This window comes from Cyrtonyx montezumae, unplaced genomic scaffold (genome assembly GCF_038088225.1).
Source record: "Cyrtonyx montezumae isolate F1298 unplaced genomic scaffold, pur_monq_1.0 scaffold_1, whole genome shotgun sequence".
Lineage (NCBI taxonomy): Eukaryota > Metazoa > Chordata > Aves > Galliformes > Odontophoridae > Cyrtonyx > Cyrtonyx montezumae.
Genome location: NW_027071825.1, coordinates 25,272,612 through 25,512,680, shown reverse-complemented (window position 1 = coordinate 25,512,680; position 240,069 = coordinate 25,272,612). Strand labels below are relative to the sequence as shown.

Sequence of the window (240,069 nt, the reverse complement as noted above, 5' to 3'; positions counted from 1 at the left end):
CCTACACCAGGTATTGATCTCACGAGATAGCTAGTTTATTTTTAATGTCCACTTTCTCCAGTTATCCAACATTACTTCCTGTATGACATTCTGCTTCAACATACAAAACACAAAACAATTTTCTTTTAGGATTCCTGTTTTTGTATCTCTTTTCAGCTTTTTAATTCTGCTGTCATTTATCTCCACTTACTCACATTGTTCTTTCTTTTTTGTTATCTTTAAGAAACAACATAGATTAGTTTAGATTCTACAATACCATGTGTCAGTTTTCCATTACATCTGTATTATTTCTGTTCCTCTCACCAAGGAGATGTTAACGTGGGTGCAGTTCTAGGATATAACATTTGTGGCCAAGCTAGTAGCCTTCAGATTCATTAGAAATGAGTCCCTATTCTAGCCTAGATGACTGAGGGAAATAGATAAAATATCAGTGCAACTCTGAAGTAGTTCTGATTATTCAGTTTATATTATTTTCCATATAAAACTTCAGTGCAGTAACACAGTAGCCATCTTCATATGAAGGAAAGATTTTTAGTGTGTCGGCTGTGTTTCAGTTTGCATGACCTGTAAGGCTGATAATAATGGAAATTTTCTCATTTTGAAACCTGTGATATCAGAGTGAAAGGCAAGAAATAAATCTTTTTCCAACTGGTTTCAAGCATTAAAAACCGTTTCTGTTATCTTATGTAGCCAAGACTCTTCATACATATCATATAAATAACAGATAACACAAAAGGAAATCTTCAGCAGATTCGTGTGCTTGACCATATTCATTAACAAAACCCCGAATTTGTGCTGTCTTATAAAATTCCACTGACAGAAGCACGTCCTTCCAGTGTTACAATTGCAAAAGTAAACAGTATTCATGAAAGAATAGGTTGAATATCATCCAAACGAAAGTTCAGATGCAAATTTCAGAACTAGTTATATACGCCAGTGGTAAAATAATAAGAGGATGGAAACAAAGCAAAGTCTTCCACTGTGGAAGGGTATGTTCAGTATCCTCACCATAATATAGAAAGTTTAGATTTCATTTACATTCATTATGTGCCTTGGTGATGTAATGGAACGTGAAAGGCATAAAGTGTGAGATTAATATTAACTCCATGAACTCTCTACCATTCAATTTACACAAGCAAGATAATCCTGTGTAACTCTCCAAATGTTATCAAATTTGTTTAAAAATCTTTCAAACTTTCTACAGTGCTTTGATGCTATGTGCAACAGATTTGCAGAATATCATCAGTACAGTTAACATTTGTGCTTTCTGGTTGCTAGAAAAATCCACATGAATATACACTGTGGCCTCAGTTGCTGTTAAAAAATAAACATCTCAAATAAGAAGGAAGAGCAAGGAAGGTAAGAAACTTCCCTCTGATGATTTCTCAAGACAGGTTTCACTTCACTGCAGCATCTCATTAGCCTCCCTGTGCCACTGGCATTGAGGGATCTTACAGACTGACTTAGTAGATCATCGCAGATTCTCGTGGTACTCCTTAGTGCTTTTCTGCTCACTTGTCTTTGCCTTGTTTGGTTTAATCTTCCAGTGTCATTCAGCTCCATCTCATTCTAGGCAGGAGGGAAAACAAACAAACAAAACGCAGTGCCTGGAAGCAATATAAATGAAGTCAAAGCACAACGAGCACACAAACCCATTGAGGCTGTGGGGATATCAGAGATTTAATGCTCAGAGGGCAGAGCAACTCAAAGGCTCTACACCGTACTTGTCGTTCTGGTGCCCTCTGCTGAAATAACCATCTCTTTGGCTTCTGAATCCTCTGTGGGGAGGACCACGAGCCGACATCAAGTGCCATATACTGTTACCTCCTCATCTTGCAGCTTCGGTTCCTTTTTATTTCCTTTTCTATCTCAACAAAGCACAGAAGCACAAGTTTCTCCTTAGCTTCCTTTGGTGGTGCTTTTATTGAAATCTGTTCTCTTCCTTATTAACATCATAGCACAGCAGTTTGCAACAGCCTTTCACTGAGAGTGCTGATGATGAGAATTCAGAAAATGACATTTTACAAGAACACTAGGCTGCATGCCTGTAAAACCAAGAGCCACTTAAAGTGGCCACATAATTTTTGTTCCTTTCTGTCAGATTCCTCATGTTCTGTAAAAGCAGAGGAAAAAAGACAAGCGTGGTACAGTCAGCATGGGTTTTCTGCTGCAGTTCAGTATCTTTGCTGAGCTGCGTGTAAAACCACAACCTTACTCTCACTTTGAAAGGGAAGCTGAAGTGTAGTAGAAATAAAGCAACTGTTCAGGTTCACATAGCAAGCAGTGGCAATATAAGGAATAAAACCCTGACACATGGTCTGGTCTCCTAACCACTTAGCATCACTGCATCCTCCACACTTTCGCAAGTTACAGTAATTGCATTATGAATAAACTATTATCTGAGTAATTTTTCCAATCAATTTTCCAAGTTAGTGCACAAGTAAAAAGTGGGACTCTCTCACCTTCTCATGGTCGCACAACGGTTCAGTAGAAAAAGAAAACATACTGTTTCCAAGAGTTACTTTGCTTTGCATCACCAGTAAAGACTGAAGTACTGCACTGGTTTGGTTTGAGAACATCCAATATACATCTTCCCCAGTGCATCTTCCAGCAAACATAATTGTCAGTTCTTGTAGGAAAATGAAAGCAAAGGACTAAACAAGCTTTAATACATCAATGAATGCATGCATGGAGTAAGTTTGGCTGGTATTTTTTGTTGTTTTTTGCTTTTTAAGTCATTACTATTATTAGTGGGGCTATCTAGTAGCTTCTGCTTTTTCAGATATCACAGGTCTCAATTGTGGCAGTTTTTTTTTAAGGGGCCTATATAAGGTAGCATCTCAATGTTTTTTGAGAAGATGCTTATCAATTGAGTAACATGTAGGTGCAGTATACACTTGATAAGCATTTTACAGAAACAGTATTTTCAGTGGGAACGTGTCAAATTTGTTTAGGCAGGCTGAGATTATTTTTAATGAGTTCGTAGCTCTAAGGTTACTTGTTTAATTCTTTTACTGTGTTTTGCATATCACAGCTACTTCCACAAGCAGTCCTAGTTTAAAATTTATTTTCAAGGCAATATTTAGCATTTTTGTCTTCTTCTGTCTTATTCCTGTAGCAGTAAAAAGCTGTTACACAACGCTCCAACAGTTCAATCTCAGCAAGAAACACAGAGATTTCTGAACCCTAAGTGAATAGTATCATTTGGTTTTGTTGCTTCTGCCTACCTGCTCTTGGTAAATCATTATCAAGAATTACATCATTAATCCTAATCTTGAATTGATTCTGACTATGGACATTTAAGTTGCTAAGCTGCTGTCTTTTACTGCTAATAAAATAAAAGAATTTTTCATACTTTTCTTTTTAATTTTTTTTTTGTCTTGTTGAAGGCAGTAGTAATCTGTTGTGTCACATGGTGCTGTCTACTCTTTTTTGATTCCTACAGAGGAAGGAGGAGGCCTTCACAACAGCAAAAAAGAAATTCAGGGAGGGAAACTGTAAGCTGAGTAAAAAATAATAAGTAAATAGTGGAATTAGCTCTCCTTACCAGACAGAAGGAATTGTATTTGTGGTTTGGCTAGTTAAGTTCTTCTGATGTTATTTCTCTATATAAACTACTGATATAATTGCTAAAAGAAACAAACAACAAAACAGCCAAAAAACCACAACCGTGGAAGGATCAGAATATACTCCGTGAACACGATCACAGATGTGGTTTGTGTCTAAATTTATAAGATGTTAAATTAATTTCATTTTAGAATGAGTGACATCAGTTTCTTGGACATTAGTGGCAACTAGTTTTGTGCTCAGAAGGCTACAGCATGAGCAGAAGTTTTTGCCTGTTAACAAAGCCAACATACTTTTAGAGCACTCTTTCTGTTCTGCTGGGGAAGATTCTCATTCCTGTGTGTAAAGTCACAGTGTCCCCAGTGTATTTGTCTCCAGTGCTTCTGGTTTTTCTAACAGCTCTGCCTGACAGACACGTGAAAACAGAGTCAGAAAGGAAGAAATATCCATCTTGCTGTCTTCAGTGTTAAGACTGCAGCTGAACTTCTCTTCAGCAGTTAGATTTGGTTTGTTTGTGCTGCAGTTTATTGCTGTTTCCAGCAGCTTTTCTTACCAGTATTTCTATTAACACATAGTGCCCTGCAAAAAAAAGTGACTGTCCTCTATTTAGTATGAGTCAAGCACTAAATAACAGTGGATATGTGAGTCAAGCACTGAAGAGCAGATAAGAGTGGACATGTGCAGTAATTTCTGAGGTCCAACAACCACAACACACAAGAGTCAGAAGGCAAAGACTGAAACAAACTTCTCAAGCTCACAGATTGAAAGAAAAATCGTTGGAATATAAAAATTCTAAAAATCTGATCCTCAATCTGTCTTTTATTTGTAGCTGCTAAAAACAAAGGAAAAAAAAACACCACAAAACCACCACCACGAACCCAAGAAAAACACAGAGAAGCTATGTGATAATTAAATACTGAGCTGCAGCCTAGCAGAGTAAATTATTGCTGCTTAAGTTTTTGAGTTTTTAAGTTCTCAGCCACAGGTTCTGCTACTTTATGAGATTATAACTGCTAAGGTACTTTACATATTTCAGGTTTTCTGTGTATCTTGAAGGAGATTTATTAAGCAATTGAGTCCTATAGCCATTGCTGCTCAGTTTAGTTATCAGATCTTACAAAGAGCCAACTGATAGATACCTTCCTCATAAAACTGTTTGGCATAAAACCTCTAACTTGCTTATCCTTCAGAACTTTTCAGATGAAGGATTAGTTTGAAGGTCAGGAATTCTCATGATATTAAACACACACACCACTGAGCAGAAATATCTTGGTGATACGGGAGCCTTTCCCCCCCTCTCTTTGTATTTTGCTCCACATTAAAACTGACTTTTTGTCTTAGTCCTCACGTCTTTTTAGGGCACCACTAATGGAGCCTACCAATTGCAGTTTACCACAGACAGGCCTGAAGATCTATCAGCTTTTCTGATGTTAAGATGCAGAAGCAATTTTTTCCATCAGCTTTTGGGGATGTCTCACATTTTTGAAGGAATTTATGGAAATTTAAAGCCCTTGGCTTTAAAGGCAGAAGAGAATAGATTTGGCAACAGAGCAATTTTAGATATCAGAGAATGGGTACAACACACAGTGTTTGTGTGGGTGTATGTTTATATAAAATGAATACTCCTGAATATACGCAGTATATATGTATATATATAAACACAGAAGCCCTTTGTGATCTCATGGCAGCATTTCCTAGCACTCACTTTTTCACTTATCTGATTTTGTTTCTTAAATAAGATAGAGATCTTCTAACACAGCAGCATGAAATGTAAGCAGTAGAACTCTGAGCATCGGGAAATAAATTGATGTCGACTCTTTATCTTCTTGATAACGAGCTGTCCTCAGCTGAGCAACTCAAGCTCTGCTCAGGCATAGTCTACATTAATTGCTACATAACAACTAGCCATGAAATGGTCACAGCATGTGAGTGGTCACTTCTGATGTGATGTGGGGTACGGTGTATAATGCATACAAGTTATGCAAGGTACCTAAGGGAAAATTAATTCAGCTTCCACGTGCTCTATTAATGGTTTGGTGATTTTGATGCAGATTCAATATCAATTGATTCTCATAATGCCATATACAAATAGACAGAGAGATTAGGCCATGATGATAAGACCTGTGTAAAGCTTATTTTGTCAAGTGGATTTATACTGTATACACAGTGAAGGGAACGCTTACGTGACACAGCATGTCTCTGCCAGTCTGTAGAAGATTGGTATAATCCTTCTCAGCTTTTTCAGGAAAGTGATCTATTTTTTCAAGCTTCGTTTCATATAAAAATTTTACTCTGACGTACTCAAAGTCAAAGCCTTTTCTAAAATTTCATTTCCAAACTCTTCCACCAAATCTGAGCCTAATGCTGATTAACTTATCAAAGCTATGTTTCTCAGAAGGAAGCAGCTTCCTTGTTATGTATTATTTTACATCCCCAACCCAAGAAACGAGGAAGGCTTCTCCCTTCATTCTGCTGGCCTGTTACTGAGCTGCACCCCCGAGCTGAGCGGTGCCATTGAATCCACTGCTGGATTCATATTGATTTGTTCTGTCAGAAATAACTTGTGAACTCATTTCTGTGCTACTGAACCACCAAATATGTGAAACCAACAACCACATTATAAAATGGATTATCTATATTCCATTCTTGATTATGTGTACAGAATTCAACAGTGTATTTATTTAAGGCTGTGTCAATATTTAGTCACAATCTGACAGTGTGCTGGGCATCTTTAACACGTTGAACTTAACCTCCATATCTAGTAACTAGAAAGCCTCAATAGGCATTTAAACTGTGAAATATTTCCCCAAAAGAGCAAGTATTAATTAATTACTCACTGAAGAGAATTTGACTTGATTTTACCTCAGGCACATGGTGTTTGGCACCAGCCTTATGATTTTAAGGACATGAAACCTCCCTAGATAAAGTCACTGCATAATCCATTCTGAAGTATTTCCAATGCTATTAGTTCTAAACATGTAAGAAATCACTCACTTTTCTGGATTTTAAACCTTACTCCAGCAATAAGATCAATATAGAAATGTATCAGTCCAGTGTGCTCATATGTACTGTGAAGACCTGAGGCAAGGTCCTTGTAATGATGGTACTGCTTGAGCTGTAGGGGGAGAGCATGGCAGGATCAATTATAAATACTCTCTGCAGTTTAATTTTCTATTTTGGGAATTGAAAAGACATAAAAAACACATAGAATGATAGACAAAAACTTTCTAGGACCTTTCAGTCCATACTAGTTGCATTTCCTGGTATATCTTAGATTTGAACATATTTTCCTGGCATTCCTTCCCCAAGATTTGATTGTTTTGTTCTAAACTATGCAGTTTTCTCCTATAATTTATGGAGATATGATTAATTACCTTCTAAATAGGAATCCTCCCTCAAGCCTGTTTTCTCAAGCAGAGCCCACAGTTCCTTGGTCCCCGATGCAGTGGCAGAAGGACTGGATGCAGAAGGTGCCCATTCTGGGCAGATGCTGGATGGCCTCATCATCCTTCAGAGAAGGTGAAATTGTATTCCCTCTATCAAGACAAACATTTATATTGAGCTCTGCAGAGATCAGGTTGTGGAAAACAGTACACATGGACTTTATAGCTCCAATTAAGAGCACAACTGTATGCCTTTATCATCATCTATCCAGCAAGATTACCCTTCACCTCCCCACAGTGGATAACGCAGGAGAGGCCTGGCACTGATTCTGATTTTTTTTTACCTTGGTGGGTTTTTATCTGCCAAGGTAAAAATCCACACATTTTTCCTGAGCAGATGGATGCTCTGTGTCTTCAGGACTTATACAAAATATTGCAAGTTTGAGGATTTGGGTATACTAAAAAAGAAAGGTTTATTATGACATTCAGTGCCTTTGCCTGAGAGTTGATTATGCAGCAAAAAAGTATTTCCTTTGCCAAACACATGGGCTGGTGTGTGTATTCACTTTTCTCATACACAGACTTCTTTCTTTCTGTCAAGTTCTTGTGTTGCTTAGGCTGCACATTCACATGTCCTTGCAGACTTTCCAGGTGTCCAACTGAACTTCGATAAGTCACACTCAGTAGGTGAAGGTCTCCGTGCTTCTGGTAGCTCTTTGTGTTCCCACACAACTCTCTGCAATTGAAAGGAGGTGCCCAAAAATAAGTTTTCTTCAACAGAAGCCTTTTTGAACTCAGTGGGATAGAAACATTTTCCATTTTCTTTTTGTGACTATCTTTTTCAATATTTCAGTAATCACATTACACCAAATCTCTATTGACTCATTTCGTTCTGTGAGCTGGTATGAACAAAGTCTTCTTTTTATAACATAACTGCTTAAACAGTTTGTCTCCAGCTTACATTTCTGCAGTCAGCTGCTCCCAGCGCTGTTTCTCACCTCACAGAATTACATTCTATGCACTTCAGCACTCTGTTTCAACTTGTCACACTTTGTTCAATTCTGTCTTCTGAAATGCTTGCAACTCTCACCTGAATGGGATATCCTCCACAGACACAATGAAAGCATTCTCTATCACATTGCGTCACCTAAAATCGGTCAGTTTGGGATTCAGGACAAAAACTTCAGGAGATCTCACTTGAGAGAAGCTTCTCGTTTGTGTGTGAATCAGGCACTACTCCTGAGTGCCATTTTCTAACCATTTGATGTGAATTTCACATGGCCCATCCTCCTCTCGCCTTCTTATGAGAATAGTAGGTGGCTCAGCACCAGAAACCTTACTGGAGACAAAAATCTCACCATCTGTTTTTGATATGTCATTGTTTAATTAATTAACAATAATTACTGTGACCAGACCAGGCAGAGCCAGGATCTAGCTCTTCCCAGACCTCATTTGAGGTGATGGAGGTGGTGATGGGGGCAAGGGGATCTTGCTAGAGATCCCTGTATGCTCCTTTCCTTTGTTTCTGTGCTTGTGGCTGTTGTATTTGGTCAGATCCTCACTTGCTGCAGCCTGGCCCCTTGCTGCTCTGCTGTCATTGCTGTGCTCTGCATTGTGTTACAAGTTCCTATGATTTTATTCAAACCGAAGCACCATGCACTTGATATTCTTGGTTCGTGGGTGACCAACAGGTCCCTGCTTTTCCTTTCTGATCTTCTCTGTTTCTTCTTTTTGTCATTATCCAAATACATAACGCACCCCAGAATTAATGCCTCCTATTTATTTCTCTGGAAACTGCAACACGTACAAAAAGCGCAGGAACACTACTCGATGGAGCAAACACTCAGCAGTGTCAGTGAGCGCGTCTGCCCCGTGTGCACTCACTGCCACGTCAAGTGCCGCTCTGTCAGACTGCCCCTGCCGACCGCCATCCACCTCCAACGGACCAACGCGTTGGGATCGAGGGCCGGGCCTCGCTCCCCGCCTCAGGCGCTCCGAGGCGGGGACGGCCGCGCCGCCGCCCCGGGAGCGGGAGGGGGCGGGGGAAGGGAGCGGAGCGGCACTGCGCTGCGCCGCGCTCCGCCGTCCTCCCCTCCCCTGCCCTCCTCTCCCCGCCCGCCGCCGGAATGTGGCCGCTCTCCCGGCCCTGAGGCGGCTGCGCGGCCGCCGCGCTCTCCTCGCTCGGCCTCCTCCCTGCGTCCGGAGGCGGGCCGGGCCGGAGACGCCCCGGAGGACGGCCGGGCCGGCAGCGGTAAGAGGGGCGATGCCGCCGCGGGGCTCCCGGGCTGAGGGGAGGGGAGCGAGGAGGGGAGCGGGCCCCGGAGCCGCTTCGTGTCCCGCGTGAGGGCGGCGGCTGCGGGGCGTCCGCGGCGGAAAGTTGCGCGCGGGAGGGGCTGCGGAGTCCCTTCCCGAAGCCCGAGCTGGCGGAGTCCCCGTGCGCTTGGCACGGCTCAGACTTTCTCCGCCTGTTTCCGAGTGCTTTGGGGTTTGTTTTGTGTTTTTTTTTTCTCCCCGCTAGGCCCTCCCCGGCTGAGGCTCGGCGCAAACATCCGCGTCCTCCGGCGGAGCGCTGCCCGCAGCTGCGGCAATCGGCTCCCGACCGCCTCGGCTGTGCCCTCGGAGCCCTCGGGGCCGGGCTGCGGCCGAACCGCGTGGGAGCACCCCTGCCACGTCTTGTGAATGCGTGCAGGGGGAGAAGGTCGCTTGTGCGTGTTAGCCTGTGCCTAGCTAGCGCTGTCGGCAGCGTTGTTCATTTATACGGCTCATAATGGTACTGATGAAGAGGTCAGTTCGCAGTTTAAACTTGAAGAGACCACTGATGCAGTTCACGCGTAGGCTCAGCTAACTGAAGCTAATTCAGAGCAGGGTTCAAAGCACTCTGCACTGCTCCCTTTAAGATAGTGACAGTGAAATGCAGGATTGCTCGGGTAAAAATAGAATGCAGGCCTTTGAAAAGTGATTCACAGATTAAAATTTGGTGATGTCAGTAAGAGGACTGCAAAAACATCCGTGCTATAGCGTGTACTGAAGAGCGACTGAGGATGGCCTGACTTGGGGCTGCTTCTTCCCTTGTGTCACCGATGGGATTTGTCCAGCGAGGAAGTGAGTCCAGAGAACTGGTCAAAAAGCAGTACTTGTTATTTAATTTTTCCCCTCCAGGTTACTTTATGGTTAGAACAACTTCCTGAACTAGTTTGCTTGCCTGGTCGTATGGATGCTGACTCCAGCCAAAGGAAGAAGCGTGTGTTGGTACGTGTGTGTGGCTGTAGCTGTGGCTCTGGTCCACGAGCTGCAGTGGATGATGTGCTTATCTGGGTCATGCTCTCGGGGATTAAGTTCCTGTAAAGCAACACTGCTGCCAGGAGAAGCTTCTGTGTGTGTGTGGCTGGTGCCACTTGTGCTGTAGGTAGCAAATGATAGTAAAGGTGATAGGAGCTCCTGGGCACCGGCATGCACTGGTTGGGAAGCCATGGGGTGTCATTTGTGGTGGTGCTTTTTGATGTTGTTTTTTTCTCTCTAAGCACTAAGCAGCAGAGCCACCTCTGTTTCTGCATTTTAATTCTGCTTGCCCACTATAGTAGCTGGGTCTTTGCTCTCTCCTAGGTTGTCCTTTCTTCTCTAAACGTGCTGTTGATTCATTAATCGCAGAGAATGATGCGGGCATTATTAGCTAGAGACATTTGTAAATTTATTCAGCTCTTATTTAAAAACAATCAGTCATGTTTTTATTATTTCTGTTATAGCTGAAAGGCTATTTCAGACTTGACCTACCTTAGTAATTACAGACCTTCTGATTTCCAGTTCAGACTAATTTGTCATTAGGTGTAGCTGTTCTCTGTGCCCAGTGGGCTGATATGCCATATCAGTGCTCTTAATCTTGGTATTGCAGCACAGGGGGTGTGCAAACGTGTCAGATTGCAGCACTGAACCTTTTAAATCTATTGGCCACTAGCTGTACTCATCTTTACTGAGTGCTCTTTCACCCCATGAATTTTAATCCTGACCTTCTGAGTGAAAATTAAAATGTACATTTCATATATTAATGTTAAGCCTCATAGAATCACCCTCTTAAAGGAGACTAAGGTGTTTTTAAGTGCATTTTGTAAGATGCTTTTTGTTTTGAAGTTTATATTTTTGATAGTTTATTCCAGCCTCGATCTGACTTTGTTACGCCAGCACAGGTATTAAAGGAGCCACTGCTGTGACCTGGATTGCTCTTTCCTTTGAGTCCTGGTTCATAAGAAAAGCCTGAAGTATTTGACAAGAGTTTGAAACTGATGTATTTCATCTTTTTTTTCTCTATTCTTAACTTGAAAAATTTCTGTAGAAGGGTATTAGAAAACGCCTCTATGCTCCTGCATAAACCCATTCTTCCCTTCCCAAAGCTTCTGTATGGCAGATCTGGTAGTCACAAGAAATCCTGAAGTTGTGCTTCTTGCTGATGCTAAGCAGTTCGTAAAGCTCTGTCCTCCCGGGATGCTGTACAGATAAGCAGCTGTGCTTTTAAATTCTAGTATAGTTGATGTTTCACTTTATGTTGTGTAGTTGTTAAGGCACACAACCGGGCTTTTCTTGACAGCAGGCATGTTCCAGGCAGCGATCTTGCATTTCATAAGCTAATGTTCTTATTTGCATCTGGAAAGGACAGATTGAGAGTTAAGGCCACTTACTCTGAGGACAGACATTAGCTAAACAATTAGATCACACTAATTTTAATTACTTTCAGGGCTATTTACAGAGATGCCACCTTTTCGTTTAACTTGCTTTCTATCTTAGCAGGAAATTGTAGTAATTTAAAAGAAATCCACCAAAAAAAAACAATGCACAGCAGCGATTTGTTTCCAAGTAGTTATGCTGAGATCTGCAGTTTCTCCTCTGTACAATCATTCCTTTGGTGTTGGTGGGTTCATAGGAGCGTGTCTCTATATCATTTTGATTATAACTTCTACAGCAGTCTGCACTTTCTTTGGAGGAAAACAATTTAAAGCAATTAAAATCAGCTATTTTTAATTGTTCACGCTTACAGGGATCTAGACTCCTGTTGACTATTCCAGCACAGTGATTAAGATAGACAAGAAAAGTACAAGTTAGAGGTATGTAAAATCCTGTATCTTTACTGAAATAATTAGTAAAGAAGTGATGGCAGATTAGTTCATCAGTGTATTGTGTATATGCTGAGCATGCACATTTGTATTTCCAGCAAGCATTTGGCAGTTACAGCTCTAAGGAGTGCCCCAGCTGATGTGCTGCCTTTGTGTGGTTGTTTTTGTACACAGCACTATAAATCCAGCACTTCAATTTAGAAATGGGTGCAAGGATTAAACAACAGGTAAAATTGTTAAAATAAGCTAAATATGCAAAAGTAATTTGGAGTTTTTTCTTCAATAACATCCAGGTGTCTTTAACTTCAGAGTGTGAGTGCTGTGCACTGACGTGCGTGGTGCAGAAGCGTGCTTCTTGAGGAGCATTTTGGACCTTGGGCTGAACCATCTGGAGTGCCTGTGGCAGAGAGAAGTGCTGGCTGGTTTTGTTTCTTTCCTTTCTGTGAAGCCTTTGCTTTATCTTCTTCCTCTGGCGTATACTTTCATTATTTCCTGTTATGCTGAGCTCAGGTCTCGCAAGTAAATTCTTGGTGGCAGTGTAGCTTAAGTAATAGTTGTCCCTAGTCTGAGCTGCCAGTTTTTGTCTGTGCTCTGTGCTGTGATGGTGCTAACACAGGTGCTTGCCTAGTCAAGCGTTGAGCTGGGAGGAAATGCTCTAATCCTCTTCTCCTTTGGGGTTATTTGTCAGTCAGGCGCAGGAGGCATCCAGTCTCCTTCAGCGTGCTGCTGCCTGGATGCTCGTGCAGCCAGCACAGAAGCTGGGTAAGGTCTCCACTTTTTTAGGCAATTCTTCACATCCCGTATCTTTGAGATATTACCGGGCTATCTGTAGCTTGTGTCAACGTTTTCAGCATGAAATCAGCGTGTGTGTGAGCATCTGAATGCAAAAGCAGCAGTGCAGTTGGAGGAGAGCCCTTTGCACGTGGCTGTGATTGCTCTGGGAGTAAAACTTGAACTGGAATGCAGATCAGGCAGTGCGAGGAGGGCAGGCCTGTGGCAGTATCAGACCTTTCAGTTTCTGCAGGCTGTTCGTGTTCGCTCGTAGACATCTCTACCATAAAAAAATTCTATTCCTGTTGTATTTGATCCTATTTGTTAATACTTTAATGAGAATAATTTGAATACAAGTTACTGACTGTTTAAAATTCCAAGAAACAAGTGTTAGCTAGATCTGTGCATTTTTTTGGCAATAACTGCTCAGTGATTTTGAGACTGGAATGGAAGTGACTGCAGTCACGGTTGAAAACTCAGTACCTGATACAGTGCACTCTTTTACAAATATTATTTATCAACTGTTTATTGTGCTGCATACGAATAAAACTGTGAAAGAGAGGGGTGGGGAAAGGGATTGACCAAAATGTTTATTAAAATACACTGCCAAACCCCAAAAGTCTCATGTGAAGTTGGAAGTTCCTCGTAGTTGATGAGACTTCTGTTTTTGCCTTTGACTCCTACAGCTTCCCTTTCCTCTCTCTTTTTATCTGACAGAAGCTGACACTGACTATGGGGGTCAGAGAGCAGATTAGTATCTAGCTTTTGATAGTAGCCAGAGGATAGTGTGACCGAGGCAGTGTATAATAAAACAAGCTCAGGTCATCCTTCCAGCACACCTCCTGCTTTCTGTCATCTGGCCTCTGTTGTTTCTGGTTCTTTCTGCAGTCGTGCTGTGGAGTATGAAACAAGTACTTGCATTATTCTGTGTATTCCCTTCAAAATATACAGGTGGCAAAATGTCTGTTCTAAACTCTAGATGTACAGCTAAGCCATCTGCTTTGCTGGGTCTTCAGAACGCCTGGTGGTTGTTTTTTTTCCCTGCCCTTAGTGCTTGGATGGTTGGTTGGGCTTGTTGAAGACTCAGCTTTGACTTCCATGTGTGGCAGGATGCTGAAGCTCCCCTGGCTGCACTTTGTATTTTGGATTATGAATCCCTTGTATTGTGAACTGTTGGTGTGTCCCGTGGCTTTTGTGAGCGTGGAAAGAGCAGAGCCGTCTGTATGAATGTATCCTACTGCACATCCTGCTAAGCAGGTTTGTGGGTGTCAGAATCATTACTGTCCTTTCATTGTGTAGCTGAATAAAAATGTAAGGGTTGGTTATGTTGAAATTTCAAAAGATTGTATTGCTGTGATGTTGCTGAGAAGTTTGTAGCACCTTTGTAATCTTGACCTTCCTGCTTTACTTCCAAGAGTAACACTTTATATCCAACTTAATTTCCAAGTTTCAGCATCAAAACGATGAGGCGTGGTGTGCTCTTCCTAGGTGATGTCAACTTTCCCTGCTCTGACACTGGCTTTGAGGTTATGTCCCCACCTCTCTTAGGTGCTGCACGCTTACTTGTCTCTCAGCAGAATGCTTCTTGTTGTGCCAGCACTTAGCACTTGGAGAGATGGCTCTGTGGCTCCTTAGGATTTGTTTTATTTTATCCAAGCTGGTGAATTTCTCAAATTAGAAATATAACACATAATTTTCCAGCTATTTGGATAGCCTGCCTGAACAGGCAGCTGCCATTCTCGTTTTAGCTGTTGGGTAATATTAAACAAGGTGATTGTATCAAGAAAATGAAGGAGGATGCTGCTTTTTATAACCTTTTCCCAGTGAGCCCTTGCTCTGAGATGTTATCGACTGGTCTAGATTAGCCTGAACCTTCCACCCAGAGTCCTTAATGAGTCATTCCTTTCAATAAGCAAGGTGTGTAAGAGCTTGGTTATGAATGGTGGTAGCGTTTTTCCATAGAATTTAGCAAGCAATTCTGCTTACATATTTGATTACTAGAAGTCTCCAAAAAAAAACCTTTCTGGAGGAACTGGACGGGGAGCATCCTGGCTGGCCCACGTGGAGACAGTTGATGCTGGAGATATCCCTGAACAAAGGAGGGACAAAATTGTATTGATCCTTCTGACTTAAAACAAGAAAAGCAGAAAGGGAAGAAAAGCCTTATTTTCTTTCCCTAAGACCTTTCCCTGTGTATGGTCAACAGAGTGGATAATGACAAACAGTACTGTAGCTGAGATATTTTACAGATGGTATAGTTAGGGAGATTATTGTGATGGAAAGAGACAATCAAAATAAAGGGAAACACTCACCCACGTCCTAGGCTTGGGGTCTGGGAGAGGTGCAGCCAGACTGCACCCCTTCTGCTCACACAGTGCATCGCCTTCACCTGTGCTCCTGCAGCTGACTCAGTGCTCACCTCAGGTGCTTCATCAGTGGTTCAGGTCATGATCCAACAGCTCCCATACACCCTGGGAACATGGGCTGTCGGGATGTTACTTCCAGCATGCAGATGAATTCACAATGTACTGATTAAATGCTACTTTTATTTTGATTTTATAGAATGGTAGAATGGTTTGTGTGGGGAGAGAGCTTAGTGATCATCTTGTTCCAGCTGCTATGGGCGAGGATGCCTCCCCCCACATTCAGTGTTGTTTTGGTATTGGGTCATCTTGCAGTTAACATAATAGCCATGGAGGTTTTCTTTGGATCAGTCACTCATTAATTCAAGTAACTATTTTCTGTTCAAATGATTCTTCTGCGTCATCTTAGCTGCAGAAACAGCACAGCTGTAGTATAATGTCAAGTTCAAGATATGCTTTTAGTAAACAGGAACGTGTACAAAATGAACAGAGGGTTGAACATGTGCATTGTGACTGGGAGAATATGAAACTGATCACATGTTGAAGTTAGTGTTTCTGTGTTTCATTGCAGTTCAGCGTGCTTAGGATTAAGGCAGACAGTGGTTAGGTTTCATTTCCAGTTCACCATGGCCTTCAAAATAACTGTTCTCTCCACATCTGTTTGAGTTCAGGTGGATGCCTGACCAGTCATTCTGGAAAATCTGTAAGTGCATAATGTAAGGAAACGTGGAGTGGCTACTCATTTGCAGCTCAGGACTGCCTGTGGCAGGCAGTAAAAATGGCAATAAAAATTTCTGGGATTAAGGACAGAGTGCTGGAAATTCAAGTTAAATCTGTGCAATTTACTGTTCACAAAATTGCATTTTGCAGATTTAAGATGGGAATTGTAATCTATGGCAATGTTTTCGTTGAGGAAGAGGGATGTCAGTGGCAGGCAAGAAGTTGCCATTTCTTCCTCTTGTGTTTCAGTGGTGCTTTTTGGGAGTGATGCTCCATGAGCATGTGTTTGGCAGGGAGAAAGGTTGGCACCCAGAATCTCTGCTGCCTATACCACGCTGCTCTGCCATATGGTCTCTTCTGCATTACTTCGTGCATTTTTGTTGGAAAATAATAGCTTGTGGAGAAAATACATGCTTGAAACTTTCAGTATGTTTAGTGGAGAGTGGTTGTCCCCGTAGGCTCTGTTAGGCCAACGCTGTTATTTTTACTATTAAGGAGTAACAGATTAAATCAATTTAAAGCAGTGATTGCCCCATGCTACTGCAGCTGAGGATAATCGGGTACTCTTTGAAGAGAACTCTTTACTGGTGCCTTTTATTTTCCAAATGCAAAAAAGATTTACTGGCTCAAGAAGATAAGTGTTTGGTTGGTGGCAGCAAATGGTGTGGGTTGTGGTGTTTGCTTTACCCTGGAGGCAGAAATTGGAGCTGCTGTGCTTAAGGGAGCTGTTAGAAATTACCAGAACTTGATGTATCAATGTGCTGTGCTTTTTGTTGGTGGGGGTTTGTTTGCTTTTCCTTCTGTAAAATACCCATAAGGACTGATAGGATATCCCTCTTTAGGATAGTGGGAGCTGCCTTGTTTATACTTACTTCTGAGGTGTATGTTTTCAAAGGAGATTGTTAGGGGAAAAGACTTAAAATTGGCAGCAAATCAAACATAGCTCCTTCAAATTACACATACAAATTGGATTAGCTAGCATTGCTTGCACTTGCAGTCAGTGTCAGTGAGAAGCATGTGTGCTAGCATTACCTGCCTGTTGCACGACAGCTTGTGCCACTGTTTGTGGACAGATCTTAGGCCTGAGGAGTATTTGCTTCTTTTTAAAAACACACTCCTAAGTCCAGGACTTATTTTGTAAGCTGTGGATGCAGAACGCTTTTGAAGCAGAATAGACATTTTCTTGTTTATATGGTTTTCTTTTGAATCTGTTTTCCTTTTACCAGTTATTCCTCAGCTGTAAGGTTGACGTAAAACCTGTCTGTGTCGAGGCCTCCTGTATCTAGGCACCCAGTGCAGGAATTAAAAACAGTCTGTGCTCTGTGAACAGACTAATTATTTGCTGCCGAGTATTAAGTAGAAATTCACTTTCACAGGGGAGGCAAAGTTGCCAAAATAAGCTGCGTGGGTTCTTTTCAGTTATGTGGTCATTCCTTGTTTCTTTCTTTTCTTTGAGTCCTTACCATTGCTTTCATAAAACTAGCATTTTTTATATGTATACAGCTGTGTTCTCTTCAGATTAGGTTGATTTTAATCTTGGGAAACAGGCAAGTAAATGCTAGTTTTTGTTCTTCCCTGATGTGCGTTGCATCCTTTCACAGCCAGAGATAGGACGTGGGGAAGCAGTTTCTGGACAGTTAAACAGCAGTTAGTATGAACAGAGAGGTTCAGCTTCTTATATGAAGGTGACTCCTAGAGAAATAGAGATTAAGGGTAGATTAGAGTGCTGGAGATAATGCTGAAAGTTAAACAAAGCATGTGAAGTGGGGTTTTTAACACAGTTCTGCTGTGTTTCAGCATAGGAAGCAGCGATAAGGATTCAGTCACTGGTGTGTGTGCCCTGATTCCAGTGCCCGCAGCAGGAAATGAGAATGAAGTGCACGCTACCTCTGTGTAAACCAGAAATGCGAGTCACGTAGCACTTGTGCTTCCAAGCTGAGTTAGCTTAATGCTCTTAAGTATTGAGTGGCTCAAAAAAAGGGTACAAACTGCTTTTCAGTGTACATCTGTGCTTTAAACATCAGTTAGCTGAGGAGAAATCACTGCATAGCTGAGTGGGACCTTCCTCACAGGAGAGAGTCCCGTGAAAAATCTGTGTGAAAATAAGCAGAGTTTGTTCACCAGTGTTGTGGCTGGGTGTGAGATGTTCGGTGTTGCTTAGTGAAAATTGGTGCATTAACATTAATCATGCTTTTGTGTTGCTTTCTCTTTCTTTTTCATAGATGCTATCAAGTTTTATCTGTTTTATTGTTGAATATAATACTGAAATGCTTACTGTTCCTTGGAGTTGTATCCCTTTTGTCCAGCAGTTGGCTTTGATCAGCAGAATTCCTCTCGTGTAAATGCTGCAGGGTTCTCGTATTGTTTTCTGAGTGGTATTGCTCATCTGTGTGGAGGAGGAATCATCCTCTGTACGGGGAAGAACGTGACTGCTCAGGACTCGTCTTGCAGAAGTCGTTTCCTTGTGGTGGTGGTGTGTACTTCCAGCATTGCTTATTGTGAAGAGAACTTGGAAAACACGGTTTGTCTGTTCTTCTGAAGACGTGGTTGGAAGGCCCCTTCTCGTTCTGGGCTCTGATGGCTTGGGAAGTTACCATCTGCTCTGTGGTTTTTATGTTCGGAGCGGTGTTGGTTGGACAGAAGGTTTGACATGTTAATTCATTGGAAATGCAGCTGCTCTAGCAGCTGAGCAAAGCCTCCAGGCTTCGTGGGGAAGTAGCTGAGGTGTGTTACTGCTGCTGGCTTCCTGTCCCTGACCGTCACATGCAGCTCAAGCAGTAACCAAATGCAGGCACTGAACCTCCTTCGGGAGTGTTCTGGGTCTGCTGCTCGTTCCAGGGAATAACCTCAGTGTGGCTGTCGGCCGCGTAGCTGCGTGTGTTCTGAGTAAAGCGATCAAGAGTGAATTCTGATTCGCTGCCGACACGCTGCTCGTTGTTGGCAGACACTTGTTCTGGACCCTCTGTGAGAGACAGGGGAGTTGGGTTTATCTCTCTGTGAGCACTCGGTGTGGGGTAATGCAGATGGTGAGAGGGAAATAACGTAACCATCTGCTGTCCGGAGGTGACTGGAAAGTCCAGAGTGCATTTCTCTCTTTTCTTAGCAATAACGAATTAAAAAATAAAGGTCTATTTCTTCCCCTCCCCAAAATACATGATTCATTCGAGAGAGCTTTTTTATTCTTCTTACTGCTTTTCTTCAGGAGTGCTCAGCTGAAGTAACAGAACATATTTTTTTCCCTCTAAGTAGCTTACATCGTAGGGCAGTAAAGCCTCAGTAATCTGCTCGAGACCTGCAGTCACGTCATTAAATTCTCATATCAACTTTACTCTAGTTGTTTAATTTGAAACGTGACTCAGTTATCCTTTAGAGGTGGTCTTGGCAAATGACCCAAGGGGTTTGTAGACTTGGCACTGAGGTGAGTGAGGAGATGTGGGCTCCCAGAGCTCGCTGCATGGCCTGCTCGTGTCTGACCACCAAGCAGGAACTGGGCTGGTTCTGTTCTGACTAAAATGGCACGGAGAGCATCCAAGTGAGTAATGCAGGCTGGAGTTAGCTATAATGAAAGGCACAAATGAAGGGGTTTAGGGTGGTGGTTTGCTTAGCCAGTGTGGTGGAGGTGTGTCTGCACCCTGAGCGACGTTAAATAACTTGCAGACCAGATGCAATTGCAGTGACGTGCATGGTATGCTTTTAGGAATTCTGAACTGAGTTAGAAATTCCCTGCAGTCATCTAGTGTTAGGTATATTTCCTTCCTCTGTTTCGGAGGAGGAACTCTTCCCTAAAGCTGTCTTTACCCCCGTGGGGATGTTTTGTGCCTCATTGTGCTTTTCTAGTTGCATTATCGTCATTTTCTCTTTACAACCGTGTATTTACTGTGGCTTTCTTTTTATACGGCGCTACAGAAAGCTTTAAGTGGTTGACAGTGTGCCTGCCTGTCCTCTGTGGCCGCAGACAGAAGAGCTGGTGATGCAGCAGCTGGCATTTGTCTTGGCAGTTAATGCAGTAGAACCATTGTGGAGTGCATATCTGCACAGAGTTCGCTGATTGAAACTGGAGAGACTGAAATGCAAACAGAGGTCAAAACAGCTTATCTTTTGGTCTTCCTTTCTGCAGATGTGCTAAAAGTAGAGGCGATTTTTCTTGTTTGTAGCCTGCATTCAGCCCAGCGATGGCACGAGTGGGGGGAGGGGCTTCTGGGGGCTGCATCCTTTCTGCTGATGTGGCCACGAGGGCTGGCTGTTATCCTCTGCTGTTTGCTCCAGTGCTGGAGTACCTGGCAGACCTAGTGCTGATCCACTTTGTGCTGTACCTGGGGAGTGTATATTTATGCTGTGCCATCCTCTTTGAAGAAGCCTATCCACTATTGTACTGAAGAATTGCTAGGAAATTAGTATCCAGTTTGAGCTAGACTTGCTGTTTATTGCAAATAAGAACACTTTTACAGCCTGATACTTCTTAAACAGTTTGTTCATCTAAAACTATTTTCAGTCCCTTTTGCCATAAACACCTGTACAGTTAAGATGCCTTAAAACACTGAAATCAGGCTGACTTCAGTGGGGAACCCATGAGCTAGGTTTGGGTGGAGTTCACTTGATGTCATGTCTGCAAACTCCTGCTTTGAGACCATTGCTCTGCCACTGCAAACGGGTAGTCTCTGTGAGTATTACAGCTGTTTGGTGTTTTTTTTTCCTTATGCCACTCTCCTAACAAGTTCTCTGTGCTGTAATTCAAGTTAGTGACTTGAAGAAGTTGAGTTTTCCAGTTACTCTGGGATGTCTGTGTATAATGCTCTCCCTGGCTCGGCTGTGTTAGGGAGAGGGAAAATCTTTTTGAGGGTGTTGGGTGCAGATTGCAGGTGTTGAAGAGAGCAAAAGCATATTGGTTGTGGTTTCAAAAGTGACACAGAATGTTTCCTTATTGAACTCTGCGTGGTTCCCAAACTTGTTTTTTGGTACAAAGTTGCTGATCTGCCTGTTGTGGCTAGCAGGCTTAAATAGTGCTTGCTCAGAGTGGAGGACTTGCATGTCTGAAGTGCTGTTTGTGGTTCCCTGCCAGCTGACCTAAATTGCCATTCTGTTGATGGCATGTTTTGAACCCGAAGCTGAGAGGCCCCCGTGGCACGGTTCTGTGCCTTGGTACGGCTGCGAAGGCAGTGGGAAGTGAAACCTGCCCGTGTTCACAAGTCACAACTCAAGTCTGGCTGAACTCCCCTCTGTGAGATGTTTTGCAGCTGATTCTTCCACCAGGAAACTGGGTTTGTGGGCACTAAATAGCTGAGGACTGAGCAGAGCTTTAGGTCTCTGCCTTCAGGGTCAGCATTGTGTTGTACCTATGGCAGCAGCAGGAGGAGGTGCCCCCTCTGCTCTGGGCAATTCATAAGGACTTGGTTCCTGAAGGAAACCTGCAGCACTGAGCCCAGAACATGCTACTTATCAAGAGTATCTGAAACACCTTTTCTTCTTTTAACAGAGAAATTATAGAAGCATGGATATGAGTTAAAAACATCATTTTATCCCCTTGTTCCTGTAGGGTCCAGGGAAAACGTCCCACACTAATACAGGCGTTTCTCTCTTTGTGTTGGACACCTGCAGTTTTTCTCATTTAGAAGTGCTGGGAATGATTTCAGTTGTTTTTTGCTTTTATTGCTGTTCTTTGGGCTGAACTGTAGGTATACCAGTACTTTGCCCTTTTTTGGTTGTGCTAGGGCTTATTTCTGTGCAGAGAAGTGAAAACTGGTTCTTGGTTTCTGCAATATTTACAGTTAATTCTTTTTTTGTAAGCAACATGATTAACTTGTAGGCATTTCAGAGAAACTGCTGAGAAGAATGTGATTGTGGTTTTGTATATTCTTTGATGACTTCAGCACATAGATACCGGTGAGAAAACAGAACAGTGCTGAACTTGTTTCCATGCGTATGGCATATGCTTCTCGGAAAGCTAGTTGTCAGGTAGCTTGCATCTTCACATAATGTGAGTGACACTGTTGTTGAGAAATATATCTGTATGAGGGAGAAAGGAGGAAAAAGGGCAGGGATTAGGGAGGTGGAGGGAGCAGGCTCTGAAGGATTGGAAACAGTGTAAGTGGAAGCACCAAGGTGGACTTTGTTGGGGGTTATCTATACATGCAGATACTGCTGTTCAATCACAGCATTTTTAATAGATGCCCCAAAAAACACCTTGCTATTATTAAAGTTCTTAAATTAGAGAAATGTCACTCAATGCAGTATAATACATTCATAAGGCTTTAGGAATTGTGTTATCTGACAGGTGTAACAGGACGTTTCTATCAAGATATTATGAACAGATTAAAAACTCATTCTTCTAATATTTTTCCCTCCTGTAGGTCGTGACAGAAAGCTGCTGACCTGAGATGGAAGTCAACGCGTTGTTCAGCAAAGCCAGCAGAATTCCTGAAACTGTGCCCACGTTAATTAACGAAGAATTTGTCGTGGTTCATCAGCAAGCTGAGGACTCCTCTGGAAAAGATGCAAAACCTCAGCTAAAGGTTACTACTTTTTTATTTGAAATGCATAGTATGATTCATACTGAGCAAAACCCAGCCACTTCTTTTAAATATTTAATTAAATATGCTTGTGTGTGCTTGAAGAGGATCTTACTGTCCATTTTTGTCCGTGCTCATTGCCAATGGAATTGAGAGCTCAGATTAAGGAAATCTGTCCAAATATGGCAGTTCAATCTGTCTTGTAGTAACTTCTTCAGGGGCTAGCTTTGTTAGCATGCTGTGGGTTACACATTAAAGGAGGTAATAAAATGTTCTTTTCAAGGAATAAGCTTCAGATGAATGCTTAGAGGTACTCTGTGATTTAGGGATTTTTTTTTCATTAAAGAATGCAATTAGGCTGCATAGGAATAGGCCACAGTTTTTGTTTTCCTTCTCACAACTAAGACCTTTTCTGGAGTCTTTCTACAGCAGAATATCTGAGTGTTTTAATATTTAGGTAACAGCTGATTGGTTAATTGCATGTTTCCCCATTCAGTTGCAGTAGGTGATGTAGCAGATGTGATCCACTTGGAACGATAAGAATTTATTCCCCTTGAAATGACAACAGTGATTTTATCTTTTCTTAACTGCTGGTGGTTACTTACAGCTGAGGATTTCACCCTGAAATTAAATTATTAAACACTGACTGCTTCTTCAGTAGTTGTGTAGATTCAAACACGTGTGTTGTATCTGATAGGATTAAACAAACCGATCCCACATCATGGGATCAAGTTATGTTTGAATGAATTGTCTTCATTCCTAGATCCTTGGCTTCAGTGTGCTTTAGTACTAAGCCTTGAGTAGTGTCTGCTGTGACACAGGAAAATTGCTGTCAGCGTTGCCTGCTGGTTGGGAGGAGGGACAGTGACACATGAAACTAGAATGCAAATAGCTGACCCTGCTGCTGTCACGAGGTGTGACTGGTGGAAGAGCACAGCCACAGCCAGGTTACTTGTTCATCCTGTGTTCTTCCACCTAGAGAACTAAGATATTCCTATTGTGATTCTCCATCTGCAGGTGGAGAATGATATAAGAAATAGATATGACTTGATACAAATAATTCGTTTGTGTTTTGTCAGAAGAATGTCATTCTGCTGCTTGCTGTTCTCTGTAACACCATACAGCAGAACCTGAGGAGGTTAAAATGCAGGACTAGATGTGAAGGCACGATCAGCCAGTTAAAGTGAACTGAATTGTTTATTGCAGAGTGTGTTGACCTTGCAGAAGACAGATCTGTCACTTTTTGAAAAGAGAAATGTAGCTGTTTTTATTTTGGTAATTTAAACTACCCACACTGCTCAGCTTTTTAAATTTTGATACAGTTATTCAGCGTACCTTTAAAAAGAAAAATGTTGGCACCAAAGTAAATGTTAGGCTTTTTCTTTGTGCTTTTAAGTTGGAAAGTATTTAAATAATAATAATAAAAAGACAACATAAACCCGCAATTTACTTACTAATTATTGCTCATTAATTTGTAATGATTTTAGTATTCAGTATTAGGAAGGAAGAGATTCAGTGTCTACTGATCTCAGATTGCTTCACAGATTTTTGGTACCTTACCTGATCAGATCTTCTCCATAATGTATCTGTTATATTATGGTGCAGTCTTACAAGTACTTGGCTTGCTGTGTTTAGCAGTATTTCTTAACTCTTTCAGTAAGATTGTGTGTTTGAAAGCTAGTAGCCAAAATAAGCGTAAACATAGCTATATATTTCGGGGGAGAAAGGTAATCTCCTTCCACTTACAGGTGTTTTCAAATGGAGATGATCAGCTGGAGAAGGCAATGGAAGAGATACTGAGGGATTCTGAAAAAGACCAGAACAATTCTGCTGCTTTCCTTGAAAGTTCCAGTGAGGCATGCACCCCGGCATCTGGACTTGGCTCAGCAGGTCAAACAAATCAACCATCTTTGCAACTTGTTTTAGATCCTTCTACTACAGGTATTACTAAAGAGTTCCCCTGTCCTATGTCCCATCCCCCATACCTCTCCCATGGATGTTAGTTCTTTCCTCTAAAGTTAAAATAGATGTTATGCTTTCTGGCACTTAATTCTGTACCTATCCTGGAGAATATTGTGGAGTCTTTTCGAGTTTTCTCTTTAGGAGAAGCCTGTAAATGGGAATAGATTATCATCTGATCAGTTCCCCTTTGCTGCTTAGTTTTGATCAAGATAATTTTCATTTAGTATCCAGCTATAGTTTAATTAGGATTTGGTGTCAGGTAACTGCTGAATGTACTACAGGTGAGATAGTGGTGGAATCTGAGAAATTTCAAGACATTGTCCATCGACATCCGTTCAGTTCTGCAGCTTTTTTGACTTGAGTGTCTCAGAAATACTGCTTATAGTCAAATATGAAAGAGCATGGGGCAGATTTTAGGAGAGATTTGGAATTTCTGTTTTTGGAGCTAAGACTCAGCTGAACGGGGCCTTGAGCAAACTGATCCGACTAGCTCTAATTTAGCCTGCTCTGCTTTTGAATGAGTTCAAGATGGAAAGGACCTCCTGAGTTAATCCAACCTGGAATCATGCTTCTGTGTGGTTTTTTGTTTGTTTGTTTTTTAACGTCACCTCTCTTTTCTTAAATGTCAAAATGGCTTTAAAAAATACAAAAGGATAATCCAAAAAGAATGCTGCTTTCCTCTGTATGGAGGAGCAAGTGTATATATCCCTTTTTTCTCCAGCTCCCTGGTGGCTTCGTGCAGTAAGTGTAGCTATCTCAAGAATGTGAACCACATTTGAATTTAGTAACTGCATGCAAACTGCAAATTCATGGGAGAGAAGGGAATTAGAAGCATCTTATGCAAAAACAGTGAGTAGAAATTTGAGGTTGTAAACAAACTGAACAAGATAAGGAAGAATTTTATTTTAGCATAGCTAAAAAGAATTGAAAGGTAATTTGACCTGAAGCAATACTTGGAAACCTGTTAGAGTAGACATAATGTTAGTATTAAGGTGCTGAATGGGTTCCTCACTGTTTGACTTTGTTCCTCATGTCCTTTCTGACAAGCAGCAGGAGATTTTGCTGTGGAATTGGTTCAGTAAACCACATGAGAAAATAAGAACAAATAGTTATATACATGGTTTCTTTGTTTTCAGAAGTGTCTGCACGAAGATCCTCTTCTCCCAGTGAACCCTTGGAAGAAGACAGTGTGTTGTTTAACAAACTGTCTTACCTGGGTTGCATGAAGGTGTCTGCCCCTCGGAATGAGCCAGAAGCTCTGCGTGCCATGGCAAGCATGAAATCCTCAAGTCAGGCCCCTCTGTCTGTAACACTTTATGTTCCGAATGTTCCAGAAGGCTCTGTAAGGTAAGGTACTCAGGTTTCATTTGTTACTCGCACCGCATGTGAAAGGCAGATCTGAAGTTCATTACTCTCACAGGAAGGCAGAATTGTCAGGTTTCTGGCTCACGTTCTTGTACAGTATATTGAGGAGATACCCTTTAAAAGGAAACAGTCCGTGGAGGTGTTGTATTGATGATCATGTTCACTTCTTTGTGGGCATCTTCTTGGAGCACTTAAAATGTGGAGGATGATTTGAGCCTTTTCAAACCAATGGAGTGTGTCAGGCTGAAAGTCATCGCTTGGCTGTAGGATTGCTCAGTTTCTCTGTTCTGGTTATCAGCCAACCCCTGTTAAGCTTTAGGGCCGAATATTCCCAAGCATCTTGTTCATTGATCATTGATTTCTGCTGTTTTGGTGAGAGGTACATTAAAAAAAAAAAGGCCAGTATTGCAACCAAAAATTTGTATATCATACAGCCAGAAAGCCTGACTTTTCTGCTCCTACTCTCTGTCTTGTATATTTAGTTATAAGTTCAAGTTAGGTATTTATCTAACTGCAGAAAGCTATTTATGGTATGTTTATTTGTTGTATTTAATTTTATTTATTCTTCACTGTTCCTTTCCTTGACAGAATAATAGATCAGTCAAGCAATGTGGAAATAGCCTCTTTTCCAATCTACAAGGTGTTGTTTTGTGTGCGTGGGCAGAATGGGACTTCAGAGAGCGACTGTTTTGCGTTTACTGAGAGCAGCTGTGGAACAGAGGAATTCCAGATTCATGTTTTCTCCTGTGAAATTAAAGAGGCAGTAAGTATTAAATATTGTATGACAGCTCGTATAAAGGATGCAGGGCCTGTCTGGGAAAGTTACCCCAGGTAATGGGGATGGTATATATTTGAATAATATTAACACATGTATAATGGATTTTATGTATTAACTTACTGAGGGAACGTTGTTGACTAGTTATGAGACACGTGAGCTAAAAGCTTTGTGTTTTAAATAAAAAAAAATAGGACAAAAAAGAGCAAATCTGAGTGCTGTCTTTTCACTTGTTGATTTTTATAACACCACAAGTTGTTCTGCTTTTCTGCAGGTCAGCCGAATTCTGTATAGTTTCTCCACAGCGTTCAAACGTTCTTCCAAACAAGCTTCTGACCACGTGAAGGACTTCGTTCTTCCTACTCCAGATAGTGACGTGTACACTTTCAGTGTTTCCTTAGAAGTCAAAGAAGATGATGGAAAAGGGAATTTCAGGTAATGTGAATGGAATGGGAAGGTTAAAAATCATTTTGAATCAAGTACGCTTGTAGAATGCACAGTGGGTTGTGTTGTGGTTGAGTTGTTGTAGCTTCATGAGTAGTCCTGCTATAATGAGGAAGCTTTTGCTTTGTTTCTACAGTTTTCTCCTCTGTATTTTATCTGTTTAAGGGTTAAGAAATCAGCACTGTTTTGAAATTAGCTTCTTTTAAAGATAAATTATTTGAAAGAGATGCTCAAGATAGGTCTGTGCAATTTGAAGACATGGTTGGATGTCTGTAAGCAGCTTCTGTCAAACCTGTTTTACTGAATAAATCCAGTGTAGTGCTCTTTTAAGTGGGTTTTTGTAAGCGAATGAATTCTGGATGCACTGGAAGTTTAGAATGCTGTTAAATTCTCTGTGTGTTACAGGGAAGCAAAGTATTTTTTACCTGTTAATTATACATGACTTCTAGAATGGAGTGACTTGGTGATAAAAGTTGATTCTGTGAAAATGCCCTACTGATTTTTTTGGTTCGTATGGCACAAGTGCATTCTTTATTATTTCAGAAACCAAAATACCCTGTGTGTTTTTGGCAGTGTGATCCTGATCATTTCTCTGGATAGTTAAGATAGTGAGTGTGAGCCATAGCTTTTTCTGGTCAGTGTTTGTTTATTAACTTGAGTTTAAATGGCGAGATCTCTCAACAAGTTCAAATCACTTTCAGTAGGTTACTATTCTCTGCTGTATTTAACAGTTAATATCCTCTTTTTGTACTAAAACAACTTGTTTTTTAAATTTCTTTTAGTCCTGTGCCAAAGGATAGAGACAAATTATATTTCAAACTTAAACAGGGAATTGAGAAGAAAGTGGTGATTACAGTTCAGCAGCTCTCGAACAAAGAACTGGCCATTGAAAGGTAGGAGTCAGGTAAAAGTAATGCAGATTATGCTTTTCTGAGAACAGTAGATAACATTCTCTTCTCTGGCTTTGCAGGTTATGTAACTGCAAGCAGCAAAACAGTCTCACAGTATTCTGAATAATAAAATCCACTACAGGAGCGTGGTTCAGTTTTAACTGTCTTTTTGCGTAATGCGTGTGATTTTAAGGTGGCAGCATGTAATAGGCAAACTTTTCATTCTGTTGCATTTTTTGAATGTGTTACTAGGATTCTTACAGCATTCATGTTTTTCATTTTGTGTTTTCTTGTTCTTAAGTAGCACAGAAACACACGTTTATCACAACCCTTCATTATCACCATTTGCTGTGTTGTGAAAGTAACCACGTTGGGGTGTCTGAACTGTGTTAAACTTAGATCTGTTTATTGGAGTAGTACATATTTGGACTCAGTCTGATGGTTAGAAGAAGCAGCTTTTTGTTGGAGTCTTCAAGACCAGGATTTCATTGTAGCTTTTGTTACAGTATGGTTCTAATGTTGATCTTGAAATAATAATGAAGATCTCTGGTATGGTTCGTGTCCAAAGATGTGATTAATGGAAACTAAACGAGGGGGGAATTCTTTCAGGCAGAATAACTTGATCTTTTGTGCTAGACAGTGGCAAGAAAAGCAGGCCACGCTCGGGAAAAGTGGTGGTTTGTTGATGAGTTCAATTACAGGAGACTTTTGCTACACCAGGAGTAGGTACTGCATTAGCTTAATTTGGAACATTCTTTCTCAGTATCTTGTGTTTTAAAAAGAGCAAATGCCACCAGATGGCAATCTTACCAAAAAAGTAGCAATAGGAGAATTCAGTCCTATCCAGGAGAATTTGAGATAATGGGAGAGTCTAAGAAACTCATATAGCCTAAGATCAAGCTCTGTTTGCTTTCAAGCTATTTTTTTCAAAAATGAAATGAATTTTAGACAAGATAGGTACAGCAGAATATTTTATCAGCAGTGTAAAACTGTTCCTTTGCTACGCATTGGATTAAAATTGTAATTGAAATAAAGTTACTTGAAAATTCAGTTCATGAATGATGAACTCTTTTAATCTCAGCATCACAGAACTGTAGGGGTTGGAAGGGACCTCCTGAGGTCACAGAGTCCAACCCACTGCCAAAGCAGCTCCCCAGCCCAGGTTACACTGGTAGTTGTTCAGGAGGGTCTTGAACGTCTCCAGAGAAGGAGACTCCACCACCTCTCTGTGCAGCCTGTGCCAGTGCTAATATTTTCTGAATAATAATAAATCTCTGTTCAGTATTTTCCTTGTGAGGGATCTTAAGGAGTCTGGTTTAGTGTTTTTTTTTTATTTTCCTCCTCCTAAAACTGCCTTCATTAGAAAAGAGCTTTAACTTAGATGGTATTTAGGATGATTCAGCGTGGATGTTATTTTTATCACCACAAGCTTTGCTGGTAAGTTATTTAATTGCTGTGACATGCACAACCTTGCAAGTCATTTTATATACTTACAGAATATAATAATATTGGAATTAAAAAAAGGCACGGTAGATAAATGATGTCACAGAAGAACTTCTTAGCTATTTAGTATGTTTTTGAAAGTATTTCTAAGTGAAACTGTAATGCAGAAATGAGATTGTTACTGAAGAGGAGTAGTCGAAGTGTTCCAGAATCTGTGTTGATGGTCTCAGAAGAAAACACTGGAGAAACCTCTGCTGATGCCAGCAGGTGGTGGTTTCCTACAGGTGTTGCAGGAGATGGCACTGCGTGGTTTCAAGGCTGCTGTGTGGGATACCACAACTCTGTTACACATTCAAGAAGAAAATTCTGGTTAATCATTGAGGGATTTCAGAAAGTTGTTCTGGAAGGTGAAGAAACAGCCTTTTGTTCTGAGAGGCAGTTGGGTTGCCTCTGTAGATTAGAGGTGTTTAAACGTAGTATTCTACCATCATAGGCTCAGCTCGTATCAAGTAAAGTTCCCTTAGTGTAGATCCTGTACATGGTGTCCATAGGATCGGTGTGCAGAATACTGGCTGTTTGCTCACTAGTACTTGAACTCATTCAAAGTCGTTTTACTCTTTTAACTTAAAGAAGCCTTGACTCTTCCAGCAGCAGGACACAACCAGTCTTCCTAAATGTCTACTCCTGAGTGGCAGAGGTTACTCTTTCATGACTCCCTTTCTTTTGGAAGCATATTTCTCTGGCCTGTGCAGTGGGGACTGGGATCTAGTGAGCTGATGTCTTGGAAAAGCACAGATTTTTTGCTTTCTTCTGAATCTTAGGCCTGCAGTTTTGTTTAACAGACTTATCAGAAGCTAGTGACCACTGTGCTGTTATAAACTATAGCTCGTTCTGAGCTATTTCTACCTCGGGAACAAAAAGTGGTACAGTTGGTGCCTTCAGATGCCAGGGGGAAGGGGAGGGAGGAGATGGAGCCTGGCTTTCCCTGCAGGTCCAGAGTGGAAGAGTCAGTGGACACAAGTTACTTCCCTGGAAATTTATTTGTTGAGTTATGCCAGTTGGTGTCAATACAAAGGGAGCTGAATACTGGAACAGATTGCCCAGAGATGTTATTTAATCTTTCTTCTTTGAGGTGCTTAGAACTTGACCAGAATGAAAGAAAAATTCTCAAAGCAAACCCCTCTGAGCTGCAATCCCTGCTTTTCATAACATTTCATGATGCAGTTGCTTTAATGTTCTTTCCCCCTCATTTGAGATCTAACATTTGAGACAGTTTGCACCATGTGTTAGAAATACATGATTTGGTTCAGTGTTTCTCATTCATAGTATGCTTAAAGGAGAGATGTAGAGGTGATTTGCAGGAAGTTCAGAAGTCTGAATGATCATTAGGAAAGTTTCAGGCTGTAACCATTTTTTGCTTTTGAAAATATCAAGGAAGATTTCTAGTTAAATGACTGGATTGGTATTCAAGGGCCTGGCTTATTTATGATCTCTGTGGCAGAGTACTCCCACAGTGGTGTTATTGGACAGAAAACTTTCTTTGTCCCTTCTGTTTAGATTGCAAACTCTAAGGCAGAAGCTGCTTCCTACTCTTATATGTGCACTTTTTAGATGGTGGGCAATTGCAAGGATTCCTGTAAATCTTAGTATCTTGCATTCCTTAGTAAAATGACAATAATAAAGCATCCCATGATTTGATCAGCAAGTGTAAATAAGATACATTTTGAGATCGCTACCAGTAAAAATTGTATTAAAGCCTAAGAAAAAAACAACCTGTGCCTAAAGTAGAGAGCAGAGAACAGGCGTACATACAGAAGGGGTTAGCAGGACATGAAAGCATCCCTGAAACCCAAGGAGGTGGTTGTGGTAAGAAGGGTGTGAGCCTGCTTGCTTGGGCTTGTCAGATCACTTTTGGAGTACAGTGAGTACAATGAAATGAAGGTAATGAGGCTGCTACAGAATCTCTTGGGCAAAACTGAAGCTGGTTTATACTGGATTAGTACTCCTCACCAAGAGGTGTGGGGGACAGCGTGGTGGTTTTTTTGTTTTTTGTCAAATCTCATTCTGGTCACAGGTTGTCACAGAGATTCATGATGTAACATTTGAGGGCCCGAAGTTGTGGCTGCAAGGAGTCCTTGCATCTGTAGAGTACAGAAGATGAGATTTACAAAACAGAGAGAAGTGTAAGACCTGAGCAGGTGTTTCTGAGGGTCTGTTAAGCCAGGTGATGGTGATTTACACCATTGAAGTTCTGAGTGGTAAAATATGTCAGTTGTTACTTTAGTTGTATGAAAGCAATTTTTCGTGTTGCCAATCTGTCTCATTTATGTAGGGGAACTTTTTGTCTTTTAAACTCAGTGTTTTAAATTGCCTTTAAGAATAATTAATTGTTCATAGGTTAGACACTAATTTCTGTTGTCTTCATTCTGGAAAATAATTTTACTGTCACTTCTGTAATATATATTGTGATGTTTGCTGTGTGTTGCCATAACACTAGCAGAAAATTACTAAGGTTTTCTCTAAATTAGAAGCAGTGGGTGTTGTGCCAGTATGTTCAACAAAATGTTTTTATCTTTGAAATGCTAATATATATGTGTATATATTTTTTTTTAATAAAACTTAACAGATGCTTTGGGATGCTGCTAAGTCCTGGGAGAAATGTGAAGAACAGTGACATGCATTTACTAGACATGGTAATATATATTTTTAGTAATCCTTTAATTAAGATAGGTAATTTAAAAAGCAAACAAAAAGCTCCAACCATATTAAATCACCCCTCAAAAATAAAACTTCCACTGTTTCTTTTCATTTACTTCTGCTTCTTAAATCCTGGGTTTTATACTTTAAAACTAGAAATAAATGTTACGTGCAGTGGACAAAACATTTCAATTAATGTCAAAATCTGTGGCATCTGCTTCTTGTTAAATTGATTGGTTACGTCAGCTGAAAGCTGGCTGCAACAAATGACCAAGCTTTCTGGATTTGTTAAAGCGTGTTACCTATAAATTTAGAACCAATAATTGTTTTTTATATTTGGACCCCAGGGAAATAGTGTTGGTTTTTTCCATGCTTCTGAAAGTGCTGCCATTAACTGCTTAACCTGAATTTAATTTTACTTGAAATTAGCTTGAAAGAGTTGCTTATCTTTAAGAACCTTCTTTCTTATAATGAGTTGCATCTAAGAGAGCTGCAGGTTAATGGGATACTTAGTGATAGGATCAATTCAGTGTTATGCAGTGGACAAGAATACAGCTGTTTTCAAGGCAAAAAGTACTCAAATAAGTCGGGCATTTTGTAACTGCAGTTTTGCCTTGTCCACTTCTTGATCTGTGTTGATGATCCTAGCTATTGGTGTTCAGTTCTCGTGTCAGATGTAAGATACATGCATACTGTTATGTTTATGTATCTTTTAGCACCTTTTTCATTTGTTGATACTAGTCCTGATGCTACATTTTCATTTTTGATTAGCAGAAAACAGAAGAAATTATGAGTTACAGAGCATAATGAATTGACCTCTGTTAATCTGTGTAACTTTTTACTGTACAGGCTGCTTATTTGAATCCCTATCTTTACCCCGGCCATGCTTTCGTACATGTAACTGCAGGATGTGATAGCTTCTTAGATCACCTCCTGTGTGTACACAGGAACTTGTGTTTTTCTTACAACTGCACTTTGTGGGTTAGGGATGTCAGCCCCATTTGCCTAAGAAGGGGCTGCCATGCAGGCCTGTTGGATCCACAGGAACTGCCCAAGGAAATGGCAGGAAATACGAGCTACTGCAAGTGTGGGACAAGTACCCATGTGGAGATGGTGCACTCTGACTGTTCCTAGCAGGACTACAAAAAATATTTCTAGAAGTAACTGATGCAGGGTATATGATTATCCTAAAGCAAATATAGAGACTTTGCTGTTGTTGTTAACTTTAACGTAGGTGGCTCTTCTGACTTTATTTTCATATTGTCCTGAAACTTGTCTCTTTAAATGTCAAGTTTTTATGAACTGGAATTGCAAACTGTTGTCATACTTAGAGAAGGCCCATGCCTGAGCAGCTCAGAGCGATGATTTTGGAGTGCAAAACACTAACATGATCTTTTAGTTGATGTAATTAGGGTCCTACTAGTTAAGATTATATTCTGGGCCATTTCTGTGTATACTGTGATGCTACTTCAATTTTTTGAAGTCTCTTATCTTCCATCACCCCATGATGTCTCTGCTTAGACAGTAGTGGCAGGTAGCCCACCAAAAGCCTCCATTTTATTAAGCATTAAAAAAGTGTCTTAAGCTATTTTTGCCTTTAGTTCTTTGCATATAGTATTTCCTCTTTCTTTGTCATTTCCCTGTACCATTTTCCAGTCCATTGTACCATGTTTTCTCTTTGGGTTGTGTTCTCTAATGTGAACATAATAATCTTAAATTCCTAGAACTGTTTTACCTCCCCACCTTCAATCCCTTTGATCTCTAATAAAGGCCTTTATTTCTAGGAATCCATGGGAAAGAGCTCTGATGGGAAGGCTTATGTAATTACTGGAATATGGAATCCTAATGCACCGATGTTTCTAGTACTTAATGAGGAAACACCTAAAGGTAATTTAATCTAACTTAGGATTTTTTTATATGACCTGAGTTTGATGTGTATATTTTTTTTTCTGGGATGTATATGTCTGAGTACATACACCATCACGTTCCAAGCACCTGTGACTCAAAGTGCAACTTCTCCATACGTACACATGCAACGTAGAAATGTGGAAAATTGTATGTGGAACTATGTTTTGCACCTTCAGAGACACTAAGCAAGTGTTCGGGCTTGCATTCCTACTCCCTGATGATCAGGATTTTTGGTCCCTAAGCATGCAGAAGTTTTCCCCATTCTGTAGCCAGCAGAGCAGCATGAAACTTGGACATTGCTGTTGTTTTTAACTTGGAGGTGAGCTGACTGCAAGTAGTGCTGGATGTCCTTCGTCTCTGAGGAAGTGATGCACAGAAGCACTTATAGCATACTTCCTTGGTGCTGAAACTTATGTTCCCTGGTGTGATATGAAGTTTCAGTGCAAATCTGGTGGCTGTGTCCTGTTCCAAGGCTGAGCTCCAGTTGGTTGCATAAAAGCATATCCAAGGATCTGCAGTCAGTGTCGCTGTTTTGCTGCTGGTTTTTCAAATCATGTTATTTCTAGTATGTGTAGATTATTGTGTGAAATTACTTGCTGTGAAGCTTGACACAGTTTCCATTTTAGGATATGGCTTTGTGTGTTGTATTTGGTTTTTAAGTGTGTATTTAGTTTTTAGATGCCTGCTTGCCTCTTTGGTCTGAGAAGATAAGAGCCTAGGAATTGAAATGTCTGATTTTCAGTGTTTGTTTCAAAAAGCTGTGTGTCCTGGCTGAAGGACATCAGTTGGTTCAAAATGATGGTTGCTACTCTTGTTAAATGTTTTCAGAAGCACCGTCCTTTTATTGCATTGTAAATCTGCAAGATACATTTTGAACTATTTCTGCTTCTCCTTCTGGTGGGTTATATGTTTTGCTCTACTTAAAGTTTGAATTATGCTTAAGGATGAAGAGAGAAAAAAAATAGCATTGCACGCTGCTGCTATGGATCATCTGACCCAGAGATTGGGAAAGGGGCAGGTCAGACATCTTAGTCGCAGGATGATAGAATGGTTTATGTCGGAAGGAACCTTTAAGATCATGTAGTTCACCTCCAACCAGCCCGGGTTGCTCACAGCCCCATCCAGCCAGGCCTTGAGTGCTTCCAGGGAAAGGGCGCAGACAACCTCAGCCTGCAGGAAGTAATTGAATAGGAGAGGTTTTCAGTTTGAACAGCAGCTTTCTTGTGGACTGTTCTAAGCAGCCTGTCCTTTGAGAGCTTCTCTGTGTGCTGTGTTTCAGATAAGCGCGTGTACATGACGGTGGCGGTGGATATGGTCGTCACTGAAGTCGTGGAACCAGTGCGGTTTTTGCTGGAGGCGGTCGTGCGCGTGTACCCTGCGAACGAACGCTTCTGGTACTTCAGCAGGAAAGCCTTCACCGAAACCTTCCACATGAAGCTGAAACAGGTACCGTGTGCTCGGTTTTGAAAGAGAAGTTGATGCTGGGAATATCGCTTTTGTCTGATTGAATTTGGCCTTTGTAACACTGCCACCTTTATCCCGGCAGATTTTTTTTAAGCTACTTATGGCTGGAAGGATTAAATACATAATTAAGTAGCATACATCATTCTAAAGTGCTCTTTGTAAACTGAGTTATCTACATTGGAAGGTATTGGCTTTGTGGGCTTAAGCAGTTTTAGACATATCTGCTGAATTCTTTGTAATTTCATACGATCTGACCATGTGCAAACAGCTAAAGCAAGTCTGTTTGGCTGGTATAACCAGCAAATAACTTCAGTTAACTTCACAATGAGTAATCAAAAGGGAAATCCCGTATACTAAGATTCAAAATATGTGTCTGTAAGTGAGTAATCATTTAAAGGCAGTGGTTTAAAAGTTAGCCAGTTGCCAACAGTTTTTTGCAAGGTGTCTGGGAAGGTGAACTTCCCTGTGTTTTCCAAAAGATAAATGAAAGAGGATTGGGAAAAGCAAGTTCACATGCATGGAGAAGTTCTGCTTTCATTCCCGTGGTTGCCAGTGAATATACAAAATGCACCAAGTCCATCTCCTTTGCTGCCCTGGGGTTTTGTGAAGGGCTGGGGCATTATTGTTGCAATGATTAAGGCAATGTTGACAATATTAGTGTTGGTAACTTTGAGTGTTGAAAGAAGAGTAAATGAATGTGTTCTGTGTACTGTTTTGTCTGAAATATTTTAGTCTGTCTGTCCCTTAGAGTTCAGTTTTGAAGGTGTACAAAAAATGCCCCGTTCTACAGAGGGGAGAAGTGGCCATGATGAAGCTTAATGCACAGCTGTGTATTCCCTCTGTTAGCTTTCCCAGTCCCGTGCTCGTGTGATTAATGTGCATTTATTTCTTCCTCAAGCACTGGGAGATGCTATGTCCAATTCAACTGGTGATGTCTGTAGGATAGCTCTCTACTGAACAGAATGCTGAAGACCCAGTGCTGTGAACAGAGCAGGATTGAAATGCACTAAGTATCAGTGTAGGGTGGTGTACAACTGCATCCTTGTGCAGCACGCGTTGACCTGCCTTGTTAATGAACAGCAGAGGATAACGGGATTGTTTGCGTTGGAATAATGATCCATCAACTTTCCCTAATGAAATCAAAGGGGAGTGATTTAATTCTACTGAGCCCAGTGTGAACACTGCAGTTGTCATCTTTCTATGGGGTACAGTAATGGGTCTGGAAAAACAGGCTGTGTTCATGTTGTACAGCAGGATTGCAGCTGTGTTTAACATTTAGTAAGTCAATCTCAAGAATGCTGTTTGTGTAGTTCTGGAGATAGCACGGTGACTTGGTGTTCTCACATTTTCTTAAGTTCCCTGTTATATGCAAATGTAGAGAGTATCTGCATTTTAAATGTAAGGAAAAAGCATTTGAATGTACTGCTTTCTCAACTGTTTGATACTCATCTTTAATCGGAGAAGATTTCCAGTAAGTCAGTTAACAGCTAGATAGGCTTTGAGTGATATGGTTGGCGTTCTTTTTCCTTTCTCACCCCTTATGATGTGACAAAACACACATGCCTTCCCTCCCTAAAAACCACAAGCTTTTCTTACACCTGTAGAATCTTGAGAAGCTGTTTTGTGGACTTTGAGAAGAGGAACATATTTATTCTTGTTAAACTTCCTACGAGATGGGGCTCTGATCATGGATGACAGGATCTCTGTGGTTGAGCTGTAGCAGCTGTTTGTTCAGCCAGGTACTGGCTGGGCAGCTTGTGTTGCAGTAGCTGTTCCTGCACGTGGCTCTAAGAGTCCATAGCTCAGGGCACTTGCTTCTTTGCAAACAGCTCTGCAGATGCCATTGGAAAAGCAGTTGAATTTAAGTGGATTCAAGCAAACCTGAAAGTTGGCATCAGTAACGTCAGCTCTAAAGATAGATGCTTCTCTGTGCAGGACAACACGTCCTGTGGTGTAGTCTGTCTAATGATGTAAAATCATGGCAGTAATGCTATCACTGTGCAGAGTTATCAGCCAGTCAACCCTACTAAAATAAAAGCTGCAGATAATGATGGTGAATAACACTGGGAGGTATCAGTTTAGTCAAGTACTTTGTCAATTGCATGATAAAAGTGTTCTGTGAAGGTAAAAGAGGGATAATGGCTGTAATGTCCTGCTGAATGTTTAAAAAAAAAAAAGAAAGTGGACGTTTCTGCCTTCATCCCAAAGTTCATTAAGCACTTTGAGTGGTTCAGTCAGCAGAACTGGCTGTTAATTGGAGCCCCATGACTGTCTGCTTCAGGGAGTATCGGCTTTAAAGGATGCAGATCTGAATGATAACGTCTTTTGAGATGCAGTCGGATTTCTCAGTGTGAAATTGCTGCGGTAGTGCCGGCCGGCCCTGCTGAAGCTACCTGCCTTGGCAATGGCAGCAGCTTGTTGGAAACGCCGTTTCTGTTCAGCAGTTGATATTTGTCTCCAGCAAAAGGTGTCATGAATCAAACTGAATATACTCCGAGACTGTATTCCTTTTCTTTTTTCATGGATAATTTGATGTTCTTAATATCCTCAGAAAATTACCTTATTTGAACTGATTAGATAAGAGCACAAACAACAAAACAGAGCAAATTTTGGTTCTACTTCATTTACTATAACCATTAGTTTTCAATTTGATGTAATTCTCTGTAAGTATATTAATCACTGCGTGTCACTGAGTAACAGTTGTTTTCAGAGCTGTAACTCAGAGGAAAAGCTAGTGTAGGTTTTGCTTTGAAAACTTGCAGTGCTGCATCCAGTGGGATATGGGTAACTTCTTTTCACGTGCATGTCTGCTGAGCTCAAAAGATGTAAATTAAACTCTGAATTTTTCCAGCTTGAAGTGAAACTTAAACCATTTTTCCCTGCTCCTAAACTTTGGCCTGAGAGCTACAGAGCTCCCAAAGAGGCAGATTTAGAAAGTAGAAGCTGCTGTTACAGAACAAAGTGCTTCCTAGGGAAAATGTGCCCTCAGTTCTGTGTGCACCTCTCTCAAATTTCCAAGGTAATTAATCTGTTAGATTAACATATGTATGCGGTTCCTACACACACCCACACTGACATGCAAGCATATCCATGTGTAGATGTAGTATACAAGTGGTATATATGTAGCAGTATATGTGTATACGTAATGTTTGTGTATATACTACAAATACATAAAACTCAGGCCACAAACACAAGTTTTGTAGCGAGGTACAGCTAATACATATCCCCACTGAAAGGAATGAGTTACAAATTCTGCTGTGAAATAAAGCTAAATTGTTTTGTTGTTTTTCTTTGAGTAAAATGGTAAGGAACTTTTCAATTTATGGCTTTCAAAAAGCGTGAGGTTTTGTTTCTTTAGTTTTCTCTTTACCTAGTAAAACCTTTAACATTTCTTTTTTCTCTAAGGCAGTTGATTCCTGTTTTTGTGTTGTCAGTTACCTAATTTATCCTGCTTGTTCTCTCCTTTTTTATTTTATACTGCAGTTTCTCCTTGCCCTCATCTCTATATTTGAATGTGAAAGCTTTTTTATCATAGTTTTTTTATCATATCATAAGGGACAGCATTGGAAATAATGCCGTTTTATTTGCATCTTTGGGCTATAAACCTTAAAAGAGAAATAGAGCTGTATATTACAGTCAGCCTACACGTGCCATTGCAAAGGAATCTGAGGGAACCTTGCCCAAACTGTTGTTTAACTGCTAGGGGAGGTTTGTGTGTGTTTCAGTTTGATTATTGCCATACCATCAGAGTTGCATTTGTCAGTACAGGGTCCTAATAAATGCACTTACTTTGTTTTAGTCTGAAGGAAAAAGCCACACCAGTGCTGGGGATCCCATTTATGAAGTTGCCAGTCTACAAAGAGAATCTGCAAGAGAGGAACAGCTGCTCAGCCCAGCAAGTGGAGGAGGGCCTGTATCATCCCAGGAAGATGAGGCAGAAGAAGGTAAGAATAAATAAGCACTTGTTTCTGTAGTTAGTACCGTTACATTTTTGCTGACTATTTACTCGTTTAATTCTTCCTATATGTGTCTAATAGAAATACAGCAGTCTGGGCATCACATTTACACATAACTTTCGTCTAGCAGCAATTTGAGCAATAGCATTTTTGCCAACCCTATTATTTGGAGTTGTTCTAATAGCAGCATCAGACTATACATTGCTGTTATCCTGTATGCTTCAAAATCTGTTGCTGCTACACTTGTGCTCTGCTAATACAGTAGAAAACCTTTTCTAGATTGTTTTTCATCTGATCAGAAGCCATTTGCCTTTGTGCTGCTAAAGAACAGCATTGAAATGGCTGGCTGTAAATGCCTGTGTACAGGAAAAGAATAAACCGTGTAACAGTGTCATAAAGGGAATTCTGCTGCCCCCGAGCTGTATGTCAAGCTTGTGATTATGACTTTCTTGCACTTACAAATTAAAACACCTGTAGGTTTAGTTGGTGAGTGCATTGTGGCTTGCTGCTGTCGATGGACACAGAGTATTCACCTTCCTCTTCCAAAGCTAATGTTCCTTAGAGTCTTTCTCTTGTTTTTGGAGGCCCTTGGCCTGCTGTAATCCCTTTGTACCTGAAGGTTGGCTCATAGCCTTCAGAACAGGCTCTCAACAGGCCTTTTTTCATGTGGATATCCAACCTTCCAGAACTTGACAGTTTTACCAAGTTACTCTTGAGATTTCTGGCACTGTTTTGTCAGTAGTGTAAAAAGTTGTGCTTATTGCAGTGGAAAAATTTCCTTCTTGATTTATATTTGTAAATAGTTGGATTATCAGTTCATTCAGTGGGAATCAGAACCCTGTGATTAACATAGGAGCAGGCAGACATGTTTACTCCCTTCTGTTTACAAACAAAAAAATCCAAATCCCAGGTGACACCATGCTTAAAAAACATAGCTAACTGATCTTAGCTGGATTGGGCAGGATGGGAGCAGGATGAGTGGTGGCTATCACTGTCATTCCACTGTCAATTGTAAAAAGTCAATTAACATTATCTCGAATTTAACTTCAGTATCAAATTGTTACTTGGGAATGCCTTACTGTTTATAGCAGGAATTATTTCAGGTTGACCTTCGGGTCTTGTGGTTCAGTGTAGCTTCAGCTCAACGTTCATGGGTATTCTCTTCCTTGCTGGATGTTTGTGCTGTGGTAGTCAGAATGTTTTCTGGAGCTTGTTTGATAGGACAGCTTTCAAAATTACTTGATTTTTTTTTTTCCCCTCCTTGTTACTTCTCAGAAAGAAAAGTGAAAGTGCTCTTGTAGAATTTGATGAATGTAGTTCAATTAGTAATAATGTGGCTACTGTCCTCTTGGTACTATTTAGAACAGCTATATTTTATTGTAGGGTGTGAGTTCATATGAGGCGTGAGCTGAAGTTTAACTTTGGTTTAGCTTCCTAATGCTAGTTTCCGTGTTATAAATGTGGATTACGTCCTAAGGGAAGACATTAAAAATACCATGATGTGGCTCTGTTCTCATGGAAACTGCATTTAGAGCTATCTGCTTAAAGTTATCTATCCTAGTGGATATGCAGGTTAAATGAGTCACTGCCAGTTGTTCTAAATAAATCTCTTCATTCTTTTTCTTTCTTTTTCTTTTCAGGGTACTAATTATGATGATGGAAAAAAACCTTGAGTTTACAGTGTCTTAGCCTTGGAAGAAAGCTTTTTCTTTTCTCTAATGTTAAGGCTCTCTGGCCATGTAGACTTTTTTTCTGCTTGCTCCTGTGGCAAGTGTGCATTATAAAGAATATTAGATAGACCAGAGGCTGGTGTACCCACTTACAGATACTGAACATTATCACTTTTTTATATAGATATTGAAAAGTATATACTGCATTCATACAGAACATGACTTAGTTTAGAAACACTACATGCAAGTTTCATTTGTATAACGCTGCAAGAATGCATGACCCATTTGTAACTTACCTGTTTCCTATGTACTCCATACACACAGTTGGTGAGATGTCTTATGTTGTGAGTATATGAATAAAGATGATCTTCATAAGAAGGCATTTCTTCTATATTCTTGTTCTTTTTATTTTAATGGAAGGCCACACATTTCCCATATATGTTATTCTTAGCTTTTATTTTTTATTTTTTAATATTCTTTCTTCATATAGCTTTTCACTTGAAAACTAATATATGCCAAGATTGTGAAATAGCTACTTAGAGATCTTTCAGGTCAACTTCTTTTTTTTTTTTTTAATTATTAATACTGTAATAGATATTTCTGGCGACCCTGTCATCTAAGGTTCACTGCTCTGGAGATAACGTTTTAAAAAAAATACTAATTAATATTAATGTTTCCTTGTCAAAATTTAGAACCTGAAGTATTCTCCTTGGTAAGAAATTTTCTTTAAATTCAGGTTTAAACTCAAAAGAATCAGATATATCATGAGAGTTCTTACTTTCCAGAAAAGTTTCAAATAAAATAGATTTAAGGATCAGTTTTCATCCTTAAGCAGAAAACTACATCGCTAACATGAACTTGGGAGTATGACCTGGTAGAATGTGCAGAGTGCTGCTGCTGGAAATGGTCTCCTCAGTTTTGTGTGAGCCTGAGCACTGGAGAAAACTTGTTTCTGGCAGGAGGATTTGCGAGGAGAACAAATGCAAGGGGAAGAATAAGTTGGCTTCTTTTAGCAGTAGTGCTTGCTTTAGATGATAGATGAAATCCTGTGACCGTTCTTTGACTCATAATTTTTTTCTTGTTAAAATAATCTTAACTTTGCAGGAGAACACGAGACAACTATTTGGGTTTTGTCTTAAATTAGAATGCTGTTAGAAGGTTAAGAACCATCATAAATAGTTGTGTTAAGTACCACAAAATGCTGTGTGTTTCCAGGGTCTTTAAACTGGCTGTAAGTAAGCTGAAGACTTTTTTGCTTAGGTTTTATGCGGTCTCAAGTGCCTGGTTACTAACTCTTCTCCCGAGCTATCCATAGATGCAGAGTAAACACAGGGTACTTAGCACACGTTCCAAAACAGGTAATTCATGTAAGGTAGAAGTTAACATGCCTACCAAGTCTCCGGAAAGAAGTCTGGGGATGAGATAGTAGAACAGTCTGAAAGGACTTCAGGAATGCAGTAATGTTTGTGGGTTTTATTTACTGCAACAGTAGATTTCTTGATGTTCAGAGATGCTTCTTTTCTGACAGCTGGGATCCAGTTGGCATCGCAATACCAGCAAGAATCCTAGTAAAATGTGTTTAGAGTTTAATAATTGGCTTTTAATAAGGAGAAATTATATGTAAATATCAAGCTGTAGGAGTAGGAAAGGGCAGCAGAAGAGAAGAAATAACAAACGTCATGGAGTAATGCTTTCTCTCTGCTCTCACTGCCTTATCTCAAAGTACAAAGAGAAATATTATACAATAGAGGAAATTAATGTATGAGATATGGAAATTGAGTGTGGAGATGGTGAAATTTGACAGTGAAGATGAAAGATGGAGGGCTCTGAAAGCTTCAAAGAAATCTGAGGTAGTAATGTTTTCTGGACAGCATGGCAAGACCGGATGGGTAGAGTGGTTGAGGAGTGGGCAGTGCTGAAGGATCAGAGATAATCATTGAGACTAAATTAAGACGTTGGGTCAAATGTTGTGAGTGGTTAGAGGATGTTCTCAGGAACTTGAAAAGCAGAAGAGTAGAGGAGGTGGTATTTTAGGAGTTAGTAGAGCTGGTGAGTATCTTGTGATAAAACAGGGGCTTATGATCAGGGAGAATGAGAACAAATGAGTGCGACTGAATGATGAATGACATTAGGACTGTGGAAATAATCAACTCTACATTTTTATCCATATTAAAAATAACTCTATAATTCATAGGAAATGTTACTTACATTAGCCCAGTGCAGGGTAATGATGCTGGGTCCTAAACAAAACACGTTAAATCTGTTTTTGGAGTATTTTTGTTGATGCCATACAAATGAAGTGGAATTTAACAAATCCTCCATTTATTGAGCACCTATTGACAGGTGCTAGGTAGCTTTGCTTGATGTTCCATCAGAGATTCTTAAAACACGAAGAAATGTGCATCTATAACTTCCAAATGAAAACAAACCAGTCTCAATGCCATTTTATGGACTGCCCTATCCACAGTCTTGGGTTGTTGTGTCTTACGAGTTAACTTATGTTGTTAAAGTCATTGTGCTAGATGGGACGTGATCGCTTTGTACACTGAATTGTGAGTTGCCTTGTCTTAGAACTGTGACAGCATCTCAAGCTTGACTTTTTTCTTGCATGTTCTCAAAGATGTCAGTTTTCAGACAGCACAGTACACGTGGAAGATGTTTATATTTACAAGAATACCTCCTCTGAGCAGCGCTGAGTTGGCTTTGTCATCTGTGTGGGAGCAAAACTACTGAACTGAAGCACTAATTTCCTCCACTCTTGTTCAGCTTTAGGCACTTTTACATCAAATATAGAGATGTCTATAGGACATCTGCTACAGGATGGTAAAATCTTCCCTTTGCACACTTCTACACTCAGGCCTGGGTGAAGAGTTGACATTTACTGTTGTGAATTTTTAATATATATATATATATATATATATATATATATGACTGGTCATTTCTCACTGCACCAATGGGGTTGTTCCAGAGTGGAGCTGTAGGTGCTGAGAGATACCTCACGTGGTGTGTTACATACTGCTGTTCTTGTAGGCAGTCTGAATGTGACTGGCAGTAAAAAAAACAAGCATGAATTCTTCCTCCTTCTTTCAGTGCTTATCAGATGTAGGCTTCAATTTTTGTTTTTGCTCTCTGTGTACTTCAGCAGCTGCAAAGTTAATCTTTAAGACTGTTAGGTTACTTAAATACTAACAGAACTCTGCTGTGAACAGAACTCAGTGCAGGTTTGCTTCATTTATGTTCTAATTCCTTCTTTTCTGGTGCTGATCAATGGTTTTCCCTGTAAGGAAATGTGCTGTATTTGCTTAATTTCCTGTAGCAAACTTTCTGAGGATCATCATTTCTTTAATACATCATTTAGGTGTTTTGTGGCTTTTTGCCTTCATCAGAATATTTTGTAGCACACTGATAAGTTGAGTCTTTCTGAAAATCTGCCTTACTTTAATACTAGAATCAATTCTGTGACTTAAACTTTGTTTCACTCTTATCTTTCCTGGCAAAACTATAGCTGGTGCTCCATATAATTCCTTTTACCTGATAAATGGAAACGTGCTTTTTTTGGTGGCCTTTCTTTCTCGTGATCTTCGTTCATTTCTCATGTACGCAATGATTCCATTAACGTCTCTTTCTGGTTGCCCTGATGCTATGCTGCCAGCCTCAGCTCCCCCTTCATTTCTGTTCTTCTCCTACGTAGTGATCAAACTTTTCATTCTTGAATTATTCCGACTCTATTCCCACCTATCCTCACAACCTAATTTCCTTCTCCTACAGGCTGCCCTGCTCAGGCTGCTCCAACCATATTATTTTCCACTTCCACCTACTCTTTATTTCACTTGTAACAGCTTCTCAATTAAAACTCATTAAAAATCCTCTTTTCTCCTTCACACCCCACCTGTTTGTTTTTTTTTTCTGTTGTATTCATGCATTTTCACTCACTTCACACTGTGCTTATTTGCTTGTATGCTGAACTCTTGCTATCAACACTGCAGTTTTCTAATTTATTTGCATTTCTTGTCAACATATTAGCCTGACTTCTAAGGCACTGCCGTATTTCAGGTAACCTAATAGGCTTCTTTCAGGGAGAACAGAGCTGCATCCTTAGAAGTTAGTTCTGTCTGTATCTATAATGTTTGTTTCAAACATGGATAAAAGCAGGCTGTTCACACTTAATCCACAGAAGCACCTCTGCTGTGTGGAAGGCAGGATGCATCAGGAAACATTTTCCAAAGTATTAGTTAGCAAGAATAAAGAGCCCAACTTTATTTTTCACAGAGTGGTAGAAGGTCTTTCCTATGAGCACTCCTACAGATGGAGTACGTTCTTAGAGAAAAAAATGGAGAAAAGTTATAGTTGGTCCAAGTAACCACGGGCTGACCAGTTTAGCCTCAGTCTGTGGGATGGCAGTGGAGGAAGTTCTCCCAAAAGTTTCTTGTAATGACACAGCAAGGTGATTAGGAGCAGCAAATTCGCATTGCCTGCATCAAGGTGACCAGCACTGAGGATGAGGGGTGGGCAGTGGGTGCTGCACACCTTGATTTCAGCAAGCACTCCACCACGGTGCTACTCAGTGTTCTTATCATTAAACTGATGAGACAGGAACTAGACAAGTGAAAAACAGATGTGGTTGAAAAAGTTGCCTGAAATACTGCTGGGTTTGAAAGAATTGATCAGTGGTGCAGAGTCCAGCTGGCAGCCAGCAAGTTGTGTATTTCTGGAATTGGTACTGGGATCAGTGCTCTTAAGTGTCATGACTTATGACCAGAACAACAGACCTGAGATCTGGTATCCAGAGGTCTCTTCCAGCCCAAGGTGCTCCCTGACTCTGTGCTGCAGCCATGCAGAGTGATGCTGGCAGTGCAAGTGCGATCCTTCAGGCTTGCAGTAAAGCAAAACTTGGAATTTTGGCAACTGTGTTGTGGGCTGTCCATCCACAAAGTAAGAATGCATAATGCATTAGAAAGAGAGACTTGTTATTATCTGTAAGTATCCTCTGGGCAATCTGTGTGTTACACACATTCACAACCCAGCCACTCAGATTTGCTTCCTTGCTGATTCTTGGACTCCTGTTCTAGTGAAACGTGCATTCAGTTTTGCAGCTGAGAGCTTTTGAGAGGTCAGGGCATCTAAATAAGAGAAAAATACATGGTATATCCAGAGGAAAGGTTCTGTTGTGTTCCCTGCAGAATCAGGCAGGATAAAGCTATGCTCTGGCTGATGCTGCTGGCTTGTAGGAAAAAGCACGCTTCAGGGAAGAATTTGTTCAGCTAAATATTCCTCCCAAGATCCATTTTCTTTTCTTTTTTCCTTAATTTATACCTAAGTGATGGCACAGATCAGAGTATGTGAAAAGTCTTCAGAATGGAAACAAAGCAGAGATTTTTAAAGCTGTTTATTCTTCACCCTTTGCCCTGTTCTATTTTGAAATTTGACGTTAGTGTCTTTTGAAAGGGAGCATATGGCATTTCTAATTAAGGCCTGTGATTTTCTGACATATAACTGAATAATACATTCCAACTACTGTGAAGCCTTCCAGATGAAAGAAATTTCAGGGCTGAAGCACTGTAGCTTTGTGATCCATCCTATTGGAATACTTAGCTAGGTAACACTGATCTCCGTAGGGACTCGAAGAATCTTACGTACCATGCTGGCCTGGTGAGGAAAGGAGGCTTTTGTTTCTGCATGGGCTGGTGTTAGTATTCCTTGGCAAGCTCGTGCTTGGATCATGTAACAGCCTGGAAGTATGAAGTGTACCTTTTTTAAAATGCTTTAATCTGGTTAGAGTTTGGTGATTTACTTAAAATGAGACTTCTGCTTATTTCTTCATTTTTAGATCCTCGTGTTCCCATCTCTAACTGTGGTGAATGTATGCAGAGGTCTGTGAATCCTTTGGACAGAAAGCTCCTAATCCTTTTATGGTGCTTGTTTTCCCTTCTTGTACCACAGAATCACAGAACTGTAGGTCTTGGAAGGGACCCCTAGAGATCATCTAGCCCAACCTCCCTGCCAAAGCAACTCCCTAGACCAGGTTGCATGTGAGGTGGGAAGCTACTAATCTTGGGCTAAATACAAAGTATGAAAAAGCAGTTTATGTGCTCCGTGAGATGTGCTCCTGTGCATGGAGAGCAGTCCTGCAGCACCAGGCCCATCATCGGATGTGAAATACAAGCAGCCCTACTGGTTCCAGAACATAAAACCAACCTATATTTAAAAACTTTGCCTTGGAATTCAAAAAGAAAGAGAACATTTGTCATACTTTCTTATTCTTTCAGCACAGTGGTTTTTTTGCTGCTATTGTCCTTGAAGTACACTGTTACCTTTTGTCCTCAGGTTTTGTTATCAAATTCAAAACCTGATGGTGTTTCCATTACTGACACGTGCAGTGCATTCCCAGCACTTGGCAATTGCTAGGAGTAAACAACAGAAATGTGTAAGAAAGGTGGCATTGCAAGGATGAAGGCACAGCTCCTTGAGATAGCCCAGGCACTGGCACACCCGAGCTGTCCGTAGTCTGAGGCCTCTGAGGGTACTGGGGCTGTTTCACTGCCTCTTTTCAGACTGTTATTAGCTGAGAACTGCAGACCTGTTAACACTTGGTGTTGTCAAAATCATGCTCGTGTAAGTGGTGTTTTCTGCAGGTAAAACAAAAGCCCAGAATAACTGCAAAGCCACAGTCACATCAGGAGCTGTTCTAAAAAGTTCCTGTTCCTCTTACACTGAACAGCTGCTTCCAAGGCACTGCAGAACGGGGTTGTTCCTGCCTGCTGGAGCCTGCTATCCAAAGCTCGTGCTGCCTCCTCTGTGTGTTAGTCATATATAATGACACACATTCCTCCACAAGTCATTTGTTCTGATGCATCGCTTTCCCATTGGAAGCATTCTGTTCTTTACCATGTGACCTTTAATGTCGCAGTGTCACCTTTACTGCACTTCCCTGAGCTCATTTCATCAAAAAAAAACCCTAATCCCATTGCTCCAAGTGGGTTTTTGGAGAGCACTGTGCCACATGAGAGCAGAATGCCACGTGAAGGATGGAGTGTCATGGAGTAGTGTTATCAGCTGCGTTTTGCAAGAGTCCTTTCTATCTCAAGTTTGGAGTGGATGTGATTTAGATAATTTTACGTTGTGAAGTGTCATTGAATGGAGAGTAGACCACCTTGAATCTTTCCTCGTGTAGTGCTCTTCTGCATCTCAGCCCTTTTTCTCATCACAGCTCTGTCGATTCCTCTGTAGCCTTTCCTTTTAAACTTTATGGTGACTTTACTAATACATTTACTTTGTCAAATCCACCAAGCATTCTTTACGGTTCCACTAATGCTATCTACGTCTCTTTTTTGTTTCAAAGCTGATAAGTGAGAAGAATTTGTCTTGACACGTTTGTGTATGCATCCTTAATGTCCATTCTTTTTTGGTAAATCTGTGCATGCTTTTGTTTTCTTGTTTGTGTCTTTGTTTTTATTTTGCAGAGAGTGATAATGAACTCTCCAGTGGCACTGGTGATGTGTCAAAGGATTGTCCTGAGAAGATTTTGTATTCCTGGGGAGAATTACTAGGGAGATGGTAATGCTTCTTTTATATATATATATATAAATTTAGACTTTAAGCATTATTTTTTCTTTGTTTTTGAGACTTGTATGTTCTTGTGCAGAAAGCTTGAAAATCTTTGTTTTACAGGAGAGCCAGCTGTGACTGATGTACATTTTATTGAATTGCTTAGAAAGGTTCTTCCTATTCTTCTTTCACTTGCTATGTGTTAGCACAAGAAATTCTGGGAAGACTGTGACCCTCATGATAAACTGTATCTGGTGAAGAGCAAGATGATTTGTAAGCCTAGAGCAGCATTATTTCTGTGGTTTAAGTGCTTCAGCACCAGTGTATGCTTTGCCAAGAGAGAAAAAGTTGGTACATTTGCTGTTTCTGCAAGACCTTATGCTGTTAGCACGTGTCAGAACTGCTTGCTTGGTTTTGTCTTTGTAGGTAATAGCTCATACCCTCTAGGTCAAATACAGTCAGAGGTTCCTAACCCAGAATTGACTCAGTTGGTTCTTCCCAACTCCATAAGGAGCCGAAAAAAGCTTTAAGGTTTTATTAAGACGCTTTCCCTCTTTACTTGACCACCTTGTTGTTCTGGAGAAGAATCAAGCCTTTCTTCCAGATCTTACCTGTAATGGACACCTTGTGGAAAGGTTACCTCGAATGAGACACCACAGGGTTCTCAGCAGGACCCCTCCTTCCTGCTTTGTTTTTAATTAATTCTCACCACATTTTGAGTGATGAAGAAAATGAAGAAACATGTGGAAGTTGTTTGATCCCTACGCACAAATGCATCTTCCTCCTCTGGGATGGCTGGGAGCAGGTCTGCTCTGGAGCTATTTAGGACAATCCAAGGCTTGTTCTAAAAGTCATCCAGAAGAAAGAATTCTGAAATGGTTTAAAATCTTACATCTGGCTCCATGAAACCAGTGAGCCACTCAACTCTGAGGATCATTTGGTAGTCAGACATCCCAGCTGAAGTGAGTTAAATATGGGATGGGAGTTGAGATGTCCCAGTCAGCCTGAGGCCTAGCAGCAGCAAGCATTTTCTATAGTGGTGTCTCATACAATGTTCCCTTTCGAGATGAATTTGAATACATAAAATATGTGGTTTCTTGAAATTACATTTGAAGAACAAAACCTGGAAAGAGTAACATGAAAAAAAGTTAACAATTTGAAAACATAGAATGGGTGAAAATAAAATCCACCCAGTGTTTTAATAGGCAGTGCTAAGGGAATATCTCTGTGCTTGTGGAAAGCATAAAGAAATAATTAACGTTTCCACTCAGAACTGGTCTGCCCATTTGCCTTTTAGATGAAAAACTCCTTGCATTTTAAATACTTCCTGTCACTTAATTGAAATGTCATTGTGGCCTCGTGCACTGACTCAGCAGAAACACTGCTCCAACTGTCTCCTTCAAAGGTACCACAGAGCAAGGAGCAAGAATAATTGCACAAGAGATGCAGGAAGCACTTGGAAGGTAGTGGACTGCTGCTGATTTATTTTGCAAAGTGTGTTCTTCACTCCATCCTCAGCTCAAACTGGGAGAGATATATATTTGAGGGGGTTATGGTCAGAAGTAGTCTTTAATCAGAAATACCTGTTTTTCTAACTTGGAACACGGCTTGTGGTTGCTGACATGTTTTCAAACAATACCTTTGAACTTTGCACAGGAGAATGAGGGCTGGAACACATTAAACATATCTGCAGCTATGAATGACCCACGTGTGAAATTTACACACCAAGGCTGGGGTAAGGCAGGCCTGTGTGCAGAGCTTTTTCTCACCAGCCAGGTGTCAGAGCACGTCTAGCAGTGTAACATCTCTGGCCCTTTGTGTTGGGGGGGAGAAAATGCAGTTTTGTTTACTGCAATTTTGTTTATCATGCAGATCTCAGAGAGGATTGCTGATCCTTTCCCAGGCTGATGCTCAGAGAGTGCTTATTCACGTTAGTCTGTACTGCATGCACTGTTGTTACTGAAGTGCTGCTGCAGCTGTAAAGCTATCTAAATGCACGTCAGCTGCAGTGAAATGAAGTACTGTGGCATGCTCAGTTCTTGATTGTATGATGAGAGTGAGGTATTGTGACATGGAAGGAGCACTTCCATTAGTGCTGCTGGAAGTTATTTGTAGTGTGACCGAGCACACCCCTGTAACGTTTACATGGGAATGTTCCTTTTTAGCTGTTGGTTTTATCTACTTGCTGACTCACTAGCAAAGGCTTTATGTTTCTTATATAATGCAAATCCACTTAGTAACCAAGTTCACCTGATATGAAGTGTGCAATGAGTGGTTTGTACTGTGGAACTTGCATTTCAAGTTTCTACTGTACTTATACCTGAACGTATGTTTCATCATTCTGTAGCTATTTAGAACGTGCAGTTCTTTCAGTAGATCTGTGAATATTGTCTTTGTTTTCAAGGTTCTTCTTATCATGGCATTACTGATGTGCCTTGCATCAAAATATACCCAAAATATACCCAAAAAGAGAGCAGGGCCTTCATTTTGGCTGACTGAATAATGAAGTTTGAAGTGACTTCCGTTGCCCTGCGTGCTTAAAATTAATCACTGTTTCTAAAATAATAAAGCATTTTGCATAATAAGTCATGCATGCCTCGCAGCCCCTCCCCAGTGTCACAGTGATTTGAGAACACGGGGGTATCATGGATCCCATCCTCTGAGTACAGGACAAAGAGCATTGTGTAGAGCAGCTGTTAAATGGAAACAGCAGCGGAAAAGTGTTCACATCTTAACGAGCTGCTTCGGAGAATGAATACTCCAAACATTTATATAAAATTGAGGGTCAGATTGTGGGTTATTTTATTTAATAGCAGTTGGCTAAACTGCCACTCTCGGCATTCTCCTGCCAGTAGAAAACATAACAACGCTCAAAGCAGTAACAAAGCAAATTCCTGCCAGCGCTCCGTGCCTTCGGAAGAATAGCTCGATTCACACAGCCCTCGTGCTGCATTGTTATGAAATTGTCATAATAAATCAAACGGAGGTTTAATCTGCAGCAGTAAACACCATTATCTCAGAAAGGACTTTGAAATGTCTGCGACGTGCCGGCTCGCTTGGCCCTGAAGGCACGGGCTTGGCTGGGAAAAATACCCCATCTCTGTGCTGTGCTGTGAAGAGCAGAACTGTAAATCTTTGCGTCAGTACTTCTGATAGTTTCCAAAGCGTCATTCCCTATGCAGGGAACTTATGCTCAACGTACACGCTGCACACACAGCGTGGTTGTTTCAGTTTCTTTCACGTTGACCAGTCTGCTTCAATTTCTGCAATTGCTCATTCCAGTTCTCATCATCATGTCTAATCCTCCCTGGAATAACTTTGGAAATCGCTGTGTTTTGCCATTCTTACTGTAAATCCTCACTTCCCATCTGATGAACACTAGCTTATATTCTTCCACGAGTCATATTGCTGATGAGTCTTAGTTCAGTATTGGAAAACTTCATCTCTTTCTGCCTTGCTTCCTCACTAACAGGTGAATGGTTGTCTGTTCCCTAGGCACAGTAACCTTGTGGTGAGACCCAACGGGCTGTCCACGCTGGTGAAAAGAGGAGTTCCCGAGGCGCTGAGGGCAGAGGTTTGGCAGCTGCTGGCAGGATGCCACGACAACGAGGCAATGCTGGATAGATACAGAATCCTCATCACAATGGTAAGGGATTTGTTTTCCTATTCTGGAGGAGTTAAAACGAATTTCACAGAACAGCAGTTCTGTTCAGCGGTGAAACAGCAGAAGAGTGGAGCGGTTTGGCTCGTTTGAAGCAACTGAAGTTGTGATGGTGACTTTACCTCCTGCTGTGGGTACCTGCTGAATGACATTAACAGTAGAAACTGCTGACCTATACCTATGGTAATACTTGACATTTAGTTTTCTGCTCACTTGCTGTGATGATAATAAGCACATCAGCTTCTTGTCTAGGTGTTTGCTTTTTAAATTCGTGGCTTTGTTCTTCAGCAGTTTCTGTTTATATCTTTATTTCCTGCTTTTTCATTAGAAATAGGGATTATTGCTTTGTCCTTTAAAGAAGAAATCTGGAAATATTTTCCCTGAGAGGAGGCCAGTCTCCTTGTGGTACAGATGGTTTGGGAGGAGGACTATGTCAGGAATCTCTTTCTGTTCTGCATGCTAATGATGCCAGTGCAGTTCATAAACGCTTGAAATTGTCTGTGGTGTGTCCCAGGCTGCTTGTAGCTGTAGTCTGAAGGTGGGTTATGCTGGCAAAAACTTTGTGCATGAGTACATTCACTTTTTGTGACTCTGCAATTCTCTGCGGGGTGCTCGTGCACTCTGAGGACAAAAAGTGGTATCAAAAATGGCCACAGTGGCACAAACAGGTGAACATACTTTTATATGTTGATCAGAGAAAATGTCTGGTTTATTATATAGGGAATGGATCATCTGTCCATACAGAAGTTCTGGGGTAGAGGTTGTTAGTGACTGCTTCCTCTCATGATGTTGTGACGTCTTTTTGATGCTTGTCCCGTTCGTCTGACCTGCCAGCTTTGTCATAAAGCTCAAGAACCACCCCCAGAGTGAGATCTGCCATTGACTTCTTTTTCCTTTACCAGTAAATGAAGTTTTGTTGGTGTAAATTCTTTATGAAGCAGTGGTTGGGTTGTGTTTTCCTTGGAAACCATTCGCAGGACATCTGTCAGCTGTATGTAGCATCAAAACCACCTCCGTTATTTTTCTGTTTGCTTTCCAAAAGTGGCAGAGATGTTTGTTTCACTGTGGGGGAGGGAGTGGAGAACTTCTAAAATACAAACCTGATCTTGAAGCTGCACTCTCATGCCTTAAAAATACCTTGCCACATTCGGCCTTTTCATGGTAAGAGTATTTTGGTGGTGTGTATTTTGGAAGATTAGACAGGTACTGTGTACACTGGTGTGGATTATAACATAATTTGCTGAAGCATTTGTGGAAATTCTGTTTGCTTCTGAAACAAATCTCTTCTAGTCTGAAATCATTAACTTCTGTAGTCCGTCAGCGTATAGCTACTGATGATAACATCATCCAGCATACCTTGGATGTAAGGGTTCATGGAAAGAAATGAATGGGAGGGCTACTGTGCCAAACCAAAGATAAGGTCCATCGTTAGTTGGATGCAACAGAAAAGCTTGTCAGACTTCTTTTTAGGAACTTTCTATAATATATCTGGAGAGAAACGGTTTCAGTTTTGTGTGCTTGTAAAGTGGGTTACCCACTGATGTGTTGGCATGTGTACGTTCTTCTCTGAATCCTGCTGAAAGCTTTCTGGTAGCAGTGTCTTATGTTATCAGATGTGTGTTAAACAGGTTTGTACTTTCAGTATTACTCACTGTTCACTTCTGTATGACAAAGCAGAACTGTTTTTATTTATCTACATTTTGCTTATTGCTGTCCCAATATATGAACATATATGTTACTTCTCCCATAATTAACTTCTCTTCCCATCAAATACATGGCCTGCACTTTGTTTCTTTCCACTTGTGCATATATCCGTACAGTTTCATTGTCTCCTCAACTACTTGAGTCTTTTCTGAAAGCACGTGCATCCCTGTGCATATTTCTAGGGAGAGTGAGAACACCTGGAAATCAAAGGAAAAATCTACTTGCATGGAGATTTGTAAGGAAGTAAGTCTGATTCGAGTTCAAGTCTACTTTTCTTTGCCTGGTGATTAAAATAACGTGGCTGAACGGTGTCACTGTGTAGGAGAACAGTATGGAGTGCTGTGGTCATCAATTTAGCATCAGCCATTACTTCCTGGTAATATAAGGAATGCTGGCCAGTTTTCTTCAATATATTTCTTGACTATAAAAGCACATTAGATATAGGAGATGTACAGAATTCTTTTCTGAAGCAAATTTTAAGAGGCCTAGGTAAAAGTCTTGAAGACTGTCATTTTGCTGTCATGGGTTCAATGTTGAACTGGTAGCTAAGAGTTACCAGTATTGTGCATCTGGTATGTATGATGTATGGCTGCATCTTCAGGGCATGAGAGAGAAATATCTTAAATGCTGGAGCTTTGAAACTATTGGGTAAGCCCTGGGAAGCTGCTTGCTGGGGAAGGAGAGTAGTTGGCAGGTTGAAAATGTGTCCCTAGTGAATGGTAGCACAATCTCAATATTAAAATGTACTAAAGAGATTGCGGTGCAGACATGCTCTTTCTGTTACCTGTGTTTTGTTTTTCTGTAGGAGGGTGAACAATTTGGGTTTTGTTTTAGCTTTTCAGTTCAGCACAGAAGGGAAAATGTCTGACCTAGTTAGAAAGATCAGTGCTGTCCTTACTGTCTCAAAAAGGCAAGTCCTGTCATCCTCTGTCCTGGAGCTCTGCAGGCTCTTGAGAACCATCTAGTGAACTGTATTTCTGATCCCAGAGCCTTCACGCGGTGACACACATCCCATCTCTGGCTGGGGCTGCAGCTCTGGGAGGGCAGGAGGGAGAAGCACTTCTGCTCTGAGCTTTACTTCCTTACTGACAAGCCACGCTTGCTCTGTCTTACATCTCCTGCTGAGTTCCAGCTTGGTGATTGCTGTGAGCCTCTCTGAGATCTTGACTGGAGCACAATAGCAGGACTTACATTCAATTTTAGAGAGTGGGAGTTGTGATTTGGCAGCTGTTTCATTTCTGACATATATGTAAATCTGTGCTGTATGACAGTAAAAAATCACTGCAGTTACTTCTATGACATATGAGCCACAGGTTTTTGACCCTGCTGCATATGGCACTGTACAGAAGGGGAAAGAAGACATACACTAGCAGAGAGAGATGTGCATTTCTCTCCGTACATTAAGGAAAAAACAAAGGCAGATAATTCAGAACACTCTGCTTATATGATGATGATGAAGGGATAATATTGGTACTTCCTGTAGAAGTGTTTCAGATCCATTTGTTCAGTGGAGATGAGTAGAACAAACACACGAGTGAAGGTTGCTTCGCTCACCGAGGTTTTCTCCTGCATATAGTAGTTCTTGTTCACCTTCCCATTCCCTCTGGAGATGTTCAGGTGGACTTTTTCCATGGTAAGATATATTTGGAATTTCTGTAAGTTAACCAGTGACAAAGCCTCAGTTCACCCCATTTGCAGCTGATGTGGCTGGTAGTGGTCCTCTGCAGACATGGTGCTTCATCGTGCCCCACTGTGTCCCTGTCAGAAGTGATGTGTAGGTTGTTAGCAATCTGCTGTCACTTGATGGCAGCAATAAGGCAACTTATTCTAGCACACTTGATGCATCTGAAATGGAACAGGTATTTTATCCTTGTTATTTACATTTTGCCTTTGTATTTTAGATGATTTCTTTTTTTTTTTTTTTTGCTTTGGGATTTGTAGGGAAAAACTTCTTTCAGTGCTGTGGATGGGGGTTCCTGTTCTGTAACCACCGTACTATGATCAGAGAAAATAGCCTGGTTTCAGGAGTACCTCTGAAATCTAGTTTCATGTTGCTCCACGGCAACGTGGTGATAGGTGGATGGTTGGACTGGATGATCTTAGAGGTCTTCTCCAGCCGTGGGGATTCTGTGACCCATCTGCTTAAGCACATGTGCTGAATTAACTGCAGTAAGCTCTTTGTCTTAGTTCCTGACTTCAAACTGACCTCAAAGGATCAAAGGAATGATCATCTTTCATGTAAACTTGATGCAGAAATCTGTTAATGCTTTGACATGGCTGAAGATGTTAAAACCAGAAAGGTACATGGTGCTTTGCTTTGTATGTAATGTTTGCTTGGCTTTTTTTTAATGCAAGTTTGTTAGCACAGGTAGAAAATGGGACTGGGAGGGAATGGGCCACGGTGTCTACTCTAATGGGGTGAAATGCAGTTGACTTTAAAACTGGTGCCTTGATGCCATTTCTGTGAAAGAGTTGCACTGAAATGGTTCAGTTGTGGATGGTGAGAATTCTGTAAGTAGAAAAATACTGTGTTAGTTTGAATAGGAAATAAACCAGCTTGTTATTTGCAGCTATAGCAAAGGATATGAAGCTAGCACGAGGAAGAGGAGCATCTTTTGTCTCAGCGGCACAGTGCAGGGTTCCACTGCTTGGTGCTCTAAGACTAATTAATCAATAAGGCAGGCTAATTAAAAAGATGACTGTTCACCAGCTGCCACAGCAGACTGGTTAATGGACTGAAACATTAGAGTATTTTCATGGCAAATATTTGTGTGCAGAGTTCTGCATCTGTTGGTCCTCAGTGGAAGTGGGAGAACTTGTTTATGCTTCTTTTTGGAGTGGAACAACTTGTGGGTTTTCTCTTTGGTTTGGTGGGGACTGTCCATGTCATCTGAGCTCTGCCTACCAAGCAGGCAGCTTACCAATACAGAGCATCCAGAATGCCATATAAAGCAGGTGGTTTTCTTTCTTTCTTTTTTTCCCAGCAGTTTGTTGAAACTATATCTGTATTGAAGCATTCTCATTTTTCTCACTTCTCTTTTAAAGAGATTGGATACTGAAAATGGTATATGCTTATTGATGATTAAAAAAAAAAGCTATTATGATAATCAGTTATTTAAAAAATAACTTCAGTTGGCTAAAAATGCATAATTCTTCACAGAAACACAGGATTGTGGGGGTTCAAAGGGTCTTTGGGGTATCATTGAGTCCGACCCTGCAGTGGGTGGCACAGAAAAGCATCCAGGGATGTTGAGAACATCTCCGGAGGAGACTTCAGCTCTCAGGGCTGTGTGCTGCAGTGCTCCATTGCCTCACAGTGAAGTTTTTCCTCGTGTTCAGCTCACCCTTGTGCTGTTGCGGAGCACGGCTGAAGGAGCCTGGTCCCATTCACTTGTTAAACGTAGGCTCTTCATTTTGTGTCAGGCAGATTTGTGGTGTTTTTATAGTTTAATGTGGTTTCTAAGGAAGGATCCGATCAAACACTGATTGATATCATCTTTGGTACTGGTCATTATTACTTCATTAGTGGTGTTCTGGTTACTGCTGGACTTGTTTGCTCAAACCCTTGTTTGAACTATTTTAGTGGCTCTCCATGTTGTGGAATAACAAATTATATACGCACTGAAAATTCTTTCCAGAAATTAATAGGAAAATATTGCCTCTGAAGAGCAGAAATTGACAGAAGTTTTAATTCTTTAAAGAGCTTTATTTAAATTCAGACTTCAGATAAAAGGTTTATTTGATTATGAATGTGCCAAGGTATCTAGTCACACAGTAAATGTTAATACTTCTGTTAGAAATTCAGGAGTAAAATGTCCCTGAGGTGAATTTAATTTGTCAAGTTTTGATTCATTTATTGCTCATCTGGAGAAAGTGTTTCAATTTGGTGTGCACAGAAGGGAAAACCCTGCACTCACTCTTTGTCTCTGAAGAAATTCATATGTTTAATGACAGCTCTTCTCAGAAAAAAAAAAAAGCATCCATTAGTAGTTCTTGTTTCCTGAATTGTAACCTTTATATATGATATTTGAGGTATCAAATAATTTCAGTATCGTTTTTCAGGGCCTGCATAAAAGCGTAAAACATTCTACCATGTGAAGAGTTTTCCTGCAGTTTCTCTTCTTGCTTAACCACTTAGGAGAGCACTGACACTCAGGATACGACCCTGACTCCTGGGGCACTGTAGGACATTCCAGCTCCAAAAATCACAGACATTCACACGTCTGTTCTGAAGGGTACAGTGCAAATGAGATTTGCATTTGTCCTCTTGGAGGCCGCGTTCTGTTGGGACCTGAGTGAATTTATAATCTGTTATCTGCAAAAGCAGGGGAATGTAGTTGCTTGTCACTTAAAATAGAGTGGTAATAGCAGTATCATGGCCTGAAGAGGCTTAACTGATGGTTACTGGAAGAAATGATACTTAAATTGATGCTCTAATAGTCTCTGCATGTGCAGTGGCATATATGATGATGCAGAGTGTTTTGTTAGGCAGGATGGAGCAGGGATATCTCAGCATCTCGCTGTGTCTTGAGCACACAGTAGGAGCTGTAGATCTGGTGAACGCTTCACACCTCTGAGTGAGTTCTAAAGCTCTGTGACATCCCTCCATAGGTAAAACATTGATAGCTATCCTAGTTTATCTTTTAACAAGCTGGTATTCACATTGATCCATTTTTGATCAGTTGTGTGTGCAGACAGTTGTGAGAATTATGGCATCATTTGAGTTGGAAGGGACTTGTAAAGGTCATCTAGTTTTACCCCCTGCACTGAACACAGCCATCTCCAGCTCTGTCAGTGTGCTCAGAGCCCAGGCCAGCCTCAGAGCTCTCCAGTTCCCAACAATGTTGATCTTCTCAGTGTTCTCATGGTGCTGTCTTTCGTCTGCAGTTCTCTGCATGCTGACTTCTTCCTAACCATTCCCTGCTCACCTGGAAAGGTCAGGTAACTGGTGTTCAGGAGGCCACGATACTCGAGGGCTGGAGCTGTCTGAAGGTGAGCAGAAGGGGCAGTGCTGTTTTGTGTACGTTGCTGTAATGGAGCAGCTAGTTTGAGCAGAGTTCAGTGATGTTATCCATTCAGCATCTGCAGTCTGGGAATGGGAAGGCTGCACTGAAAGAGCAATTGTATTTTAAATGCCTTGTTTATAAGGGTGACTAATTTCTGTTATTGCACATGTAAATTACTAGTGACATTAGTCTCCAGAAGCAAACAGGGACAGCCTCAGACTGACTTGGAAATAAGAAGGCCATTTGTGTGTCAGCTGGCTGCTGAACTGCCACTGCACCGTGCGAGAGGGGCTGGCGTGTCCAAATGCAGTGGCTCAATCCAAAAACGATTCTCTGTCTTGAAAATCTGAACTGCTAGCTGCAGTTGTGGCTTGGAATGGTCTTTGGCAAATTAAAGGTGAGAGGAACTTTCCTGTATCTCTATGGAGTGCTTCTGATAGCTTTGCAGGAGTCAGTTGTCAAAGCAGGCAGTATTTCCTGTGACTGACTGTTGAGAGCTGCTGTTCCAAAGTCTCAGTGAGCAAGCAGTAATAGTAAGTGATGAGCGCAGCGCTTAAATTCAAGCTAGCACCTGATACATGAGAGGATCCTGGTACCTTTTTCAACCTTAATTGATGTATGACTTCTTTAGATAGTCATTTGGGATTTGTAGTTACTCATTTGTGCTCTTATGGGATGTTCTAAGGAAATGAGCCGGTGTTAGATACGTTTCACAGCGATCATTTCGAAGATGAGAGACCTGTAGGTCTTATTTACTGCCCGTAGCCCATGAACATTTTCACTTTGAGTATTTTTGTACCAATTCAGAGTGATCTTTCACATGGGTTTCTGTGAACATGCCCAAATACTGTGGCAGCAAGAATTCCTTCTGGTTGTACACTGTCATTGGAAGTTCTTTGGATCTGACAACTGAATGTTAGTGATATTGGGCTGTGTTGGTTTTAGTAGGATACTATTTGATAAAGCAATCCTTGATAAAGCCTCACCCAGACTGTCAGCCTGCCAGAAGAGGTCAAGCGTTGGGTGGCAGAGAGCGTGATTCTGTGGGACTCCACGTGCAGCTCGGAGTGCTGCAAGGCTGATGGGCTGTCTGCCCTCAGAGAGAAGTCCCAGTGGCAAAACGTCTGTGCTTCTCGAGGTCCTAGCTTGTGCTGTGCAGAGCTCTCTGCAGCTTGTGCTCACTGTGAGCTCCAGAGCAGAGACAAAAAAAGGAAAGCTACTTGTCTCTGAAGCTCCTTCTGAAAATTGAGTCATAGACGTTACATTTTAAGCCAGCAGAATGTTTGGTTATTCTACTTTTGACTGCCTTTTAAAATGCTAGTTGCCATAACAACTTTATTTCTTTATTTTTAGCACGTCAGTTGCCATAACAATAAAATATAGCTTTTTGAATGTAACCATATTTTTTTAAGCTTTATTTTACAAAGAACCTTATGTGGGGGGGAGGAAACGTAGCAAAGCTCTTCCCCTGCGAGCACTTTGATTAGAACACGAGCTGATTTTTTTCCCCTTTTTTAATCTAGTTCTGTTCAATTTCTACTGAGTTTTTTGACTACGGAGCATTTTCATAACTTGGGCAGAAAAAAGTAACGCAGATCACTGTATAAAGCTTTTCCTTATGTAGAAAATTGCCACTGGGATTTCATTTTGTGCATTGGACGTGGTGTATTCAGGCACCATCACAGTCGGAGTCACTTCCAAATATCTTTATTTCATTTTATAGAATGGCTATAAATACAGTGTAGACAACTGCTGCTGATACAGTGATACAGGAAGCATTTTTCTCTATGCTGTTGAAAGCTGTCCTTCTTTCTGCTTGCTTGTTTCCTTTTCTTACTGTGAGATTGCTTTGAAGATTGTTCTGCAGCCAATAACTACATTTTTTTTTTGTCATGTCATTCTTTATCTTATTTTTCATTAAAAGTACGAGAACATATTATACTCAGCTTGCTCTTGATGCAAATGTGAGATGTGCTGGGAAGAAAAGCATGGAGGAAACGTACTCTCTGCCTTTCCACGTGAAGGAGCTGGCCACTAGCATCCAGTGCAGATGGGGGAGGCAGCACCCAGTGCTCCCACTCACTTTCATGAGGCTTTCCTGGGTGTCGTGCCAACCGGGCAGGGTCAGTGTGCTTATCTGCATATATGTGAGATCCTCAAAATACACAGAGAGTCTGGCATCTAGCTTCAAGGCTCAGCTTTGAGCAGAGGAGAGAGGTTTAATTGTGCATATCGTATTGGTGAAAAAAGTTGGCCTTGAACTTGATCTGTACGTTTGAACTCTCTGTTCCCTGGTAGCATCCTTTCCAAATGCATTTGTCAAATGCATTCATAGATTCTCTCAAAATGCTGCCTTTTGCCTGGGATTTAGCAATCCACAGCGTGGTTTGCCCAGTAAAGGAGTGTAATAGGATGTCTCAGTGCTAGTTACAAAGCTGATGCCTGGGCCTGCTTTGTAGACGTAATGTAGAATTAAAACCAAAGTGAATATGGAGTAGTCAGCATTTACTTAGAGAAATTGTACTGATTTTTTGGGTTTCATGGAAGCAGGACTAATGCAGATTTTGTTTGCTTGCTGTATAGATTTATCAGAACAACTTTGACCTGAAAGGGCTTGAAACGTTTCTGTAAGACCTAAAATCAAGTTGTAAAAAAGCAATTGCCTTTGATAAATATTCAGTGAGGCAGTGTGACGAAGTGTACTTGCAGAATCTTGAATCAGAGTGTATAAAATGGGAAACTCATTGGTTTGTCTCTACTTGGACATAATGAAAGTAATAAAACCATAGAGAGAGTGCAAAAGCTGGGAATTCAATTCTTGAATTTTCTGCTGTATTTACTGAGAAGATACTTCACCTATTATCAGTACTAAAAAGTATGTGTTTAATTCTGTTTTTCTCTTGGATGGCAAATAATGTCATTTTCTTTATTAAGGAAAGAAATATCAGAACTAATTTCTCAGCTCACTTAACATTTTACACGTGCCAATTTCTGTCTATAAATATAAATGTCCTCATGTAATCTAATTTAAGACAAAAATCAGTACTTATTTGAAGCTGAATGTGTTTAGATCTTACTGAGCTCAAAGCATAGTTACCAGCTATGAAATATCTTGAAATTTAGCTAACTTTTAACCCTGGGGAGAGAAAAGTCAGGAGTTCTGGCTTTGCTTTCAGTGGCATTTCCAACATTCTGTTATTGCTGTGTGCTGTGTCTGAGCCTCCCTCAGTTGCTGTTGTTTGCTGATGTTTCCCTGTAGACTCCTCTCAGTAAGGCACTGCTCCTGGACCTTTCTCATCTGTGATCATCGATGTCAGTGGGTGCTGATATGCTCTCTATGAGTGCTACCTCCAGCTGTTCCATCTGGGAGGGAAATTCAGCCTAAATTAAGCTGAGCTTAAAATCTACGTAAAGAAATTGTACTGTGTTTCAGTTTATAAGTAATTTTCATGCCATATCCTTTCCACGTTCCTCTCATCCATGTCTTACCCGCAGTGGTGCAATAGCAGTCACGTTGTTTAGAGGCAAGTCTTCTAAAGCTCCCAGGTTTGCTTGGATTGTTCTCACCTTTCTGCTCTCAGGAAGTGGTGGATTGAAGGGGGGAGTCTACACCTGGGATCAGAACCACGTCATCCTCAGCACATTTTGTACTAAGATAAATATTGAATCTTTAGCTCTCAGCTGCTTTTGCCAGCTCCAGCAGTTGGAGCTCTCGCTTCTCCTAATGGCCACTAAACATGTACTCAAGGAAGAGTTCAGGATGGAACGTGCCTGTTGTATAAGCAAAGCAGAGCTAACTTGTCCCCGAGATGGAGCTCACGTCTCCAGGCAGCCCATCTTATCAGCTGGTGCTCTGAACATGCTGCTGGTTAACGGAAGCTGCGTCCGAAAACAGGGGAATCAAATCTGTGAGTCTGTCACGTAGTGCTCGCTCCCAGTCTGCAGTGTTTTTAGAAAGGGGAGCTGGGGTGAAGTGGATAATCTGAAGGGTTTTAAACAGCTTTTGAGAAGAAGATAAACCACACGTGGAATGCTCTCTGTGTGCGCTGTATCTTTCAGCATGGTGCTTCAGTAGACAGCAGCAGCACGTTACTTGCAAGTATCTTCTACCACTCTTCTGCATGTGTGCCTTCCTCTAGAGAAAGTAAGCTGACACAGGCCCCAGGAGGGAGGCTTTGGCGTGTGAATTTGTCTGCGTGCAGGTTAAAGCTGCTGTGCTGAGGTGGGAAGGATGGTCATAGAGCAGTGGGTGGGTGCGTGGGCTTGGCATTGAGCTCTGTGCTGTTGGAGGGCAAAACAGAGGTGATGCTCTTGGGTGAACTGTAGTTAATATTGTGGACAGGTTGTTTTTGTTTGCTTTATCTTGTTGAAGACAACGAAGAATGGAAATTACATCTGCACGTGCTTCAGCTTTACTCGTTGTTGCACCCAAACTTGTGCTTCTGAAATCCTGGCAGGTGTGCATGGTGTGACCCTCAGGTTTGTATCTCAGGAGCTGCTGGTGGACAGGCCTCAGGACTTGGTTTCCTAACCAAGGCTGCAACAGATTGTTCACTGTATGAACTCATTAAGACAAAATTGTTTTTAGCAGGCCATGCTGTAGTTTAAGACAAGTATTCGGCTGTATTAGGTGAAAAGTGCAAGTAGGTGATGATAGTGTTGGGGTTTTTTTTTAGTAACATTAAAAGCTGTTACTCTAGGTATGCTGACATTGAATTGCTGCTGATGCTGACAGAGCTTATGCTTCTGCCAAGTCAGCAGGAGTGCCTTTGAGCATATCATCTCTCAGTGTCCAGTTGTTGATGTGCTTCTAGAATACCAAATTGGACGTATGTATAAGATTTAGTTCCTGGCTTGCTGCAGAAAAGGGTATTAGTAAAATCACAGCCATGTCAAGGTGTGCCTTTGAGAAGTGCATAGGAACAGGGTACCCAAATCAGTGAGGGGTTGAACTGGGTGGTCTTTGAGGTCCCTTCCATCCCTGTGATGTTTCTGCTGGTGTAAGGGCAAGTGGACTAGTTGTGGTTGCAGCTGCATGATCGTGTCTGAGGGTGCATCTCAGAGCTTTTTCGTACCACCCTAAGACTTTTTTGTTGCCGTTCTTCCATTTGTGTTCATATGGGGGCTTTTCTCATCCCTTGCAGCCAGTTAGTTGCAGTGTCCTTACACTGCTTTGATCTGAAGTGCTATTTCTTCAAAGCAGATGCTATGTTTAATTCCTAAGGGTTGCTAATATCACCATTCGTTACATTCGACAGCATTTCCCTGAGGAAAGTTCACTTCTTCATAGATGGTTTATTCCAGGGTGTTTCATTCTGATTGATTTGAGGCTCAGAAGTTTGGCAGTGCCTGTTGCCCTGAACTGAGCGTGTGAATTTATCATTGGAGCATCGGTATAATCTTGGGAACCCTCTTCCAAAGGAAAGCCTTACTGAATGTAGGACCCAGAAAAGTAACCATCTAATTCTTGACATCTCAGGTAGTTCTGTTTGAAAGGCAATGGCAGCAGTTTACTTGGCAAGTTTGCTTAATATTGAATGAATACAAGAATACTGTTGGTAGCCAATTGTAAGTTTTGTAGCTTCAGAAGTGCTGATGCTAATTGCTAAATAGGAGCATGAAAGGACTGCACAGGAAGCTTGCAAACATGAGTGCTAGGTTTCTGTACTGATCCATCACAACACAGAAATGATAGTTTTTTTGCCAATTTCTTGTTCTGCATGGCAGAATGGTAATTACCTAACGTTTGTATGACACTGGCTAATATTTGTCACATTAGAAGCAGCTCTGGAGGCGGAATGAGTGCAGCAGAGGAGCAGCAGGCAGCACCAGAGCTTGCTGGGACGTAGCAGCAGGAAAAAGGATCAGTAGTTCCTTCCTGCATCCTTCACTCCTTGACCTTTCAGGAAGCTGCTGTCTCCTTCCAGCCTGGTACCAAAAAACAGCATAGTGGAGCTCATCACTTTTTCTTTTTCTGCAGCCACTGGGGTATGTGGGCCACTGTGTTATAAAATGAAAATCCTCATTTCTTTTCCTCCTCTGCTGCTTTGAGTTGCATTGCAAGCTGCAGGCTTGTTAGAACAGCATTGTCCTGGAGGCACGAAAATCAAAACGCGTGCTCATATCATGTTGTGTACCCCTAAATGCCAGAGGTAGTAAAGGTAAAAATACAGCAGGCTGCAGAAACACCTTTGTTCTATAGGCTGAGAAAGGTGGGTAGAGGAAAACAATGGGAAGAGCTGAGCAGAAGAGATGACATCGAGTTGGTAGAGAGCTGTTAACCGACGCTGTCATTCAGGTCTGCATCTACATCACTGTTATGTTCCTCATCCTACACTCCCACCTGCATCTCCGTGCTCTAATCAATGGCTTGAAAACATTTATTATGAAATTAAACAACTGTAGTCACATAGACATGTAGCCCATGTCGTCAGCTGATCATACAGTTTGTTGGAAAACTGTCCTGGAAGACCTGAAACAGGAAATAGATTTACTTAGAGCTCCTAAGTCGAGCTGTGTGTGGACTTTCTCTGTCTGAGAAGCTTCATCACCTCCTCTTAGGGTCACACACGTCGTGCTGCTTTCACAGCCGTCTCTCTATGAGGCCCCATCCCCTCTGTTTGTTTTTAGCAGGGTTGGATGGTGTGAGCATCCTGTTCTGCCTGGCAGCTGCTGTTGTTTCATTCGTAAGCAAGGTGTGGAATTGCTGCTTCCCATTGCTAGGAGTGCTCTGCTCCTTCTCTGGACAGAACCAACTATAGGATTTATTCTGCTTGTAAAATACCCCCATGTGACAGCCACTGGCTTTGTCCAATCTAACTGTGCTTTCTCACTTCCTTTCCTTTAGATGCGAATATGAAAATCCTGAAGCACGCTTTATTTAGAGCTATGCCATAGTCTCTGATGTGTCCTTGATCTGCAGACAGAAAACTTCTCCCGTGCAGCTTTCTAACATTCCTCCTGCAATGAAACGCTGCAGCGTTGCCCCGTATTGTAAAGCACTGCCTGAGATTGCAGAGGTTTGTCAAAACAGCTGATTTCTGCTTTAATTAATTCTCATTTGCCTCCAAACTCGTGGGAACTGCTGCTCGAGTTGGAGCAGTCAGGCTGCTGCTGTTGGCAGTGCTGCCGGCAGCGAGGCAGGGAGCAGCACAGGGTAGGGCTGCAGGCAGCTTGCAGCAGGGTCCTTATTGCTGTCGTGGAGGTCTGCTCACAAATACGGTATGTCCGCTCCCTCACTTTGTCCCTTCACTGCAACTGAGGCAACTGAAGCATTGCACCTGCACTGAACACCAGCCAGCAGGGTTTGCTGTTGATTTTTGTTGCTCTTAGCTGCCAGGCAGTGCTCAAGCCTCCCCTTCAAGATGTGAAGCAGCCAGGTAGCAGCAGTGCCTGCTTGCTGGTCCATCAGGGCTGTGGTGTGGCAACCTCAGGAGCCACCAGTGTCCAAACCTGGATGGAGCACAGTGCTCTTCGTGCGCTCAGCTTGATTTTTACACCTCTGTGTTCCTCATCTGTGTGCCCTTGGGTCTCTGAGCCTTGCTGGTATTTGCCTGCAGATGCGCTAGAAGAGGATGAGCACAGCGTGCTCCCGTTTGCCACCTGCAGTGTGGGGACCTCCTGCACGCAGCCCAGCTCCAAGGATGCATTCTGCGTGGCAGCCACAAGCCGTGCTGAGGCCCTGAGGTGAATTCTCTATTTTATTCCATCCTTCAAACTTGCTGTCATCACACAGCCACACTTTGTGCTGCTTCAGAGCGCTGGAGCCATGCCACGCTGCCCGCTGCGTACCGCAGCCCTGCCTCTGCCTTGCTGTGGCACTGGAATCCCTTCGTCAGGCTCTCCCATGCCATTCTTCACACGTGTATTTTGCTGATCCATAGCCTAAAACACTGGATTGGTGTTTTCATATCTGTGTTGCTCTACCTTAAGGCCACCCCGTGTCCCTGCAGGCTGATGGGGGCTCCGTGTGGGTACTTCGCATGGGGAGCTGGATGCAGGGAGCAGAATGGGGGACCAGGGCTGTGCTGGGAAGTGGGGGGGCTGCCTTTGTGCTTGCAGGCCTCCTCGGGGTGCTGTCATGCCTGCAGACAGGTACGATACTGAGGGCAGTTGCAGATGTTTTTGAATGAGTCTGACCAGGTGTAAGTGGCAAAGTTAACAAAACGAGTAATACTAAATGGTATTGTTAGATATATTTTATAGATGGTGTAATTAGAAAGATTGGAAAGGATAGAAAGGATGGAAAAGAGACAGTTGATGTGAAGAGAAATGCTCATCTGTTTTTGAGGATTTGGGCTCACAGGGAAAAACTCCACATAGGAGGGACCTCCAACAAGAGAGCCTTCCCCAGTGGTGGTCAGCCCTTAATGGGGTCTGGGAGAGGTGCAGCCAGACTGCACCCCTTCTGCTCACACAGTGCATCGCCTTCACCTGTGCTCCTGCGGCTGCCTCAGTGCTCACCTCAGGTGCTCCATCAGTGGTTCAGGCCGCGATTCAACAGCTCCCATACACCAGGATTTAAACGATGGATGTTCACGTGAGTCTGATTTTTGTTTTAGTCTGTTTGACAAAATCACTGCCAAGCCGCGGCACGCCGTTAATCAAACGAACCGTTTCCAGACCTTCCTCCTTTCGCATCATCTTTCTCGTGGGTCTGTGCGGGCAGTTCCTCAGCCCACCGGGCCGCGTTCCCACGCGTGGCTTTTCACCCGCGGCCGCGACCGCGTTCCCGCGCTGGGCGCTGCCGGCCCCGCCGCCGTTCCCCCGCTGCGCTGCGGGGGGCGCCGCTGCCCCGAACCGCCCGAGCGCCGCAGCGCCGGCCCGGGAGGAGGGGGCGGGAGGGGCGGCTCAGGTGCGAGCGGCGCTGCCGGGGGAGCGGAGCGGAGCGGAGCGGCCGCAGCCGCAGCGCGGCCAGTAGGAGCCCGCGGGCGGCGGCTGGCGAGGATGCGCGGGGGGGACGCAGCCCTCCCCGCTGCCGTGACGGAGAAGAGGAGAAAGTAGCGGTTCTGTGCGCGCTCCGCAGACGGAGGGAATAAGCGGAGATATTCCGGGGCGTTGCAAAATGCGGAGGACTTTCTGCGCGGCGCGGGGATGGGCGGCAGGACATTAACGGCGGCGGGAGCGGTTTCTTTCCGAGCGATGCGACAGAATCGGAGAAAATGTTTCTTTGCTGGCAGCTGAAATCCCTTCTGCGGGCGCAGCGAGGGCTGCCGAACGCACCGGGGACTTTCGCAGAGACTTAAAGCAGATGCCAGCGTAATTCCGGAATGACCTTGGAGATCGCTGTGTGTGGATCCCTCGCTCCCCCCGCCGGGCTCGAGAACTCTCCGATGAAGGCGGTTCTGGCGTTTCTGGGGCCTTTCAGAAACCACGAGTGTGTGCAATTAATTACCCGCCTAACGATTCCGGGACTAATCGAGTATTTACTTAAAACTGAACCCAGAAGATGCTTTCTCCTAATGTTTGCTTTCTCCCCGTCTGCGAATGCATTGAGCAAGGTAACGTCCTGCAATTAGAAGAGCAGTTGCTTTAAGCAGTTCTTTATCATGCTGCTCACCTACAGATGTAGGAGCCCTAAAACCACGTAGAGGAAGCAAAACAACGGGATGATGGAGTAGTAAACAATGGCAGCTTTTCTGGACAGATCAGCATTTCGTTAGCATCGCGGCAGGATGCAGATGGAAGTTTCTGTCACCGTGGTGTGGGGGTTTGTGAAATGATTCAGGTGTTGCTACAGAGGTGAGCTTTGCCATGGCTGTACCCCTGAACTCCCGAGCGCTGAGCTGCTGTAGCCGCTACGGCAGAGCTTCCAAAGATGATGATTTTAAATTGCCGTTGCTGAAATAGAATTGAAGAGAGGATTTATTTTGTCTGTGGGGACCTTGAGGTATGCTCCTGGCATTGATAATCGTGACAGGCGCTGTTGGAAGGGATTGTGAATACTGACAGAAGTCTCCAAATTCTATCTTGAAAGCATTTTGATCTTTAAATGACTAGACACGATCTTCCTCGTTGTATGTGAGATGTATGCTTGCTTCCTGGGCAGTCAGAGGACGCACCTGCCTTGTCCCCCACCCACCTCCCTCCAAATAAAATTCATTATTCATACCCAAACAGTGGTGAGTCTGTTGGAATTAACCTTGACAAAAGTGTTTTCCTTACCTCCCTAACACATAGCGTGGATAAGACGGAGTGCCATCTCCGAGACGGAGCCAGAAAAGGCAGCGTTAGATGATGAACTTTTTCCTTGACTCTGAAGTTTTGCTCTGATTTAAACTGAGATGTTAAAAGATGACCTCTAGCACCTGCTGGTCCAGGAACCCCGAGCCGTGCTGAGGTTCCTTCCCTCCCTCCTCTCGCCCCACTGTGTTCCAAAGTCAGTGACTTTCTCAGGAAAATATAAGTCAGATTTTCCCCCCCCCCTCCCCCCGGCTCTTACCCTGGGGGATGGAAGTGTCTCTTGAGTTTTTAGTTCACTATTTCATGGTACCTGCTTGCTTTAGAAGTGCCTTGTGTTTGCTAAGGATTGTTCAAGAGCACTGGAGCAGCTGATCAGTGGCCTTTCTCTCTCTGGCTTTTTTTTTGTTGTTGTTTGTTTTTTCTTTTCCTTCTTTCTTTCTTTCTGTTTTTCTTTCTTCTTTTCCTTAAAGCTAAGGTGTGCCAGAGGTGATGCACTGATGCTGAGGAGCATCAACAGCTATGGGACTGTAGAACCCTCCCAAATGTAAGCACTGGCGGTGGCTGCGGGGGAGACCGTGGGACGCTGGAGCAGTCCGGCCGCTCGCTGCCTCCAGTCACAGCGGTCCCCACCTCAAAACATGAACCGGTCGCGATGGATTGAGTGGAGGACTCTGAATATGAGCGGCAGCGTGGTGAATGTGTCCGAGCACCTCTCCTGCCCTCTGGGATTTGGTCACTACAATGCAGTCGACGTCTGTATCCTTGAGACAGTCGTTATCGTCCTGCTCACCTTTTTGATCATCGCGGGTAACCTGACTGTTATCTTTGTTTTCCACTGCGCCCCGCTTCTGCACCATTACACCACCAGCTATTTCATTCAGACCATGGCCTACGCCGACCTTTTTGTTGGAGTGAGCTGCTTGGTCCCCACCCTGTCCCTGCTCCACTACTCAACAGGCGTCCACGAGTCCCTGACGTGCCAAGTGTTCGGATACATCATCTCTGTGCTGAAAAGCGTGTCCATGGCGTGCCTCGCTTGCATCAGCGTGGATCGCTATCTCGCTATAACAAAGCCTCTCTCCTATAATCAACTGGTCACACCTTGTCGCTTGAGAATATGCATAATTCTGATCTGGATATACTCTTGCCTGATCTTCTTGCCTTCCTTTTTCGGTTGGGGAAAACCTGGTTACCACGGAGATATTTTTGAGTGGTGTGCTACCTCCTGGCTAACTAACGCCTACTTCACTGGCTTTATCGTGTGCTTACTGTACGCTCCTGCTGCCTTTGTCATATGTTTCACGTATTTCCACATCTTCAAAATCTGCCGGCAGCACACCAAAGAGATAAACGATCGGAGGGCTCGGTTTCCCAGCCACGAAGTGGACGCTGCTGGGGAGACGGGGCACAGCCCCGACCGCCGCTATGCCATGGTGTTGTTTCGGATCACCAGTGTGTTCTACATGCTGTGGCTCCCCTATATCATATACTTCTTGCTGGAGAGCTCTAGGGTGTTGGAGAACCCTGCGCTTTCCTTCTTAACGACGTGGCTTGCTATAAGCAATAGTTTCTGCAACTGTGTGATCTATAGCCTCTCCAACAGTGTTTTCAGGCTGGGACTGCGGAGGCTGTCAGAGACCATGTGTTCATCTTGCACGCGTTTGAAGGACAGGGACGTACAGGACCCTAAGCCAAGGAAACGGGCTAATTCCTGCTCCATTTAGAGAGCTGGCACGTGCCATCCTATGTGGAGTTTCGATCGCATTTGCTATATCTGGGAACTTACCAGAGGAGAAATGTTTACTTGAATAGTTTGCTATACTGTTAAAGATGAGTTGAAAAGTGCTTTCGGGGAAAGGCTGCTGTAAGAGGGGTCGCTGGACTCTGTCTGTAGCTCTAGTGAAATTGTGAGCAGAGCCGTTCAGCAGAGACAGCAGAGAAAGTCAGAACTTCAATCTTCCAAAGGGCATGATACAGCTCCTGCGTGGCAGGGGGCTCCTCACAAAACACACCAGTTAGTTACTACCTTCTCTTTTCGCCCTCGTAGAAAAGTTGTCTTACTATCTTTGTGTCGGAGTATACTGTAGCCTTCTGAATTTAAATATATTAACGAGGAAACAATCAACTACACAGTAAGTGGCTATCCGTAAATTATATTCCTGAGGACTCGCAGTAGATGTTGCAGATCTGTAAGCAGCTCTGTCTCTGCTCACACCTCGTACCATTCTCAGTTACACAGGCAGCCCGCAGTGCACACAACCTGCACGGGGCGTGATGCTTTTGGATGAAACGGCACATTCTGCTGCAGCTGTCACCGGACCTCCCCCTCTCATTTCCTTTGATTTCCCCCCTCCGTACCGTGCATCTTTACATCCCTTCGTGTTGCAGGGCTTTAGTTTGAGGGCACCTACGAGTTAAGCTGAGTAACTGCAGCTGCCCGCACGTAAGGACTTCTTCGTCTTTCATTCTCTCGATCCTGTTAAATTAGCACACGGTATGGATGTAGTGTCCTTTAGGGTGTACTGAAGCTTCTCCTTTATTGTCTACACAGGTAATCCTAACGCAGATATGGTAATAGCACACAGCAGTGTGCATCACTGCTTAGAAAACTACAAATAAATACCAGAACCTTTTCTTTGGGAAGTCTAAGTAGCTTACTGTTGTAGCTGCCGATCCTTTGTGTGAACCTAGCTTGCACATACTGTATTCTTTTCAGATTTTTTTTTCCTTTTTTTAGAGGAAATGTAAACTGTGATCCGTGCCTAATGTTTTCCTAGCACATGGAATAGGTCAATGCTACAGGATTAAAACACTGTACTCGTTTTAAGAGAAATACTCCTGTGCAGTTGTTGAATAGACATTTGCTAGACAAGTGCTCTTGGAGAAGGTGAACGAGACGGTTCAGTATTAAATACAGGCAACGAGCTTCAGTGTTTCCTTTTGTAGTGAACTGACTTTCAGGTCCACCGATTAAATCTTTTTTTATTTTGCAGGGGCGCACATCGGGTTTGTGAAATAAATTGCCAGGGGTTCAGATGCATGCCAGTCGATAAAACACTGAAATTATTATTTTGAACCAAATGTAATTTTCTTAGATGGTTATTGGCTTTTAAAAAAAGGCCCAACTATTGATTATTGGTGCCTTTTAACACTGCACTATTATTCCTTCTTTCACCAAAACGCATATGTAAAATCGTGCCTATTACTTTTTGTAATGGAAGCTAACCACGTTCGCACACTTGTGGTTTGACTCTAGCTCTCCCTTACTGATGTACTCTCTGTTTTGTGGAGGTGGTTCTGAACCCCTGTACGTTTTTAAACCTGTAAGAAAGATGAAACAATGGAATAAAGTAGTATGATGTATATCAAACCCAGCCTGACTGTAGTTCCCTGATGTTGCGCTGTTCTGTGCGAGTTCCTCTGGGTTCCAGCGGCCTTCCGAAGGGCTTCGGCATTGCCTGTCTAAAATCCCCGACTGAGACTGCCTGCTTTCTCTCTTCAGAGTTTGTGTGCTGGTTTCTGTCATCACACAGCCTTTAAAGCAGATTGAAATATGACTTGAAACATTCCTCTAGCTAAGCTGAGCTGATGATTAGCCCTGACAGATACTATGGAGAAGCCTGTAGCGTTCTTTGCACGTATTGTCGTCTGTGGCGATGTGTCTGTTGCCTTCCTTAGAGAAGCTGCTGTTTATTTCAGAAGGCTCCTCTTGGCTGCTCCAGAAGGCTGTTCAACCCTGTGTCATCTCAAAAGCCAGACCTGTATTTGTGCTCTATGTGGTGATGTACTTAGTTTCCTGCCTACGTAGTTCTCGGTGCACGAGACTTGGCCAGCGAGCGGGGAAATGTCTCATTCCTCCCAGCTCACGTGGTTGGTTTCAACCCAATGAAGTAGTTCTGCATCTGTGCTCAGGGCTTTGTTGGCATTTCCAGTAAACAGGTTTTGGTGTGACCTCTGGAAATCCACTAAGTTCTAGGAAATCCTTGAAGCTGACCAAACCTTTCGCTAAAAAGAAGAAACCCCACTTGAAGGCATCAGGTGTTTATTTGTGTGGTGCTGTAGCTACAAGCACGTCAAGGTATACAAGCTTGCTCTTCTGAATAGTGCCTTAGCTGAACCCTGTATGTACAGCCCCATTGGATTGGTGTGGCGTCCTGTGGGGCAGGCAGCAATACCTCCCTCCCCGCGTCCCAAGCATGGCACTGATCATTTCCTTTGTCCTCAGGCTGGTTTTGAGGGGAGAGAATCTAGCAGAACTCCCCTACCCTGAACATGAATTGCAGGTACCCAGCCTCCTTGCTTTCTTTCTCTTTAACCATCGATCTGACTCGGTGCAGGAACGCTGACTTGCTTATCTGAAGCTGGAATTTTGCTCACTCTTAAGATTGCACTTCAACCTGTTCTGTGTAAACCTGGAGAATGTGGAATTAAACATCCCCAGCCAAGTTCAAGCCTGCGTTTCCTAGAGCTGTTCTCAAGACAGCAGTATTTGACATGGTGGTCAGTCACGTGAGTTCTTAAATTTAGTAAGCGCCTTTCAATCCTTTACAGTGCTTTTTAAACTCATGATTTCAAATGTTATTTAAGGGAGGTTTGTTGCTGTTTTACTAATGCTGCCTGAGGAGTCCAGCTGGTGCTGAATTCTGAGATTCTGTCTCTGAGGTGATAGTGCTGGACATTTTGGTGGGTTTAAAAAAATTCCAGTAGAAATTTCGCATCACTTTTGATTTTTCAGGCTGTCTTTGTATAAAAGTTTTGTGATCTTGTATTAAAATCTGATTAGGTACTGAGACTTTTAAAGCTGGCATCTCTGAGACAAAAATGGTTTAGGAAAATATATATCCCACTCCCATATGCCTGAAATGCACAGCAGTGAAATCACACAGCGGTAACCAAAGAAATAGATTTGAACAAATCTTTGCTGGTATTACAGGTAATAAGCGAGCTCATCCACTGATAGATACATCGAAGGGGTTGCTGAAACTTGACATTCCTTGAAAAAAGATTGCCTGGAGAAGAAAATGGTTACGTATGTGTAAGATATTAAATAAAGAGATTGAAGGGAGGAGAAGCAAACCAAATGTGTTCAGCTCCTTAGTGCAGCTAGAGTCCGTGGTGCCATTATGTTTCTCTGGATATCTGTGCTTTCAGCAGTGTGAAGGTCGGCTGTGTTCCTGTGTTTGGAGCCATGTGTGTTCAGCCTGAGGAAAGGCAAGAAAATCCCAGTCCTGTAACAGCAGCCTGAGTGCAGCCAGAAAAGTAACTTGCTCTTCACCACATACCATGTGCTTCTTTGTTTCCAGGAACAGCCAAGTGATTTCCTCCTAAAACATTCCTTACAGAGAAAGAAAACTGTGGTCACCAGAAGCACAAGGCTGTGTTTGACATCTTTTCTTACCGATTTTCTTACAGAAAGATTTTTTTTCCCACTTCTGCTTACAAACACATCTTGTGATTGTACTTGGTAAAGCACGAGGTGTCATGCTAGGTTTATTTTTGAGCAGAATCTCTGTGTGTCTTCTGCTGAACAGTTCACTGTTCTTTAATGAGCCACCTTTCATGGTACGGCTTATGAAGACCTTTTAAAAGTAGCATTTATTTGGTTTTCACAAATGTTTTTACTGTATTTATTTGCCAGCTGAGTGTCTGTAGCCATGCTTACCTTTCACCCTCAGCAAAGCTAATAAGAATGGCTCTTTTGGTCAAGTGATGTACTAAGAGATACTGGAAATAGGCTGTTGAGAGTAGTGGATCGACGTGATGATTTGCAGTTTCATTAGCTTATTATTCTGCATAAGACAAGTGGAGTTTCAGTACAAACAAAAGATAGTTGCTGCGACGGGATATCAAGTTGATGGGAAATGGATTTGTTTGTATACTCTCCCACAGCTGGTTCTCAACACGGCGCTCTTTCATCTTTCCTTATTACGTATTGATTCTTTGATTCTGTGATATGGTTGTAGCTGCTGAGGGCACTCTTCCTCAGCACAGCCTCAAGGAAGCATTACCAGCCACTAATCTCACCTTCACATCCGCAATTTCTCCGGGCTTTTCCTTTATCAAGGTACTGTGAAGGACAGGGTGAATACAGGGAAGCCCTCGTGCTTTCAGCTGTGCTGATGGGAGGCTGGGAAATGCCATTTGAGGCCATAAAATAGCCTGGGGATCTCTGGGATTTTATCACCGTGCCACCCTGCCTGCTGCCAGACGTAACCCTCTTGAGAAGGACGTGGCAGGATCGCTGCATGCTCCTCATGCTCATCACCCTGCAGCTCACTGTGAGCAAAGCAGAGCTGATTCTGACGGGGAACTTTGATACGTGCAGTGATTGAAAGAGGTTTTACCTTTTGCATGTGGCGTTCGCCCCTGCCTGTAATCTTACATTTTATGACCAGCAACGTTAGAAAAAGGGACAAAATAAAAGTTTTTGAGAAGAGGAGGATCAGAGATGTCAGCATTAATCGTGTGGGGGCATTTCTGCATCTTGACTATGCTGCTTTTCTTAGCATGGAATACATCTGCCCGTTGTTGTTTTTCTTATTCTGTAAATTATTTGAATAATCTCAAATGCTTCATGGATGGAATCCACGTAGTGAAAATTTACATGGAAAAAATGGATAATGACTTGGGAGAGTATGGAGAGCTCCCAGAGATAGGACAACGTGTGTCACCCACAGAGCACGCAGGTATTCACGTTTCCCATGCTTTAGGTAGGAATGTCTTTGAGTACCTGCATCCAGTGAAGGTTTCTGCCCTTGGATGGTTATTTATACTTGGGCATGTATTATTTAAAAGCTGTTCTTGTGTGACGTTTACATTTATAATTGTAAATGGACAGATGATGTTTCCAGCGCTCAGGCGGATCCGTTCTGACCTCTACAAGAGGTCTGCTGATGCCCCAGGCTCTGAACACTTATTAGCTGACAGCAGCACACAGGTTCTCGTTAGCAGCTTTGCTGGGGGAGGTGGGACTGGGACATGTGCAGTGGGGCAGGAGCTGCCGTGGTCCTGGGTAGGCCCTCCTGGTGCACTGCCTGGGGCTTTGGAGCCAGGTGCTGCTTAATGCCACTGTACTGGATGTCTGTGCTTAAATTACAAACATCAAATCCAAGACACTCGTGTCCTTTTGGAAGATATATTCCCCCCCATCTTTCCTACTGAGATCTCTGTAGATCCTTTTCAGCACAGCGTGCCATTTAAATCTCTGATTCATGCTCACTGACTAAACCTGGGGCGGTTTAAATTGTTCCAGCAACAGGATGAAGCAGGGCCCTGCCTCACCTCCTTTCCCTCGGCAGTTCTGGTCTCCTCTGTCACTCCCTGAGAGCCCTGCTGGCTCCTGTTGGACTGGGATGCATGAAGGTGATCTGCCCTAGAAGCAGTGGGACAAGCTGCTGGAGGCAGCGACGCTTCCCACGGCTTCAGCAAGGTTTTTGCAGGGGGCTGTGGATTAGGATCTTTAATGGCGAATAGTATGCTAAGAATAAATATTTCAGAGGGAAATCTGTGATGAGAGTAACCAGTTGTTGTTAGGTCAAGAACAAATTGCTCTCCTTTTAAACCTGTGCCCTCAGTAGGGGAATGGGAGCATAAAATAATCATGTTATAACCCAGTAGATTTTTGGCATTCCGGTTTCTTGAACGATTGCTCACGCAGCTTGTATGTATATACATTTGTATATACTTAAGAACTATAAACAGTCACATAACAGCAGGTTTCGGTGGCAGCTTTCTCTTCATTTCAAGGGCTTTGAGGACTGCTTTGTGGCTGGAGTCAGATAAGTACAGTCTGTGCTGAAACGACCAAAACCAAAGCAGCAAGCAGGCTGGCTGTGAAAGGCCTTCACCCCACGCTGCTGTCTCTGGAGTACTGGCTACTTCATGTTTTCCAGGCAGTAACTCGGAGTGGCTTATGAAGATGACATGAAACAGTAAAAAAATCTAATAACTACAAATGCAATTCTGTGCTATCATAACAAAATTATTTTTAAGATCTTCAGTCTTTCAACTCAGGACCTGAGGAGACCATACTTTGTGGTGTCTAGCATTTTGGGAACCAGTTAATTAGTTTCATCTGCTGACTCTGCTTTATTTCTGTGCTTGATGTCTGTTGTTTTTTTTTTTTTTCTTTTTCCATTTGAATATGAATTTTAAATTCAGTTTTGCTGTTACTTCACTTCTGTAAAAGCCTTTATGAGGATGTAAGAGGGATCGTGCCCTTCAAAGGAACGGTGTCTATTCCTAGCTCTGCTTAGGATGCATTCTGTTGTACCAAAACAAAGTACCTTTTTTTACTTAAATTTGGATGTTGTGGCAGCAAACAGGCAGAAATATGATGTGCCACTGCTTTTATCTGTAAATTTACAGATTGTTTTGGTGGTGAATTAACTTTTCAGATGGTGTTTATGGAGATACTTTGTATTTCCTTCAATCTTGATGAGAGTATATGAAGGTTATTGCTGAAGTCCAGGTGGAAGTGTTGCCTGTGTTTTCCTCGTGCATTTGCAGTTCCTGTCTTCTAAATGACCCTGGCCTGGGAAGTGCTTCTGGGGGAAAGGATGGTTGTGATGGTTGGGCACTGGTACAGTTGCGCTTGGTGGCCATCTCATTTCATGAATCTGCTGCATTGGTGATGCTTGTATTTTGAAAATAAAAACCACAACAAAGTGTTCATGTGATGCTGATTTTGTCTTTGTAAAAGGGATTTATAGCAAGCTGAAAATGTTCTACGTTGGTAAAAAAAAAAAAAAAAAAAAAAAAAGAGGTTTGGAATACAGTGTAGGTGAGGAATATCTGTTTATGAATTATTTGGGCTAAGATTTAAATTTGACAAGGCAGATGAGATTCAAGAGAGAAATGTAATTATTGATCCTGTAGAAAAGCAGCCCTGACTTTTCAGCTGGCAGCAAAACAAAGGATGTCTGTTTCATGTCAGGAAGAGGTTCTGGGTTACTGTAAGAAGTATTAGGGAAGTTTTAGTTTGATAAACAGCAGCTGATCCAAAGTTGTAGGTGTAAAAAAGGAAGGAAAACTGTTAGCATCAGTACCATCAGCATGAGGTTTCTGATACAAATGACGTAGTTACAGATCTGTTTGAACTACTGACCATTAGACTATGGGGTATTAGCTGAGTGCTTGTGCTCTCTGTCTTGCCTGCACCCTGCTCATGAGGTCAGCCAGGCAGGGTACCTGGAGCTGTCCTCTTCTGCCTGGTTCTTTGTTGGCTGTTTTGGAGCAGCCGAGCAGCATCACTGTTGGAGCTGGTGTTGTGTTGGAAGAGGAACTGAAAATCATGTGGAGGAGTAGAGTTAGTTGACAGCGTGCCAAGGCTGAAAATCAGAAGGATGAGAGGAATGCGGCTTTGAATTGCAGAAGAGAAATGTGTGTTTTAAGAGATCTGTTGTTCACTTTCAACTTCCAGCTTGGCTAAAGCATTCTGAAACCATGATAACCCTGCTGGTGTTTTCACCCGAGAAGTGCCTTGAGCAAGCAATGAGGACACAGAACCTCCATTGCCAAAGCTTGCTTCATATGTGCTCCCTCCCTCCTCATCTACAGGAGCTGGGCCCGGTGTTTTCCAGAGCCACACCACTGTGGACAGCTTCACCATTTTGCCCTAGTGGCTGGAATCTTCCCTGCTCCGTGCTTTATGAGCTCTCTTCATGAGGCTGTGGTTTGCAGCCCCTCTGTCTCATCAGTGACAGTGTAGGTGTTGGCAGCATCATTCCACCAAACAGACTTGTGGCATTTGATGGGCTCGCCGAGGGCTGGCGGTCATCGGCTGTGCTGTCACTCCTTGGCTGAAAGGTGGCATCCTCCTCAGGGGCCTCGGAGCTCAGCGCTGCCTAGGCCGTCCTGCTTCAGCACAGTCACCGGGGCAGCAGTCACTGCAGAGGAGGGTGCAGCAGCAGCCTCTGGGGCCTCGGGCAGCTGGTCTGGAGCACAGACCAATGATGTTTGCGCTGGAGATGGCTCCCTGTTGGTTTCCTCGTTCTGCATCTGGCTGAGGTAGGTGCCCATGTCGCACAGCAGCTGGCTGCATGTTGCCAGGTGCCAATGGTACACAGTGGTCATGGCCTGGGTTCCACTGGGTGATGTCCCAGCAGGCCTTGAGGCCCACGTGTCACTGCAGTGACATCTCTGAGCAATGGCCTGGATGCTACAGGCAGTCCACTGCAAAAAGGGTTTCTTAACCCAATATAAATAACTTCGTCAATGCAGAAATGACAAAATATAGCAGGGAAGCCAACAGCAGGATCCCTCAGTAAACAAGGCCTCGATGGGCCACTGTAAGGTTAAGCATGGCAGTGTTGTTCCACTTGTCATCAGCAGCATGTTTTCCTGGAATAACACATCATTCATTCAGAAATAAAATCCAACATTCAAACTAGTCTGCTGTGGAACCAGGGCTGATATATTGAACAGAGTTGGAAACAGCATCTAGTTTGCTCTGCCCATCAGCATATCTCCACAGCTGAGTATTAGCAACTTACAGAATTTACTGAACCTGTGGAACCCACTACAACTGTGGGCACTCTTATTTCTCTTCCATACAGTAAGTTATTATTTGAAAAACAGTGTGCTTGTATAGCTTGTGTCTTGAGATGTTGGGTAGATGTTTGGTTTATGCTACCAATTTTGTTATGGGAACATGGTTCCTGTTAACTGGCAACATGAAATGCTGAGAAATGAAGGTATAGGTACTAAGAGACGTTTCAGACATGCCTGCTAACACTGTTTGCATCCATACACAGAAAAATGTCAGTCTAGGAGCCAGCAGAACTTTGCAATATTTTCAGCAGGATCCCCTTCTGAAACTGGCAGCCTGTTACAATTATTAATTACAGATATTTTGGTCTAACTGTTCATTCCTTCTGCAAGCAGAGTTCCTATTGGAATCCTGGAATTAGTATGGCAATACTAAGGAGCTTTTGCTCAGTTCTCTGTATTCAGGGTCTGGTAATATGGTGAGCCCAAGACTTGTGATTTTTAGGCAGGTACATGACATGACTCATGTCTAGCTCCATTACAGTGCAGACAAATGCATCACCAGCATTACTAATGGGAAGACTTGCATAATAAAAGTGTGCATATGTGTGTGTGTGCTGAACTGAAAACGATATGTTAAAGCATGTTCAGAAGAGTCATGTTTCTCATCTCTGTGAAGTGAAATAGCTATAATGCATAGAAAGAAAAAAGGGAATGTTTTGGTCCAGGCTGCTGCGTGTCACTTCATGTCTTCAGTCCATTTCCACAATAAACAAATGGAGCAGCGTGATTTAAAAACAGCATTCGTTTTCCATAGATGTAAAAATGTTAAAGATATTTTAAATTATTTCATAAACTTCTCGAGAAACTTAAAATATAGGTTGTTACAGTAAAAACATGATATTATAACTCCAGAGTACTGTATTGGAACGTTTATTAGAATATCTGAATTTCTAAGGGACAGGCCACATTTTGTTATAGATCTGTCCGGCCCTTTTGCCCCAACCTGTTCTCCATCTATTGCTTTGCTCTTATTTTGTGATTTAACAGTGTTTCCTGTTTTTCCTTGGAGTGAAATAAGATGGTGTGAACATAAAAGGCGTTGTATAACAAATGAATTCATTTGAGATTATATCTTATTTTTCATTACTGCCATCTGATACTGCCTGTGTTGACTGACAGAATATTTGAACGTTCAAAAATAGAGTTGAAATCTGAAATCCTGTAGTAAATGCTCTCTTTTTTTAAATGGAAAAAATCATTTTGCTTCATATAGAAGACTGTGACCTTCTATATGTATTGCTTACTGTTGTGTAGATCCCTTGTTAGACATTTAACACGGTTCCTTGACTCCTGCTACCAGAAGCCCTCTTACAGCCTCTGAGAGCTTTCTGTGTAACAGAAGATTGGTGGTCACACTTCAGTTTATTATTTGTGCCTCCTTTGTTGTCTGCAAGAGCATAATCTCATGCGTATAAATCAGGTTCAGGTTATGGTTGTGATTTTGCTTTGTCAGTTCCTTCTGCCCCGTTGCAGCAGCATCTCTGGCTGTATTTGAGTTGACCTGCTTTGCTTTCTTATTAATCATTTCACTTCAGAATTAGGGCAGTATTAGCATACATTGCATTACTTTTGCATTTGATTGTTCTCGGAGTTCTGTGAATTCACAGTTAGATTTAGAGCCTGAATGTAATGTTTGGTGCCAGTGGATTTGTATCCTGTCTTACTAACCATTGCTTATAATACTGAAAATGGTTGTAATTTAGATAATGTTGCTTTACATTTAGACCTGGTTCTTTCCTTCTCCCAGTGTATTAGTGGTTTTGGTAACCAGCTTGATTCTAAATTTACTTTCAGCAGTGGTCAGAAGAGATTCTCTTGTCTTGTTTTTATTTTGACCTTGTTTTTGAAGACTCAGAGCCGGATCAGATATGTAGCTATGGGTTTTAAAATGGACCACCTTCAGTTCACACTTGTTTTGTTATTAGCAGTGAATTCATAAGAGGTAAAGAGCCATGTCGGGCTGCATGTGTGTCTGTGCTGAGCTCTTTCTGACTCTGCATTGTGGAGTTCTGCCTTTCAGGATTTGAAACCTGATGCTCATCTCAATCTCCAGCAACGAACACAGAAGGTGGGACCTTTTCAGACCACGTAGACCTGTGAGATAAATTCCTCTAAAGAATGCTCAGGGGTGTGAGCACTGAATGTCATACCAGCAAGTCAGAAGCAAATGTTTTTAATGCTTGAGACGTGGCCGTGGGGTTTCTGCTAGCCTTTAGGGTGCTTCCTGGATCACAGAACCAGCCTGAAGACACTGCGTTTCTACTTTATGTTGGAGTGAAGCCTTGTGCATAGGGCTGCTGTTTGGGCTTATGTAAAATGGGAGGCTGAGGAATTGTCCTTGTCCCGCTCTGCCGCACGCAGAGAGCCCATCTGGGCACGGGCTGGGCTCCAGGGAGGGCTTGGAGCAGGGCCAGGAGGTGCTGCAGAAACCTGGAAGCAAACACAGCAAACAGGACCGAGCGAAGCCGTGCAGCACCGGGGATGTGTTCGGTGGCTGGAGGATTTTTAATGCACGTGGTGCTGCAGAGCATTAATTCCCACCAGTCCGTGTGAGAAGCTTGGGAAAGGGGTCGATTTTAGGTGTTTGAAGAATGTTTTGGTTAAAACCTTATGCCTTATTCTGGAGAGTGTTTCTTCTTGCGTTACTGTCAGATATTATCTTCTGGAATAACGCTCTCCTTATGATTAGTTCATATATTTCTCCCCATAGGACTGAGCAAGAAAGAGGAGAGAAGCTTCCACAGCCATCCTTACTCATCTTAGTTCTGATCTTCTCAGACCTTAGGAGTGAGTGATTTAGGAAAACAAGAAGCATTTCTCTCATAACCGTTACTCAAATGGTTATCAGGTAGCACGTCCTGAGCTAAAAATCATATCACGTGGCTTGGAGGGCTTTGCATATCGTGATCTTGAAGATGTTACAGAAAGAGGTAAAAATGTACTTTGAAACCTGAGGCTTTAAAGTTAAGTTCCTATGTACTCCTTTGAGTTTACTAAGTAGACCTGGCCTGATTTTTCAGGGCTTCTCAGCAACCCAGGTGCTTTCCATCTTTTCCAGCAAATGGTGCTTCAAGAAGGATCTGCACTGTGTTGTTCTGAGAGTGTGGTGAATAGCAGCAGCGTGGCTGGAGATGAAGAGCTGGTGTAAGGGGTCTGAGTGTAACTGACAGACTGAATGCATCCTGGGGCTGTGCCTGGGTGCTCCCTGCTGGCTGCGAGGGCAGCAGAGCCCGGTGGAGTCATGGCATGCCAGCACTGTATCACTTGGGTGAGATCAGAAGGGAACAGAAAAGTTCAGTAGCCTTTCTGAGTGTGAATATTGATATCAAATATTTTTACGTTACTTCTTCCAGTTTACATTGGGAACTAGAAGTCTCTAGGGCACGAGCAATTAATACTTAATGAAGAGCAGTTGCAAAGCAAGTAAGTTTTTGTTGATCAAAACATTTCAAAGATTCACAGTTGTAATCCAAATGGGAGCATTTTCAACTGGGATGAAAGTGTGTGAAAACAGAAGTCAGATGAAACAAAGGCTTGTGGCAGGCTGTTGTACACTGCTTTCTTGATGCGTTGTACACGTTGCTCTTACTGGTCTTGCTGTGCTGTGTTGTATTGAAATGTATTTCTGGAGTGGGCTGCTCTTTCAGCAAACTCAAGAAGACAGTTATTACCTCTGGGAGTACATATCTCTGTGAGCAGCGTAGTGGTGTTCCTCAGCCTCTCTGTTTTGCAGGTGCTGTTGGTGATGGGTTTTTATCGTTTACCTCTTGCTCTGCCTGTGCAAAAGCCCTTCTGGCTCCCCACGGGAACAGCTACTGCTTGGTGCTAACAAGGAGATAGCAGGGTGAGCTTGTTGTAATGATGGTTAAAGCCCAGCTGACCCCCCAGAATAAAGATGACACATCTTTGAATGGAGGAGTAAGCTGTGGTGCCCTTTCTGGAAGAAACAGAAGGTAACTAATTTGAATGTTAGGAAACAACATAGTTTTCCTCAAAACAAACACCAGAGAGGGAATGGATGTGAGGACAGCTTGTTCAGAGTTAGCTGAACTTCAGACAAAGTCTGAGTCGTGAAGAAGAAAGTCTTACCCAAAATGTAAAACAAGTGAAGGTTGATCTTGTGAAGGACATTACCTTTCCCTACTCAGAGAAATCCATAAGTCATCGCTGTAGTGTTCTAGGCTCTAAGGAACACAAAGGTGTCATCCACGTGTTTGGAGGCAGCAAGCTATTCACAGGCACAAGAAATTAGCACCTTTACGAATCTGTGCTGCCCAGCAGTGATTGCAGAGGCAAGGAAGAATGTAATTTAGTGAAAATAACAGGTCTGAAGTCATTAATTTTCCATTTCTGTCATGACAGTCATAATCAGTTTGTCTCCCAGTAGGATGGGCAGCACGGAGCAGCTCTGTGTCAGGTGCCAGTCAGAGAGCATCCCCTCCTCCTGCCCCTTGAGTTCCTTAGGGAGGGAGGCAGGAGCCCCACATGGGCTGGGGAAGGTTCATTCCCATGAGAAACAAGATGAAAATCCGAGTGCATCACTGTTAGTGATGTATTGGTGAGAGCAAGTTTACTGAAAAGCTGTCTTATGCATCTACAGGGTAACGTTGTCCCTGTAATTGGGCACTGGAAGCAGGCCGTGTTAATTGTTGCAGTGAGTGCCACAGAAATGACAAGATAAAGAAGCTAGGTCATGGAGTGATGATGAAGCCTTTAAAATAGATCTAAAATAGAAACAATGCACATAAATGCCTGCAATTACAAGATGGTGCTTGAATGGTATCAGTGCTTACGTGCAGTCAGCAGAATGGAAGTTACTGTCACAGAACATGTGTTCAGCACATAGGCAGAGTTTAGAAGGGCCTCCTCACCTGATTCAACAAAACAGTACTTGGGCAAAGAAAGAGAGTGGATAATAGATGTCTGAAATGCAGTGCCCAGAAGACTGTTTTTTTGAAGCAGTGCTTGAGGATTTTCTTGCCATTTCAATGCTGAATAGTCCAATAGCCCTAATGCTGCCATCCCCTGCGTGGCTCTGCTAAGGAGACACAGAGGATGGGCTGAAGGGGATGGTGAGGTCGGTGGGGTGGCACTGGCACCTGCCTGCCTAGGAAAGGCTGTAGCACAAACGTGGCTATTCCAGACACACTGAATAATGTTCTGTGTGCTACATGTACCTGAAGTGTAAGCATTTATCTTAATTATAGTGGGTCGTATTCTTCTCAGAAGTGAAATACTAATGTAGTTTGTTTCTTAATTTACGCTTGACAGACTCCTTTAGCATCTAATGCATTATATATATACATACATAATTTAGTCTGTTGCAACTACTGAATGTGCACCAGTAGTTATTATTCTCATATTCCCCATTTGTATTTAAAAATACGATAATTTTTGCTGTCTTCATTGAGTTGTCTAGCAATCCCATCCATAATGTGGAAATCTGAAATAACCAGCCACTGTTTTTACCCTATTCATTTCAAGAATTCTTAAATAATTACTGAAAAAAAAAAACAATAGCTGAAAGCGTACAGCTTTCAGTGAGCCCTTTCATTTCACCAAATCCATTCTTACTTAAAAAGCAGAGCAGAAACATAAACAGATTATCTGCTGTCTGCACTTTATTTGTGTCTGTTGGTCTCTGTTAATGTCAAGGAGATGTATGTTGTGGTATTAACGGGTCTGACATGGATTACTTTCAAATTCATTCTGTTTGCTCGGTCTCCAATCTCCTGGGCCTGAGCAGTGATAGAATTACTGCTGCTTCCCCTTGAAGAAGCAGCTCCTTGAAGAGAAGGAGCCTGCAGTCACCTCATAGTACAGCCACGCTTCCTTATCAGTGTTGTGTTGTTTTCATGCCTTTCAGTTCGATAGAAAATACTTTTTCCTTTTTTTTTTTCCAATTTGTATTTCACTTCTTTCTCTCCCAAGTAAAATGTCATTCCTCTCTTTAATACATATCACTTCTTTAGGATATCTCCCGTTCAGTTGGGAGATACTGATTTACATTTATCCAAATTCTGGGTTGAAATGCAGTGTGTTGTAGCTGCCACTGTCTTTTAATTGCAGGGAATGCAGAACCAATTTTCAGTCTCACAAAGTCAGGTTATTGAAATGTGACCAGTTGCCTATGCAGTCCTGTGCAGGTGTGGGTTTGCATGCAGCATGGCACAGCAAGTGGAGATGTGTGAGCTCCCTTTGGAGGATTACATACTGTATTTTCAAAATACCTGCTGACAGGCACTGCCAAAATTAGGCAGGAAAGGGAGACTGAGAAGGCATTGGAAGGAGGAACCTAAAACCTGATGTGCCATGGGCTTGTGAATGAGAGTTAGTATCTTTATGTTGTCCATGCCATCACGCATGCTTATTTTTGCTGTCTTCAGCATGACATCTGAAGCACAACTGTTGAAATACTGTATGAGAACATAAAGCAGCAGCATAAAAATGAGGAAAAGCCTCGAAAATGTAATTGCACGTAGTAGTGAACTGCTGAAGCTGTTCGGCAGTACGTGTCATGAGTCTCTAATTGCAGAAGTTAGAAGGTTGCTACTTGTGATTTTCCAGATGATTGAAGGCATTCAGAGCTTTTCAAGTCGGTGCCACTTCTCCGCTCTCCTCCCACCTCTATTTGTTCATTCTCCTTCGGTCGCCTCTGTGTGTGAGTCAGGGAGAGAAGAAAAGAAATAATTATCAAAGCAGAAGAACGCAGAGGGAACAAATGAGGTATTTTAAAAAATACTGTCGGATTCTGAGCTATACTTAGCACTCTTTTAGGATGCCAGAGCAGCGGAGATGTGCATTATAGTTTGAGTTAACACATATTTGCAAGTCACACGATGCTAAGAATATTCCTGAAAAGCATTTATTGATCAGCTCTGAGCGGGTCAAAGAGAGAAGCTTTTAAATCACACGGCATGAATATTTTATGTTTCGGGCTCTCTGCGCCTTCTTCCTATCCTCCACCCTTTAAACTTGTGTCCATAGCCTCTCTACCAAGAATCTCACATGTTCCCTATGGTTTCTCGTGGCCATGCGTGCATTTGTTTCCTTTTGCAGCAGAGCCCCATCAGCTGCTGCCCCCTGCCACCACGTGAGCCATGTGTGCGAGTGCTGGAGCAAGAGCTGCTTTGGCTGCCCTGTGGGTAGGGTACAGAAGGGTTGCACTGCATTCTGGCCTTGCTTTAGGAGGGGTTTTGCTCAGGAAAAGAAATCGCTAAGTAACAGCGACGGTTTCTAATAGGAGTAATTAGGGCCTCATAGAAGTACTTAATGTCTCATTTTCTTCTTTGCAAATACTACACTTTTTAGGAACAGCTATTAGCTGCAGCACAAACGACTGAAAGTAATTAATAAATTAAAAGGAAGCTGACATTTTAGTTTTCATCATCCAAACAGAACACCACGTAAGTAATAATAAGAGGCGCAGTGTCAGTTTGCATTTAAGTGATCACAAATTGCATTTCCACGGCATAAAACCAAATCTTTTCATGCCCGGTTGCCTCTGCTACGCGGAGTGCTTTGCCTGCTAAATCTTGGAGGTCTTTTCCAGTCTCTGTGTTCCTGTGATTTCAGTGTATTACTTTTGCCTCCCGATTATGGATTTTGTTTGGGTTTTAACTGACAGCTCAAACCCAGAATTGTTTCTGGATGCTGCTGTTTTGAGATTGATTGGTCCGTAAATATCCTCAGGAATTTTCTACGTGAAAATACCAAGTTTTATTTAGGATAGAGCAGTGTGGGGAAGAACCAAATCTGTGCTAAGTCAGTTTAATTACAGATGAAGTGGAGGGATTTAAAAATAGCTAGACTCCTATGGCATTTGATAAAGGTAATTAAAGCTTGAAGAGTAATGATAAAAACCTTTTGTTCTGCTGCTCTCCTGTAGTGCTTGGAGCTTAATGTTTTACAATGAAAACACTTGTTTCTGGCCTGGAGGCCTCGACGTGATGGAAACACCTTGTCTGCTGCAGAAATGGAAAAAGCCTTGTTTGTGTCCTCTAAATGTACACATTTCTGAAGAAGCAGGCTGTTTCAGAAGACATTGACTGTGAGCTCGGTGTACTGTAACCATTCCTCTTCTGTTGAATGATGAGAAACCCCCATCTTTTTTCTTTTTTCATTGAATGTGATGACAGTCACCTGCCAGAAGCTGCTGGATCTCTGTGCTGGGAGATGCTCAGCTGCTGCTGCCTGAAGGTGATCTGCATGGCCTGGCAATCCCCAGAGGTGCCTTCCAACCTCAGCCACTCTGTTTCCCTGTCAGCTAACACTGCAGGAATTCGGCTGTGTATTTCTGTAGTGGTAAGAATTTTTTTGAGCCTTGTTGACTACACCTCAAGTTCCCCTTGGATTCGTATTTCTCTGTGCTTGGAAGAAACCTCTCGTGTGCTTTTTAAGCTTGTTCAGGCAGATGACTTTATCGTTTCAAGGATGAGATGATAGTTCTGCAGAGGATGTGTTTTACCCAATTTGGCAATTTGAGCATATAATTGAACAAAAATCTTTGATAGTCACTTATGAGAAATGAAAACTGCCAGCTACCCAGGAAGAGGCAGTGAACGTTCCTGTTTCTCTGGCTCTGCTGCTGAGGCGAATTCTCATGTGAAGGAAAAGTGGATATTTAAAGTGTCAAGACGGAGGTACGTTAGCGGTACGTGGGTTAAAGTGTGTTCGAGATTACCTTGTCAGAAAGATTACCCTGTGAACAGCGACTGTGAGTATTTGCTGTCTCCTCCTACTGACTTGTTCTGTAGCTGCTGAAGTGACTGCTGCCTGCTTGGTGCCTTGCTCTGCACTTACATGCACTGCTGTGCGTGGGGGCCCTGCGTGTGCTCGTGCTGAGGATGCAGGGGCTTGGAGGATCCTGATGGACGTTGGGGGGAGGCGATAGTGCCTGGCAGCTGCTCTCCTTCTGAACCAGGCAGCGAGTTGGGGCAAATTGAGCGCAGCAGGTGACTTGAAATCAAAGTTTGGAGCCCGATTCCTGAGTGGGATCCTCACTTACCACCTCGTAATTTCTTCTTCCCTTCTGCAGGTCTGCTTGGAGAATTCTAACCCTTATAGCAGAGGTCCCAGATGGAAACAGTGCCAGCACAGGGTGCAGTGTGTGACTGAGGGGCCTTTGTGGACATGGGGAGGGGACATCTGGTCTGGAGGTCAGCCATCCCAGCCTCCATCCCAGAGCATGACTGGCACTATCAGGACAGCTGCACCTTGGTCTGGTGAAGTCTTGGAGACTTCCAGTGTAGTTTTGAATCTGCTCTGGTTTGTGCTGGGTGCTCTGCCATCCCAGCATCCTGCTGGTGCACAGCATATTCAAGGTGCAACATCACCAGCGCTGAGTGCAGAAGAATAACTCCTTCCCTTGATCTGCTGCGTAGAGTGTTCGCATCGGTTAGAGGAGAAATGAGAGCTCCATTCTGAAAGCATTAGGAATACAGAGGAAGTATGTGCAGTGTGACAGACGTACTCAAGGAAAATCACAGTGTTTAAAAACGTAAGCAAGATATGCTTGCTTGGTCTATGGATAACAGCTCTATGAGCATAGATTTGTAAATGTGTGAAACACGTTGCGGAGTTCGGTGTGATTTCTGTCAAGGTCTCAATTTGTAAACATAGCTTTTCCTTTAGAGCTCTAAGACCATCATGGGGCTGCTTTTCTGCTGGCTGCAGGGAAAGCAGAATCAAGCCCCCACTCTGTAATCGTGAAAGAAAGGAGAGAAAAAGAATAACAAACACCGTGTCTTTTTTCCCAAATTAGCTGCATCATTTGGCAGTGGCAGACAGTCATTTTATGGCCAGTACCTTGCAGTGCATTTTCTGGTGAAGTGCCAGCTTTATCAGCCCTGTCAGACAGGTGTGCTCCTAGGGGTCACCTGCATCCTAGGGACTGCATGAGAGATATCGCACTGCAAGCCTGCTGCTGGCTTCAGAGCATCTGTGCAAATCGAGGGAGGGAGGAGATGCTTTTGGGTTGCTCCTCTGCGTTGGAACAGCAGGAGGAGGGTCTGTCGGTGTGCCAGGCACTGCTCTGATGGGGATGGGCAAACCCTGTGCCTTGCTGCACGCCCGCCTGCCTGCTGCTGACTCATGCAGAGGGCTAGGCTTGGCTCCCCAGCTGGATTATTTTTGGCTGCTGCGGTTGGTGTTTGAGGTTTATTTTTATCTATCGCTAATTTCTATGTAACCAAAAGCAAGAATGGTGTCATGGTGAAGAATTGTGTTTGAATGTTAAGCGCCTGCAGACGACGCGCAGCGTTATTAATTATACTTCTGAGGTTCTCTCGGCATTCATAGCTTCCCTTCCAGCAAGGGATATCTCATCCCAGGAGCTAATTACAGCGCCAGCAGCTCGCTGCTCACCTCATTATCTGGCTCGCACCGGGCGCTGCGTGCCCCAGGGCTGGCAGAGAGCACTGCCAGCAGCACGGCGGGCACGGCGCGGGCAGGCAGCTGGCACGGCCCTATTTATAGCTGAGACCCATCTGCCCGCACTGCTGCCGGCTATTAGGGGATGGAGCGGACCATCGGAGGGAAGAGGCAGCATTTGCATTCCTCTGAAGCCTCCCTGGAAATGCAGCAGGTCCCTCTTGCATTGATCTGTGCAATAGGAAACAAGGGAGCTGTTTAAGCCCTCTCTGTTGTGCCCTGTCCCTGCCAGGCACCCTGCAAACGTGCTGCAGAAGGCTCCTGCCCAGCTCCGGGCACTGCTCGGGGCTGAACCCCACCGATTTCTTCTTCTGGGCAAGTTGTGCTGCCATGGCAACTTGGCACACGGGGTTTTAATTGCAAGGCGCAATATATGTTTATGAAAGTAATTAATAAAAATGCTAGCGGGGATGGGTTTATTACACGAGCGGTGTCTGTTCTGCTGTGTTTCTCACTCCTCCTTGAAAGGGAAGCAGCAGGCAGGATTTGTTAGGGTGCCTAATTTTCCTTTTTTAATCACAGACTTCATAGCTCAGATGAAACGCAGCGTTTAACCGAGGCATATATGGTTGGGTTTCGGTTTGAAGGCATTTTTATTGAAAGCTGTGAACAGTTGGTTGTAGCAGAGCAGTCCAGCTGCACGTGCAGGCAGTCCTGAACATCCAGCCCTTGGGCTGTGTGAGCAGGTAGAGCAGAGAGATTTTGCTTCAGCGTTTCCTATCAGCCGAGCAGACTCCTGTCACTTTGCAGCTCCTATCTCCTGTCTGTGCTTTGTGTGTTTGCCACGTGCTCAGTCCAGCAGCTGAGCTGTTGCCACCTCCTCTCAGCCCGGAGCACCGTGCTGGACACACAGCTGCACGTGGTCACTGTGACTCGGCATGGAGGCATGGTGCACTGGGCAGTCTGTGCTGGGGCCTCTTCCCTTCCTTCAGCTGATCCAGCAGAGCCTGGTGTCTGTTTCTGTTGTTGATTTTTGCTTCCGTATTCTGATTTTTGTATTTTTATTTGAAAATGAATTAAAGCAGAAATGCAGGCTGCTTAGTTCTGCGCTGAGTGTAGCAGTGGTACGGTGGTCTTGGCGAGTCTGTTCAGTTAGTCCATATTCTCCTCATTTATCTCTGCCCCTCAAGCATGAAGACTTTAATGCTGTAGCTGCTAGCAAAGTGAAATGTCATCTAGCTCATTACCACGCTCTTTGCTGGGCGCATGCAATATATGAATTTAAATGCTAATGAGAGGATTTTTTCTTTTTTAAGTGTGGTGCCTTGTGAAGTTTCTCTTAAAAGTAAGAAATCTGAACGTGGCTTCTTCCCATACAGGTTATAGATATGTGATACCGTTGAGACTTTGTACTGGGACAGGAAAGCAACATGCAGTTCTGTTAAAATGCACATGTATCCTTGTTTGCCACTGCCTTTCTCAGGTGTTCCCAAGTGCTACCTCTGTTACAATACATTGTGCAGTTAATGTGCTGGCTTAATGATTCTGTTGCTGTGTGATAGCTTTCAAAATGACTGGGAAAACAAAAATACATTCTGCTCATTACAGGGTTGTGTATCAAGTTCAACTTCATTAGTTTTGATTAGGACTGAGCCGGTGCCATCTGTGCTGTCAGTATTGTACATCTCTCACCAAAAAGATGGGAGATCTGAAATCCAATTCACTCACGGTGTACTGCCCTCTTCTTTCCTCTGCTTTTGTACAAAATTAACTTGGCTGCATTCAGTCTCTTTGTAGCTGAGCTTTTTATTTTTGGCTCCAGGTACCAGGCAGCAGAGTCTTAGGGCCAAGGTTTGATCTTCTGTGCCTGAGTGCTTACCCTGAAAAATTATTTTTATGCTTTGTGTGTTGGTTTCAATGGATTTTCAAACCTGAGATATATTGCGGAATGTTATTGCTGTGCCTATAAAAAGCATTAAAGGAAAAGTGGTCTGAGATGGTACTGGAATACTTCAGAAGTGTCTGAGAGAGGCACAAAGCAGCACAGGCTGCTGGCGGTGCAGGCACTGGACTGAGTAGGGAGCTGTCCCCTGGCAGAGAACCTGGCTGAGCAGGGCTCCATCAGGGTTTGGTTGCCAGCGGGCTGGGGCCCACTCCTGTGTCAGCAGAGCCTTTGACTTATAGTGGCATTCAGGTCTTTAATCTCCTTTATTTCAGACAGAACTATGGCCTCAGGTTAACGTTTAATTGCCATCATTTGGCCTTGCAGTATGGGTATATGATATATGAAATTAAATACGAAAGATACGTATACAATATTGACCCTATGTCTTACAGTGGCCAGGTAGGGGAGATACACACTGCTCCATAGGGGCAGTTATAAGTGAAAAAAGTACTTTTCATCATTCACTTCACGCATTCACCTTGAAGCTTTGAAAAAATGGCATGGTTTTGGTGAGCAGATGTTCAATCCAGAGAAGAGAAGGCTGAGGTGAGACCTTGTCGCTCTCTATAACTGCCTGAAGGGAGGTTGTAGTGAGCTGGGGCTTGGTCTCCTCTCTCATGTAACTAGTGATAGGACTAGAGGGAATGGCTTCAAGCTGCTCCAGGGGAAGTTCCCGCTAGGTGTTAGGAAATATTCCTTCTCTGAAAGAGTGTTCAGGCGCTGAGAATGGGCTGCCCAAGGAAGTGGTGGAGTTGCCGACCCTGGAGGTGTTCAAGGAACGTTTGGGTGTTGTGTTGAGGAACATGATTTAGAGAGAACTATTGGTGATGGGCGGATGGTTGGACTGGGTGATCTTGTAGGTCTTTCCTAACCTTGGTGATTGAACGACTTCGTGCAGCAGCAGGAACCAGGCATCCTCTGTGACTCAGGCCGTCCATTGGCGCTCTCCGTGGTGCTAGGGCCTTCTTAAAACAGTTGATGTGATTTGGTGTTGCAGGGCACACTGAGACGTTTGGGCAGCTCCTGCAGTCACAGAACAGTAACCCACTGCTACTTGAATTTTATTGGTCGAGTTGGAAGTAATCCTCATTTTAGGTTCGCTGCAGATTTGCAGTTAAAGACTTCGGTTTATTCTTTGCAAAGATCCAGACGTTTGTGCTTGTAAAGAGCAGCTCCACATCACTGATACACTTCTAGGTAGTCTGCTAGGAAAGAAATGTGGAAAAAAAACTTTGCTGAATAATACGCTTAGTTTGTACCCAGAGTGAGAATGGTGCATTTCAGTCTGCACATAAAGTGTACTCTGAATGTTATGTTTTGGTCATCAGTTTGCCGTTGTTTCATAGGTTTGTTACAACCTAGAGACATGTTGTGTGGCCTGCTGCTTTACGATCTGATGGTTGCAGTGCCAGTGGTAAGTGGGAATGGTGTCTTAACCCATAACAGTGTCGTTGGTGAGCATTTTCTTCCTCGTTTTTCTTCTGAGGTTTCCCAGTACTGTTTATTTCTCCCTTGATAGTTTCCTGCTCTCATTCCATCAATTATTGATGAGTTCTTCTCTTGGAGCATTTGTTTGTAATGAATAATTTCAAAGACAAATAAAAGACCCCTCTGCAAATTTAACGTATTGCCCTTTTATAGTGTTTTATATTGCTTTCTTGGAATAGTGCACAGGGGAAAATAGTCCAAGGCAAAAGCTACTTTGTTTGAAGTTCTATGCATTATGCATATTTCTTCTGTGAAGAACCTCCATGGCATATCTGGGATGGCTGAGAATGGCAGGCAGTTGTGTGATTGGCAAACAGAATGACAAATATTCCTTTTAAGACAGTATTTCATGTATTTAGTATTTTGTTTCATATGTTAAAAGGACATGCAAGCAAGAGAGGATAGATAACATAGGGAGGAATGGAAAAAGTTTTTGCTTAGAAGAAAATAACAAACAAACAACCCACGACCTTATTTCACAAATAGTCTTCTCTATGATAACGAAAGTTGGTTGCAGTAATGTCTTTCTTACTTTTTAAATGGTGATTGACAGAGTAATGTTCTCCCCTAACTAATGTCATTACAAGCTAAAATGTGCATGGATTAATTACATGGTGGGTCTGAGAATCAGAGACAATCAACCCACCTAAAGACCCACCAACTGTTCTCCTGCAAGTGGCGTGTTTGAGCCCTGACAGATCATTGGGGGCCCAACCAAAATGACAGGGTGTCATGCAGTCAGCTGGGTTAGCATTGGCTGTTAGGAACCCTGACACGGCAGAATATTTGCCTTCAGTCCTGCTGGATCTGAGCTGTCTGAGAGACCTGGTTGAGCTGTACCAAATGTGAAGTGTGCCCTTCCTTCCCTTGGCTCTGCTGCCTGAGTTGTGATGGGCTCTTTCAACAGTGTATGATGTAATACAAGCTAACTGAAAAATCCTAGTCGTGATGTATTAGGTTTGATAGCTCTCTGGAGTTTTAAACCTGGAACCTTACTTTCCCCACACTTCTTTTTTTTACGTGTCATTTGAATTTCCCCCTTTGTTTTGATTTGTAGCTGGCAGTGGTTCTCAAATTGAGCATGACTTTCAGGTCATTTTTGTACTGCTTTCTTTGAACTGGTAAATTTGGCCGGAGGAAAACCGTAGCGATAATTTCAAAACCTGTCTTCAGTCTGAACTTCTAAATTTTGTCTTTTTCCTATGACACAAAGCAAAGCCAAACTAAAATTAGCAAGCTGTGAGCGTTACTGTAGCTATCTGCTGGCTGAGCCACTGTCACCCTGCGTGTTCTTAAGAGCAAGGTGAGAGAGATGTAACGGAGGTAAAAAGTTAGATAAAAGCTTTTCCAACTACAAAGCTGCATTATCTATTCAATTAATAGCTCCCTACCTTACTCTGATACATGTTCTGTAATGTATTTATTTAAATTCTCATTATTAATAGGACACCATAGTTCTCTTACAGTTTTGCAAGAAATCAGGCTTCACATCAAATACTTCAGCAATCTCTGGAGATAAAAATCTTTTCTGATTTAGAGAAACCTTGGGAAGAGGAGGCTGCCATGGAAGAGCACTGTATGAGGCAAGGAGAGGCTCCAGGTGTTCCTGACACGTATTTTGTATTGCCTATAAATAGCCATCCATGTTTACTTGTACTGATTCTTTGCAGAATGAGCTGCTGAGACACGAAGGAAGACTTTTGTACCCTGTTCTGTTTAGAATCAGATGTGGTGTTATATAGTACTTTCAGTGTTTTCCATCTTCTATCTTGACAGACGTTTATATGCAGGGCTGTTGATCTTTTCTGTCTGCTTAACCTCTCTGTGAGAGCCTGCAACCTGCTTTTCTGCGAGAACAAATTTAGTTTTCTACCTTGCCCTTGAGGAGGTGAAAGTGCTGGGAAGGTTCAGGGCTGAAATGTCCTGGCCAGCTGATGAGTAAGGAGAGTAGTTGGGCTGAGTGACAACAAACCCACCAGGTAGGCTGTCACATCAGGTGGGTTTGCCTTCTGCACCATAAAGCAATGGTTGTTGGTGCTGGTGAAACGTTTCCTCTGCTTTTGGACTTTCCTAGCTTGTTTATGTTTGCATGCAATACAGGTAGCTTTAACAAGATAGTTCTGACCTTAATTTTTATTACTTACTTTGAAACTGGGAAGAAATGGGTTTGAGAAGCATGCCGTGTTCTTTGGGACTCGTTTAGTCCTCTGCCCGTGTTCTGCACCGCTTGGAAGTGATAATGCACACATTCTTATAAACGTATATGGCATTATGTGTTAAAATAGCTAAATGCAGGAAGTGGCTTCATAAATTGCTTTTGACCTTCTAGAGTAGACTTCCCACATCGAACAACCTGAAACTTGGGTGGATCTCACGAGCCAAGTGATGAGATGCAGCGTAGGCTATTATTGAGGTAAAACCACAGATACCTCAAAGGCCACCGTGTATTCCAGAAGGAACACCCTCTGAAAGCAGAAAAAATAGAAACGTTTGACTCATACCTATTACCTACAAAGAAATAGGGATGCAAGGTATAAATGGCTGGATGTCAGAATGAACGTGTGATGAGAGGGAAGTGGAGATTCAGAAGCAGCGACAGGTGATCCCTCTTTGCAGTGCTTTCTGATGCACATTTATGCATTTTTAAGTAGGCGTTTCAATTAATGTGCACGTTATCAGTCGTGCTTGGAGATGACAGCTGCAGATTACCCAACTGAAACACAGAGTTAGGTCTAGGTGAGGTCAGCTAGCTAAGGAATCACACACTGTGTCTATGAAGAAATGTGATGAAGCGTGGTGCAGGCTACAGGAATGCCTGTCAGGAGCAGTAATGAGAACTGTCCTGCATTGCTTTCAGCAGCGCCTGTGAGCAGCCAGGGGAAAGGGAGCACTGCAGCATGGGCCATGTTCTCTCTGCTCTTGGTTCCAGGCTGCCAACAAGTAGAGAAGCGTGCAGCCGTATGCAGAATGCACTTTGCTAATCCCAAAGCAGATAAGCAGCCTTAAAAGCAGAAGTTGAAAAATTTAACATATAGCAGCTGTATACTGTAGGAGTCACAGAATTCTTGATAGCAGGATCACTTTAATAATTGAGAATACATTTATAATAAGAGGGGGAAAAACCTCTTTTCATCAGTGTAATAGCTGGAGCTAGCTTTTATAGAATTCGGTAGCCTGCTCAGTACAAAACCAATCTGGATTTTCTTTCAAACTGATTTAAATGTGGATATTTGATTTATAGCTTCCTTTTATGAGCTGGTAAGAGCTAAATATAAACTCTCTGGTGCTCATCTTTTCTCTTCCATCCTTTATCTTGCTTTATTCCCCATTATTTCTTCTTGTTGCTCTCCATTTCACCATCATTTCTGGTCTTCCTTTCTGTCCGTACAGCGTTAGTCTGCTTCCCCTCTCTGTGTTTCCCTCCCTCCTTGCTGCCCACTGCTGGTGGCTGCTGTGCACAGTGGCCATCTGACAGGATTGGTTTTCCTGCTGTGCCGATGACCAGCCTTCCCTAACCACTTCTGTGGAGTACTTGGGGTCATTCGTCCTCCACTTGGAGCCCTTCCTTCACCTCAGGTGAACACACATGCAATGAAGTAACACAGTTCACGTCAAGTATTCAGTTTGCAAAGCCAGGAGGGGGAAGACGGAGGAAGAAAAGCTGAGTCAGGATTACCTCTTCACTATAACCTCATCTCTCTATATGTTACCCTTTGTTGTACAAGCCAGATGTGCTCCCAGTTCCAAGCTCTGGGGAATGCCTATGCTGCCAGCACTGAACTTGATTGTTCTTGATTGATGAGGAGTTGTTTTGCTGTCAGTTTTGGGAAGACTTCATAAATCCCAAGGACTTTCCTTTCCAGGTAGGCTGGCCAAGCCTGGGGTTGGGAGCTTCTGTCTGCAGTGAAGTGATGGCATTTTCTTTAAACTCAGACCACCGCCCCATTGTAATCAGAATAACTGGAAGAAACTAAACTTAATCATAAAATAAGGGGTGGATGTAGGCTCTGTTGGCTGCTCCCAAGGAGAAGGAGCAGCTGAAGTCTGCTTGTACCTGTACAGTGGTTATATAAACTGCTTGAGAAGTGCTCAGACACACTGAGAAGTGGTATATAGAAAACACATATCATTTGAAACTGAGTTAGGATTATTTTAGTGCACTGTGCTGTGTTTGCACTGTCTGGTCTTTATTGTTATGACCCATATATGACCAGCTAAATGCTCTCTAATGTCAGTACCATACTGACCTGAATGTTAGGTGGCGCTGAATCTAAGGCAAATTTCATTCCCAAACAATGGGAATGAACTAGAATAAAGCACAGAGGCAGAAAGGGAGCTGCTTTCAGTGATTCACGTGGAGCCCCATAGGTCCCAATTAGAGGCAGAGCTCTAAAGCATGGCCCTCCTGTTGCCACATGCAGCAGTCACACTGCTGGCTCAGCCAGTGGGAGTGGGACTTAAGGGACCTCTGGGGCTTATGCTGAATTAAGTAATTGTAGCCTGAAAGCACTGGTTTTGCCTGAGGTACAGTTGCAGTCAGCACGGACTATTTCACGTGCTCTTTTCTAATGCTTGTGCTGGGGCCTACAGGCTGGGGAGCAGCCTGGGGGTCCTGCAGGGCAGCAGCCAATTGCAGCCTGCCAGGAGGCCATGTGCTGGCTGTGTGCTGGCCGAGGGGGTCTGTCCCCTCTGCTCAGTGCCCTGGAACAGAAGAGGTTCCCTGTGAACAGCAGGGAGCACACGTGTGCAAGCATTGTCTGGAGGTGAAAGCCCCTTCATGCTGCATTCCCTCTCCTTGTAGCAGGAGAAGATCTGAAAGAGTGGAAGCAGAGCTGTAGCACCCCGTGTCAGCATCTCTAAGTTGTTTGTGTTTGGGATTCGTCTTGCAGCAGACACCAGAGCTGTGTTCCCAGCACGTGCCACCTGCAGTGACAGTGGTGGCTCAGCAGAGACCTGGGTGGCTGTGGTTTCAGCAGCTGTCTGCAGGGTCTGATCCACTCCAAAAGACACAGGAATGAAACGTACATCGAGTGTTGTCCAAATTGTAGATGAATAGAGCCATTTTTCTATGTAATTTTTTTTAAGAAGCAGCAACAAAAAGAATCAAATCATACAGGTAATTATATACTGGCTTTGTCATCTTTTCATTTTAGTACTGTGTCACCTCCATACAACAGCTTCACGCTCCCAACAAGCAGAGTCCTCGTTGTGTTCTGCTACGGACACTGAGGGATGCAAATTGCTGTCAATGAAATAATCTGCTTTTGGACTTGGTACACGAGGAATAGAAAAGATGAATCTCTAATGGGTTTGTTGATCTCAGTAGTTCTGAAGAGTGGGTCACAGAAGTACATGCCTCAGCATAATGAGGCGCCTTCACTTAACAAAAACAGAAAGGCGGTGTTGTCATTAGCAAGTATTAAAATGAAAGATACCAGGATCCCAAATTGTAGCTCGAATGATGTAGCTGTCTTCGGGGAGAAGGTCTGGGTCATAACTGAGTTGCTGCTTTTTGCATTGGGAACATTACAGTTGGCCATAGGTCTTGCTGATGGGTTTCTGTCTGTATTATTGGAAGAAGTCCAGGGTTCAAGAACATGAGAGGCAGATGTTTCCTCTTCCAAGAAACAATATGCACACTTCAGCTACGTTCTGAAGCATTTTAAAATACTTATTTGCATAGTGCTCCAAGACGTTTCCTCTTTGTTGGAAACTAGAAACACTGAAGCATATAAACCTTACTGACATTAAAGTGTTTTCTCTTTATATCAACGTTTTGCCAACTTCAAGCTATGCAAATGCCAAAGGGAGCATGGGCTGGGAGGCCCAGCGTGTCTGTGGGCTTCGTTAGAGTTCTGTCTTAGACCTGGAGTCACTCATCTTGTAAAGGATAGGCAACAATTTCTTTACAATCTTACGTGGACCAGATGCATTGATGATGTCATCTTCTAGCTGCCAGAAGTAGATTTAATTCCAGATCTGTAAAACCATGCTGGGAGAGACACTGACAAGGCAGACACCTCCTTGGTCAGCGATGCTGCCGGACACCCGTCTTCTAAGCACTGGTTTTATAGAAAGTTCACTTTTAAAGGCGCCTTTCTGAACAGTAACAGTATTTTTCTTTCTTACCCTTCTTGCAGTGAAGATTTCAAGCCACTCAGTAAAACTGAACTAAGTCTTGTAGTGCCGTCAATTGAGGTTGGTGTGCAGGAGCCCAGGATCCGTAAACACTGCTTGTTTGATTTTCTGCAAACATTTTCAGCGGCGTTTTTCGCAGCCATCTGCTTTGGGTGCAGGCAAGTGTTGTTTGTTAGAAGCAGGCTCACCTGCTTCTGGAGGTTACCCAGTGAGTTGGTGGTGGAGTCAGGGCTGTTTGAATTTCAAATCGCGGATTAATCACAAGAACACTTTCTCCAACCTTTATAAATGCAATTGCATCTCTAAGCAAGGATACTTTATAAAAAGCCTGATCTAAGAATTAAGGAGCCAGAAGGAACGTGGACAAAAGTAAGTAGCTGCACAGATAAGTTTGTGAATCACAGTTTTGCTTTTCTGTTCATGAGGTAATGACTGTGCACTTTTCTAAGGAATAAAGGGTGAACTGATGGTGATAGCATGCCTGTCACCTGGTCTGCTAGAGCTTCAGGTCCTCTGCAGGGATCAGCCTTCTGAAGCAGCAGCTACTGAAAGCAAGAGGAAGCCGACGACAAAATGCACTTTGGCAAAAGGATGTTTGGTATCGTGTTTGCCTAAGAATGCGAGACACAAATAGAGCTCCAAACAGAGCAAAATCAACATTGAAATGCTGTCGTGCCTGCAGATAGATGCACGTGGCCCTTCATGCTGACCATGCATCACGTGGATAAAAATGACCCCAAAGCCATCTGCACGTGGGCAGAGCTCCTTGTCTCTTGTGGGAGAGTGGGGAGCTTTCAAGATAAGTGTTCAAGGGGAGCTCAGACTTCAGCTTGCTGTGCCAGTGGCAATGATTTGAGCCTGGCATATTCAAAAATTGATCTCTTGCCCAGTAGCACAAACGTTTTTCTTTTGACAGCGTCTTTCAGAAAGGATATGGCAGAGAAAGGGGAATAAATTATGTATCTGTATATACCAGAGAGGGAGGCTGTGTAGAGCAGAGGAAGGGAAATAAAACACAACGATAGGAAAGGTCACGGATATTCTCCCTTTTGGAGAATGAGTGAGTGTATGCAGAATCGGTGTTCTGTAGCTGATCTAATATGCTGTGATTTTACAGAAAAATATCATCGAGTGCTGCAGATTGATGGCTCAGCCCCGTTAAATTCTGAGCTTTCTGAGAAGGCTGCAGCAGCACTTCCCTGCCATAGCCAGGTACGTGGGAATAGCTGCATTCGTGCTGATGAGAGAAGAGAGGCTGACACAAGCCACCAGCAGCAGAGGTCTGCTCAGGCTGGAGCTGGTGGGCCCAGCTCCAACAGGACTGTGTCTCCTGCAAAAGCAGCACTAAGTACAGCTGGTAGGGAGTCTAATGTGCAAAGCTAGTTGACCCCTGTATTTACTGAACTAACCTAAGTGTTATATTTACAACACGTGTCCTTTTTCTCAGTTTGCTTCTCTGTTAATAGGAAATTGGAGTGTTTTGTGCTCTCTGCTGAATAAAAGCTGCTGATGATAGAAAGAAAATCTATTTATAGGAAAGAGCTTTGCTACAAGGTGTGTGTTACAAACAATGCAACATAAGAACTGAGCATAAGCCAAGCCTCCTCTAGTCAGTAGTTTTAAAAAGAAGAGCTCTTGGCTGTTGTTTTTTTCTGAAGCACTTGTTGGTAGAGATCATGGGATTTTGTTGAGTCACACGTGCTTGGAGGGCTGATGAGAGGAGGGGGGTTGGTGTTGTGTGTATGTGGGCACAGTGGGATGTTAGGTTTCATTGAAGGCAGGGACGATGTCATTCATAACAAGGGCCAAAGCTGCGTGTCAGGAGGGTGGCTTATTTCAAGCCCATGTTGACCCCTTTGGTGTGTTGGATTTACTGCTATTTGTGACAGTGTTCTAGAGAATTTTTCTTCTTTCCTTGAGACTCTGGGACCTGGGTATTTTAATCCACTGAGGAGATGAAGCATGGGTGGGACCATTTGCTGAAAAACTGCTGTTTGCACCTCAGCAGAGATGCAGACCTAATAACTGAGCTCATTCAGCTGAGCTTGTGCTGACTCTATGGCACACAGAAATGACGCTGTTTTCACGTGGAATATGATCAGACCAAGCTGGAGGGGGGGTTTCTAAGATTAGGAATGAGACTTTGGGAGGGAAGAAGTGTAGTACGAAATTGTCTGCTTGTATGCATAGTGATGTGGTCTTCGTGGCACACAGGTCTGTGGTTTTGCTTCCTTCTTCCCAGGATCCCTGCCTTGTTGTATATGGAAGGAAGAGTATTTATCTGTGCTTTTTTTTCTTTTTATCCCTTTATTATGTTTCACTGTGTAAACCTGTGCCTTACACTAAACAGTTTAGATCAGAATTGGAGGATGAAGTTATTATTCTCCTCTTTGGCGTTGCTGTAGGACTCATGGCTGCGATATTTCCGCGCTTCAGATGTTAATTGATTTTCACAACACCCTACTGAGACAGGGAATTATTATTAACCAGAGAAATGAAGCACAAGGAGATTGAGGTCAGAAGTACTGCTCAGTTTGAGTACCAGGTCTGAGACAACCGTGACCTGATTTATTGCTTTTCTTGATACTCACGTAAAACTTCTGAAGCAGAGCTTCCTTTGGTTGTATCCACGAGTAACTGCATTTCTCCATGCCAAGTCCACAGCTATGTAAGGAAAACTCAGCTGACCTCTCGTGATGTGTTTGTGAAAGCTGTGTGCCTGTTTCCATGAGAGAGCCTGTGGGCAGAAGCGGGGAAAGGATCTGCATCGTAGCAGCCAGCATGGAGATGTCACCCCCCGAGAGGTTTTCCTTTCTTGGCTGCTGGCTCACGCCATGCTCCTTCCAGTCCTTGCCACAAAACAAGTGAGGCACGAGCAGGAGGCAGGAGCATCCCCAGAGTTAGCAGGATGAGTATGCTCAGGGCACTACATGAGCAGAAGTCTTTTTCAAAGTGTCTGAAATGTCCTTAATTGAAACGCAATTCAGGATACCCCTGCACAGAGATCACCCTGTATTTCTTTCTTAGCGCTGGGTATCCTTGATTTTCATTTAACGTTTTCCTTAATGGAAATAATTTGGGTTTTTTTTTTGTTTTCTGTTTTTATTTTTCTTCTCTGTATTTCTATTTCAGTCTGCCTTCTGGCATCCTGTGTCCACATTCAGTGGCATCTCAGCAGTTCGAAACGACAGCAGTGTCAGCACGTGGGTACGGTTGCTTCGCAGTTGCAGTAGTTCAGCTGTTTCAGAGTATGACAACTCAAAATAGAGAGCTTGTTCAGTGGGATGTCAGCTGTCACAGAGTTGACATATGAAGATAATTCTATTTCTCAGTAGAATATTGTTTCTCTGAGTGCAAAAATGATGATTAGGAGTGAGGAAGATCGTTAGAACTCTTTGTGCTTTGATAGCCATCTCACCTGATCTTTTTTTCATAAGGAATTAACTAATCATGACTTCCAGAAGAACAAAAACCTCTAAAGACCTGAATTAAGACAGGATAAACTCATCTGCTGTGGTGCTCCAGACAGCAGGCCTATGAACAAATAGACTGTAGAGAAAAAGCTGGAGACTCACACAATTTTTTTCCTATATATTTATGTATATAAAGGAATTTTCTATCCTGATGTCCTCTCCAGACTTATTTCTTGCTTTTCTTAAATTGTGGCTTTAAAGCGTTTTGGGTGAGTGTTGTCTTTAGGGAATGCATTCATTGTCTTTTATTTTAAATGTACTTGTTGATGCGTTTAATTATTTCCCTCCAGCTTTTCAGAAGCATCTGTGCTCACTGCTGGATGCTGCCTCTACCTCTGACTCCTTCCACATCAGTAAAAGTACATGTGTGCTGGGGCCTTTACACCGATGTTTTGTGGGCCTGCTTTGGGCATCTGCCCCTGCCAGCTTTTATTTTGTTGGTTTACAGGAGGAAAGATGACTTAGTAGAGGAGGTACAAGAGAAAATAGAAGGGCACGTGGAAGGGTGACTTGTTTACTGGTGATGAGAAAAAGAGAAGATGTCAAACCAATGCACTGATTCTTTCCCTTTCATGTTTTGATGTGAGTTTTCACCGTGGCCTTTCACCCTTTGCACTGTGCCTCTCAGTGGGGTTGTTCCTACTGAAGCATGGATGAGTTACTGCGGCTCCAGCACTTCGGAGCCATGTCCTCATGCACACAGCTCTTATCACATAAAAATACAGTGTTGTAAGCAGTTACTTCTTTATCTAAAGAGGCAGGTATGTCTCGGGAACAATTCAGTTCCGAGCACGGGCATTTGGTGTTGTTTCAGATACGTTTGGATATGCAGATCATCCATATGGAGCTTGCAGAGCTGCTGCTGCGTGTGAGGAGCCTCCTTCCCTCCTGCAGCACAGCTGCCTATCAGCCACGGGTATCTTAGGGCTTCTGGCGTGGTGTTTTCAGCCGTGGTTGAGCACCTGAGCTTCTCCCTGGTGCTGGTCCATGTCAAAATGAAATGAAGATCTGTTGAGGATGTTGTACTACCAGGGAAGATGCGGGGTTTACCTGAAAGCATAACGCTTTCTTGCACTTCTGGTTTTGTTCTCTTAAAGACCACTTACTGGTAAACTTTGAACGTTTCTCAGGAGTAGTTCTAAATGGTAATTAACAGTTTTTATGGTAGATGGATATACATTTAAAATCAGTACTATTCAGCTTTCAAAAGAGAGGCAGTCTCCTTTTTGAACTCGTAGAGAAATCAGTAAGCATATGTTCTGTAGGAAAAAATGCATCTGCAATTAAATAACCAGTCATTTTCTCCACGTTCTGGAGTTGAACTGTAGGCCTCAAGGACAGAAAACATGCCACATTGCTCTTGTTAAACTGTCACATTATTACTGTGTTTGAGACTAGAGGCTTTTCTTTTTCTTCTCCAAGCATTTTTGGAGCATGAGTCAGTGAGGCGGTTATCTCACGTAACTGCACAGACTGCATATAGAATTGTGTATGCTGTATGTTTACACTGTTACCAGGCTAATATTTGGGGATTTTTCTCTCCTTTTTACAGGATTCTGCTCAGGAGAATGTCATCACACGAGATATTCATCGTACATTTCCAGCACACGATTATTTCAAAGATACAGAAGGAGACGGTCAGGAATCTCTGTACAAAATCTGCAAGGTATAGTCAGTACTCTGAATTTTCAAGCGTTCCCTATAGTGCTGGGGCTGTATTTTGCCCAGCTAACCCTGTTCTGCTCCAAATCACCAATCAGTACTATTTGAAGCCTTTTTTAGGCTGTTTGTGAAGAATATAGTGTTTCTGTAGCGCTAGATGCTCTTATGTTGTTTCGCAGCTTTGCATCTCTGAGTTAACTATCCAGAGAACGAGTTAGCTGACCATTCCACCAGTGATGTGCACGTATGGCTCTTCACTCATAACCTTCAGGTCGCCCTCTGATCCAGGAGAAACCTAATACTTTTCTTCCAGTTCACACGTAGGGAAAGTGAGGTACTGAGTGATCAGATGTGGCTGGGCCGTGCAGGCAGGCTTGCTGCTCTGGAGAGATGCAGAAGGTATTAGATTGCTGCTGGATGGGCAATTCTCTCGTTGTCAGGTTCAGATTGCATTGTGTTTCTGGCAGTCAGTTTTCATTTCACGTTTTTTTCTGCATACAGAGAAAAGGATTGCCTCAGACAAAGCCATTCCTGCTGCTCTTCTTTCTCCTTACTGCTCTGTTTCCTCCTTCAGCTGATGTACAGACAGAAGTGATGGAGCTGTCATAACAAGCAGACAAGTGTCCTGCCTTCGGGGTATATTGATACGTGTTTCCCTTCCCCAGATAAATGCAGTGGCGACGCAGTCTGCTATTCAAACAGTAATTTGGACAACGGGTGAAAAATACCTGCTTAGCTTATTAAAATGGATGTTCGTGGTCTGAAATAATTTGCATTAACCATTTATTTTTTAAAAAGAGAAAAAGAAAGGAATGGAGCAGAGAGGACGTTGGGCCAATTACACTGATTTCTCGCTAATCTTGGAGGGCTTTGAAAAGAATAACTGGAATGATGTGGGTAATTATGGGCTTGTCAGTTTGATATCAGTTAAGTGAAAAACGATGGAATGGCATTCAGCTTATCAGGAATTAAATGTGAGAAGTATATGATAATGAATGCCTGTGAGTTTATTGAAAATAGATCTTGACAAGTTAAGATAAGAAAGGGAAATACAGTTTTCTTTGGTGAAAGCAGTTTTATCACAGTTCTGTAGAACTGATGCCATACAAAAGAAATATATATATAGATGCTGGACAAGTTACAACATGAGTAAAATGCACATTAAAGAGTTGAAACTGACTAGCTAACAGGTTTCTGAACGTAGCTGTATTGAACTAAATGCATTTCAGACAAGGTGTCGTGAAGATCACTTGTTTATTTGAGGTGCTCTCATTAGTCATCTGAGAGAAAACACAGAAATCATTTCTTCTAAGGATTTCTAGGTGGCACTGAGAAGGGAATTGTAAGTAATGAAGGATGTATAAACACATGAAGCTCAGGTGGGAATAGAATGACTTGAGCAGCTCAGTATTTCGTAGTTGCTGCAGCAGCTTTTGATTACTGGGTCAGGAATTAAACAACCACTCCTAAACTGGAAAGAATCTGCAGAAATTCCATGCCAGTGGTGAGCGGATTTGAGACCCTAACTTTGGAAAGAAAATCTCATTGTTGTGAGTGAGTATCTCAGCTTGTTCTGCTGAATAAAGAGAGGAAAAGAAGGGGATCAGTTTGAACTAGAAGTGACTCGGAGGGTGTTTATGTCTAGCAGGGAGCTTCAAGGGGCAGAGGGTTTCAATCCTTCCTGGGCTGTCTGCAGCAAAAGTGAAGGGCTGTGCTCACCTCTGGGAGCTTTCCCTGCTCTCCTGATCTCAACTTCTGCTCACAGAGGAGACACAAGTGCAGGTAGTGGTTATTTCCTTCCTCAGTTTTCTGACTGGTGAGGGACTAGATCAGAGCCCAGCAGTGTGCACATCAGTTTGAGGACTGCACTGCCCTTGAAACACTCTCTGTGTTTCTGTGTTTGAATCCTCTCTGCCATTTTGCCACTTTCTCTTGGTACAAACAAGTGACATCTTTGCAGTCATCTTTCAGTTTACTACTCTGAACAGCTTCATGTCATCACCAGACTTTGTTACTGTGCTATTTTTATGTGTATCTGTATGATTTATGCATGTTTTCAATAGCATCAGCTCTATCACATCTTCTCGTCAGGTTCTGCGAGGGACTTTGCCTTCATTCCATGGCTGAAAACTGTTTGTTCCTTCCTTTTGTTTCCTATTTCTCATCAGTTGTTCGAGCCTTCTTCTGTGGCAGCTTAATTCCCTAAAAGTGTTTGGGAAGGGGTTTTGTTGGATGTCTTTCCAAAGTCCTCACAGGCTGTACCGACTGCTTCATGCTTTTGTGTGCTCACTGGTTCCTTCAGCAAAGGGTTTGTGAAGCGTTGCTTCCTGGTATAACAGCCATATTGAATCGTTGGCATTGAATTATTCATAAGTATTTTGCTTTTATTCTTGCCAGTTTGTACCTTCTTGCCAGTATGGAGATTTAACTGCTCTGTGTGTTTCTAAGCAGCCCTTTTTCCTTTGACCTTGTTGAGTGATGGCAGAGCTCTGTTGTACAGCCGTGTCTGACTGGATCTTGCGTTTATGATGGTGTTGATCATTTCTAAAGGAACAGTGTTGGAATCTAATTCATTTGCTTATAAATCTGTCATTCTGATAACTGCTTTAGGTTATTGTCACAACTTTGAACAGCGGTGCTGTGTGCACACGCCCTTCCTTTGGCATGAAAACAAGGTATTTGAAGAGTGGGATTATTGAATGAAGCCAGAAGGGGTCTTTCCTCAAGTGGGAGGGTACAAAGAGGAGCTTTTCCTCCGTGCCTCACTGATGTGAGGGATGATCTGAGCTGTCAGATAGAAAGGAAAACCATTAAAAGCTCCCTGCCTCATTTTAACAGGTCTGTCAGTTCCAGTTCCAGCTCTTAAATCTCTTCTTCAGAACAGTAGGAAATCAGGGAAGATGGAAACTTGTTCAATTTCAGAACATATACGTGACAAAGTAAAGTGCCTAAAAATAAACTTTAAGGCTGACAGTGGTGATAAGGAATGAAAAGAGTTCCAGATTTGAGATTTCACTCGAGGACATCACATAAACTAGCTTTGTTCAGAGAGAACATCTTTGGGAAATATTTATGCTTCTTGCAGACTTCCTGTTAAAATACTTTGAAAATTCAGGCTTTATCTAAAGAGTTTGTTCTCAGTGTTACAGTACACAGCAGAATAGTACTCTCGACCTAATTCCACGCTTGCATATGTAGTTAACAGCTCTGTGCTTCAGGGAATTGAAGCGTGTGACAGAAATAGTTCTCTCAACTGTTTGGGGCGTACACAGTGCACAATTTAATGTGAGATGTGTTTTCTCTAATTTTCTGATTACACTAGCTCTTCTTCGACAAACAACCGCTGCGATGTTAATGGGAGAAACTGAATTTGTTGCAGTGAACTCAATTTATCAGGGTTAATAATGTTATCGGGCAGACTGAAAATAATAGACACAGCATTTCCCTGCTCTCGTGAAAGTGGATGGATGATTTTTCAGAGGTTCAGCATTGGTGTCAGTGAGGAAGGCACAATGGAAGGCTATGAATCACTTGTATGGTGATGTATGTTGTTACTGTTACTTGTCTCCTTGGTTTATCAGATTTGTAGTTTTTTCCTAATCCCGGTCATACTTGCCTGGAAGTGTAATGTGCAGTATCACTGCAATTGTTGGCTTACTGCAAAATGAGGCACTATTTCAGCAGCTGTCCCAGTGTCTGCGTGTTAGTATCCAGATTGGCATCCAGTGTGGTTTTTCTTTTTGCTTTTTTCCTGATGTAATTGAAATAAGAATGTGTCTTGGGGTTTTGTGACCAGTAGCTTCTGTACTGTACCACGAGAGGGATGGGTTACTCTTGGGTTCATCCTCTACAGTGGCAGAAGTGCTGCTGGATACCATCCTGTAAACTGTCTGTCTGTCTATCCTATTCACTTCTTTGCAGTGCCTTCATTCTGATGATGACCTCTTGGCAGCGTGCACATATTCTTCCACAGTTCTCGGTCCTGTCTTAGTTACTCTGCAACTTTACAGATGGGCAGTTTCAGTATTTAGCCACTTGGTTTAATTACTTGTCAAAGAGCAGATCTCTGTCTTTCCTGTAGCAGTCTATTGTATTTTAGTATACACACAGGAGCATAACATAGCAGACTCAGTTAAGAATTATTTTTCATCTATTTTTAGTTGTGTATTTTCTTCACTCCTGGGTTGAAGAGCAATTCTAGTAAATATTGTTGTCTTGTTTCATGCAAAGAGTTTTTAATGTTATCTTGTCTTCTTCAGTTTACATTGATTCCTTCTCTGTGCATCTGTGCTCAGCAAGGAAGCAGCAGTACTGTTCTTGCATATGGATTTTCTGCTGAGATGTGCTGGTAAAAAGGTCAGGATTGTGAATCTTGAATGCTGGAAACAGAGCAAAGGCTCTGCTGTTTTCAGGGGCCTGCCTCAGCAAACATGAGCACTTATTTGCTCTTTGGGCCCTTACTGAGACTGGTCCTGGAGTGATGCACACACACCTGCCTCTTGGAGGGATGCACAGTAAACGAGTAAAAGCAGTCTTCAGTGAACACAGAAATTCCTTGCAGGATGCAGTACATCCTCAGTGCTGCAGTCACAGACTAATGTCATTGCTTTCAGACTGTTAGCCTTGTAATACATTCAAGTACAGAGTTTGAAACTCTCCTTTAAGGTGTAGCACTTTATATTACCACAAACATTACTCAGCGAGTAAGCACGCCATAAAACTCCTTGTTACTGGGAGGGCTGCCTCCAAGTCTAGGTGTTTTCTTGGGACACCGCATTCTTCAGACTCGACACAAGGCTTCAGCTCTTCAGCACAGAGCAATTTCTGTACCAAACACTGAGCACATTCCCAGGATCGTTTTGGTAGTGACACAGAGGGAAGTAAAGAGAGCAAACCAGGCTTGTAAGTCTAAACATTTTGCGTTCCTTTTTAATTTTCTTTTCTTCTGGAGTCGATGCTGTGTATCTACTATGGCTGCTGAGCAGCTTGCCTGAGTGCCTGTCACTCTTTCGGAGAAGTGAGAGTTTCCTGTGCCAGAAGATGTTACTGCTGACGAGAGAGCGTTCTTGCAGATGAGGGATGGGGATGTGTAGTGCCTCTGCTCGTACCTTTCCCACTGCATTGCTGGGAAGCGTGCAAAAGCTCTGACAAATATGAGAAAGATCTTTTTATGAGGCAAACACTATAGAAATATTTTTCTAGGAGTCGATTTAATTTCTAATTGATTGCAGTTAGTGCAGTGGAGACAAATTGGCCACATGATCTTAGGCTGCTTACTAGGTAGTGTTTTACGTTTTGTTGTTTCAAGTCTGTTTGAACCTCCAGCAAGTGCAGATTATTTTCATGCTTACGAGGATGCAAAATGGCACAGAGGAGCTTAGTCTGGAATTCAATCATTTTACTTTTGTGAACTTCCTCTTTTCAAACCCTTGGGACTCACACACACAGCAGTTGCAGAAATCCAAAGTCTGAGTTACTGCATGCCAGTAAGCAGCCTTTCCATTTGTGTTTTACAGTGATACTGACCCCTGGGTTGGAAATAGCAATTGAATTATACAACATCCACAGAAAATGGGTGCATTTCTGGGTTCTCTTTCAAACAATTTGTTTTTTAACTTCCACCTTTCAAGCAATTTGTTTTCTAACCATATACTTAACTGCACAGTTCTCTGTAAAGGACAGATAACTGTTGAAAAGATGATTTAATTCTTTAATAAGGTCTTGGCTAAGTTAAATGGAATTAAAGGCTTTAAAACAGAATGAGAATATTTCTTAAGTCTGAACTGTGAGAAAGGGAATATTTAAAAACTGAGTTGATTGAAGTATTGCGAACGGAGGTTCCTGAAGTGCTTGAAAAAATGACAACTGTAAGTTTTCAGCATTGTCATAAGTTATCATGGGAAAAATACCATTCCCTTGAAATTACAAAAGAACAGTGAGTTCAGTGGAAATAGGAGATTTGAGATTTTGCTTTGTTGTCGTATTTCATGTGGAAAATCAAAGTTAATGCTCCTAAATCCCTTAAAGGATAAATCTTAAATAATTCATCTTAGATCTTTTCTTAATTACATAATGTTATTGTGGTATCTGTAGGCAGCATCCTTATCTTTGAGGGTATTTTGGTTAATTACATCGTATCTCAGCAATATCAAGTCCCATAGGTTACTTAAAACGAAAAAATATATATGTAATTGGAAATGTGATGTGCATAAAGCTTAAAAATGTACTTGCTTTGGACAAATGAAATAAAATCATATTGATTCTACAGACGTAGTTCAAAAAAAAGTCTTTATTTGCCCATACCATGTAGCTTTGACTTAGAATCTTTTTCAGTTTTGTTTCAATTCATGTCCTGAGTTGAAGATGATAGCCACGTATCTGGTCACAGCTGCTTGTGTGGATCAGGTTGTGGGGAGGGACCCGGTAAAAACCAATTAACAACAGCAGCAGACACAAGAAATTAAATAAACAAATCTAACATCCTCCCCCCAAACCCATGCAGGTCAAGTTGAGTTGGTTTTATTCTTTTTGTTTTTAAATATAATTCGTGGTTTCTTCTAAGACTTCTTAAACTTGACTTCATTCTGGTGGGCCCGACAGATATTTTTCCCTTATGTCCTACGCATAAACATATGTCCACTGATGTGATTTTTGTTATTTTTTTAACCACATTACTCAGAACTACTGACTTGTAGCTCCACGTGTTGCCTCTTTCTCCTCTTTTTACAGATGATTCGTTTTTGTCTCTTCCTCCAATTCAGTCTGCCAATTAGTGGTTTACCAGCTTACATCTATTTTCCTTCAAAAGCCACTGAAAAACCTAGTTTTTTAACCTATAGTTACAAAAGTGTGTCAAAACTATCTGTTTTTAATACAAAGTTCAGTATTTTTGTTGATTTTGATGTATGATCTCTTTCTTCTTCTGATACTCGGTTGGAGACAGACCCTTCAACACATTCCCTTCAGGAAGTCATTCCAGCAGAATGACAACCTCTGTGATTATTCTGCAATAACCCAGACACAAAGAAAGTTCATCTGGATATTGTGCTGGAGTTTAAACACAATTTTTGTACCTCCATCATATATTATTTATGATGGAAAGTTTTCTGCGTGCTGTTATTCACTTCTGGTGTTATTTTTATGTATTTTACAGCTAGAACTGCTCAAAGCATCAGGTAGTGGCTCCTTAATTTTTTTTTTTTCAGTAGCATACATGACTGGTCTTCTTGTAGTTACTTGACAGTGAAAATGAGCTGTGGGTTGGGATCATGTTCACCTCAGTTTCCTCTGTTAAGGAACAAGCAGTAGAGGCCAAGGAACCGTTTTGCTTTTCACAAAGCTGCAAATGCATTGGGAAATGTATGGATGAGTTGTTGCTAAACAGTCAGCTTTAAAGGAATACTCAGTTGATGTTCCTGATGAAAGTCTTCCCTTCTGGGTCATCGCCGACTTCCTTAGAAGTATTTGTTTCTTGGTTTTGGCCAATCAGAATGGAAAAGGAAAGGCGGTTTTAAGACTTGATGTTCATTTTGGCTTCCATTTCAGTGTTTCTGGAAGAAGTTATTGGCAGTTATGTTAATACTCTTGGCTAAAAAAAAGCCAAATGCCATTTTCTAATGGTCTTCAGAATCTGGAGGGTCCCAGTTGACTGGGAGCTAGCAGATGTTGTCCTGGTTTTGAGGAATGGCAAGAACGAAGACCCTGGGAATTACAGGCCTGTCAGTCTCACTTCAGCACCTGTTAAGATGATGGATCCAGTGCTTTTTGTGTTCAGGGATGGTTTGCTGTAGAGTTGAAGCCTGCATGTAGGCCTGGAATGCATGGGGCTGCATTTGCAGAGGATTCAGACTGAGGAGGAGCTGCTGGCTCATTCCTGTAGCTCTGGCCTTGCTCTGCAGTTTTCCCTCGCCATAACCTCATTGTTCTCTCAGGATGGCTTTCTCTTCCCTGTCAGTGCTGATCCTGCTTACTTTCTCAGGTTTCTGCAAACCCTCAACATCTTCTAACATCTCTTTCAAAACAGTGTCCGTCATCTCGTCTCTGAAAACCAGAGAAGAAAGGAAGGTTTTGTTATTTTCAATAAGAAAAAGTAGCGTGGCCATCTTACCATAGAAGGAATTGTCTTCCTTTTTTCAGCATAACAAGGAAATGGAAAAACCATTTCTGATGAAATTTTCAATGTAGTTTTCAGTGGTTTTCTAGCAAATGACCTCAAGTTCTATTTTTTCATACTGTAAAGATTTGTTTTCCCCAAACCAAAGAAAGAAGCATGCTCCCCACACAGCCCAAAGTTTCCCTTTCCTTAGCTCATACTTGTTGCATCATTCCCGTTCGTTCATTGCTGACTTGAGCAGAATTATCCCTGGTTTGGGTGAAGTGGAATTGCATCCAGCTCTTTTCATGCAGTTTGCAAAATGAAAGTAGACAAATGCCATCTCTGTGGAAGATTTAGGTAAGCTACAAATGTTGTCTTAAGTGCTCTGATAGCTTTTGCAAGGTGGGTTGCAATTTCACTCCCCTATTACTTCAACCTGCATAGTATTATGTTTCCTGAATAGCTCGCTGATTGTGATACATTTGAATAATGCATAAATGCATTTTAAATGTATGTTGACTGTTATCTTTTCCAGGCATACTCTGTCTACGATGAAGACATTGGCTATTGCCAGGGACAGTCCTTCCTTGCAGCTGTGCTCCTGCTTCATGTGAGTTAATTGCTAAATGAAAGCTTTGATACTTAAAACAGCCTTAAAATCAGAAGTACTGGAACACTGTAATTGACAGATATGCTCTGGTTTTTATTTGCCTGTATTCATTTTTCTGCTGCTGCTTTTTGGCAAATAGTGAATAATGGCTTCTTTTTTTTTTTATGAATGTAGACTTTATTTATTTAGGAGAAATCCATTACATTATGGAGTATTTCTGTGTCAAAACCAGAAACCGATGTGCTACCTTTTCTTTGAGTTTAGTACTCCCATAGGTAAACTCCCTTTGTGTTTAAGGGGAACTTAGATTTGGGAGATATTCTCAGAGTAGCTCACACGAGGAAGCATGCCCATCAATTTTCAGCAATGCTTTTTCTCCTAAGGACATTTTATAAAATCTTCTGCATGAAATATGAATTTGAATGTTGATATTTTAGCCCGCAACCAAAATCTTGACAAACTTTGATCTGTCAGTTCCTATATGTACGTGTGTAGGTGTATAGACATAGGTAGATATGTACATGATTTTTACATTCCGTGAGATGCTTTAACTTTGATGTGTCAGTGGAAAAGAAGCAGATTCAAATATTGGTAGATACTGTAAAGAGTTTCTGAATAAAACAGCTGAGATCCCAACACCAGCTCTTCTTCTGGTCATTACCTTTTTCTGTCAGGATTTTAATTAATAAATTTTAATCATAGTTTAAATGCACGACAGATGGTGGGTTTGGGTAGATGTATATGTCTTGTTGGTATATGTCTTATAACATACATGTTATGTATAAGGTATCCGGAAATCAAATTCATATTAACTTAACTATAAGCTGTAATGTCTGGTGAGATCTGTGACATGAAAGTGTTACAGAAAAACTTGAGATTCCTCAAGAGTTAATCTGAAATCAGTCAGGTTGGGGCAGTCCCACATACTCTGCAAATCAGCTCATCCATCAGTTACTTTGCAAGTAATTGTTTTTCTCAAAGAAGGTTTCTGATTTCCACTGGAGAGATAATCCATTTGCAATACCAAAGTTGTTTAGAAATGAGGGGGTGTCACGTTCTTAGTGTTTGACTAATATTTAGCTTCTCCCTCAGTAGTGTGCTGTCGTTGCAGTAGAGAATCTCCTTTGTTTCTAGTGTTTCTGGAGTTAGAAGAAATTGCCCTGTTACACAGGGAATACTAAATGGCAATTGCACTCATTTTAATCTGCCCTTTATAATGTTTGCTTTTACAATAGGATATTAAACTGAAATAATCAGAGAAAGGGGGGAAGGGAAGCAGTGTCACTCATGTAAGTTGGGAGCTTCCCAGGATATCCTCCAACTTGTGTTCTTCTCAAATGCTCCAACCAATCTGCATCTGTGAATGCTTGTACAACCCCCTCTAACTCTCCAGTCTTTGCATGGATTCTAGACTCCTTTGTTTCCCCTTCTCTTCTGGGACAGGATATTTCTTTTCAGTGTAGATATCTTTCAGGGATGGTTGGGTAGCCTGAACTTCCATCCTGGCTTTTTGTGATTTTGCTGCTTTGGTGAAATTCCCATCAAAGATGAGCAGGTAATCTCTAATCTCAGGGGACCAGTGTTGCCATCTCTCATCAGATTTGCTGTCAGTCTCACTGGATTTGGCTTTCTTTTTCTGATTGACTCACGGAGACGTTACTAAGTGAGAAACTAATACTTCTTTTTTAAAAAAACAAAATATAAATTTCTGGCTTTTGTGATTCCAAATAGGTTTTGTTTAAAATTAAAAACAACAACAACAACAAAGTAAATTTCCTTTACCATTTTAAATTCTTGGGGTTGGTAATACTGGAGAACCTGCTTTCACAGAGTGAGGACTCCATGGCCTCTGCCTGTACTGTCTTTGGCCCAGTACTCACCTCTGTTCCCTCTCCCTGTGGTGGGGGAGGAATGACTGTCAATGCACGTGTCTGATTGAGCATGCAAGGTAGGTGTGCTTGTGCATGAGCATCTGTCATTTTATTAGAAATAATTGTTACCTTACCAAAAATGTACGTTTGCTTTCATTTTATTCTAGAGCAGATTCAAGCTTTTTGGTCAGGATGATTTTTTTCTCCCCCTTCCTTTAGCTGCAGCCTTGATCTGCTGTCAGCAGGGATTGTTCTGTCCACGTAGAATGGTGATAAAGAGATTTGAGACTCCTAAGAGCTTGTTCTAGGTGAATCTAGCCTGCACCGAGAGCTAACAGCTGACCTGGCAGTTCTTAATGTTAACTAGTTCCTTTTATATGTGCTGTCTGAAAATGGAAATGTCTGCACATGGCCCTGGAGACAGGGCATAATTGTAGGATGAACCAGAAACGATGAAACTCTGGAGGTAAATATCAAGAGACTAAAATTCTCTTTGAAAAAGTACTGAGCTTTCATCAATTGCAGATATTTGATAAGGGGTTGGCATGGGAGTGGATGGGTGAATATATTAAAGGTCAAGAGCTGTCATTCTTGATGCTAGTGATTGTTTTCCTATATAGCAATCTGGTCTCCCACAGAAGAAGTTGTTTTTTTGTTTTTTTTTCCCCAAACATGATTGAAGACTTGGTTTGGGGCCTACTTGTGCATATCTTATTATCGTGTCACCTGAGGGCACGGGGGAGAAGCGAGATGACTTGTCAGAGGAGGTGTGATGACACAGGGCTTCCCACGGGTTCAGTGCTCAGTGGGCTGAAGCCAACAAATGCACTTTTAGGTTGGCTCACGCAGCACGGTCCGTTTGTATTGCTTTCTGAAATTCTGTTGAGTGAGAAATTTTGGCCAACGTGAAGTAGAGTTTACAGAGATAGGGCTTCTGAAAAAAATATCACGATATTAGTTGGGGGGGGGGGGGGGGGTGGATCAGCCAGCTTCAAGCTCAGAGGAGATTCTGAAGGCAAAATTTAGTTCTTTATTCATTGTGGAAAACCTGACTTTGGAGGTTTTTGTGCTCTGGGCTTTAGATGAGAATAAATAAGCATTATTCTCACAGAGGGTTGGTTATGCCTCAGTTCTGCGTATTTGACAGCTAACCAAATCTCTCTCATTAGAAGCCAGTGTCTCAGGATGTTTTTTTGTTCTTGTGTGTTTTGTTTTAACGCTGGACTTCTGCGCCTGAGATGGACCTCAGATTTATTGGCAGAAGGAGTAGTGGTGACAGTTACGTCGTTGTAGGAATGCAATACTGACATGAGCCTGTGATCTGATCCCACCTTTTCTTCAGAGGAAGTCTTACAAAGCCAGATCAGGGTGCCCACCAAGTGGAACAGTCCCCTTGAGGCTTTAGTAGCTTAATGCTAAATTCCGAGTGCTTTTCTGAAAAGTTTAATACATCCCTGGTTTTGCATTCATCTTAAGGTATTTGAGCTTACGGGTGTGTGAGTGTGCCTGTCTGTGGAAAGAATGTCCATGCTCAGCTCAGTTCTTAAAATTATGTTTGTGTATTTTTCCAGATGCCGGAGGAGCAGGCTTTCTGTGTGTTTGTGAAAATAATGTATGACTATGGCTTACGAGACCTCTACAGAAATAACTTTGAAGATCTCCACTGCAAATTTTTCCAGCTGGAGAAGCTAATGCAGGTGGGGCCAGACTAACAAATAGCTCTGCTTTCATAAGCAGGAATGCTGATGTGGGGACTGGTGCTTTGCTTCCATCACTTGCTGGTCAGCAAAACCCTTTGCTTAGAGTTGGGGCAGAACCGAAGCAGGAAAGCTGAATACCTACATCCAGTCATTGTGAATCAGGCTTACATATGATTTCTTTTTCCTTTCATATAATGATCTTGCTGCAGATCTATTTGGGTCTTTTTCCTCTCTCTGTTTCCTTACTCTCTTCCTTAATTTCTTACATTACACAGAGAGAATTTGTTCTGTTAAAATCAAAGTGTCTTTCGGCCTGCTGCTATCAGTGTGCCACCTTCTGTGAGTTCCCTGATGGTTAAGAGGTCAGGCAGGTCAGGGTATCTTGATGCTTATGAAATACAAATTAAGTGTAGGTCATTTTACTATGATTTCTGTACATTGCTCTTTATTTTCGGGTGTAATTATGTCATATTCAGAGCAAGTTAAATAAAAAGTTCCAGTTTGACACTACTGCTCTGACTAATAAGTGCTTACTAGCAGTCTGCTAAGCCCCGACCTGGGTTTCTGTTATGGAGTAAAAGCTAGCTGATAGAGCTAGCTTCCCTTCATGGTCTGCAAGGTGAGCTTGTGCCAGTGTCTACTGCTTTTTTTTTTTTTAACAGAGTAATTAATAAATAGCAAGGAATGATTAAGAATTAACTTTTAAAAATACATATGTGCATGACAGAAATTTCACAGCTACTCTTTCCCCTATTGAAGATTTTGTATTTTCTCAGTATAATTTAATATCTTAATTGTAATTTTATAATGTTGTTCGATGCTGTGATAGAATTGATAGTGGTTATCTGACTAACACAGTAGTGTTGCTCAGAAGAGGGCAGGATCTCACTTAATTGTGTTTCTCAGTCTTGAGCAACCTGGTACTTAATGCCACAGCAGATGATGATCCCATATTAAGGAGGAATACTGAAGCATTTCTTATTTTTTCCTTTACTCCAGGAGCAGTTGCCTGATTTGTATAGCCATTTCTCAGACCTCAATTTGGAAGCTCACATGTATGCGTCCCAGTGGTTCCTCACTCTTTTTACTGCCAAATTTCCACTCTGCATGGTCTTCCACATCATTGACTTATTACTTTGTGAGGTAAGAACCCTTGAATCAGAAAGCCCTTTCTCCACCTTGTGAGTGTGTTAAGAACTTCTGTCTTTCTCTGTTTCGTTTAGTTGGAGTCGTTTTCAGTTTAACTGTGTGTACTGAATTCTTTAGAAACAGTGATTATATTGATGAGATGATGCTCAGTGAAATGCTGGTCTGGTTTTCAAATTAAATTGAGGTTTGCCTCATTCTTTACTAAGGGATCTTATTAACAATATCTGATGTACACATCTGTTCTCATTTAATTTCTTACACGGTTGATTCAAAGTTAGAAATTCTTTCTAATCTCCAGAAGATACCTGGTAGGCTTTTAGTGGTAAAACCTCTCAGATTTTACATTTCAGAATGTCACCCAAAGACACACTGGCACGATATTCAACAAATAACGAGATCTCCTAATCAGAACACTTCAGTGAAAGTCTTTCCTTCTTTATTTTTCTTCCTGCTATTCCAACTAAGGAATGCATTTCACCAGATACCAAATAGTACATTTCTGTATTGTAGATGTGTCTGCACTTTGATGAAAAAACAAAAATTTATTTTGGTGAGAAGTTAGTACTTCTTTTTGTCAGTGGGAAGTCAGGGGGTAGAGGTGCACACATATGTCTGTTCACATCTGTGTACATGTGTGTATAATTGAAATTTTCAAGTGCAAAGGGCTTCATGAGTGTGAAACACTGTTGACTCTGGTTCATTCTGTACATTCCTTAGCATGAAGTATTTTACTTGAGAATTTTCAGGCTTGCTGCACGTGTTGATAACATTCCTTGCAAAACAAATATTGTCTGCTATTCATAACTCACTTTGTTTTCCTTACGAGTTTTGCTTTGCATATGTGCTCAATTATATATTAAAAAATATAGGTTAATACCACCGTGTATCCAAGTGAGCATGACAGGTGATAAGAGAGAATTGGTTCCATGTTCACATGTGAATATGTTTTAGTGTAGACATATCTGAGTTCTAACTTCTTCACAGTGCCTCGATTATTTTAAGTGGGTGAATAGAAGAACAGTTGTTGATGGCTTGTCCTGTCTCTGCCCTCCTTCTTGCAGGGATAGCTGTCCAGTAGATAACAAAATACCTTGATCAATTTGAATTGATAGTGAGTTAGTTTGTAGAATGGTCTTCTGGCATTTGATTTGATTGTTCTTTGTTGGTTGATTTTATTTCTTCATTCTAATCTTGGTGCAGTGCTGCTCTCAGAAATAGCCATTTTCAGAAGCTGTTTGTCAAGAGGGGAAGAACACCATTCTGTAGTGGTTATTGTGCTAGCAGTACAGCTGCATCCTGTCTGAAGCTCGTGCACTTCTTATTGCACTAGGCTTGAAGATGAAACATGCTGAAGAGAGATTTTAGTTATGGTTAGTACAGATTAAAACATTTGCATTCGTCTCACATGTGGCAGTGTTTATCTCAGCATGTCTGAAGGAATTACCCTGGGAAGAAAGGTTGATGGAATCTGAAAGAAAGGTAGGGAAGCCAGTGTGGCAGTCTGCTGGAGAAAGGGAAACTGGTTAGCATCCGCAGAGGGGAATCATATAAAACTAAAGGAGCCTCCTTCACAGCAGTTAAAAGTAAATCAGAAATGGTAAGAAAATTGATTTCAGTTGAGAAGGGACATGCAGACATCTTGAGAAACAGTAAAGGCAGTGTGTAGACAGAACATAGAGAGGCGACAATGTAGACTATCTGAAAATTGCTCCTAATGTTCATGAGTCACCCAGCCTGGAGTAGCAGGCAGTTCTGAGTGTTTGTGAGAGGAGCATAGCTTAAATTCACGTTAAACTAAAAATCTAGTTGACCCTCACCATAGAGAGACATGGACAAAATAGGAAAGAAATCATTCCTTAAATGAAGGCTGAAATCGTACTGCAAAGCTGTCTGTCCAGTCAGCTTCCAGGAGGAGTGATGGAGCAGTCAAAGAATAATTTTTGTCTGCATTAAATTGCTCTTTATCTCTGAACAAACAGCATGCCTGTAATTCCAGCGACTGGAAGGAGAAAAAACAGTTCAAGCTGCTAAAACCAGAACATATTCTTCTGGAAAAGAAAAATCCTCCAAAACTTAACACTCCTTTGAAGTCTTATATATTATTTTTTATTTTTATTTTTTAAACAAGCTTCCAGCCTTCTCATTAATTTGTCATAAATACAGATGAATTTAAAGTAATTCATCCGTATTGAGTTTCCTTCCTGGCTTTCCTTTCTCCATATTCCTATCCTGTTTGCCACTGACAAAAAATTTACATCCATAGAAGTTTACATCCATAAAATACCTGGGGAGGGAAAAAAGTGGTTGAACCATTGCTGCTCAGGTGCTGCAAAGAATGTTTTCTGCTATCCATGAAAATCTTTGTGGATGAATGGTTATGGGTTGCCCAGGAACTTTTGGATGAGATTTATCTTTTTAGTACTTGACCATGGCTGGAAGAGAGATACTCTTTAACCCTCAGTCTGGAGAGGGGGCATTCAAAGTAACTGCAGCTCTGCAGTGGTCAGGTAGGCCTGCCTGCTTCCCTTGCACGTGCTGGAGTGGCAGCTCTGCAGTGAGTGGGCTGCCACAATCCAGGCCGTGACCCTACCCAGGGAGGTGGGATGCCCTGAAATATGAGCTGAATTTGTAATGGGAATCACTGAGAAATTTTTAAAATCACATCAAAGTGTGTGCTATTACAGTCAAGGTCTTTTCATCATTCTCGCATTAAAAACAACTTGATTAATAACTAAATAAATAGTTCAGGTTCACACAAGTTTTAGACTTTCTGTGGCCTCTACAGGATTGAATTCTTCCATCCTGTAGCCTTTCTCTGACCCTTTTTAAAGCCGTATAAAGGCTGCTGAAGATGTGGTTCAACCCTCGATTTACCTAATGTAAAAATAACCAGTGTTGCCTTGATCACCGTAGGACAGAGCATGTCACCCAGGTCTATCTAGACAGGAGATGTTTTGAAATTCTTTAGCTGAAAGTTGGCCAGCTTGCAGGCAGGTAACCCATACCACCGTGATGCTAATTGTAAGGCTTAGGACTTTGTGTCTTAGTGCCTGTGATAAAAGCAAACCAACGTCTATTGTAGAATTGTAGAATCACCAAGGTTGGAAAAGACCTCCAAGATCATCCAGTCCAACCATCCACAGATCACCGATGCTCCCCACTGAACCACGTCCCCCAGCACAGCATCTAAATGGTCCTTGAACACCTCCAGGGTGGGTGACTCCACCACCTCCCCGGGCAAAAGATCTCCTCTAGATCCAGTTGGAAGCATTCATGAGGTTACATCAGAGTGCGTGCTTTTCAGCCTGGCTCTGCAGCTAAATTTCAGCATCTCAGCGTCAGCTAAAGCTCTTCCTACCAGGCTCCTGTTAGCTCCTTGTTTCAACCACCTCATTAGTCTCCTTTTGCTATTTCTATTTGCATTACAGAACAACTCTGTTGATGAAATTCTGAGTTCTGTGTGGGCTTGTCAGTCTTAACTATCAATGTGACATCATGCTATTGAACGCTCTGTGAGCCTGCTTTGTTTTGCTGCCACCTTTGACTAAAAAATTTGCATCATTTAACTTTTAACATTTAACTTCCTTTTGCATTTTAGAGCATACAGCTCGGAATTAAAATGCATTTTAGAAGCACTGAACAAGTGACCTTGATCAGACGTTTAAAAGAGGGGAAAAACAGTTGGCAAGCTACTTAGAAGCTTTTAGTTTCAATTCCGTGAAAGCTTCTTCTTAAAAAAGAAAATACTCAAACTGGTTGGGATATATACATACACACAGATACAGTATTGCCAAAACTGAAGGAGTTCAGAGCTCAAGCTGACGTTCTGTCCTTAACCTGGCATGGGTAACCTGCTGTGTGTGTGTCTGGCTGTTCTCATGTGCAGGGATTGGGGGTATAAAATACGTAGGGATTGTGTTCAAGGCGTGTACAGAAATCCCTCTGTGCTGCCTTTGGTACATATATTTACATATTTCAGTGTCAGTAATTACATAGTCCGTTACAGAAATTAGTGTTTTGACTGCAGAGCTGGGATTTTTTGATCAGGACTGAAAAGACAAGGACGCAACTGCCTTCCTGTCACTTCTGTGTATGAATGCATTGTTTTCTGTACAGCTCTTAGCACAGAAATGAGACTGCTTTCCCCAGGACTACATGGCAGCGCTGTGGAAGAACTGAAAGCTACATTCTGTCATTCCTGGGCCTCGGTGTACCGAGCGTTACCTTCGGAATTTTGTATTTAGTGTCTTCCATAATTAGTTTTGAGAAACTGCCTTTGATACTGAAGGCTGATAGCAATTAAAATGGGAGTGATTTCCTGCTGGTGAATGAGCGCCCAATGGTAGTGAGAGCACAGCACTGTCTCATGTTGTTGTGCTGCCTGGGAGCACCACTTCACAGGGACGATCTCAGAAGGTTTCCAAGTATTGGCACGGAGGATCTAATTTCTGTCTTCTGTGTGTCTTGCTGGGGGATGGATGTGCCAGGAGACACTGAGCTGCGTGGTGTGGCTCTGAGATAAGAGCGGTGCTCCTGCACGCATGCTGGGTGCCCCAGTGGGCTGCTGCTTTCTGTCTGTCGCGGTACCCACCTTGCAAGTGCTTCAGCACTGCTGGGTTGAGAAAGAGGAGATTAACATTTTAATTTATTGAACTGGCTCAGGAATTGAGTCGGGAACAAGCCCACTTCAGCCGCACACAGACAGAGTGGGAACTGAATAAAATGTGTGTGCGGATTTTTATCTTCTGCAGATCAGTAGGGAAAGAAAAAACTGCTTTCTGGAATTCACTGTTGTTGGCACATTGTTTGCACTTGTTAGCCCCTCACTCTGCACGTGTTTGAGTGAATCTTGTGGAGCGGCAGCTTGGGCTCGCTGAAAATCAAACCTAACTCAGGAGCAGCCTATTAAAAACTGCACTTAAATTGTGAGTGGATACGGCACTGAAACGTCCAGCAGTGTTTCAGTGCTGTGTACTGAAGTGAACACAAGGTCATACAGATGAGCTGGAGAAGGCTGGGCCTTGGGGTTGCTTTCCTTTGTTCCAAACACAGACCTTCCAGCTTTGCTGTTTAGGCCATGATGATCCTCCTGTCCGTTTCCCCTTTGTGTTACACCTGCTGGGGAGCTCAGCCTCCTTCCTGAGGTCCCTGTAGCCACTGCACTTCCATGCAAAGAGGCTGGGTGGGCTTTCCTTCTGAGCCTATTACAGCTAGATCCTAATTGGTTTGAGAAGAAAGAGAGTAGGTTGTGTCTCAGGCTGTGGGTGGAAGGGGTCTCAACACACGTGCCCCGTTGGGTGGCCCTGATTTGCTATGTTTGAGGCTTGCTATTCTGAAAGTATGCATGAATTGCTAGGTGGTTTGAGGCCTTCCACACACAATAACACGCAAGTTTCTGTATAAAAGTCTGTATTTTTAAGTTGTACTTACCAGGACTAGTCTTAAGGCTTCTGCAAATTGTCATTGCATGTCTTCTGCCAGCATCACTATCACAAAAGAATTGTGACATTTCTGAAATGTTCTTACTTCAGAGTGTGGCGGGTATGCATGAATATAGTGTGTGCAGTCTCTTATCTCCTAAAATAGACATTCCTTTAAACGCCGTGAGGCAAAGCAATGATAGACCATTAGGGTGATACATACACTATAGAAAGATACAGGATTTTGTGTAAATTATCAAGAGAACAGAAGTGACTTTTCTGCATCAGGAAGCATCTGCTGACACGTCAGTCATTATCATCACCTCCACTGCGAAAACCTCAGGTCTGGAGTACTGTGGCCTCTGGGTATTTTGTTTTTATATGTTTAACTGAAGTATATAAATCCATGCTAAAATGTAGCTTAATTTGTGTGATGACTACAGCTGTATTGCACTGTGGCCTTTTCTCAGTACTAGAACAGAAATTAAACTGAAAGGAATTTGAAATGAATGTAACACTTGATTGTGTTTTACAGAGGAGGAACTTTTACGGTTTTTTTTTTAGTTTGTGTTTAAAGTGTTCAGGTTATGATAAAGAATTGTACCTTATTTCTAACTGAAGCTCATAAGAAGTGTTAGGGTATAGAATTCCAATCAGCAGCAGAAACATGGGAGGCACTGTAACACAGTGCATTCTGTATTGCCCCAGGGATGCAGAAAGCAAAATGGTCTATTTACTTTTAAAGCTATAGAGAACCTGTAAGAATTTGGGTGTGAACTGAGGGGAGTGTTTTAATGGAACACATTCAAGAGGTTCTTGGAGAACATCAGGGTTTGACGTTACCCTTTATGCTGTGTTGTCCAGCTCTTCCTGTGACATCCACAATGTATGTGTCTTCTATTCATAGCTGCAAGTTGTTTATCCCAAAAATAAGAAGGCTGGTGATAAATGCTCAGCGTGAGCAAAGGAAAAATGACTTCCCAGCAATCTGCAATTCAAGATAACTTCCATAAACAGAAGGTACCTTTCTGGTGATGTTGATAAACGTTGTGGTCCTGTAACACTGAGGCTGCTTCTGCTCCAGAAGGTGTTTTGAGTTGCAGGTGAGAAGTTAGTGGAGACAAGGGGTCCAAGAGAGCGACCTTCTCATGCCTTAGCAGGCAGAGACAGCTAATGCTATATCTCTGTATGTCTCTGAATTACTTTGCCCATTGCCACTGAAATAACTTAGCAACTTAGTAGTTGATGTTCACTTGGTTGATTTTTCCAGGAATACAGTAAATTTCCATAATGCTTACTTAACAGCAGTGCCATCTGCTGTAGTGGAATGGCAGCATATTCCAGGCAGCCTTGGCAGTGCCGAAAAGCACTTCAGAAATAACTGAAGGAAGGGATAACAAACGGCAGAGTGATACTCCGTGAACAAATCCAGGAAGCTGAGCTAATCTGGGGGCTGTTTTTAAAAGAGAGGGTGGTGCAGCCTGTCTCTGCCAAAATATTTCCCATCACCTCGTGCTTGGAAACTGAGGCCCTGCTGTATTTTCTGATGGAACACAATACATCAAAAAGTAAATGTTACATTCGAGTACCAAATCTCAAGGTACCATTTTTATTATACCTGCTTATCTAATAGTTCAGTCAACTGGTTTTAATTGGGTTTATGTACTGTTCACAGCCTTGTAGTATCAGGATGAAGCACTCTGTGTTTTCTTTCCTTCTTTCATATGTTTATAGCATATTCCCTGCTGTTAGTTATTGTAGGAGCAATATATATGGATGCACAGAGGGAAAACCAGTTTGAGATGTCAACTAAACCTCATACTTTGGCAATAAAATCTCTTTGCATATTGTTTTTCTCCTAGATAAGTGTTTAGGAAGAAAGCTGTGTCTATTGCTAACACGAAGCTTGCTTTTTTCCACAGTTCAGAGACCATAGTTTTGTAGCTTTTACTTCTATGCAGTCAACCAGAATTGGAAAATTAAGTTCCTTATGGCCAAGAGCAAGAACCACAAACTGTTTTTCCAATGGAATTTAGCAGTTCTTTTCATACGTGCCCATGATCTGCTGGGCTAATGAGAGGCAATAATTCAGATGGTATTTAGTCACTGGAGCAAGTAACCATGACCGAGTGCAGATGTACACATGTGTCTGTGCTGTGCACATGGTAAATAGTATGTGCTGTGCACATTCTTGGTAAATAGAAGTGTTCCTTTTATGCTGTGCCTTATTTCAGTGAGTTTGCTTTTTGTTTCCTTCACTGTCTTGTCACTGAACGTGAATAAAAGCACGAGCTGTACTGAGTACAAGGTTTAAATTAATGTGCATATCTTTGCAGAGCGTGCTGCGAACCCGCGTTGCTTACAAAGAGAAATTCGGGCTTCAGAGTGCATTTTACAGCGTCAGCAACGTAAATATATAGGTGACATCGCTTAAGTTTGTTGTGCATTCACAACATATTACAGATGCCAAACAAATGTTTTGCTGGAAGCAATCCAAAACATAAATAGAATTTTAATTCTCCTTCTGCGTTCGTAACCCCAATTACCCTCTACAGCTCTTCTGAAAGAGCATGCAGTTGAACACATAATTATGAAACACTTTCAAATTATGAAACAATGTCAAATTAACTTCAGTGGAACAGCTAATCTCTCCTTAAAAAAAAGGGAAATTCACTTATAGTAAGGCTGGAGCAGGTTAACTGGCTCTTGATGGCGTGTCACGTGAGTGCTGAGATTTCTCTGGCCTTCAGGATGTGCTCACACATTCTTCTTCACTTGGTACTGAACGTCAGAGAATATTGTGTCAGTACCTTCACTGCTTTCCCCTGCATGTCACAAACATCTAGGAGCAAAGATAAGGACGCTCAAGTGAATTTCCTGTACGCTCTTTGAAGAGATTAATTCTTTTTATTTATGGAAATGATGCATGGGTGCTGCCCTGTAACTGAAGGAAGGTCCCTCATGGTCCAGGTTGGAGAGGGAGGGATGCTGGTATGTAATGTAGCCTTCCTTCCCCCAAGGCTTCTGTCATCTAAGCACAGATTTAAGATGGGAGATAAATTCCAGAGGAGTCCCATATGGAAATGTTGTCTGGGGAGTACAGGATTAAACTGTACGGCCTGACTCTTCTGTCTTGCCCACACTAGGCTGCTGAGCTTTGCCAGTTGCATAAATGTGTTTGCTTCTCCCTCGTTCAGCTGCCTTTGTCCTGGCAGGTTTGCAGGTACAGATATACCTCCTCACTTCTAAGGGGGGGGGGGGCTCACAAGCATCCTTTCTGTCACAGAGATCTCACTAAATAAAATCATTTTCAGATGACCTTTACCATCTGTTTGTTCCCCATCTTCTTATCAGGCCTTTGCAGAAGCCTGCTTGTTTCAAAGGGCAGAGAGAATCAAGCTGAGTGCTCCTTGAGGAGCACTTCTGGCTGCTGAGGGTTGAGGAACCGTGAACACCTCTCACTAGAAGAAAGCTAACATAGTAAGATTTCTGTTCATTTTAAGCCAGCCTTAATTGCAGCGCTCCTGTGTTATTGGCATACCACTGGTATGTCTGTGGTATGTCTGTGGTCTTTGGAGATAGGGGTTCAATGTCTGGTCGATGAGAATTAGCTAGAATCTCTTGAAAATGATTCTTTTGACATCAGTTAAATATAATAATCATAGGATCATAGAATCACCAATGTTGGAAAAGACCTCCATGATCATCCAGTGCATTGTAAGACAACAAGGTCAGGAAAGGGAAAGTTTCTGTTTATCTTACCATGTTGACTGCAGAACAGCTGAGAGTTGCACCTGCTTTGAGGTGGATTTGTTCATCCTGGAGAACTCCTGAGCTTAATGAGATCTGTTAAGAGTGCTCGAGACCTTTATGCAAGCCTAAGAGGGTTGTTCAGCAGCACCTGATGGAAGCAGGAAGATACTGTGCTGATGCTCGGCGAGGCAGATAAGCTTCTAGACAGGCTGGTGTAGGAACTGCTAGTTCTTCTGGTCTCTGCGAGCTCTGCAGAGGAGCACATCCACATGCCTTCCTTCTGGGATCTCTGCCCCTGGGCTTCCTGTCTGAAAGCTGTGCAGTCTGCACACCCTCCTTTGTTCTCCCTGCGAAGATTGGATTGACAAACAGAATGGCTGCATGAGAAGCACTAGGACACGATAAGCCCCTCACTGTTCCTGTGCTCTAAGAACAGCTCTTGTGAAGAATATTGAATATTTTTCAACAGTTCTGGCTGTTATATGTCAAGCAAGCACTTCGGTAATTACAGACAACGTTCATGTTTGCACGGACACTTTAAATACTGAGATCTGCATGATATTAAGGCAGCTGTTTCAAAATGCAGAGTTAAAACGATGACCTTTGGTTTTAAAAAGTCATTATCTAAAGCTTATTTAATATGGGCTCTCTCCTCTTTCCTTTGTGGGTGATTGGTATGTACTTCCATGTTTCCATTATAGAATTGCTGGAGGGATACTGCTAGCAGTGATTTATGTGTCTGGTACGCACTGGTATTTTAGGTTCTTCTGCTTCTAAAATAGATGGAGGAGTTTAAGCTGAATCTTATAAATCAGCGTGTTGTAAATGAAGTAGGATTTTAAATAAGAGACTGGAAAAAATGAGCTGAGATAGCCGAGTTTAACGATTATGAAGAAGGAGGCAATGCCAGAGCAGTCTTTCATGCTCTAGGAGAAGGCATTCAGGTCTGTGGTTTGAGTCAGTGGTTGTGAATTACTAAACCAGGTGGGTAAGGCATCACACTGAAACTGTAAAGCAACTTGCTGCCAGCCCAGCACATGGGTAGAAGCCTGCATGAAAACTGCCAGGGGCCACCTCCACATCTCCCAGCTGCCACTGGATCTTTGGCCATTATTCCTCAGGTGCAGGCAGCCCAGCCTGGGCACCACAGGACTGCCCTTGCCTGCAGCACTTGCTGTGTTTGATCCGAAATGTCACCTTGAGTTGCGAGTTGTGACTCTCACCGAGTGCATCTTCCTATCAAACCCTGTGTGCTAGGAGCTCATCACTCTTTATGTGTCATTGCTGCATGCAATAAGGCGTTGGCCTGGGGTGGGCATTTGGAGTAGAGCTGGGAATGCTGTGCACTTCATGAAGGTCGTGGCTGAAACTCACAGGCCAATGTTTTTCTTATTAAAACAAAGCAATCTTCGTTATCGCCTTTGGAAAAAGGGTTTCCTGTTAACACTTGTTGGTTCAGGCCTGCTGCAATTGTGACCTCTAGTGGAAGAAAAGGCAGCCCGTTGTCATGATGACTGTGCAGAGTAATTCACAGAGTGTTGCAGTATGCAGTGTGTCTCATTAGACATCATAGCATGTACATTAGCATCGTAGCATGTCCAAGACTAATCAGTGGCAACTTCCCTTCATGGCACTGTACAACCTATAGGAAAAAAAACCACAGTTTGTTACTAAGAATGCCTGCAAAGTCTCTGCACATGGTTGTGAAATCTAGTTTTTTAGGAGTGTAGTTGCAAGCTTTCAGGAGGAGGCTTGGAAAAGGGCTCCATTGCAGAAGCAGAAGTTTCTTGAGGAAGGCTCACAACACATGACAGCAGCAGCATTAAGTGATTGGTAACAGCTCTCAGTTGCTGGGAAAAGTCTCACCAAGTCGAATATTTATGACACGTACCTGAAGGGCTGCTTGGTACTATATTCTGCCCTGCTGATGAGAAGCAGCATTGGCAGGTAGTGGCGAGCTGTCCTGTGACAAGCAAAGCACCTGGCTAATTGCAGAGTGAGATTCCAGAAGCTCTGAAGAGCCTTCATCTTCCCCGGCCAGGAGTTTGGAAGCTGAGCTTTGGAGCTCTAATGATGAGCTTTGAAGTGTAGCAGGGAAAAGAGAGACGTTCCCTAGGGATTTACAGCATCTCGTTACGATGCTACGTGGTGATAAGTAGCAGAGAAAAGAGATTGGTATATTGGCAGTGCTTGAAGTCTCTTTCTTTTTATTTTTCAGGGTATGAACATAATCTTTCACGTAGCCCTGGCTCTCTTGAAGGTAAGTCATTGATTAGAAGCTTTTCTTATTCAACTGTAAGGAACGTTTGAATGTATTGTAATGAAGGGGTGACCATGGTGAGACTTCTGGGAGAGGGAGTAGAGAAGTATGCACTGAGGTAGAAATGTCTTCAAACTGCACTTACAATAGATCTGTTTTTAAATTAAACTTAATCATATCATGGAGTTCCTGGGACAGGGAATGCAGTCTTAGTACTTAAGTGTCTCATATGAGACTATTTAGAAAACAATTCTGATTCACTTCACAGCATATTTATTTTATGTCTGGGTTCTTACGTATAAAATCTCAGGAAATGTGATGGAATATTATTTGGTGTCAGATGTATTTGTAATGTCAAGAGAGGAATAGAAGTCTCTTATGCAATGAGTAACTTCCATCTTTGGCTTAGGCTCAGGGTTTACCCAAAGCAAAAAAACACACAAGAAAAGCACACCTGTAGGTGAACCATTTGAGACATCTCAAAATGAACTTGTATCGACCTTCAGAAGTTGGTTTTAGTGCAGATCCGGTCCTTATATGGGCACGTGATATGGAATTAGAAATACCACCTTGGGATTCAAATAATTTGGTCCAAAGCTCAGGGTAGAGCAGCCTGCCAGTACTGACACAGCAGCCCTGTGACATGGGCACATGCCAGTATCATTCACCTGTTGCTGGTTCCCTGTGTATTTTTCCAGCTCTTCCTTATTTTCCTCCAAAAAGCAAACAGCTTGTATTTGCACTCTTCAGGTGAGACCAGTTTTCAGGGTCCTGACTTTTTCCCCGTGCAGTCCTCCAGCACAAACTGCTCCACAGTGGGGATTTATCTGTGTCCATCTTTGTCTATATGTGGTGGTGCTGCACTGCAGATTTCAAAGCACAGGCATTCACTTGGGGTGGAGTAAGCTACGTGGAGGACCACAGGTAAGTGTAAGACAGCAGGTAGCATTATGCTAAGGAAACATCCCAAGTAAAACTTGTGTTATGCAGTTTGCATCAAGCGATTGTGTCATTTTCTGCGTGAGTATACGTATTAAACGAACCAGACTATAAACAGAAAAATTGGTTAATGTACGTTTCCAAGGAAGTGCTCCCACTCAGAAATCTAAATTTGTGTGTACAAGAAAAAAGGAGGGTGGGGTTGAGAGGAGCGTGCGCTCTTTTCTGCCTGTTTTGTAGTTTATTTGCAGCTATGGAGGTGTTTCTGTTTGTGCAGTCTACGGACCATGTGGTTAAAGGGTAAGGTGATGGCATGAGTGGTAGTGAGGAGGTGAAACTGAGCCTCCAAGCAGCAGCCAGTTGGAATGGGAACTGGGAGAAGTAACCAGCTTCTGTGGATCTTCAGCTGAGGGGAAAGGAAAGGAGGAATGCTTGTGCTGAGCTGAAAACGGCTGGCAAGGTTTTCAGGAAATTAGATTTTAATTCCCTGTAGCTCTGTGGTCTGGCTTGGAGTCTGTGAGTACACCCAGTGGTCTGTTTTTCTTGTGTTTCCTGCTGCTGCTGTTGGAAACGCTTGAACTGAGGTTAGCAACAGAACAGCTCTTTAGGAAACCTGATACGGCTTGGAACGGTGAATAGGAATTTTTTAATGTCAAAAAATTAGCCCAGTTTCTTTTAACAGAAAATACTCAGTGCTTTCCTTGTACATATATATTCCACAACACACTGCTTTTCCAGATGATCGTTTTGGCCTTTCCAGGAAAGGAAAATTCAAGGAAGTGCATTGTCAGTTTTACTGACATCTTCTAAGCTTAGGAGTTTCACGAGTTGATTTTAATTCTGCACACAGCTGATCTGATTCTTACACAGGGTGCTCATAGGCCCTGAGTGGAAGGGGAGGCCTTATCCTGGGAAGATGTTGCTGTATCACAGCCAGCACCAGCTACAAAGAAGTCTCAGATAGGTAGGATCGGTCTCTAAATCAGAAGCACTCATGTCAGAGCACATTTCCATAGTGTTCATTTCACCATCACAGGGCTGGTGATTGTGTATCATCAGATTAGCATTATGATTAGATTGCAAGCATGGGTTGCTGGTCTTTTACAGAGGAAAACTTGGGAGACCTGAAATACTTTTTTCCTATTCGGATTGTTCATAACCCCTTGCAGTCATGAGAGACAATGCGTTTTAGTGTATTGGTTGTTGTAAATGGCAGAAAGTGAACGTGAGGGCTGCAGAGAAGGAGCTGTAAGAGCTGTGAGGTTGGAAAGATGTGCCTGTCACTGCTTCTGAAGTGAATGGAAGCAATTCCTAGGCTTTGTTACCTTAAAACAGAGCTGCTGTTTTCTCATCCTCAGCCTCTTGGATGTAGTTTGGAGGAGGAAATCACCCAGCAGTGGAATGTCTGAGTCTTCATTCTGTAAATGCCATTTTTCTGACATTTTTGTCATGTGTATGCCCCGCAATCCTTCATTAAATAGCAACAGAAAGCTTTTCTCTTGAGCTCCCCCTAACTCACTGCGATTTCTCACTGTTTCAGCTCATGCTTAAAGTGAGTGGCTGCTGGTTTGGAAACAGCAGTGCTGCTTTTGTGACCAATTACCCCCGATGTCTCGGTGCTGTGCTCTTCAGAAAACGAACGTGCATTTGAGGTTTGAGGTTTGAGGGGTGTCCTTTCCCTTTCCTCCTCCCACATTCTGAGTATGCAACAGTGTGGGTTAAAGCTCCTTAGCAGTGGAAGCTGCCCGTCGTAGTAGGGCATGAATCTGACTTATCGAGGGCAGAACAGCTTTCATTTCCTGTAGCATCCCGATGTTCTGCTTTCCAATGCGTGTCAGTCCAGCAGGCACTGCTCATCAGCACGCTGTCGGCCTCGCTCTCCAGCTGGTGGCAGCATTTTACAGCTTGACATCAATCACTTGCTTACATCACGATGAGACTGCACCTGAATTAACATTCAGTGAGCTGTGCTGGTAGCGCAGATGTCGCTCGTTTTTCCTTTTCTGAGCATCAGATAACTGCAGAGGACTGAGGTGGGAGAAGAACCCTAGTGCTGAAAGAGGCAGCGGAGAAAAGCGTGGTTCAGACAGCTCAGCAAGCAACACTGCACTGATATTTCCACTTAAAATCCATGGTAAGGTGTAGGTAGAACAGGAACGTGAACCACTGCAGTGTCAGCAGACTTTCAGATCTCTTTTGTCATCAGCTGGTTAGTTTCCTTGTAGGAAAACTGCCTGGAGAAGGCTGAGAAGCAATTGTATAAACACTTCCAATATCTGAAGGGTGTGAGTCAAATGGATGAGGCCTTTTTGGTGGTGCCCAGCAACAGCACAAGGGACAGTGGGCACAGACTGGAACGTGGGAAGTTCCATATGAACATGAGAAAGAGCTTCTTTACTGTGAGGGTGGCATTGCTCTGGGACAGGCTGCCCAGGGCGGTGGTGGAGACTCAGGACCCACCTGGATGCTTTCTGTGCAAACTACTGTAGGGATTTACTTCAGTACGCTATTCTCTTCAAATGAGTACTTCTGTATATTGTTCCTTGGACTCAGCCAAATGTAAGCAGCATTTCTGATGGTTGCTCTGAGTTCTTAAACTCCTTTTTGCTGCATACTATAATGCAAACAACGGCAGTCGTTGTGGTTCCTCATTATTTCTGCCTCCATCTTTCCATCTCAGTGCAGTTTATGCCAGTATGTGCCCTACAGATTAAAAGAGAGCACCAGCCACAAGGGCAGCGACAGCAGATGATGCTGTTAATTTAAGCAGTTGATATGGACACACTCTGTATTAAAAAGAAGGAAAAAAATGTCAAATTTGTCCTAGCTTAGGAGAATTATTTGCTATTATTCTGTACATAGACTGGAAAGGACCTTCTGGAACAGATAATTGCTTCTCTGCTGTACTGCACCATTGTGAGACATGGCATCCATATTATAAGTTAGTAGCAGCAGCCATGTGCTAGTGGAATGATGTTTTTCCTGTTGTAATCTGAACTTCTTCCTGAGCTTTTTACACTCCCCTGCTCTTACATCAATGTTGTCCTCTTTCCTTAGGTAGTCCTATACAGGGACACACTGGTGTTTGTCACCTGGTATTATGTATAGATACCAATCATATTCCTTGCTACACAGCCCAATATTCTTGGTATTCCTGAATTTTTGAGCATCTCAGTAGTAGTATTCTGCATCTGCTCAGGTCTGTATTGGGCTGTTTGAATGAGCTGTGTTTTCCCTATGGACATTGCGTTTCCTTATACCTAGAAAAATTTATTTTTCTGATAACTGTAAGGATTGTACACTGATTGTACTTCTGTTGATTTTTTTGTTGTTGTTCTTAAATATTCATTAACATTAATAACCATTCTAAGGATTGTAAATTTTCTTACTTTACTTCAAAGGCATTGAGAATAGACATCTGACCTATCCTGTCTCAGATTTTGTCCATCGTTTGCCTCCTGAGTTTCCACTTGTGCCAACACAGAACTTCAAAATGGCACCTGAAATTTTGCTCTGTGTTAAAAGATATAGCTCAAAAGTTCATCCTCATGAGAAGTGGATGTAGCAAAGGTTGAAGGAGCAGTGATTGACTTGCATGGGCCTTGGATTCTGTTGTTTATGGATGAGTTGTATCTGATTCTTCAGGGAGCTCTGTAGTTTGCAGTGTAAGCCAAAGTGGTCGTTGTGACATCCCATAAGACGAAGCCACCTTTTATCTTTTTTACCTTTTAAGCACACATCTGCTGCTGAAATTACCCCTTGCTGCTCTCTAGCCTGGAGCATTCGAGTTAAAACAACACAGAAAGCCTGAGGAGTCACCTTGTCACAGCCAGTAGTGGAATCTTCAATCTGTGAAGAGATGCTTTGCTTTCTTTGCTTTGAACCTGCCACCTATGTGTTTCATTGGATTGAAGGGGATTTTGAACAGTTGGACCTCTTCACTTTCTCCACATCGCTCAAGATTTTATAGGCCTGCTGTATATCAACCATCTAATTTACAAGCTTGATAATTTGAGTCTGGTTTTTTATCTCCTCGCTTGGAAGCTTCTGATGAGCCTTATTCCCTCATTACATACTCCTTGGTCTCTGTTATCTCGTCTTTGAGGTAGGAGTACCAGAGTAGTGCATAATGTCGAAGGTGAAAGTGCGTTGTCGAATTATATTGCAGAATAACGTCATTGTCAGTTTAAATCACTTTTACTTTCCTATTAATTCCTACCATTTGATGTATTTTGTTGACCTCTGCTGTGCTATTTTCATTGAACCAGCTGTGGTAATGCCAGGATTCATTCTGAATGGCAGTTGTCAGCTATCATTTATATTAAAATTGATACTGTTTTCTCCCATATTCAGTAGTTTCCACTTACATGTTCTGACTTTTCGTTTCCTGTACTGTTGCAGTCACTCTTACAGTCCTCCTTCGGTTCTTTACTGTAAGCCCTGAATAATTTAGTAACATTGGCCAACATTGTCACCTTGTGATTCATCCTCTTTTCCAAGCCATTTAAGAACAGGTTAACCAGCACAGGCCCTGGCATGGGGTTGGAATCTGCTCTGAAAAGTAACGTCACGCTCTCTCTGATAGAGATGTAAACTTCAATAAATTCAGATTATTCTGTTGCAACTAGAGAAGAACAGAAAGGACAAAGTAATTTCTGATAAGGTAAGAGGTGAAGCTCTCATTGTGGGCATGATGTAATTCGTAAGGGTTTTCAGAGTTGTTCTGGTACTGGGTTTGTCTTATCTTTTAGTAGAAAAGAACTTGAATGAGAGGTTTCTTTTTTGTTCTTCTCGTTTTAGATTCTGTTTAGCTTTTCAAGTTACTTTTGCCATAAAATGTTAAAAGACAATCCAATTCTCTTTTATTTATTAATTTTTGGATAGTTGAATATAAAAGAGAGATGCTATTGTACATAGGCATTGATCAATTAGCAGTTGATATAGCAATTACGAAAATGTTCAGTTTATCTTGGTACTGACCTTTCAGTAGCACGCCCCATTAGCATGAAAAATTGATATTCTTGTGGACATGAAGCACGGGATGGGAGGTAAGGCCAGCAGGGACAGAGGGAAGGCACAGGGCTGGGCTGCTCTGCTCACTCAGGGAGAATATGTGGGCAGGAAGAGGATGCAGAAAGGGAGGAAGAAATCCACAGCACTTAACATAGGGTTGTAATTTTAAAATTATGGGAGGAGGGCAAGTTGCCACTTTTTACAGCAAATTGTCGTGTCTTCTTGGTCATGCAGGTGAGAACACTGTTATCTGTTATCTCCTGTTACCTTCCCTGGAGATGTTCAAGGCCCGGATGCCTACCTGTGCAGTCTGGGCTAGGGAGCTGCGCTGGCAGGGGTTGGACTCGGTGATCTCTGGTGGTCCCTTCCAACCCCTGCAGTTCTGTGATGCTGTGATTCTGTGATCTGGGAACAAAACCAGTATGGTTTGGACCTCTGCTGCCCATGTCAGAGCAGACTTAATGGCAGCAGTGCCGTGTGAGCAGGTATTTCATGGCCAGAAGAAGAATGTAACCATACTTAAAAGACCAGAGAGTCTCCAGTGTGGAAGTCAGAGCTCAAATAATGTGTGCTTACCCTAAGGCATTCTGCTTAGTGTGCCAGTTATTGCCTTCTGGGCCATTTCCAGGTTTTATGTTGACTTCAGCCAGGCCTTTCTGAGGAGTCTGGGGCAGCAAGCTAATGGCAGGGCTGAGAGCAGTGCCAAAGGCACGGATGGGAGCAGCAAAGTCTTCATGAAAGGCAAATCACAATTTCTCATCAGACACAGAAGATGTAGTGTTCAGGTAGTATGTAGAAATACCTAAGAGTGGTATGGAGCATAAAAAGGCTCAAAGTGCAGATCTAATGACAGGTTGCTGTTATGCTCTGCAAAGAACTGGCATGGATTTTGCCACATACTCGTTTGCTATTCCCCTCTCCACTTTCTCTCCCAAAGAAGTTATTAACAACAAAAAGCCACAACATTTTTGTGAAATGAAAGCTGAAAACCCTAATAAGTAATGAGCGCTGGATTTTAGCTGACAGCTGAGGTTTTTTATGAAGCCTTGAAACTTTTCAGGGTCTCTAAAACCTCTTTTTCACAGAAGAAATCCAGGGCTGATGTAAAAACTGTAATGATGGTAGTAGACCACATCCTTTGGGATGCTTGTCCTGTAGTTAATTTTCCTCATTCCTCAAAATGTGAACCTTATTTCTAACCTGAATTCATCTGGTTTTAGCCTCCAACTACTGGATCCTATTATAGCTTTCTAGAATTAAAGACTTTATTTAATAATCACTTCATTCCATTATTCATAAGCCCAGATCTTGCCCACAGTGAACCAAATCTTGTTAAGTTTGATTTATGCGAGGAGAAATGGGAGGCTTTTCACACGGCCAGCACTCTGCATGCTCTGCCCACAGGTTGTGCTGGTCCCCTCTGACTCTGCCCCTTCTGGACTCTTCTATCTCTTCTTTGTTTCCCAAAGCACGCAGTGTAATGCTCTCATTTCTTCCTTTTTAATGTTTTGAGTCATTTTTTCATTCACATGTTGAGGTTAGAATCTCGATGCTTATTGACTATCGTGCTTACCACTGTGTGTTTCAGCTAGATGGAAACCTTTGTATTTTTTTCTGAATTTTAAAGCTGCCTGCCTTTTTTAAAGCCTTTTACCCTACAGAGATGGTTTAGTGAGGTGAGAATTGAACCAGTTACAGTGCTGACTTACACACAAACACTGAACTAGAAAATAAGCTGGGGTCTTTGGAACTGCACCCTGATGGAGGTGGGGACGCACAGGGGACTTCCATCACACTACAGTAATCTCAAACAGGAATCTGATGTGTAGCTTCTGCTCTTTCTGCTCTGTGTTTCACCTGCTTCACGTGTCACTGTGAGCCAGGCTGAGCAGTGTGGGTGGGGTGGCTTCTGATAATTATGTCCTTTTCTTCGTTTACTTGCTTCCATCCAAGACAATTTACTTGTGTTTGAGAGGAGTCCAATATGGGTGGTGTATCAAACTGAATTACGTGAATTTCTTTTTCTCATTTTCTCTGCCTTTTGCTGAGTTTTATTTATGCTTGTTCATTGTGAATTAAGAATCGAATTTTCGTGTTTTAACTGCACACGAACATGTTTCACATTTGAATTCAGCAGCCGTGAGTTCAGTTCAGAACACATGCTGACATCATCCCCTCCCTGCTCATCGTCTCCAGATTTAGAAATGCCTCCGGAGAAGGCAGGGCTGGAAGTGATTGTTGGTTATTTCATTCAGCTCCGCACAGGCCCTGCAAAGCTGGCTGCATCTGCTGCATCTGCCCTTCCCTCGCCAGCAGCCCCTTGCTATGTCCTTTCCCCTCTCCACTCCAGCAGGGATGGTGCCCCCAGCTCTACCTGCCCATCTCCATCGCACCGTTCGTGCCTGCGTTGCTCAGCATCACGTTGGCCAGCAGTCACTGTGCTGCCTGACAGCCTGCTTTCCCCCTACCCACTGAGGATGCCGTTGATGTACGTGAGCCTGGGATCCAGCAGCAAAGCCTGTCACAGTGGGATTGATGGGAGGTGGAGGGGAGGGGAGCCCGTCCGTCCCGCTGCTCACTATTGGCTTCTCATTACGGCATTCTCCCCCGAGACGCACGCTGCATGCTCATTCCCCCTCCCAGCCCCCTCCTCCCCATCCCTTCATTGCTGATGCACAGTGAGAGGCAGCAGCAGCCGCCGCCACGCTTGTCACCAGCCCGAGCTTGCAATGAGCTCATCCTTTTCTCTTTGCAGCTCCAGAACTGCCCTGGCTTTATTGCTCTTATTGCTGCTGCTGTCTGCTCGCACACTCAGCCTCAGACACGCTGAGCCCTGAGTGCTCTCCGTCGCCTTTCTTGCATCAGAGCTTTCCCGCACTCATTTTCTGCCATTTTCCTGCCTTTTGGGTACATTTTAGATCCATGTTTTCTTTGGTTTGTTTTTCACATCCTCTCTGGACTCAGCCTGAGCAAACACAGCGGATGCTTTTTTTCCTCGATTCTTAGCAGAGGTGCTTTTCTTGCTCTGAGCGCCTGCGGTGCTGTAGACGCCCATCTGAGCCCACTTCCAAGAGCTGGGGCTGGCTCTCCTCACCTCGCACTGCACTTCTGGAAATTGAGGCTAGAAGCCTGTTCTTCTCACTCTGGATACTTACTGCTTGCTGCTGATGGAAGAAGGGGTACCTTGCAAAACGCCGGCTGCCAAGCTCACCCCTCCTGTCAAAAAGTCCCAGGACATGCATGACGAGAGGAGCAAGCTGGTGAATGAGTATGCATGTCGGGTGCTGGAACTTCTGGGGATGGGGCATCGCCTGTTTGTGCCTCGGCTGCTTGCGGTGAGATCACGTTTTCTTCACATTAATTCATTGTGCATTTGCCATCTTCCCTCTCAAACCTGCTTCCCCCGGGATTCTTTACGCTGGATGGAGGTGGGAGAGCTCACTTGGTCTTTTTTCTCTTGGCTTCTTTCAGTCCAGCTCCTGAGCACCGAGGAGGGCTGGTGCTGTGATACCTGCAGCCGCAACCAGGGCTCTTCCCAGAAAGCACGTCCCAAAGCGCGGAATGCTTTTGTTCTCGGTTCTGTAATGGTTCTAAATAAGCATGCTCTGTCTGCTTCTGGGTGCTTTTGGAAAGTCCTTTAATTCACAACAGCTCAAATTTGATACCTGGGACACCATAGGTTTGTGTTTTAGACATTTTAGGCAATTGTAAAAATACAAGGTGCGGTGTATTGTAGTTTCCTGCGGCTTCTGTGTTTAGTTTTGGTACGGCAGTTTCAGTGGAAAGAAGTTAAAAACACTTGCGTGGAATAATCTGGGAGATAAACTGTTAAAGCTGTTTTTATCTGTCACAGCAAATGATGTCTGTCTGTGATATGGCCTGAAATTAGCGTGGCATCTTACGGCACAGAGAAGTGCACTTTCATCATCGCTGCTGCTGCACAAAACACACCCAAAGCCACAGAACAGCACAGGATGCAAAGTCAGTCCCTCACCCTGCGTGTGCTCTGGGTGCTGCCCAGGGGATTGGGGGCACAGCTCACCAAAACGCCACTGGGGGGCCGTGCCTGGGAAGAAGCAGCTGCTGCTGCCCTGTGCCTTATTTCCACGCCCTGCATAGCCCCGTATTGTGGTGTGGTTGAGTGACCTGCCTTGCGTTTTCATCGTGCTGCCGAGCCATCGCTGCGTGCTCTGCGGCACCCTCGGATAAGTGGTGGTGTTCAGGGTGGTGTGAGATGCTCGTCCTTTAAGTAATTAAAAGCAATAGATGGATAGGAAGGTGGTTAGTCACCCCAGTGCGTTCCAGGCATTGTGAAATGGCAGCTGCGATATCCACAAACTCAGAGAGGGCAGTTTGGGTATGCCTGCAGTCACTCGTAGAACTGGGTGTAGCTGTGGGCTAATGACGCGTGGCTGAAGGTGCTGTGTGTGAGCACTGTGCCAGCACAGCTCCTCCTGCAGCTCCACACTCGCCCACCCTGCTCTGCAGCCTCAGTGCTGCTGCTCTCCTGGGCGAGGGCTGCCTCACGGTTCTGAGTTGGTTTGTGATGAAGGCAAACCCACCAGGCTTTTTCACTTGACTCATCAGGCTTTGGGGCTGGCCCTCCAGGTGGGGAATACCAGGAAATCTGTAGGTTTTATTAGCTGCGTATTCCTCCTTGGACATAGATCCCTTTTGACACGTGCCCCTTCCAAAGATGGGGAGGGAGTGTTTCTGACCAAGAATTTGTACTTTAATCAGAGCTAAAGATACTTCCAAACCTTGGAGCTTTGTGAAATGAAGAACTAAATTCTTTTGGACATGTGTAAGCCTCTTCCTCTGCTGTGGTCTTGAGAACAAATGCCTAGGACAGGCAGAAGAGATGCTTTAGTAGTGCTGCATGAAAATAATCATAAGCCCATAATCCGTAAGCTCAGAAGGTTTGTGATCACTGGCATCATTGTATGTGTTGGTGGGCAACTGAAACTGATTGGGGTGGATTTTGCCCCTCGGGGATGCTTGTGGGTGGGTGAAGATTGGGGGCTTGTTGTCTGTACCTCCATCAGTATTTTAGGTGGCAGACAGAACGTTACCTTTTGCCTGTCCACTCAGGTTTTGTTTTCCTCTGAGACATCTTTAGACCAAACTGGGGTTTACAGAGATTGCAGGTCTTAATAGAGAAAATATTTGTGACTGCATAATTTTCACAGCCAAGAAGGGGATAGAAGTGATGCCAATGGAAGGAGCCTGTTGCTGGTTCGTGTTGGCAGAGCATGCTGGGTCTCTTCTCCCAGGACACGAGCCCAGAGCTGGGTTCCAGCTCTGTGCTTCCTGGTGCTCCACAGCAGCTCAGTGTCCCCCTCTTGGGGTCATCTGATAGATCTCAGATCTGGAGCTCTGTGTGGAGCTAAATAGAGCAATGTGGAGGAAAAGGAGCAGTCAGGGTAGAAGAAGGAGCTCCCGTGTCTTCGTTGTGCATTGCACACTCTTAAGGTACTTAAAACCACATCTGGGTTATGTTCAAGATTAAGTATTATGGTCTGAAAAAGTAGTGTAGGGTCACTTGAAAGCATTTTGAATCTACTGGTAGCAAATGTAATAGTGGAGTACAATATGGCTGGGTTCTCCTCTGCCTTTCTTCTTCCTGACCACACTCATTAGATTGTACAACTGGAGGTTTATGTTCACTGCCATCCTATAGAAATTCTAAAGAGATATTCTATATACGTTTAATTCTGCAGAAATTGCTGTGGTATTTTTCAATCTGTTTGTATAAAAGAGGAAGAATTAAATCAAGGATACTCAGTGTGGTTGATTGGAAATTTCTTCTGCTCACTGAGTTCCCAGCTGGGATCTGGGGATTTAGTGTGTGTAGTCAGTGAGGAATGAGGCTGCAGAATTAATACTTGAAGACAGAAGAATTAAATGAAGGAAAAAGGCCAAACCTCTGTCTTAATTACATCTCCCTAAATATTTTGAGAGGATAGTGGTAATAATAATAATTAAAAAAAAATCACCATTACTGAAGTGTGTCACAAAGAAGAGCTCAGATTTTCCTTTCTTCTTTTTCAAACATTGCACATTCCCAGCACTTCGTCTGTAGACTTGAAAGTTTCCCTACTACTTCTGCCAGAGGGCTTCCTGTGGAAATAGGACAAGGGGGAATGGCCACAAACTGAAACATAGGATGTTCTGCACAAATGTGTGTGGGAACTTCTTCACAGTGCAGTGACAGAGCACTGGCACAGCTGCACAGAGAGCTGGTGGAGTCTCCTTCTCTGGAGGTGTTACAGACCCACCTGGGCACCTACCTGTGCAGCCTGGGCTGGGAGCTGCTTTGGCAGGGGGTTGGACTCGACGATCTCTGGAGGTCCCTTCCAACCCCTACAGTTCTGTGGTTCTGTGATTCATTTCACCCATTCCATGTAAGGCCATTTTGTGGATATACTGAAATACTTCAGTAATGTGGGAAGGACACTTGAGGAAACATTGAACCAAACCCTACAAGTCAAGCGCAGACTTCAGAAGCACATATACTTGCCAGTGAAACTCCTCTTTTGCCAGGTTTGTTTGTTTTTTTAATACTTATATTTTAAACACAAGAATCATTGTTTAAGAATTACATCTTGGATATTAAAAAATGCCCTGGAGTCCCCAGGTGCACAACAATACCGTGTACCTGCCAAACTTGAACTGGTGGCTCATTCGACTTACAGATGGTTGAGGGAAATGAGTTGTTGGCTGAGTGATGTGAACCAGCAAATTTACAAACAGCTGCCAGTCAAACAGCTGCCAGAGGGGCCTGAAATGTCTTCATGATTTATTGATTAAGATCACAAAATGTCACAAAATGTGAATATGTGAATGTCAACAATGCTGTATACTTGTTTTGTAGTACGTCTGTATCCATCCATCCATCCATCCATCCATCCATCCATCCATCCATCCATCTCTTTCTAAATAGACATACATACATGCTTCTGTACACACCAGTTTCTGTTGTTCCCTGTTTTTAATTAGTACATTAATAGGTTTGTTTGAATAACATATACAAATATGTATATGAAATAGACAGCCCAGTTAACATTGGTATTAAGTGGTTACTTTGGTTTCTTGTCGTTTTAATAGTGAAACTCATAACTTTCTGCCCAACTGACTGTTTTGTTGTAGGGAAAACACACAGCAAGGTACAGAGAGCTGAATGTCTGGGCTCCAGCACTCATGTTACCGAAATTGACAATGTGATGGACTATCAGTTTTCACAATTACAATCTCAGTTCCACATCTGCCATCATAGTTCCCATTGCCATGGCTCAGTCTACTTCTTACAGATTTTACACAAGGTGCTTTGCTGAGGTTTGATGGGTTATTTTAAGTGTTGATCTGTAACATTTTTTAAATATATTCTTTCTCCTTTAATTTCTCAAAAGAAAAAGAAATTCTGCAGTGCCAAATGAATAACAGCAGCAAAATGGGGTTTAGAAGCTGCCCCTGGCCCCCTCCAGCTTGCTGGGAGCTGTGGCTGGGCCAGCAGGGGCTGCAGGGGCTGCCCACCATGTGGGCATGGTGGTGTCAGGATCTTAGAGGTCTTTGGTCAAACAGCACTGCCCAGCTAACACTGGCTGGAGCTGTGTCATGGCACCACGATGCTGCGCCTTGTGGGTATGCAGCAGGAGCTCATCTGCAGCAGAGCATAACAGCATGCCTCACCCTAGCAAACCTGATCCAAAAGAAAAACCATCTTCAGAAGAGGAAGCAGCTGCCTTGGCCAGAATTGTGTTCACAAGTGGGTGTGATTCATCAGATACCTCAGCACCAGCTTGCTGTCACCATGACATCGGTCTTGCCTCGGCCAAGCTGCCGTCCTGCCAAGCTGTTGTGGGCAGAAGTGGATGTGCTCGTCTGTAAAGCTGGGCAGTGCTCATCAGCATCCTGACAGCAGTGTGCCTGCAGGGATGGCCCAGCAGCTTCCTTCCTGCCAAGGAAGGGAGGATCCAACAGATCTTGAGGGAACTCTGAGCAGTTTGAAGACAAACTTTAAAAAAAAATAATAATAATCCTGCAGTTGCAGAGAAACACATCCTCCAAAGCCACTTCAGCTGCACTTAGCTCTTGCCTGTGATTAATGTAGCAGAAGCTATTAGTAAGTGCTCAGCGGGGCGTAAGGTATAATAATCTTTGGAAATCCGCAGGGTGATAGCTAACCATGCACAGTGTAGGTTTTGTCCTCGTGTGGTGCCTGAGCTCATGCCTGGCAGTTCACCTTGCCTGGGGGCCTGCGTCTCTCCACACGTGTCTGGTGGCACAGTCGCCCTGCTGTACATCAGCACACCTTTCTTTATTCCTTCTGCCTTGAAAAGAATTGCTGTTTTGAGGTGACATCCTGAGCGTGTTCCCTGGCTGTCCGTTCACCTTTTGAAGGAGCTGTCTGAAGGCCTGCTTCTGCTTAGCTGTAACATCTCATCGTGTAGTTCTTGCAGCTCCAGAAATGAACTCATTTGTTCCCGAGTCACAAATCATATCACCTCCTCAGCAGCAGAATGGGATTAGTGCAGAATGTTTCACATTTCTGACCTGTTAGGCTTGATACCACAGCGAGAGGCACAGTCTTACGACAGATATAGAAACAAACATGGGAAGCATTTTCTGGCAGTGTTATGTGAGAAATGGTGTCACAGACTTCTGCACACTGACTTGCTGGTGCCTCCTCTGAGTCATATTTCTGCTTCTGCTGTTAATGTCTGCAACCACATATATCCATATATACATTGTCTTTTTAGAGCAGCGTTGTAAAAGCCAGCACCATTACAGAGCATAAGCTCTCTACAAAATATTACAGATTCTCTTGTTTCTTTTTGGTTTGGTTTGGTTTTTTTTCTCCCTGAGCTGCAGCTTGACAGGCTTTGCCAGAATCCCTTTCTTACCCTGCAGGTACAGAAGGACAACATGCGTTCATGTGTGGCAGCAACTGCACCTTTCTGCCTGGCATTCCTCTGCTTTTAACCTCTGCTTTGTTTTATGAGATAGGAATTAGAGAGCTGCCAGCAGAGGTGATGTCTTTTGATCTGGTGTGAATATCAGTGATTTGGAATACATGCAGTAAATGACAAATCTGCAGGAACAGCATGACTTCATGTTCTCAGTGTTTACAGAGTAGTTCTCTGTGTTCGGTTGCAGACCTCCAAAGAGGACCTTCTACAAGCCGATTTTGAAGGAGCTTTAAAGTTCTTCAGGGTTCAGTTACCCAAGAGGTACAGAGCTGAGGAGAACGCCAGGAGACTGATGGAACAAGCCTGCAACATCAAGGTAAGGCAGTCTGTATTTCTGCTCGTGGCAAAAGGGAGGCTCAGCACTAAGAAAATACAGCGCTGAGCTCTTCCCTCTTTGCTTTGCAACAAGCTTCATTATTAAAACAGTACACTTGTGATCAAAAATGGAATGTTCAGAACTCACTCATTCACTGATTGATATATAAGCAGTGGTAGCCCTAACAATGAATCAGATATCTGATAATCACATGGTCAAGGGTCATAGTTATTAGTTTTGTCCTGATGCTATTGATTTGTGCAGTGCTGCTGTGCGATTCAGCTGCAGAAAGTGAAATTTGGTTTGCTTATCAACCTTACTGAGATGGAAACTCTTGTTATCCAAGGCTGTGCTGCCAAAAGGGAGGCTTGGAGAACATCTGGAGCACTGGTGTTGGGCTTAGAGTGAGTGATGGCAAGCCAGAGGAGCCTGACTCCATTTTTGTTGGTGGAAATTTATTTAAAAAGGGCCACAGTCATTCATAAAACTGTCATTTGAAAGGTTGGGCATTTCTTCTGGGATTTTTGTTGTTGAAATTAGTATTGCAATGGATGGGCTTTAATACTTGATCTTGACAAAAGTGCTTTTGTTATTTCTTGTGGAATGAGTACTGATGGGAAGCGTGTGTTGCTGTGGCCCTGCAGTGTGCTGGCACTGTAGGATGGGACAGAAGGCTCCACTCACACTCAGCTGTGTGACAACTATCTCTCCGTGTATTTATTCATTTGCTTTTGTGCTTCTCAATTTCATTGTTCATTAAGTGAGAGCTCTTTCCGTTCTGGTTAAAACATCGATCTTGTCGAAGAGCGAGGCTTGCCAGGCTGATGATTATTCCATCCTGAGACAGCGCAGAGCTTTTATTAAAATTGGATTTGAGATTTGAACTCTGCTGCTGAAGGAGTACCTGGGAGTAAAAGAGAGCTGGATGTTTCATGTTCAGTCTTCTGCTCTCTTCTTGGCTATGAGTAACTGGAGGACACAACAAGCACAGTACATTTACCTTTTTGCATGCCATGTGCTATTTTTCACCAGTTTTTCAATTTGTCTTGGGCACGTACAGATAAAGATGTATTTTGTAGTGCACGAGGCAGATGGTGAGAGCAGCTCTGTGCTTTGCTGAGCTGAGGGGCCTGAGCAGCATGCCTCTGCTCCAGGGATGGCAGGGTGCTCTCTGCTGTCCCTGCCTGTCCTCAGCCTGCCTCGGCTGCTTCTGCTGGGGCTCCTGCCAGCAGTGCCTCCCTTTGTGCTTTGCTCAGCCTGATGGCAGGGTCAGTTACACATCCCTGCTGAGGCATTCCGTGCTGCCTTGGCTGTGTTCGCTCCATGTCCCGTGTCACATGAAAACACAGGGGTTGGACTGTCTGTACGTTCTCAGCTGTTATTTATTTGGATCAATTTTTCTCACTTTTGCCAGCAGAACATCTCTAGAGAGCCAAGTCTGAATCAAGGGAAGGTAAACCTCTGACTGCGGGTGGCACGTTAACTATTTGGTGGGCGGTGAAAAACGAGCTCATAAGGGAGAAGGTGATTGAGAGTAATTAGTGTGGGTGTATAGAGGGGAAATCACACTGATAGCTTCTGTGATGAGATGGCTGGCTTAGGGGATGAGCGCAGTAAGACTTCTAACACCATGACTTCCTCATAGACAGAGTGTGGGCAGAAGGTGGGCAGGAATGTGGCTGAGTGGATGCTCCTGGTGGCACGTCCTGCTGCTACTGCTGTACCCAGGAGCTGCTTCATTGGCAGCCTGCAGATGGAGCAGGGAGCATCCTCAGCAAGCTGCAGGTGGTTTGGGGTTATTTAATTTTCTCACGCTTGAGTGGTGATCAGTCATGGTCATGGTTTGCCCCAGGGCTTGTGGACTGTCCATCTCAGGAGGCACTGACAGCACTTGTGGCTCTGAGCAGCCAGCTGTCCTTCACCCTGCTCTGAGGTGCTGTGTTGGACAAGGTCCCCTACAAGCTCTGCAGTTCTGTAATTAGGTACTATAATTGTGGTATAGATGTGCAGAGAGGAGCTAGTAATTACAGAAGTTGACATGGTCAAATAGGAAATTATCTTCTTGATAATTATCGTCAGAAGAGGTCCCGTGGAATGCAGAGCTTGTGTGAAGGGTATTTTTCTGTCTTGTTGAATGCAGCAAAACCTGTTCTGGTTAGAGAACTTTCATCAAACAAATCCCCAACCATGTATTTTCTGTTGAATAAACTGGGCCCCATGTGTCTCAGTGCTTCTCACCTGTGTGTCCGTATTTGTAGACCAAACACCAGATGTTTGTAGGATAGGTATCACACAGTAAGTGCCAGGGAGTGTTTCAGGATGGTAAGCTAATGGCTGAGGCATAGCAACTTGAGAACAGCATCACGGTGCATTCAGGCTTCATATTCTTGACCTGTATTTTCCAATGTGTCATGGTCTTCACATTGCTACAAAACAGGACCTTACCCAGGTAAAAAATCTTTTGTGTTTTTCTTCTCCTCAGTTGCACCCTGTAGTTCAGGATTCCAGGAGCTAACCCTTGCATTTTGAAGGTGCTGCGTTGGAAGTAGTAGTTTTGTCGTCCTGTTTTTAAATCAAATCTAGAAGAATTAGCATCAAACTGTCCCTTGAGAACTATTCTGTGAATACAAAGAAGAAGCTTCTATTAACTGAAATTCGTATTTAAAATGTGGTAGAGGCTGTCTCATTCAATTAAGGGTTATCCTTGGTGATTACTCACTAGGTCTGAATTTCCCTACCTTAACAGTGAAGAAATTGCTGTGATTGAAGTCAGGGGAATTAGAAATAACTGTTGCATTTCTCAGCACTGATTGGTGGACAGTATTCCATGGCTGAGAAGTAATGTTGTCTAAGAAGCTTCCCTTTGGCTTTGCCGTGTGCATGTTACACAGGTGCAGAGTTAAAGTCCCACTAATATCTGGCTGATGTATTGTATCCTGTGTTTGCAGAATGCAAGGTTTGTTCAGCTGAGGGAGGCTGAATTGTGAAGGCCTCTGCTGAGACTCTTAGAGTAGATGGGGACCTATACTGCACAGATCTCCCAGCTCAGAAACAATCAAACAGAGCAAAGGCACTGATTCTCTGAGTAGGATGGCAGGTGTTAATTCAGGGGCTAATAAAAATTTAATAGGAGACAAAAATGACAGTTTAGAATGAATATATGGGAGGTTTTCCTTCCTTTTCTTTCCTCCCACCCTCATCCTAAGGGAAGCATAACGTGCTTTGCTTTTAATACAGGAAGCCTTCCACCTCTGTCCTTAAGCTTGGCTTCAGTCTGTTGAGTTGTAGGTTGGGACAAAGGAAGTCTCACTGTGAGATTTTCTCCATAGGGCAAATTCTTGGTCTGACAGCCTCTGTCTGATAGCAGACAGGTGAGAGGAGAGATACCACCCTGGAGGTTGTCCCACTTGTGAAGGTTAGAGAGGCTGTGTGCATGCTGCAGAGCAGGTCTTGGGACCGCAGGGAGCTGCTGCAGTGCCACCTTCCTTCACATAGCTCAGGAATACCAGCACCTCCATTTTCTGCTCTGTCATCCCCATCAGTGTGTGGAACAAGTAGGCATGCCAGGAAGAGCCACTTGCTAACCACAGCTCTCTCTCCATGCTGGAGGACATAAGCCCCTCAGCAGAGCCAGCAGAGCTGCTACAACACAGCTGCTCAGGTGAGAGCAGCAAATAGCCTTGAGGAAAAAACAGTGCCTTTGCAATGTGAAGAAAAGACACCAAGTTTTGCCACGTGTTGGCCCTGACAAGCTCAGTGCTGCCTGCTGGGTGCACCTGCATCTGGGCTCACAGCAGCACGCTCATACGGGCTCATGGGGGGTGCTTTTTCAGCCCACGAGTAAAACCAGAAGTAGCAGGGGCTCTGCTATACTTTTTTTTTTGCATTTCAGGGTTGTTCTTGGTGTAGTTTTTCAGTAACATACTGTTGTGGGGCTTGGAGGTCAGTCTGGTGTTCTGAAGCTAGCACAGTACTGATGGAGATGCATTACTGCTGTGTACTGGAAGCAAGTTTTTGCAGGCATGGTTAAACAAGGAATTACACATAGATTTTTGTGAATCATGGCATAAAGAAGGAAAAATAGCTCTCTTGCTCTCCTGTCCCCCTCTAGTACGTTCTCTTGCTTTGTGTTTGTATGTATGTATGTGTATTTATCTGATTACTCAGGTTTTCTTGCTATTGTGAGAGGTGGCAGAACACCACAGATGGAGCAGAAATCAGCCACAGAAAGCCCTGATTCTGGACGAGCTTCTTCCTCTAGTTCTCCCCACAGTGCTTCTCATTCATCTTCCGATGTGAAGGGCAGGAAAAAGATTGCTCGTTCATTACCTTCGCAAGAAAAGGCCAAACCAAATTGAAAAGAATTGTGTTTAGATCTATTGAAAACCCTGCTGTGCCTGGATATGATTTCTTGTTAAAAGCCAATGATCAGTTCCTCTTATTATGTTGGCACTGTTATCTCCAAAGCACAGGATCTTGCTGTTGCCATAAGGAGGGCAGTGGGTTTTGATGCCCACTCTGTTTTCACCTTCAGCTTCTTCCTTCCTGCTTGGCTCCGTGCTACAATGCAGCATGACGACCTGGCATCCGACTATCAGATTGGAGAGGCTGCAGTGGATTTGGATGTTTAATATCCTGTCATCTCAGTGATAAGTGTCAACTGTGTGGAAGAAGTCATCAGTCGAAATCAGTTTCAGCTAAGAAATACTTATTTACTTGAGCTCTGCATATCTGCTTTCCCAGCGAGCAGACGCGATGCCAGCATTTGGTGGCAAGATAAGATTGTCATGGTGATTAAGCATTAGGAAAGCTGCTCTTCCCTTTACTTTTTGCTTTTTCTTAATTTGCTTGGAGTGGGCATTGTAAATTGTAGATTTACTACCTGAAGCAGCTTGGTAATCTGACTGAATACAAATATTTTGGTGTCCTTGTAGCAGTTGTTAGTATATATACTTCTCACAGGAGTGGCATCACCAGGAAGAGCATTGAAGGTAAGGATCCTAACAATACTATATAAGTTTGAGGTGTAAGAATGGGTAGAAATATCCACTGTTTCTATTTGCATGAGTCGTATCACAGAGTATGTCATTAAGAGACTTGCCCTAAATGTTCTAAGCTTAATTGAGGAAGGTGAGGGCATCTGAAAATTGTTCTGTGGTCCAGCAGGCTGCAGGTGGGAGGGAACACTCAGCGAAACAAAACTGAGGATGTGCTGCCAGGAGCCCCAGCTGTGCCCGATGATAGATGGCTTCTGTCTCAGACTCTCAGAAGGAAGGCATGCTAAGGTCTTCTGCCTTCATCTTGGGTCTGGCTCTTTCCTTCTGGATGAGTAACAGCTGCCTTCCGTCCTTAGTTCTTGGATCTGTGTCTCCAGTAAAACCTGCATGCCTTTTCTAGGATTGTCTTACGTGCTGTTTCCTCCCTGAACCTGCATTGTTAGCTCTCACATGGGAGGAGGATGCTACCATAGGGCTGGCTGCATAGCACAAGGTTACAGATGATCTACATAGATTTCTGCCCCTTGCTTTCCTCCATGCTAACCTAAAGTTACCTGACCCAGAAGATTTTATTGTGCACTGTGTTTGCCAAAAGCTCCTTGGGATCGTGCAGAACTGTTAGGATTTTAAGTTGAATCATTGTCTTCACTAGGAGGAACCCCACTTTTGGAGGCAGAGTTTGCAGTGTACATAACTCCAGGCGTTCCTGTGTAGAGGAAGATGTAGTTGAATGTGCAGGTGCTGACATGCATAGAAAGGAGCTCTGTGTCCCTTAACAGTGGCCAGGATGTGTTCCTTCAGCTGTTCAAGCTCCTTCCTGGATGTGCAAATTCATCTTTCCTTCTCCTGCACCATTTTAAGCAGTCAGACCAAGGAAGCAGCTCTTGGAAGGAGCCAAGACACTGAGATCTCTGCCCTTTGTCTTGTCTTGTATGTGATGACCTATTTTTCAGACAGCAGGACACTAAAAACATACTATCTTTATTCGTTTAGGGTTCCTTTGAGCTCACTGTTCTCCACCCTGAGCAATGGGGAAGAAACTCTGTTGCCTGTGGGAAGTTCCACATTGCAAAGAAAGTTATCTTCTATGCCTATGCCTAGAAAAGGCAGAAAATTTGCATTTAGAAGAGATTACATTTGGGCAAAAGCTCCAAGCTGCCTCGCATCGTACCTTAATCAGCCTCTCTGATACGTGTTTTGTTTCTGCAGGTATTACGAAGTTTAAAGTTACTGGAAATGAGGTACAGAAAGCTCAGGTAGTCTCCGTTCGATGGCTGTTGCATAGGGTGACCTGGGGGACAAATCCTTGCTGTGCTGTCAGGTCTGATCTGCTGCTTGGGAAATGAAATTGTGCAGCAGTCTGCTATACTGAGACCTAAGGGCAGACTTCAAGAATAAACTTAAAAAGAAAAAAAAAGACAAAGGCTGACAGTGTTCCTTTTTTTTTCCTCTAGAGCTTTTGCAAATAAAGACACTGAGGACAGTGTCTGTATGCTTTTTTTTTTTTTTTTTTTGCTGGTGTTTGGTTTCTCAGGCACCTGCAGCTGAAGTTCTGTGCTTTAAAAATAAGTGAGCAAACAAAACTATGTATAGAAAGATGGCAGTGTGCATTTTGTATGCGCAGAGGTCTGCAGGTGGGGTTCAGGACCAAATCCCTATTAATAAATTCCCATTTCAAACCCCGGGGGCTATTTCTGCCCTTATTGATAGTGTTAAATTCAATGAGTGGTTCCTTGATTGCTGTGTAAGCAACCTGCATCTTCTGGAGGAGAGGTTTAGCTGAGTGCCTCCTAATGGCAGCACTTGCACTTCTGGGTCTTCTTGTGGCTTTGCTTCAAGATTCTCCTGCAGTTACTTCCTTTCATTTTTGCTATATCATAGCCTCCTTCCTCTTGCAGAAGGTAAGTTGTGTAAGAAACATAGGGTCAAATGATTTATCTGGTTTGTGTTTGAGCTTATCAAGCTGGTAGGTGTAGGTGAAGGGCTGTATGCTGAAGGCTTGGGAAACTACAGTTGAAACACAGTGTGGAAATGCCCTGCTGTGTTTCCCTCATTCTGCAGGGGTATTTCTCTTTATATAGGAGTAGCACTGTGCCACTTTATTTTTTAAACAGCTTCATGCTCTTTGGCTCTTTCACATTGTTTGAATCTGATGCAGTTCCCTTTCATGCAGTGGTGCAAATGCCCTTCAACTTCCTTTGTGTAATTAATGCTATTTCCTGGACAGTAATTCCTAACCAAAATTTGATTCTGCAAGTGAAGTCCAAAGCTATTGTTTTGGTGACTTTGCAATCTGCCTGACCTGTCAGAAATGAGGGGAAAAAATGTCATCAACTTTGTCAGTCCTGGAAATAGTGTGCTTTCTTTATTCATGAGGTAGAAACGGAAGGGGGCTATTGCACTGAGAGGAGCTGCTGCTCAGTGACTGCAGAGTATAGATCCCAGCAAATGGACTGTAAGAAAGAAGGAAAAGCCATCCTTGCACAGGCCCATTTAGACACTCATCCCACTGCTTTAATAGCAGGATGCAAATGCAGATTTGACCTGGGGTTCCCTTGTGGCACAAGGAGACATTTAAGTGTGTGTTGTCATAAACTTATTTCATATCCTAGAATAGCTTGGGTTGGAAGGGACCCCAAGGATCATCAAGCTCCAGCTCCCTGCCACAGGCAGGGCCACCAACCTCCAGAAGTGTATGTAATCTGTTCTTTCCTTTTCTAGCACAGCTTTAAGAAGGGGCTATCCTTTGCTGGTCCTTCCTGGATCAGGGAAGCAGCATCTTGCTCAGTGCAGTCTCCCCAAGCAGGGTGTGTTGGAGCAGGGCTCTTCCCAAGGCAAACTCTCCAGCCCATTGTAATCTCTTTTTGCAACCTCTTTTCCTGTTCTGCCCTGAGGTGCAGCAGCACCCTCTTCTCCCCCTTCTGTGACAAAACCAACGGCTTTGGGACCTGACCAAGATGTGCCTGTCAAGGCTGGAGGAGGAGGCCCCAGAAGGATGTAAGAGGACCTGGGCTGGGTAACCCTTGAGAAGCCTCCTCGTCTTGCTCTCTGACAGCAGAGGAGCTCCTGGCCTGAAGCGATGGTCTTTAAGGTCCCTTCCAACTCAGGCCATTCTGTGATGTTTCCATTAAAGGGTTCCCCACAGACCCCACTAATTCACTCCGAGGTGAATTAGGACAGATGGCTGTAGGCAGTGCCAGAAGTCCCTCTTGGGTTGTGCGTGTGCTCGTCAGTCTGTGCATCCAACAGCTGCTCCTCTGGAAGCAGGCTGAGGCCCCAGTGACAAACGCTGGGGGCAGCCAGGAGCCCCTCTTTGTTTTCCTTCCAGCTTTCCTTATTGTAACATCCACAGGGTTTCAATAAGAACAATGTCTTACAGGAGTACTGCGTTGTGGGCAGCGTTTACAGAATACCTGTTCAAACAAGAGAACGGTTTACCTATGCCTCTCGGGTTTTCAACCTTTGATCCATGATATAAGCATGTTGTACAAGTTATACCAGATCATATACCATCACAGGAATTTGGGGAAAGGTCAAAAATATATGTATTTTCTCAAGTTAGTGAGGTAAGGGGTTTCACAGGTCCTTTTACATTGTGTAGAGTGAGTACTTGCCTTATCATTTCATGTATCTGGGTTTTGTATTTGTGCTCTTTTTTGTTGCTTTTATGATAACGAGGGAGTTGTAAGCATTAACAAGAAGAAATACTAGTAATGATTGCTCTCAGCTTTTTAACACGCCTTATGCCACACTAATGGACCTAAAGCAGCATTTCTATCCCAAAGGCAAATTTGTTGACAGCGAGAAAGGAAACTTGGCTTCTACAGAAGTGTAGAGAGCGTACAGCAGATGATAATGTAGAAAGGTACCGAGCTTTTAGTTTAGTGGCCTTGTCCAAATAGGAAGTGATTACAACATAATTAAACTCTAAACGTCTGGAAACCATCACAGTTGATGGAGAGTGGCATTTCAGGAGGAATAAGCATGTGTTTTAGTGTGTCTTGTCTCTCAAGCTCCTAAACAATCCTGCTGCTCTTTGTTCTTCTTTTCTTGACTGCTCTTCATCCACTCTCCATCCTGCATTTACAGAAGAGCTGGCTTCAGCAGGCAGTGCTAGCCCTGCAGGCAGTGCTGCTGCCCCAGAAGTCGAGCCTAAGCAGTGGAGTATGAGCAGAACTGGGCCTTAGTTAAGCTTTGAAATAAAAACTTGTGTGCTGGAGGATGATGGTGGCATGCATTGCTCTGCCCTGCAGCTGGGAGATTTGTAGTGGTGCAGAGGTATTTTATAATCTTAGGTTTGCAAAGATTCATTTTGGAAGGTGGAGAATGAGCTCCCTTTTAAGTTTTTTTTACAGTCTTTGGTTCTTGTGCCCTACAATAAGCACAGCTGTCCTCAGTCACCCCTTCTGCTTGAGTTTAGCTAACAGTGCCACATGGCACCCCAGATTCCCCAGGGCTGAGTATGTCAGCGTCTCCTTGAAGTGGGGTTTTTTCATCTCCCTTTCTGAGGAAGGGAAACTGAAGCAGATGGAGAAGCTGTGTGCTCAGACATTCAGCCATGCAAAACGTGTCCAGGTATGTGAGATTGTACCTCTCCAGCAACAGGATTGCATTGTTCCCACCTGACTGTTGTAGCCTGTGGGTTGTTTCCTTGTGTTCGTGGGCTGGGGATCTCAGCACAATCTGTTTTCTTTGCTGTGTTTCCTCCCTCTGAGACCCTTCCTTATGGTTTTGATAGATTTGCTTAATAGGCTCATTAAGGAAATGGAGGGTGTCTCTCCCAAGCGTTTTCCACTCGTGAGCCTAAGTTGCCTTCTTTCCAACCCCAGGCAAAAGCAAAATGCTGCTAACAGTACCTCAAAGCGAGTAGCTCCTTGAGGACTCAGAAATCGTGCCCATAATTACAAGGTCTGGAAACATCCAACACGCTCTGCAGTCCGTAACTCGTGCTATGAAACATCCTGGCTTGCTAAGTAAGTTACCACTGCTCGTTGTGTGCGTTGCAAGAGGGGAAGAGCCCATTGCCTTTCCCCCACCCTGCCTGGGTCTCGTGGCTGAGGGTCTGTGGCTGTCTGGCTGCGAAGAACAGCATCCTACACATTTAGCAGTGGAAAACAATGCACTGCTGCAGTCTGAGCCCGCATTCAGTGACCCACAAATAACTTTCATTCAGAACTCCTGGTTAGGGCTTCCATGCAATGTGTACGCGTGTAGTTCTCGCTGTTCTCATTACGCTGCTCTCTTCAGCAGCTGCTGTCAGTGTAATGATCCTCAGTGGCCATGCAGAGTGGTTCCTGAAGGCTGGGGATGCAGTGTGACTTAGAAGGATTTCTTGTCCAGAAAGAATGGGTCTATGGTGCTGAGATTCAGTTACTGAAAAGATTCACACTGAGCAGGTTTCTTAAGTGAACGCCGAGCTGGCACTGAAATAACCTGGAGCTGAAATAATGCGGCAATACATCAGGTAAGTCCATAACTGAAAATGTGGCGTACTATCAGCTGCCAAAACGAAGCAAGGGTACCCTGATACGATTGGCTTTGAGCTATTTAAGATCGTTAATAAGTAATTAACCCATGAGGTGACTGTAAAGGACATCGTTTTATTTAAGCTGGAATTGCAGACTAGCTGGGCGTGCCTTGGAGCCTATCAGTGCAGGCAGAGCACAGCCCTTTGCCACTTACATCAGAAATCCCTTTGCTGGGGGAGCACCCTGTGCCAGTCAGTGCTCTGCCCTGCTGCTCCTCAGAGGACACCTCCCTGCGATTCAGAGCCAAAACACAGCGCTGTAGTTCTGCACAGCTCTAGCCCTGTTACCAGGCAACCTCCGAAATAATGCCTGGGCCTCCCTCTCACCACTTGTCTGCAGCTGGCCCTTGGTTTTCTTTCTTTGCACGCTTTATTTAGCTCGACAGATTTCTTCCATAGCTCATAAGCAGAGCAGTGTCAGCAGCGTGCCCTGCGCATCCCTGTGGCTCCTCTTGAGCAGGTTCCCAGCCCCACCTCTGCTGTTTTTCCCATGCAGCAGCTGAGCAAATTCCTCGTGATATTTGCTGGGCTGGGGTGGCCCCCACCAGGATGCTGGAAGGGTATTTTAGGTGCAGAGCTGGCCGTGCTGCACTCACTGTGAGCTGTGAATCTGCTCCCAGGTGTTTCTGATGAGGAAGGTGGAAAAGCCCCGAACAAAGACAGCGTTAAGCCATTTTTATGCTTTATTTCTGGCTGTTTTGGCTTCAGCTGTGTGCGTGTTCCCGGCGTGAGAAGGCACTTTCCTTTCCCTGCAGTGCTGCTGGGCAGAGCCTTGCTGCAGGGGCGGTTCTGCAGGACCAACCTCATTTTTGCAGGGTGCGGCCGGAGGGGTGGGTTGCACATGGGCGGTCCAGGGGTGCTGCCAAGCACAAGCTGGCAGCAGTGGGTTGAGTCGCTTTCACAACCAGGAAGGCATTAAAGTGGAAATAACAGAATAACAGAGCCTGGCTTTGTTTGTGTGGCACCTTTACTCCAACACCGTGCTTGAGAAAGAGCAGAGGGAACCCTGCAGAGATTTATTTAGAGCAGGCAGGTGTCAGAATGTTTTTACTCCCTTTTCCTTTCATAATTTTTACCCTCCCATTGCCACGTGCAGACACAATATCCATGAGCTGATTCTCTGCACTCCACTTCTCCATCCTTACCTGCCCCTCTGGAGAAGAACAAAGGCAAGCACGTAAATGCACACAGGGGTTGTGTAAGAGGGCAAGTGTAATTTTTCTGCATCCACATAAGAGAAGGTCTGGTTCTCAGTCCGGATCGAATGTTCACCTGACTTGATTTAATCATGCAGTTACTCCTCTCTGAGCAACCTGTGCCACTGCCTCACCATAAAAAGCTTCTTCCTTACGCCCCATCCAATTGTCCTGTAATTTATCTCAGGTGTTCTTGAAGCTGAGTAGTGAACAAAGCAAAAGCTCACAGCCATCTGAAACGCCTTGAAATAACTCCTGCTGCCCTGAGAATTTGTCTCAGGTGCTTCCAACAAGGCTGAGCTCATTGCTGGTTTGTGCTGTGCCCCCACGGATCAGGAAGGATCCAGAAAGAGCACAGGAATGCAAACAGTACCGACTGAGGCAGCACAGGTTGTGTGTTTCTGATAGGACAATATGAAATAAGTGAGAATACAAATACAACATTGCCCAACCAAACGGATGTTTTGCAATGCCCTGATAGCAGCTGGGAGGTGCTGAGGTAGGGTGCTCAGTCCTTACCTTGCAGAAAGCTTTTTCTTTGGCTGCTCTTTTGTTCCATTATGAGATGGGAAAGATGGGACTCAGGATTTCCTTGTCTTTCTCAGTTTTATAGTCATGAACAGCGATAAGGAAACTATTATTGTCAGTGGTTTATGGGCTGGTTTGGCCTGGCTCTGTGATGAATGGGGAGGGGGAACCCATGGGCCCACACTTCAGGAAAGGGGAAGGGGGAAGGAGAAAAGGGAGATGGGCCTAAAAACAAAACAGCGGCCATGATCTGAGGAGGAAAGCTAATTTACTAAAATAAGATATCAGAATGTGAAATAATACATTGTAATTGGAATTGAGGCTAATAAATCAAATAAAATGAGAGTGTGTCTGAAAACTGAAGGCCTTACGTTACGTGCTGAAGGTGAGATGGTGAGGGATGGTCTGCAAGGGAAGAGAGAGCGATCTCATGACTTGCCAACAGCTTTATCTCTGAGCAGGAAATGGAAAAACACAATGCACAGTCCTCTGGGGTACATAGTTGTTCTTCTCTTCTGAGACAGATGTACCCAGAGCTATCGATGATCCACGGAGCTGGAGCATTAACTCTTTAACTCCCAATACACCACATGATGTTACGATGTAGAGTACCAATAACAAAAATCATAAACCCAGGACAGTTACTTTTTCCCTGAGGTGGTTCCGTAGGCAGAGCATCCCTCCCAGTAATGTCAGTAAACGCTGTGAGCAAGTTTATAGTAATATCCTTTGTAGTTTATAGTAAGATCCTTTGTAAAAGCTTATTTTTGAAACTCATCCTAAATCTTACTGCATGCTTTTTTTTCCTCTCATGCTTTTTGTATTTTTTCCTATCAGGCAAAAATGTATTCCAGGTACTTCGTTTGCATTCCTTGCAGAAGGAATTTAAATACTCCCCCTGTATGAACGACATGTTAAAAATCAAGACCAGGTTGGAAGCTGTGGCTCAATTTTCTCTCTATATATAACCCTTTGTTTGGACATTGAGGGGAATCAGCAGCAACACAGAGCAAGCTTCCACGGGAGCAGTGCCCTGGCCGTGGCAGCAGTACCAGCCTCAGCTTGAGCAGTGCTGTGTGCCCAGCCTCCCCACATGGCTACAAGGAGCAAATGTTCTCCTGCCCTGTGGACATCTGTGCAAAGCTGGAGCAATTCCTGTGTTTCCTTTAATATTTTTTTATTTTTAGGGAGTGTCTCATTTCTTTTTAGTTTCGTAGGTATAATAATGGCACTAATACCAGAGCTGTGGTCCAGTTGAATTAAACAATAAACTTGGAATGGGACCAACTAAGAGGTAAGAAAAGGATGCTGGAGTGTTTCAGGTCTCTGGTGCCTGAAGAAATGCCCCATCACCAGGCAGGGAGCTGTTCACAGTGCACATAGGAACCTGCTTCCCCTCCACTCAGAGCATTCGAGCTCTTCCAGTAAGCTTATTAACAGTCGAATTGAGACAAGTTAATCTTTAAATCATATGTAAATACAGAAGCTTTTCTCGTAGTGGCATTTTGAGGCATTAAACGTAGACGCAGATTTTCACAGTGGGAGACTAGATCAGCACGGTTAGGCACTGAAATAGTTGGTCTCCCAAATCACCTTCTGAGAGCAGAATTTGCCTTTCACTGTACTGTGCGGTGGTGAATAGGGATTTAGCAGCAAAGGATAATGTGAGGCTCAGCTTAGTGGCTGCTGCTGGAAGCCTTCTGCTGATCGGCTTGCACAGCCCTGAGCTGCTTCCCTTGCTGGGCACAACCTTACACATTCCTCCTCCTTGCTGGTCTAGCAGAGTGCTGAGACTGAGCTTCCCTTCTCTGACCCCAGCAAGCAGGGCTCATGGCAAAGACTTTCTCCATCCGATCCGTCTTACTCATCTTCGGTGAGACTGTCTACGAGCAAGTGCTGTTTTCAGGGCTTTTTTCAGCTACATTTCATCCTTTGACCTCCAAGTTAATGTTTTCATTTTTAACTCCAGCATAGTGGAGACACGTTGCTCTCCTGGAAAGAGTCAGTGGTTTGCAGTGTTGATGTATAATGCATGAAATAATCTCATTTCAGAGTCCTGAAGCACAACAATTCCTCTGTTAACAGCACTCGGAGAAAACTTAACAACGTAATAACAATAATAACGATAATGATCACCTTTATCTTTGCACTTCTCATGGATTTTGCTGTTACTAATCTTCCACTGGGAGGTAGATAAAGGCTGTTAATCCCTATAGAGGGAGGTAAGGGTGAATGTGTAGGTACCTATCTACCTTGAGAAACCTGGGTGTGGGTTTGAGGGTGGGGAGCCCTGAGCCTTGCAGCCCAATCCAAGCCTCTTCATAAGACAATATACTGCTTCTCAATATGCTGCTAGACATTAATTGATGTCTTTTGTTTGCTGATGGACAAAGATAGCAGTACAGTTGTATACTTACTGCGTGATTGTTGTTTTCAGGAAGCCTGAGCTGGCTCTGCTCCTCAGATGGATGTTATGCTTGATGAAATTGGCTCTGCTTGTGTTGGCTTCCATGCTGTTTGGGTGAAATCCCTGAATCGGGCCATGCTGAAGTCTTTCCAGAAATCCACTGAAGTAATTATAAGTGCAGAGCATTTCTACTACAACTGCTACGCTAACCTCTTCAAAAAATGCTTTTTTTTTTTCCTTTGAAATACCTGTTGAAGTGATAAATGCAGCAGTTTTAAAGTAAAGTTCACAGGTAGTGTTGCTCAGGATCGATGTCATTACTTAGCTCTCAGTGGCACTTATGTGGTCAAAATTCCATACAAACACTGTTCAGCTCTTGGATTAGCAGCCCCAGGGAATGCATACCAGGGACACTCACATGTGGTTCATGAGAGTGCCTTGGGCAGCTGGAGAGACCTGTTTGTGCTGCTTTGGCTCTGAGGGCACAGACTGAGAAGATGTGGCCATGGCCTGGGGTGTGTGTGAAGTGCCCTGGGGCCATCCCTGCATGGGTCTGCTCCAGCACCCTGCAAATGCAGGTGCCTCGTGTAAGGGCTCTGCTGCTGCTGAGCTGGGAAGAGAGGAAAAACAGTTCCCCAGAGAGAAAGCGTGGAATGTGACACAGGTGACACAAGTCTGCTGCTTTTCAGGACGTGCTGCCTGAAGCTGGAGTGGTAATTTCTGCCTTCTGACTGGTTTCTGTAGGGGAGGCTGAGATGCAAACGAGTGGAGCCCTGCTGAGAGAGCATCCATAGGCAGCAGCTGTGGTGGGAGCAGGGCTAGCATTTTATGTGACTGGGAAAGGCTGGGAGAAGGGTATCTGAGCATTTTCTGCAGTGTTCCTTGTCACCATAAGGCAGCACTGACTGCACTTGTGAAGGTTCCTGCCTCGTTGGCAGTGAGTTTGTGTTACTTCCTTCCTGTAAGACTGCAGCAGACCAGGGAGATGGCACTAGCCTCCTTCATTAGCTGTGCTCGCAATAATGCAAAGCTGGCAGCATCAGTGAAGAACCAAACCCTCAACCTTTATCCAGGATGCACTCTGACATGGAGGAGAATGCATGGCAGTGGCAGCAGCTGGCTGAAGAACCTCAGCCTCAGCAGTTCCACTCCACCAGCCTGTGCCCCCACTGGAGGACTGGCATTTGTGCTGTGCCACAGAAAGACTCTTCTGGCTTTAATCTGACAAAGTGAGGTTAAAGTTTGACCTGTGTTCAAGTCAGAAGAGTGTGGCGTAGAAGGAACCTCAAGGATCGTCGTGTTCCAGTTCCCCTGCTACAGACAGCATTGCCATCCATTAGGTCAAGTGCTAGATCAGGTTGCCCAGGCTCCATCCAACCTGGCCTTAAACACCTCCACAGAGTGGAGCCTGTGCCAGCACCTCACCACCCTCCAAGTGAAGAACCTCCCCTCCTTTAGTTTAAACCCATTCCCCCTTGTTGTATCCCCATCTAACCATGTAAAAAGTTGATTCCCCTCCTGCTTAGAAACTTCCTTTAAATACTGGAAGGTTGTAATGAGGTCTCCCCACAGCTTTCTCTTCTCCAGGCTGAACATGCCCAGCTCCCTCAGCCTGCCTTTGTGGTAGGGGTGCTCCAGGTGCTCCAGCCCTCTGATCTTTGTGGCCCTCCTCTGGGCCCTCTCCAACAGCTCTTCATCTGTCCTGTGCTGGGGGCTCCAGACCTGGATGCTGTGCTCCAGATGGGGCCTCATGGGGGCAGAGCAGAGAGGGACAATCCCCTCCCTCGCCCCGCTGGCCACCCATCTTCTGATACAGCCCAGGGTACCGTTGGCCTTCTGGGCTGCAAGCACACTACTGCTGGCTCATGTTGAGTTTTTCATCTAGCAGGACCTCTGAGGCCTTCTCCAGATCTGCTGTAGCCAGTTGTCCTTTCTCATTTACCACTGTCTTTGGCCTGCCCCTTCTGATCAGCGTGCCTATAGAAGCCCTTCTTGCTTTTAACATCCAAGTTCACTTCCATCTGTGAGGACATGTGCTAAAGCACACGAAGCCCAGATTTTTTCCACACGTTAGGAGGATTATTTTAGGAGAAACACAGGTGCACACTCCCACTTCCTTGGGAAAAAAAAAATGGGCCGTGGTATTTGACATTTTAAATAATAGAAATAAAACTTGGAGAAGCAGTTGCTGAGCTATAGATCGGGCTGAGGCTGCCAGCTGCCTTTATCGAATGGTATTGGGTGTTCTCCGTCAGCTGCGTATTCAGGGCTCACTCTGAGTCCAAAACCACCTCTAGAGATACTACTGATGTCTAAAACAGAGTTATGAATAGAACTGTAGCCTGCTTGAGAGCTGCCCAGCACAGGAGCAGTGATTTGCTCCCGAGCTGGCTGTGTTAGCACGGCTGTGCAGGACGGGCTGCCCACCTGGTGCTTGTGTCTGACACAGCAGTGATGGGACCCAGGCTTGGCCAGCCACATCTGGGGGCTGCAGGTGGGACTTCAGGTAACCTGGGGTGTCCGCCAGATGTTTGGGGTCAGCACATCCTTCCTGGGTGTGGAGAGAGGGAACTTCATTCTGGGAGTCACGGCGTGTGCCCTTTACCAAGTGCCGATTGCCTTTCAAGCAGTGGTCATTACTGAGTAAGGAATGATGCAGTTGTTATTCAGGCTTGTTTGGGTGAAAAAATCACCCTGTAAGCTTGTCTTGAATGCCATTCCAAGTGGTACGAAAAGAGCGTTATGTTTCCTTACCTGAAGGCTGCTGTGAACTCCTGGAGTCATTAATACAAGAAAAACAGATCTTAGGAAATGACACAGGGAGCACAGCGGCAGGAATGACTGCTTAGCAAGAAACTGCACACATCTCACATACGTAATGCTTCGCTATCAGAAGCTCCTATTCCTGTCAGATAGCAGTAAGACATTCCCGGGGGTGGAGTGAAGGGAATTTATCTCGGGAGCGAGCAGGTTCTGCCTCGCTAAGCTGGCTGCTGTGCTCAGTTCGGGAATTTTCCACTCACCTCTGTTATCCACCAGCACAGAAATCCCAATTAGGGCTACTTACCTGATTAGGTAACGGCTGCCTGCAGCTCACCTGCCCTTCCGCGGGCTCTCCTGCGCCGTGCTGACCGCTCGCTTGAACTGCTGCTCCAAAAATTGCTGCTTTGGAGGTATGCCTTACAAACGTGTCGTGGAAGGGACCGTGTTCCTGTTCGTAGCAGAAGGAGCTGCGGTGCTGCATGGGGCTTTTATTGTCTCCTGGCAGGTGGTTCACTCGGAGGTGTTTGCAGGGGGAAGATGTTCGGAGGTGCTGTCAGGAAGGGGTGGTGTGGCCCGGGGAGGTGGCAGGGGCTAGCTGTGTGCTTGCTGCCTTTTTCTTCCCAGTGTCTGCTTCCATCAGTACAGGCTTAGGCTAACTGGATTGAAGTGCTTATGATAATTTTGTGCTGTGACTCAGATGATAGCACAGGCTGTTAACGTGGATGCGAGCTGCAGGCTCACGGAGGTTGGTAGGCAGCTCAGCTACGCTAGCTGGAAATAACAGCTGAAAAACCTCCCTTCAAAAGCAAAGACAGGCATTAGCCAGCATCAGAAATCAGTGGTTAGTTCCTGAGATTGCTAGTCAGAACACGCCAAGATTGCAAGCCCTCTGTGAAGGATGTATATGAGAAGAATCGTTCAGCCAGCGATACGTAAGGAACGTGTCTGTTTAGTTGTGTGAAATCACCCTAACCCTCCTGGTGAAGGGTCAGAAAGGGCGTGCAGATCCCAACCCACCATTCCTTCTGAGCACAGCTCCCTGTGGGCTGAATCAGCAAAGGGATCCGAGTAGCCACAGCTGCAGAGTCCTCCCCACACTTTGCATTCTCCACCTCCTGCCCTTGATGCAGCGTTGCGGTCCCTCGGTGCTGGCGGCTGGGAGCTCAGCCCTGCAGGGAGGCATTGTGGGAGAGCAGGTGACAACAGGTGCCTTTGTCAGCACACCTTGGCAGCTTCTGTTCCGTGAGCTGTAACGCGCCGTGTCCGGCTCCTGCCAGGAGAAGAGCCCTCGGGGTACCCACCGAAGCCGAACAGGAGGCGGTCGTGCAGAGGGCTTCTGATAAGCTGAGCAGGTTTTAGCGTATCGGGTGTGATTTTTGTTTGACGTGGCACAAAGAGCAGTGCTCCGAGCTGGGGGTTGCGTCGGGATGTGAATCTGCGGTACCTGTGCCGTGGGAAGAGATTGCAGGAGCTCTGCACGCCTCTGAGGAGAGGCACGGGGTTTTTAAAGCAGCGCTTTGAGTAAAACGTACCTTCCTTCCTCCTGCAAGGGTTAAGCGTGGTCAGAAGCTGCTTTGGTCTCAAGGATTTAACCTCAAGTACTGCATTTTTGTTTGCCATAAGCCTATTAGAATTCTCTCAGTTTCCTAGCAATAACATGTAATTTCCCCCCTATTTAAGTGAACGACATGTTGGGTTTTAATCCCGAACGCTACAGCTGTTGCTCAAGTTTCCTATTCAGATGCAAATAGCACCTGGTGCTTTCCAGACACGCATGTAATCTGTGATAAGGACACTTCAGGAGCGTGAGGAAAAAGGGAAGAGCAAGGTGGGTCTTAACACAGCTTGGTCTGGAAAGCGAAAGTGTAACCATCTGCTACCGACTCACTGAACTGGAAACTTCTGTGCTCCTCGGGACGGAGGAGGGCACCGAGCTCCTGAAGCAGGTGGGATTTGCTGCTGGGAAGAACAGGCTTCCACAGAGAGAAGAGCGGAGCGGATGTGGCCGTGCAGAGGGCGCTGATTTGGTCGGGAGTTTCACCTGAGAGGAGTTTGTTCTGGAGGTGCTCTGATTTGTGCTCACTGAGATTCTCCTGATCTAACCCCTGCGTTGGCTTTTGGTGTGTGTCCGGTGTCAGCGTAAACAAATGGGCATCTCGGAGTGATTTGGGAGGCAACTGCACTCTGTAGGGCACAGAGACAAGATAGTACATCGCTTAAATGAAAGCAGAGCTGTCCTGGATTCAGGTTAACCTTCCACTGTGAAACTTTGCAGTCGGATACATCGGTTTTATTTCACTCGTGGAAGTTCAGGCTTATTCAAGCAAGGTCCTGCAGACTTCATTGCCTTTTGCACAACTGTTCTGCTGTGAAAACCAAAGGACTCTTCTGGGTTACTTCAAGATTCGGTACCGCGATCTTCGTGCTCAGGGCAAGCATCTGAGTGACACAGAATGCAATTCAGGTTTGTGTGAAAGAGAAAGTGATGTTCTTCAGAGCTTCAGAGGGGAGAACCGTGGAAAGCTGAGGGATGTTTGAAAGACATCATCATAACACCGTTCTCTGTGAATCTGGAAGAGAAACAACGCCCTGGGAAGCAAGCCCCAATCAGGGTTATCAGCTTCCAGTGGAGACAAACTGGGAAAAGCGACTGGTACAAAGTTTGAGAAGGACAGAAGTGATTGCAGTCCTACTGCCAAGCTCTGGGGGGTCAGTTCTTGCCTAACTCTACTCTGGTTTGGCTGCTGCTTTTTTCAGCCCAGTGCTGGAATTTCGAGTACTTGCTGGGATTTTTTCAGCCATCAGGAGCCTCTTTAGCAAGCGGGCTGTTGGGAATGCGAGCAGGTGTTCTCCCTGCAATAATAAGAGGCGCCCTCGAGAGGGAGATCCACGCAAGAGCTGGTCTGCCAGGTCAGGTTTTCTCCTGACACTCCTTCCTCATTAGCTCTTCAGGTGGGTGTGAACAACTGGCAAAGAGCCGGGCCAAGGCTCGTGCTCACGCTGCCGTCCCGCTCCCACTGCTAGCGGCGGCTGCTGGCACGATGATGGAAGAGGTGTCCATAATGGTGGCTTACGACGCGCATGTTTGTAGCCAGCTGTACGATGAAGACTTCTTGGCCAATCTGGTGGCAGTCAGCAAGCCCAGATCTGTGGTAGGTGCTCCTCTTGCTCCTCTGCCAATAGTGCTTAAGGTTATGCTCCTTGCAGCGGTTCAGTCCTCCTGCTGAAAGCTGTTTATTTTTCTTATTACCTTTCCAGCAGTTCGCCTTTGTGTGCCTGTTTATTTCAGTGGAGAGAAGATGATTAAAATCATGTCTTTCTAGTTTGCTAAATTTAGAAGAGGATGACCTGCTTAGTAGGAAAAATAGCATTTTAGTAGGAAAATAACATTTAAATAATTGAAATAACCAGTTGGAGAACAAGTGACGTCCTTACAGTGGAGCTGGTACTAAATGATGTGAACGCACTCTGTGTGTGAGCAGTCAGCTGAAGGCTCAGACCTGGGCTCTGTGATAGAGGTTGCCATCAGCCACTGGATCTAAGAGGACCTGGCCTTTGCGTGGCAAGGGTGATTCGACACTTCTCCATGCTTTTCTGAAACCAACATAAGTATCAGTGAGAACTTCTTAGTCAAACTACCACTTATTTTTCCTAAGTAGCACGTCTGTGTAAGTTCCACGTAGTGTGGTCACCTTCTGCCCTCACAGAGATCCCAGCCCTTCTCCAAAAGCTGCACTGATGGATTTCTGACTCCAAAATGCGATGCCAGCGTTCATTTTGGTCTCAGTTCTACAGCTGTGCCCACGTGTGGGCCAGTCCAGCTAGAATGAGTCAAATGGAGCATTTGAAATTGGGAAGTTCAGCTTACCTTAAAGCAGATACAGCTAAAATTTCAGTATGAATACAGTTCAGACAAATTGTTTAGGAATCCAGTTAAGCATCTGTGTTCTCTGAGTTTGGTCTGTGTACGTGTTTGTATCCATGCATTAAGTAAATCCTAGAGGTGTCCTGCAGTGGTTCATGAAGCTGTGACAAAGGAGATTCCTCAGAAGAAGTCTTTGCTTTTTTGCCATGTGTCACATCCCCCTGCACGCATTTCCTGCTTGGATTTGTCTGCCTGTGTGTGCTTGGGGAATCTCAGGGCAGGAATCCATCTCCTGCATACCCTGCGTAAGGTAATGGCTTTAAGTTGTGCCAGTGGAGGTTCAGGTTGGAATTGAGGAAAAATTTACTCTCTCAAAGAATGATGAAGCATTGGAATGGGCTGCCCAGGGAGGTGGGGGAGCCACTGCGTAGCAGAGCTGTGGAGATGTGGCATGTGTGGTCAGTGAGCACGGTGGGGTCTTTTCCAGCCTTAATATGATTCTGTGATCTAAAGCAGAGTCTTGTGTGGTCCCTTTTATTATTATGCCTTTCTCTGCTCGAGGCCTCGGCACACAGAGTCCTCTTGCACAGGTAAGAAAGCCTGTGGTAATGACACAGAGCTGCAAAGGGTTAATTACCGAAATGGAAACCAGCCCAGATTGCAGCCGCCAGCCTCACTGCCTGCAGCCTTTGTGCTGCGGGAAGTGGGACTGCCATGGGGTTGCTCACGTGTGGGGCCAGCCCTGCTCAGATGTCCAGTGCTATGTAGGCTAACAAGTTTGCCTGTGGAAAATCAGAGTTAGCTGCTCTGCTCCTATCAGTCCTGGGCAGACTTTTTTCCGCTGGAGATTTCACACTTCCATTTAAACGCAGCAGTGCTTTTAGCGTTGCTTTGATGCACGTAAACACCAGTCAGTTTAACAGGAGTATTTGCTGCATGACTATCAACTTCCAACGTATATTTTCATACAATTAGTCATATTGCAGTGTGACCATGGCACGTGGTTATTTTGCTGTGCAGTTTTGCTTCTCTGTTGGTTTGCATCTCACGCGAGTGCTTGCACCTGTACGAAGTGAGCTGACATTTGTCACCATCGGGATCTGATAGATGTTGCACGTGTTTTGCAGAGGGAAAGCTGGCTATGGCAAGTGGAAAGCATCACATGAGTAGCATCAGTGAGCACAGGACCAGGGTGCCTTCCTTTTGGGTCCCTGTATCTTTGTGTTGGTCCGAAACCGTGTTGCACTGAGATGCGAAGAAGTGCACAAGTTGGCTGCTGGGAGAGCTGAGCAGCTTTACTCCAGGGAATTTAAATTCTCAACTTATCTGCAGGAAACCTGGATGCAAAGACTTATAAAAATGCTATGCTAAGTGGTATAATCCTCTTAATCCCGAGCTGAAGGACGTTCTTCTGGAAAGCTGCATTGTATTTTCATTTGCCTGCCTGCCTTGCTCCTCTGTTCAGGAGGATTATTGGGCATTTCACAGAAATCCTTCGTGGTTACATGCCAGCACATGCTGCCATAATGATTTCTTGGTCGCCGTTTCCCACAGAAGCTCTGGAGCCAAACAGAGGAGGTTCAGAGCAGATGGGTTCACTGCAAAGCGGGTGGGAAACTGGGTGGGCTGGCAGGACAGCAGGGTGCAGCCGTCGTGGTTGGAGGGCTCACTGATGGCTGGCTCAGACTGGAGGTTGGTGGTGGGCTGGGTTCGATGCTGAATGCCATTAGACATTTTTCAGGCCTACACATGAGGAGAGGGTGATTCTTACAGCTGGCAAACGCTGCCAAGCAGGAGGCTGGACTGCATGGCCTGCCCACTGCAGAGCTCTTCCAATCCCCGTTCTTCTGAGGCTGGACTTGTGTCTCCTGTGGGGTCTGGAGGTCAGGAGAAGCTGCCAGCATGGGAGCTTGCCCTGGGTGTAGTCAGCCCTACCGTGCTATCTAAGAAGATAAAACTCCCCTTAAACTCATCAGAACGTGCTCATTTGAAGCTAATTGAAGAGGCAGTCTTGTCACTGTACTTTGCGTAGTAACTCTTACTTCAGATTTGTCGGTGTGACTAATGAATGTTAATTTGGCAAGAATTTATTTGCCATTAAGACTTGGTTAACACCCTTAGATGTTGGAAATAAGCACATTAAAATAGAATGCCTTCTTTTCTCGGGTTTCCCATATTTTCAACTCTGAAATTTTCAGTCTCTTTGGGAAAAGCACAGCTTCCACAGTGACAGCGTGAGGCATCCACGGGTCCTGTGCCACGTGGGGTCTGCCTTTGGGCCAGAGTTCCTGTGCTTTAGTGTTGCATCCCATTTGCTTTCTGCTGTCCCAGACTTTCCATGCACAGCACATTCGGGCAGCCACACTGAATGAGAGCCCTGGGGCTGGCACGGGGCAGGGCCTGGAGTCAGCTACTGCTGGGCATCCAGCACTGCCCTGCTGCTGTGCCGATGCACATGGGGCTCATGGTTTTCCTCTTCCTGTTGAATGCTCTGTGGTGCAGTGTGTATCTGGCAGTGTCATCCTATGGGTGAGGAAAATTGAGAGGAAAAGCAAACAGCTCTTACTTGAGTTTGACAGGAGGTGTGAAAGGTGTCATTTTCCATGGAAATCTGTTAATCTCTGACTGTTGGAAATGCGCTTCTAACTTCTCATTTTGACCTATTCAGGTTTCAGCTTCTCATCTTGGTTCTCAGCATGCATTTTTTTTTGGCAGAACACACCATTCTGTGCTATGATGTATTTTATCCCTATGCAGGTACTGACGTGCTGTGAGCAGCTCCGCTTTCTGTGCTCCCTTGTACAAGCTGAGGAGCTTGAGCTCGCACAGCCCCTGCTGTAAGGCATTCACACAGTGCACGCACACAGCAGTTCAGTTGCTTTGCTCTGCATCCTTCTTATTTTTCCCAAATGTGTATTGCAAGTTCAGCTATCATATTCCAGTATTGGTCCTAGTGATGATCTAGGGTTAAAAACTTCTTCCTTCATCACGTTATGTTTTCCTGTCCTTGTGCAGACTTGCTGTCCTCACTGTTTGGTCCAGGCCTGGCCCCGTGGTGTGCTGCATGGCAGTGGGGTGTCTCACAGCAGTTCACATCCATCCATGCAGTTTTCTGCTCCTTGTTCCTTACTCTCTTCCTACCCGCTTGTCATCAGCAGAGGGGTTTTGTTTTCCACTTCCAGGTCACTGATGTAACATTTAACAGTGCTGAATGTTTTACGAGTCCCAGAAGAAACCCTTTCAAATGCCACTAACCAGAAATGAAAAATACCACTGAGTAACAGTTCCCTTTGTCGGTGTTTATTTGACCCAATTCTTGAGCTTTGTAATTCACACTTTGTGGCTAATGTATACTCTTCTGCTTTTTATGTATTTATGATTGTTGTCATATTTTAAATCTCTCATGTGGTAGAGAATCCAGAGCTGGAAAAGTCCAGTATAGACGTGAAGTCACTTCTATCAGTCAACCCAATCATCAGCCCTGGAGATGAAGAGTAAAATGGGAGCTGCAGTACACAATAGCTCATTGGTGTGGAGATGGCTGTGTTCCCAGGCCAGCTAGCAGCTGATCAGAGATGGCATGTGGGGCTTTCTGGCTTTCATCTTACCAGCAAAGAGGTCTAGGGGTTTGGTGTGTGGTTCTTAAACATTAGTAATGCAGAAATTTCTTCAAGTCCAGGTGGATCTCTTCTGTGTTCAATGAACATCAACGGCCAGTTCTGTTAACACTTCCGCACTGCCTTGTTTTCAACACAGCAAAGCTGTTTTCTGGACACTTCTGACTCTTCTTCATCAGAGAGCTGTAAATATTAATTGCATTAAAATTAATTATTACCATTCTTTAGGCTGAACTTTGAAGCTTTTTAACTTTTAGTATCAGTTTTTTTGTTCCTGTTTTAATAATCTGTGTTACTTTCCCTTTACATCCTCCTGTCGTCACGTTTAAATGTGTTATGAGAAGAAATCTGATTCCACGTATTACTGATTCACCAGATCTTTAGTTTAACTGACCTGTGCAACCTGGGCTAGGGAGCTGCTTTGGCAGGGGGTTGGACTCAGTGATGTCAGGAGGTCCCTGCAGCTTGCTTACCCCACTCTCCTGTTTTATAGATGGCCATTAATACATCTCACCTTGGTTAAAGCCATATATAAAGCCAAAACCTGTGTGCAATCCAAAGAAATGGGAAGTACACAGTTATTTGTTTACAGTTAATGACTCTGTGATCTGTAGGCTCATCCACTTTGCAAGAGGTGCTAAAGCTAGATGAAAAGGCAATGTATTAATAAAAGCCTAATTACTTAATTACTAGAAAATGAATGTAAAATTCCTGCCGGTGGATGTTTTAGTTAAAAGTATTCTCTTTGTTGTCTGTGACTGTTCTCACTCTTTGAACCCAGTTCTCAGAAGAATTTGACGTTAATGACGTCAGTGCCATGGTTCAGGAGGTATATTCCAGTACTTGGTGTCCTGTTGTTTGCTCTTTCATGTATGTTCAGTGTGTGCATATCTTCTTTACTGCTTCCATCTATCTAGCTATATGAACTTACAAAAATAAATAGAGCACTGAGTGCTGGTTATGCTGGTTGCTGTTGTTTCAAACCTGCAAGCTTGTCTTTTGTGCTACAAAGAATCCAGAGCAGTGCGTGAGGTACGACAAGACAAAGCTCAGTGTATGTACAATGTCACTGTTGAGTCACCAAAGTAATGGCAAAGTAAGATATGATGGTGTTTGTCCTTCACCCTGCATGTCACAGAGTGTGTTGGAAAGAGCAAGCACGCGTAGGTTGTCTGTATTCAGGTTGAACACCGCAGCTCAGGCAGCACTGGGTTTTGCCATCCCAAAATTGAGGGTGTTTTTTTTATCCATGGCAAAAGGAGATGAGAAGCAACACTGGATGAGAGGCCTGGGACAGAGAGCTCAGCAAGAAAATTGGTCTGTGCTGCTCAGATGGGATTGGCTTTCCAGCTGAAGTTGGCTGTATGGCCATGTCCTCTCCAATCCCTCCTGCCAGTGCCCCTCTTGCTTTTGTCAGAGCATGGTATGCTCTTGGGCTGTGCTCTGCTGGATGATGGAGTAGCACATCTTGAGTTTGCTGGTAATGGATTAACCTAACAGAGACTCAGATAGGTGTAAAGGATGAGTGCAAGTCTCAAAAGAATATTAAGCACATTCGCATGCTGATCTGCAAGTCAGCATGCCTGGCTGGATCTGCTGGGGGCCAGCGAGCAGTGCTGCTGCACGTTCCCTTTCCCAGAGGTGCTCTCCAGCAGCTACTTAAGCACACTACTGGCTGACTAAGGCTTCTAAACTCTGCTGGGCTGCCCCTCCTCTAGGCACCCGCCTGCTCCGTGGTGAGGTGCCTCGCAGGTCCCACAGAGGCTGAAAGGTGCAAATATGGCAAAGCCTGAAGCTTCATTAAAGGCACTGAGGAATCCTTGGCAGATGAACAACAACGTGGCAGAGCAAGCTTCAGTGATTAGAGTAAAATGCTATACCCTGCTTCAGTGAGTCTTTCTGCTACCTTGGAAGCTGGATGTCGTCTCTCTTGTTTTTCAAAGCATTTATCATTTATTGTGCTGCTTTGAACAGTTTGGTTTTTATTTTAAGGCTTTGAGCAGTAGCATTTGCGGAGTTGGGCAACAAAGAGGGCAGTGAGGAAGGTTGCAAGGAGAAAATTAGAAAGCTGAAAGCTCAGCTTGAACTCAACTTGGCCTCTGGGATAAAAGAGAACAAAAACTTCTTTACAAATGTATTAACAGTAAGAGGAGAGCTAAGGAGAATCTCTACCCTATACTGGATGTGGTGGGGGCCATGACAACTGGGGATAAGGAAAAGGCTGAGATTCTCAGTGCCTTCCTAATGTCTGTCTTTAAAGGTCAGACTAGTTATTCTTGGGGTACTCTACCCCCTGACCTGGAAGTCTTGGATGGAGAGCAGAATAAACCAATTCAAGTGGGAACAGGTAGAGACCTACTATGGTGTCTGTCCAACTGATGGTGGTGAGGGAGCTGGCAGAGGTGATTGCCAGACTGCTTTCCATCATCTGTCAGGCTCCTGGTCAACCGGAAAGGTCTCAGAGGATTAGAGTCTTGTCAGTGTGACTCCCATCTACAAGAAGGGTCGTAAGGAGGATCTGGGGAACTGCAGGCCTGTCAGCCTGACCTCGGTGCCAGGGAAGGTCATGGAGCAGATCATCCTGAGGGAGATCACACGGCATGTGTGGGACAACCGGAGGATCATGTCTAGCCAGCGTGGGTTCATGAAACGTAGGTCCTGGTTGATCAAACTTATCTCCTTCTGTGATGGAGTGGATGAGGGAAAGGCTGTTGAGACCTGGGAGTATTGGTTGATGCTTGGCTGAATATGAGCCAGCAGTGTGCCCGGGTGGCCAAGAAGGACTTGTAACTACTAACTATGAAACTAGTGGTAGGACAAGGTGGAACAGCCTCAGGTTGTTGCAGGGAAGATTCAGGTTGGACATTACGGAACATTACTTCTCTGAGAGAGCAGTTGGGTGCTGGAATGGGCTGCCCAAGGGGTGCTGGTGTCACCATCCCTGGAGGTGTTCAGGGCACATTTAGATGTTGTACTGAGGGACGTGGTTTAGTGGGAAATACTGGTGATAGATGGACGGTTGGACTGGATGATCTTGGAGGTCTTTTCCTGCCTTGGTGATTCTGCGATTCTAAGGCATGGCTTCTGTGAAGATGCTAGAGATAAGAGTATTTGATACAGCAGAAGTGATTACAGAGCACTGAATGTAAGTGTGTAATGGCTCAGCTGTAAGAAATAAAAGGTATACATTTTCTGCTAGTGGAGTAATGCACTAGGAAGCAATTGCTCTTAATAACCTGGGGGCTTGAATTATTAATTAAAGCAATGAAAGATGTTTTAGCATCAAGGACTTTGCTGCGTGTCAGAAGTCTAACTGTGTTTTAGAGACACTTGCAAATCCAAGGTATGACAACATTACGATTTTCTGAACTTTGTGATGCGGAGTGGTTGATGTCAAACAATATTAACAAAAACAATGTATGTTCAGAGGATACCGTGAGTTCCTTACTGAAGAGCAGAGTTTACCTGTGTGCGTGCTTTAGAGGTGTGCTCCACCACCCGCTGCAAGGTGGGTATAGACATTTTCCCATCTAGAATGCTTTGAATATTTTTACCCTTAACCACTGCACTCTTGTTGGCCAGAGCCAATTTAAATGCAAAAAGGACGCTTGCTGACAAAGTGAATGTAGCTGTTTCCTTTACTGAAGCTCCTATCTATGAGAGGAAGCACTTCTCACCAGTGTGAGCTGCTAGACATCCGCCTCAGCAATAGGAGATAATCAGCCGTTTGTAGGCACTGCTTTTAAGCCACAGAGGATGGTGGTTGGTTGGGGTTTTTTGCTAAAACAAGTGGAGTTGAAGTGGATAATAAGCCCTCCATAGTTCAGAGTGAAAATGAATTCTGAAATGCTGAAAATTTTGTGGATCTGAAGATGAATATTCTGCTTTTTTTTTTTTTTTTCCCTAATGAAGATTCCTATGCAGTTCATATATGTACTTCGAACAGAAGTATTGCATTGAGTGCAAAAGTGCTCTCCAGTATTCAGAGCTGCAGCTCAGGGAACGTAAAGTTCTTGTTCTCTTTGCCTGTGTTTCTGTATGAGGCTTGCTGCATATCTCTTGGTCTCAGCTTACTCTTCTAACTAAGTTAACTGTATTGTTAACTGAGCCTGAGTAAGCAGATCTTTAAATGCAGGGGCCATGGAAGAATAATGTGTTCTGCCAGGTTCAGCAGGTTTAGATGAATGAAAGTGCACTAGAGAGATTAAAGGTTGACAAAAGGATCTGGTGTTGGAAACCAAGCGGAGTCACTGACTGCAGCCACTGCTGTTTTGGATCACAGTAAGTTGGGCAGGTACTCTGGAAATCTTCAAGTTGCTTTTCTGCTCTTCATCTGAATTTCTATGGATGTCTCAGCTGCAATTGAGATGTTGTGTTGTTGGGGCCATACGGAAGAGTTAAGTCAAAATAAAAATCCAGCTGACATTCAAATTGGATTTGTGTTATCCTGAAGGCTCTGTTTGGGAGGTTGTAGACCTACAGAGCTGACAAGAAGGTGATGTACAGCAAGAGTAAAATTCTTCCTGCAGTGCAGCAGTATGTAGGTGTGCTGCTTTGGGGCAGGCTGCTTCGCTGCTATGAAATGAGCATGGTTCTTTTTTTCCAAATGCAAGATAGAGTGGTGCTGTGCAGCACTCAGGCGCACGGGAAGCAGGCGGTCTCTCCAGCAAAGAATGTCTCCCAGGAATCTCAGGGAGCATCTCCTTCTCACTGGTGCAGATAGTAAAACAGCAGCTGACACTCAGGGCTTTTATTGTGCTGCGTGCAGTGCGTGAGCTCGAGCAGGGTGACAGTACTCTGGATTCAGCTTTATCCACTGTGATGAAAGGTGGGAAATCAGCCCAAGCACCGCAGGTTTTGTACTGCAGGCTCACCTGAAGCCAGGCTGCAGGGTGGATGATGCCAGAATCAGATGCTAAGAGGCTGCTTTGCAGGAGCTTTTTGGCCATCTTGCCCTAAAACCAGGGGTTCAGCAGTGTTTGATGTGATCCGTCCCAGCTTTTGGATTTTCTTTAGGCAGCAGCTGATTTAAATCTCTACATTTCCTATCCATACAGAGGCTGCAGCATTTCTGTTCCTCAGACTACCCAGAGCGAAGAGCATTTGGTGGGAAACTCTGATTTGCCCTTTCTCCTCTGAGATTTCATGCTTGTGGTTAATATCTCACTGGAGATCAAGTTGTTCCAGTTGTTTTGCATAATATCTATAGACGACATCCCACTCATCCCCTTTAAAATCGAATCCAAGAGACAGGTATCTTGTGCCAACACGTTACTGTTGGATTTATTCTGTCTTTCTCATTACTGCATCCTCCCAGAAGAAAAATAAATTGCTTATCTACTCCTAAATCTTATCTCCAGTGACAGATCATAGAATCATAGGACGGCCTGGGTTGAAAAGGACCTCAAAGATGATCGAGTTTCAACCCCCCTGCTGTGGGCAGGGTTGCCAGCCATGAGAGCAGGCTGCCCAGAGCCACATCCAGCCTTGCCTTGAATGTATCCAGGGATGGTGTATCCACAGCCTCTCTGGGCAAGCTGTTCCAGTGCCTCACCACCCTCTGAGTGAAAAACTTCCTCCTAACATCTAGCCTAAATCTCCCCTGTCTTAGTTTAAAATCATTCCCTCTTGATCTGTCACTATCAACCCATGTAAGCATTTGTTCCCACTCCTGTTTATACGCTCTCTTCAAGTACTGGAAGGCTGTGATGAGGTCTCCCCAGAGCCTTCTCTTCTCCAGACTGAACAAGCCCAGTTCCCTCAACCCTTCCTCACAGGAGAGATGCTCCAGCCCTCTGATCATCTTAGTGGCCCTCGTCTGGGCCCGTTCCAAGAGCTCTGCATCTTTCTTGTGCTGGGCGCCCCAGGCCTGGTCACAGTACTGCAGATGGGGCCTCACAAGAGCTGAGCAGAGGGGGACAATCCCCTCCCTCTCCCTGCTCACCACCCCTTTCTTAATGCAGCCCAGGATACAGGTATTGCAAAGTTTTTCTTCTTGGCTTTTGGCAACCTCCCTTTTAAGAACGGATGGTACAGTTATCCATAGCAATGACTAGGCAGGCCGTTGAAGCACTGAGACAGTTTCCTTTTGTGTTTTTGTTACCTTAGAGCCTTAATTTGGCTAAATAAACAGCGTCATACTATCCTTCTCTGAGCCTGATTTAGTTGTTTTTAAATATTAAATATTAATTAGAACAAATCGGTGTGGCAACAAATGAAGACATCATGTGACATTTGCAATTGGTGCCACCAGTCTCCTTCCTGAGGTTCTGCTTGAAGCTTCACAGAAACAAGCATCGTTTTGAAATTAGGAGTGCAGAGGTAACTGAACGCTGCCTACATCGGTAGTTTGATGGGACTGGGTATTTTTGGGCTCATTATGAAGTGCCAGGTGGAAAAGGAGAGGGAAGCTGGGAAAAGGTGCTCTGCTCGGCACGATGCTCTGGCCTGATTGGAAATTGGAGATCAGGTAATGGGGTTTTTCTGTCTGGATCATCCTCTGTCTCTCTTCAGCATGTACAGGAAATCGCTTTACATCTCTGCTTCCATTTCCTTGGCTGTCAAATGAACATAATGATAACTGCCTCCTCTGAGTGCTTGTGCCCCATTAGAGCGATAAAGCATTTCGGAGGAAGGAGTCATTGATGTGTGACTTAGTAATCCTGCAAGGTCAGCCTGAACTGCCTCTAAACAGCCACAGGAATTGCAGGATGAGGGAGAGGTCTTCTGCAGCTACCTTCAGTTACCTTCTACAGCAGAGCATTTTTCTCACCTGCCACCTGTCAGCTCACTGCAGTGCATCCCTGGGTGTTTGTGCACTCCTGTGTTATTTTTTCAGGAGGATTTGCTTGTTCAGTTCTGCTGCATGGGTGTCTTATCAAGATGCTGCGTGTGTTCTTCCTGTACATACGACTGCGTGTGACACGATAACACAAGTCAAAAAGATGCTGAGATAAACAGATGAGCCGTGGTTATAACCGTACGAGCCTCCTAAATCTGATAGCCATCAGTTCTAGCCAGTATAGCCATGGTGCTAAAGAAAGAAGAAATCAATATTGCAGAAGCCTTTACAGAAAATTTATGAGCACTCTTTGTTCAGGAGCAATCCATGAAGTCTGAAGCACAGCTAGCACTGTGCTCTTACGGAGGAGCCTAAGGAGAAGCCTCCTGTTGAACCCACAAACTGTTTCAGGGAATTAAATCAGGGAATATGAAAACGAGCTCATATTTTGGTTCTAGGTTACAGTGTGTGTGCAGAAGAAGGAGGTTCTGTGAAAAATCATCGTGCTCATTTGGATACTGTGGCTGAATAGACAGTAACAGTGAAGCCTAGTCCCTGCTGCAGTTATTAAGGGTACCACTTTGGGTTTATATACCTAAACGGGTTTGTATGAATTGTTTCTCCAACAGGACTGATGCTTACACTCCTTGGTTTGATCCTGGTTGATGTTATTACTGGTAAGGAAACGTTGTCACTGCCTCCTTCCCAGCTCACAGCACTGCGATCATGGGCAGCTCTCCTAGTTGTGTACAGGGGAGCTCATCCCTCTGATGGCCACAGGGGACCCATGTGTACTCATGGCTATCTACTGAAACCTGAAGGAGAAGATAGAAGAATGGTTGGTGTGAGTTGTTCCTGGGTACTAAAAAATCTCTTTGTGGGCTCGATTCCCTCTGCAGTGTTCGTGTGGCTGAGGTGGGAGGTGCTTGTCTCTCTGTGGAGGGAGATTTATATCTTGTACTTTAAAAGCTTGATTATGTCTTCATTAAAAACATCAAAAATCAGGAAAATATGTAGTTGTACAGATCCCTCCTGAGTTACAGCTGTGTTGTGCCTTTTTCCTTTACGATGTCTCCCCCACACTTGTCTTCACTCTGTGCTGGAAGCATTCAGGAGTGCAGTACAGCAGCACAGCACAGAAGAGCTGAGTCTGGAGGAGCCTCGCAGTGCTCCAGCCTGGGAACCTTGGTCTGTTTCTCTGAACCAGATTAAAAGTGAGCACTGTGGGAGCTGGGAATAGATTGAGTTTGGATATGTGATGGGTTCACATCATTTAAAATTCTGTGTTGAGATTATTTCTTATTCTCGATGATTAAATAGCATCAGCAGCACCAAGCTGCAGCTAAAACAAAGCGGGCTGGTTTTGCTTCCTGAAGGTTGCCCAGCTGAAAAGTGCAAACACTCCTCACTCTTCTGATTAAATCCTTTTCATTTCATTGTGGTTTGCAATAAGGAGTGATCAAAGTGGAAGTTCTCTTCTATGTCTATCCAACATGCCGAAAGTTTTTATGTTTCCCCTTTCCTCCTCACTTTGTTTGCAGGGGATTGGTTTAAGATCCCTTCTGTAGCTGTGAGCAGTAGTGCTGCTCTATCAGCTCCTTGCACGCTGCTTTGCAGGTCACAGGTTTTGTGTTTTCTGCTGCACCAGGGACCTTGCCTGGTCCCTTCCTGCATCATAGAGGAAGGAGGTGTTAGGTTGAAAACCAGTAAGGGAAAAACAACACTGAAATTACATGTAAAGTTGTATCTCTGCTCACTGGCAGTAACTTCGTGTCCTGAGGCAAGGTGACAGGAGCATGTCCTCGTGCCAGCAGTTGGCTAGACAAGATCAATATATGGGAGAGGGGGAGATACATCCATAACAGATACAGGAGGAGCATGTGTTGATGAGTCACAGCAGTCAGTGGTGTCAGTGATCTCTCTGGATGCCAGCCTGTGATCCCACACTTAGCAGGGGTGGGTTCTTGTTGCACAGAAGGGACACAGTATTGCTCTTGGAGGTCTCTAGAGAGATGGTTGGATAGCACAGTGCAGCAAGGTGAAAGGGAAGCCTAGGATCCCTGTGCTCCATTTGAAGGAGATACAGGTGCTCTTTGCGTCCCTTGTGTCATCTTCAAAGCTGTGTTTTCCCAGAAACCAAGCTTGCTGGGACCTGGCCTTTGTGCAGGGTTGTTTACTGAATTTGCTTGTGTGTTCGGTGTTGCTGCCTCTCTGTTTCCCTGCTGTGGCTGGAAGCGAGCACTGCAGCATCTCCACCTCTGCTGAGGAGGAGCCTGGTGCCAGACTTCACGAGGGCATTGGTCACAAGCTAGTCATTTAGACATTAATACTCTTCCAGCAATAAAACCCATTACTTTCATCTCCCCCAGGAAATCCTCCAGTCCTTTTGCACGCACACTCTTTTCTTGTAAATCATTTTAGCAGGGTTTTTATGGCTTTTTTTTTTATAAGGCACTTTATTTTAGCGAGTCATACATATCAAAGCATATGCTCCTCTTCCCTGATCTCTGGCTGCTCCCTTTCGTTCTTGCTTCTTATTGCAATGTCTCTGAGTATTTGAAATATTAACAGTAGGCACAGAGAGGTTTCAGCCAGCCTGCAGTGTATTGGTAAGTGCTGGACGTAGCTTGCTGAGCAATGGGGGGGAGGGGGCGACGGGGAGCGACTTGATTCAGCAGCAGTTTCCAGCACGTCCTTTGCTTCCTGCTTGCAGGGAAAGCTTTCAGAAAGCCTTTCCAGTGTTTCTCTGATCTTTAAACGTGTGTCTTCCAAATGTGTTCCACAGGTGCCAACAAAAAAACTGAAGAAATATGAGAGAGAGTACCAAACAATGCGAGAGAGTCAGCTGCAGCAGGAAGATCCTATGGACAGATACAAGGTACGGGAGATGCTGTGTGGGAACCTCTTTCATTTGAGTTTCGTGGGGAGCCATCCTGTTCCAGCCATTGAGCAGAGGTACACGTCCCACGCTCACCTCTCCACGAGATGCTGATGCAGGTGTCAGGGAATTAAACTGGCAGTGAAACTCATTCCCTTTCTTGAACGAGCGCTTTGAGCACTCGGATGTGGTGTTTCTGCAGGGATGTTTGAATCACGATTTGTTACTCTCGAGACACGTTCAAGTAGCCACATATAATATTTTTCTTCTTTCAGTTTATATGTTTGTAGGTAACTCTCCTGCTGTTGCACTTTTACGGGAGATCTTCATGAGACGCAGAAACAAAGGGTGATTCTCAGCTACAGACACAAAAAGGAGAAAATACACATTGTTGTAGCCCAAGCTGTATGCAGTAACATCCACAGAGACTTTGGGAAGATGCACTCTTCCTTGACTTGAGATGTCCTTGCCTTTCAACTCTGTTTATAGCAAATGTTAGTAATTCTTTGTCAGTATAATGGCTAGTACAGTGGGACCCAGGGTTCTCCTGGAGTCCTAGCATACTACTGCAGTAGCTTTAATAGTAATAAATAGCCTGCTTTAGAGCAGTGGAGGAATAAAGCTTCAATTGTTAATATGGTAGCTCAGTAGTTGACCAAAAAAAAGAAAAAAAGGCCTTAAATTTTGGATCAGCATTGTTTCCAATGTGATTGTTCTGCTGTTACTGCTACGTTGTGTTGCCATAGGTTTTTGTGTGAAGGAGGCCCTGCCTCTAGGTTTGTACTTCACAGCGTTCAGGATTCTTTTATTGCATACCCAGTATTGAAAAGAGGTTAGTGTTCCTTGGGTGAAGCTGCCAAAGATGAAGCACTTTACTGGATAACGCCCAGTTTTGCTGGGAACTGACATTGCTCATATACACCTGTGTTGTTTTCCTGCTGTTCTTCATTGTGCCTTATTATGTGAAGTGATGCTGCTGTTGGTACAGAGTCTGCCTGGAGTGTGGGCTAGTAAATAATTACAGGTGCTGCCACAGGTTTCCATGGTATGTGAGCATAAGGAGAGTGCACCATGCTCATAAAACCACAGTGCAAAGGACTATGCCATGATTCATAAATGCAATGAGATATTATAGTTAGAAAGTAAAACTGACTTTACAAAAGTATTCACTTGTGAAAAACAATGTTTTAAGTGTAGTTCTTCTGTGTCAAAGAGTGTACGTTCTATTGTTTCTGAGAACTGGGACTGCCAAGCACTGATGATCAGAAAACTGAGACGAAAACACAACTTGCTGCTGGTGAGCTTCTGCAGTGGTTCCCTTATAGTACTGTGGAATTAAAGTAATGCTTAGAGCCCAGAGAAGGCTTCTTTAAAGCTCTGTGGAAGTGTGTTAACTGGTTAATGCTGGGCAATGGACGGTGAAGAACATCATCCCCAAGCTGCAAAGGAGGATATAGAAAGTGGCCCTGTGCTCACTGTCTGTGTGAGGCACTGTCCCTGCCAAGACCACTGCACGAGTGTTGGCCTGCACTTGCCCAGCTCCCTGGGTTGGGTCTGCTCTTCTTACTGATGATGTGCTTAGGTAGGCTCCATAACTTGTTAAAGGCAGAGTTCAGACTCCTTCAGCTGATTGATGTGATGGAGAAATGCTTGTCCGTGCTCTCCGTCCCTTGCTTTGCTTGCTTGATTTTTATTTGTGTGTCAGGCTGAGGTTGGTGAGAACTGACATTTCAAGAGGGCAACAGGAAATGCAAGCTGTAGATCCTTGTGGGCAGAGAGTGGGGAGCCAGCTTCGCTTGTCCCTTACATAACCACACAGCAGCCTTTGTGCTTTCAAAATGCATTTGGTTTTGGCAGTGTCAGTGCTAGACTGCCTGGTTAGGTTGGTTAGGGAAATGCCTGAGACAGCACTGGTGGAAGGCCAACACATTGTCACTGAGCACAGCAGTGCTGTTAGCTCCTCTGGCCTTGTGTGCTCTGTGCGGGCTCTGCCTCAGAGGTCCACACTGTAATTTTTAGTTTCTCTTCCAGAACATGTTGCTTTGGTTTACTTACCTAGGAAGAGGGGACTTCTCGGGCTCGTGGAGGCCGTGCAGAGCCATTCTCTTACAGGCTGAGAAGAGCTTGCAGTCTTTTGACAGTTCTAAGCTACAGCTGTTACAGTTTTTGCTCTTTGCAGTGTGTTATGGTTTCTGTTGCCAGTAGAGGTCTGTCAGGACGATAGAGATGTACTCAGTGATGGTGTTGCATTGGCACTCCTGAGGTGCAGTGATGAAGGATGTCCTGAGTAAGACCCCTCCCTGTGAGCTGCCCTTCCAGCAGAAGGGACCGCTCTGACTTCCCGTGGAGTGCACGAGAGCTTCTTCGTGTCCTGACATTCCTGAGCACAGTAATGCTGAGGCTGAGGAGCCTCCTCTGCACTGCCAGGAAAGAGATGGCTCGTGCAAAGCCACCCACCCCACGCTCCCCATAACCTCCAGAAAAGGGCTATTTTTGCAGTGTCAGAGCTGATGTCAACCAGCCACGTTTTCTTGACAGGTTGAATTCACATGCCACAATAAGATGTGCTCTATGCCACGGGAGCACCTGCCCAGCTTAAATTTCACATGCTGATTGTGATAGAATTGCTTTGCCAAAAGAGCAGTATTAACAAGTGCCATATGTTTTGGTGTTTATTTCCTTCTGTATTTACAAGTATTATGTAGGAAAAGTATATTTTTTTATGGACACGTTTTCACGGTCACGTAATTTCATCCTCTATTATTCAGAAGAAGTCATCATTCACAATGCTGTTGGGTTTTCAAAGTAGAAGTACAGATGTTCTAAACTGCTGTGTGCCACCAAATTTTATACTTATTAGTTAAAATAAACAACAAGATACCTGTAGGAATCAGTTAAAAAAAAGAAAATGACCTGTATGTGCAGGGAAAAAAAAAATAGTGGTATGGTTCAGATTGATATTTTCTGTATATTGTTACAGGGCTCTTTTTTTCTGTGTTTAAGAACGTTTCATGTAACAGGGTTGTTGCTAAGAAATTGCTGAAGTTGGGCTCAGCAGCCTTCTATTGGAAATAAAAAGGACAAATCCAGATGAAAGTCGGCTGGGCCCTGCTTGTGCCCAAGGTTTTGTTCTGAAGGTAGAAGTGTGTTTTCCTCCATGGACTTCATTGTGCAACAGAGATGTTGTCTATCTGAATAAATGTGTGATTTGGACATAATAGCTTCTTCTGTCTTTGAAGTGGAAGTGTTGTTTGATCAGAGTCGTGGTAACTGAATGGTAAGCGCCATGTGGAGAAACATAAGGTAACTCTCGATGGGATTTTTCTCTGTGGGTTGGTTTGGTCTTTTTGTTGCTTGTTTTTGTTTGCTTTGTTGTTTTGTTCAAAGCGTCAGTGCCCTTCTGGGAACTTTTTTCTCACAGTCAGCAAGGAAGGACGCAGATCACTTCCAGGAGCCTCAGAGCTGCTTCCCATGGAAGGCTTTCCTGGGTAGTGGTGCAAATGCCTGTTGGCTTTCTAGATGGTGTTTCGCAGGGTTTTCCTTTGGAGCTGTCTGCAATCCAGAGCTCTTCCCAGTGGGCTTACGAAGACGTCACTGGGATTGCATCAGGAAAGTGAATTGTAAGCGGTGTTTTCATTCTGCCACTGAGGAACTGTTCTTGCCAAAGATCTGTGGTTTGGGTGGTTGCTCACCCAGCAGTGTGACACTGAATTGCTTAACAAGGTTTGTGACTCGTTAACGCCCAGCTTGAGTAGCAGCGTAGAGAGGATGCATCATCATCACTAATCCTGTCTGGTATTGCTCCTTGGCACTGGCTGGATGGGAGCAGAGGGTGGAGTTTCAGCCCTTTGCTCTCTCTGAGCTGAGGCTTGCCTCCTGCTTCCAAATTTGCCTTCTTTCCATCAAGTGTGCGATGGAGGCTGGAGAATATCTTCTTTAACAATAGGAACCAAAGACCCACTGAAGAGTCGGCAACTTTTTTTTTTCTTTCTGATTTTGCTGGTATTAAAAATATTTTATATCCTGTTTTCACTGTCTTTACACCAATGGTTGAAAGCAGTATTTGGTCTGTGACTTTGCTGGAGGTAAGTTTCTTTGTGTTTGTTCGTACCAGCAGTGTTTGTCCCTTTTGGAAATGCACTATCCTCCTTTTAAAGAGAGTTCACCGGATGCTTTTAGTAACAGGAGGGACAGGGAAGAGGGAATACCATGTTTTAATGATTGTAGGAACTGGGTAGTGCTGATGAGAAGGAAATTGTTGGCATAGTCAGTAAATTATTAGCAGTGTGCAGAGAAAGGGCAGGAAGCTGGCTGTTCATGCCAGAGACATCCAGCAGGTCTGACGAGTTGGCTCATGCCAGGTTACAAAAGTGAGCCCTGTGAGCCCTGCTGGAACAAAACCAGCTCCATCCATTGAACTTCGTTCCACTGCAGCCGGTATTTTATAGAACAGGTATGTACTTCAGAGCCATCGGAAGCAGTCTAGATGCAAAAAATGCCATTTGATATTTTTGTCTTCATTGTGTAAAGTTAGGTTTTATTGAGACTTAAGCAGATGAGAGTTTCCTCGTGAGGAAGGAGGCAGTTTTTCACTGCTAGATCAAGGGGGAGGAGCTGGAAGGGACAGACCATCTAATCGTGCACACTGCCCTGTGTGGAGGGAGAGTAAAGGTATGGCCAATGAGAGACTCAGCTCTTAGCTCTTAGCTGGACTGGATGCCCAAGGTAAGAGATATTTGACTTACTAAAAATGTGCCATGTCAATTCCAGTTTAAGAGGAGGACAGCGCATTTCCAACCACGTAGCTTGCTTACCACTTGTGTGCGAATGCAAAGCAGGAACTTCAGACTTCACATTGTGCAGCTTGCTTTGCAGACACCGAAGCTTTTGGCAAAAGCATAGCAAAAATGTTACAGCAAACTTCTTTCTGGGTTATTTTTGCTCTGAGCAACATCCCTGTGAAAAGGTACTGGTGCTGTAGCATCTGACAGCAATACAGTCCTAATTTCATCCCAGTTTTTAAGTGAAGTGACTTTCTGTTAACTGCTCACTGACAGACTGGTGTGTTGTAGACACATCTTGGATGGTCTGAACACACACAGAAGTGAAGATGCATTGGATGCTTCTTACTACTGAAGACAGCCATTTAGTTTGATGCTTTAAAGTGTATTTATCCTTATAGGATAATTTTATTTATAATGTGATTAAAATTAAGAAATTCTTGAAGTGAGGTGTTTTTCAGCAATAGTTATTTTAACTGTGAGGAACGCAGGTATTTCTCACTTTCTATATATGTATATATACATATAAAGTTATTTAAAGTACTGTCTTTCAGAGAGGAAACAAGCTGACTTTCCTGTACAGGGCAGTGCACAATCTACTTGCACAATAAGGTCACAGTGAGGAGAGTGTATTTGCAGAGTTTCTGCTTCCTGCCACAGAGGAAGCTAACACAAAGAGAGACCTTTTTTAGCATACGCTTAGAGCTGTAGTTGTCCTTTTTTGTGTAAGACAAGCATGCAAAGAGAAAATGTTTTTTGGAACAGATGAAAGTGGCCGTTTCCCTGTGGTGAGCTTTGGAAAGACCGAAATATGTGAGAATAGCTGCTGAGCAGGAGGAAGTGAAGACTGGTGAATAACACACTTCTGCAAAGAGAGCACACTGTAGAAAAGCATTCACTGAGCAACCCTTGGAAAATGTTGCTGATCTCTATTCCCTTTTACTGTTTTTCTTCGGAGAGCATAACTTACCTTTTGAGTGTCCTTGTTGTGATGTTGGCGTTGGTAGGTTTCTCCATCTGCAGTTTCCATGCACACTTGTCATTTTTCCTTGAATTTCCCTAGTGCACAGATCCCCTCTGCAGTCTCTTTTGCAGTCACAGTGTGACTGAAGGCCAGCAAGTTTTTTACTTCTCTCGAAATCTGTTTGAGGAGGGAAGCTGTGTTCCCCTGAAAGTAGAGGGTTTGCTGTGGGCTCCTGCAAGTCCACAGATACCTTCGGAATGCAGTTCTGCTTCTCAGCTCTAGAAGAACAGTCTAGAAGAACTGAATTTTAAGATGTTAATTTTTTTTCTCATTTTTTTTTTCCTGTGCACTTACTTTCATTAGTGCTCTACATAGTTAGTTCCACCTTTGTGGAGCGGGTCTGGTTACACTGAGGGGAGCATCAGGGCATGTAGTCTCACAGTTGTACATTTTGTGTTGCTGTTCAGGGCCTGTGCTCACGAAGTGACACCCCCTCTTCTTCATCTGGTGCTTTTTCTCAGCAAGAACCCTTGAAACATAGCTGGTGGCACTGGTGTAGGTTGTAGAGAGAGCACGCAAATGGAGGTGCAGGTTATGTGTTCTCTGCTGGTCCCACAGAGGATGAGTGGTTGGCACAACGTCATCTACAAATGGGCTATTTTTATGAATTACCCACAGACAGAGGGTAGCTTTCTTCTTTTGATGGGGAGCTTCATTACGAGTATTTTGTTCTCTGCTGCCGGTAGGATTTTATCTGCCTTATTTCCTTCGATGATGAGCAAGCAGATTCTAAGCAGTTTTACAGAGAGGACTGTGTTTGCTTTGGACAGAGAAACCCTACAGTCAGTGTGTCACTCAATGCAATTCAGACGTATCCATTGGGATGTAAGTGGAATCGCTGCATTTGCACTGCTGGCTTAATTCACTGTTGTTTCCCAGAGCAGCAGTCCTGTCTCAGTGTGCACTTTTGCCTTCTCGGTGCTTTATACACACAATATATTCACTTATCACTCATTACTATTGATAAGAATTAACTTCCTCCTCTGGTTGTTCCTTTCTTTCTGCAGAGGGAAAACCGCAGGCTCCAAGAAGCTAGCATGAGGCTGGAGCAGGAGAATGATGACCTTGCCCACGAGCTTGTAACAAGCAAAATTGCCTTACGGAATGACCTGGACCAGGTAGTGGAGATTTGTCATGGAGATGGGTCCAAGCTCCGGCTTAGCAGTGTCAGTTTTAGGAGCCCTGTTGTGCACTCAAGTGAAAGCATAAATACAAATACAGTCTGGAGACTGGAGCATAGAGGACAGAAGCTTTCAGAGCTCTTTAAGTCAGTGATGACTGTCAGAGAACTACACGTGCAACCTTCCTCTTTCTGGACTGTTCTACATGTTATCAATAAATTCCTTAACAACTGCTATTAAGGTAGAGAAGACGGGAGGGCCACAGTGTAAATCTGAGCGGTCTAGATGAGCAAGTACGAGCAGATAACTGCAACTGTGTGGTGGAGTGGACATTCTGGTGTAAAGGCCAAAAGGAGCGCATCACAGTGCTCTGTCTTCCCCAGGAATAACAGCTTTATCTGCTTCTGCCCCTGCTGTTTTCTGAAGCTTCCTGACAAAGCACGTACCATTGCCCGTCCTGTTCTTTGCTCTCCTCCATTTTAGCAGTCTTTCTGTAGATGGAGGGGACTCCATGAAGCTCTCCCACGCCCCACCTCAGGTTGGCAGCTCTGAAAGAAAAGCTTTGTTCCTGGCTTGCAAGGAGAGGTGACACCGTGCACCGCTGCAGGTGCTTGGAGAGCCTGGAATAATCACATGAAAGGAGAAAAGATTTTTAATTCTTACTTCCAAGTATGTCTTGAGCAGGTCCTTTATCAAAAATAGCTCTGTCATTCTCAATTTATCCATCACTTCAGCCCAGGCCTGCTACCCACAGTCACCACCAGCACCCTCCCTAATAACTGTCACTGTGGCAGCAGATAAGCTGATAGCACTGGCAGTGTAGAAAAACAAGGTGCAAGTCAGAGATGAGCTCTTTAGTGTTATTTGTTGCTTGTGATGTCATTTTCTCTCTTATATTTTCAGCAAAGTATTAACCTGACAATGGCCTGGTCTGCCATGTAGTTACTGAGCAGAAGTGGTGCCATGCAGTGTGCATCTGCCACCTGGGGAATCCAACACAATATATCCAGGCACTGAAAAAGGCATTTATCTCCTGGTGATCGATCTGGTTAGCAAGGGCTAATTACTACGAACCATGCTGCCCTCACTTGGATTAATACTGCTGCCAACAGAAAGTACTTTATGTACTGTTTGTATTAGGATGTGTGATCTGTGCTTACTTGTCGCCTGGGCAGGTGACATCTGGCAAAAGGGTCATTTTTGTGCGCAGTTTTCAAAGCACAAAGAAATATCTTAGAAAGCAGCTGCTTGAAAAGGGAAGTTCATTTACAGACTAGGTTGGGTGAACCATCTGAGGTCAGGAAAAGCCAACTCTAGATCCTGAATCTGTAGTACTTGTGAGATATATTCATCGTAAACCAGTAAACGTGGTTTACACCTTTGCTTCTCATTCTAGGCTGAAGACAAAGCAGACGTTCTGAACAAGGAACTTCTCCTGACCAAACAGAAACTAGTGGAGACCGAGGAAGAGAAACGAAAGCAGGAAGAGGAAACTGCCCAGGTATGGTATTCTCCACTCTTTCCCATTTAGCTGAACGCAAGCAAAAGGTTAACCAGAAAAGCAGGAATGTACTGAAGTTACAGAAAGGATTTTGTCTTCCAAATGCAGTAGCAGTTAAAATTCCAAGTGCCAGGCTAATGTTTTGTATTTTTTCAGTGTTTTCCTGAATGTCCAATTTACCATATCTTATCCTCTCCCCAGTATTGCTGGTAGTGAGCAATCACAACTAAGGAGACACGATCGTATGTCTTTTAATTACCTAAAAGAGGTTGCTGGAAGAATTATTGCCTTGTGAGAGGCTGCAGCTTTGCTGAAATAAAGCTCTGGGCACTCCTTTCTGAAGCTAGAACCAGCAGCAGGGCAGTCGAGGGCTGGGGTAATGTGGCTGACCACACCTCGTACTCATTTGCAAAGTGTGCAGTTTATTGCTGCATTTCTTACTGAATACCAGCATACACATCAGTATGCTTTGAGAGCAGTACTGTGAGTTTTCTTATTGCCATTTGACAGCAGTGACAGTAACAATTGAACTAATTACTTTTCCCTTTCTGCCTAAAATGGAGGCTGCTGAGTTCCATATTTACTACATCCAAGGCAAAGGAGCCCTTTTTCCTACTGAGAGGGCTCTTAATGTTTAGTGCTCCCTAACAGTGGAGGAATGAGTTGCTCTGTTTTGATGCAGTATTGATGGCTAAACCAGACTTGTTTTATCCTGTTCAGAGGTGAGTGACAGTGCTGAGAGATTCTTCTCCCCGTTCCAATTCCGACCAGCCAGCGTGTCTGCCCAAACCTCTCGTCACCACTTGGTCATCTTTTCTGTTCTCTGAACCATGCTGTGCTGTTTGACACAGAGAATCCTCTAAAGAGTGATGATACACCATATGACAGCGTAGGCTTCTGGGTTATTGTAGCTATTTGTATAATTAATAAATCAGACTTTTTCCTGTTCTCCAGAACTGGAAATTGGTAAGAAAAAAGTGTAGAAATACTGTGAACACAGCCAGGCTCTGAGAGAACAATTTGGTGATGCATTTTGAGAGCTTCTTTCAGTGTACTGTGTAACTTCCTCCATTCCTAGCTGAAGGAGGTCTTCAGGAAGCAACTGGAGAAGGCAGAATCTGAGATTAAGAAGACCACAGCTATTATTGCAGACTATAAACAGGTAATGTTCTGTAGGGACACTTTCTCAAATTTCTTTGTAAACAGTTTTTTCAGCCCCTTCTGAGAGCTGAATTATCAGAGTTGCACATACGAACGTTAAAAAATACACTTCAGGCTTTCAGCAAGCTGTACAACTTGTGATAGATCTCATTGTGGATTTCCTAACCATCTGCAGACTCAGGGAATCAAAACTAATCAATCTTTAAGGTATTTCTAGTACTGTAGAATGATTTGTATCTGTTTGTTTTTGCTGTGTTACACGGAGCAGTGCAAACATTATAAAGCAGATAGTGTATAAAATATTCTGGTCCCTGTGTTCATGTTCCACATCAAATATCGCTGTTTTCAGGTCTTAGTTATCACCAGCAGTGAATTTGTTGAGGAGGAACACATCCCTGAGTGAGGTGAAACTTCAATGTCTGCTCTAAAATAGTCGTTGCTAGAAAAGCACAGGTTATATGTTAGTAAAGTCCATTTCACCTAAGAAGTCTGTTTTCTCTGCTCCAGATTTGTTCCCAGCTGAGTACCAGGCTGGAAAAACAACAGGCAGCCAGTAAAGATGAACTGGAAGTTGTGAAGGTGAGACTGATGCTTCTCCATACTGGGATGGCTTTAATGCACGTGTGGCTAAGTGCCAGGGAACCAGAACAAAATGTGGGCTGAAGCTTAGTGCAACAACAGTGGCATCCACCCAGCTGCACCAATAGCCCCACGGGTTTTCATGCTGTGTGTTTGTCACTTTAGGACTCTCCACCTGAAGGACACGTCCATTTTCTTGTAGAAATGTATGCTTTGGGCAGCAGTATAGAGAGGCTGTGTTTAGTCAGATGTTTCCATTAAATGTAAACAGAAGATGGCTCCCTGGAGGACAAAGCCTGCTGCTCCTTGGGTGTGCATAGTGGGGGGAATCAGAATTACTATCAAGGCACTGCTGATACTTGGATTTCTGCACTTGCCCACTGTGTAGGTTAAGCAGTACAGCTTTATGAAATAGCACAGCGTGGGCCATGCCTGGATCTTCATTATCAGTTCCTCTCTAATTCTCTAAATCCCATTACTAGTATCTGCACTAGTGGTGTTTCCTGATCAGGTAATAATTCCTCTGCTTTGTCACTTTTCTCTCAGTCATAATATCTAGTGGTTTCCTTAGTACTCAAACTGAACCTGATGGGTTGCTTTTTAGTGTCCATTTTTATCTGTTACTCATCAAAAGATATACTACTATTGATGTTCCTATAATTTGCTGAAATAATTCAATATTTCGTGTTTTGTTTGCAAGCCCAGACCAGCTGTGCTACATCCTCAGCCATGAGTATCTGGTTCACCTCACCAGGCAGCATGAGAACCACATAACTGTGTGTCAGATGTTGTTAGCAAGAGAGACGTTCCACTGTGATGCTGAACGCACACTCAGGGCCAGTTCTGGGCCATGCAGCCAACACAGGCTGGCTGCTTGCTTCTGGAAATACAGAAAAGCTGGCTGGGCTTCTTGTAAATAACAAAACCTGTACGAGTTTGATCAAGTACTTTTATGGAAGACAGAAAGTCTCTAGTCTGTAATTTATTCTGAATTGTGCTGACATAAATCCTGCGAGATATGACAAAGCTTTGGCAGCAAGAAGGTTTGAGTGCTTCTCACTGAGGAGGAAAGTCTTTGTGCTTAAACAGAGCACACTAAGTAGGCTTTAAGGTGTTGTAATACTGTTTCATATACCCAGGGCGTTGTTCATGAACCAAACTCTTTTTAGTGTGAAGTGTGAATGTAGCTTTCTGGCTATTTCAGGGTAAAGTGATGGCCTGCAAACACTGCAGTGAGATTTTCAGCAAGGAGGGGACACTGAAGCTGCCTGCTGTCAGCCTGGATAATAAAGGCATAGAAATAGATGATGAGAAGGATGCACTGAAGAAGCAGCTGAGAGAGATGGAGCTGGAACTTGCACAGACCAAACTGCAGCTTGTGGAAGCCAAGTGCAAAATTCAGGTATGTGGAATCCAAGGACTGCAGGGGCAGTCTCCCTGAATAAAAAAAATGGCATATACCCGTGCCATTGTGCTCATGGGAACTTCCAGAGTCCTCCGACTGTCTGTCCCTAAAAAGACAGAAAAAAAGATTCTCATCTGTATATCTAAATATCTAAAAGTTTTGGTGACTTTAATCCATCTTTTCTCCTCAGTGCCTAGGAGGCTGCAAGGAAAATTAGATTGTAGGGATTGAGTCTGAAGCTACGTTTTTTTTATTATCGTTGTTATTATTTATTGGTTTTGATCAATTCTGACTGTTCTGCTTTCATAGGAGCTGGAGCACCAGAGGGGAGCCCTTATGAATGAAATCCAAGCTGCCAAAAACTCTTGGTTTAGCAAAACCCTGAACTCTATCAAAACTGCCACAGGCACACAGCCACTGCAGCAGCCTCAGCCGTCCCTGCCACCCAAGGAGGGCAGCACATAGTTCCAGCCAGATCTAGCACAAGAGCACAAAGAACAACACGTCTGAAACCCTGGGGGAGTCTTCCAGTGGTCTCTCCTCTCGGGTAAAGGACAAAAGGCAGGAGTGCAGGCTTGAAGTGAGATTCTTCAGTGTTTTTCATTCATTCTGATGTGACCCTTTTCAGAGAGGGTAAAAATATATTGTTTTACGTTGAATTCCTACTTCTCAAACTGCCTTGCTGAAAGCCACGTTCTGATACCTTCATACTTTTACACTTTATTTTATATGACTAGATGTTAAAAATGAATAAATAATTCAAAACTAGCTCTTTAATACATGACTAACGATTCAGAATTATTTTTATCTTGCATAGAAGGTTTTTTCTTCCGGAAGAGGAGGAGAGAGAATGTCCAATGCAGAGTACTGCAGCATCACCTCTTCCCAGAAAGCACAGTGTAACAAATCCTAGTGTGTGTGCGAGTGTCTAGGATAACTATTGCCCTGGGACCATCTCAGAAGTTTGTTGCAGTGACTGCGTCCTGCAGAGAGGCACTTTTTGTAAAGCTTAGGCAGAGATAGCCTTGTGCTCGCTTGGCACAGTTGTTCATGAGCTTCCCCAAGAATTTCATCGTTGTTTGGGTTGTTTTTTTCTTCAGAAATGCAAGTTGTGCAGTTCTTGGTAGCACTGAGTAGCACTGTTGTTTAAAGGTTATTTACAACTGAGCTGGAACTTAACTGGTTCCCCTTTTTTATTTCGTGTTTATAGTAAGAACTTCGAGAAGACATTCCTTCCAGTGGGAGAAAGGGAAAACTGTTGGAAATGTATTTGTTTAGCAGAGAAGCAGAGGAAGCCGTGCATGGCTTTGACCTTTTGTAAACCCCATACAATAAAGCAGAGCCGTCATGAACATTTAAGAGAAACCTTTCCCTGTGTCAATTTGCAAATAGAAATGAGGTATCAGATAAAAACCCCGAAGGCTTTTTGCTGCACTGATGAACAAAACGTGACCAAAGCAAGATTTGTTTGCTATAAATATTCAGCTAGGACGTGCTGTGTTGGTATTATTCTATAAAAACAAACTTTTCCAGTTGAAATACACAACTTAGACTTTTCCCATGGGATAGACTTCTCTGATGATTCCAAAACCCGTCTGGTTGTTTCATCTCTTAAAGGTAAGAAACTCCAAAGTGTTTGTTTTGACTGAACATGAAAGACTCATTTCATGGCAAATTCAACTACTGCTCGAACTGATGAAATGTTTTTTAATCATACCTCTCATGTCTGTAAAATGGTCTTGCAGGTAAATAGTGCTGCTGAACAACAGGTTGTGTAGTAATTGTTCCATTTACAGAATTGTTCCAGGTATATCAGTTCTGTTTCGACGTGGTTTGTTGGTTGTTTTCTTTTTAATTTGAAGGAATGCCATATCTTGTCAGTTTTGTATAATAAAACTTACTGATACTCACCTTGTGTCAAGCAAAATCGTGAATTACTTCAGACAGGGTAGTGTGAATTGAATGCTTATCTGTGCCAAAGGAATGATTCAGAAAGATGTCACCTGCTTGAAGCAGAGATCAAGATACGAGCACTATCCTGACGATCCTGCAACAAAATTGTCTCCTCTAAGAGTTAGGAGTTAAAAACTGTTAGTATTTTTAAAAGCACCTGCCAGCAATCATCTGGAAACCTTAACATTAAGAGGGGGGGGGGGGATAAAGAGGGAAAAGGCAGAAGGGATCTCTTTTTTAAATCGGAGAAAAAATCCACTTTCTTGCTAATAATATTTTACACAGACGTTTCCATGGTGTGGACTGTCTGAACCCAGCATTACTCATTCCCTGTTCAGTACCATTTCACACTCGGTATCAGCGGCGTAAGAAGTTGGAAGTGACACTTGAGAACACCTGGTGAGCATGTCCTGATGTTTGAGAGCAGTGTGCTGATGAGCGACACCGGTGTCACAAGTGGCTGAATTTCCTATCTTAAATCAGACTTGAAGGTAAATTTAAAGCCTTGCTTGGAAAAATGCCACCATAATAAAGAAGAACCGGTTCAGGCTGCCATTCCTTGAGCTGCCACGCTCATGTAGCAGCTCGCTGCTGCTAGGAGACCCTACCCCCCACTCCCTGTTGTACAGTCATGTCCCTGTCCTTGGTATGGCACTTACTGGAGATGAATTGAATTCTAAAAGCTCATGTGTGTGGGTATTCTGCCATTTTGTCTTTTGACAAGTCAGTACATTAAGTCGTATGTCAGTGGGTCCAAGGAGAGTGAGTGGATGAGGGGGGAAATGGGAGTGCTGCTCTCACAGTTCATTGAAAAAGGAATGAAGTAAGCTTCTGTGTTTCGTGAAACTAGGCTGGACACATCATCTTTCTCAGCGTAGCAGCTCTTGGACTTTGGAAGTTGAGTGTCAGTGACAAAGTCATGTTTGCTCCCTGCTAGCTGTGACCATTCCAAAGCACTGTCAGATAGAAAGATAGAAATCTTACCTTGAACCTCTGGCATCAGCAAGAGAAGTTTCAGAAGGCTCAACTATCCATTTTGGTGATGATATAAAGGCAGTAAATGACTTTCACCTTCCATCTGTACATCCCAGTTAGTGTTTGTAGCAGTGGCATTTGGAAGAGTAATATTTATACGTGGAAACTGTTAGCTCAAAATTACTGAAAGAGTGAGAAAAATAGCTCTAAGCATAGCTGTATTCAGAAACAAAGGAAGTAGCAAAACTGCAGGATTAAACCAGGAAAGCTAAAACTCTGCCTGCTGGCTGTACGAGTCATTGAGATACTAACTTTCTTGTGAGGAACTGTTTTATCTTATTGGATTCAAATTGCTCCTGAGATGTGGAAAAAACAAACAAACAAAAAGCTGCTTTTCTTTTTTCCACTTCAAAAAGAAGTGTTTGCTTTGAGTGTAACACTTTACAGGCTAAATGAAGCCAGGTACTTACATGGTACATTTGTGACCTGGTCTCATCTTCGTGGCTCAATGCTGTAAAGCAAAAGCAATTACTTTAACAGATCCTAAATTTACCCAGAGAGACTTAAAAACAAAAACATGACGGGTGGCTTTAATCCAGGAAACTGCAAAATCCCTGAGGTCCACAGGCTTTAATGCTTAGTGAAACCTGTACTGGGAAAAGTGGTCAGCCATGTAATCAGTATTGACAGCCGACAAACCTATCCTTGCCTTGCCCATTAGTACATCCTGTAAGTTGCTACAGCTAAGTTACATGTCAGATTAGCAGGTTTTTCTCTTATTAGACATTTCAAAGAACTTTTTTGTTGGGTCTTATTTGTTTTTCCCTAAAATAGACACATCTGTGCCATTGTGTGACAAACAGCACAGACTAAAGACAGCAATTTACAGCAGGAGAGGGAGCCCGAACATCAAGAACAGAAATAATTCAGCCCTTTGACAAAGCATGAAGTATCCCATTGACTTCAGCTCACAGTACCACTCACTGACTGAACAGGGCACTTGGAGTTAAATGAAAATCTAAATTACTGGCATTCAAACTTAAAAACAACGTAAGAAATGGATGCTTTCTTCACAGGAAACAGGACTGTTCCCATCTTTCTTTGAAGTAGTGGCAGTGAACTGCACGGAACTACTTGTATGTGTGGGAGAATTATACCTCTTATGTTGATTTACTGTTAGACTCAGGGATAATTGGCGTACTTCTACATGATTTAGTAAGCCTGAATACCCTTGGCATTGAAACCAGAAACTCTTCTTGTCTTACAATGCTGGTTTTCTTCCAGCTGCTACAGAGAAAGCCCTACTGCCTGCCGTCCTGGTTGAGCAGCATGCCTCTGTTACAGCTAAATGCTGCAGACCAGACTGCTGCTCAAACAGCTGGCTGCACAATATGCAATGCCACGGATACCCAGTGCTGTGGGTACACCCAGCACCAGGCATCACGTTGTTCTTTCAAATGCAAAGACTTGAGCTAAATTCTATTTATTTCCATCTGTTACACTACTGTCCTTCTGGGAGCTGTCCCATTACCTCCTTCCGAGTAACAATATTAAGGGGAGGCACAATGAAGCACTGAGTTTTGGACCTTTCAAAGTGGATCATGTATACATCACTGCAGCCTTTAAAACTGGGCTAACCTATAGGTGGATTTAGGGAAATACAAAGAATACGGAACTGGATGACTTAATTAGCAGCACTGATCAAGATCCTATCTTTCTCAACTCAGAAGCCCACACAGTTTGTTTCAGGATCGTGACTTCAGACGTACAGGTTAATCCTCCAGGAATACAGGGCTCTCCACTTCTCCTGGATTCCAACTGCTTTGCTACTGAATGTATTTCATGCTATTTTTACCTGGGAAAAAAAAATAAATAAATGGATATGGGTAGAGAATTAGAACATTACTTCCTCTTATTTTCTTATTCAGTGGGACTTGCTTTTATTTAACCTGTAAAGGAATATATATGTATCTTCGGAAAACTATATCTTATATATAGAATAATATATAGGAAACTGAATCCCAAGGAGATAAATACAGCAAAAGGATCGAGTATCATGGATTTCATTTGTGATTTGATACCACCAGAATCCTGGGCTGTACTGATTTCCTTCCAGTTTCTCTTATTTTTGTATTTTATATCATACATGGATGCTACCATCAATGCAAACAGAAGCATCTGTTCTCAGCTTTTTCTCCAGATCCCAAGTCCCTCCTTCCAGTAATTCCTAGGGACACACTGGTACCAACACCACCTTTCAGAGCTGTACCATGAGCTCTCCTGAGCTTTGGGAACTGTTGCTTATCTGTGTAAGAGGATTCTCTGGCACATTCACACGGGGAAACGGTTAGCAATGCAGAAAAGGATCTAATCAAGTACAGTTCTGATCCAGAGCCCTCTGTCTGCCTTTCAAGGTGGCTTCTCAGCACACTGAGAGCACATTCAAAGTGCTGATTACCAGTGAAATTTTCCAGGTTTTTAGCTGCATTTGTTATCTGGGTGTGTCCCTTGTTCATAAAACATAACTTTGCTAGAGAGAGTTAGGAAGAAAGAGCATCACAGTGCTGTGAGACTTTTGAGAACAGTTCTGTACTGCCAGTTCTTGTGCACCAAATCCATGTATTATATAAAGTATGATACAGAAATATAAGTGTAACGCTTGTTATTCAAAGTGCAATTCAATGTACATGGTCACAGCAAATGTTTACTTTTCTAACTGTTACAGAATTGTTTGGATCAGTACCTTGTTATCATTGTGTGAACGATGCCTTGTAAAATAAATGGAAATGCAAACAAAAGGAGAATAAGGTGGTTATTTTGATAAGCCACTTAAGAAACAGTTAAGAGGAATAAACAGCTGTGTCAGGTTTTCTGATACAGTTCACTCCAGTTGGTTATTTTCAAGCAGCACTGTTCTTCCAGGACACAGTTGCTCAGCAGACAGCTGTCCAAAATGTGCATGTTGTGTAGCTCAATCCAAAGTGGTGGTATTTTGTAGCTGTTCACAAGGGTAACCTGTATTGCAGGAATCTGACAGACAAGCACTGTGCTGAACTCTCCCAGCACAGAGAACGGACTGGTAAATAAACTTATCCTAAAGGTTGTTTATGTACAGCAGTGGGGAAGCAGGAGTGGCTGCTAAGGACTTCGTAATTCCCTGAAGTATGCAAGAGAAACAGGCAGCAGGCCTGAAGGAAGAGAAGCAGGGTGCAAGAGGAGCCAGCAAGACACAGAAATAGGACTTGCAGCAGAGAAGCCGGACTGAGCAAGATCAGGGCAGAACAGCTGTGGCAGTTAGCAACCAGAAGACTTATAATGATTTATAAAACCAGTTTCTCCTGAAGTTGTTACAGGCTTTCTTTTTTATTAACTGAGATGAACGGCCATTGCTCCCTGCCTAACTAGACAAGCACACAGCTCTCCATGGGGAGTTACGAAGGAACAGAGGTAGAAAAGTGGAAGATTAAAAACGTGTAGCTGGTTAATTTACCAGACATAACATTTTGTACTGATTCAGCTCTGTATCTCTTTCCAAAAGCTGCTTGTCTTCAGCTTCTGTCAGTGCCTATGGACGGAGGGAATGGCTACCCCATGAGGCAGAGGGGCCATATCCTCTCACAGGCCTTTCACACACTTTTCTTTCCCCCCCCTATCCTTTGAGCTGCTAGGAACACACTGCCAGAAAGACCAGACCAGGATCCTACAGCTGTTTCAGTACTCCTCCCGGTTAGGACTCCTTTTTCCCCTCCTGCTGCATGAACTGTTCAGATTCCCGTCCCCTGGGAGAAGCCCTGCTGCTTGGCTCCTGCTAAGAATGCACAGAAGAAAACTTGGTCAGACTCTCCTGTTTCCAGACAGGATAGGACACAGCATCCAGGTGGTACTGCAGCTTCACGGGCAGAAGAGCTACGTGGAACTTGTTTTCATGGTAGAAGAGTTAAAAATTGCTAGAAAACAAGCAAATTGCAGCTGCACCTCTGTATTTAAGCGTTTTCCCCTGTATTCAGCAACTAAATTACAAAGCAATAGCAATCCAGGCCCTAAAGCTGTGGACACTTCCCAATAAAGCACAACTGATGGAGGAGAAACTCCAATTAGGAGCTATGGAAATTGCACTGATTTTTCTCTCAGCACGACTGTAAGGAAACAACTCCAGGAGTAACTGTTCTCAGCCCATGAGATAACGTGCTGCAGAAGTAATCCCAGCCGACCACCCTTCATATTGTCAGGTAAATGAACCGGCCCCGCTTCGAGAGCTGTGGCTGAAACGCTGCAGGCTGAGGCTCGGCCTTAGGGCTGTTAAACAGAGATCCCCTTCGGAAGACGGCCAGAATGGAGCCCGCATCTAGCCGTCACGTGACGTCACGAGGCGCTGCACCTGGCTCCGAACGAAACCTGTTTCTCCGTCACAGAACGGCTGCGCCGTCGGACAGCCGGAGCCAAACGCTGCGTTTGAGCAGCTCTCAGCGCGCTGAGGCGGTCGCTGCGTGCTGTCTGGAGGCTGTAACCTCCACAAACAGACGCGAAAGCACCACAGCAGCCACGACACGCTCACTGAGGTGACGCAGCACCACCCCCTCACGCACAAACAGCTCCTGCACCCCGCCCTGCCAATCAAGCCGCGGTTTGACCCTCCCCTTCCGGTGCGCGAGCGGAAGTGGAAGAGGGGGCAGTGCGCGCCAGGAGGAGGCAGTATACGTCACTTCCGCAGCGCGGAGGCGGGGCGGGAGGTCGGAAGGTTCCAGAGTGGCCGCGGCCGCTGGCGGGGACGTGCGGCTCCGCGCTGTGCCACGCGCGACATGGCCGCCGTGCGTGAGGAGGTGAGCGGGGGCCGGCGGGAGGGACGCTCTGCTCGCCTCTGAGTGATGCCGACCGGGTAAATGTGGAGTATCTGGTGAACGGGGAAGAGCTGGGCAGCGAGCGCTGAGCGGAGAGGGGCTGCGTCTGATCCACGCGGCGTCTGATCCACGCGTGTGCTCTTTTAAACAGCTGCGGAAGGATTTGGAGGAGGTGAAGGAGCTGCTGGCCAGAGCCACGAGGAAGCGGCTCCGCGATGTCCTGATGACGGAAAAGCACAAACTGGAGCTGGAAATCAAGAACCAGCCTGTGCCCGAGCCGAAAGATGTCATAGAGGAAGAAAAGACATCACTGGGAGGGTACACAGTGAAAATCAACAATTATGGTAGGTTTGCCTCTTGGAAAACCCTCAGAGCTCAGTGTGGGGTTAGCGTGAGTTACAGTTGCTGTGTAGTGCTGCAAGAAGCCTTCTCAGGTGTTTGTTTTGTACTGAAGACCTTGCTAAAAACAACCCCAACCGCAGCATGTGTTTGATCCGTTGGTGTGAGTGCTGTCCTGTACTGGTGGGGAGCGTTAAAGGTCTCTGCTGTACCAGCAAGTGGTTTTTTTTTTTACATTGCATAGCACTCAGTAAGAATGGAGTGAGCTTTGGCTTCTCTGTTTGTCATGTAGGAGTTGCTCAAGGTGATTGTGTGTAGGGAGAAATTGGGCAAAGGAAACTGCAGCAAAGCCAGACATCTCCTGCAACTCCTGTGCAGACAGAGTTGCTGTCATTTTAACTGAGCTGATGCATGATTTTTCTCCAAATGTAAAGAATTTGTGAGAGCTTTTGCTTTCAAGTTACTCCTGAATAATACACACATTTCCCTCATCCTTCTGAACACTGTTTGAAGAAAGCACAAGTTGTGATCATCACTAGGGAATTTTGTTGGAGTATTGGTATCATGGAATCATAGAACAGAATGCATTAAGGTTATGGAGGAAAGCTGGTTCTTTATCTCTTGTTCTTTTGCAGGTTGGGATCAGTCAGATAAGTTTATTAAGATTTACATCTCTTTAAATGGAGTTCAGAAGCTTCCAGCTGAGAATGTGCAAGTGAATTTCACAGAGAGGTGAGTTCATCTTGTTGCACTGTGCTGTGAGGGAGAGTGTGGGTAAGGAATTGTTGAAATACTGTTTGAAGTTCAGGACTGTGTAGTGTTGAGTACTGTTCTGGATCAGCCAGACCTGCTCCTGCCTCCCTGCTTCTATTTATTTATTTAGTACATACCCTTAAGCTGTTTTTTTTGTTGTTGTTTTTTCATTATATAAATGTTTGTTACACTTCTTCGTGCCTGACAGGGTGTGTAGTGCTACCCCTGTTCTTAATGGTGATGTAACTGAAATGATTAAATAAATTTACTTTGGTTGTAGGAGGTGAGCAAAATAGAACTCTGTAAGGATCTTGATTTGTTGTAAAATCTAGGTAGGTGCTTTTAAGTGGCAATATTAAATCCAACTGAAGATTTGAAAGCCCTGGGCGGGAGGAAGCTCAAGTCAGTTGATGTACTCTCCCAAGTAATACACCTGTTAAAGGGCTCTAGGACAGTTTTTAGTGGCAGGGTGGAGTAGTCTTGCACTGATTCGAGTAATTCTTTGCCCTCTTCCCACCTTCTGATACCAGGTCGTTTGATCTGCTAGTGAAGAATCTGAATGGGAAGAACTACACCATGACCTTCAACAACCTACTGAAACCCATCTGTGTGGAAGGTAGCACCAGAAAGGTCAGTTGCACTCTACGTGTTACAGGTGGAATTTTTCTCTAGAGCCCGTGGGCTTTTTTTTTTTTTGAGAAGATCACAGCTAGGTATTGCAGCATGCTTTTTCAAAATACCCCTCCAATTAGGATTTCAGCAATAATGAAGTGGAAAATTGCACTGAGCATTAATTTGCATTCTTCTGCTTTTAAAAACACTTCTGAGAGCCTCTGTAGTTCTAAGGCCTGGAGGCTTGTCAGCAGGCTGAAGCCTTGGGTAGTGTCTAAGTAGGCACAGTGCCCAGAACAGTGTCTAAAACTTGCTCTGGCTTTGGTAGGAGTAGGTTGAACAGGAGCAGTTTTTCACTGCTGATGACTGCAACTGAAATATTGTTCTTACTTTGCTACTTGTAATGCTTCTGAACCAAAGTACATTATTGAACCAAATGATGGTTCAGTTTGAAATTGTCCTGAAACTACAGAGGTGTACAATAAATACATAAATAAATGGTGCTCCAGTGATTTATTTTTTTTAATGTAGTGTGAAAAAGAACTGGCCATGCCACAGAGCTAAGCTACAGCTCCAGCAGAATTGTGTGTGCCGTGGCACACAGTGGTTTTGAGGAATTTAGGTCAGGGTTGCAATTAAACAGGCTTTGCTTATAACTTGCAAACATACTGTGAAGCAGTGCCCTTAAACCAGTTTCTTGCCCTTGGAGAAGTGAGTTGGCAGAGCTTCTTCCAGGACTTGGTATCACAGCTTAGCAGACAGTCCTGTGTGCTTTCAGTGTCCAAAAATGACTGAATGGTGCTTCTACTGCACTGACTGTTCTGCTGTACCATAGATAGTCAGTACTGTAGTAGTGTTATATCAGTCATGCTGATCCCTGAACAGTGAGATTAATACTTGGTGCTGTGAAGCTGAATATGTATGATGATTTCTATATGTTGCCCAAGAATAGCAAAGAAATGTTTCGGGAATTGGTGGGTACAGAAAGAGGTGCAAGTTCATCTTATTTCTGGTGGTTGTGACTAGCATCCTTTATTTGTATTCTAAATTCATATGTTGCTGTTCTCCATCCAGATAAAGACAGACACGGTCCTTGTGATGTGTAAGAAGAAGCAGGAGGAAAAATGGGCGTGCCTCACTCAAGTGGAAAAAGAAAGCAAGGAGAAAGAGTAAGTGTCTCTTCATCCCTCCATCTCATCTTATTTCCAGAATTGCTTTAGGACAGGCAAGAGAAGAGCTGCAATGTACTGACAGTGCAGTCAGACTGAGAGAAGTGCTGTTCTGGGACACAAGCCCCCAAGGTATTTGTGAATCATGAGGCTGGGATTTTTGTGGCACCATTTTTTTGTGGACTGACGGTGGAGGAGGTGTTCTTTGAGCAACTGATTGCCATTCTTCTGTTGGCTTATTGCTGATTACGAATGTCACACCACTGGAAATAAGACAGATGAGACCTTCAGTGAGAGTGCTGCAGATAATTAACCAATTAATGAGTCAGTATGTCTTTATGGCTGCGTTTCTTGCAAGAACTGCTCCAGTGAGGTTGACTTTGTTTTTAGGCTGAGTGTATATTCTGTAGAAGCACATATACTATTCCTGCAGCTATTCCGGTTACAGTAATAATTTTTTCACGTGTATTTGAAGTGCTCACACAAAACTCCCAGCACCTTTTGGCAAAACAGGCTTCTTGCTTACCTGGTTATTGTACAGAGTTTTCAAAATAATTTAGATAAGCGTGCTTCAGACTCTTGGGACCAGTACTACAGGCAGCTTAGGCTCTGGCCATGTGGAAAAAGTGGTAAACTACAGCCAGAAACAGCTGAGGGCAAAAGGCATTTGTGTGTGTGTGTATGTAGAATATATAGCTAGTGTATATTATATAATACTTCTGTGTTGTTTTACATTATAGATGTTCTCATCCAAAAGAGAGTCTGCTTGCTCACCTTCTAAGCGTGGAAGCTTTTGAGACACTTACACCTGCCAACAACTGTCCATTTTATTGTCTCTATAAGATGATTTGCTTCATGTGGTTATTCCTAGCTAATCAGAGCAAAAGTGCCTTCCCCTCACAAACAACAGCATTAAAGATTAGGAGAAGGTGACTTGACTACTGATCAGTTGCTGGAGGAACGTAAGCATTTTATGAAACCTGTATCTTGTGCAGAGAAATACCATCTGCTGCTCAGCCTGACAGGGCTAATGTTGAGGATTTACAGTAAGACAGATGAGTCACTTCAGAAATGTTCCTCCCAGCTTACCAGAGCTCAGGTCTTTGAGGCTGGTGGCTAGCCCCATACTTTGTGAACTTGCTCCCTCTGATTTATTTTGATCCCTCTGATTTATTTTGATTGTGTGTTTTTCAGGTAGCCTGCAGCTACCTGAAGAATACCTATGGGATTGTAGAAAAATGGGATATGGAGGCAGTGGAGCCAGAGATGGCATTGTATAGAGTCTGGTAATGTGGGTCCTGTTGTACCCAGATGCTTCTTCTCAGGTGGATAGTACCATTCGTCTTTGTTGTTGCTGGCTTTGTAGGATGAGAAAATTGCTGTGAAATGCAAGGTGTTATAATGAGGCAATTAACTTCTGAACATAATCTAAAAACTGGAAGCAGAAAATGCCTTTTGGGTCATGAATACAGCCACTTGAAAAGCTCAGTGTTGTCACTCTTGTGTTGTTTGATGCTTTTAATTCACTTTTTGTGGATGGATGTTGTTACTTTCTGGGTCCGTTATGTTCGAGTCCTGCTTTTTAAGATTAATTTTGCGTGGTGCTTCAAGGGTCACTTTTTCTGCAGATTGCTTCCTGTTACCCTTGACTGGACAGCTTTTAAATGGAATTGCACTTAATCTAAATGCACCCAAGGATGTGTCGACTGGGTTGTGATGAGGGTTTCCATGGTGTAAAGACTTGGCCAATGCAAAATGCTCACTGTTGGTGTTCCAATTTTTGCAGAGAACTCTTAGCTAAGACTGATCTTGTGATACATATCTGTCTTGCAGGGAGGCTGCCTACGACACCTCAGATCCCAGTGAAGGGCTTATGAACCTTTTAAAAAAGATGTATGCAGAAGGAGATGATGAAATGAAGCGCACCATCAACAAGGCCTGGGTTGAAAGCAGGGAAAAGCAATCCAAAGGGGACATACCGATGGATATCTGAAAGTACTCTGCGGGCTGCCTTAATACAGATCTTCCACGTGAGAGCTCGCTGTGCTGCAAAGATCACTGTTTACACAATCTTCTTCCAAGCAAAGACTCATTTTCCATTTCAGGTTGGAGAAAAATATTTAAATAAAATAGCTTATAAAGCATTTCCTTCAGTCAAGTGATTCACCATTTCCTGAGGAGTGGAGCATAGGTAAATCCTTAGCCCTCCCTGAAAAAGCACCTCATATAAGTGGAGGCTTTTGTGAAATTGAGGAGGGAATGTAGAAGAAAACAAATCCTAAACTAAGATGGGTCAAGGTCTCTGTTGCAAGTGACTTCAGTACCATCTGGTTACAGGGACTGATGTCACCGTGGGGTGCAATTTTGTGACGTGGGATAGTATGTTGTGACAAAAAGGAAAATGCTGAGGAAAGTACAGAAACTATCTCAAGACAGTGCACTTGCTAGTTGGGAAGAAGTGATATGCTGTTTATACTGTGGTATTAAAATTTAAGTACTGCCTGTTTTAACTGCTCACGGCTTTTGAAAACAGCTCTTCTGTGCTAAGTGTGACGTCCTTGGGGTGTCTTTAGGTGGCACTGGTCACAGAAGAGTAGAGAGCCACTGATGCTAGCGAATTCACCCTGGCTCTAAGCAGTGTGTAAGGAAAAAAGAGAAGCTCCGTAGTCTCCTATCAACTTCAAAGGGGTTTTAAGGTAACTGAGTAAGTAGTATGTTAGGTTATACACCAGAAGCTTACAAAATGTGGGGTGATGGATTGCTGTTAACTTGCTGCTTCCTTCCACCTGACGATAGTACAGCTTTACTTGGCATACTTAGTGCAGCCACTTCCACCTACAACCAGGGAGGGCAGAGTGGCCGTTCCCCCTTTACTGCCCTGCTTTGAAGAAGAGTACATGGCAAACATGAACTTAGCAGCAGGCTTGCTGGGGTTACTGTTGTTTCTTTCATGCTTCCTTGTGTTTCTCCCAGGGTCAGGTTTACTTAATGATACCTGCCAAATTAAGCAAGCCATTACTGCCCTGTTACAGTCTGGCCTAGGACTTAATTGCTACCTTGTTTTTAAAGCACTGGAACAAGCTCTGCACTATAGGTAGGAGAAGAATATTAACATGCTGTTGCTTCCAATAGGTTCTCTACCCATTCTTTGTCTGCTTGTTAATATATTTGTATTACACTTGGATAGCAAGATTATCTGAACTTGAGGTTATGTTTTAAATTCATGCTCATTCTTATTCATGGCAGAATACTACTTTGCCCTGTTGTGAAGCTTCATTTATGCTTTTACCTAAATGACCATGTTCACCACGTTCAACCATATAGTGGCAAAAAAAAAAATAGTGCTTCAGTGAGCCTTTGCTATATGTCTTTATTTTAACTGTTATCCACATCACAAACTTCAGCTCAATTCTGCAACCAGGTGATTTATGTTTTGGTTTTTTTCCCCTCAAAATAAAACTGCCTCTTCTATGGACTGGCTTAGTGCACTTGTGCTGCTTCCTGTCACCTAGCTGATACCAATCACTGCAGTGAATGAATCAGCATGGCTTTTCTTCCTTCCCACAGCAGTTTGAGTCTGTTGTACTGCAAATGCACACTGAGCCTGTCCTGCACTTCCCGTATATCCACGCAGTGAACTACCACATGGCCCTCTGTATCCCTGACATCTGACCGTGGTCAGCAAAGTGGCGGAAAACAATCCTGCTGAGCCTCCAACGCCGCTTCACCCCCCGAGGGCGGGACGTCAGGACACACCTATTATGGATCCTCACAGGGCAGCTGTCCCGGGGCAAGGCAGCGATCTCTTTATCAGCCACTTCCTAAAACAGAAGACCACAGCTTAGAGTTGAACTGTGTTCCCCAGGATTTTGAGGGGGTCTTACTTCCAGACCTCCAAACTGTAGAGCAGGTATTGCCACAAGCTACTATCGTGCCTCGAGCCAGTAAATATGGAGTGGGCTCATCCTTTAAGATCCTGTTAACTGCTTTCAGAGGTTATGCTTTGTTGGATCTCATCGTGTGTACTTCAAAAGGAGCTGCAGACAGGAAAGAATCAAAGTGTCTCTGTTCTAATGGAAAACGCTTCAAGTTCTGAGTATGAGAGAACAAAAAGTCAGAAACCATTAGCTAGCAGCAATTGGCTAAAGGAAAAAAAAGCAACAACAAAACAGGGCATAAAGAGCCTTGTGGTAGGAAGCCACTGTTGGAGGTAAAAGGAAGGTCATGCAGGACTACAGTAATTCTCATTTTATTGCAAGTGTTGAAAAGCAATGGTGTCAGGCTGACTCTGAAGGGGACCTATATCTTCAAAAGATGACAGGGTTAAGGGTGACACCATCTGAGTTGGTGCAACAGAACAAGGGCTTGCCATGCAAAGACTGGGATGGGCTTGGAAAGTGGGCCCATGTGAACCTACGACCTCCTTGTGAGAAGCCCTGCTCAGAAGGACTTGAGTCCTGGTGGACGAAAAGGTGGACGTGGGTCCTAGGTTGCACCAACAGAGGAGTGGCAGCGGGCACGGAGGAGACTGTCCCCTTCTGCCCTGCCTTTGTGAGGCCACATCTAGGTCTGGGACCCCTTGTACAAGAAGGGCATGGAGCTGCTGGAGAAGGTTACAGAGGTGATCAGACAGCTGGAACACCTCTCCTATGAGGAAAGGTTGAGGGAACTGGGCTTGTTTAGCTTGGAGAAGGCTCAGGGGAGACCTCAACGTGGCTTCCCGCTACTTGAGGCAGGGTAAGAGCAGGAGGAGTGGATCAGGCATCCGCGTTTCCAAATAACCACAGAGCAAAAAAACCTAAAGTTTATTCAGGCAGCTACCCGAGCAACCACCTGACTCTCCATAAAGGAAAACAGCTTTCCCAGGCTCTGTAACTGGCAGCTCTGCGGAGGAAGGCAGAGCGAGGCCGGTCAGGGTGCCAGCGCAGTGCCCTGCCCGTACCTGCAGCTCCTTGGGCAGGATGGTGTTCTTCCGGATGGCGTTGATCCGCAGCCGCTCGTCCGCGTACTCGTAGGCCAGCTTCCTCCTCTTGACGTCGCGCAGCATCCTCCAGTCCACGTAGTAGCTCCGCGTTTGGCTTGGGAGAACCTATTGAAAACAAGAACGAACTCGCGCCCGCTCCCGGCTGGGAAAGGGACCTCTTGAAGGGCGGCAGCGAGGCTGACCTGGCGAGCGGCCCTCAGCGCCCAGAGCAGCGCGGACGCCGCCATCTTGTCGCGGCGCGGACCCGCACTGCGCCTGCGCAGCAGCGGTCTGCGGGGCGGGACTCTACTGCGCATGCGCAGCAGCCGCCGTTGATGCCGCGCCTCGCCCTGAGTGCCCGCCCTCACCCGGGCAGCGGCGGCGTGCGATGAGTTGTGCTGTTTGAGCCGCAACGTCTGTTACGTTTTTAACAGAGATTTCTGGTTAAACTTCAGCAAAATCGAACCTGTTTTCACTTTTCCTTGCTCTAGGTTGTTCTCACGAGGCACAGAGAAGTGACATGCTCCGCGTGAGCCTCGTTTCCCATCTCTGTGCTCCCTTTGTATTTGCAGAAGCTGGAAAGCTGCTCTTAACGTTGGCGAGAATGGCTCCACGAGCAGCAGAAAATGCTCAGCCTGCAGCGTCTGTGGTCTGCAAAGCTTCTGTGAGCACCCAGTCTTCAAAGCTTAGGGTGCTGGCCGCTGCCTCTCAGTGAAGCAGTCTACTGATGCATGGCTGCCACAGAAGAACATTTCTGTTGTTAGCAGGGAGACAAAGTCAAGTTTAATTCCCTGCTGATATTCTTCGTAATTTCCTATTTCTGCATCTTTCCAGCTCATAAAGTCAACGAGTAGAAACTGGGCACAGAAAATGAAACAAGGAACCAGACGTAATCAAAGGGCATTGTGCATTAGTATGCACTACAATATTCAGTATGTTTTTGTGTTTCTCTGGTGGCTGTGTGCTTCTTAGGCTGTCCAAATGAATGAGGTGTGCATGAAGCTTTGAGACGAGCCATTTTTGGTGGGATCTCTTGTGGGGTTGGGTGGCAACTTAGTGGTTCAACTTAGGGTTAGGACTTGGAGAGAGAGAAGCTGCGTATCTCCACGTGAGTGGTGTTGGGAAGGGCCTGCCAAAGAAGTTTGATGTGAACCAGAAGCTTTGAATTGTAAGCCCCTGGTTGTAGGATCCCCAGTTAAAACAGACGTTGGAGCTTTGAGTGGGAGGTTGGTTGAGTTGGCTTCTGTGCAGGTTTAGTGTTTGGATAAGGTTTAATGCTTGGATTTTGGCTAGAGTTTGGAAAGAAAGTGTATTTCTCTCCTGTGTTGGATCTGGTCGCTGTCTGGGCTTAGGGTTTGGGTTTCTAAAAAGGAAGAATGTACCTGTTGTATGAGTGGGGCTGACAAAGAAGGTTGAGGTGTACCAGAGACTTAGATCTGTAGGCCCTTTTTGGTGGGGTCCCTACTTTGTGTGGTTGTTTTGACTTGTGTATGGTGAGTGCTGAACCAGTGATGGAGTAGCAAATGAAAGGTGTAGCTAACCCAAGGCACCCAAGCAGCGCACCTGGGCAACTGGAAGGGGGTGGACCCAGAGTCTGCCCTTCTTCACTCTCATTTGAGGATTAGCAGTCAAGGGAGTAGCTTCTCTGGAGATCACCCCTTCTGAGGACTTCATTTGGCCTTTGCAAAGGGTAAGCCACTTGTTCTTAGGTCATCTTCTAAACTATACTTTCATGAATACTTTTACAAGTGTGTTTATACTCTGTTAGAAAGCAGTGTCATTGCCTTCCCTTGCTTTGCAGCTTGGGAGAGAGAAAGCACAGAGCCCCTTGTGTGTCAGTGAGATTGGGAAGGGTCTTCCAAAGAAAAATGAGTTGTACCAGAAGCTGTTTTGAATCGTAGGATCCCTAGTTAGGGTGGGAGCTTTGAGTGGCTGGATGTTGGAGCTAGTCACTGCCTAGGGTTAGTGTATGGGTTTAAAGAGAGGAACAGTGCAGAGCCCTTGTGTGAGTGGGTCTGGGAAGAGTTTGCAAAAGAAGGCTGAGGTGTACTGGAAGCTTTGAGTTGTGATCCCTTTTGGTGGGATTCCTAGTTAGGGTGCATGTCAGAGCTGATCACTGACTGGAGTTGGGGTGTGGGTTAGAGTTTTGAGAGGGAGCAGTGGTGCAAAGCTTGCTTGAGAGTTTGTAGTGTTTTCTTTTGTTGTGAGAAATAGAGCTATCCAGCTACGGTTAGAGCCTTCACGTGTATAGATAGTCCTTGCCATCCTGAGGCTTTTGCAGACAGTTTCTCTTACAGGGAAGTAAAGCAACCTATCAGAATCTTCAGATAGGTTTTATCTAAAAACTGGTATGTATGATGTGTGTGTCTGAGATTATCCTCCAAGTGCTGAAGTAATGGCTTTGGCATATCTTTTGCTTATTTTTAAAGTCCTTGAGGTGTTGCTTTTTTTTAATTTCCCAAATAATTAGGATTTTTATGTTAAGCACTGCTATTTTTAAAGGTATTTTGTGTTTGCCTTTGCTGCTGACTGTACAAAAATGTCACATCATTCAGTTGTTTTTTTTTTTTTTTTAAAGAGCTTGTGACCGTTGGGTCTCCACAGCCATGCCAAGATGTTTTCTGCCACATGTACAGGTCTGGAAAGGCTTTTTCATTTTCCATTTGGGGTGGAGCATAAAAGGAACAGGACAGGCTCTTTTCCTGCTGGTAGGATAGACTTGGGTGAGGGAAACACTCCAGGCAAAGACTCGGAGACCTTATTGGTTCCTTCCATCTGATGCACGAGGACTTAAATTCACTGCAGGGACTGGTGGAGTGGGCTGGGAAGAGGAGAGAGCTTTCAGCTTGCTCAGATTGGCTCTGCAAATGGCAGATATACCAGAAGGACTCTGAGACAGGCATCTGAAAGTACTTGAACGGTAAGAGGTTTGTTTGGCTTGGTGGTTGGTTGGTTTTTTTTTTTGCCTCTGAGATTCCTCTTGTGTCTGAATGGAAAAAAAACAGTCCATTCTTTCTGTGACATCCTGTAGTACATGCCTGCCCTTTAAGGCCCTGAAAGCTCTGCACAAACATAGCAGTCCTGTGTTAGGCGGATGTGTTACTGCTGCACAATGTATAGTGTGTGGAGTAGTAGTTAATATTGCTCCTAGCTGAAGGGATTAAGGTTTCACACGTTGTCTCCTCCAACAATATGAAAACACAGCTGCTGAAGTGAATGTGAATTTTGCCATTAACTGTAATGGAGCAAGGTTTTAACCTGCAAGTTAGTTATTTTAGAGTGCTTGCTCCTGGCAATTTCCAGTTTACGCTCTCGTTTCTATGTGATAGTGATTGTATATAATTACAACAAATGCTATTAGTAATTATTTGTTATTTTCTCAATGAACAGCCCTTTCTATGCTTCCTAATGCATCTTTTCACAGACTCACTGGTGGAAGCCAGCAGAAGTCTTTTACCACATAAAATTATATACAGCACTATTTCCATAATAATACTACTACTTTACTATTTATGCTAGTTATAAAGCGTGAAACTCTGTGGGTAAGTAAAATAGATCAAATCCAGATGTCTGAACATTTTTGAACTATACATGCAACAAAACAAAGGTCTGCTTCAGGAAAGATCTATTGCCTTAAGCTGGAAACTAATGATTTAACATAAAGGAGCTAGGCAAATTGCTATAAAATGCATGTTGAGCCTAACGATAGGAAGTTAAATTACTGTTAAGACTTTCTACATTTTCTAATGAGTATATATCATGTCAGGAGCAATCTGCTCTTGTTGTGGGAAGGATTAATACTTCTTGCTTATCAGACACTCTGAAAGAATTAGTGTAGCAGAATATCTGTTACTCCTGCGTTCCTTGAGAACCTTCCCCTGGCTTTGGGATGGTTGGATGTGCCTGCTTTTCTAACTCAGCAGTTAGGAAACTGCCTACTCCTGTGTTTCCAGTCTTGTGGTATAACTTGGCAGTGTTTGTTCTAGCTCAGGACTGCAGAATGCTCTGTACAAAAATAGCACGGTATACTGGCCCTTGGCACTTACCAAGCTCAGGTCTCAGTCCATGGCTTCTTGCACTGTGTTTCCTTTTTCTCTGGCTGTTTTCCTTCAGCTTTAACTTGTGTTGTTTTGCAAAACTCTTCCTGCGCCCATACATGTGTATTTCATTCTGCTGACTGGGAAGGCCTCCTGATCTCTGGGAATTTTCATTTGCTTTCTCCATGGACTTGTTTTGTTGAGGCAGTTTTCCTTTAATCATCTACCATGGTTTGTTCCCCCATTGCTCACTCTTTGATCTCATAATTGCCTCTGTCTCTCCATTCTGCAACCCTAGACCTGTGCTGGACCTGCTTTTCCTTTGACTCATCTGACTCCTTAGTCTCCTCTGACTACAAGCCCCTCTTCTCTCCTCAGTCCCATCTCCATCCACATCACCTGGTGATGCTTTGCTGGTACCTACAGCCAGGTCTTTCTCAGCTCTTGCCTTGATTATAGCAGCTTCCAGTCATGCATCTTCCCCAGAAACGTATATTGCAAGAGTTTACACCCTGTATCCTCGAGCACTGACCTGTGGGGTGGAGAAAAGCTTACAGAGCCAGACTGCTGAAATCTTCCACTGCAGATTCTCTTCTGCTCTGGTTATCCTGTGCTTTCCAACGGTGAACGATGTGAGCAGGGATTCTTTTATCCCTTTCCTTGGGAGAATATTTTCTAGCTTCATAGACCTGACTTCTAGGCATTCTTTCCTAAATTATTCTTTTCCTTGGGCTCCTGTTATTGCTCATTATGTGTATGATATGATATTCTCCACAATGAGTCAGTTAAACCCGCTCTTTATAACAGCAGGGGAAAATCTCTTTATTACATGATGAAGAAGCCAAAATAGCTGTCCTCCTCTTTCATTATGCTTGTCAGGAATCCATATGTTGGAAGGTTTTTCCTCATGAATGATCTCCAGGCTGAGGAAAACCTGAGATCAATTTGTGGTTCTCAGGAAGCCCTACTTAAGAATGACATCATGTTGTAACCCAGAATGCTGTTTAGCACTTAGTGCTGAGAGAAGGGATTTTGTGTGTGCTTTGTAGGGGATTGGATTCTGGCTCTTCATTTCCAGATTTGGAAGTAAAGTAGGTAGGGAAGAAGCCCTACCTCAGCAGCAGAACATACCTTTTCTCCCCACTCCTTTTCTCTTGCAGGAAATTAAATCTGCTAGGTAAGTGCTGAATGAGGGAGGGAGGAGGCTAACAAAGCAAACTGCTGCTTGTGAACAATAAGCAGAGATGCTTGTCTTATTTAATTCACATAAAATAAAGAAATTGGTGTCTTTTGCTTGATATCAGTGAAGATCTTGCTTGGAGGGAGATGAGATGGCTCTAGAATGGTCTACAATATAGCTATGAGCATGCATATTATGAGAGTAGCATTTGTGTTTTACTTTAGCAACCAAAGCTTTGTGTTTCTGAGTATGAAAGAGACCTTCCTGTACGTGTAGGCAGGTGAGAGAAAGTGAATAGGAGATTTCACAGAAAGAGTTTATCTTCACCATTACCCAGGATAGTGTGACTGTCAGAAACATGATCTTTTTTTTCTTCTTGTGCGATGAATAACGTAACTCTTCAGTGAGTCACATATGGTGGCATCTTGTATTTGGCTCCTGTGGTAGGAAATTCAGAGTTTTTAACTTGTATCACCTCCTGCACAGGCTGACACCTGCTGTCATGGTTTCATGGTTCTCCTTTGATATTGCACATCATAACATTCAGACCTGTGCCTGAAATGCTGCTGTCTGGGGAAAGACACCTCATGTAAAGGAAGCAAAACTGCTTTCCCAAACTCTTGGTACTAAAAGATGAAAGCTTCCTGCATTTTTTTATTGACACATCACCACACTTAACCAAGCTTCTAGCTGAAAACCGTTCTAGCTGAAGTGCTGCTGGAGATCACTTACTGTGGCCAAAAAGACGTTGGTAATCTGGAGCACAGCTAGGAGACTGATTCAGTGTCTGCTTTAGCTGCAGGGGGGTGAGAAGGGCTATGGCATAATTAACGGTTGTGTTGGACTGCAATACTGAGTCTCATTTAAGAAGCAGAATTTTAAAGCTGCTAGACAGGGGGGCCTAGAAGCACTTTTGCATCTAATTTGTACTGTGTGACTCTTTTGCAGGTACTAACCAGCCTTGTACTGAATCGAGACAAAGTAGAGTACTTGAGAAAATAATGAAAAACAGCTTTATGATCATGTTTCTTACATTTTCTTTCCTTCTTCTTGAAAGCAGCTTCCTCTGAAAACCTGCTGGATGGATTTCCAGAGCTGGTTTACCTTCCCCGTTGGGATATTGCTATGCTGTGCTCTTCAGGCATCTACCATTCAACTTCCTGCATCTGAAAACTGCACCAGCAATGGTCAAAGAATATCCTTCAGTCACTCCTACAAGATTGACCTGCCCACATCCTCCCAGATCAAGGTGGAGGGGGATCCATTGCAGCACGAAGGCAGCAGTGGGGTTCAGCTAGATCCTGTTGAGGCTGAGGAAAATGAAGAGCAGGATATCATCTTTAGGCACAAAATCCATGTGCATGCACCCAAAGGGAGCTGTGAAACTCTGGCCCATGTTAAAGGACTCCTTGAGAGGATGGAGAAGCTGGAGAAAGAAGTTGCAGAACTGAGAGAAGTCTGCAGCCCTCAGAAGTGCTGTGGGGGAAGCCAGGGTATGTAACAATTGTAGTATCTGTTTTTACCTTCTAGATGTGGCCTGTTTTCTGCAGAGATATGGGGACTGGAATCCTTTGGTAAGGTTAAGATTGTTCTCTACAATCAGCAAAAAGCTTGAGTCCTGCAGACAGAGTAGTGGCTTTGTGATGTGAAAGGAAATCTGAAGGTCCCAAAATGTGGTAAAACATACCACTTCTAGAAACAGTGCAGGGGAAATCTCCTCCAGGCGTCTCCTAGTAAGGGAAGGAAACAGTTCCTGAGTTTCATGTGGGTGAGAGGGAGAATTAAATTTGGGGGGGAGATGGAAGATGAAGGAGGTGCTTTTTGTTACTGTCTTATCCTCTCTCATTTCTGTCTCCAGAATTTTGTATTTGTTGAGAACTGGTAGTTTTATTTCCTCCTGGATACCTGTCTAAAAGAAGAGCAGTTCCTTGTGATGCTTTTTGGCAGCCATTGGCTCTCGCTCAAATCTAGTTAGCACATGGGAATAATGTATTTTCATCATCACAGTGACAGTGGTGATAAGTGGTAAGCCTAAGTTAAAACCAGGAAGATTCAACTTAGAGGCTGTGGAAAGCCTTCTAATTGATTGTCTGGTTTGTTTGTGTGCAATTTGTATTCCTGCTGACTCCAGACTGGGAAAGGCAAGAGGGAGCAGGACCCTCTGGGCCAGGGGCAGGAGGGCTGTGTGATATCTTCAGCTCTTCTTCAGCCTATACATGGTTATGCTTTCCCTTTAATGACCTTGAACACACCTTGTTATTGATATGTTCCTCTTTTTTTTCTTTTTTTTCTTTGTGCATCACCCTTGCTGTTGTGCGTCGTGGTGCTGCCAGGTGCCACGCATTGCAGCGGCCATGGGATGTTCCTCTATGAGACCTGCAGCTGTAAGTGTACAGAGGGCTGGGAGGGCAGTGACTGCTCCCTTCCCACCTGCCCCAACCTCTGCAGCGGCCATGGGCGCTGTGATGGAGGGAGGTGTATTTGTGATGAGCCTTCTTTTGGTGAGGACTGCAGCCAGCGGCTCTGTCCTGAGAACTGCAGCGGCAACGGGATCTGTGACACAGCTAAAGGGGTCTGTGTGTGCTATGAGGAGTTCATCGGGGAGGACTGCAGTGAGAAACGGTGTCCCGGGGACTGCAGTGGCAATGGGTTCTGTGACACAGGAGAGTGCTACTGCCATGAAGGTTTCTTTGGCCTTGACTGCTCCCAGGGTAAGACGTGCTTGTGAGTTATTTCTCCCTCCTTACTTTCAATCTGAGTTTCCCTAATTCCATCCTGTGGAAGCGCTGGGCTGATTTTGTAGGCGAGCCAGGCCTGGAATCACCAGGGTCCCCTCTGAGTGTCTGTTGGCATTGCACTCAGGGATGGCTCAGTGGCCCATGTCTTCAAGAATTGCCTGGAAAATATTTCTGTATTGAGAAAATAGGAAAACATAGGTTAAGGCAGAGCTAGCACAAATCTGTGGGTAGTGGCTGAAGGAGAGAATAGAACAATGCACAGATCCTGTAATTAAAGATGAAACATTAAATCTGTTTCTTGACGCATAAGTGAGATAATAAAAGATGAAATTATGGCTGCTGTGGCGTGTGCTGCTTGCTAGTAAGGTAGTTGATTTGATAAAAACCTGTTAGATGAAAGATACATAAAGCCTTTAAATAACCACCCTTTGAAAGCAAGGGCTTTAGGAAACTCTCTTATACTATTATGAGGCAGAAGGATTTGCCTGAGAAGGTGGACTGAGCTTGCCTTAAAGTGTGCATCCAGCAGTCCCTGCTTAATGCTGCATGGCTTGGTGCCTATTCTGAAAAACCTATAATCTCCCTATAACCACAAGCTGCTATACTCCAGGCCTTAACGCTCAGACTTTTGGCCTGAAAGCCACTTTGCTTTCTGTGCACGTCATTGCTTATTTTAATCTTTCACAGCTGCTCAGAAAGGAGAGGTAAGTAAGAGCCACGCACCAAGCAGCAGCTGGTGCTCAGCAGGAGTTTGCAGTGACCTTACTGGCATGTCTTTAATGCTCTGTGTCATCCCTCACCACTCAGACTCTACCCGTCTGCTTGGAGACTCAACTTTTATACAGATTACTAGCTCAAATTCTTCACTGAAACAAGAGCTGTGGATGGAAGTTTCACTTCTCCTACTACTCAGATTTTTCTCTGTGGCTGCAACACTCTCCTGTTCTTTTAGCAGACCAGGATTTGCAGCTCAGGGGCCAGAACCTATACAGAGGTGGCAAGCAGAGAACTGTTTCCCCATGCAACCTCTCTAAGGGGCTGGCTGAGTCCAGCCTTGGGTCGTTTTCCTTCACACAGTACCTACAGCTGTTTTATAGGCTATGAAAGTGGCCTCTAATCTGAGTATGCAAGTGAGCAAGCACTTCAGAGGTTGACAAGGAGATGGATGTTTGCTTTGCAGATGGCCTCTGAGCAGGCTTGTGTCTCTGCAGAGCCCAGTGTTCTCAGTTTGCACTTTGCAGTGGTACTGGAGCTGTCCACATGCAGAGGACTTGTGTCTGATGGCCTGCTCCTTTTCATCCATCCTTCATTCACAGAGCAACAGAGTCTTCTGATGGAGCTTGCTGAAATAGAATCCCAGTGACTTCACTGACCAGATTGTAACATGTCATCCTCATTGCAGTGTGTTTGTTTTTCTTCTAGTGCTTGCTCCTCAGAACTTGCAGCTCCTGAACGCAACAGAGGATTCCATGGCTATCAGCTGGGATCAAATGATTGATGTGGATAATTACCTCGTTAGCTATTACCCAGTAGGGCATGAGACACTGGAGGAACAAATCCACGTGCCCAAAGAGCAGCTCAGCTATGAGATCGTGGGTCTCCATGCTAGCACCACATACAATGTCACACTTCGTCATGTGAAGAAGGGGATTGCCAGTGAGCCTGTGCATCTAGAAGGAAGTACAGGTAGGAGTGGACAGACTTTTTCTTCAGAGTTAAGATTTGTAGGTGTTTCGTGTTAGATCTGAGCTAGCAGAGTAAATGGTTTGGCTTTGCAAGCTTGGAGCATGCTGTCTGAATGCTGAAGAGCAGTACCTCTTTCTGATCCCTGTCTCAATGGTTTGCTATTGTTCTCTTCTGCAGAATCAATTTCTAGATTTGTGTTTCTGGAGCTAAATGCATTGCAGGTTTCTGGTCTCTTCTTTTATCTTTTCCAAATCTAACTGGCACTGACACTTTTGAATTCCAAGGATTCACTAATATTGCCCACTGTGGGAAGCAGGAATGGAAGCATACAAAAAGCCTACGTGTTATTAAGAATGGTGCACTTTTTAACTGGATGAAGAAGGGACTTCAATTAGAGAGGACATCATTTCTAGATAGTAATTTGCCAGACATGCCTGCAGCAGCAACCTTTCCTTGTAGATTCTTCCCAGGGCTGAATGAACCAGATGCTACTGAGAACAGCAGGTGGGGTATGGAAAGACTGAAGCGTATTCTCTGTAACTGACTGCCATTTTATTAGTAGCTGGTAGCATGCTGTCTGCGTGCACCTGGCCAAAACATTGAAAAGTTGGGTTATTTTGACATTTTTTCTTATTTCTAGCATAACAGGTGGGAGCTGAGAGCCAGAAAACTCTGGAATCAGAGTGTTATTGATAAAACTGCTCCTGTTGGAATAGTGTTTGTGCCATACTCACTTAACTCTTGTGGAAAATGACTTAGGTCTCAGAGTAGTCATCTGAGGAGGGAGAAGGTCTGTTTAGCAAATTCCTATCCTATATTCCCCTTTTGATGCCTGTGCTGCTTCTTCCTGGCACTGTTTTCTGTCCTTCCCAGTCCCTTCTGCACTCAGTGCCATCTGGGTGACGGAGGAGATGGAGTATTCCCTGGAAGTAGAGTGGGAGAACCCACCAACAGATGTGGATTATTACAAGCTGAAGTTCAGATCCCTGGTGGACGTGGATGAGAAGCAGGTCATGGTGCCCAAAAGCAGTGACCCCAAGAGCAGACACATCATGACTGGTGAGTACTATTCCATATTGGGCAGGGAGAATTGGCACAAGTGATTTGTTTTGATCACAGTTCTGAGATGATTCTTCTCTCGTGTTCTTCTTTACTTTGGGACTGCTGTATGCATGGGTGAGATCTACTGGGAGTCCTTCCACAGGGAGAAATTTTCTGTTCTCTGTGGATAACAGAATAACAGGTTTAGAGACAGTCAGCTTGAATTCTACGCTTGTTAAAAATGAAGTATATTATTCTATTTCAGAACTGGAAATACTAATGTTACAGAAATCCTTGCTTACTGTGATTAATGTGAACCCTAATGACAAGACTGAGCCAAGAATACTTCCAAGGCATTCTCAAGACAGGAGGAAGTTTAGATATCCACATTTTAAATTCTTCTCTGCTCCTAACCTAGAAGTGGGGAGAGCAGACTAAATTTCTTTCTTTAAGAAAAATTACTGTCTGATTGCAGGCCTGAAACCTGGCACGGAGTACAAGGTTACTGTTGTACCTGTGAAAGATGATATGGAAGGTAAACCATCCTCAGTGAGTGGCAGGACAGGTAGGTGGAAAGTTTCTTTTATTAGAATGGTTTTACTACAGGTTTTGGGGACAGTTCTGTCAAGGTTACAGTGTGAAAGGTATTTAGTTGACTGTTTCTTCATGAATAGTGCTGTCAGGGCTGCTCATTTAAGCTTGTCTCTGTTGTTTATTAAACACTAAACCTAACCCTTGGTTTTAAACCAACTTTACCCTTAACTTGAAATAAGTTATCCTTGAAATAAGGTCAGGAGCTAGCTCCTGCAGTAACACAGATTTTGCTGGTCAGTGATCTGGTTAGGGAACTCAGGAACAAAATGACCTCACTGAAACCATGCTCACACGATTTCCAATCTGAGTATGGCTGCTGCTGCTGACTGCTTTGCTGCTGTTGGCTGCTGGTGATTTGTTTGGCCTCTGAGGCAAGGGGAGTAAGGAAAAGGGTAAGCTTTTCCTTCCTGTATTCCCTGTCTCCAGCTTTATATTTCTTTTTATTAGAGTGAACTGAACAGCAGAGGATGCTATTGTTACCTGACAGATACTTTTTCCTGTAACTGGCAGCTCAGCCATTCCAGACCTGAATGTTTAAACAGGACTAGAAAACCTGTTGGTTCATTGGTGCTTCAGGCTCTTCAAAAACATGGCAGAGCATTCTTGAGCTATTTATTATGTTACAAAAGGGATCTTAAAGAAATTTCAGTTTCTCCACCTGTAAGACTCTGGAAACTCTGAAGATGTTTTCTTACGAAAGGATGGATGTGCTGCATCCAAAGATTGAAAAATGCAAAGTCAGATCTGACACACCTGAGTTTGTCTTGTACTTTATTCAATTAAAATAAACGTTGCATAAAACGTATAGCCTCCTCACTGTCATTTTAAGACTGTAATTCTTTCATATAGCTTATCATTATTTTAAATTTGATGATCCTTGTGGATTCCTTCTCACTCAGGATATTCTATGCTATTAGGATTCTCTTGGCTCATGTTTTCAAGCTGTTTTTCATGAGCATGGGGACAGGAACACTGTTTGAAAAAAAAAATCACAATGAGTAAGCCTTCTCACCTTCTTATATAACCCTTGGAACTAAGACAAACACCAAGAGTATTGCAAAAGCCAATGCTAAACTGTGATTCATCAGCTAAAATAGGAGTAGCCTGGGGGAGTTTGAGAGATAGGTCTGCAGGGTAGGCAAAAAGGAAGGAGCAACAAATATCTGATGCTGGAGACAGAGAAAGGAAGGATGCTGTGAGGACACCAGGCACGCAGGTAACACTGAAGTTATTACCCAAAGAAGGTGAGGCACACGGATTGCAAGAACTTTCTGCAAAGTGTAAAGGAAGATTTCATCTAAAGGTAGAAAAATCCCAGTTTCTTCCCACACCGACCATGCTAGTTCCTCAGGGACTCCTTTCTTTCTCATAGTCATCTAGGTGACTGTTTTAGCTGCAAAAATGTGTACATGCAATCAGAGGTATTGTAGTGGTTTAATTTAGATGGAGTTTCCTAATCCTGCATATCAAAATGTTGTTCTCAGGAATTGATAGCCCAACCAATGTGGTGACAGACCGAGTGACAGAGGACACAGCCACTGTCTCATGGAATAAAGTTCAGGCTCCTATAGACAGGTACATGGTGAGATACACCTCAGCTGATGGAGACACCGAGGAAACAGAGGTAGGCGGTGAAAACAGCACCATCACCTTACTGAATCTGAAGCCAGGCATGGAATATACCATCCACATCTGGGCAGAGAAGGGACCCCACAGAAGCAAGAAAGCCAGCACCAGAGCTCTGACAGGTAAGTTGCTGCAGCAGCAGGAGGAAACTGGGTTTGAATTTCAAATTCCTTTATTACTTGTTTCAGTACAGCTTCTGTATTGCTCAGGTTTTAGTGAGGCAAAAGATTCATTTCATTCTTACCAGTGTGGTTGAAAGGTCTTCAGCTTAGTAGAGGGCTCTTTGTTTTGAGTCCTGTTACATGCAGACACTATGGCCTGGCACCAACCAGTTTCTATCAGTACAAAGAAAGATGGAACACAATGAAAACTAAAGCCTTATAAATGAGTACTGCTTTGCTCAGTTTTTATAATCAAACCTGCTGTGTTCTCATGTGGCCATACAGGAGCAGATTCTATTGTCTATTTACAAATGTCTGTGTGCAATTTGCACTTCTGTGGTGGAAGAGACCGAGGGGATGTTTGGGAAGCTCACCTCAGGATGTGTAAGCATATTCATTGAGATAAACACAATTCGTTTTTACCAAGATATCAAAGATAAGTAGAACTTGCAAGCTCTTTATCTGCCTTGCACCATATCCAAGTGTACAAAGTGATTTGGGGCCACAAATGATGATGTGCACAGGGGTTGCTTAAGCATCAGTTAATTACACTGTATTATCAAAACATGGTTTGTAGCTAAGGGTAAAACTCCTATTAAATTTGTAGTTTGAGCTGGAGGAAAAGCAAGGAAGCTTTTGAACATACAAGCTCTTTTCAGATCTTTGGGCACAGAATAAAAATAGCTTTCCCAAAGCTCATCTGTTCTTCCAAACATATTTGTTAGTTGAATAAAATATACTGCCTCTGCCTATAAAACTTGTTGTCTTTATCTTCAGATCATTGTGACTACCACTGTGCTATGCTAAAACTTCTAATGAAGAGTTTTGCTTACAGATGTTGACAGCCCAACTAAACTGTTGACTGACCGAGTGACAGAGAATGCAATCACAGTTTCCTGGAACAAAGCCCGGGCTTTAATAGACAGATACAGAGTGAGTTACACCTCAGCTGATGGGGATACAGGGGAGAGAGAAGTGGAGAAAGACAAGAACGTCACCACTTTGGCAGGACTGAAGCCAGGCATGGAGTATGTTATTCACATCTGGGCAGAAAAAGGAGAACAACAGAGCAAGAGGGCCACCACTGAGGCTATGACAGGTAAGAGGGCAGTAAGTTAGAGTATAAGCCCAGTTTTGCCTTAACATTGAATAAGTCTATCACTTTCATGACCGAGGGAAATTCAAGCTTAGGAGATACAATCTTAATTAACACATCTTGCTGTGAAACCCATTCAGCTTTATCACAGAGGGGTTGTAATTACCTGTATGCACTACAGATAGGCTGCATGGTGATTCCTAGTATCAGTAGCCTTCACCTGTGAAAATGATGCCATTCCATCTCTCATGTATTTGTCTAGTCTTATTTCAGTTTGTCGGGTTATCCTTTTTTCAAGGGTTAAGGAAATGCTCAGTTCCTTTTTGCAGATGAAGAAGCTGAAGTGCAGAGAGATTAACAGCATGCAGGGTGTTTTTGTTTGTTCTTGCAACAGGATAATTCATCCAAGTTCCTCAAGTCATTCTTACCATTTTGTTCTCTCTCTTCTGGGGTCAGTCCTAGTAAGGATAATTTTTGCTCTACACATTGTTGGTTTTATAACATTGTAAAGATGAGTGTAACCATTACAAGCAGTTGCAAGCATTTACAAGACCCATGCTCTAAGTCAGGCAGGGAATTGCTGGAGGGAAATGAGTAAATGAGTACTGGGACTCTTAACAAAAGGAAGAAACCAGCCCCAGAGGGGAAGGAGTCTTGTTGTGTCACAGCACAGCCTGACTATGACAACTTGCATTCTTCACTTTTCACTCTCTGCAGAAATTGACAGCCCCACTCACCTGGTGACCGATGGAGTGACAGAAGACACAGTCACCATCTCCTGGGACAGGGTTCTTGCTCTCATAGATAGATACGTGGTGAATTATACCTCTGCTGATGGTGATACAGAGGAGATAGAAGTGGGGAAGAACAAGACTGCTGCAACTCTGGTGGGACTGAAACCTGGCACTGAATATGTCATCTATGTCTGGGCAGAAAAAGGAGTGCAGCAGAGCAAGAGGACCAACACTGAGGCAGTGACAGGTATTCCAGAAGAATCCTTGTTGTTCTACCCTGTGTTGTGAAGGTGATCTCTGTTTCTGTCCTGCCTCCAGCTTCAGATAGAACTACTGCCTCCTCTCGAGTCAAGAGAAAAGATGTTAATTACTGCTAGGAATTAACAACTGATCTACTAATTTAGAAACTATCAGACCAGTGTGAGCTTCGTTATGCTTTGCTAAAGCACTGCAGCTTTCACTTACCAGCCTTATGTGTTGGTTTTGGTCTCTGGGTATGCTGAACTCTGCAGGTGTGGCTGAGTGCTGTTCCACAGTATATAATACTGCTGTTGAATCCTACTTAAAATTACAATGGTTCAGCTTGTGCCACTGATAAGAATGGTGTTAGCCAATGAATGAAGACTTGGGAGGAAACAGCCCCATTTTAGTCATGACACGAAAGGGTAAAGAATTTTTTGAGCCCAGAAGAAGTCTCTTAAGTATAAGTAATTCACTTCGTATCATGAAGGCCTTTGCTTACAGGATCTGAATGCTTAGGCTGAAAACTGACTGGCAGCTTTCTAGAAATGAGGAAAAGACAGAGAAGGTCACAGATCTTTCTGACCTGATTGGCTTGAAGGGAGACATGTTGTACATCATCTGTATCAGGGCTATAGAAAGCTAGAGCTTTGAAGAGCAACATGCACGTCTTGCTCTTTCACATTATGCTTTATTTCTTAGAGCTGGACAGCCCAAAGAATCTGGTGACTGACCAAGTGACAGAAGACTCAGTCACAATCTCCTGGGACAGCGTCCGAGCTCCCATAGATAGGTATATTGTGAGCTACACTTCTGCTGATGGGGACACCAAGGAAACAGAAGTGGGGAAGGCCAAGAGCATTACATCTCTGACAGGACTGAAAGCGGGCATGAAGTACACCATCCATCTCTGGGCAGAGCTGGGAAGCATGCAGAGCAAGAGGGCAAGCACTGATGCACTGACAGGTAACTGTGGGCAGAGAAGAGAAACAGAGTAGAAGAACCCCACATCCTCATTATTTTATGTTTTGTGATCTCTCTTTGCATTACTGGGTAATGAAGATCTACTGTAGTAAATTGATTTTGGAAATAAATGCATGATTATAGCCTGACATAGCAGAAACTGCTATTGGAGGCTTCTGTATAAGAGGCAGATGTCAGAACACAGGAGTGGTGACAGCTGAGTACACAGCTTATTTCACCTGTTCGAATCAAAAGCATGCAGTGCTTAGTATGCTGCTGTCAGGTCTAACAGTAACAGAAGTTTAACAGCCAAAGTTAAACCATCTTAGACTTAGAGGCAGTTCAAAATGATGGCCTGACTCATGACCTTAGGCTGGTCCAAGGAGACTGCAAAACAGGCTTAAATCTGTCTTGTTCAATCAGCTATAAGGATTATGGTGTTCTGGCAGTGTTTCAGGGTCACTCCCTATCTGTTGGCCTTGCTAATGTGCATTTTCTTAGTTTCTGAGTCAAGCTGGTGTGAGATAGAAAAGATAAACCTTGGATTCAGGGCAAGGTGCCAGAGAGGTCCCCAGTGCTTGCAGAGGCCGAGGGCAGCACATGGAAATAAAAGGAGATCTCTTGAGGCCAAACGTTTAAGCCTGCCTTTAACTGGAAAATTTAAGGAGCATTTAAGCAGATTTAAATGTTTTTTGAACTAGAATGAGAATGGATACAGCTGGAAATTTCACTGTAAATTGCAACTACCCCAAAAGGGAATGCATTTAGCTTCAGTAGGGGTGTTTTAGAAATATCTGTGCCCATAAAAAAAAGTGCTTTTTCTTTTAATTTTCTCCCCATCTTGGTGGTATATTTAAAAAAAAAAAAAGAACAAAAACAAAGAAAAACATGACACCTCTGGTAAAATAATCCAACTTCTGAAAAACAAACATTTTTATCTCTTGGTGCTGGCTGCTTATTCACTAACCTTCTTAAAGTATGCTGTAGCAGGGAGCTTTTCTGCAGTAATATCCTTCACCTGGGGAAACTGCAGGAACAGCGCTGTAAAATTCAAGAGGCTGCACTTCCCATCGCTTGCTTCTAGTGTTGGATTTGGCACCTTGTAGCTCCCTCTTCTGTCCATCGGGTGATAAACATGTAATGAGTATCTTTAAGAATCGAGTCATTTAATTTAAAGCAATGATGTGGTGGTCTCTTGTATGAAGTAGGAGTTGATTAATAGCGAAAAAATGCTTGACTCAGGAGCCCAGTGAGTGGTGGATTTCATTTATAACGAATAACTCAAGTTTTAAGCAACATGTGTCAACTTAAGAGTTAATGTCTTTGTTGATTCACTGTATCTGGTGTTTTGGTTTCTTCTCTTCTGTTTTTATGTCTTTTTTAAGCAGTAACCCCATACTCAAGGAATGTAGAGAAGCTGTACTGTTCTTTTCTTCTTGTTTATCTAATAAAGGCCAAAATATTGGTCTTGTTTTCCTCTGTGTCCTTCTCATAACTTGTAACATTTCACTATTGCGTTATAATCATTGTTGTGATTTTCTCCTAACACCGCCCAAGATCTGAGAAGTATTATTGCTTGGCTAAAATGGAGAAGGACTGAATCAATGGGCAAGCAAAATGGCATGCTTGTCATCACCTGTGGAGGTCTGTGGAAGAACAGGGAGCTATTGAGATTTATTCAGTTGTAGCTTGCCATAAACTCAGGCATACTTCAGGACTCGAGCTCAAGACCAGCACTGCCCACTAAATGCCTTCTATTTAAAATTTGGAAGGCCATACAAACCTACTGCTTAAGTTGTTTTCTCTAAGATGTTCCCAGAACACCAGAATAGCAAGCATAGGATGAAAATTTGAGAGAGGCTGCTTCCATTGTTATTACTTCCAGCTGAGCTTAGCAATTTGGTTTTATCACGAGGGAAGTGCTGGAGCCTTGTTATGGGTATGTTATAAGACAGATGCTTTTTGACACCTGCTGTGAACTGGCATTGCTTAAAAATAATTCTCAGGCTTCTCAGACAGATGAGTCAGGAGCTTCCGGGCCCTGGGACTCTCTGTGCTGCTGAGCCAGTAGCAGGGCTCACAAAACCACAAACTAAATCTATAATCCAAATCTTGCCATGTTTGGTCTAAGCTTCTGTTGCTTCTTGCAAGCTTCACTGTGTGACTTCTGTAGTTTCTAGTTCACAGGACCAGGTATTGGACAGTTCAGCTCAAGTTTGGCACAGGAGTTGCTGTCTTTCTTTTATGCAAAGGGACTTGAGTTTTCTTTTCTTTTTCAATAGAGATTGATCCTCCCAAGAACCTCCATGTATCAAACGTGACTCTGTCTACTGGTGTAGTTACCTGGGCTCCTCCTGCAGCACAGATTGATGGCTACACTCTGACCTACCAGGGTCACAATGACACCAGCAAGGTACAGTGAAATCCTCAGCCCCTGATATCACCCCTATGGTTATAGGCTCTGACATTTGGGTCTTGTGTGTATATGGACCACAGGTAAACCATTTTCAGGTGGAATCCATGTTGTTATTAGCCTGGGGAGAAAGAGCCTAAGGAAATGAGCTACTGTCATGAGTAGAAACTGTGGAAGGACTTAGTGACAGTGGAACACTGCTTTCCATCAGATCAGGGTGCAGAGAACAAGTCTGCTGCTTCACTTTCCTTTTTTAACTTGTTACTATGAGGAAAAGCAGTGCTAACCAGGGACACAGTGTCTTCAGTGCTCTAACAGTGCTTATTGAGACCCTGTCCCAGTCCTTCTTTCTGAGGAAGTGGACTCCACATCTTAAGGATATGCACCCAGTGTATGCCTGTCTGAACTCTACAAGAAAAGCCCAGAAATAGTTACTGAGTATGAGGCACTGCGGTGCAGAAAAGCTAAATGTTGTTCAGAGTTGGGCTGATCTTTGGTCTATTTTATCTGGCAGGAAGTGCAGCTGGGTCCTAGTGAGCAGCAGTTTGTACTGGAAGGACTGGAGCAAGGAAGAAAGTACACTGTCTTTGTGATGGCCTATAAGGGAGATCTCCAGAGCAGAAAGACAGTCGGTACCTTCTCCACAGGTAGGATTTGGACTTGGGTGCTGCACTTCTCCCTGTGCTCTGCTGCTGCTGTGTCTTATGGTTGAGGTCAGAGATGGAGTTCCTGTTCTGGGAAATAATGTGACCAGAAGCAAATTGAGTTGAAAATTTGTCTTCTGGCTAGATTCTGTTCTAAGCCACAATATCCAGTGACTTGAAATCACAACAGGGAAATTGCCCACACTGGTCAGTGCTGCTGGCAAACCTTGGTGGCCAAGTGCAGGCCAAAGCATCCTGGCAAGTTTCCAGGATGGGCAAGAGAGAAGATGATGGGCTAGGGATTTTTCAGCACTGTCACAGTAATGATAGGACACAGTTGTGTAAGTTCTGTTGTGGTCCTGAGTAGCTGCCTGGGTTGTTTCCAGAGGTCAGGAAATGTGTGCCTGGATGCATACATTTGATGTGGGTGCCTCTTATTCTGAGCTGGTCCTCACAGAGGCTGGCAATTATGGGTAGGTTGTGGGATGCAGAGAAAATGCCTTTTTACTGACATTCCCACCTTCACAAAGAAGGGCTTCTCTTTCAACTCTCACTGTAACCCAAGGCAGCATCTCTTGCAGCCTCTGGTGATCCCATCCACGCTCCAGCTCCTACCTGCTGTTGCGGCTGGGTACCTTCTATACTTGTCTTTCAGTACTGTTAAAAAGGATAAGAGATTCCTAGGGGTGTGAGGTGCCTCCTCCAGCTTTGCTCTCTCTTCTCCCAGTTAGCTCCCTCTACCGGTACCCTGCGGACTGCGCCCAGATGCAGCAGAACGGAAACCCCTCCAGCGGCATGTACGTCATTTATCTCAATGGCAATGGCAGCAGGCCGATGCAGGTGTACTGTGACATGACCACCGATGGAGGCGGGTGGATAGTGAGTGATTCTCATCTTGACATTTTTTATTCATGAGCATAATCAAATGAACCTGTACTGGGCTTAGCTGATGTTCCTTTTTTTCTACAGCTCCTCCCATGATGGAGGAGCATGTTTTAGGAAGGGAATGAATGCTGTTGTACCCTTTCAGACTGTCAGTAGGAATGCTGTGGGAGGCTGGATGGCTTGAAAACAACTTTCATTGCTTGGTCATGAACGTAACTCAAGGCTTATGTTATTGCAGATTGAGGGCATTGTCAATTTAACATGTTACCTCTTGCTAGCTGAGGCACATGAGCTATTTATGAAGTAGTGCAAGATAATGTACTACAACCTGAAAGTCTTTTGTAACAAGTTAACTAAGCTCTGTTATCTCATCTTGACCACTGGGCAAGGTTACATGTATGGACAGTTAATGCAGTTCAGCTGGTCATATTTTAAATGCTAGAACTGTGAGCGTGCCCCTGGATGGAGAGAAACTGGAGGCAGAAATACAGACATCTGAGGTGGGGAATTTGTATAACAAATCTGAGATTTCTCTGATAGCACGCTCCCTACATGCTCAAATAAAAATCTCTTTTATTCCCTTCTTCACCTTTAATTTTCAGTGATAAGTCATCAACTCTCAAACACTTCATCCTTCTGCCTGTGAGTAGATCAGGATGAGGATTTCTCACCCCATCCTCTCAGCTCTCATCGGCCTGCCATGAGCCCTCACTCTGCAATCCTTGCCTTGCAGGTGTTTCAGAGGCGGAGCACTGGTGAGCTGGATTTCTACAAACGCTGGAAAGATTACGTGGAAGGCTTTGGAGATCCCACTGGGGAATTCTGGCTTGGTACAGTACAAGGGTGTGACTGTTGAAGATTAGCTTTGTAGAGGCCATTTAGAGGCATCTAAATGCTGAAGTACTCAGATCTGCTGAGTCCTGACCTGTCAGTTTTTGTCTTTCCTAGAAGTGCTGATGATGCTATGAGTATCTCTAATAGCCAGCTAAGTTTGTCCACTGGCATCTTTGGTATTTGTAAGTAAAGCTAACTCTGGAAAGACTTGTTTCAGGCACACTTGCTCCTATGTGAGGAGGAATAAAGAAATTGCATTCATGAAAATGCACAATCCAAGCTATTACACAAAACAGTGTGCTCAGTTTGGTTTTTTTTTAGAAAACTGCCTGCATCAGAGAATCCAGCCCTAAGTAAGCAAAGGTCTTTGGGGCAAGAGTCTTTGAATGTTCTTGGAAAAATAATGTTGCACAGTCTGTCCTGTACTGCTTTAAACTGTTTGGGTTTTTTTTTTTTCTGACATCACTATCCCTTGCCAGATAATGGGATAAGACAGCATAAACTTGGCACAGTGTCATGGAAGCATCAAGCAGGACAGGAGGCAGGCAGGAAATAGCTGATTGAACCAGAATGGCCACAGGGTGAGATTCCAGGACTGCAAAGGCGAACAGGCCTTTCCCTTTTAACAGCAATTTTCTTCTTTCTAGGTCTTGACCAGCTGCACAATCTCACAAGCAGCAGCTCCATCCGCTATGAGCTGCGGGTGGATCTGCGGGCGGCCAACGACTCTGCCTACGCTGTCTATGACTTCTTCCAGGTTGCCTCGAGCAGAGAGAGATACAGGCTGTCTGTGGGGAATTATAGAGGCAGTGCTGGTGAGGAGTGCCTGAGACTCGTTCTGTCTGCTTTGCACAGGGGAGCCAATGCTGGGATTTAGGTATTTGTTTTGCCAGTAGCATGGGAGCTCATTAGCTCAGGCTAGATTGGATGTCCCTCTTTTTGATGCGAGAACTCTATTTCCCAGGAGGACTGAGATGTTCCCCCATGGGGTTGTCTTCTGCTGAGGACAGGAGAAAGCTGCTCTTTCACAGGGAAGAGAGCTGCTCTGTGACCCAGTGAAATACCAGCTGAACAGGCAGACCCTGAAGCATTTTCATGAGATTACCAACAACTTCTGGGACTCCCCAGCTGGGAAGTGCAAAGAAAGTGGCTTTTGTTCAGAAGTTGGATTTGCTAAGCAGTAGTAGCTGTCCTGGTGCTTGCTTCTGCCATGCTGTTGTGTCCATAGTCTTCCACTTATCCTTTCATATCCTGCTGCCCTGAGATTGAGTTCTTCAGACCCAGAGAATCCAGCCTTTGAATGTGCCCTCTAAAAGCAGCCAATTAGAAATTATTTTCTAGATCTATCGTGTGCTGTTGCTTTTTTCCTGACAGGTCTGCTGTCTTCTGCCTAATGAAGGCTGCATAAAATGCTTGGGCTGAGCAACTGCGCATCCTTACTCCTATTCATGTCTGTAATCCTTTCCCTTAGGAGATGCAATGACTTACCACAATGGCTGGAAGTTCACAACGTGGGACAGAGACAATGATGTGGCACTCAGCAACTGTGCTCTGACACACCATGGTGCGTGGTGGTACAAGAACTGCCACTTGGCCAACCTCAATGGGAAATATGGAGAGAGTAAGCACAGTGAGGTGAGTGGCAGAGCTTTGTGTGACAGTCAGCTCTTCTCTCTAGCCTGGGGAATATGTATGGAGGGGGGGTTGCAGCAGAACAGATTGCCCATGCTCTTTTAACTCATTTCATTTTAAAGGAGAATGATCCATAAGGAAGGGTCGCGGATTCTTCTAGGATCCTAAGGGCTTAAGCACACAACCTGTTTCTTGTGGAAGACAGAGACACCTGAGGTGGAGCTCTTTTAATTTCAGAGGGGACCAGAGAAAATAAAATAAATGCTTTCAGTGTGTGCCTTGGTGTACACCTCATTGTACAGCCTGATTTCATGCTGGAAGATAACTCAGTCCTGCTGAGTTCCAGATTGGATGGACAGAGATTTGATTTTGTATCAGGAGCATCTAGAATACCAACTGGAGTTACAGTAAAAAGCTGGTGGAAAACAGTGTCTCTGTTTGTGGGAGGGTTAAATAGCATTAGGCAGTGACAGACTCCTAACACCTGGTCTAGGTGTTTTACTAAAAGAAATTATATGGTCTTTTTGCAGGGGGTGAACTGGGAGCCATGGAAGGGCCATGAGTTCTCCATCCCTTTTACTGAGATGAAGATCCGTCCTCAGTCTTCTAGTAATGAGTCAGTCCTGGCAAGGAAGAAGAGATCTCTACCAGGAAAAAGGAGGAAGATCAGGTTTTAAATTCTCCTCTGTGCAGGACAGCACACAAAGATTTATGATTTGCTATTTCTTAACAAAATTAGGTTTGGTTGACTTTCTCCAGTGCTTTGGAGGCAACAGCTGACCAACTTGGACCCAGAGGTCTCTGAATCTGCAGCCCAGCCTGCTTCCAGCCTTTGCTTTCCACCCTGATGGGTGCTCTGTCAGAGACTGGGAGGGGACTTGTGGGTGGCATCCCACTTGTAGCTTTCCTGGTTAAACGTGACAAGGACCTGCTTGATCCAGTGTATGTAACTTTTAGGAATTGTTCATAAAACAAGCTTTAACACTTGTTATTGTTTCTCAAAACCCAGCTTGCTGACTCCTCTGGTTTCTGTCCTTCCCTGATGCCATCCACTTCAGACTTCAAAAAAATTCAAACTGAAAAATGAAATCTTCCTAATTTACAGCAGAGAGCTTTTTTGAGACTGTCTCCTCACACAGCTCTTGGACAGTGGTCTTCTTTTCCTTTCCCCTCATCATTTGGGGCACAGCATTCCTTACTCTTTCTCCAGTCAAAGCACTGAGATTTGGGAAATATTGTCAAGCTGCTGAAAACAGGGCTCATTAACTCAGGAAAATCTGTAGTCTGGGTTCCTCAACCTCCATCCTTAACGAGGATGGATAACGAGGTTCCTTAACCTCGTATAATATCTTTCCAGAGTAATATCCTGATATATATTTAGCTTGTCTCTTCTTATCTCCCAGCCAAAAGAAAAGCCTGAGGAGACATGCAGCAAATGACTGTTCACACTCCCAGGTGATGTCCCGAAGAAGGTAAATATAACAGCTACACTCCTCCAAGCTCCTCTCACCATCCCAAACCCCTGCAAAATCCTTGCTCAACACAGACCATGAAGAAAATTCTCGATGTGACTGTCTCATCTGCCACCCTCTGCTTTTTCATTAACAGTGTAGATAGCAAGTGATGTTGAAATGATAATGCTTGTCATCCAGCCCTAAAATTAGCATCGCAGAACTAAATTGATCCTGCACACTCTCCCTCAGGCTTTTCTTTCAGTGTGTCTGGAGATTCAGGTAGGCTCCAGTGACTGGTTACACATTTAGCTGCTTTTATTTTTTTCCTCAGACCACAAAGACGACTCTTACGTTCTTGCCCTGAGCAGATATTTCAATTCTGGACCACCAGCTACAGCCAGGGTAGAAGTATGAGCTCACCAAACGATGCTTTCTTAAAGGCTTGCTTGTCTGAGCAGATTGGAACATGACTGTCCTGTGCTTTAATGGCTTTCTCTATCCCAGTGCTAAGCTGACTAATACATTTTAAAGAGTCCTCAGACTCTGGAGAAGCAATAAAATTGCAGATAAAGGAGGTCTTAAAATATTTCTGTCTTCCTTGCTTTGGGTGCCAGAATTGTTATTCTTTTTCAATTTGAACTAAGCTTTATTTACAGAGATGGAGCAATACCCAGGCCTGTAGCATGGCAGAGTGACGTGGAAAAGCTGGTGCTGTGAAAATTAGGTCTTTGGGATTTCCAAAATGGGGATGGGGTCAACGTGATCTCTTCATTACTTGAATACTGCAAAGTAGGTAACTGATCTTTGGCTGTTAGGACATGGCTGAGGAGAGCTAGCCAGAGTTGTCTCTCAGAAGTGAACTCTGAATTCTTTGTAGTGCTTTCATTTCCGTGCCACTTGCATGGATGTGCAGGCAGAGACTCAGCTGAGCTGAGCTGGGATACCAACACCCTTTGGTATGAGGGAAAGAGGAGAATAGCAGGAGGAGAGGAAAGCAAAATTGCACTCTAAGTGTTTTGCAACCCTGTGTTAAGAGGGTGAGGGAAGGAAAAGGGAGGGAGATTATTGTTCTGAAGTGATTCCTCTCCATTGCCCAGATGAGGACAGGTTTCACTGTGCTGGTCAGCTAGAGGGTGAGTGACCAAGGGGGACCTGAGGATAAAATGCCTTTCTTACACTCAGCCACTCTAAAAAGCAAGCTTGTGCTCTAAAAGGCAACAGATGCGATCGCTCCCAGCAGCATTTTCCTGTGCACATTGCAGAGGCAAAGCTTGATTGCATTCCAAAGCTGAATCTTACTTGGGAGCAGAGAATATTCTCTTAAGCTTTGTAGTTCAGAACGAAAGGAAAGTGGAGCACCTTACTAGCAGTTTCTCAAGTGGCACTTACTTATTTCTCCTAAGTATGGGCCTGTCTCCTTCAACAGGAAGGGCATTCAGGGGCCGCTGTTGGAAGAGCTATATGGGAAGCAAGTATTTCCAGTCTGCCACAGGATGGCATCCTCTCTTCGTGCTACTTCAGGAGAACCAGTCCTGTATCCAGCCTGCCTCCATGGTAGGGTGTATATTCTCTTAGTGCTCTTGTTTTGTTGCTTTACCCAACCCCAAATGCCTTAGGGCCAGAACAGTTTCTCAAAGCCACTGCCTTGCTGTGAGATCACCTGAAGGTTTGTAGGCAATGGGGTTTGCAACATGCCTGGGGCAGAATTTGAATCCCAGTAGGATGTGCTGTCTTGGTGTCCTCCAGTTGATGGGGACAGTGCAGCTGCTGGGCCATGTGAGCCTGGCCCTGCCAGGGGCTCAGCACGGCCACTGCTGCTGTTGGCACTCGGGGCTGGACTCTGTGAAATGCTGCTGTGGGGAAAGGTGCCTGCTTCCTGAAGGCACTGGACTCTGAAGGGTGTAATTCAGTATTCACTGGGCCACAGGAAGAGGAGATGGGAGTGTCTTGTTGCACTGGGCACTCGGTTGGAAAGTAGCCACCCTACTTCTGGTTGCTGCTTCAGTCTTTGTTGGCTGAAGAAACAGAGGAATGGTCACTGAGGATCCAATTCTCCCCTCCTAAAGGGACTTCAGGGGCTATGTGGGGCAATTCTGGCACCCTCTCAATCCCTGTGCTGTTCCAGGGAACAGTCAAAAACTGACATCAGCTCCCCCACCTCCTCCTGCCGGCCCTCCCCAGAGCTCTGTGGCCTTTTTGTGCAGGTGAGAGGCAGTTTTTATTTTTGCTCATTTTCGTGGAGAGAGAGCTCAGTAGTGCAGATGCTTACTGTGCCATTTGGAAAAACTCTGCTCCTGCTGCGTGCCCAGTGCAGACAGCTGCGAGGAGCTGCAGACACCACGCAATCCTTGTCTGATAGAAATCAGCTGGGCTTCACCCTGAGTGCAGAGCCCTCATAAGGAACAAAAACCTTCCCCACAGCCCAAAGTGCTGCTTTTCTTCTTCCCAGCACTTCTTGCCCTTGGGGAGAGGAGCTTGACTGTGTTCACAAACAAGGCGAGGCCAATAAATTTGATTAAGTTAAGCTGTTTCTTTAAGAAAACTTCTCAGAGCTGCACAGCTGTCTGCAGGCAGAGAGGCACGACGCATCTGACCACTGAGCCCTCCCAGCCTCTTATCTAGAGCCAGGGAACAGATACAAGAAAAATTTCCCCATGAAAATAAACACAACTTGCTAGAGGCATGGCATTTATTTATTTTCTTTTTTTTAGAAAAAAAAAAAAAGCTAGAAAAATGTGTTTTGATTTTTTTTCTCCTCCTCCTGGTGCATGGACGCTTTGGGCAGTGCAGTTGTGGGGTGGCACTGCAGAGAGCAGAGCTGTGTTTCTGTACCGTGCTGCCCTCCGTGCTCCCATGGCTGTCACCCCGCTGCCAGACACATCTCTTTTGCTTTTGTCTCGAGATGCAGAGCACAGTTTAGCCCAAAAAAATAAACACCTGGGTGGGGGACGGATGCTTCTCTCCAGGCCTGAGTTTTCTACCATTATCCTTCCTGTGCTGGAGGAGGACGGAGTCGCTTATTGCAGTGGTCATAAAGTAAACTGGAAAATAAGGCACATATGGGGGCAATTTAAAGCCCTGTGTGATGAGGGGCCTTGAGGCGGTCACCAGTGCAGCCAGACGTTGCCAAGCCCGGTGACGTGATGTTAGCATCACCACCCTGCTGGAGTTGCACAACCCGGGATGGGTGGCACAGGGAACTGCCAGGAGCTGGTGGCTTTGCCAGGAAGAGAAATGAGGCTGGAGGAGGAGGTGAGGATAGAGAGGGAGCTGAGTGCAGGGTCCAGCTGTGCAGGAAGAACAGGACGTATCCTCCAGCAAGTCCCAGATCATGGCTGATGGCCACGAAGCAGCCAGCAGTGGTGTGTGCTTGTGGGTGTGTGCATGCCAGCCACGTGTGGCACAAGGAGGACTGTGCTGGGAAAGTGTCTGCTGCTCCAATAGCAATTTGCTGCACCAAGCCCTGTAACAGAGGGGCCTTTGGTCCTGCTCTTTAGTAGTCATTCAATAAATAACACTAATGACCGTAGCTAAGCCGTTACACAGCGTCAGCTTGCGTCTCTGCTCTTGCAGTAGCATAAAGGTGATGCTGCCCTTGCTGCAGTATGGTGGGCTCTTTAAAAGCAAGTCTGTACAAAGTAAGTCTTTTATAGGAAGATTTTTTAGGTGCTGGTGCAAAAGGGCCGGTCTTGCAACTTCCTGGCTCCTTCCTGCCTCTGGGCTGAGTGGCAGCATGGCCTTCTGCTTTGCTGTCTTAGGTTGGGACTTGAGGTTTCTGAGGTTGGGCTGAGTGCATCCTGCAATACTCTTATTGCTTTTGGTTTGGGGGCTGGAGGGCTGGGACATCTGCTCTGGACTGTAATGCTGCGCTCGGCTTGCCTTGCGTCCCCAAGGTGAGAGTGAGCATGGTGGTGTCCTTTGCAGAGGTTTTCACCCTGGTGGGGGCAAAAACCTGTGTCTGCAAACCTTGTTCTGTGCCAGCCCTGTGACGCCCTGCTGATGGGCTCAACCTCTTTTCTAAGTCACCATACAGTGGCAGCAGTTCAAGCATCTCCTTGTAGCACAGCTGGAAGGACAGGAGACATCAGAGCTGGTCGCTAGATAGGCAGGGACGGCCTCTTGTCCAGCAAGAGCAGCTTGGGCTGAGCCGAGATCCACAGGTCCTCCTCATCCTTCTTCTTCTTCTTCTTCTTCTTCTTCTTGTTCCTCTCAGCCTGCAGCTGCCCGTTGCTGCTGGGGCTGTCCCTGTTCCTGCTCTGTCTCCGCCAGTGGGAGAAGCAGCAGTGGCAGCAGATGAAGATGGAGGCGATGAGGACGACGAAGGGCAGCCCCAGCAGCACGGCCAGGCAGACGGTGTTGAAGACGCCCTCCTTGTGCTTGGTGCGGACAAGTTCCAAGATGGAATTAAAGAAAGAGCTGATCTTCTGCTCCATGCTGGCTCCTGGGCAGGATCCCTCTTTTATGGCTCCTCAGGGTATGTTTGACTCCTGTGAGGAGCTAACAGGCTCCACGAGCAGCTCTGGATGGTGCCTGCAGAGACAAGAAATCACTCAGATCAGCTGCCTGTGCCCTCGGCGTGGTTTTTTTTCCCCTCAGAGCTGCCAGTGGGGTGAGAAGACTGTGCCCACACAGTCCAGCTGGGAATCACACCGTGGAGGAGCATTTTGTGGCTGAGAGCCTGCAGGACCCAAGCAGATCACCCGTGGCTCAGGATGGGTGGACTCTGGTCCCTGGAAAGCAGCCTCGTGCCCCCCAGGGGCTGTCTGCAGTGCCCAGGCTGAGAAGCCTCCATGACTCACCTGGGAATTGCTCCAAGGCTTGGGCAGGGCAAGAGGAGCATTTTTGTGGTGTGACGTGAGGTTTTCCTCCCCCTCAAGGAAGGAGGGGTGCTGCTGAGCCCCAGGTTTTTGGGGAAGCCCTCCTGCAATGGAGGCGGGCAGGGTAAGGGAGCTGCTGCCTCTACTCCAAGCCTCCCTCCTGTCCTGCTTGGAGGCCAGGCAGAACTCCTGGGGGTTCTGAGCCAAGAATTTGGAGGTCATTGAGTTATGAATTGTGCAGGGGGAAAGTCAGCAGGAGCAACATCAGGCTCGGAGAGTGTGTTTCACCCTGATTTGGCGTTTTACATCAGTGTCTCTTTGCTTTTGCCTTTGGGAGTCCTGCCCCACAGCCTCTCAAGGGAATAATGAAACCCCAACGTGCACCAGAGGGGAAGCTGAGGCAGAGGAAAAGGGAAGCTAAGACTTTCACAAGGCAGCAGCTCAGACATACGCCTAAGGATGTCCTAGAGGAGCTGCTCGCTTTCACCAACAGCCAGGCCTAAGGTGGAGAAGAAAACTGCAGCTCAGAGCCAACTGGCACCTGAGCTCTGTTTGCTGTAACCACTCAATTGCTGGCTCTCCTCCTCCAGGGAGCACCAGGAAGGGCCCCGAACTGAAACCTCCATCTCCACAGTGCTGCTGTTCCCTGCTCTGAATTGCATTTATTGCTGCAGCAGCACCTGCCATCTCCGGATGCTCCTGCACCAAGTGTTCATGCTCCTGCAGTGCTTCGGGTGCCCTCACTCCCAGCCCACCTCCTAACAACCACCCAAGCTATCTGATCCAAAAGAGAAACCAAAAGAGCCCCGTGCAGCCCGAAGCACAGCACCTGCCACAAGGAAGCAGCACCGTGGTGGGCAGCTCGGAGGCAAAAATCCTGCTGCCTCTCCACCGTCCACTTTGTGCATGGTTAAAAAGGGGATTAAAAAAAGCTTTGTTCCCAGGAGGGGTGAGAGAAAACCTCTGGGTGCCCATGGTGCTTCTGCAAGCAAAGGGCAGCAGGGAGCACTGAGAGCACTTCACTGGGCTGCGCCCTATCCCAGATTTCCTCCTCTCTGAGGCTGTTTTTAGTGCAGATGTCATAAGGTTAAACAGCCATACAAATAATCAGAGCAGCTTTCCCTCGGCCTGAGTCGTCTGCCTGAAGCAGGTTTGCCATCCATCCATAACGATCCTGACAGCTCCTATGCCATGCTTCATTCCAAAAAGCATTTTTTTTTCCTTCAAAAAGCGAAACAACAACGGCCTCAATTTCAGACAAAACAGGATGTTCAGTTTTACTCCTGCCCTGAGCCGCTTCGTGTTTACTGCCTGTAAACTTCAGGGGAGGGAAGGAGGGCTGGGACTTCCTTTTAAGCTGGTAATTAATTGTTTGCAGCGCAAAGGGAAAAAGAAAAAGCAAAGCAGAGGGAGCCCTTTGAAATGTTTCCACTTGGAAATGGGTCTGAACGCGGGTTGCTTCCTCTGCAGAGGGAAGCTGGCAGCTGGGACCCCAACCCTGCAGTGTGGGATGGTGGCAGCAAGGGGTGATGATGCATCCCTGCACAGCAGGGGCAGCCAGGCCTCCTCGTAGGGCTGCTGATTTTCAAACGCCGCGTGCATCGCCTTTTGTTTTGTGGATGAAGAGATGCCTGTGCGCTACATGAAGGGGTTCTTCTGTTGCTGGAGAAATAAATAGGAGAGGGGAGAGCAGGAAAACGGGTGCCTTGTTGAGCCTGAGAGTGCTGGGGTTAGCTGAGGCCACCCATCGCTAGCTCAGCGCCCGCCTTCCTGCCCGCAGTCCTTCCCTCTCGCTGCTTTTTAGGAAACTTTTGCTCTGCTGCCTGGTCCGGTGCTGCAAGAGCAGCATCTCCCTTTGGAGGAGGATGGAGGAGGAGAGCAATGTCCACGCTGTGATCCAGGATGGGTATGAGCACACGCGGAGCTACCAGTGGGAGGTCGGCATGTCTCTGGGCCAAGGACCAGCAACCAGGCCAGGAGGCACTTGGAGACAGGGCAGTGTCTGGGAGGGCTGCTCAGCGCCTGCTAAATGTGCTCTTTGTGCTGGGGAAGTGCTGGCAGTGCATCAGGAGGAGGCTGACAGGAGAACTGGCTCGGGAGGTCCTGCAGTGGGGCTTGGAGCTGACGTCTGCACCTCTCCTGCTGGGGCTATTGAAGGTGGGCGCCCAGCACGGCATCCTTGAATCCACCTTGGCTGGAAGCAAGCTGCTTTTAAAGGCAGGAGCATCTCTTGTGTTACAGAGGGTGGAAAGCAAGCTGGAGGGCACAAGCTGGGCACAGGGGACCCAGCAAAAGCAGCCTGACAGTGCTGGCTTGCCCACATCCGTGGTGCAGCAACCGCAGGCATGCAAGGAGCTGCAGGGGCCCTGCAAACGAGGCCAAGGGCTGGGAGCAAGGTGCCAAGGTGTGCAGTGTGTCACGGGCCCGTGAGCTCCGTGCTGCAGCTGGGCTCGCACACGGGACACCATTAGTTCTCCCCGTTTGCACCTGCAGATGGGAAGGAAGCGGGGTGAAGCCTGGGCATCGCAGAGCTGAGGTGGTGAGCAGCAGCAGCAGCAGCATCAGCCCCGCCGTCAAACATCGCAAAGTCACCCAGAACCACACGGGGCAGAACTTCGGCCCGTGCCCCCAAACACTGCGGGCTCCGTCCCGGTTACGAACGCTCCCGACGCGGCTGCGGCTTTAACGGGGTTAAAGCGAAAGCACGGGCTGACCTCGGCACTCACGGTGCACGAAGCACAGCACGGACCTGGCCCCGCACCGTGCCACAACGCCCACAAAACCCTCTCCGTCCCTAACCCGACGTCACCAGGACGGCGCGGCTCCACCTGGCTCAGCCCCGGAGCCCTCCCACCCACCGCGGAACGGGACGGCGTCTCCTGTGCCGGTGACACCGACCCGTCAGAGGTGGCATCCCAAAGCCTCGCACCCCCATCCCCGCACCTGGGCTCCCCGCGGGCGGCCGCCGACCCGCACCTACCTCGTCCCGCCGCGCAGAGGGAATGGGGCCGCCCCGCACCGCTGCCTCCGCCCCCGACCCGGCCCCAGCGGGGCTCCCCCGCTCCGCCCCGGGGCTGGCGGTGAGCACGGGCCCTTAGAGGAGGAGCCCGGACGGCCCGAGGGGAGCGGAGCTCACGGTGCGGTGCTTGGAGCCGGGCAGGAGCGGGGTGCCCGCAGACGGGACGGGCTGCGGTGGAGGCGGCTTCCCTGCAGGGCGGTGCTCGGCAGCTTCGGTGCTTTCCAGATGTGGTTACTGCTGGGTTTTGAACATCCCCACCCGTCCCAGTTTTTTTGCTTTCCTTCCCGTTTCTCCTTTATCTGCACACGAGGGGGAACCTGGATCCGCTGCAGCCCCGCGCTGGGGCAAAGCCCACACTTCTTTGATCCTCCTTGACGGGAAGTGACCGTTGAGTCCTTCATGCCCCTTCCCCAGCCCTCGAGTTTTGCCAGTGAGGGTTCCGGTTGGATGGTAGGAAACGTTTCTTCTCCAAAGCAGTGGTGAGGTGCTGGAATGGGCTGCCCAGGGGAGCGGTGGGGTCACTGTGCCAGGATGTGTTCAGGCAAAGGGCAGATGGATTTAGGAACATGGCTTCGCGGGCAGCATTGGAGGCAGGTGGGCAGTCGGACTGGATGATCTTGGAGGTTTTTTCCAACCTGAACAGTTCTACAGTTCACAGGGAGATCTGAATGCGAATGCAACATCCACAGCTCTGTCCAGCCCCGCATCCTCCGCTCTGTCATCTGCTGGTCCTTAACAGATGCGATGCAAGAACGTGAATCCCTCCTAACACGTAACCCTGCAGCAAGGAGTCCCACGGCTCAGCTACGTGTGGTGTTAAAAAAACCCACAACACCCAAATTTGAGGGGTTTGAACCCATCACCTGTTAGTTTCATTCAGCCTCCTCAGTTCCCTCTCAGGGAAGCTGTGGGGCCACTCTGACTCAGCAAGCACGAGTGCTGGGGATGGGAGCCACAAGGGTGTGATGCAGTGACCACGCTGGGGGGAGGTGATGGAGCTGGTGACAGGGATGTGATGGAGCTGGTGACGATGCTCTGCCCTTGGGCAAGATGCAGCCACTGCTGCCCAACCGAGCTCTCTGGGTGCTTTGTTTTCCAGAAGTAGCACCAACTCAGAGGAAGCCGTGACTCAGAGGTGGATGAATCACTCCTGCTCCGGATTACACGGCTTTTTTTCCTCCTCCTGGGCCTCCAGCACAGGCTGAGAAGTCCACGGAGACATTAGTGAGAATCTTTTTAAAGCTGGAACGAGACCTGAACATTTGGGGAACACTGAAGTGACCGGGGGAGAAAATAGTGCTGGAACACATCACTGCTCCACGAGCGAGGCTCTGAGTCCCACGGGACCATGGGATCTGGCAGCACATCACCTATTTTTAACCCAAAGCACGCAGTCCCTCAGGACATTGTGTTTTGAACCCAAATCTGTGCACTCTCACATCCTTTGTGCAGCAAAATGCCCCAGTTTCTCCCCTCCAGTGCAGAGCAGAGCTGCTGCACGAGGGCACACCTTCCCTCTGCTCTGTTTGCACACAGTGGCCCGGCTCAAAGTAAGCAATGGAAAACTCTGCTCGCAGGGAAACATTCCTCTCATTTTTCCCCGATGCTTCTGCCTTTCCCCTCCTTCTCCCCCTCCTAGGAAAAAGAAAGAAGAAAAAAAAAAAAAAAGGAAAAGGAGGCCGCAGTTTAAATGCTAAAAATAAAGCTGCCTGGTCTCTCGCTGGATAAAAATAGC

The 240,069-nt window shown here is 44.0% G+C and overlaps 6 protein-coding genes across 11 annotated transcripts; 4 read left to right on the top strand and 2 right to left on the bottom strand.

The window, feature by feature from the left end:
- Positions 1 to 10,114: 10,114 nt before the first annotated feature.
- On the top strand, positions 10,115 to 191,715 carry RABGAP1L (RAB GTPase activating protein 1 like). Of its 6 annotated transcripts, none has more exons than XM_065745323.1 (26): positions 10,115 to 10,199; positions 22,254 to 22,415; positions 24,161 to 24,353; positions 25,514 to 25,721; positions 26,328 to 26,502; positions 26,789 to 26,949; positions 27,741 to 27,851; positions 31,918 to 31,984; positions 33,773 to 33,875; positions 35,176 to 35,342; positions 39,160 to 39,304; positions 48,447 to 48,540; positions 52,027 to 52,177; positions 104,603 to 104,716; positions 113,343 to 113,417; positions 116,860 to 116,985; positions 117,988 to 118,131; positions 129,529 to 129,570; positions 144,679 to 144,807; positions 179,274 to 179,366; positions 186,179 to 186,289; positions 187,689 to 187,793; positions 188,872 to 188,955; positions 189,462 to 189,533; positions 190,738 to 190,935; positions 191,248 to 191,715. In XM_065745323.1, exons 2-26 carry the CDS (start codon positions 22,281 to 22,283, stop codon positions 191,401 to 191,403), a joined length of 3,159 nt encoding a protein of 1,052 aa, XP_065601395.1. In that variant the 5' UTR covers positions 10,115 to 10,199; positions 22,254 to 22,280; the 3' UTR covers positions 191,404 to 191,715. The 6 variants fall into 6 exon arrangements, with proteins under 6 accessions (XP_065601395.1, XP_065601388.1, XP_065601405.1 ...); XM_065745316.1 differs by having other exon boundaries at positions 25,511 to 25,721; XM_065745333.1 differs by lacking the exons at positions 186,179 to 186,289; positions 187,689 to 187,793; positions 188,872 to 188,955; ... (1 more) ...; positions 190,738 to 190,935; positions 191,248 to 191,715 and adding an exon at positions 179,642 to 180,490 and having other exon boundaries at positions 25,511 to 25,721.
- Positions 69,723 to 72,454, top strand: GPR52 (G protein-coupled receptor 52). The gene has a single exon (XM_065746836.1). It carries the CDS (start codon positions 69,723 to 69,725, stop codon positions 70,806 to 70,808), a length of 1,086 nt encoding a protein of 361 aa, XP_065602908.1. The 3' UTR covers positions 70,809 to 72,454.
- Positions 191,716 to 198,644: 6,929 nt separating the features above from the next.
- CACYBP (calcyclin binding protein) lies at positions 198,645 to 203,735 on the top strand. Its single transcript, XM_065745052.1, has 6 exons — positions 198,645 to 198,686; positions 198,856 to 199,048; positions 199,679 to 199,775; positions 200,327 to 200,426; positions 201,483 to 201,577; positions 203,411 to 203,735. Exons 1-6 carry the CDS (start codon positions 198,666 to 198,668, stop codon positions 203,568 to 203,570), a joined length of 666 nt encoding a protein of 221 aa, XP_065601124.1. The 5' UTR covers positions 198,645 to 198,665; the 3' UTR covers positions 203,571 to 203,735.
- Positions 203,736 to 204,927: 1,192 nt separating this feature from the next.
- Positions 204,928 to 206,797, bottom strand: MRPS14 (mitochondrial ribosomal protein S14). The gene is made up of 3 exons (XM_065745418.1): positions 206,744 to 206,797; positions 206,520 to 206,666; positions 204,928 to 205,398 (listed from the first exon to the last, which is right to left on the bottom strand). Exons 1-3 carry the CDS (start codon positions 206,786 to 206,788, stop codon positions 205,216 to 205,218), a joined length of 375 nt encoding a protein of 124 aa, XP_065601490.1. The 5' UTR covers positions 206,789 to 206,797; the 3' UTR covers positions 204,928 to 205,215.
- Positions 206,798 to 212,758: 5,961 nt separating this feature from the next.
- On the top strand, positions 212,759 to 230,341 carry TNN (tenascin N). Its single transcript, XM_065745040.1, is given in 17 exon segments — positions 212,759 to 212,813; positions 212,816 to 213,250; positions 214,091 to 214,468; positions 215,918 to 216,181; positions 217,055 to 217,240; positions 217,698 to 217,787; positions 219,301 to 219,564; positions 220,439 to 220,702; positions 221,417 to 221,680; positions 222,376 to 222,639; positions 224,919 to 225,049; positions 225,564 to 225,696; positions 226,421 to 226,572; positions 227,312 to 227,408; positions 228,060 to 228,227; positions 228,884 to 229,047; positions 229,575 to 230,341. Coding segments are annotated over 17 exon segments (3,456 nt in total). The 3' UTR covers positions 229,722 to 230,341.
- A 3,452-nt stretch (positions 230,342 to 233,793) lies between these two features.
- On the bottom strand, positions 233,794 to 238,474 carry KIAA0040 (KIAA0040 ortholog). Its single transcript, XM_065745028.1, has 2 exons — positions 238,296 to 238,474; positions 233,794 to 235,028 (listed from the first exon to the last, which is right to left on the bottom strand). Exon 2 carries the CDS (start codon positions 234,929 to 234,931, stop codon positions 234,596 to 234,598), a length of 336 nt encoding a protein of 111 aa, XP_065601100.1. The 5' UTR covers positions 234,932 to 235,028; positions 238,296 to 238,474; the 3' UTR covers positions 233,794 to 234,595.
- Positions 238,475 to 240,069: the final 1,595 nt, after the last annotated feature.

What these genes read in the sequence shown, in the direction of transcription:
- RABGAP1L (XM_065745316.1), top strand. Translation starts at nt 22,281, where the DNA reads ATGGAAGTCAACGCGTTGTTCAGCAAAGCCAGCAGAATTCCTGAAACT. An exon ending in CCTGTGAAATTAAAGAGGCA is followed by an intron (nt 26,503 to 26,788) that starts GTAAGTATTAAA and finishes GCTTTTCTGCAG; the next exon opens with GTCAGCCGAATTCTGTATAG. An exon ending in ATCCTATGGACAGATACAAG is followed by an intron (nt 179,367 to 186,178) that starts GTACGGGAGATG and finishes TTCTTTCTGCAG; the next exon opens with AGGGAAAACCGCAGGCTCCA.
- GPR52 (XM_065746836.1), top strand. Translation starts at nt 69,723, where the DNA reads ATGAACCGGTCGCGATGGATTGAGTGGAGGACTCTGAATATGAGCGGC.
- CACYBP (XM_065745052.1), top strand. Translation starts at nt 198,666, where the DNA reads ATGGCCGCCGTGCGTGAGGAG. An exon ending in TGGCCGCCGTGCGTGAGGAG is followed by an intron (nt 198,687 to 198,855) that starts GTGAGCGGGGGC and finishes TCTTTTAAACAG; the next exon opens with CTGCGGAAGGATTTGGAGGA. An exon ending in AGTGAAAATCAACAATTATG is followed by an intron (nt 199,049 to 199,678) that starts GTAGGTTTGCCT and finishes GTTCTTTTGCAG; the next exon opens with GTTGGGATCAGTCAGATAAG.
- MRPS14 (XM_065745418.1), bottom strand. Translation starts at nt 206,788, where the DNA reads ATGGCGGCGTCCGCGCTGCTCTGGGCGCTGAGGGCCGCTCGCCAG. An exon ending in CGCTGAGGGCCGCTCGCCAG is followed by an intron (nt 206,667 to 206,743) that starts GTCAGCCTCGCT and finishes TGTTTTCAATAG; the next exon opens with GTTCTCCCAAGCCAAACGCG. An exon ending in TCCTGCCCAAGGAGCTGCAG is followed by an intron (nt 205,399 to 206,519) that starts GTACGGGCAGGG and finishes CTTCTGTTTTAG; the next exon opens with GAAGTGGCTGATAAAGAGAT.
- KIAA0040 (XM_065745028.1), bottom strand. Translation starts at nt 234,931, where the DNA reads ATGGAGCAGAAGATCAGCTCTTTCTTTAATTCCATCTTGGAACTTGTC.